At 40.7% G+C, this 279,060-nt stretch overlaps 29 protein-coding genes, 2 long non-coding RNA genes and 3 pseudogenes across 47 annotated transcripts; 17 read left to right on the top strand and 17 right to left on the bottom strand.

The window, feature by feature from the left end:
- The first annotated feature begins 1,898 nt into the window (after positions 1-1,898).
- On the top strand, positions 1,899-2,357 carry LOC125315559 (protein LYK5-like). Its single transcript, XM_048280773.1, has one exon. The coding sequence runs from the start codon at positions 1,899-1,901 to the stop codon at positions 2,355-2,357; it is 459 nt and encodes a 152-aa protein (XP_048136730.1).
- A 536-nt stretch (positions 2,358-2,893) lies between these two features.
- On the bottom strand, positions 2,894-4,994 carry LOC125315558 (alpha carbonic anhydrase 7-like). The gene is made up of 8 exons (XM_048280772.1): positions 4,984-4,994; positions 4,543-4,640; positions 4,205-4,422; positions 3,913-4,019; positions 3,690-3,792; positions 3,430-3,597; positions 3,277-3,330; positions 2,894-3,185 (listed from the first exon to the last, which is right to left on the bottom strand). Exons 1-8 carry the CDS (start codon positions 4,992-4,994, stop codon positions 3,087-3,089), a joined length of 858 nt encoding a protein of 285 aa, XP_048136729.1. The 3' UTR covers positions 2,894-3,086.
- Positions 4,995-18,540: 13,546 nt separating this feature from the next.
- Positions 18,541-19,140, bottom strand: LOC115733066 (kiwellin-like). Its single transcript, XM_048281272.1, has one exon. It carries the CDS (start codon positions 19,138-19,140, stop codon positions 18,541-18,543), a length of 600 nt encoding a protein of 199 aa, XP_048137229.1.
- Positions 19,141-25,094: 5,954 nt separating this feature from the next.
- On the bottom strand, positions 25,095-32,089 carry LOC115733582 (annotated as a pseudogene).
- Positions 32,090-34,156: 2,067 nt separating this feature from the next.
- LOC125315557 lies at positions 34,157-36,384 on the top strand (annotated as a pseudogene).
- A 707-nt stretch (positions 36,385-37,091) lies between these two features.
- Positions 37,092-45,579, bottom strand: LOC115756443 (alpha carbonic anhydrase 7-like). Its single transcript, XM_048280770.1, has 10 exons — positions 45,463-45,579; positions 43,079-43,109; positions 41,646-41,712; positions 39,777-39,874; positions 38,203-38,420; positions 37,914-38,020; positions 37,691-37,793; positions 37,435-37,599; positions 37,282-37,335; positions 37,092-37,190 (listed from the first exon to the last, which is right to left on the bottom strand). The coding sequence occupies exons 1-10, from the start codon at positions 45,577-45,579 to the stop codon at positions 37,092-37,094; spliced, it is 1,059 nt and encodes a 352-aa protein (XP_048136727.1).
- A 15,891-nt stretch (positions 45,580-61,470) lies between these two features.
- On the bottom strand, positions 61,471-61,964 carry LOC125315556 (annotated as a pseudogene).
- A 7,621-nt stretch (positions 61,965-69,585) lies between these two features.
- Positions 69,586-72,005, bottom strand: LOC115756442 (kiwellin-like). Its single transcript, XM_048280769.1, has 3 exons — positions 71,993-72,005; positions 71,656-71,835; positions 69,586-70,047 (listed from the first exon to the last, which is right to left on the bottom strand). The coding sequence occupies exons 1-3, from the start codon at positions 72,003-72,005 to the stop codon at positions 69,671-69,673; spliced, it is 570 nt and encodes a 189-aa protein (XP_048136726.1). The 3' UTR covers positions 69,586-69,670.
- Positions 72,006-76,644: 4,639 nt separating this feature from the next.
- On the bottom strand, positions 76,645-77,411 carry LOC115756413 (kiwellin-like). The gene has a single exon (XM_048280987.1). It carries the CDS (start codon positions 77,206-77,208, stop codon positions 76,741-76,743), a length of 468 nt encoding a protein of 155 aa, XP_048136944.1. The 5' UTR covers positions 77,209-77,411; the 3' UTR covers positions 76,645-76,740.
- A 9,579-nt stretch (positions 77,412-86,990) lies between these two features.
- Positions 86,991-92,049, top strand: LOC115756410. Of its 7 annotated transcripts, none has more exons than XM_048280580.1 (8): positions 86,991-87,145; positions 88,050-88,182; positions 88,334-89,729; positions 89,854-90,540; positions 90,621-90,704; positions 90,897-90,972; positions 91,097-91,413; positions 91,499-92,049. In XM_048280580.1, the coding sequence occupies exons 3-8, from the start codon at positions 88,392-88,394 to the stop codon at positions 91,700-91,702; spliced, it is 2,706 nt and encodes a 901-aa protein (XP_048136537.1). In that variant the 5' UTR covers positions 86,991-87,145; positions 88,050-88,182; positions 88,334-88,391; the 3' UTR covers positions 91,703-92,049. The 7 variants fall into 7 exon arrangements, with proteins under 7 accessions (XP_048136537.1, XP_048136541.1, XP_048136542.1 ...); XM_048280584.1 differs by having other exon boundaries at positions 86,993-87,145; positions 88,013-88,182; positions 91,502-92,049; XM_030696176.2 differs by having other exon boundaries at positions 86,994-87,145; positions 88,013-88,182.
- Positions 92,050-97,016: 4,967 nt separating this feature from the next.
- On the top strand, positions 97,017-100,072 carry LOC115756412 (protein LYK5). The gene is made up of 3 exons (XM_048281140.1): positions 97,017-98,266; positions 98,362-98,707; positions 99,937-100,072. The coding sequence occupies exons 1-2, from the start codon at positions 97,216-97,218 to the stop codon at positions 98,703-98,705; spliced, it is 1,395 nt and encodes a 464-aa protein (XP_048137097.1). The 5' UTR covers positions 97,017-97,215; the 3' UTR covers positions 98,706-98,707; positions 99,937-100,072.
- On the bottom strand, positions 99,970-104,118 carry LOC115756411. 2 transcript variants are annotated; one of them, XM_048281139.1, is made up of 10 exons: positions 103,839-104,118; positions 103,225-103,275; positions 102,697-102,813; positions 101,698-102,153; positions 101,126-101,535; positions 100,908-101,007; positions 100,733-100,792; positions 100,551-100,640; positions 100,362-100,481; positions 99,970-100,281 (listed from the first exon to the last, which is right to left on the bottom strand). In XM_048281139.1, the coding sequence occupies exons 3-10, from the start codon at positions 102,805-102,807 to the stop codon at positions 99,970-99,972; spliced, it is 1,659 nt and encodes a 552-aa protein (XP_048137096.1). In that variant the 5' UTR covers positions 102,808-102,813; positions 103,225-103,275; positions 103,839-104,118. The 2 variants fall into 2 exon arrangements, with proteins under 2 accessions (XP_048137096.1, XP_030552037.1); XM_030696177.2 differs by having other exon boundaries at positions 101,126-101,538; positions 103,839-104,117.
- On the top strand, positions 100,631-101,540 carry LOC125315626. The gene is made up of 2 exons (XR_007198886.1): positions 100,631-100,880; positions 101,496-101,540. It is a non-coding gene; the product is annotated as an uncharacterized LOC125315626 (long non-coding RNA).
- Positions 104,119-104,886: 768 nt separating the features above from the next.
- On the bottom strand, positions 104,887-112,511 carry LOC115756441 (ABC transporter G family member 28-like). The gene is made up of 14 exons (XM_030696219.2): positions 112,068-112,511; positions 111,636-111,712; positions 111,057-111,326; positions 110,415-110,478; positions 110,178-110,324; positions 109,999-110,033; positions 109,310-109,383; positions 108,289-109,211; positions 107,460-107,756; positions 106,791-107,282; positions 106,129-106,277; positions 105,712-106,001; positions 105,491-105,627; positions 104,887-105,390 (listed from the first exon to the last, which is right to left on the bottom strand). The coding sequence occupies exons 1-14, from the start codon at positions 112,307-112,309 to the stop codon at positions 105,234-105,236; spliced, it is 3,354 nt and encodes a 1,117-aa protein (XP_030552079.1). The 5' UTR covers positions 112,310-112,511; the 3' UTR covers positions 104,887-105,233.
- A 2,963-nt stretch (positions 112,512-115,474) lies between these two features.
- On the top strand, positions 115,475-118,892 carry LOC115756425 (ruBisCO large subunit-binding protein subunit alpha). Its single transcript, XM_030696196.2, has 8 exons — positions 115,475-115,654; positions 115,886-116,057; positions 116,368-116,489; positions 116,618-116,825; positions 116,917-117,062; positions 117,220-117,526; positions 117,650-118,101; positions 118,336-118,892. Exons 1-8 carry the CDS (start codon positions 115,601-115,603, stop codon positions 118,621-118,623), a joined length of 1,749 nt encoding a protein of 582 aa, XP_030552056.1. The 5' UTR covers positions 115,475-115,600; the 3' UTR covers positions 118,624-118,892.
- Positions 118,893-119,957: 1,065 nt separating this feature from the next.
- On the bottom strand, positions 119,958-121,532 carry LOC115756450 (60S ribosomal protein L37a-like). The gene is made up of 5 exons (XM_030696234.2): positions 121,433-121,532; positions 120,722-120,761; positions 120,504-120,592; positions 120,309-120,391; positions 119,958-120,214 (listed from the first exon to the last, which is right to left on the bottom strand). The coding sequence occupies exons 1-5, from the start codon at positions 121,433-121,435 to the stop codon at positions 120,151-120,153; spliced, it is 279 nt and encodes a 92-aa protein (XP_030552094.1). The 5' UTR covers positions 121,436-121,532; the 3' UTR covers positions 119,958-120,150.
- Positions 121,533-133,924: 12,392 nt separating this feature from the next.
- LOC115756431 (P-loop NTPase domain-containing protein LPA1 homolog 1-like) lies at positions 133,925-138,661 on the top strand. Of its 3 annotated transcripts, XM_048280955.1 has the most exons (9): positions 133,927-134,121; positions 134,421-134,628; positions 135,550-135,661; positions 135,707-135,827; positions 136,117-136,198; positions 136,453-136,878; positions 136,991-137,740; positions 137,869-137,976; positions 138,078-138,661. In XM_048280955.1, exons 2-9 carry the CDS (start codon positions 134,482-134,484, stop codon positions 138,450-138,452), a joined length of 2,121 nt encoding a protein of 706 aa, XP_048136912.1. In that variant the 5' UTR covers positions 133,927-134,121; positions 134,421-134,481; the 3' UTR covers positions 138,453-138,661. The 3 variants fall into 3 exon arrangements, with proteins under 3 accessions (XP_030552068.1, XP_048136912.1, XP_030552069.1); XM_030696208.2 differs by having other exon boundaries at positions 133,925-134,121; positions 135,550-135,827; XM_030696209.2 differs by lacking the exons at positions 133,927-134,121; positions 134,421-134,628; positions 135,550-135,661; positions 136,117-136,198 and having other exon boundaries at positions 135,690-135,827.
- Positions 138,662-138,779: 118 nt separating this feature from the next.
- LOC115756432 (pentatricopeptide repeat-containing protein At2g28050) lies at positions 138,780-140,828 on the bottom strand. The gene has a single exon (XM_048280956.1). It carries the CDS (start codon positions 140,757-140,759, stop codon positions 139,485-139,487), a length of 1,275 nt encoding a protein of 424 aa, XP_048136913.1. The 5' UTR covers positions 140,760-140,828; the 3' UTR covers positions 138,780-139,484.
- A 2,433-nt stretch (positions 140,829-143,261) lies between these two features.
- LOC115756449 lies at positions 143,262-146,766 on the bottom strand. The gene is made up of 2 exons (XR_004017230.2): positions 144,678-146,766; positions 143,262-144,242 (listed from the first exon to the last, which is right to left on the bottom strand). It is a non-coding gene; the product is annotated as an uncharacterized LOC115756449 (long non-coding RNA).
- A 14,328-nt stretch (positions 146,767-161,094) lies between these two features.
- Positions 161,095-168,884, top strand: LOC115756416 (ABC transporter G family member 3). Of its 3 annotated transcripts, none has more exons than XM_030696184.2 (12): positions 161,095-161,284; positions 162,074-162,554; positions 162,658-162,737; positions 163,617-163,903; positions 164,387-164,558; positions 164,789-164,902; positions 165,165-165,293; positions 166,007-166,198; positions 166,454-166,540; positions 167,633-167,905; positions 168,174-168,281; positions 168,591-168,884. In XM_030696184.2, exons 2-12 carry the CDS (start codon positions 162,083-162,085, stop codon positions 168,846-168,848), a joined length of 2,172 nt encoding a protein of 723 aa, XP_030552044.1. In that variant the 5' UTR covers positions 161,095-161,284; positions 162,074-162,082; the 3' UTR covers positions 168,849-168,884. The 3 variants fall into 3 exon arrangements, with proteins under 3 accessions (XP_030552044.1, XP_048137031.1, XP_030552043.1); XM_048281074.1 differs by having other exon boundaries at positions 161,096-161,274; positions 161,950-162,554; XM_030696183.2 differs by having other exon boundaries at positions 161,096-161,284; positions 161,950-162,554.
- LOC115756418 (UDP-glycosyltransferase 86A2-like) lies at positions 168,851-170,805 on the bottom strand. The gene is made up of 3 exons (XM_030696186.2): positions 170,165-170,805; positions 169,123-170,059; positions 168,851-168,976 (listed from the first exon to the last, which is right to left on the bottom strand). The coding sequence occupies exons 1-2, from the start codon at positions 170,715-170,717 to the stop codon at positions 169,134-169,136; spliced, it is 1,479 nt and encodes a 492-aa protein (XP_030552046.1). The 5' UTR covers positions 170,718-170,805; the 3' UTR covers positions 168,851-168,976; positions 169,123-169,133.
- A 2,690-nt stretch (positions 170,806-173,495) lies between these two features.
- LOC115756417 (dolichol kinase EVAN) lies at positions 173,496-179,099 on the top strand. The gene is made up of 14 exons (XM_030696185.2): positions 173,496-173,872; positions 174,396-174,508; positions 174,678-174,884; positions 175,131-175,235; positions 175,507-175,577; positions 175,706-175,786; positions 175,863-176,074; positions 176,344-176,533; positions 176,647-176,712; positions 177,065-177,153; positions 177,243-177,357; positions 177,841-177,892; positions 177,967-178,067; positions 178,900-179,099. Exons 1-14 carry the CDS (start codon positions 173,511-173,513, stop codon positions 179,011-179,013), a joined length of 1,878 nt encoding a protein of 625 aa, XP_030552045.2. The 5' UTR covers positions 173,496-173,510; the 3' UTR covers positions 179,014-179,099.
- A 13,940-nt stretch (positions 179,100-193,039) lies between these two features.
- LOC115756409 (auxin-induced protein 10A5) lies at positions 193,040-193,974 on the top strand. The gene has a single exon (XM_030696169.2). It carries the CDS (start codon positions 193,091-193,093, stop codon positions 193,466-193,468), a length of 378 nt encoding a protein of 125 aa, XP_030552029.1. The 5' UTR covers positions 193,040-193,090; the 3' UTR covers positions 193,469-193,974.
- Positions 193,975-197,391: 3,417 nt separating this feature from the next.
- Positions 197,392-199,631, top strand: LOC115756408. Of its 3 annotated transcripts, none has more exons than XM_030696167.2 (2): positions 197,392-197,455; positions 198,859-199,631. In XM_030696167.2, the coding sequence occupies exon 2, from the start codon at positions 198,885-198,887 to the stop codon at positions 199,263-199,265; it is 381 nt and encodes a 126-aa protein (XP_030552027.1). In that variant the 5' UTR covers positions 197,392-197,455; positions 198,859-198,884; the 3' UTR covers positions 199,266-199,631. The 3 variants fall into 3 exon arrangements, with proteins under 3 accessions (XP_030552027.1, XP_030552026.1, XP_030552028.1); XM_030696166.2 differs by having other exon boundaries at positions 197,409-197,455; positions 198,869-199,631; XM_030696168.2 differs by having other exon boundaries at positions 197,414-197,431; positions 198,869-199,631.
- Positions 199,632-203,346: 3,715 nt separating this feature from the next.
- Positions 203,347-205,064, bottom strand: LOC115756440 (heavy metal-associated isoprenylated plant protein 3-like). The gene is made up of 6 exons (XM_030696218.1): positions 204,951-205,064; positions 204,659-204,812; positions 204,052-204,233; positions 203,864-203,954; positions 203,572-203,750; positions 203,347-203,511 (listed from the first exon to the last, which is right to left on the bottom strand). The coding sequence occupies exons 1-6, from the start codon at positions 204,957-204,959 to the stop codon at positions 203,347-203,349; spliced, it is 780 nt and encodes a 259-aa protein (XP_030552078.1). The 5' UTR covers positions 204,960-205,064.
- Positions 205,065-207,954: 2,890 nt separating this feature from the next.
- On the top strand, positions 207,955-210,795 carry LOC115756406 (WAT1-related protein At5g40240-like). The gene is made up of 7 exons (XM_030696163.2): positions 207,955-208,315; positions 208,439-208,501; positions 208,647-208,760; positions 209,094-209,346; positions 209,435-209,593; positions 209,912-210,063; positions 210,211-210,795. The coding sequence occupies exons 1-7, from the start codon at positions 208,137-208,139 to the stop codon at positions 210,359-210,361; spliced, it is 1,071 nt and encodes a 356-aa protein (XP_030552023.1). The 5' UTR covers positions 207,955-208,136; the 3' UTR covers positions 210,362-210,795.
- Positions 210,796-214,084: 3,289 nt separating this feature from the next.
- Positions 214,085-215,329, top strand: LOC115756439 (WAT1-related protein At1g70260-like). Its single transcript, XM_048280768.1, has 4 exons — positions 214,085-214,309; positions 214,409-214,471; positions 214,882-214,998; positions 215,155-215,329. The coding sequence occupies exons 1-4, from the start codon at positions 214,107-214,109 to the stop codon at positions 215,327-215,329; spliced, it is 558 nt and encodes a 185-aa protein (XP_048136725.1). The 5' UTR covers positions 214,085-214,106.
- Positions 215,330-216,984: 1,655 nt separating this feature from the next.
- Positions 216,985-218,295, bottom strand: LOC115756407 (MLP-like protein 423). Its single transcript, XM_030696165.2, has 2 exons — positions 217,967-218,295; positions 216,985-217,400 (listed from the first exon to the last, which is right to left on the bottom strand). The coding sequence occupies exons 1-2, from the start codon at positions 218,286-218,288 to the stop codon at positions 217,129-217,131; spliced, it is 594 nt and encodes a 197-aa protein (XP_030552025.2). The 5' UTR covers positions 218,289-218,295; the 3' UTR covers positions 216,985-217,128.
- A 7,575-nt stretch (positions 218,296-225,870) lies between these two features.
- Positions 225,871-229,803, top strand: LOC115756405 (probable serine/threonine-protein kinase PBL28). 2 transcript variants are annotated; one of them, XM_030696162.2, is made up of 7 exons: positions 225,875-226,513; positions 226,629-226,816; positions 227,099-227,297; positions 227,380-227,543; positions 227,630-227,734; positions 229,056-229,178; positions 229,265-229,803. In XM_030696162.2, the coding sequence occupies exons 1-7, from the start codon at positions 226,444-226,446 to the stop codon at positions 229,493-229,495; spliced, it is 1,080 nt and encodes a 359-aa protein (XP_030552022.1). In that variant the 5' UTR covers positions 225,875-226,443; the 3' UTR covers positions 229,496-229,803. The 2 variants fall into 2 exon arrangements, with proteins under 2 accessions (XP_048137095.1, XP_030552022.1); XM_048281138.1 differs by lacking the exon at positions 229,265-229,803 and having other exon boundaries at positions 225,871-226,513; positions 229,029-229,145.
- On the bottom strand, positions 227,056-232,149 carry LOC115756438. Its single transcript, XM_030696216.2, has 3 exons — positions 231,418-232,149; positions 230,467-230,748; positions 227,056-227,278 (listed from the first exon to the last, which is right to left on the bottom strand). Exons 1-2 carry the CDS (start codon positions 232,077-232,079, stop codon positions 230,478-230,480), a joined length of 933 nt encoding a protein of 310 aa, XP_030552076.2. The 5' UTR covers positions 232,080-232,149; the 3' UTR covers positions 227,056-227,278; positions 230,467-230,477.
- Positions 232,150-233,591: 1,442 nt separating this feature from the next.
- LOC115756448 (protein LSM12 homolog) lies at positions 233,592-237,241 on the top strand. Of its 2 annotated transcripts, none has more exons than XM_048281168.1 (5): positions 233,592-234,003; positions 234,224-234,380; positions 234,489-234,569; positions 236,444-236,567; positions 236,656-237,241. In XM_048281168.1, exons 1-5 carry the CDS (start codon positions 233,748-233,750, stop codon positions 236,698-236,700), a joined length of 663 nt encoding a protein of 220 aa, XP_048137125.1. In that variant the 5' UTR covers positions 233,592-233,747; the 3' UTR covers positions 236,701-237,241. The 2 variants fall into 2 exon arrangements, with proteins under 2 accessions (XP_048137125.1, XP_030552093.1); XM_030696233.2 differs by having other exon boundaries at positions 233,601-234,063; positions 234,221-234,380.
- A 4,686-nt stretch (positions 237,242-241,927) lies between these two features.
- On the top strand, positions 241,928-246,317 carry LOC115756447 (nucleobase-ascorbate transporter 7). 2 transcript variants are annotated; one of them, XM_048281195.1, is made up of 15 exons: positions 241,928-242,239; positions 242,349-242,578; positions 242,798-242,895; positions 243,002-243,178; positions 243,269-243,369; positions 243,743-243,818; positions 243,910-243,969; positions 244,082-244,266; positions 244,460-244,556; positions 244,782-244,868; positions 245,108-245,166; positions 245,279-245,370; positions 245,455-245,532; positions 245,617-245,777; positions 245,873-246,317. In XM_048281195.1, exons 2-15 carry the CDS (start codon positions 242,467-242,469, stop codon positions 246,089-246,091), a joined length of 1,602 nt encoding a protein of 533 aa, XP_048137152.1. In that variant the 5' UTR covers positions 241,928-242,239; positions 242,349-242,466; the 3' UTR covers positions 246,092-246,317. The 2 variants fall into 2 exon arrangements, with proteins under 2 accessions (XP_048137152.1, XP_048137151.1); XM_048281194.1 differs by having other exon boundaries at positions 241,928-242,578.
- A 6,602-nt stretch (positions 246,318-252,919) lies between these two features.
- LOC115756429 lies at positions 252,920-254,400 on the top strand. The gene is made up of 4 exons (XM_030696205.2): positions 252,920-252,969; positions 253,000-253,327; positions 253,453-253,583; positions 253,966-254,400. The coding sequence occupies exons 2-4, from the start codon at positions 253,042-253,044 to the stop codon at positions 254,080-254,082; spliced, it is 534 nt and encodes a 177-aa protein (XP_030552065.1). The 5' UTR covers positions 252,920-252,969; positions 253,000-253,041; the 3' UTR covers positions 254,083-254,400.
- A 10,304-nt stretch (positions 254,401-264,704) lies between these two features.
- Positions 264,705-267,529, bottom strand: LOC115756445 (cyclin-D1-1). Its single transcript, XM_030696225.2, has 7 exons — positions 267,031-267,529; positions 266,657-266,743; positions 265,972-266,070; positions 265,601-265,802; positions 265,356-265,486; positions 264,996-265,240; positions 264,705-264,958 (listed from the first exon to the last, which is right to left on the bottom strand). Exons 1-6 carry the CDS (start codon positions 267,310-267,312, stop codon positions 265,004-265,006), a joined length of 1,038 nt encoding a protein of 345 aa, XP_030552085.1. The 5' UTR covers positions 267,313-267,529; the 3' UTR covers positions 264,705-264,958; positions 264,996-265,003.
- Positions 267,530-279,060: the final 11,531 nt, after the last annotated feature.

Genomic DNA, 279,060 nt, shown 5'->3' with positions numbered 1-279,060 from the left:
AAGATTTAATCGGTTTCAACACTTGAATTCTTAATGCAATTCTGCGAATAAAACCCATGATGAAAACCGTTGCCAAGCACTCAATCATAAACCAGCACTTCAAGACTTTGTGCGTTCAACATCCCCCGACTCTTGATTATCTATATATAGACTGTTAACTTCTTGGACCCCTCAATCAGAAGAGAATCCACATCCAATATCTTAAAAATTCGGTCAACGAAAGTGCAAAGTCCAAGATTCCTTTTTTTATTTTATTTATTTTCCTTTTTCTTGGCTGGCACATGTTGGCTTTCCTTATCCGACTTCTGCTACAAGTCAATTTGCTTTCTGACTAAAGTCAGACTCCAAGATACGAAGTCCAATATGGACTTTGCTAATTCACTCCACATCCGAATTAGCCCAAAAAATTTCAAACAAACTTTATCCAATCCCGATCGCATCTTCAACTGCAGAAATAATATCTGTAATCTTTAAGATAACTTTCATGATCAAGATATATTTATTTTCGAAATCCGGATTTTCGCTTCGCGCTCAAACTCGAGACATATTTTAACAGTAACTTCTCGAGGTAAAGGTAAATTTCTGCTCAAGAAGTACTTCTAAAGTAAAAATCATTTGATAATATAACTTTGGAAGCAGAAATTCATTTTGTAAAATTTATACTTCTGATGTGAATTTTTATTTTTGAAGTTGTTTTTTCTTAATTTGAGAATTTAAAAAAAAAATTACATCTCAATTCAAGAAGCACTTTATGGACCAAAAATAATAATCAAGAAATACTTCTCATCACACCTTCTTTTCGTTATGCTTTCATCCTCTTTTCGACCACGCCCGTCTCCACCGACTTCTACCGCCAGCTACCACCGCCGCCTACCGCTTCCCATCCCCTACCATCGACCACTGCCGTTGTCGACCTCCATCGGTCGCCACCCACGAAAGCCGGGTCCGAGCTTGTCGTGCCCCTGAAATGCGCTTGTCCTGGTAATCTTTCCCTAAGCAAAGGAACAGTACAGTCCCTGGTGACATACGCCATTATGGAAGGAGACAACATTAATAAAGTTGCGCAGAAATTCGGCGTTCTCGCTAGTGACATTTGGGCAGCTAACCATCTAGACTACAGGTCAACAGTTTATACGAACACCACGATTGTTGTCCCTTTAACAAAAGAACCGTCTCTCCCTTTCACATCACCATATTCGCCGCCTCCCTCTCCAGGTTTTCTTCCTACGGTTCCGGTGGAGAATGCGACAGATAGTGGGCAACTCAGGAACTTGTATATTGCAGGGTGCGCGGTTGGCCTGTCATTAGCACTTGTAGCGTTGATTGCTTGTGGTCTGTACTTGAAAGCCTTGAAGAGATGGAAAGGCCAGAAATTGCAGTCTTTCAACACAAGAAGCTCACAGTTCTCGTATTTGTCCACGCTAAGCTCTCTGAGGTCGCCCCAAACGGGTAGAAGCTCCGGGACGTCCTGTTTGTCCCCAGATCTTCTCGTCGGGATCAAATACTCATTGAACCAACACAGCATCGAGGAGCTCAGGAAGGCGACCAGGAATTTTAGTGAAGACACCAGGATAGACAGATGAGTCTACAAGGGGTTGATTGATACTGTCGAAGTGATGATCAAAGGAAGCAACCTCAAAGAGACCCATCGGGTCATCGACTTGCACTCCAAGATCAACCACATCAATATCTTGACTTTGCTTGGCATCTGTTACGACGAAACAAGTGATGATTCTCAGTCATACCTACTCTTTGAGTACTTGAGCAATGGAAGCTTAAGGGACTGCTTGTCTTGGCAGGGAAACACTCTCCGTTGGCACCGCCGGACCCAAATCGCTTTTGCCGTTGCAACAGGGCTTCATTATCTACATCACTGCATATTTCCTTCTTATCTTCACATGAATGTGAATAGTAGGAACATTTTCATCGTGTCCAACTGGAGAGCGAAGCTAGGGAACATAGCCCTGACTACTCCTATTGCCTCCTCGAAAGGAAACGACGGCGACACTTCGATAAGTTTCAATGGATGGATCACACCGGAGCACATGCTAAACAGATCGGTCTCTGAGAAAGTGGATGTTTTCGCTTTCGGAGTGATCTTGCTAGAGCTGATTTCGGGTCTAGAGGACATCGACGGCAAACAGTTGAAGGAGTCCATCAGGTTTTTGGCAGGGGGAGGGAACGAAGGCGGGTGTTTCGAGCAACTGAGGGGCTTCATGGATCCGTGTCTGAAGGACGATTATTCGCTCACCGAGGCCTTGTGCTTAGCAGTTTTGGCCAAGGCTTGTGTGGAAGATGACCCCCTGCATAGGCCGTCCATGGACGATGTGATGAAAGTGCTTGTGAGGATGGTCTGATCGTAGACAGCGTGCACATTCTGATCTTAAAGTCCAGGTGCGCAATATGTCTCATTTCCACGATATATTCATTAGTAAGTTTAACTGTAAGTGCTGTATAAATTGTCAATTGGGAGATAAAAGTACAATATTAGAGACTTGACTAAGGTTAAGTAGCTAAGCACCATATCCGCGTTCAAATTTTGTTCTTCGCGAAATGCAGTTAGTTTTCTGATGTTTCGCTATTCCGTTGATGTTTCATTCAAGTAGTTGCACTGTTCTGTCTATCAATGGTTATGTACATGTACAGGTTATTTGTCTAAACCTGCCCTGTAGAAGTTAAATTGTTTATGCTGTATTAGGATCAGAACTATTGAGATTACCATGTAATCGGGAGAACACATGACCGGCGATTTAGTGTGGATCTTCATTAGTATGCTACCAAATTTTAATCCTCAATTAACTCTTTCTCGCTCCATCATTGCAGTAGAAGCCTGCAGGTTCTTTTCTTATCTCTAGAGCATATAACTGTCATGAAATCAGAGTGGTAATCCGGATCATGGTAACTGGGGGTAATGATAAACCGAGAAACCTATGAGCATACACTAGGGGAACAAGATCTCCGGTCACTCTCATATATGATTAAGAATCCATTAACCAATTTCTGCAACTATTTTATCCTCCGTCAATTACATCATGCTGTCACTGAAAGCTCTGTGTCGTCCACTAGTGAGGGCGTAAACAGCGAAATCACGGATTCTCGCTTTCTAGTTTGCTGTCGGTTGGACTAAATAGCTGCACTGGCCGCCTGTTCATGGGTTGCAATGGCCTGGCGTTGAATTCAGAGTCCTGCAAAAGCAACAAATAAATCGTTGCTTCCACAAGAATTCAGCCTTGTTGCTTATATTTGGAAAGTTAGATGAAGACAGAAGAAACTCACGTCGTGGACAGCTTCACGCAGTAACTTCACTTGCTTTCTTGAAACAGTTCTCACCTGATGACACAACAAAACAGAAGAAAATGTCATGAACATGTATAAATATTTCCACCCCAAGAACCAAAATCTCGAGTAAAAGAAAATGAAACTGCAAACCTTTTGAACAATGGTCCAGATAACATTTTGAGTGCAGGGAGGCACCGTAAGAGAGCCCACGTATCTGTAGTACTTCCTGCATCCAATCTTTATGCGGTTCGGGTTCACTATACCGATGGCTCTCTGGACTTCATGGGTACCAGAGATCCATTCTACATGGTTCGCCATCTACATATTAAGAGATTATGGTAAGAGTTTGTTTTTTGTTTTGAACGCGAAACCAAGTACTGAATTCGACAACAAGAAGATCCTGAGCCTACCGATGACAGGAAAGTATCGGGTTGGCCCAACTTGTACATGGCTCCTATCACAGCAACTTCGCCTTTGGGGCTTTCGTGAACCATGTGTAGCTCAAGATCGAACCTGTGAATTGAGTTAGTGAGAAAAAAGTTTGAACTTTCCGCAGTTATGCAATCATGGGTGTCTTTGACCTTTGTAAAGGAATAGTGGCCAATTAGTGGAAGAAAGAAGAGAAGAGACCACCTTCTGCCATTAACGGCATGCTCGGAGGGCGAGTGCCAATGGCATTGCTTCAGCAAATACTGGGTTCCGTTCACATAAATGGATCCTGCACCTCCTTCCCACCTCAACTGCATAAACTCACAGAACAAGCCATGCTCATCATGGTCCCATCCATGAAACTTGTCTTTTGAAGAATGTCACCATAACATTAACATTTTATGGTTGCAGATCAAAAAAGGCTTCGAAGCCTTTCTTGCTCTTTGATCAAACTCAAAACAGAAATGGAACATGGTGACAGTGAGCCTAGTCCTACCATGATGTCATGTCCCCTGTTCTTAAGCGTGGCATTGGAGGCTTCATAGCTCCTGTTCAGTCTTCCCAAATGGGCCACCACTTGAACCTTCTCGCTTGAGAGATCGACTGGCGACTGCATCGATCCATTCCTGCACATCCCCCATTCCTTCCTGATGTCTCCCCACCTAGCCGGACCTCTCTTGCTCCCCGCATCGTAGTTGAATTCGCTCTCGTCCTCTGCAAACATAAAAGACACCGAATGTAACTAAAACCCGCATTACGCTACACAAGTCATAAAACTGAGCAAGAGTTGAAGCCTAAGTAAGTTTCCGCCCGCTTTTGCAGGCCGACACCCACCAACTTCTTCTGATGCTGCGAGACCAGCATGAAGAGCAAGAACGAGGGAGATAGCGCAAAGCACCAAGAGTTTCATCTTTTCTCTTCTTTTTGTAATGCTGCGTGTCCTCCGATGCGGGAGTAATGCTTCTTTATATAGGACTCAAAAGGGTGAAATGGAAAACTCGTCACAGCGTAAGGGGACGAATTCCGTAAAAAACAAAAAAACTGACTCTAGATCCAATCCCAATTTTATCTCAATCTTTTCTGGTCTCAAAAAGCCTTCGACTTAGGTTCAGTCCCAATCTACGCCCAATTTTTTTTTTATCTCAGAAAAAAAAAATGAACGTTAGATCCAATCCCAAAACTGCCATTGGTTTTTTTTTTTGCCCAACTTGACGTGGAATTTTCACTTGGATAAAATATCCACATTAGCAAACTAATGAAGCGATAGGTACAGACCGATACGGCATTTTCACATGGATAACAAATCCATCCCGATAAAAATTATTGAAATTCTCCAAAATAAAACCGTGCTAGGATATGAAAATCAGGGACGACTAACGATGATTTATGGACAAAAGGCCAATGAGGAGAAATTTGATATTAGAGCAAAAATTCGTGATTTTTCTCTTGGACAGAAAAAAAAGTTAGGGGTAGATTCGAGATTAGACCTAAAGTTTGGAGTTTTTTCTGAGACAAAAAAGGTTCTGGACATATTTGGGACTAGACCTAAAGTTGAGATTTTTTTTTTTTTGAGCCAAAGAAAATTTGGGGTAAATTTGAGATTGAACCTAAAGTTAGGGGGCTGTTTAGGTGGAAGGAGTGCTTGAACATATGACGTTGAGAGGACTTGGCGGTCTGAATGCACAGACGTGCGCGGGAGACGGTTGAAATTGTCGGTCAACATTTCGTCACCGTGAAGATTTTTAGAAGGAGGAGAAAAAGAGAACGCATTTGAGGTTGCTTCTTGTTCTTCTTCTTTTTCCTTCTTGAACGTACTGGGGATGTGTCCATCTGATCAATAACGTCTCTGGTGACGACTTCAGGGGCAACTGAATACGAATGTTCTTATTCTAATTTAATTGGAACCTGTTTTTTTCTTGTCATTTTTTGGATCGATTATTTTACAGGGATTGATGCAGAATGCGAACAATGATGAAACAATCCATGTGCAGGTAAGCGATAATCCAGGTCAATTCTACGTGAATCTCGTCAGATTTGATGGTGCAGATTCGAATTTTTACATTTATCGAATTCTCTGTCGAGTTATAAAAGTGTGAAACAATCCGGTCTAATAGAGTTACGACTTGGAGAATCAAATGAATCAATAGAAACTGGAGAGTCCACAGTTAAAGTCCGTCGGCAAACAAGATCGACTCGACTTCAATGAAAGATTTCATTCTTCTCTCTTGGGACATCTTGCTTTTTTTTTCTTACAAGCATCCAATACACACAAGTTGTGCAGAATTTGTGGCGAAAATCGGGTCGTGTTTAACAGCACACGATTTCACCAGACCCATCTCAGAATTCTTAAACTGAATTTCAGTTTCTATATGGACATGAATCTAACATGTGATGTGGCTCGGGGCGGCGCGGGTCATTTTGGAATCAGCAGTAAAGACAAGAAAAAATTTCCCAGATTTCTTGCCCAAAAGCAGCCGGTCTGAACATGTAAATAGGCCAAAGATGAGACTCGTTGAACTTCGGGTCAAATGCTGTGTTCAACAGGCAACTAAAGTCAAAGAAAGGACTTTGAGTAAGGTGACGTTGTGTCAGACAAAGAAAAGGAGATCACTTTCCACGGCCCGCTACATAAAAATGCCAAGAACTCCACACATTTTTTTTCAATCATACGGAAAATGCAAATGTAGGGCCGCTCAGTTTGGAGGAAATTATCCACCAAATACTTAATTTATTATAATTATGTCAATTCAGTTTTAATGTGGCATGACCGATGCCGACATAAATAGTTATGCCAATTCAGTTTTATTTTTTATCAATTGAATTTTAAATCTTTTGCATTTATGCCAATTCAGTCCATTTGATCAATTTTGATCAGAAATCACTAATGTGGCATGACCGATGCCGACATAAATAATTTTTAATGATATTTTGATAATTTTTTTGTTTTCTCTTGTATTTTTTTATGTATTTTTTCTTTTCTTTTCTTATTTTTCTCTTTCCTTTCTTCTTCATCCACCAGAAAAAAGAAAAAAGAAAGAAAGAGAAAGCAAAAAAAAAAAAAAAAAGAATAATATAAAATACAAGAGTAAACATTTCAAAAAATATCAAAAAATATCAAAAAATTATTAAAAATTATTCATATCAATGCTGATCATGCCACTTCAATGATTTTCGGCCAAAATTGATTGGATGCACCGAATTGGCACAAATACAAAATGATTTAGGACTCATTGACAAAAAAAATATTTTAGACTAAATTGACAAAATTGTAATTGTTTTAGGATTTTTTTGGTAATAAAAATGCCTTTTAGGATTATATTTGAGGACTTTCTCCTATTTGGTTCGTCGAAAATGACTTAGTCAATGAAAAATTAATGTATAAAATTAGATAAATGAATTGCTGAATCTAAAGAAATGAAAACACTTTCCGCAATTGCTAATCTCAAATTTTTTAATGTTATATTTTTCTTTTTTCTTTTTTCTTTCTTGCTCAGCTGGTTACCGGGCCTTGGCAACAGCCACATGAGGTTGAGCCTAGCCTCGCCATATCTAGCGAGCTAGAGCTCGCTTGAGGCCGGCGATAGGGCTGAGTATAATGGATCGACCAAATTGGGAACCGATTGGACCTGTCAAGTCAAGTCGATTCCCGATTTCATAAAATTGAAACCGGTTACGATTAGTCTGGTTCCTAATTCCGGGGGGAACATGAACGACCGCACGGGACTAATTACTAATGATTGGACTGCTCGTGAATTCGGTTGGACTGGGCATTGATCACCACTAATTGGTGAGGCTCGAGCTTACCAAATCACAACGGAGCTCGAGCTCGCAAGCCTCGCTAGGAGTGAGGCACGACCTCATGTGGACGATCGCCAAGGCCCGATGACCCATGGAGCAAGAAGGAAAAAGAAAAAAAATAATAATAAAAATTTAAAATTTTGAATTTTCTTTTAGCTAAACTGAAGTCATGAGATTGAAATTATTTTTCAAATGATATCCAAACACCGTAAAATGTTTTCAATCGAGTATCACCAAACAAAAGAAAATAGCCATTTTTCTGAAAAATGATTCCCCGAAAGTATTTTCCTTTATTATGAAAATTTCCCCCCAATAAACGCAGTGTCGCGGCCATAAATCATGTTTGTTTTTCCTCCTCTTGTACAAAATTGAGTTAGAAGCACTTCAGGATCATACACAATAAGGGACGTTGAAGGCACTTGCCTAAACCTGAACTCTGCGAAGGGAATTTACAGCTGAAAATTTCTTGTTTCGTTATATCTATTCGTGATTTGCGGGGGCCAAGACTAGCATCGTCTCTTCGCACATCGATGCCCATATAGTTGAGTGGCGAATCTGAAAGAAACGCCTCTAATTTAAATTAATGAACGACATGCAAATTTGACTCGCCAATCTACGATGAATTATTCGTACTCTGCCACTATTATCTCACAGTCACATAGGGAGGTTTGGCTTCTCTCTGCAAACGATGAAGAAGATAGTCAATGTGTTTGACGAGTTTTTTGAGAACTCTTTCACACTTGGAAAATGAATTATTTGAAAAAAAAATTCCTGAAAATAATCGCTTTATCGCTCGAAATAATTAGCTAATGAAAAATGTTTTCATTATCTGAAAATAATTTTATGTCTAAATATTTTCGTGAACGATGAAAATATTTTTTCGTTCATTCATTTTTACAAGTGATATAATCGATCAATTTCTAAATTTTTTTTTTCTAAATCATTCATTTTCCATGAAACAAATGAATCCTTAAATTATAAGTGATTGGATAGACCCTATACAAATTTGTTATATTTTTTTGGGGAATGAGATGCCAAAAGAGAGCGTTTGTTTTGCTTCATTAAACTTCTGTATTACTCGATCATTGCGCAATGGCAAATGTCAATAGCCTAGAAAAAGCTACTTTGTAGAAGACTCGCGAGTCCGAGCGGAATTTCAAGCTTTAGGAAAACCTTAATTTAAGAACGAAAGATATGGACCCACTTCCTCGTGCCCCAGTCACCATGTGAGTCACCATCTTCACATTTACCAGTAAAATCTTAATGAGGGTTTAGTGCAAAAAGTAATTCAATTTGACTTCATCGGTCAAGACCATATTTCAATTTGACCCAATCAATCGATCAAGAATTTAGTGCATCCCGGGGAGTTGCACATTTGTTTTACCATTTAATTGGTTTGAATTTACCACATTAGATGTCAAATGTATTTTCCTACATCACGATATTTCATTTTGTAGAAAAGGGTAATATCATTTTGAGGAATGGAAGCTCTGATGAGGTCATTATCATCATAATTAGGCTTTTGATTATAACTTAAACGTGCTTAGATATTTACCCAACTACAGCGTATTCATATTCTACCCACCCAAAATGGACTTCACTGACAAGAATAATTTACTTTTCGACCAAAAAAATAAAACAAGAATAATTTACTTGACATTCACTTGTTCATTAGTCAAACTCATAAATCGCGCCGCTCGCATCGCCTCACGCCACAATAACACATGGAGAAGAAGCGAGAGATTTTAGTATTCAACACAAAAGCCGATTGGAATCCAAATGATACGAGCAATTCGACCGACTGATTGAAAACCAACTTTAAACTTAAAAGGAATCGTTACATGGAGCTTTAGAAGATCCGCAGGCCGTAATCGGCCGGAAATTCACCCCTAAGCTTTACTAATTTCTTGCGAACGGTTCACCGAAATTGAATGTAAAAGAAGTCTTCATGCTGGAAAATTTAGCCTAACACTTCATAAATGCTTCTGAGGATCAAACTCAACTTGATCCACACCTAAGTTTGTGGGAAGAGAAGACCATGTGGGGATAGATATGCGTTTCTGACTAAATTACATCTTAGTTTACGCATAGGCTTCGTGTTGAATTTCATGACTAAATTCGATGAACATATTAATTTGATCGCTACTATGTATAATAGGTGTTTACTCATAGGCATTTACTAAATATGGGGGAAAGTTATCCAATCAATCATATATATATTGGAAGGATACCAAGTCAGTCCTAAATTTTTTAATTTGGCTAGTTTGGTCCTTGTTGCGTGGAACCAAGCGATCGATCAATAAATAGATAGAACAAGAAAATAAATCGGCCACCACATATACGTGATTCGGTCGTAGAGACCTACGCCCACGGGGAGAACAACAACGAATTTCACTATAGATCAAGTGATACACGGAGATTACAAACTAGACTTGAGTCACTCAAACACTCTTAGTGTTTTTCAAGCCCCAATTACATCTAATAACGTACATAATGTTTAGCTCTCAATTCCTTGCGAAAATAATCTTAAAGGAATATTTATTTTAGCCCCGCCACTGTAATGATGTAGTCTCATGGAGATGATCCTTGTTGATAATATCTATTATACAAATTTTAGTGTTGGTCATCCTACACTATACTGTCAGTATCCATATCAAAGATTTTCGATCAAAATTAGTCGAAATGACTAAATTGACAAATCGTCTAAAGCTTTACGATTAAATTAGGCAAAATAAAAGTTTTAGAATTGAATTGGCACAAATAAAAGTTGTAGTATTGTTATGTTTGTTTATGGCGGTATTGTGGCGTGGTAACAGTTTTGCACTTTTACCTATTAATCTCTAAACTTTTTAATTTTACCAATTGGATTCTAAACCTTTTAACGTTTTGCCAACAACTATCGCAGGCCACAATTGTAAAAAGACAAAGAAAAGACAAAAACTAAAATATTCAAAAAATATTAAAGTATTATTAAAAGTTATCCAAGACAACGGCGACCATGGCACATATGACGGCCGGCGTCTACGTAAGTAATTTCTAACCAAAATTATTCGAATGGACTCAATTGAAAAAACTTGAAAAAGTTTTGAATTCAACTAGTAAAATTAAAAAGTTTAGAAGTGAATTGGCAAAAGTATGATAGGTTGATAAATTTTTGGACAATTTTTTCGAATTTTTCTTCGCACAAATGCTTCTAGGGTCACAACATTTATACTTAGGCGTTTATGTAAATAGGGTGATGGATCGAGCTTCCGTGAAGAAAAAGATTAGACCGATGCCCGGCAATGTTTCTTATCCCCTCCATTAGTAGCGGTGAGATGCAGGTCACAATATGTGCTTCATAGAAAAGACAACCGGTGTTACTCTAGCGTGATGATCAAAATTTGTCTCCCTTCCATTACAACTAGTGGCCCACATACCATCGTTACTTTCAATAGTATCGGTGATTGTTATGCTAGCACCTCTTTATTAAAAGAAACCACGGGAGCTATTGATGAGGAAATGTATCTTGTCACTTTTTAAATGGAAAAATTATCAAAAAAGTCATAAATTTATTATACTTTTACCAATTTAGTCGAAACATTTTGATTGTGCCAATTGAATTTTAAACATTTTTCGTTTTGCCAATTAACTCCATTAGGCCAATTTTTGCCAGAAAATCGCTAACATTAACGTCGGCCGTTCCGTGTGGCACGATTGACGCCGACGCAAACATTTTAAAATAATATTTTAATCTTTTTTGATTTTTTTTTTTGTATGATTTTTCCCTTTTCCTTACCTTTTTCTTTTGTTTCTAGGTGAAGGCGTCGACGCCCCCATCGGCCAAAGCGAGGGCATGCAAGCCCTCGCTAGATCCGGGCTAGACGAGGGCTTGGCCGGCCTCGAGCAAGGGCGTCATGGCCCAAACCGTGTCTAGTAGGGGGCTCGTGCGCCCTCACTTTGGCCGACAAGGGCCACTAAGCCTTGGCCAGGTCACAGAGAGGGCCACGACACGAGCCTTTGCCTAATGGCCGGCGAGGGTGTCGTAGCCCTTGCCCAAATCCAGCAAATGTTGTCGACCTTCACTATAAAACAAACAAAAAAACGTAAGGAAAAGGGGGAAAAAAAGAAACGAAAATTCTAAAAATATTATTAAAAATGTCCAAGTCAGCGTTGGTCGAGCCATGTATGATGTTCAGCGTCCACTTTAGTTATTTCTGGCCAAAATTGACCGGATTGACTTACTTGTAAAACATGAAAATGTTTAAGACTTGATTAGCTCAATTGAAATGTTTAAGATTGAATTGACAAAAAGTGCAACAGTTTTATGATTTTTTTGGTATTTTTTCCCTTTTTAAATAACTAGATGAAGTGTCTCCGATTTTGTTAAAGTACTTTCTTTAAATCAACTGTGGCTAATATTTTGATCAAAACGTTCCTTATGAAATATGGTTTTAGGCCTAGAACAATGTTTGACTCCATTTGCCGCCGAGGCAAACAATTCTATATTCGGTCATTCCCTCGAAATTAGTTCGAGTCCCGTGAGTTTAGTGGGGCATTTTAAGGGTCCAGAGCATACTTATCTCTGAGAAGGGCTTCATCGTCATAAAAAATTATTTTAACTTATATGAGAAGATCTTCATAGTCATGAAAAATATTTTAATGAAAATATGCCCATCATCATTGATGTTTTTTCACGGGGCCCATCACTCCTTCCAAAAGACATTTGTGAAATCGTATAGAGATACAATATTTCAAAATATAGGAAAAAGTACCAAAAAAGTTTTAAATTTATTGCATTGATACTAATTTAGTCATAAATCTATTAATTGGATCAATTTATTTATAAACATTTTTGCATTGGTACCAATTGAGTCCATTCGAAATTATTGACGTGAACGTCGGCCCTCTAATGTGGGATGGGACATGGACAAAATTTATTTTTATTTTAATTTTTAAAATAATTTTTTGATTTATTTTTCTTATCTGGGTTGGGTTTTGTTATTGGTCACCAGCTGACCCTCCCCAACCACATGCAACCACATGCAAGGGCCGCGGGCGAGGGCGCCGTAGCCCTCACTAGCCCCGAGAGAGGCTATTGCGGCCCTCGCTTCGTCAAGGTGAGACCATGACGTGCAAATCGGCAACCTCGCCTAGCTCGGGGGTGAGGGCCAGGACCCCCTTGTAGGACAAAAAAAAAAAAAGTCCAAAAAAGGAAGAAAGAAAAGAAAAAATATTTTAAAATTTAAAATAATATTAAAAATATCCACGTCGGCGACGACCGTACCACGAAAGACGGCCAACGTTCTTGTCAACATTTTCCTACCAAAATTGACCGGATGAACTCAATTGGTACCAATGGAAAAAAAATTAAGACTGAATTAATCTAATTAAAAGGTTTAAGATTGAATTGGTACCGATGCAATACGTTTAGGACTATTTTGGCATTTTTCCCTTAAATGGTCCATCAAAGCTTCCTGTCTCAAACGAGAAAACCCTTTGAAATATACATTGATGGTCTGAAATATACATTGATAGTATAAACAATGAAACAATTTTGACATGGATTCAAGACGTGAAATCACAGATTCCTTTTGGAATATTCACGTACGTACGTATGGATGTATGGACGCGTGTATTGGTAAGAACATGGGCATAAAGGACCAAGAAAATTTAAAGAGTTATAGCACCTCATGACATAGCACCGCACTTGGTCGCCCAATAAAATATAGTCTCCATTTTAAGGAGGTCGGATGAAATAGATAGAATCAAACTTGAGACCACCATTGCCGAACAACTCTGATGGCAAGGGTCAGCATCACCCGAAATCCGGGTGAGGGTCGTCTTTGATGGGAGTGCGCAGCAGAAGTCCGATATCTTCATTGGGGGAGATATTAAGAGGGAGCCCAAGTCTGAGCCCATTAACATATCCAGTCAAACTCACATTTACTCAAAAGCTTAAACTAATGAGTTATGAGCCAACATTGATATATTAACTACTCCACACCACTTCGATTCTCCGATGTGAGATTTCTTTAACACAACTCACTCACACGTGCATTCTAACAATCTTCCCCTCACGTGTGAACTCGGTATTAGGTCCGATCTGCTTTCCCTTAATTTAGGTATCTTCCACATCAACTTATCTCAAGTTGAATAGCCCAATTCCATAACCACGAAGTCTAAGCTTTTGAGTGAAGGTATGTTTGACTGGATATATTAACGGACTCGGACTTGGGCTCTCTCTTGGTGATCTCCCTAGACGAAAATATCGGCCTTCTGCTGCGCGCTCCCATCAAATGGTATCAGAGCCGATGGTTAGTGTCCCATGCGATTACTGAGCAGGCCCAAAGATAGACTTCATGGTTATGAAGTTGGGCTATTCAACTTGAGATAAGTTGATGCAGAAGGATACCTAAATTAAGGAGAAGTAGATTGGATCTAACACCGAGTTCACACGTGAGGGGGAGATTGTTAGGATGCACATGTGAGTGAGTTGTGTTAAAGAAATCTCACCTCGGAGAATCGAAGTGGTGTGGAGTAATTAATATATCAATGTTGGCTTATAACTCATTAGCTTAAGTTTTTAAGTGCAGGTGAGTTTGACTAGATATGTTAACGGGGCTCGTACTTGGGCTCTCTCTTGGTGATCCCTCTAGGCAAATGTATTGGGCTTCTGCTGCGCGCTTCCATCAATCCCCTCGCTATAGATTTGAACGAGGGCGAGGGCCAACGTTGGCGAAATGAAGCGAGGTCAAGGAGGATACTTGCCGAGGCTAGTGAGAGTTGCTTATTACTTGTGTACCAATTTATATGCTCTTTGTATAGGTGAGATTTTATTAGATCACTATCAATTGATCTGAAAATTTAAGCTGTTAGATGAATTCGTGATTTATTATTATAATATACGGAATGAAATGGCACAAGAGAGCATTTGTGTTGCTTCATTCCATGACTCCGTCGTTGCGTGATGGCAAATGTCAATGGCCTACCGAAAAAGTTACATTTTACGAGACTCACAAGTCCCAGCGAGTTTCAAACTATGGAAAAACCCCAATTTAAGAATGAAAGATGTGGACCAACATGCTCGTGCCTCGGTCATCGTGTGAGTCACCATCTTCACTTTAAGGCCTATTTCACAATTACCTGAAATTTTCAATGAGAATTTAGTGCAAAGAGTTATTCAAATTTGACTTGATTTAGTCAAAACCGTATTTCTCAATTACATGTGACGTGTCCTAAACTCATGCCCTCACGGAAGCAAGAAAAAAGCTTTGCGTGTGTTGCACATGTTATCTACCGTTTACTTGGTTTGAATTCACCACTTTAAACATGGTATGAATTTTTCCTACATGATGATATTTGATTTTGTGAAAAAGGGATTTCTCGTTGGAGACCAGAAGCTTTGATGAGGTCATTGTCATCATAATCATGGGAACATTATGAAAAAAGTCTAAATTTTTTGTACTTGTGTCCATTCAATCTTAAATCTTTTAATTTGATCAATTTCTTTTTTGTCAAATTAACATTCAATTCATTTCTTCAAAAGTACAAGAGAGCAACAACGCACTCCAATTACAAATCAAGATAAAACTCAAACAACTCTAAATCAAAACAAGCTCTATATATCAAGATGAAACAAGATTAGGGGTCACACGGTGAAAGAGTGAATTTATGACTTCTTTCAATCAAAATCGGCGTCAGATCAATAATCTGTCTTCGATACTGAGCACACACATCGAGGTCTCCAACTATTGCCACAGCTTCACCTTTCGGCAGGGCACGCCTAGGTTCGGCACCCGGTCCATAGTAACAAGGTTAAACAAGCATAAATCTGAGACAAATGAGGGTGACGTGCTCCCGATCTCCTTCGAACCTAGACTTGTACACCAATGAAACTCGAGGAAAGCGAGATCCCGACATCACATAGGCAAAAATCCCCAAATCTGAACAAGGTCGAGGTAAAAACTTCTCCGAAATGTGAGAGAGAATCTTCTAGAGTTAAACTAGATCAAAGAGAGAAAACTCCTCAAAATGGGAGAAAAGCGAGAAAAAGAAAACATAAAACCAAATCAACCAAAGAAAAATAAAAAGGCAGGGAAGATAAAGATTTAGCTCAAACCCTCTCCTCCCTAGAGATTGAAGAAGACGGATGTGTGAAGATGAGAGGGAGATGAGAGAACCCTAGGGAGGAGAGAAAAAAAAGCAGATTGTACCTAAACCTTTAGACTATTTGTCAAATTAATTCTACTAATCAATTTTGGCCGGAAATCCCTGATATAAACAATATTTTTATTGTTTAAACAATTTCTAATATTTTGTAAGTTTTTTTTCTTCTCTTTTTTATTATTGTCTTTTTTCTTCCTTTCCATTTTTCCCTTCTAAGCCTGGTTAAACCTCACCAATCACATCGGCCTTCACCCTCATCCAGTGACCGGCAATTGTCAGCTAGACTTCATAGAAAAAAAAAGGAAAATAAAGAAAAAGAAAAAATAATTAAATTTTTTTAAAAATATAAAAATTATCTACATCAGCATTGACCATCCTACGTGGCACTACGGTCATTCACGGTGATTTCAGGCCAAAATTTGTCGGAAAGACTAATTTTGCAAATCGTCAAAAGATTTAAGATTGAGTTGTTACATATGCAGTAAGTTTAGAACTTTTCGGCAATTTTCCCTCGTAATCATGCTTTTGATTGTAACTTAAACATGCTTAGAGATCTACTCAACTGCGGCGCATTCATTCTCCACCCACCCAAAATGGATTTCACTTATGTATTCCGTTCAAATTAGTCTAACGACATTAATTTCTTTCATAATCGAAGTAAAATATTTCGGTGTTTAATTCGGTATATTAGTGAAACTCGCATATTGCGCCACACACAAGAAGAAATTTCATCCACATGTCATGTCGCACGGCAATGACACATGAAGAAGAAGCGAGGTGTTTTAAATTTAAATGTAAAAGTCGATTGAAATGCAAAGGATACGAGCAATTCGACAAATTAATCGAGAACCGACTTTAAACTTGGAAAAGAAAATTGTTACATTTAACCTTGAACAAATCAACGGGCCGCAATTGGTCGTGAATTCGTCTCTAACCATTAATAATTCTCGCAAATGGAGAACGCTGGGGCTTTACCGAAATTGAATGTGATAGAAATCTTCATGCTGGAAATTTTAGCCTACCACTTCATAAATGCGTATTCTCCTGGGGATCAACTCACAGCAGAACCGAAAGGATGAATTGTCTTGTGGGAAGGGAAGACGACGAGGATAGGGTTAAATTTCATGACTAGATCCGATGCGCGAAAGAAGAGAATTCGTTGTAGCACTGCTATGTTTCGTCCATGGCAGTATTGTGGCGGGGTGACAAGGGCGTCTGCCTTCACTTCAATCTGGAAATGTTTCAACGTAAATATGATCACATGTAAGACTTTTGCAGCATACATTTATCAACGTGAAATTATCTTTGCACGAATGCTTTAGGGATCATGACATGCACACTTAGGCGTCAATATAAAAAAGTAAAAATTTATTTAAAAAAATGTTAAAAATGTTCACGTCAATGCCGGTTGTGCCGCGGCCACGTAAGATGACCGTGTGTCGCATCAACGATTTTCGGTCAAAATTGGCCTGATGGACTGAATTGGTACTAATACAAAAAGGTTTATGACTAAATTAATCTGATTGAAATATTTAGGACTGATTGGTACCAATGTAATAGGTTTAATATATATATATATATATATATATATATATATATATTTTTTGGGTACTTTTCCCCCTTTCAGGCACAGGACAATGTTCGGCTCCACAGTGCAAGCGATAGCATTTATTGGGTCCGGATTATATTTATCTGAGATGGGCTTCATCGTCATAAAAGGATATTTCAAGTGGACCGAATCCCATAAGGTGCTGTTTTGGTCCCTCCTTCGGCTCATCATCATTTATGTTCTTCACATGGCCCATTACTCGTTCCAAACAGAGGGAAGAACAATAATTCACCATTTTATATGAATATCGACCCCTACAATAAATATTGTGAAAATACATTTGTGAAATCGCATGAGAATACTATTTCCTGAATTATGCATTGATGGAATAGATAATGAAGCAATCATCCGATGAAAAAAGAGCTATAATATCTTGTGACATAGCAGCGCACTTTATCGCCCAATAAAAGTTGGTCTCAAATCCTAAAGAAGTTGGCTTAAATAGATGGAATCAAACGTGAGACAGCCATCTTCGTACCACTCAGATAACGAGGGTCGATATTCACGTGGTCCATGAAGAGGATGTCACGTAGTAGTCCCCTCGCTACATATTTGAATGAGGGCCACGACCCCCGTCGGCGGAGTGAGAGTTGACTATCTCACTTCCCCTAGCCCCCGTGCGTGCTCTCACGTTGCTTTTTCAGCTTGCGGAGTGGGCAATGAGGGCTAACGTGGCTTTGCCTAAGTCTGGCCAAGGACGCCGGCCCTGACTGATGCGTGGGTGGCGGCGACACCACCTTCGCGTCAACTGCAGCTACATGTCCCCTACTTCTCCTCTATTTTGATTTCTCTTATTCATTTTTCTAATTTTTGTTGTTTTTGAATTTTAATGTTTCTGAACTTTTGAAAACAAGTTTTTATACTTTAATTGTTATGTAAGGAGACGTATCATTTTTTAATGGCCACGTTAGCATCTCCTTTTCTATTATTAACGGAAGGATCACCAACTCGAAACAAAGAATACACATTAGAAGGCTGGTTGAATACTTGACAAGGAATCTCCCATTCATCTATCCCAAATATGTAATTTGTCTTTTACAGGACAAGCGTGGTAATACTACTACGCCTTACTATTACTATTATTATTATTTCAGCCTCTGCATATTCTCTTCTCTTACAAGCATTTTCCGAGTTTTCTTTTACAGTTTTATTGCACTTACATCTTATTTTGCACATTTGAACTACATAAACGCAAGGCCTCAAACAGGTACCCTCCACCCTAGGAACGTGTCCATTCTCATTTGGATCGTCCCCGGGGAAGGAAAACACAAAGATTTTTATGCCATGGACCACGTGACATCCTCTTCACCCACTCCTATGTCCAGCCCCAGAGCGTGCCACACCGCGTTTGAACCGTCGACAATGTGATTCCGGCACGGCGGTTCACCATCATGCCCACCAGCGCACCCATTCACAGAGTCGCACTCGTCGACCACCTTGGCCGTCACGCTCCTCCCCGTCTTCCTTGATCTGATCTTGATCCTGTGCCCGCATCGAGACCCGCCGGCATACCACCCGGTCGACATGGCAACAATCAGCTCCGAGTTCCCGTGGAATCTGCCGCCGCACTCCGACGCCCCACTGCCGCCGCCTTCGCTGAAGTCGTTGTTCGTCAAGGTCGCTCGAGTGGAAGACGTTACCGGGGGCGAGCAACGGTATTTAGGGTAGGACCTGCCGTGGCAGTGCAGAGTGCCTGAGGGTCGACATCCTCCATCAGAGGATGACAGAGTACTGGCATAAGTGTGTGCGCCCACGTCGGGATCGTCATGGATTTGACAAGGGCCGTTGCACGAGGAGACGGCATGGGAAGGAGATGAAAAGAGAGTGATGCTGATAACGATAGGAGAAGCTAGAAAGAGTGCCACAAAGTGCTTCATTGTTCGGCCTTCGAAATTGAATGTTCAGGTTGATTTGGTGAGGAGAGAAGAAAACTTGGAGGTGCATATATAGAGTCTCCCACGCTCAGTATCGGCTTAAAGAAAAGTCATCCAAATTTGTCTTTTGTTTGTAAATAAAATAAGCAAATAAACTGTACCATTCATTTGTTTCAAGTGTGGGTTCACCCGTTGTCGAAACGAAAACCGTATTAACCCAACGTTTTCCGAGCCTATGTGTGGTTGTGTACGTACACACTACACATTGTGATAGGACCTATGTCCAGCCATTGCTGAGGATATTCATATTTTGTCGAAGACATTCTGGGAAAAATGCATCATTATGCTTAAATATTATCGAAGAAACTTAAGAAAGTCTTATATACTTTCGTCAAAATCGATGAACTCCAGTTTATGGAAATTTTTTTATGGGATTCATCAAAGCAAAACGGCAAGGGCCCCATCAAAACTCACGAAGAACCTCTGGTCCTCACTTAGCTGTCAGTTGCAATTCCTGGGAATCTCATCTTGGACATTTCTCGGGTAGTTTTCATAAGCAACCGACAAAATGCCCGTTAAAATAGTACTTCGATTGAATTATGTATGTATTCTTGTAAGTGTAGTAGTTTTTAACGCCTTATGGTTTGGGGTATCTCTTTCGAACTAATTGTTACAGCTTCGTTTATTTCACAAAGTAATAAGTGAACCTAAAAATGATCGCTTGGGTCTTTTGCATAAATAAATGAAGAAAAAATATTTTCATCGTCCATGAAAATGTTTAGACGTAAATTATTGTCAACAATAAAAATATCTTTCATTGACTAATTATTTTAGGCGATACAAACAATTAATTTTAGGAAAATATTCTCCAAATAATGCATTTTTCTTTGAACAAACGCAGCCTAAGCGTTAATGTTATGATCATAATCTAGCATGGAAGGCACTTTAGGTTTAAATTTACGACCTTTGATTCTTAACTACGTCAATCGATTCATGTATTGTATTAAATCGCAATAAAACCCCATGCTGCTTACACGGTATAGGCAAATACGACTTTTGGGGTCTACTCATTGTTCATAAGATGCTGCCGGAATTTGTTTCTATTTAGAGCTCCAAAATAATGAATCTGACCAAACAAGGGTTTGAAACAGATAGAAAAAGAAATTCATGAACAAGTACGATAATGTGCCACATGATTTTAAAATTTTTTAGAATTGTTGTCTCATAAAATTCACGAAGTCAGTGAAAACTTCGGTGGTAAAATCGGTTAACTTCATAATTAGCATATGTACCTAGAATTATCAATTAAAATAAGATTGCAGGAAAGAAAAGAAAACATATATGGGGCAAGATCAATCGAAGGGAATTTGTTTTCTTATTTTAGTATTCTTTTTACCCAAAGTAGCAATTAATATCCTCTCAAACTTTATGCAAGATGCTATTCTATGAAGTACCGACACTCTCCGAGGGTCTACGTTTCGTGTCCAACATTCTCTCGAAACTCTCCGACATGGGATCGACCCGTGGTCTGCGTTTCAGACATGCTAACGACACGCGAATCCAGCATTTTGATACGCCCTTTTGACACGCACGGGTCAATTTTAAGCATTTTCAATAAATTAAGGATCAAAATATAATTTTATAAAAAATATAGATATTTAAGTCATATACTCAACTATCCCAAATTTTTTATACTCAGCTACCAAAAAAAAAACTAATCGTGATATAACAGAAGAAGAAGAAGAAGAAGAAGAAGAAGAAGAAGAAGCTCACTACTTATATAATTTATCGGGCCCAATACCCATAAAAACCTTCAACTTTAGCAGTTGTGACAATTAAATTTAAAACTTTTTTTTCATTTCATAAAAAATCTTCAACTTTTACTTTTATCCCAATTTTACCCAAAACTTTTACTTTTGCCGCAATTCTCTTGGGCTTAATACCAAAAAACCCCTCAACTTTAGCATATGTCCCATATTATATTCAAAACTTTTTTTGTCTCATAAAAAAATCTTCAACTTTTACTTTTGTCCCAATTTTACCACCATTAGCCTTTCTCCTACAATCACCATTAGTTAATCTTATGTGTCATTTTCATGTCATTAATGAATTACACCTCAGCAACGCTGGTTTAAAAAAATGTCGAACTTCTCTTCTTTTGTTTGTTTCCCTTACATATTGCTAGGAGATATATAGTCACTCAAGACAGCACGTTTCGTATTCTCTTTGACACTTAACAGCCCAAAGAGTGACTAGACATGGAGATATTTGGACGAACTACCTAAAATCTTGTTGTTCGTGAAACCTACTATTTCTAAATTTCGAAAATTCATTGGTAAGTTCGGTGAGAAAATTCAAGCCACGTAGGATTGACTAATGATGACTATGATCGGAAGGCTGACGGTGGTAGAATTTGGATAAAAATAAAAGTTGTCGATTTTTTATGAGATAAAAAATTTCGACATAATTGGGATATATGCTAAAGTTGAGGGTTTTTTTTTTTTTGGGTATTAAACCTGTAGAATTGAGACAAAGATAAAAGTTGGGGGTTTTTATGAGACAAAAAACAATTTTTGATATAATTGTCTCAAATGCTAAAGTTGGAGGTTTTTTTTGGGTATTAGGCTTAATTTATCATGTATGTATAAAAATTAACATTTAATTCACATGTCCCAACGTATCGGAATTCTCCATTTCTTGAGAATAATGTGTCGGCGTATTGTGTCGCGTCGTGTCGCGCGTCGTGCGTCGGTATCGGTGCTACTTAGATGCTATTGGCTTTTACATCTGCGATACAATCCTTTTTGTTCGACCACGTTGGAGCTGTTCTCGCACATTAGCTTCTTCTTTGAACTGCATTACAGAGAAGAGCATTAGTTTTGCTTGAAATTAGTCGAAATTGCTGCGAAAAACGAGCCATCGAACACAATAATAAATTGAACAAGCAGACAAATCGGGCACCTAATTTACATAAATTAGTTTGTGAGACGTTCTCCACGGAAAGAGCATAACATGATTCTATTACAATAAATCAAACAATGCAAATGGGTGAAGATTACAACCACACTCAAATCACTTAAATAATTTCAATGCTTCCTAGGCCCCAAGTACACTAACTAACTCGGACAGTATTTAGAATTTACAATTTCTTGTGAAACAATCTCTTAGGGTCCATTTGTTTTGCGAAAAACCCACATTTTGAAAAAAATATCGTCTACCAAAATAAATGAATAAAAAATATTTTCATTATTTGCTAAAATATTTAGGCAAATATTGTTGTCGTTAACAAAAATAGTTATTGTTGGCTAATTATTTCAAGCAATATAACCAATAATGTTTAAGAAAATATTTTCCAAATCGTTCAATTTTCGCAAGATAAATGGACCTTTAACATTAAATTATTTTTTAAAAAATATTTTTCAAATCACACATTTTTCATTTTTCATGCAATAAACGGAGCTTTAACCTCATTAAGAAGATCACAAATCTTACCCGTGAGTAGACCTGTCAAATTGGTGAGTCAGATTCGATCAAAAAAATAAATTGGTGGGTCGATTAGAAAATGGTCTGACCCATGTAGATTCATTTAACTCGTTTTGACTCATTTCTATGCAATACAAATCTACCAGCCCATACTTGACCCGAACTAACAAATATTGGTAAAATACTTTAATATTAAATCCGTTGATCGTCGGAGCCGCCCACTACTGGTGCTGCTAGGGGCGGGCGGGCGAGCTATCGACGATCGAACTTTTAATTTGTTATGTAAAAAAAAGGAAATTAAAAAAAATTAAAATTTAAAAACACGAGGCACATGAATGATTTGACTCAACTAATAACCTTTATAAACTAAATGAATTGTAAATAGATTAAAATATGGATTTATCTTTAAACTCATTTACAATCCACAAATAATTAGCAATTCAAACCCATTAACAACTCATTTATTAAAACTTGACCAACCCATATTTGATCCATATCATTGAATACGGGTTAATATATATGAGTTTTCAATCCATTTTAACACCTCTATGTGTGATATTTAGTCGGCTCAAACATGTCGGAAGAAGTAAGTCACGGGAAGACTTTGCAGCATCGGATATAAACCACAAAGTATCATCCAAAACCAATGGATATGCCACCACTAATCGAGCTACTGCTTTTCTAATACGTAGAAACAAAATATTTATTTATATGCAAAAATAGTCGACCCTTCTTAGATAACTTTCACTTTGATCATGGAAATATTCCAGTGTCCACAACTTACCGAACTTGGTTCCGAAACTGGCTGGACGTGCATCTCGAAAATCAACTCCATGCTTCTTTTTATTATTATTATTATTATTATTATTATTATTATTATTATTATTATTATTATTATTATTATTATTATTATTATTATTCCGATGTCCATTATGTAAGATTTTTTCTATGTGGCTTACTTTGATTGAAGTTGATATTTACTGTTTTACTGTTGGTCTAATAAGAAAAGATATAAGGATACTTAATCGGTTTAATATAGATCGGCTAGTTGAGCCAAGTTTGGCCCGGCTTGTAATAAGAGGACCCACGATCAGAAACTCTACAAATAAGCTCAAGTCCCTCCTCTAGTCCTCTAACACAAAAATCAGAATGCACTTTTCGTTCTATGGTGGTTGTCTCATTTGGCCAGCGTCTCAAGAGGGAATAGGGGGAAGTGCTTGGTTTCGGGAATAGTTGTCTTTCCGCATTGAGTTTTGACAGATTCTAAATGAGGGGCACGCCATTGCTCTCCTCTATCATGTAGTGTTTTCGATTTTGATTATGGCAATCATTGGGTGTGCTGCATTCGTGGCTTATATTTGGTATCAAAACCGCCTAACGTGACTTACCTTGTCGGTGGAAGCACAAAGTTCACCGAGATTGCGTGTGGTGTCTTCGGAGGCCTAGTGAAATCCGTCACACTGGTCGAAGATAACTATCCCTTCCATGGAAATTTCACGAAAGCCAGGTCCGAGTTTGTCGTGCCCCTGAAATGCGCTTGACCTGGTAATCATTCCCTAAGCAATGGGACAGTACAGACTCTCATGACATACGCCATTATGGAAGCAGACGACATTAATAAAGTCGCCCAGAAATTCGGCGTTCCCGCTAGTGACATTTGGGCAACTAACCATCTAGACTACAGGTCAACGGTTTATACGAACACCACGATTGTTGTCCCTTTAACAAAAGAACCGTCTCTCACAATTCGCCGCCTCCGTCTCTAGGTTTTCTTCCTACGGTTCCCGTGGAGAAGGCGACAGATAGTGAGCAACTTAGGAACTTGTGTATTGCAGGATCCGTGGTTGGCCTGTCATTAGTACTTGTAGCGTTGATTGGTTGTGGTCTGTACTTGAAAGCCCTGAAGAGATGAACAGGCCAGAAAATGCAATCTTTCAACACAAGAAGCTCGCAGTTCTCGTATTTGTCCACGCTAAGCTTTCCGAGGTTGCCCCAAACGGGTAGAAGCTCCAGGGCATCCCGTTTGTCCCCAGATCTTCTCGTCGGGATCAAATCCTCATTGAATCAATACGGCATTGAGGAGCTCAGGAAGGCGACCAGGAATTTTAGTGAAGACACCAGGATAGACAGATGAGTCTGCAAGGGGTTGATTGATACTGTCGAAGTGATGATCAAAGGAAGCAACATCAAAGAGACCCGTCGGGTCATTGACGTGCACTCCAAGATCAATCACATCAATATCTCGACTTTGCTTGACGCTGAAACAGGTGACGAATATCAGTCATACCTAATTTTCGAGTACTTGAGCAGTGGAAGCTTAAGGGACTGTTTGTCTCGGCTGGGAAATACTCTCCGGTGGCACTGCCGGACCCAAATCACGTTTGACGTCGCAACAGGGCTTCATTATCCCTATTGACTTATTTACAAAACCTTCCTGCAATAAAAAAATGCCGAGGATTCATGGGATGCCTACTTGTTGGACCAACGGCCAACGGATATGATATAAATACCTTCGAGTGTGCGGTCAGCCGTCACCAGAAAAGCATACAACGTCACTGGTAGCACTAAAGGAGGTTAAATTATCCCTTTGTGAAGTAGCAGCAATTAGGGGATGAAAGACATCCCTAAGCAGATCACTCCCCCATTCATTAGTTGGAAACCCTCCTACAGATCCTCCGCCATGATGCCAACTACCTGGACCCGCTGGGCCCGCAGGTGGTGCTGCTGCCAATGGAAGCTGCTGAAGAGGGGCAGAAGTTGGAGGTGGGTTGCTAGGTGGCTGCTGATTAGGCAAGCCCTCGAAGGGGTGCCTGAAGATGCAATCGAAGGTCTGAAAGTTTGGAGATGTGGGGCAGGAGAACGAAGATCACTGGGAGCCTGAATGCTTGCTGATGGTGGCAGCATGCTGAGGCTGATCTGGGCCGGTCTGGATGTTATAAAAGACGAAACAGCCGAACTATCGAGGATGGTAACTCCAGACGGGCCCACATTCTGCAAGCTTGCCACATTGGGAGGAAAATTCTCTGAGATTGTGAATGGAGTGGCAACAGTGCGAACCCCGTCCGATTGAAGGCCAGCAGAAGGGCCACGAACTGGCAAAGGCTGATGTGCATTACGCTGGGATGATAACTGTAGCAACTGCTGCATGGAACCAGAAGCTGCATCTGCATGAAAATGGTTCCCATGAGCAATTTGGCATCAAAAGTGAACGCAAACCCAGGCCTATCAACATGTTCAAAATCCAAAGTGCTAATATGATGATAGTATGCATGATTATGACTATTTTACTTTGCAGTTTTACGGAGAAATTGCACAAAAACCGGTGTCCTAGTGCACAAGGCTGCCCACACATTGGGAACGGTCGATGCACACAGCCTTATCCCTGATTTTTCCAAAAGGCTATTTTTGCAAAACGAACCAGTGACACAGGCCACAATAGAGAAAACTGCATCTGGTTCACAACAATATAGAGGGAAATAACACTGCTGGAATATATATTCAGCTCTCACTTGGCATTGAGTCTTGATATAGACAACAATTTGTGAAAGCATTATTGCAAAGTGCGTTCCACGTTGTATTTTGCTGTTCCATGTGTCATAAGGCCACAATTTCCTAGAGACGGAACAATGAAACGGCATAGTGAATGACAAAAATCAGTTCAAATGATTTCGGAAAAGATCATCAAAGATCATTCATGGGATGATGTGATGCAACTCACACCACCATCGAATCAGTAAGGGCAAAACTTTATAGGTGCTTCCGGAAAAGTAAAATATCTGGCAATTTGCAAGCATCAAAAGACATTAATCCTTTGACTATTAAGAAGAAGTATATTTAGGGTCAAGGCAGATGTCAACTTTTATGCTGTGAACGAAGTTGGAATCTCTGGCGAGTCAAACTTAACTGGTTGAAGCAAAAGTACCCTGAACCAAACCAACTTCTTTATTTTCCTAGAAGATGTGGCCAATAATTCGTGAAATTCTTATTTCACAAATTAGAAAGTAATTCCCAATGGATGAAATATGAAAATACTTGTTTCTCAACGCACTGTAGAAAGAGACAGCAAAATCAAACCACAATGTAATGGATCTCTGAGCTGAAAGTACTTGGCAGAAAACCAACCCATTGCCATAGGTCACATTTTTATTCTCTTTTCCAAAAGACTTATGTCTAAACCTCGATTTCCCCAGACCAAGTAGGATCTTGCCCCTTTTATACAACAGGATGGGAGCAACATATAAAGTCATTGCGAATTTCTGCCAGAGATCAGATGATTCTATAGCACGTGTGGCGCGCGTATATGCACGTGCTAAGAAGCGGAGAAGCAGGAATGGGATGCTTCTAATATGCTTGTGAATATGAACGGTACATTTACGTACTAAAAATCTATCAAGTGCAAGGCATGTATTTACCTAATAGCTCTCTTAAATAGTATGACGACTAGCAAATGGAAAGACAAAGTGTGCACACGTATCCAGGACTACGCACCTTGTTGGATTCCATTTGCGCCAGACGCCCTGATATCGGAACACTTGGATTTGAATGCCTCAGCTAGCATCCTATTCATCAGAACTTTGCCCTGATTCATGTCGAGTTCTCTTTTTTTTAGCAAGATATTCTGCCTCAATCTCCTTAAGTTTCAAATCGTACTTCCTGCGAATTTGTGCAACAATTTCCTCTATCTCCTTGCCGCAATCAGATACCAGTAGCATTTTCTGCTCAAAGAAATGCGAATTTACGATTATTAGAATATTAAATGTTAAATTTCATAAAGAACTAGTGGAATCTCTCATGAGCTCAACATAATGTCAAGAAGTAACTCACCGCATCTTCATGTGATTTGTCCATCTGGTCCATTTCCCTTTGTATTCTGTCCAGCTCATTCTGAAGGGGGTCCAAGTGCAATTTCAAAGGCATTCTGGGTTGTGCCATTGGAAAGGGACTCTGGAATAGCTGAGTGTTGCTTTTCGCAGAAATGGATGCAGCTGAATTGCCTGAGACCTGTGCCACCATCCTACCACGAGGAATGCTGACTGCAGATTCCGACATTGCTTGATTAGGAGGCACAGCGGGGTTTTCAGCAAGTTGTGTTGACTGAGAGTGAACAGTTAGATTAGAAGTCTCTCCCACCCCCTGGAGTGGAGTTGCCGTTCCACTGACGAGAGCTAAATCATGTGAACTGTGGTTACGAGGCTGATCTTGTGGCTACGGAAGCACTGGAGGCTCCATATCTGCTGCTCCAGAGAAAGACGATATAGCATTACCAGTACTAGATGAAAGAAATTCAGTTTCTTGAGAAGCATTATGCTGCTCTTCCTCGGTTTCATTTCTCTCTCGCATGCTGCTGGACGGGGCATTAAAGTCATCTCCCAGCTCCTGGTCAGATAAGGTCTGTAATGAACAAAATGTAAAATCGTGACATTTATAAAACTACGGTATCCCTGTACTCTTTAAAAATGTTGATGGAGCAGAGAGGGCATAGATCCAAACGTGTTTCCCATGCATTCATATGGAGACTTGAGTATTTAGAGGTAAAGGAGGGTGGCTATCAACATTATGGAGATCATAGAAAGACATACATTACAAGATGATATGGAAGCACCCTCAGCATTCTGCTGCTCTTCTTCGGGCGCATTTCTCTCTTGCATGCCGGTGGATGCTGCCTTACAATTAACTCTCAACTCCTCTTCAGGTAAGGTCTGTGATAGAGAGATACAGAAAAATCTTGTCATTTCTACCCTGAAGCCTTAAAGAGAGAACGTTTGTACAATGAACCCGCTCTGCTCTTTATGAATGCGATGATGCAGAGAAGGCATGTGTTCACCTCCTGGTGTTCAGGCATTCATATCGAGAATCGAGTATTCAAAGGGAAAAAGGATGGACGTCAACATCGCCAAGAGCATTAATAAAAATACATGACGAGACTACATAAGAAGCAACCTCAGCATTAAGCTGCTCTTCATTGGGTGCATTTGTCTCTTCCATGCCAGTGGATGCGGCATTACAATCATCTCTCAACTCCCGGCCAGGTAAGTTCCGTAATAGATATATAGAAAATCATAGAATATGCTAAATTTTAACATACCCTCAAGCCTCTATGGGAAAATGTTTGTTCTCAGAAAAATTACTCTGCCCTTTATAATGCCAACAAAACAGAGACGGCATACACCCAATAATTGTTTCCACTTTCCAGGCATTCATGACAAGAATTAAGCATTCAAAGTAGGGTATAATAAACATGGTTGGGAGCGTAGAAAATCATACAAGATAAGATGGCATGGAAGCACCCTCAGCATTTTGCTGCTCTTCATCAGGTGTATTTCCCTCTTGCATGATGGCTGGTGTGGGGTTACAATCATCTCTCAAATCCTGGTGAGGCGCGCTGTATGATAGACATAGAAGAGTCCTTTAGACACTGCAGCAGTTAAGAGAAAAAAATATTTTCTAGTCCAAAAAAGAGGGAAAACTCCACTCTTTATGCATGCTAATAATGCAGCAAAGGCATATGTCCACATCATGGTTCTCAGGCATTCCTATCAAGAACTATTATGCCAAAGAACAAAGGGTGAATATCACCTTTGAAAAGAGCATAGATTAACATACATGATGAGATGTCATAGAAACAACCTCAGCATCATGCTGCTGTTTCCCAGGTGCATTATTTTCTTGCATGCTGATGGATGTGACATTACAATCATCTCTCGACTCATCAGGTAGGGTCTGCAATAATAAAATAGAAAAATGCCAATGATGGTTCTGAATTTATTCATATCAAGAACAGACATACAAAGGAAACAAGGATGGGTATCTACTTTGTCAAGAGCATAGACAACAAACATGATGAGATGACGTAGAAGCAACCTCATCATTATGTTGCTCTTGATTGGGTGCATTTCTCTCTTGCCTGCTGATAGGCATTACAATCGTCTCTCAAGTCCTGGTCAGGTAGGGTCTGTAACAATCAAACGAAAAAGTCATTACCAAATTTACAGGTACCCTCCAGCATTTGCGAGACACTATTTGTTCAACGAGAAATCATGTCATTTACCAATTTTCAACGTACACTCCAGTATTTAGGAGACAATATTTGTCCTATGCCAACTCTACTCTTTTCAGGGCATATGGACTAATGTTTTCAAGAATTGAGTTAACTCTAACAAGGATGATATAAACATTGTAGAGAGCATAGACAAACATACACCCCCGTCTTCTGCACTGGACACTATTACAGGATGGCCGGATCCAGTCCCCTCTTTTGTGGATGACAAGGAAGACATACTCATTTGGAAAGCTCACCCTTCAGGTTCTTTCTCGGTTGCTTCGGCTTGGGAGCTCATCAGGAGCAAGAGATGTATTGTACCATGGCACACTTTTGTCTGGGATCGGGCTATTACACCCCGCCATGCGTTCTTCATGTGGCTGGTCACTCTAAAACGCATTCCTACCCAGATATTGCTGCTCCACTACCGCAGGATTACTGAAGGCACATGTGCATTCTGTCGGTTGAGACCGGACTCCGTAGACCACCTATTCTTTGGGTGCTCCGTCACACGTAGCTTGGCCCAGTTCTGGGCTGCCAAGTGCCACCTACCTTGGACGAATCGACCGTGGCATGACCACATCATGTGGGCCATAAAGCACATAGGCAGGCAGTCTTTTGCTCATCGGATCTCCAGATTCTCTCTTGCAGCCCTTGTCCACATTATATGGATGGAGAGGAACAACATATTATTCCGTGACAAGCCTCTTTTTGTACCGGGTATGATCAAACACCTTACCAAGGTCGTTAAGGACAAAGCTATTTCTTTAGGAAGCATAGCCGACCTTCCCCTGAACCGGCGGTTGCAGCACAGCTGGGGCTTCTCCACAACCATCTTTGAGGTTCAGTCCTAGCCGCTTAGTAGTGGGTTGCCTACTGGTTTGGCCGGGTAGTCCTTAGGCTTTTTGGTCGTTGCCTTGGCCGTTCAGCTTGTCATTTGGCCGCTTGTTTGGCCTTAGTGATATTTAGCTCTTGCTCATGCACATATTTTGCGCCGCATCACCTTTGACCCCCCTAGGACATCTTATGTCCTAATTGGGTCAAGGTTTTTGTGTTCGGCCTCCTTTGTTACCTGGTAGTTTGAAAAGCTTATATATACTTACTTTACCAAAAAAAAAAAAAAAAACATACACAGTGAGATGACACAGAAGCTCCCTCAGCAAAGGCCCTTGATGGCGGCACTGTAGTTGATTTTGATTGATTAACCATGGCAACTTCTCGGGGTCCATCACGGGGATGGACATTCTCAACTACTTCAGATTCAGATCCATCGCATATTTCCGTTTCTGGTATATGTGGATCTGGAGAGACCATCTCCTCTGGTTCACCTGATATACAAATATTCTCTTACACCTCCACCGCAGCTAGTTCATCAAGTGCTTCCATTCTTGAACCGTCAAGAATCTGATCATCCGAGGAGCAAGCATCCAGAGAGCTAATATTCTCCAGAGTATGACCAGTGGCTCCGACTTTGTCTCTGCCATTAGGCATCCTTGATATTGATTGATTAACCAAGGCACCGGTATGAGGTCCCTCACTATCAGCCACTCCAGATTCAGATCCATTAGGTCGTTCCATTTCTGATACTTGTGGACCTGGAGAACTCGATCTCTCCAGTATATTCGTTAAATGAACACTCTCTTGCACCTCCACTGGACCCGGCTTATCAATTGCTTCCTTTCTTGAACCATCAGGAATCTGATCCATCCATGTGCGAGCATCCATAGTGCTATCATTCTCTGGAGCATGGTTACTGATGAAATCACCTTGTGAATTAAAAGGAAGATTCTCCTTAGGACAGGGATTGAGAGAAACAGCATTCCCTTGGTTATCTATTGGTGTTCCATTAGCACATGGCCCCACCTCTGAAGAAACACTTCCTGAAGCCACGGTACTCATCTCATCCTTGTCACTGCCGATCTTAACTGGAAGGCAGTCCTTTTCAGCATCGACAATTGCATCCGCACTTTGGTCAGCCGAGGGCCTCGAGAAAGGGTCTGCATTATCAAGTTGATCATGACAACTGGAACTTTCCTGGCCCGGCCTGTCCTCAGGCAGCTTATTCAGCAATTGCGTGTGCGTTGAGCGCCTGTCTCCCTCGACTAGAGAAGGCTCCTGCTGAACTCCATTTGCTGAGGCTAGATGTTCAGCATCAATTTCTTTAAGGTGCATGGCCATCTCACGTGAGCATTCTTCAATTTGTGTAGAGTATTCCCTGTCCAATCTCTTCATCCTGTCTATTTTTGTTGAAGCCCCATAATGTAAACGGACAATTGCAGCGTCCAATTTATGATTACTCTCCAGCAACACCTTCTGTGCCTCAGATTCTCTAGATATTTTGTTCTTCCTCGCTTCTAGCTCCTGCAGTTTCTGTTTCTGGTTCTTAATTTCTCTGCCTCTTTCAGAAAGAATAAGGTCATGAACAGATAACCTAAAACAAGCTCATGACATTAAAGCAGGGGAACGAGAAGCACTAAAGAAGAAACAGCGAAAAGTGATTCTGTTACCAAATGCACAGTAGGCAAATATTACTAGCAAGAAAGGGCAAAAAATATAGCAAAGTGCAAAAGATTTCTCACGAGAGTTTTCCGCCAAGCTTGCAGATAAAGCATGTACTCTGTCCACTTTCTTCATCAATATTTACCAACACCTGCAAGTTCTGCTTTTCACCAAGTTCCAAGTTAACAGTGGCTTCAGGCTCCCCACTATCCTAACATAACACTAACAAAGACAAGCCTACATCATGCCAAGGTCACTGACATCTAGAGAGATATATAAATAAAACAGCCAAAAGACCAACACATCCACTTGGTGAAAGAAACAGAAATGATAAAGGTTAAAGGCGATTTGTCGCGATAACCCAGACATGCTGCAGGCTTATCATATTGTCACTCCAAGGAAAGGAACCAGATGTCAAATATAGTGGACTCCAATACCTTTTTCCCTTCGAATTTATACCATCTATTTGGACGAAATTGCGCTCTGCAGAGGTAACATTTTGACATCCTGCCATGGCTGAGACATTGGAGATCAAGTAAACTGAGTCGCTCCGTTTATCACGGACGTCTTCTTGACCATTTTCTAAACAAACATAACCATCTAAAGAGACATAATTTGCATCTGCCTATACTTCTAAAAGAATTTTCGATTTCTGAAGTGAATTTGCACTTCTGAAGTTATTTTTCCTCCCGATTTGAGAAGTAAAAAAAAAATAACTTCTTCAACTCAAAAAATACTTCTCGCCTCACCCTCTTTTCGATCATACCCATATCCGTCAACCTTTGCCACCGCGATCCGTCGCCGGCCGCTGCCCATGACCACCGCCAACTGCCGACCATCGCCTACCCCAACCCACTACGGACCTCCGTCGGCCGCCGCCCACCAATCGTCCCTAGTGGCCAACCACTGCCGACCTACGCCCATTGTCGCCCACGACCGCCGCCCATCGCCCGCCGCGATTGCCACCAACCGCTAATCTTTGCCTCCCGCGACTGTCGCCAACCATCAACCATCGCACCTACCGCCACCATCGAGTCACCATCTCCGGCCATGGGAGTAAAATTAATAAAAATAATTTTTAAAGAAATTTAAAAAGTTCAAAAGTGAATTAGAAATTTTTCGGCTGCCGATAATAATTTTTCATAGAATATTTTGTATTAATAATGTTTTAGAAGTAGAAATTTTCAACTGCTACCAAACAAATTTCTCTCATCAGAATTAATAAAAAAATCAACTTCTGATTCTAAGGAGAAGCGGAAAAATCAACTTCTGATTAGAAGTTAATTTACGATGCAGAAGTGTTATCATGCGCACCCTAGGTCGGTTTCAACTTCGGCCGGAGTTAAGGTGGTGTTGTGTGGAATATCTACCTTCTTGCTTTCCTAGCAATAGGATGAATGAGTGACACTCCGACCAAAAAGTAATTGTTGCGCGGAATCAAGCGATCGAACAATAAATAGACAAAACAAGAAAATAAATCGAACATTATACATGGTTCGATCGTAGAAACCAACGTCTACGGGGAGAGCAAGAATGAATTTCACTATAGATCAAGTGATACACGGAGATTACAAACCCAACTCGAGTTACTCAAACACTCTCGGTATTTCTCAAGCCCCAATTATATCCAAGAACGCACACAGTATTTAGCCCCAAATTCCTAACGAAATAATCTCTCAATCTCGCAAAGGAATTACACAAATCTAACCTCAAGGTTTAATCGGTTTTGACACTTGTATTCTTGATACAATTCTGCGAATAAAACCCATGATGAAAACCCTTGCCAAGCACTCAATCATAAACCGGCGCTTCAAGACTTTGTGCGTTCAACATCCCCCGACTCTTGGGATTAAACGTGAAGCTTAAAAAGCCAAAAAAAATATATATATATATTATTATTATTATTACATTTCCTTTTTTTTTTTTCGAATGTACGTTCATAGTTATACAACGCTACATCGATAATCAAAAAATAAAATATAAGCAACATCGCGCTACATGTCCAATAACGTACTATATATAGACTGTTAACTTCTTGGACCCCTCAATCAGAAGAGAATCCACATCCAATATCTCAAAAATTCGGTCAACGAAAGTGCAAAGTCCAAGATTCTTTTTTTTATTTTTTTTATTTTCCTTTTTCTTGGCTGGCGCATGTTGGCTTTCCTTATCCGACTTCTGCTACAAGTTAATTTGCTTTCTGACTAAAGTCAGACTCCAAGATACGAAGTCCAATATGGACTTTGCTAATTCACTCCACATCCGAATTAGCCCAAAAAATTTCAAACAAACTTTATCCAATCTTGATCGCATCTTCAACTGCAGAAATAATATCCGTAATCTTTAAGATAACTTTCACGATCAAGATATATTTATTTTCGAAATCCGGATTTTCGCTTTCGCGCTCAAACTCAAGACATATTTTAACAGTAACTTCTCGAGGTAAAGGTAAATTTCTGCTCAAGAAGTACTTCTAAAGTAAAAATCATTTGATAATATAACTTTCGAAGCAGAAATTCATTTAGTAAAATTTATACTTCTGATGTGAATTTTTATTTTTGAAGTTGTTTTTTCTTAATTTGAGAATTTAAAAAAAAAATACTTCCCAATTCAAGAAGCACTTTATGAACCAAAAATAATAATCAAGAAATACTTCTCATCACACCTTCTTTTCGTTATGCTTTCATCCTCTTTTCGACCACGCCCGTCTCTGCCGACTTCTACCTCCAGCTACCACCGCCGCCTACCGCTTCCCATCCCCTACCATCGACCACTGCCGTTGTCCACCTCCATCGGTCGCCACCCACGAAAGCCAGGTCCGAGCTTGTCGTGCCCCTGAAATGCGCTTGTCCTGGTAATCTTTCCCTAAGCAATGGGACAGTACAGTCCCTGGTGACATACGCCATTATGGAAGGAGACAACATTAAGTTGCGCAGAAATTTGGCGTTCTCGCTAGTGACATTTGGGCAGCTAAGCATCTAGACTACAGGTCAACAGTTTATACAAACACCACGATTGTTGTCCCTTTAACAAAAGAACCGTCTCTCCCTTTCACATCACCATATTCGCCGCCTCCCTCTCCAGGTTTTCTTCCTACGGTTCCGGTGGAGAATGCGACAGATAGTGGGCAACTCAGGAACTTGTATATTGCAGGGTCCGTGGTTGGCCTGTCATTAGCACTTGTAGCGTTGATTGCTTGTGGTCTGTACTTGAAAGCCTTGAAGAGATGGAAAGGCCAGAAATTGCAGTCTTTCAACACAAGAAGCTCACAGTTCTCGTATTTGTCCACGCTAAGCTCTCTAAGGTCGCCCCAAACGGGTAGAAGCTCCGGGACGTCCTGTTTGTCCCCAGATCTTCTCATCGGGATCAAATACTCATTGAACCAATACAGCATCGTGGAGCTCAGGAAGGCGACCAGGAATTTTAGTGAAGACACCAGGATAGACAGATGAGTCTACAAGGGGTTGATTGATACTGTCGAAGTGATGATCAAAGGAAGCAACCTCAAAGAGACCCATCAGGTCATCGACGTGCACTCCAAGATCAACCACATCAATATCTTGACTTTGCTCGGCATCTGTTACGACGAAACAAGTGATGATTCTCAGTCATACCTACTCTTTGAGTACTTGAGCAATGGAAGCTTAAGGGACTGCTTGTCTTGGCAGGGAAACACTCTCCGTTGGCACCGCCGGACCCAAATCGCTTTTGACGTTGCAACAGGACTTCATTATCTACATCACTGCATATTTGCTTCTTATCTTCACATGAATGTGAATAGTAGGAACATTTTCATCGTGTCCAACTGGAGAGCGAAGTTAGGGAACATAGCCCCGACTACTCCTATTGCCTCCTCGAAAGGAAACGATGGCGACACTTCGATAAGTTTCAATGGATGGATCGCACCGGAGCACATGCTACACAGATCGGTCTCTGAGAAAGTGGATGTTTTCGCTTTCGGAGTGATCTTGCTAGAGCTGATTTTGGGTCCAGAGGACATCGACGGCAAACAGTTGAAAGAGTCCATCAGGTTTTTAGCAGGGGGAGGGAACGAAGGCAGGTGTTTCGAGCAACTGAGGGGCTTCATGGATCTGTGTCTGAAGGACGATTATTCGCTCGCTGAGGCCTTGTGTTTAGCAGATTTGGCCAAGGCTTGTGTGGAAGATGACCCCCTGCATAGGCCGTCCATGGACGATGTGATGAAAGTGCTTGTGAGGATGGTCTGATCGTAGACAGCGTGCATACTCCGATCTTAAAGTCCAGGTGCTGTAAGTGCTTGCGAGGACGATATATTCATTAGTAAGTTTAACTGTAAGTGCTGTATAAATTGTCAATTGAGAGATAAAGTACAATATTAGAGACTTGACTAAGGTTAAGTAGTTAAGCACCATATCCACGTTCAATTTCTGTTCTTCGCGAAACGCAGTTAGTTTTCTGATGTTTCGCGATTCCATTGATGTTTCATTCAAGTACTTGCACTGTTCTGTCTATCAAAGGTTATGTACATGTACAGGTTATTTGTCTAAACCTGCCTTGTAGAAGTTAAATTGTTTATGCCGTATTACGATCAGAACTATTGAGAACACATAACCGGTGATTTAGTGTGGATCTTCTTTAGTATGCTACCAAATTTTAATCCTTGATTAACTCTTTCTCGCTCCATCATTGCAGTAGAAGCCTACAGGTTCTTTTTTTGTCTCTAGAGCATATAACTGTCATGAAATCAGAGTGATAATCCGGATCATGGTAACTGGGGGTAATGATAAACCGAGAAACCTATGAGCATCCGCTAGGGGAACAAGATCTCCGGTCACTCTCATATATGATTAAGAATCCATTAACCAACTTCTGCAACTATTTTATTCTTGGTCAATTACATCATGCTGTCACTGAAGCTCTGCATCGTCCACTAGTGAGGGCGGAAACAGCGAAATCACGGATTCTCGCATTCTAATTTGCTGTCGGTTGGACTAAATAGCTGCACTGGCCGCCTGTTCGTGGGTTGCAATGGCCTGGCGTTGAATTCAGAGTCCTGCAAAAGCAATAAATAAATCGTTGCTTCCACAAGAATTCAGCCTTGTTGATTATATTTGGAAAGTTAGATAAAGACAGAAGAAACTCACGTCGCGAACAGCTTCACGCAGTAACTTCACTTGCTCTCTTGAAACAGTTCTCACCTGATGACACAACAAAACAGAAGAAAATGTTATGAATATGTTTAAATATTTCCACCCCAAGAACCGAAATCTCAAGTAAAAGAAAATGAAACTGCAAACCTCTTGAACAACGGTCCAGGTAACATTTTCAGTGCAGGGAGGCACCGTAAGAGAGCCCTCGTATCTGTAGTACTTGCATCCAATCTTTATGCGGTTCGGGTTCACAATACCGACTGCTCTCTGGACTTCATGCGTACCAGCGATCCATTCTATATATTTCGTCAGCTACATATTAAGAGATTACGGTAAGAGTTTGTTTTATGTTTGAACGTGAAACCAAGTACTGAATTCGACAACAAGAAGATCCCGAGCCTACTGATGACAGGAAAGTATCGGGTTGGCCCAACTTGTACATGACTCCTACCACAGCAGCTTCGCCTTTGGGGCTTTCGTGAACCATGTGTAGCTCAAGATCGAACCTGTGAATTGAGTTAGTGAGAAAAAAGTTTGTACTTTTCTCAGTTATGCGATCATGGGTGTCTTTGATCTTGGTAAAGGAATAGTGGCCAATTAGTGGAAGAAAGAAGAGAAGAGACCACCTTCTGCCATTAACGGCATGCTCGGAGGGCGAGTGCCAATGGCATTGCTTCAGCAAATACTGGGTTCCGTTCACATAAATGGATCCTGCAACTCCTTCCCACCTCAACTGCATAAACTCACAGAACAAGCCATGCTCATGGTCCCATCCATGAAACTTGTCTTTTGAAGAATGTCACCATAACATTAACATTTTATGGTTGCAGATCAAAAAAGGCTTCGAAGCCTTTCTTGCTCTTTGATCAAACTCAAAACAGAAATGGAACATGGTGACAGTGAGCCTAGTCCTACCATGATGTCATGTCCCCTGTTCTTAAGCGTGGCATTGGAGGCTTCATAGCTCCTGTTCAGTCTTCCCAAATGGGCCACCACTTGAACGTTCTCGCTCGTGAGATCGATTGGCGACTGCATCGATCCGTTGCTGCACGTCCTCCATTCCTCCCTGATGTCTCCCCACCTAGCCGGACCGCTCTTGCTCCGCGGATCGTAGTTGAATTCGCTCGCGTCCTCTGCAAACATCAAAGAGACCAAATGTAACTAAAACCCGCATTACGCTACACAAGTCATAAAACTGAGGAAAAATCCAAAAAAGAGCATGAAGTCCTCTTGTTTTCTCAAATAAGGGCCCCAAATGATCTCTGTTTCAAATAAGAGCACGAAGTGCCCTCATTTTCTCAAATAAGGGCCTGAAGTGAATATTGTTTCAAATAAGGGCTTGAAGTGACCATAAATGGCATTTTCGTCTTTTTATTTATTTGATTTTTTAAAATTTTTTTTTTATCTGTTTTACACTTTTTTTTCCCTTCACTCTCTCTCTCTTTCCTGATGCGACCAGGCCCTCCCCTACTCTTTCTTTTCTTTCTTCTCTCTCTGTCTTCGTCTTCTCCTTCTCCTTCCTTCTGTTGCTCACGACCGCCCCTCCATCTACAGATGCCAGCCAGCCGTCCACCTCAACCCACCTATAGCCGCGCCGCTCGACCGTCGGTCTAAGCCTCTCGCCGCCGCTGCCACCGTTCCAAGCCCCTGCACCCGAGGCCGAGAGACCCACGAACCCACGATCTCGGTGAGGTCCGACCCCTATCTCCTTCTCTGCTCACCGCCACCAACCACCCACTCAACCACCGACTCCACCTCGCGCCACCAGCCATCTGTTCAATCGCCGGCCCGCCTTTTTCTCGCCACCAGATCCGAGCCCGAGAAGCTCGGATCTGCACCCGACCCAGTACCTTGAGCCGTCGCGCCACCGGAGGACCCCGCGGCCGCCCTCTTCGAGACTCGACACCACCCTCAGCCTTCGTAGTCGCGACCCACTGCTGCCCCGAGGCCATGCCGTTGCTTAGGTGACCCCTGCCCGGTCCCGGGCGACGACCCGTGGCCCCTGATCCGGGCGGGGGCCGCCAATCCCACACAGATCCGGGAGAGGGCCCGACCCTCTCTCGGTGACCCTCGCTTTTGGCTAGTGACGCCGGCCTTCGCCGCCCTCGCCGACCCCCCATAAGCAATGCGCCGGCGGCCACACAGGCGTGAGGGGCAGCCCTCCCGCCTGTGCGGTTTTTTTTTTCTTTTTTTTTAATTATAAATAAAAAAAGGAAAAAAAAAGAGAGGAAAATTAACAAAAAAAATTAAAATGTGAAATGACGAAAGTGCCCTTTAGGCCAAACTTTTTTTGAAATACTGCGGCCACTTCGGACCCTTAATTGAAACAGACCATGTCACTTTGGATCTTTATTTGTAACAGAGTTCACTTAGGGCCTTAATTTAAAAAAACAAGAGGACATCAGACCCTTTTCTGGATTTTTCCCTAAAACTGAGCAAGAGTTGAAGCCTAAGTAAGTTTCCGTCCGCTTTTGCAGGCCGACACCCACCAACTTCTTCTGATGCTGCGAGACCAGCATGAAGAGCAAGAACGAGGGAGATAGCGCAAAGCACCAAAAGTTTCATCTTTTCTCTTCTTTTTGTAATGCTGCGTGTCCTCCGATGCGGGAGAGATGCTTCTTTATATAGGACTCAAAAGGGTGAAATGGAGAACTTGTCACAGTGTCAGGGGACGAATTCCATTAAAAAAAAAAACCGACTTTAGATCTAATCCCATTTTCATCTCAATCTTTGTTGGTCTCAAAAAGCCTTCGACTTAGGTCTAGTCCCACTCTGTCCCAAACTTTTTTTTTTGTCTAAAAAAAAATTGGACATTAGATCCAATCCCAAAACTCCCCTTGATTTTTTTTTTTGCCCAACTTGACGTGGAATTTTCACTTGGATAAAATATCCACATTAGCAAACTAATGAAGAGATAGGTACGGACGGACGCGGCATTTTTGCATGGATAACAAATACATTCCGATAAAAATTATTGAAATTCTCCAAAATGAAACCGTTCTACGATATGAAATCCAGGGACAACTAACAATGATCTTTGGACAAAAGGCTAATGGGGAGAAATTTGATACTAGCGCAAAAATTGGTGATTTTCCTCTTGGACAGAAAAAAAAAAGTTAGGGGTAGATTCGAGATTAGACTTAAAGTTTGGAGTTTTTTCTGAGATAAAAAAGGTTCCGGATAGATTTGGAACTGGACCTAAAGTTGAATAATTTTTTTTTTAGCCAAAAAATTTTGGGATAAAGTTGAGACTGAACCAAAAGTTGGGGGGCTGTTAGGAAATTTCGCCTGGTGGATGGAGTGCTTGAACATATGACGTTGAGAGGACTTGTCGGTCAACATTTCGTCACCGTGAAGATAATTAAAAGGAGGAGAAAAAGAGAATGCATTTGAGGTTGCTTCTTGTTCTTCTTGTGCTTTTTTTTTTTTTCCTATTGCCTCTTCTTGAACGTACTGGGGATGAGTCCATCTGATCAATAACGCCTCTTCTTGAACGTACTGAATACGAAAGTTCTTATTCTAACCCACCACGGGCATGGCGGGTTTGGTGAGCTTTGAGCTCTTTGGCCTTAAGGCGTAAGCTGGTCGAAGGTTCAAAACCCTCCCAACGCGTTTCTCGGACTTAAGTGGGGGGCCCTTGCTGGTGGGCTGCGGGGCTAGCCTCCCTCCGGGTATAGTCGCCGTCGGAAAGGGTCTTCGCCGCCCTTTGGGTGGTGGTGAGTTGCCCCGATTACGACCGGCGGATCCCGGATTACCAAAAAAAAAAAAAAAAAAGTTCTTATTCTAATTTAATTGGAACTTGTTTCTTTCTTGTCATTTTTGGCTCGATTATTTTATAGGGATTGATGCAGAATGCGAACAATGATGAAACAATCCATGCACTGTTAAGCGATAATCCAGGTCGATTCTATGTGAATCTCGTCAAATTCAATGGTGCATACTCGATTTCTACATTTATTGAATTCTCTGTCGAGTTATAGAAGTGTGAAGCAATCCGGCCTAATAGAGTTACGACTTGGAGAAACAAACGACTCAATAGAAACTAGAGAGTTCATAGTTAAAGCCCGTCAGCAAACAAGATCGACTCGACTTCAATAAAAGATTTCATTCTTCTCGCTTGGGACATCTTGCTTTTTTCTTCTTACAAGCATCTAATACGCACAAGTTGTGCAGAATTTGTGGCAAAAATCGGGTCGTGTTTAACAGCACACAATTTCATCAGACCCATCTCAGAATTCTTAATCTGAATTTCAGTTTCAACATGGACATGAAATCTAACATGTGATGTGGCTCGGGGCAGCGTGGGTCATTTTGGAATCAGCAGTAAAGACTTAAAAAAAATTTCCCAGATTTCTTACCCAAAAGCAACAGGTCTGAACATGTAAATAGGCCAAAGATGAGACTCGTTGAACTGCGGGTCAAATGCTGCGTTCAACAGGCAACCAAAGTCAAAGAAAGGACTTCGAGTAAGTCGACTTTGTGCCAGACAAAGAAAAGGATATCACTTTCCACGGCCTACATTTTTTTTTCAATCATACGGAAAATGCAAATGTAGGGCCGCTCAGTTTGGAGGAAATTATCCACAAAATACTTAATTTATTGTAATTATGCCGATTCAGTTTTAAATGTGCCTGGATATTTACCCAACTACAGCGTATTCATTCTCTCAAAATGGACTTCACTAACAAGAATAATTTACTTTTCGACCAAAAAAATAAAAAAACCGACCGATAGTCCCGGTCCCCAAATTTTCAGGACCACGGACCGGTGGTCGAGTCTGGTCCCAGCCCAGTGGGACTGCTAGTATTAGCTACTTATTAAGATCTAACTTTTTAAATACAATATGCTTCAATTGCATGTTAATTTACAATCTATATCCCCGGTTGAATAAAAAAAACAAGTTGGAATATCATCATCTTGCTATGGAAAATGACATCACGTTAATGCTCTAGAAGTAAGACTTCTAAATGGAAAAATATGAAGGATCTTGAAAACAATGTAACTGCGTTACTACATGTCGTTTTGGCACAATAAAAGAAGATGAAAATATTGAAGTAAGTATAGGTAGTACAACATAGTTAGCCTAATACAGGAAATGCAAAAAGAAAGCCATTTTTCACAAGTCATTATGAACATGGAAAACAAAAACCTCAATCAATCACAAACAAATAAAAAGTATAGAAGAGAGAAACACTAGGTGGCACGAAGTTCACCAGATTTACATAATGGAAACCGGAAAAGAATATCAAGATTATGGCATGATTCCTCCAACTAACTGATGGAGGCTGAACTACAGTAGTTAAGACATGTTTAAGGTCGATGAAGCTTTACTTTCGGCCACGATGATCAGCTTGATTATTGCACTTCATTGACCTTCCTACTTTGCCTCACTAGTTGCTAAGTTTCTTTCCTTCCTTGCCTGCATGTGACTACCTGTCCGCAAAGAATAGGAGCACGACAAGAAAAATATCCGTTTACAAAAAATAATCTAGCCAAGCCCAACTATAAAAAGATCCTATAGCAAAAAAAAAAAATGTGAATACATAGAGAAGTGACAGATGTATGGGCCATTCCAATGTAGGACCATACTACAAAAACAAAAAAAAGTACATTATAAGTCTTAAAATCTCACCATATATATATTCCTTTCACTTCAGCTTGTAGATGATATCCCGATAAGCTTCAAGTGAGCATCCTCCACATCTAGCAAAAATAAGATATTAAATAAAGCATTCGCACATTACGTATATGAAAAAAATAACAAGATACAAAATATATATCAATGACTTACCACACTCAAACTTTTCTGCATTCATGATGCACTGTTCAACATTAATTGGATTGTTAACCACTTGCAACCAATCTTGAGTGCAAATTAAAGCTTCTGCCACTCTAGGTGTCAAAGAACTTCGAAAGCTATCAAGCACGTGACCAGATGTGCTGAAAGTCGACTCCGAAGCAACGGTTGTTATAGGAATAGCCAAAATATCCCGAGCCATCAAAGAAAGGATTAATTCGATGAACATATTAATTTGAGCGCTACTATGTATACTAGGTGTTTACTCATAGGCATTTACTAAATATGGGGGAAAGTTATCCAATCAGTTATATATATTGTAAGGATACCAATTCAGTCGTAAATTTTGCTAGTTTGGTCCTTGTTACATGGAACCAAGCGATCGATCAATAAATAGACAGAACAAGAAAATAAATCGGACACCAGATATATGTGGTTCGATCGTAGAGACCTACGTCCACGAAGAGAGCAGCAATGAATTTTACTGTAGATCAAACAATACACGGAGATTACAAACTAGACTCGAGTCACTCAAACACTCTTAGTGTTTTCCAAGCCCCAATTACATCTAATAACGTACATAATATTTAGCCCTCAATTCCTCACGAAATAATCTTAAAGAAATATTTATTTTAGTCTCGCCACTGCAATGAGGTAGTCTTGTAGAGATGATCCTTGTTAATAATATCTATTATACAAATTTTAGGGCTGGTCATCCTGCACTGTACTATCGGTATCCACATAAGAGATTTTCGATCAAAATTAGTCGAAAGGACTAAATTGACAAATCGTTTAAAGATTTACGATTAAATTAGGCAAAATAAAAGTTTTAGAATTGAATTGGTACAAATAAATAGGTTTAGGAGTTTTTTTTGGGTAATTTTCCCCCGTAATCATGCTTTTGATTGTAACTACAGCATATTCATTCTTCACCCACCCAAAATGGATTTCACTTATTTCTTCTGTTCAAATTGGTCGAACGAGATTAATTTCTTTGATAGTCGTGTGAAATATTTGGATCTCTCATTCGGCCTATTAGTAAAACTCGTCTATCGTGCCACCCACCAGAAGATTTTCATCCACACGTCACGTTGCACGGCAATAACACGTGGAGAAGAAGCGAAAGGTTTTAGCATTTAAACGTAAAAGTCGATTGAAATGCAAATGATACGAGCCCTTCGCTGCAAATGATACGAGCACTTCATAAATTCGCACGCTCATGTAGATGAACTCATGGCAAAAGGATGAATTGCCCCGTGGGAAGAGAGGACCTCGAGGAGGAGGTTGAATTTAACGACTAGATTCGATGCGCGAAAGAACAGAATTCGTTGTAGCATTGTTATGTTTGTTTATGGCAGTGCTGTAGCGTGGTAACAGTTTTGCACTTTTGCCTATTTAATTCTAAATTTTTTAATTTTGTCAATTGAATGCTAAATATTTTCACTTTTTGCCAATTGAATCCATCCGGCCAACAACCATCGCAGGCCACAATTGTAAAATGACAAAGAAAAGGCAAAAACTAAAATATTCAAAAAATATTAAAGTATTATTAAAAGTTGTCCAAGACAACAGCAACCATGTCATGTATGATGGCCGGCATCTACGTAAGTAATTTATAACCAAATTTATTCGGATGGACTCAATTGAAAAAACTTGAAAAAGTTTTGAATTCGACTGGTAAAATTAAAAGGTTTAGGAGTGAATTAGCAAAAGTGTAATAGATTGATAAATTTTTGGACAATTTTTTTGAATTTTTCTTCACACGAATGCTTCTAGGATCACAACATGTATACTTTGGCGTTGATGTAAACAGGGTGATAGATCGAGCTTACGTGAAGAAAAAGATTAGGCCGATGCCCCGCAATGTTTATTATCCCCCCTACTGTTTATTAAAGGCAAGTACTTAATTAACAATCACCGTTATTATTGTTAGGTCTCAATATGCACTTCATAGAAAAGACAACCGGCGTTACGTTAGCGTGAAGATAAAAATTTGTCTTCCTTCCATTACAACTGGTGGCCCACATACCATCGTTACTTTCAATAGTATCGGTGATTGTTATGCTAGCACCTCTTTATTAAAAGAAACCACAGGAGCTATTGATGAGGAAGTGTATCTTGTCACTTTTTAAATAAAAAAAATTATCAAAAAAGTCATAAATTTATTGCACATTCGCTAATTTAGTCGAAACAATTTAATTGTGCCATTGAGTCTTAAACATTTTTCTATTTTGCCAATTGACTCCATTAGGCTAGAAAATCGCTAACATTAATGTCGGCCGTTCTACATGGCACGATTGACGCTGACACAAACATTTTTTTAAATAATATTTTAGTCTTTTTTGAATTTTTTTTTATAATTTTTCCCTTTTTCTTACCTTTTTCTTTTGTTTCTGGGTGAGGGCATCGACGCCCCCATTAGTCAAAGCGAGGGCATGCAAGCCCTCGCCAGATCTGGGCCGGACGAGGGCTTGGCCGGCCTCTGGCAAGGGCATCGCGGCCCAAACTATGTCTAGTAGAGGGCTCGTGCTCCCTCACTTTGGCCGACAAGGGCCACCAAGCCTTGGCAAGGTCATAGAGAGGGCCACGACACGAGCCTTTGCCCTTGTCCAAAGCCAGCAAATGTCGTCGACCTTCACTATAAAACAAACAAAAAAACGTAAGGAGAAGGGGAAAAAAAGAAAAGAAAATTCTAAAAATATTAAAATATTATTAAAAATGTCCACGTCGGCGTTGGTCGAGCCACGTAAGATGTTCAGCGTCCACTTTAGCTATTTCTGGCCAAAATTGACCGGATTGACTTACTTGGCAAAACGTGAAAATGTTTAAGACTTGATTAGCTCAATTGAAATGTTTAAGATTGAATTGACAAAAAGTGCAATAGTTTTATGACTTTTTTTGTATTTTTTCCCTTTTTAAATGACTAGATGAAGTGTCTATGATTTTGTTAACGTACTTTCTTTATATCAACTGTGGCTAATATTTTGATCAAAACATTCCTTATGAAATATGGTTTTAGGCGTACAACAATGTTTGACTCCATTTGCCGCCGAGGCAAACAATTATATATTCGGTCATTCCCTCGAATTTAGTTCGAGTCCCGTGAGTTTAGTGGGGCATTTTATAGGTCCAGAGTATTATTATCTCTGAGAAGGGCTTCATCTGTCATAAAAATTATTTTAACTTATCTGAGAAGATCTTCATAGTCATGAAAAATATTTTAATGAAAATATGCCCATCATCATTGATGTTTTTTCACGGGGCCCATCACTCCTACCAAAAGACATTTGTGAAATCGTATGGAGATACAATATTTCAAAATATAGGAAAATACTAAAAAAGTCTTAAATCTATTGCATTGATACTAATTCAGTCCTAAATCTATTAATTGGATTAATTTATTTCTAAATCTTTTTTGCATTGGTGCAATTGAGTCCATTCGAAATTGTTGACGTGAACGTCAGCCCTCTAATGTGAGATGGCTGGTGCTAACGTGGACAAAATTTAATAATATTGTAATTTTTAAAATAATTTTTTGATTTATTTTTCTTATCTGGGCTTTACTTATTTTTCTTGTTATTGGCCAGCGACGGTTTTGTTATTGGTCATCGACTGACCCCCCCCCCAAAAACCACATGCAAGAGCCGCAGGCAAGGGCACCGCGGCCCGCAGGCAAGGGCACCGCGGCCCTCACCAGCCCCAGGAGAGGCTGTTGCGGCCCTCACCTCGTCAAGGTGAGACCATGACGTGCAGATCGGCAACCTCACCTAGCTCAGGGGCGAGGGCCGAGACCCTCTTGTAGGCAAAAAAAAAAAGTCTAGAAAAGGAAAAAAGAAAAGAAAAAATATTTTAAAATTTAAAATAATATTAAAAATATGCACATCATCGACGACCGAGCCACGAAAGACGGCCAACACTCTTGTTAGTATTTTCTTACTAAAATTGACCGGATGGACTCAATTGATGCCAATGCAAAAAAAATTTAAGACTGAATTGGTCCAATTAAAAGGTTTAAGATTGAATTGGTACCAATACAATATGTTTATAACTATTTTGGCACTTTTCCCTTAAATGGTTCATCAAAGCTTCCTGTCTCAAACGAGAAAACCCTTTGAAATATACATTGATGGTCTGAAATATACATTGACAGTATAAACAATGAAACAATTTGATATAGATTTAAGACGTGAAATCACAGATTCCTTGTGGAATATTCACGTACGTACGTATGGATGTATGGATGCGTGTATTGGTAAGAACATGGGCATAAAGGACCAAGAAAATTTAAAGAGTTACAACACCTCATGACCTAGCACCGCACTTTGGTTGCCCAATAAAATGTGGTCTCCATTTTAAGGGGGTCGGCTGAAATAGATAGAATCAAACTTGAGGCCACCATCGCCGAACCACTCTGATGGCAAGGGTCAGCATCGCCTAAAATCTGGGTGAGGGTCGTCCCCTCGCTATAGATTTGAACGAGGGCGAGGGCCAACGTTGGCGAAATAAAGCGAGGTCAAGGAGGATTTAGCCGGCAAGTGGTGAGGCTAGTGAGAGTTGCTTATTACTTGTGCACCAATTTGTATGCTCTTTGTACAGGTAAGATCTTGTGAGATCACTATCAATTGTACTGAAAATTTAAGCTGTTAGATGGATTCGTAATTTATTATTATAATATATGGAATGAAATGCCACAAGAGAGCCTTTGCGTTGCTTCATTAAAGTTCTCCATGACTCCGTCGTTGCGTGATGGCAAAATGTCAACGGCCTACCAAAAAAGTCACATTATACGAGACTCGCAAGTCCAAGCGAGTTTCAAACTATGGAAAAATCCCAATTTAAGAATGAAAGATATGGACCAACATGCTCGTGCCTCGGTCATCGTGCGAGTCACCATCTTCACTTTAAGGCCTATTTCACAAGTACCTGTAAATTTCAATGCGAATTTAGTGCAAAGAGTTATTCAAATTTGACTTGATTTGATCAAAACCGTTTTTCTCAATTAAATGTGATGTGTCGTGAACTCATGCCCTCACGGAAGCAAGAAAAAAGCATTGCGTGTGTTGCACATGTTATCTACCATTTACTTGGTTTGAATTCACCACTTTAAATATGGTATGAATTTGTCCTACATGATGATATTTGATTTTGTGAAAAAGGGTTTTCTCATTGGAGACCAGAAGCTTTGATGAGGTCATTGTCGTCATAATCATGGGAACATTATGAAAAAAGTTTAAATTTTTTATATTTGTACCAATTCAATCTTAAATCTTTCAATTTGATCTTCTTTTTGTTAAGTTAACGTTCAATTCATTTCTTCAAAAGTACAAGAGAGCAACAACGCACTCCACCGAATTGCTCGTGGCAGGAGACAATTCGCTGGGCTATGCAGAACATTGGAGGCACTTCTTTTGTTCACCGAATGGCCAGGTTTTCTCTTGGGGCCCTTTGCCATATTATCTGGACAGAGAGAAATCATATTTGTTTCAGGAATAAGCCATTGTTCGTGCCGGCCATCCTTAAGCACTTGACAAAGGTCGTTAGAGACAAAGGACTTACCTTTGCTCGGGTTGAAGACATTCCCCGGAATAGACGAATACAGAGGAATTGGGATATCTCGCCCACGATTTTTGAAGACTCTACCTTGCCCTAACTGATGTTCCTTCGGTTTATTGCCATTTGATGCAAGCTTAGCCGACTAGGTTCCTTTATTGGGTTGGCGTCTTTTACATTCTGCCCGCTCAGATTTAGCGACACTTTGGCCGTTGTTTTGGCCTTTTAGCCTATGTATGCTTGCTGTTTTTGTATTTTGTTCAGCCGGTACACCTTTGCACCCGCTATGACACTTCCTTGTGTCATTTGGGGTACGAGGTTTTTGTGTGCGGCATTCTCTTTGTAATTAGCTCTGTGGAAAGTTATATACATATTTACCTTTACCAAAAAAAAAACAACGCACTCCAACTACAAATCAAGATAAAACTCAGACAACTCTAAATCAAAACAATCTCTATATATCAAGATGAAACAAGATTAGGGGTCACACGGTGAAAGAGCGAACTTATGACTTCTTCAAATTAAAATCCACAGCAGATCAACAATCTGTCTTTAGTAACGAGCACACACATCAAGGTCTCCAACTATTGCTACGGCTTCGCCTTTCGGCACGGCGCGCTTAGGTTTGGTACCCGATCCATAATAACAAGGTTAAACGAGCATAAATCTGAGACATGTGAGAGTGAAACACCCTCGATCTCCTTCGAACCTTGATTTGTACACCAACGAAACTCGAGGAAAGCGAAATCCCAACATCGCATGGGAAAAAATCCCCAAATCCGAACAAGATCGAGGTAAAAATCTCTCCGAAATGTGAGAGAGAAGCTTCCAGAGTTAAACTAGATCAAAAGAGAAAAACTCCTCAAAATGGGAGAAAAGCGAGAAAAAGAAAACATAAAACCAAATCAACCAAAGAAAAAGGAAAGGGTAAGGAAGGGAAAGATTTAGCTCAAACCCTCTCCTCCCTGGAAATTGAAGAAGACGGTTGTGTGAAGATGAGAGGGAGATGAGAGAACCATAGGGAGGAGAGAAAAAAAAAAAGTAGGTTGTACCTAAACCTTTAGACGATTTGTCAAGTTAGTTCTACTAATCAATTTTGGTCAGAAATCTTGATATAGACAATTTTTTTTAAAAAAAAAATTCTAATATTTTTTATTTTTTTCTTCTCTTTTTAATTATTGTCTTTTTTCTTTCTTTCCATTTTTTCCTTCTAAGTCCGGCAGAACCTCGCCAATCACATCGGCATTCACCCTCGTCCGGTGACCGGTGATGGTCAGCCGGACTTCGTAGAAAAAAAAAAGGAAGATAAAGAAAAAGTAAAAACAATGAAAAAATTATCAAAAATTTAAAAATTATCTACATCAGCATCGATCATCATACGCGGCACTACGGTCATTCACGGTGATTTCAGGCCGAAATTTGTCGGAAAGACTAATTTGACAAATCATCAAAAGGTTTAAGACTGAGTTGTCACATATGCAATAAGTTTGGAACTTTTCGGCAAGTTTCTCTCATAATCATGCTTTTGATTGTAACTTAAACATGCATAGAGATCTACCCAACTGCGGCGCATTCATTCTCCACCCACCCAAAATGGATTTCACTTATTTGTTCCGTGCAAATCAGTCTAACGACATTAATTTCTTTCATAATGGAAGTAAAATATTTCGGTGTTTAATTCGGTATATTAATGAAACTCGCATATTGCGCCACACACAAGAAGAAATTTCATCCACACGTCATGTCGCACGGCAATGACACATGAAGAAGAAGCGAGGTGTTTTACATTTAAATGTAAAAGTCGATTGAAATGCAAACGATACGAGCAATTCGACAAATTAATTGAGAACCGACTTTAAACTTGGAAAAGAAAATTGTTACATTTAACCTTGAACAAATCAAGGGGCCGCAATTGGTCGTGAATTCGTCTCCAACCATTAGTAATTCTCGCAAATGGAGAACGCTGGGGCTTTACCGAAATTGAATGTGATAGAAATCTTCATGTTTCGTCCATGGCAGTATTGTGAGGGGTGACAGGGGCGTCTGCCTTCACTTCAATCTGGAAATCTTTAATCGTAAACATGACCACATGTAAGACTTTTGCAGCATACATTTATCAACGTGAAATTATCTTTACACGAATGCTTTAGGGATCATGACATGTATACTTAGGCGTTAATATATATAGGTGATGGACCGGTATCTCGACCTCGATCGAGCTTGTGTAAAGAAAAAAAAAGTAGACCGATGGCCGGTGACGTTTGTTATCCATTCCTATTATTTATTAAAAGAAATTGCAAGAACTATTGACAATGAAGTGTATCTTGTCACCTTCTAAACAGCTAGATAAATTGTATAAGGTTTTAATAATAGCACTTTTCTTTGTATTAAGTGCAGTCAATATTTTGATCAAAACATTCCTTATCAAATATCATTTTTAGGGGCAAAAGTATAAAAAAAAGCCCTAAATTTATTGCATTTGTACAAATTAAGTCATAAACCTTTTGATTGAACAAATTTAGTGCTAAATCTTTTTGTATTGGTATCAATTCAATCCACTCAGCTAATTTTGGCCGGAAATTATTGACTTGGACGGCGATCGTCTCACGTGGTGCGGCCGGCGTTGACGTATATATTTTTTAATTTCTTTTTATAATAATTTTTGTAAACATATTTTTTATTTATTAATTTTCTTTTTTCATTCTTTTTTTTCTTTTACTTTGGCCGGTGAGGGTCACCGGCTGCTAGGCAAGGTTGGTTGGCCTCGCCCGCAACCCTCACCGGCCAAAGTGAAAGGAAAAAAATAAAAAAATGTTTTTTAAAAAGTAAAAATTTATTTTAAAAAAATGTTTAAAATGTTCACATCAATACCGGTTGTGTTGCCGCCATGTAAGATGGCCAATGTCCGCATCAACGATTTTCGGTCAAAATTGGTCGGATGGACTGAATTGGTACTAATATAAAAAGGTTTATGACTAAATTAATCTGATTGAAATATTTAGGACTGAATTGACATCAATGTAATAGGTTTAATACTTTTTTTTTTGGGTACTTTTCCCATTTTTAGGCACAGGATAATGTTTGGCCCTCATTCAAATATGTAGCAAGGGGACTACTACATGACATTCTCTTCATGGACCACGTGAATATCGACCCTCGCTATCCGAGTGGTACGAAGATGGCAGTCTCAAGTTCAATTCCATCTATTTAAGCCAACCTCTTTAGGATTTGAGACCAATTTTTATTGGGCGACAAAGTGCGATGCTATGTCACGAGATATTATAGCTCTTTTTTCATCGAATGATTGCTTCATTATCTATTCCATCAATGTATAATTCAGGATATAGTTGTTGCGCGTCGAAATCCTTCGACAGGGCTTTCTTGGTTATGGGCCCAAAATGACTATAGCCCAAAAGAGATTGCTAACGCGAGAATCTTTTATCGAACTTAATTCATTCGTTTTCCGAAAAGAGGTTCTGGGTCGGTTTTGGATAGAGAGTATCAAATGCAGTAAATGTCTTTATTAACACAAAAGGCGTGTTACGGACTCTTAGTAACTTCGACAACCCAAGACGTGTAATAGTCGAGGCGTGCAGCAAGCTTCGACGCGACTTTGGAATTAAATCAACAGGGTCAAACGGAAATGTAGGACACAATGCTGGAATTCAATCAACAGCACTGGACGGGGGATTGTAGGACACAATACCGGAATTGAATCGACGGTATTGGACAAGATGGATGAAGGGTGCAACACCGGAATTGAATCGACGGCACTGAACCTAGTGAGAAAACGTCGGAATCTAATCGACGACACCCGACTCTAAATATGAAACTCGCCGGAATTGAATCGACGATGGGAATTTGGAAAGCTACAACTAGACTAGGCTAAAGACTTAAGAACTTAGTTGAAAAGATAAGTGTTTGTGTGTGTGTGTGTGTGTGTGTTTGTGTGTGTGTGTTGCTACTGCAAGGTATTTATAGGCAGACTCTTTGGTAACCGTCGAGCGGTTTCTTCCTTTGGCCCCACGCTTCATCCTTTTCCATAAGCCACGTGGATAGTTTTTCCGACGGTTTCCTGGTCTTCGCGCCTTTTCTTTTTATCTCGTGGGGATTACCGCCAATCTTTTAGGTAACCGCTCCGATCGTGGCTCTTCCCCGCGCGCTTTTCTTGTTCTAGAAGGAAATGGCGCCAGCATTTATCCCGACACGTGGCACCTTTTTTATCGGTACGTATCTTGCTTCAGTGTTCCTTCCCGTAGCTGATTGTCGCCCCCTCACGTGCTTGTCACGAGCCCTCTTTGATTGTTTTAGGTGTCAACAATAGTATTCTTATGTGATTTCACAAATGTATTTTCACAATATTTATTGTAGGGGTCGATATTCATATAAAATCGTGAATTATTGTTCTTCCCTCTTTTTGGAACGAGTAATGGGCCATGTGAAAAACATAAATGATGATGAGCCGAAGGTGGGACAAAAACAGCACCTTATGGGATTCGATCTACTTCAAATATCCTTTTATGACGATGAAGCCCTTCTCGGATAAATATAATCCTGACCCAACAATGCCCGATAGGGGTGTGCATGGTCCGGGCCGGTTCGATTCCAGTATGGAACCGAGGACCGGACCAGTAGTCCCGGTCCCCTAATTTTCAGGACCACGGACCGGGCCAGGACCGGATAGGGCCGGGACCGGTGGTCCGGTCCGGTCCGGTCCCGGCCCAATGGGACTACTACTATTAGCCACTTATAAAAATCTAACTTTTTAAATACATTATGCTTCAATTGCATGTTAATTTACAATCTATACCCCCGGTTGAATAAAAAAAACGAGTTGGAATATCATCATCTTGCTATGGAAAATGATATCACGTTAATGCTCTAGAAGTAAGGCTTCTAAATGGAAAAATATGAAGGATCTTGAAAACAATGTAACTGCATTACTACATGTAGTTTTGGCATAATAAAAGAAGATGAAAAGATTGAAGTAAATATAGGTAGTACAACATAGTTAGCCCGATACGAGAAATGCAAAAAGAAAGCCAATTTTCACAAGTCATTATGAACTTGGAAAACAAAAACCTCAATCAATCACAAACAGATAAAAAGTACAAAAGAGAGAAATACTAGGTGGCATGAAGTTCACTAGATTTACATAATGGAAACCGGAAAAGAATATCAAGATTATGGCTTGATTCCTCCAACTAACTGATGGAAGCTGAACTACAGTAGTTGACACATGTTTAAGGTCGATGAAGCTTTACTTTCGGCCACGGTGATCAGCTTGACTGTTGCACTTCATTGACCTTCCTACTTTGCCTCGCTAGTTGCTAAGCTTCTTTCCTTCCTTGCCTGCATGTGACTACCTGCCCGCAAAGAATAGGAACATGACAAGAAAAATACCCGTTTACCAAAAATAATCCAGCCAAGCCCAACTGTAAAAAGATCCTATAGCAAAAAAAAAAATGTGAATACATAGAGAAGTGACAGATGTATGGGCCATTCCAATGTAGGACCATACTACAAAAACAAAAAAAAGTACATTATAAGTCTTAAAATCTCACCATATATATATATATTCCTTTCACTTCAGCTTATAGATGATTTCCCGATAAGCTCCAAGTGAGCATCATCCATATCTAGCAAAAATAAGATATTAAATAAAGCATTCGCTCATTACGTATATGAAAAAAAAAATAACAAGATACAAAAGATATATCAATGACTTACCACACTCAAACTTTTCTGCATTCATCATGCACTCTTCAACATTAATTGGATTGTTAACCACTCGCAACCAATCTTGAGGGCAAATCAAAGCTTCTGCCACTCTAGGAGTCAAAGAACTTTGAAAGCTATCAAGCACGCGACCAGATGTGCTGAAAGTCGACTCCAAAGCAACAAGCATTACAGGAATAGCCAAAATATCCTGAGCCATCAAAGAAAGGATTTTAAACTTTTGGTCAGCAGTATTCCACCACATCAAAAGGTTGAGATCACAACCTTCTTCACGTTCGGCTTTAAGATACTTATCGAGCTCGGATACTTTTGCTTCGGATGATATTTGGTCCTCCTCTTCATCAAGGCACTCGAACTCTAGCTCCTTGTCCCAATCGTCGAAACCAAGCTTCTTTTGGTTATCCTCCTCGGGGTTATGAGGAGGATCCTTACTACTACTACCGGTAGGAGTCAAACGTTGACTGCCCAAATATTTGTCACAAGAACTAAGATAAGTTTTCTCGTAATAATGAAACAAGCGTTCCAAGGCGATCCTCACATTATCGCAACTCTCATCAACTTTCGCACTATCATCATAGATGAGTCTATAAGAACACCGCACATAATGCATCTTTTTTCTTGGATCCAATATTACTACAACACCATCATATTGACTTTTTCGAAACTCCCATAATATTTGTCAAACTTTTCCTTCATCTTCGCAGCCATAGCTTTCACCTTAGAAATCAAAGCCGTCTCCGCTTGTTTTAGAGATTTATATAAAGCAGCTATCCCATAAAAATAATCATTTGAAGTGATATACAAAGTCCCAGACATCTCCTTCGTGGCATCATAAAACTTCTTCAAAAATATGGAAAGAGTTTTGGCATTTTCCCAATCTTCATTTTCAGGATGTTCATTGTCAAGCTCAGTTAAGAAAAAAGGATCATCTTCTTCCATCTTTTCAAAAACTTTTCTTAGCTTTAAAGCAATGTCCAACATGAGGTAAGTGCAGTTCCACCTAGTAGGGATATCGAGACAAACTGAACCCTTATAAGTGATCCTTGCACTCTCAATACAAGCTTTGAATGTTTCGGCTCTCTTGGGAGAACCTTTCACGTAGCTAATTGCGTCTCGAATACGTGAAATAGATTCACGTACCTCCTTCAAGCCATCCCTCACAATCAAGTTTAGTATATAAGCCATACACCTCATGTGTAAATAATCACCATCTAAGATCAACAACTTATCCTTTGATAATTTTTCTTTCAAAAAACCAATGGCTACATCATTAGAACTATCATTATCCACAGTAATTATGGACAATTTTTTCTATATTCCCCATTTGTAGATGCATTTCTCAACCATTCTCCCAATGTCCTTGCCCTTGTGACTAGTCATCACCATAAAATTGATTATCCTTTTGATCAATTTCCAGTCATCATCAATAAAATGTGCAGTAAGATATAAATAGCTCAAGTTTTGAGAGGAAGTCCATGTATCGGTCGTGAGTGCAACCCTAGACTTCAGCTTGCGAAAGTAAGTCTTCAAACTTATTTTTTCATCAAGATACAACTTCATGCAATCTTTAGACACTATGAATCGTGAGATGTGAGTGAAGAGGGGTTGTAACTCATTGATAAAATCATGGAATCCGACACGCTCAACCAACGAAAAAGGTTGTTCATCCATTATAATCATATGGACAAGCATTTTCCTACAACATTCCTGATCAAATTTCCATGTCGATAAGACACTAGCACTACTATCACCGGAACTAGCAGTAGTATTCCCCATTGTCAATTGAGTCCTACGTGCGGCAAACAATTTTTGCCTCTTATCTACATTTTGAGGACTCTTTGTTGCGACCTAAAAAAAAAAAAAATCAATTTTTTAGGTTAATGGATTATCGGGCTAATTTAATGACTAACCTGATACAGGCTCTCCCAAGCCCTACCAACTCGCAACTTTGGTTAATTCAGATGGTTTTAAATTCGGAGTCGCCACTAACCATTTTGGGTAGGTTGATTAGAAACCTAAATAAAAATAGCGGGAGGACTATTCTTATTTCTACGAACCAGAGACCGAGGATTCGGGGACTTGGTTACATTACCTAATTAAAGCTAATGCCCTTTCGGTACCTTAAATCCATGAAAATCCTAGATTTGACAACTTGATTGAGTTCACTTCAAAGTTTAGAAGATGGAGTTCTTTTTGGGGTTCGCTTATTTAGATGCATGGACAATATGAATGAGTGCAATAACATGGGACGCAGGGATTTTACCGAAATGATGTAATGATATGCTCATGCGAATATGCAATGCAAAAGTGTGACGTGCAAATACGTGACATGGCAAGACATGATATACAAACAACTATATGTAGGCGCAAATCATGACATGACAAGTAGCATAGCATACGATGGACAATGATATAATAAAATGCATGCAAAGAACCATATAACGTAGTTAAAATATGCAATGAATTGCCTAAACGTGCGATGATCACGTAACGTGTAGAAATTATGCCGAACATGCAAATTCAAATGTAATTAACCTAAACATGTAATCTAAATTGACTATCCTATTATGTGTGATCCTAAAACATGATTTCTACATGACGTGCAATGAGAGCATAATTGCATAAAAGGATATGACGTAGCGACACGTGAAACCGAATCATGCTATATAGCAAACAAATATGCCATGTGCGAAAACATGATATATGAAGATGACATGCAAACGTGGATATGCTATAATATGATGACATGCGACACGGTATAATATGACGAGCGAATATAAGATAGTACAAAATATGCAAAAGATATGCATGGAAGAATACGAGATATGCAACGAAATCAAAAATATGCGAGGCATTTTGAAAATTTGGAATGCAAATGTGATACTTGAAAATATGTAATGAATACGCAAGATATGCAGACATGATAATTCGAACCACACGTAAGGATTTGCCGAATTTTTTTGAGATTTTTTTATCCTCTTTTAGATGCAATTTTCGACCAGATTAGAAATATCATTGATTCAATTCTCTTGATTTAAATCATCAAGATAAACTTAATGAGATAAAGTTTTAAAGAAACCTCATCTTCCTAAAGATTTAATCAAACATGGTTTCTAAGAAACCATATCTCACTAAATTTTTTAGGATTTTCTTTTAAAAGTTTATCAAGAAATTTAAATCAAACCATATATCAATCAAGTATGGAATATCAATCCAATCAAATAATCCAAGATAGCGATCCACATCAAATCAAAACCCTATCCTTTTGCAATTTTTTCGAAAAAAAGGATATTTATAAATCTAAATTCGGCTTTTTGAAGATAGCGAATCGGATCTAAATGGCGATAGATTAGATTAACTAAATTCCCATCTTTACTAGGTTGGAGGGTCGTATCCGAAAGGCGACGGATAAGTTTATCCAACTTAACATAGATGTTGCCTATTAGGGAATAAAATTCCCTAATTTAGATCTAAACTTTTTTATTCTGAAAACATGTCTGGTAAGTCCAATTAAAACCCAATTTTCGAAATTTGTGATAAAATTAAGGTTTTGATATTTAGATCATACAAAAATAATTGCTTCTTGAGTTTCCAAAAAAAAACTGCATTCTTGCCTCAACGATAGCACTAAATCAGCATCAAACACATGCAAAATAGGAACTAGAAAAGTCAAAGACTCACCTGTTTAGCCCCCGCAAAAATCTGCATGGTCAACCATCATAGAACATGCAAAAACGAGGTATTTTTCGGAGCAAACAGCATGTCGATAGTGCAGGAACAGCATTGAAACAGTGCACTAAACAGCTCAAAAAGAACAAATAAAAACATCCTAAAACATGCTTGAATTAACTTTAAAAGTATGCGAGATTCGTTGGGCAAGATTTGAGCTGAGTCGCGATGAGGAGTAATTGGACAGATTCAGCAGAAGAACTCGAGCGCTAGTTGCATCGCAAAACGAAACAAAGGCATTGATTGTGGCTGTTTAGTGGAGCTTGAAAAATCTGGAAACTTGCCTTCTTATCATGGACGTGGCCGTTTGGTGTCGAAGAGGAAGCAGCCGCACGCAATTCTCCTAGAAAAATCCAAAAAGAGTTGACCGCCACAGTGGAGGCTTGCCACAAATTCCTCCTTTTCCTTTTGACTTGCTTTTGGCTTTTTGATTATGTTGGAACCGTGGATCTGCAGCTCTTGATGTGGTTTCCCCTTCTTGTTTTGGCAGTGATCGAAATTGTGGAACTGCGAAGCCGAGATTGTGAGGGAGGAAGGTACTCGATGGAGGTGTCCCCGCCCAATTCTCTTTAGCCTCTCTTTTCTACTCTCAAAATTCTGGACGTGAGTGCTCTCCCTTAACCCTAGAGAAAGAACTCTATTTATAGAGAAAAGCCTTGCAAGCTTGGGGCTTAAGTTTTGTTAATCTTGCCAAACAGACCCGGGATCAAAATATGTGATCAATTAAGTCCCAAAGGGTCCAATTGCATTAATTTGACTGAAATTTTTGGCACATAATAATTGACATTTTTAATTAAGGCCTTTTTCTCAATTAAGCTCAAGATAACCCCAAATTCTTCCCTGAATTGCCGATTTTTTTTCAATTCAAGTCCATATTCACCCGATAAATTAAGCTCAAATCTTCTGCCGTTGGTGGTCCAATGCAAAATGCAATGTATGAATTAAATGAAAATGATGAGCTATTATTTTTTGTAGGAATTAAAATTTAACTCCAGATTTTTTATGTAAAATAAATGATTAAATAAAAATCAAAATTTAGGTGTCAACACTCTTACTGCACCTTTTCAAGTGCTTCAACATAGTTGAAGTACCGTTAGCAACAATGTATATATACTTGGTCCCACAATACTTGCAAAACACTTGAACTCCATTTTTCTCCTTGTTTCCTTTAGAAAAGTGAGTCCATGCTTGTGAGATTTGTTTACTAGGATTAGGAGGACATTCATGAGATACCTTGTCTAAATCGAATGCCTCTACAAGGTCATCTTCTTCACCTTCATCTTCTAATGTGTCCATATCCAGAACACTCGTCATATCATTGGATTGTTGCCCTTCCATTGACATGTGAATTGATCACCTGGATAAAGAAAAACATAGATTAGATTGAAGGCATCTAATGCGAACATCAAAGTATAAAGGGCTAATACCATGGAGCGAAGAAATCAAGCATAGCCATGAATTATTCAGTACATCTCCAAGAAATCATGAGATTCTAAAAGTTGACTATTTGGAACCTAATATTGTGATTCGAAGAGCAACTTCTCTACTGTTTATATTGATTATACTATTAAGTGATTATAGGTAAAAAGAGGCAATGAAACAGAATTCCACAATCCAAAAAAAAAAAAAATCGCAATCCAAATTTGAAAGCAGAAGATTATGCCCAATTTCAAAGGCCAAAAGAACTAGAAAATTAATGATCTTCCATGGCTATTTCACCTGACGCCAAAAGGGCAAAATCTCACCTTTTTTAGTGCTTGAAAAAGGGAATTCACTAGGTTAGAGTAAATTTACTGATGTACTAATACATAGTTACACGGTTCGTGAAGATTATGGGAATGAGAGAGGAAACGCAGAAGGCTGGTGTCGGATACCGTTCCTAAGGGAGCATCATACGTGAAGTTGAACAGATCACATGAGGTCTTATTAGGAATATCATCCTGCAAATTATCGTACACTGCCTAAGTAGTGGGGAACTTGTACTCAGGACTAACTTTTTTGTAGGATGGATGCTTATTCTGGTGATTTCTTGCAAGAAATCCAAAGCTCATTGCAGTTGATTTAACTACATGGCAAGGATGAGTAACGGGGATTGTAACCCTTGCAAATCGAGAACTTCTTTTCGAGGAAAAAAAGAAAAACGAAAAAGTTCTGCCAATCCAATGATTATGGGGTGTTTACCTAAGATCGAAGCAAAAAAGTGAGGATGTGACGAGAGGAGCGACGAGTGGACGGTAGGTGGGACTGCAAGAAGAGCAAGCGGAAAGGCGAAGGTGGGACGTGAGTAGAGAAGCGAAGGCGAGACGTGATCGGAGAGGCCACGAGGAGACGTGAGTGGAGAGGACTTAGGAAAATTAGGTTAACTAGTTCATGTTAACTGGTTCTTTTTTTCTTTTTTATTATTGTATTATTTTGTTTGAAGTCAAACATTTCTAATTATTTTTATAATTTTATGTATCTCTAAATATATTTTGAGCGGTCCGATCCGGTCCCATCTACCATGGAACCGAGGACCGGACTACCCGGTCACCGGTTCCATTTATTGAGACAGCCATCTTCGTTCCACTCAGATAGCGAGGGTTGATATTAACATGGTCCATGAAGAGGATGTCACGTAGTAGTCCCCTCGCTACATATTTGAATGAGGGCCACGACCCCCATCGACGGAGTGAGAGTTGACTATCTCACTTCCCCTAGCCCGCGTGCGTGCGTGCTCTCACGTTGCTTTTTCAGCTTGCAAAGTGGGCAGTGAGGGCTAATGTGGCTTTGCCTAAGTCTGGCCAAGGACGCCGGCCCCTGGCCGATGCGTGGGTGGCGGCGACACCACCTTCGCGTCAACTGCAGCTACATGTCTCCTACTTCTCCTCTATTTTGATTTCTCTTATTCATTTTTCTAATTTTTGTTGTTTTTGAATTTTAATGTTTCTGAACTTTTGAAAACAAGTTTTTGTACTTTAATTGTTATGTAAGGAGACGTATCGTTTTTTTAATGGCCACGTTAGCATCTGCTTTTCTATTATTAACGAAAGGATCACCAACTCGAAGCAAAGGATACGGATTAGAAGGCTGGTTGAATACTTGACGAGGAATCTCCCATTCATCTATCCCAAATATGTAATTTGTCTTGTACAGGACAAGCGTGGTAATACTACTACGCCTTACTATTACTATTATTATTATTTCAGCCTCTGCATATTCTCTTCTCTTACAAGCATTTTCCGAGGTTTCTTTTACAGTTTTATTGCACTTACATCTTATTTTGCACATTTGAACTACATAAACGCAAGGCCTCAAACATGTACCCTCCACCCTAGGAACTTGTCCATTCTCATTTGGATCGTCCCCGGGGAAGGAAAACACACAGATTTTTATGCCATGGACCACGTGACATCCTCTTCACCCACTCCTATGTCCAGCCCCAGAGCGCGCCACACCGCTTGAACCGTCGACAATGTCATTCCGGCACGGCGGTTCACCATCATGCCCACCAGCGCACCCATTCACAGAGTTGCACTCGTTGACCACCTTGGCCGTCACGCTCCTCCCGGTCTTCCTAGATCTGATCTTGATCCTGTGCCCGCATCGAGACCCGCCGGCATATATACCACCCGGTCGACATGGCAACAATCGGCTCCGAGTTCCCGTGGAATCTGCCACCGCACTCCAACGCCCCACTGCCGCCACCTTCGCTGAAGTCGTTGTTCGTCAAGGTCGCTCGAGTGGAAGACGTTACCGGGGGCGAGCAACGGTATTTAGGGTAGGACCTGCCGTGGCAGTGCAGAGTGCCTGGGGGTCGACATCCTCCATCGGAGGATGACAGAGTACTGGCATAAGTGTGTGCGCCCACGTCGGGATCGTCATGGATTTGACAAGGGCCGTTGCATCATTATGCTTAAATATTATGTCCAGCCATTGCTGAGGATATTCATATTTTGTCGAAGACATTCTGGGAAAAATGCATCATTGTGCTTAAATATTATCGAAGAAACTTAAGAAAGTCTTAGATACTTTCGTCAAAATCGATGAACTCCAGTTTATGGAAATTTTTTTATGGGATTCATCAGAGCAAAACGGCAAGGACCCCATCAAAGCTCACGAAGAACCTTTGGTCCTCACTTAGCTGTCAGTTGCAATTCCTAGGAATCTCATCTTGGACATTTCTCGGGTAGTTTTCATAAGCAACCGACAAAAACCCCGTTAAAATAGTACTTCGATTGAATTATGTATGTATTCTTTTGGACTACTCGCTACGGTTTCGTTTGTTTCGCAAAAAAATGAATGAATCTAAAAATGATCGCTTGCATAAATAAATAAAGGAAAACAAATTTCATCGTCAATGAAAATGTTTAGATGTAAATTATTATCAACAATAAAAATATCTTTCATTGATTAATTATTTTAGGCGATAGAAACGATTAATTTTAAGAAAATATTCTCCAAATAATTCATTTTTTGTTAAACAAACACAGCCTATGCCTTAATGTTATGATCATGGTCTACCATGGAAGCCGCTTTAGGGTTAAATTTACGACCTTTGATTCTTAACTACGTCAATCGATTCATGTATTGTATTAAATTGCAATAAAACCCCATGCTGCTTACACGGTATAGGCAAATACAACTTTTGGGGTCTACTCATTGTTCATAAGATGCTGCCAGTTTTTGTTTCTATTTAGAGCTCCAAAATAATGAATCTGACCAAACAAGGGTTTGAAAAAGATAGAAAAAGAAATTCATGAACAAGTACGATAATGTGCCACGTGATTCTAAATTTTTTTAGAATTGTTGGCAGTGTCTCATAAAATTTCACAAAGTTAGTGAAAACTTCGATGGTATAATCGATTAGCTTCAACAATTGTTGTTGCATGGATATGAGAAGCACGCATTTCGAAAGATAATGTGATTATTTTTTTCTCTAAAACTTATGAAATTAGTCCTTTTCACAATTAGCATATGTATCTAGAATTATCAATTAAAATAAGATCGCAGGAAAGAAAAGAAAACGTACATGGGGCAAGATCAATCGAAGGGAATTTGTTTTCTTATTTTAGTATTCTTTTTACCCAAAGTAGCAATAAATATCCTCTCAAACTTTATGCAAGATGTTATTCTATGAAGCACTGACACTCTATGGGGGTCTTCGTGTCGTGTCCGACATTCTCCCAACATTCTCTGACATGCGATTGACCCGAGGTTAGCGCTCCATACATGCTAGTGACACGCAAATCCAGCATCCCGACACGCATGTGTCAATTTTAAGTATTTTCAATAAATTAGGGATCAAAATATAATTTTATCAAAAATATATATTTAAGTCATATACTCAACCACCCCAAATTTTTATACTCAGCTAGCAACAAAAAAAAAAGCGTGATATAACAGAAGAAGAAGAAAAAGAAACTCATTACCAATATAATTTATCAGGCCTAATACCCATAAAAACCTTCAACTTTAGCAATTTTTTTTTTTTGTAACCGAGGTTTCCCATGTGCAATAGACTATTCCTCGGGGGTGATGGAGGTATGCGCGCCAATGTCACCGATTAAGTCCCCCAAAACGCGGTTGGGAAGATTCAAACCTAGAACCTCATCGGTTTAACTGTCTAAGACCCAAGGATCTCACTAACTCAGCCAACACCTCATTGGCTCTTCAACTTTAGCATTTGTGACAATTATATCCAAAAAAAAATTTCGTTTCATAAAAAACCTCCAATTTTTACTTTTGTCCCAATTCTACCCCAAACTTTTATTTTTGCCATAATTCTACCGAGTCTAATACCAAAAAACCCCTCAACTTTAGCATATGTCCCATATTATATCCAAAACATTTTTTGTCTCATAAAAAAACTTTAAACTTTTATTTTTGTCCCAATTTTACCACCATTAGCCTTCCATTTATAATCACCATTAGTTAATCTTATGTGGAATTTTCATGTCATTAATGAAATACACCTCAGCAAAGCTGATATGAAAAAATCTCGAATTTCTTTTATGTTGTTTGCTTCCCCCACATATTGCCACGAAATATATAGTCACTCAAGACGGCGCTTTTCGTATTCTCTTTGGCACTCAAGAACCCAAAGAACGAGTAGATATGGAGATATTTGGACAAACTATATAAACTCACGTTGTCCCCGAAACCTACTATTTCTAAATTTTGAAGATTCATTGATAAGTTTAGTGAGAAAATTCGAGCCACGTAGGATTAACTAACGGTGATGATGAATGGAAGGCTGACGGTGGTATCCGTGTGACTCATTTACCTCAAAATTTGGGATAAATGTGTCATATGCCTACAAGTTTGGGGTTTTTGTGTCACAATAAAAAAATTTGGGGTAAATGTGTCGCAAGGGCATAAGTTTGAGGTGAATGTGTCACATGGGTACATGTTTAGGGTTTTCCGTGTCATAAAGAAAAGTTTGGGGTAAATATGTCAAAACGGGCATAGTTTAGGATTTTGGGTGGCTTTTTCCCTATAATTAAATTCACAACTCAAACCCATTAACAACTCATTTATTAACACGTGACTAACACATATTTGACTTATATAAGTGAATATGGGTTAAAGTATGAGTTTTCACCCATTTTGACATCTCTACCCACGAGATGCTCAAACATGTCCGAAGCTGTGATTCACGGGAAGACTTTGCCGCATCAGGATATAAACCACAAAGGATCATCCAAAACCAATGGATGCGCCGCCACTAATCTAGCTACTGCTTTTCTAATTACGTAAGAGACAAAATATGTATTTATATGCAAAAATAATCGACCCTTCCCAGCCGACTTTCACTTCAATCATGGAAATATTCCAGTGTCCAAAAGTTACCGAGACTGGTTCCGAAACTAGCTGGACGTGCATCTCGAAAATCAACTCCATGCTTCTTTTATTATTATTATTATTATTATTATTATTATTCAGATGTCCATTGGATAGAGATTGTAGCTTGTGACATGAAATTTTCCACTCATCTTACAGTGTCTAAATTGAGAATCTTGCTTGGACCAAAAAAAAAAAAAAATTGAGAATCTTGCATAAGATATGACTCGTCATTATCCTGACACGTCTCATTTAGCGTACTCAAGTATTTTACATCATCCATTAAATGGTCTGAAAAAATATCAAAAAAGTCTTAAACCTATTATATCAGTACCAATTTAATCCTAAACTTTTTAATCGAACCAGTTCAATCCTAAATATTTTCACGTTGGTACCAACTGAATCAATCCGACTAATTTTTTGGCTAGAAATCGTTGATTTGAATGTCGACCGTCCTACATGGTATGGCCGGCTTTGACGTGAATATATTTTAATATTATTTTATATTTTTTAATAATTTTTTGGCTTTTTTCCCTTTTCTGGGCTTTATTACTTTTTTTTGCTATTGGCAGGCGAAAGGCCGCTGGTCCACGCGGCCCTCACCGCCAACCAGAGCAATATAGTGGGGAGTGCAATTTTTTTTCGTGTTTTTCAAAATAGAAATTTTTTTCTTAATCGAACACATGCAATGTAGTAAGCCCATATAATCAACATATTCACCGCAATCAAAATTACAAATGAAATTATTAAAAAATTTCGATTTAACATGCTGCAGCTCGAATTCTTGATTATTAAGATTTTCAGGCTCTATTTGTTTTGTGAAAAATGTGACATTTCTGAAAATTATTTTCAGATAATTATTTTACAGAAAAATGATGATATTTTTTGGTATTTGACTAAAACCTGAAAATGAACTGGAAATTATTTTTTGCCGTTTGGTATGAAAAATCATTTTCCACCGTACACGCCTTTACTTAAATCATATACAACACGCATGAAGAACAAAGGTCTGCTTATCATTCACTATCTTGTTACGATATTTTATTAGCATCAGTAAAATAACCGATCAGCAGATACAAGAAAACTAACAGATGCATGTCTAAACAGAACATCCTGGGATAGACGAGCACAATGATTTTTACTTGTAAAAGAGACTTGGACTCTTGAACTCTTGAACTCACCTGATCTGGCCAACTCGAGACTCGCCTTGCCGCCTCGACGGCCTTGTTGGATCTAGCTTGCCGCTTCGAGCTCGCAATCGGCAAGGACGGAGGCTCGCCTTGCCGGACCCAGCGACACTTAGCCTTGCTTGCTTGTGGTTGGCCATGGGTGGCGACCGGCCGAAGAAGAAGGAAAAAAAAAAAGAGAGAAAAATTAAAATTTAAAAAGTATATAATATAATTTTTAAAAAAATAAAAAAAATGAATAGAAAGTAAAAAGAAATAAAATGTGAAAGAGAGGAGGAAGGAAAGATGAAAAAAATGTTTTCCTTTTAAAAAAAAAAAAAAATATTTTCTCCACTTTTGAAGGATTTTTTTTTTTTTTTTTTGCATAATATGAGAATTTTCCTAAGGGGGGAATGCCTAAAAACATCAAACCAATCACATTAGAATCAACTAATATCAAATTAGATAATCAACAATGGCAAAATAGGCGGCAAAATAGTCAAATCAAGTTCGGTTTAGGAAATTACCTAATTTGGAAAATTTGCTTCTAAAAACAGGACTGGCCACAAGGGCAAGTGACACCAAAGGAGATTTGAAATCACTGCTTATATACCAGACATTGGTAATAAATCATATGGGAATCCAATTTTTTCCATTATTTTCGTTTCCGTAATAGTGCGAAACGAAGGCCCGGCTCCAAGTTGTTCAAGAATAGTGGAATAGTGGAGTTGAGTTTCTCGACCCTTTGTCTTAGGATTAGTCGGTTCTATTTCTTGATGGGAGTAGGGAAGGGATATAACTCAGCGGTAGAGTGTCACATTGACATGGTGAAAGTCATCGGTTCGAGCCTGATTATTCCTAAAACCAATGCGAGTTTTTCTATTTTGACTTACTCCCCCGCCGTGATCGAATGAGAATGGATAAGAGGCTCGTGGGATTGACGTGAGGGGGTAGGGATGGCTATATTTCCGGGAGCGAACTCTAGGTGAATATGAAGCGCATGGATACAGGTTATGCCTTGGAATGAAAGACAATTCCGAATCCGCTTTATAAGGACCCGAAGTGAGGTTGTTTTCGCAAAAGAGGACCCAAACTGGACATTATCTGAAGCAAGGACCCGAAGTGACTAATTGAGTCTCAAGTAAGGACCCGAACTCCAAATCTTATTCATAGCTAGGGGTATTTTCGTCCAAGGCTATTTTTTTCTTTTTCTTTTTTCATTTTCACTTTCTTTTCGTTCTATTTCCTTTTTTTTTAAATTTTTTTTTCGGAACTGGTTGTCTCTTCTTATCTTTAGGGACATCTGTTCTCTCACCTTGAGAGCGCAGCAAAAACTTCACTTATTCCACGCCTTCAGCCAACCTAGCAACTGCAATTTTTTGCACCGTTTTTGGTCCTACTTGCCAACAACAGAAGCAGTATTATCCAAGCATCACCAGATCATCTTGTTTGACTGACTTAAGCCTCCTGTCAATTAACTCTTGCTTGGTGATCAACAATTTCACGCGAAAGAGCAATTTCTTTGCAGCAGGCGACTATTTCAATCTTAGCAACAGTTTTGCCTCATAAATTTCAAATTCAAGTTCTCCCCTTTTGCGTGAATTCGATCTATTGAAGCTCCTTCTTCTCCTTTACAATGCCAGTGGCTTCTTGTGGTAATCCCTCGTTTGGAGACAGCCACTCGCAGTCCACCCCTTCCTCTCCAATTGCCACATTGCCACCATTGACAAGACTTATTTGAGCCCTCGACGGAATTCCCAACATCTTCTTCGTCGAATGGAGGTTGATTTGAGCCCTAGATCGATTACGAGCGAGCCATGATCAAAGCCGTCCTGAGGAGCTGAGGATTTGATCGTCGGAGAAGGCGACCTACGTGGCGACGAGAGCCTGTCTTCTCTTCACCGAGACCGACGAGAGCCTACGTGGCGACGGGAAGCTCTGTTGGTGGAGAGACTGATTATGGTGTTGAAGATGGAGGTGATGTAGAGCAAACATAGATGCATGAGGAAGATGAAGAAAGAAAAAGAAGAAATGGCCTGGACGAAAATGCCCCTATCTATGAATAAGATTGGGAATGCGGGTCCTTATTTGAGACTCGGATAGCCACTTCGGGTCCCTATTTGAAATGACATTTACTTTGGATCCTTTTTGAGAAAACAATCCCACTTCAAGTCCTTATTCGAAATTTTCCCTAATTCATAAGAACATTTTGTAGTCTTAGCAAGAAAGTGAACGATTAAAGATTTACCTGGTGTGAGATATCATATTGTTTGAGAAACCCTAGATGCTGTCAGACCAAAGGATCGTCAACAAGGATAAAATCGTTGAAAAGGGAACGGTTACAGTAGGTGGTGCCGCCAAGAACTAGGTTTGCATCAAGGGGCTGGTAGAAGCACCGGCGAGGGTTACTGTCGTGAATTGGGCTGTGGTTGGTCATTGAAAAGACCGACGGGGGCTTGGCAAGGCAGCGAGAATGTTGGAAACCACCCCGAGGCGACGTTAGTTGCGGTAAGAAGCTGCAGGCGTGAACCAAATATGGTTGGTGTGAACGACTTGGCTGCAGCAAGCGAGATCTAGCAACCCGGCCAGTTTTGTCATCGCGCACGGCCCCTAACCAAAACTATTAATTTTTCATTAAATAATAATGAGCCCACATAAACTGCATTTTAGCACAAGCAAGGGACGTTCTGAGATTATTTTAAATTATCGACCCAGTCCACAAGAATTTTAAGATTGTCTGAGCTCGCCAACTTATCATAATGGCCGGAAGTGTCACGGGTGAGCAAAATTATGGAAGTGGATTTTTAGTTGGTCAATGTTGAAGACTGCCAGGCCTTATTCGGTCAAAAGAGATTGAGAGGGAACGAAAGACTTGTCCTTTCCTTGAGGAGACCGCTTCCTTTCACACATAAAAGGGAAAAATTAAATAACATGAAGTGAAATCATGGCACGACCTATCACAGCAACCCCTTGGCGGCAAAAAATTTAGGTGTCATCAAAGGTAATTTAGTTTCCGCCATGCTAATGGGTTTCTGTCACCTGCATTAAACGCAACATCATATGTTAGTATCTGAATGAATCATGCGGAGTTGAAACAGATAGGACTTGTTATGTTCTCAATCCTCACGTGCATTCCGAAGTTGCCACAGGTTTTCCTTCGCTTTTTCAAAGCCAGGTGTCACGATATCAAGTGATGCATGTCGAAAATTTTCATTTTCACATGCAGAAGCCCAGCCTTTAGAGAGGTTTCATCACAAGGGCAAGTTCGGTGCTCTTCAACGTGCTCTCACAATATGAAAATTCTCATGAACTACAATTTTACTGAATGGAAAAGAACGAACTACATTGTGGAAAAAGAGAAATCCTAGAAAGCAATCAAATATCGAGAAACAAACCCTAGAAAACGATAAGAAGAATCCTAGAAAGCAGGAAAGACTCTATGCGAATAATTGAAAATGCCCCTATTGTGGGCAATTCGAAATAATCCTATCATCTTGTTCCTCGTCAATTAACACACCGTTAACCTCGAGATCTTATTCCTCCTCATTTGGATCGTCTCTGGATGAGGAAAACACATGAATTTCTATGCCATGGACCATGTAACATCCTCTTCACCTACTTCTATGTCTAGCCCCATCGCATGCCACACCGCGTTTGAACCATCAACGATGTTGTTCCTACACGGTGGCTGATCGGCGTGTTCACCATCGCACCCATTCCTAGAGTCACACTCGTCGACCACCTTGGCTATCACGCTCCTCCTGGTCTTCATAGATGTTATCTTGATCCTATTCCCGCACCGAGACCCGTCGGCATACCACCCAGTCGACAGTGCAACAATCAGCTCCGAGTTTTTGTGGTGCCTTTCGTCACACTTCGACGGGCCCCCACCATCACCGCCATCGCTGAAATCGTTGTTCGTCAAGGTTGCTCGAGTGGAAGATATTACGGGGGGCGAGCAGAGGAATTTAGGAAAGGACCTGCCATGGCAATGCATAGTGCCTGAGGGCTGACATTCTCCACGGGACAGCGATGGAGTATTGGGACACATGTGCATGCCTGCGCTGAGATCGTCATGGCACCTTCCGTTGATGCATATCAATTGTCCGGCGCAATCGTCTAGGGTGCGACAAGGGTCATTGCATGAGGAGATGGCATGTGAAGGAGATGGAAATAGAGTGATGCTTATAACAAGTGGAAGAGCTAGGAGGAGTGCCACAAAGGACCTCATTGTTCAACTATCGAAATTGAACGCTCAAGTTGATTTGGTGAGGAGAGAAGAAAGCATGGAGATGCTTATATAGAGTCTCTCATGCTCCAAGTTGGCTGAACAAAAGAGAGGTAATCGTTCAATTTGCCTTTTGTTTTCAAATAAACATACTGCACAATCTTATTTGTTACAAGTGCGGGTCGACTCATAGTGTTCGTTCGTGGAATTTAAACAAAAATTGACTCAGTCTTCATTTCCGTGACTGACGAGTTGTGCAACGACCGGACATCGAGACAAACATAAGCATTAGTGCTCGCGATCGATTTTAGTGGCCAGTGGTCAAAATATTTCTTCTAAAAGCAAATAGAATAATTTTCTACTGTTATAGAAAGGGTCTTACCTCTTTTAAAATAATTACTAAGCCTCAATGTTATGGTCGGAACTTAGTTTGAAAGCCAAGTTAGCGTCAATATGTACATATAAACAGAATAAAACAAGACCTAGCTTCCACCGATCAAGGCAGATTCAATTTGGCTGTATACTCGTTGTTGTTCACAAGATGCTGCCGGCATTTGTCTTAATTAGAGATCCAAAACCCAAAAAAAAATTGAAGAAATTATCAAAAAAGTCGTAAACCTATTACAATTGTATCAATTCAATTTTAAAGATTTTGTATTCATGCTAATTCAATCCTAAACCTTTTGTATTTATGTCAATTTAATCATTGTGGCCAATTTTAATCGAAAATTGCTAACGTGGCTAATTTTAAAAATATTTTTATTTTCTTTTTTTTTTTTGTCCTCTTCTTCTTCCTACTCTAGCCGACGAAGGTCACCCCTGCTGGCCACTAGCGGACGAGGCGCTATGTGGAATTCAATTTGCCAATACTCAAACAACAGCCACTACATGCCTTATGCATTACAAGCAAGTATTTCGATCCTCAAAAGAGTTAATATTCTTAGGTATTCCAAAATCCATCAAAATTTAGGGGTGAGCAAGGTTTTAGAGTAGAACCACAACAATGAGAATCAGTCCGGTTTCAGATTTCAAGTTCCAAGATATGTGGGGTAGAATCCAGGTTCCAAATTTCAGGTTTCAAATATTAGAGAGCTTGTTCTTATGAACAGGTTCAAGGTTCCAAGTAAGTAAAACCTGGTATAAGTTTTTATGATTTTATTGGTATATTTCTTCGTACAACCTTACAATGTTTTATGATGCCTCATGATGAGTATGTATTCTGGAATCACTAGTCTAAACTTTCATTTTTTATGATATTTATGACTGAGATTTTTATTTTAATAGTATAACGCCCGGAGGCTGACATCCTCTATCGGACGGTGACGGAGTACTGGGACATGTGTGCGTGCCTACGTCAGGATCGTCATGGCACTTTCCGTTGATGCATATCAATTGTCCGGTGCAATCATCTAGTGTACGACAAGGGCCACTGCATGAGGAGATGGCATCTGAAAGAGATGGAAAGAGAGTGATGCTTATAACAAGTGCAAGAGCTAGGAGGAGTGCCACAAAGTACTTCACTGTTCAACTATCGAAATTGAAAGCTCAAGTTGATTTGGTGAGGAGAGAAGAACGCATGGAGCTGCTTATATGGAGTCTCTCATGCTCCAAGCCGGCTGAACAAAAGAGAGAGTTAATTGTTCAAATTGCCTTTTGTTTTCAAATGAATGAACATACTGCATAATCTCATTTCTTTCAAGTGCGTGTCGACTCATAGTCTTCACTCGCGGAATTTAAACAAAAATTGATTCGGTCTTCACTTCCGTGACGTATGCGTTATGAACAACTCTGAAATCGATTGAAATTATGAGTTGTGGAACGAACGGGGCACCAAGACTAACATAAGCATTAGTGTTCGTGATTGATCATAATAACTAGCGGTCAAAATATTTCTTCTAAAAGCAAATAGAATATTTTTTACCCCTTATAGAAATAGAAAGGGCAGTGTCTCTTTTAAAAAATTACTAAGCCGTAACGTCATGATCGGAATCTAGCGCGGCTTCCACGTGAGCGTAAAACATGACATGCTTCCCCCGATATAGGTAGATTACTTACTTTTGGTCAACAGAATATGCAGATTCAAATTTGGGTGTATACTCGTTGTTCACAAGATGCTGCCGGCATTTGTCTTATTTAGAGTTCCAAAACAACAACAAAATCTGACAGAAAAGGGTTCGAAGCAAGACAGAAAACAGAATACTTGAACCCCCCAAGAGAACGTCCCATTTGGTGGCAGAACAAACCAATAAGGACGTTTTCTATTTCTCTATTTCTGTTCAAAACCTATTTCATTTTTTTTTATAGAATTGGACCAGAAATGAGAAGCTAAAATCTTCAGCTTTTCTGTTTCTGGAACAGAAATAAGAAATGAAAATTCTTCTTATTGCTCACTCCCTCTCTCTCATGTCCCGGTCCATGATCGCCGATCCGCCATCCACGGTCTGCAGACCACCGATGCCGGTTGTCGGCCGTGGCTACCCTAGAAATTTTATGCTGCTATTAAACGAATTACTATTCTAGGAACAAAAATTTTGTACCCTTGTCAAATGCATTTATCTGCTTACAAACTCATTTAGAAACTTCTTGTCAGAAATTGATTCCAAAAACAAAATGGTTATCATTCGCACCCTAAGAATCTCCAATTCATATCAACAATAAATTTGAAAAAATTATCCAAAAAGTCCTAAATCTATTGCAATTGTGCTAATTCAGTTTCTAATATTTTTTTTGCCAATTTAGTCCTAAACCTTCTGCATTTGTGCCAATTCAATATATATTGCCAATTTTAACCTAAAATCAGCGAATTGGATGCGAGTTATTCTACGTGGCACGACCGATGCTGATGTGATCATAATTGTATAATTTTTTTTATTTTTTCTTTTCTTATCTTTATATTATCTTTTTTTTTCCTTGGCTTAGGACCGACGAGGGCTGGGACGCCTTTGCCCGGTTTGGGCGAGGATCGAACGGCCTCACTCGCCCGGATCGTGCGAGAGCATTGGCTACATTTGGTGAGAGCATCGCAACCCCCACTAGGTTTGGGCGAGGGGCCACGTGCCCTCGCCTATGGTAAGTGAGGCTCGCCAGCCCCAAGTACATGGAAAAAAAGAAAAAGAAAACGGTATAAGGAAATTCAAAATATTGTTAAAATTTATTCACGTCAACTCTGACTATGCCATGTTGGATGGCTGGCGTTTACATCAGCAATTTCTAGCCTAAAATTGGCAAGATGTATTGAATTATCATAAATACAAAAGATTTAGGACTGAATTGGTAAAAAAAAAAAAGCTCGGGACTAGATTGATGCACTTTTTATAGGTTTAGGACTTTTTTGATAATTTTTCCCAATTAATTTCAAATATCAATATTGTATGGTTTTGAAAAGCGTGCATTTAGAAAGATAAAGGTGGCTTTTTGTACATAAGTAATCCTTTAGTAACAATTTATGAAGATAATCGTGTTCACAATTAGCGTATGTGCTTGTTATGAAACTCTCTGAATTATCTTAATCATGAAGTATTTTGGCAAAACTTATCTCCGGAAAAAAAAAATAACTACATGTACACAATTGTTAATAAATATACCTTGCTAAATGATATGGGGACTATTGGCATACAAAAAAAATGTCGGAAAAATTATCCAAAAGTCCTAAACATATTGCAATTTTATCAATTCAGTATTCAATATTTTCACATTTTACCAATCGACTCTATCCGACCAATTTTGTTAGAAAATCGCAGATGTGTATACCAACTGTCATACATAGCTCAATTGACGCTAACATGAATAATTTTCAATAATATTTTCACATTTTTTTGAAATTTTTATTTCCCCAACTGGGCCTTGGCCATGGCTGGGGAAGGTGACCCTCGCCGGGATTTGGCAATATCATTAGTTGTGTTAAATTATCTCTTAAGTTTGAGTCCATGTATGAAATTCGATTGAACGATGTAGATCGATTTCTAATTGCAGGGTCAAATGGAATGAGGCCTCTTGTCTCCGATCTGTTTTTGGATGTGAAAAGGCGATATTTCTTCATAAATATCCAAGATTTGACCGAGACCCAGAATTGGAGCCCTCTAAGGCTGCACGAACACGAAGGACGCTACTGTTGATTGTGACTAAAAGGGGAAAAGAACATCGGAAGTACCATGCGTTTCCTAAGACGGTCGTTCGAATCTCATAACTTTTTTTTTTTTTTTGAATATTTGAGTCCCATAACTTATTGATGATGCTGACTTGATTGACATATTTTTTTTTTTTTTTGCGATCACCTAAGTGAGATATAATTTTTCAATCGATCATCTGAGTGCTATAATTTTTTTTAAAATGTTCACCATAAGTGTTGTAGCACCTTAGTTTTTTAACACTTGGGTGAACGTTCTTAAAAAATTTTGCACTTTAAGTGATGATTGAAAATTATGGCACTCAAGTGAACGATTTTTAAGAAGTTAACTCTATTTTGTTGATGCCTAAATTTTGATAAGGATCGATCTCATTATTTATTTACATATTATGAGCATTTATCATTTAGTAGTAATAATCCCGCATAAATTGCAATTACAAAAGGGCTGACTGAAGCATGGAAGCTCTGAGTTTAATTGAATTATTTGGATTAAGTCCACGAGACCAAAAACAATTGGCCAGGAATATGGCTGAAAATCACATATGCCATGAAAATCACATGGCAATATGGAAAAATAATAATTAAAAATACCTTAATTTCTTATCTTGGACATATATATCACATTTTTGCTTAATTCAAATTAGGGAATCAAGATGTTTCTTATTCTTACAAGTGGCCTAATCTCACACTGTATGAACATACTTTTTCTTCACATTAATTAGATCAGAGGAACATACGTTAATCTACACTTTGAGAAAAAAAAGATCAAAAACCCTCTTCCGTGGCCAGAATTGGTCAGGCTCCTTCCTCGCGTGGCTCACACTTGTGCGCCCAGCTACCGCGCTTCCTATGGCCGCTCCACTGCTCCGTGCGGACGTTGAGCTCTCTCCTTGCGCAACCGCTCTTGGCGAGCATCAGTCATGCGACTCATACCAGTCAAGCCCCCCAGTAACGCCAGTCAAGCCCAGCGAGCCCACGACAGCCCAGGCGACACGTCCTGCCAGCCACCACGTTCCTGCTGTGAACAGTGTTCAAATTGTAGAAAAGAAAGGTAAACATCGGATCCGAGTAAAGTCTTTAAACTGCTTCATCTAAATTCTAGAACTTAAAATTTGAGGTATTCCCTATGATGAAGAGAAGAAAAATATTTCTCTCGACTTAAGTGGTGATGGTGGGGAAGATAGACTCCACATCATTTTCGGATGGCTACCACCGGATAGGGTTATATAGTAATATATCACGCCTGGGGTGAATCATCGGAATTTCGACTCCTTCGTCGTTGATCCGTGCTTCGTACGGTGTCTTTGAACCAACTTGTCGATGGCGTGTCCCTGGTTCAAAGACACAGCCAACGCCTCCTGCCAGCCACCACGTTGCTGCTGTGAACAGTGTTCAAATTGTAGAAAAGAAAGGAAAATATAAATGGGGGCAAGATCAATTCTTTTCCTATTTTACTATCTTTTTTCAACACAAAAGTAGCCATAGATGTCCTATCAAACTTTACACAAGATGCCATTGACGTTTACACCATATTTGGCTAGAGGTCCTTGGGGCAAAAGTTGGCGTGATATCGTCCTCCGTTTCTCTTCAAGTAACATGCTTCGTGCAATGCAATTCTCCTCGTTTGACCATCGCAAGCTGTTCTCATTTTAGTTTTTGCCCGAAACTGAGCGAACGAATTCTTTGCTCGCCTCTGCACTCTTAGCTCACGGGTTCTTCTTCAACAAGCTGCCTACGGACACGCGCCTCTCCGGGTCCCCGAACTTCACGATGTCCATCGCCTCGCGGTCAAGCACCACTGCCCTCTTCGATCTTCTTCAATGTGCAGGCAGCGGCGAGGGCCGTTGACCCTCGGGAATTGGCTGAGGGTCACTCCCTCACTACAGATTAGAACAAGGGTCGCGGCCCTCATCGCCAGAGTGATGATATAGTGAGGTCGTGGCGGATGCCGCCGGCAAGTGGCGAGACTAGCGAGAGTCATGACCTCACCAAACTCACTTGCCCCCTCACACTCTCATCTCGGATGCCTTTATCCAAATATATAAATCAAGAGACAATATATAGTTAAAAGGACAACTAAAGTAATACTGCTACGACTTATTTTTTTTAACATGTTGCATATTATCTTCACAAGCGTTTCCCTAGTTTCGTTTACAGTTCTATTGCCCTGACAAGCAATTATTTTCTATCACGCGCACAGCCTCAAACATATTACCGAACACCAGTCAGCAACCAACAACCACAAATCTTATTTATCCTTATATTCGATCGTCTCTGGGGAAGGAAAACGCAAGAATTTCTATGCCGTGGAACATGTAACGTCCTCTTCACCCACTTCTATGTCCAACCCCAAAGCCTGCCACACCGCATTTGAAGCGTCGACAATGTCGTTCCTACACGGCGGCTGATTGTCGTGTTCATCGTCGCACCCATTCAAAGAGTCGCACTCGTCGACCACCTTGGCCATCACGGTCCTCCCGGTCTTCGTAGATGTTATCCTGATCGTATCCCCGCATCGAGACCCGCTAGCATACCACCCGGTCGACAGTGCAACAATCAGCTCTGAGTTTTTGTGGTAACTGTCGTCGCACTCCGACGGGCCCCCACCATCACCGCCTTCGCTGAAATCATTGTTCGTCAAGGTTGCTCGAGTGGAAGACGTTACCGGGGGCGAGCAACGATATTTAGGGAAGGACTTGCCGTGGCAGTGCATAGTACCCGAGGACTGACATCCTCCACCGGAAGGTGATGTAGTATTGTGACACATCTGCGTGCCTACGTCCGGATTGTCATTTCACCTTCCGCTGATGCATATCAATTGGCCGGTGCAATCATCTAGGGTTTGACAAGGGCCATTGCATAACGAGATGGCACGTGATGGAGATGAAAAGGGAGCGATGTATATGACAATTGGAAGAATTAGGAAGAGTGCCACAAGGCACTTCATTGTTCAACTATCCAAATTGAACGTTCAAGATGATTGGGTGAGGAGAGAAGAAAGCTTCGAGGTGCTTATATAGAGTCTCTGACGCTCCAAGTTGACTGAAAAAAAAAAAAAGAGCTCAATTATTGAATTTGCCTTTTGTGGACACTTAGTCTTCATTTGTTGAATTCGAACAAAACTACGTGCCTTACGCATCACAAGCAAGTATTTCGATCCTCAAAAGAGTTAATATTCTTAGGTACTCCAAAATCGATCATCTAGGGGTGAGTATAATTTTAGGGTAGAATTGGATCGGCTCCAAGTTTCAAGGTTTGCCAAGTAAGTTCTAAGTTCCAAAAATTGGAGAACCTAATCCAACTGGTAGGTTCAAAATTCTAAATAAATGGAACCTGGAACAAATTTTTGTGTTTTTCTTGGCATATGTCTTCACGCAATTCTGCAATATTCCATGATGTCCGATGATGAGTGAATAATCTAGAATGACTAGTCCGAACTTCAATTTCTAGTGATATTTATGATTGAGATTTTTACTTTGTTAATATTTCATATATTTTCGTATGTCTAAAAATAGTCATGGCTAATGGATTATACCAGCAAGTGGTGGTAAAGGCGGTGATTCACCGCAATGTTCAATTAAGAATACGGGTAGAATCTAGGTAGACCTTGAAACCAGTGATAGGATGAGTTACAAGTTTTAAGGTATGCATGGTAGGTTCCAGATTGTAAAAAATGAGAAACTTATTTCGAGATATCCTCAATTATGCAATGACAGAATATCGAGATTAACATAAGGAGATTTGGTCTTTAAAGAGAAATAGAATATCTTCTTAATGCCTTATGGTTAGGGTTGTGCTTCTCTTAAAATAATTACTAAGCCCTAATGTTATGATCGTAATCTAGCGTGAAAGCCACGTTAGGGTAGAAATTACCACCATCAATACGTAACGACGTGGACCGGAAATAAAACTCCACGTAGGTTTTTTTGTGTTTTGGTCGAAACTGCACGTAGCTTACACGATACAAGTTTTGGCGTTTTCTTATTTGTTCATTGGATGCTGCCGACATTTGTTTTTATTTAGAATCCAAAAAAACAATGCGACAATAGCTTCTAAACAAGACAGAAAACGGATGTCATGAACAGGTACGTGGATGGGGTATATGGTACTTGAGGCCGCTAGTCTAATAGTCCGACAAGATTGTCATTATTTTTTACTCTACGATTTTTCAATTAATAAGTATTTTATACAAAACACTCGGTGATGCTATATGAATATACGATCAAAAACAACTGGAAATACTGTCAGGCTGTCATGAAAGCATTTTCCTTTGATACTAATGATCAATTTCAACAATCGGTGTTGCATGGATATGAAAAGGGTGCATTTAGAAAGACAAGGTAATTATCTTGTACATAATAGTAACCCATTAGCTATAATTATGAAGTATTTCCACGTAACTTATCCCCCAAAAATAATAAACAACGCTGCATGTACTGAATTCTTACCAAGAATTCCTTACCGAAACGGGCGACGTACGTGGCATACGCCGTCAAATATGTGTACGTAGAGTCGATCAATTGAAATAAAGATCGTAGAAAACCAATGAAAACAAACCCGGTATAGGTCAATTTGTGGAAAGATCCTCTGTTTTTTGGGCAAAAGTTGGCTTACAATGGTGGGCTGTTTCTCTACATGCATCAATGCTTCATGCAACACAATCGCTTTCGTTTGATCATCGCATTCTGTTCTCGTTCGCACGCTTCTTCTTTGTCTGATTGTCTCCTTCACATTGACCTGTCAAGATTGACGCAGTAGATTGAAACCTTGGAAGATTTCCAGCTTATGAACTAGAGACCATCGCTTCAAATCCCACCAGCTCTTTAGCCTGCTTAGGCCGAAAACCTAAATTTAGTTCACACGAGAGCACCGTGAATAAAAGGCTTCGTGCAATGTCTATAGAAAGGAACGTCTCGCTCTCTTCCAACCACAACCAGATACGAAAACGAAACAAAGTAATTACAAAAGCGTACCGTGATGGCTGCACCGCCATCTCGCCATCTGAAATGACCATCCGCTCCAACTTGACCCTCTCAGCCGCAGAAAATTCTAATCATCGAGCCCCTTGATTAGCTTTGAGTCCCGATATACATATGTAATAAATGCTCGAGCCTACAAGTAATTAGTCACGTAATTAGTTATGCACACTAATTATATGCAGAACGAAATCTATTTACTGTGATTCAGCTCTTTCCATTCCATCATATTTACAGAACAGATCTATTAATGTGGGGATTAGTGTGCGTAGGGAGTTCATTAGACTGCATAAGTATCTCTTCGGAAAATCACCAACCTTACTCGCCTTCGCTAAAATGCTTACATACGGCACTCCCCCTTTGGTATCCCGTTGCATCCGAGGCTAAAAGTTAGTGATTATTGATGAAAACCCTAGATTCATTCGCTCAAAGCTTGAGAACTAACATTGTAATATGGCTTGATTTGTTAGGATTCGACGCACAACCACAACGAAATAGAGCCTAAAAGTAACAAAGAGAAATCAAGACACAAGGTTTATTTTGGTTCACCCTTAAACTAAGGCTAACATCGAGCAGATGATTTCACTATAATTAGTATCTCATACCTCTTTGTCACATCACTTAATTACAAGTAAAAGAGAGTATATATAACAGTAGCTATTCATGAACAAAAACTCAAAATACCAATAAATTATGGGCTTAAATTATAAAAGCCATTCGGTATGATTTCCTGTTGATGAAAAGTATGAATCACACCCCAACATGATTTACTAAGGAAGAGAGATCTCGGAGGCGCTTCTATGGGGAGTCTCATCGTGCAAGCAAATTCAAAGATATTCTCACCGCCAATAGGTGTGCGACCTTGCTGGTAAAGAAATTGGGGGTAGGAGCGCTATTATCACAAGTGTGGTATTCCATTCCAGCACTCTACAAAGACGAAGATAAAAAAATTAGATAGAGGAGTGTTAGAAATAGGACAGAAAAAAAAAGTTCCCACCGAAAGGTACATAAGCCTACCTTTTGCTGGCTTGCGTGGCTGCCACGAATGTTAGTTTCACTTACGAATGTGACCTTCAATTTCGTATGGATGTGCGCATGTTTCTTCTTACTTCTTTCTTTGGCCAGATCGCACCAATAATTCATGATCGAATGGTTCCAGAATCGCTTCACTTTAAATTTCGGAATACAACTCGATCTCATATGATACTAAGGCTCCGTTTATTTCACAAAAAATAAAGGATTTGAAAAACATTTTTCTAAAAATGATAGCATAAATCACTTGAAATAATTAGTCTGTGAAAAATATTTTTATTACCGACGACAATTTGTGTTTAAACATTTGAGTAAATGATGATAAAATATTTCATTTCGATTATTAATTTTTAACATTTTTCACCTTACTTATGAGATAGAAGAAGCAACTATTGGTGAAAAAGCATCTTCTATGGCTCGGGATATTTTTCCTTCATTTATTTTTGTCAGCAATACTAGCGATCATATTATGAAAATGTCTTCCAAAATACTCATTTTCTATGAAGTAAACAGAACTTAAGTTTAAAACTTGGACACAGTGTGTCGCACGCTCAAACTATACAAATAAGAAGGGTAACACTAGGGGTGTCAATGGTTCAGGTTGATTTGACTTTTTTGAAAATCGAAGTGAACCGAACCATTGGGGTGTAAGCTTAGACTAAACTCAATCCTGTGCTGAACTGAACCAAAAATCTAGTTTAGTTAGGTGCTTGATTTTTATTTTTATTTTTATTTTTACTTTCTTTGCTTTTCTTTTTTCATTTTTGGTTCAAAGCCGGCAGAGCCGGTGGCCACTAGCTGAGTCTCACCATGCAAGCAAATTCAAAGATATTCTGTTAGCGGTTAGGTTCGATTTTCCAGTTGATTTTGTCACCCCTAGGCAACACTCGTCAAAGTTATTCTCGAGCTTTGATGAATTAATTAGTAAAACTCAGATCTGATGTTGGGCCTGGCTGAGAGAATCAACTTCCGGGCCATGAAAATGAGAATGCACGCGTGATCCTTCCAAGTTGTTTCACCTTTTCCTTCTTCGTGAAATCAAAGGTAATAATGTATGAAGGGCCTCCAGAATCTTTGATTGCCTGGATTATATGATGTGTTTAAAAGACTCAACTTCATCCCTCAATTGTTCATCACTCGCAAATTGAATGTTTTGCTCTAGTGTTCCTTTTGATGAGCAGGATAAGTGCACTGAAAGTCTTAAAATTTATCATGAAAGTGCAATTGAATATTAAAACTTATCAAATTGGTGCAATCAAATCCTTCGGTTAATTATATCTAGCTTGGCTAACAGAAAATGCTAGCATAGTTTTTTTTAATTGATTTTTCTATCCTATGTGGTGATGGCATGACCAAAACGCCAAAATTTGATTTTTTTAATACATATTTTATTTAAAATAAATTAAAAATAAGCAAACTTTAAAAAAAATTAAAAGGAAAACTCATGCGAGGGCTTGCAACCCTCGCCTCCCCACCGTCGTTGCGGGGGGCTAGCGTTGGTGGGGAAAGGGCATGCAACGGCAGTGGCAGCAACCCTCGCCTATGTTTTTTGCCTTATTGTTTTTGTATTTTTTAAATATTGTTTATTTTTTATTGTAACTTAAATGAAATTTGCATAAAAACAATTAGATTTTGATCAAAACGATGTCTTTTTTGCCACATAAGGTCCATGTAGAATAGAGAAAATAATATAAAAAATCACGTTAACATTTTCGTTAGTCAAATTGGAAGGAGTTAACAGAATGACTTGATTGCACCAATTTGGTAAGTTTTATGACTTAATTGTACGTTTTGAAGGTTTTAGGAATTAATTGCATTTTCGTAATAAGTATTATGACTTCTAATGCCCTTATTCCTTGGCGGGCCTTGGACCACTACAAGTGCTTCGTCTCTATCCCTCGAGCTGTGAGCTAAGTCTCACTTCTTTTTCGCATTGTCGTCACTATCATAAAACAAAAGAAAAAACTTTGATACCTGAAGTGAGATCTATAAGGGAAGAATTACCAAAAAAAAGTCTTAAAACTATTGCAATTATGTCAATTCAATCATAAACTTCTTTTTTTTTTGTTGATTCAATCCTAAATCTTTTGCAATTGTGTCAATTCAATCCGTCCGGTTAATTTTGGTCAGCCGACACTAGCTGTCCGGGGACATAATATTTTAATATTTTCATGAATTTTTTATTTCCTTTTTCCTTTCTTTTCTTTTCTTTTTCTTTCTTCTATTTTTTTCTTCCATCTTCCTCCTCTAGCCGGCCACCGGCAGCGATCAGCCAGAGGCAACGGCCAACCAACCTCGCCAGTCTTGCAAGGTTGTGCCTCACCCAGTCATGGCGAGGCTCAACGTCACCAGGCTAAAGAACCCTAGTTCGAAAATCTCATAAGAAGAAATCAGAGTATGGCCACCTTCGACCCACTACCCTCGCGAGATCGAAAATTTGCACGGAAATACGAAAACAGAGACGACCACACGAAAGACAAGGAGAAAAGGAAGAAACTTGCTATGTTTTTGCCGGTGAAGGGCATTCCATCATTGACAAATGCCCCCAGCATTGCTCCGGAAGAGAGGGAGAATCAAGAACACAAGTGAAAACTTTTCAGAGTGAGAGAGGCAGTTTCAATGGCGACCCATGATGGGTGTTGCAATTTCTGACATAAAGGGTCCTCTCATCGCCGAGCTAGGTCGGCCGGGCGATTAGATCTGGGCCGAAGAGGCTGGAGAAGAGAGTTAAAAATAATAATAAATAAATATAAATATAAATATAAATATTATTTAAAAAAAATATCACAATATTATGTTGCCGGCTAATGTCCACGTTAGCACCGACCAGCCAAAATTTATCGAATGGACTGAATTCACACAATTGCAAAAAGTTTAGGTTTGAATCGGCAAAAAAAAAAAAAGAGTATAGGACTGAATTAGCACAATTGCAATAAGTTTAGGACTTTTTTGATAATTTTCATGATCTATAAGTGATTTCGTTAGTAAGGTATCATTCTCGAGATGATGATGGGAGACGCTATCCATGCATGACCATTATTAAGGGTCATGACACTCGTAAGTTTTGAGTTAAACCTCGATGGAACATGCTACAGATTGATGAACAAGGAAATTTTACTTGGTTTAGGGATATCACTGGGATCAATGTTCATTCCAATTCTTTAGATGTTTAATTGCAATAGAACTAAGGCTTGTTAAGGCACATCAAGAATTATTCGGATTAGTGTTTAAGTTTTAATTCGAGTTATAAAGGTGAAGACAATAAGACACTCTCAATTATTGACTTTTCACGACAGTTGTTCATAATTAGTATTTTGATCTGCACAATTTTAATAAATGAGTCCAAAAAGCTTTTACGGTGCTATCGAATACTCTATCTTACTTTGATTTTTCCATTCTAAGTCATTTCATCACAAGCACATTTAATTTTATAAGGAAAATTACTAAAAAAATTATAAACCTATTGCAATTGTGTCAATTCATTCTTAAACTACTTTTCTTTGCCAATTGACTCGTAATTCTTTCTTTGTTTTTTAGTGTTTTTTTTTTTAATCTCAACATGGAGACTCCCAGAGCGTGTCGGTGCCTTTGTTATAGCAATCCTAAAGTAGCAAAATTCCTTCAATCCTTAGTATTGTACACCCACATGCATAAGACATTTATAGCACAGCCTATGCCCTTTACCGTTAATACGGAGCGATAGATAGAGGACGCTTTCAATGCTTTTCATAAAGAGGTACGCGGTTGACTTTATGTTGAAATTGGCGAGAGGCAAATGACACTGTACCACTAGGTTATATTGCTTCCCTGCTACTCGCCCATTTTTATAGTGTTCTACCTAGTTTAATGTCAGTTACTCAATATTCGGGAGACTTTGTGAGGTTTAGAATTTCCAAATAATCTAATTCGCAAGTTTATTTCATAATGAAATATTACATTATACATGTCAACATGATATATCTCAATACACTTAATCGCCCATATAAGTATTTAGATCCATTACACTTTGGTAAGTTATCTTGAATGTCTTGTTTTTGGATTCAAAATAGTGATGAGTTAAAAACATGGCATTTTTTAGGTAATTTAATTTTGAAACGACTATGATATGAGAAAAAATAACTTTAGGAAAAAATAATAAAATAATGTGAAATTAATTTCTTCAAGAGATTTGGACGGTGACATGATGAATGCGGTCGGTTTCAAGGTGGATATGTTTCAAAGAACCTAAAGCCTACCCTGTCATGGCTGGTATTGGAACCGAAAACGGACCCTAGTGACTTTGGAACCTGTTGGGGCTTTTTTTTTTCCTTTTCTTTTTCTTTTTGGTTTCATTTTATTATATATCGGTATACTTGTGACAAATTTACTCCAAATTATTTTTTTACCAACAAAAACCCTAAACTGCTACACCTTTGATAAATTTACCCCAAATTAGTATACCCGTGACAAATCTACCTCCCTTTTTATCATCAAATTTCTAATTTGGATGACATGTGACAAGTGTCCGATGTATACTTTAGGGTTTTTATCCTCTATTACTTACATTTGTATCAATTTGAGGTTTTTGTGGTATTAATCCAATTTAATGAAAACTAATTGAGGGTAAATTTGTTACATGTATATCAATTCGAGATTTTTGGTAGTCAAAATAATTAGTTTAGGGTAAATTTATTATAGATGTACCAGTTTTGGATTTTTGGTGGTCGGAAAGATTGTTTAGGGTAAATTTGTTATAGGTGTATCGGTTTGAAATTTTTTATGGTCCAAAAAATAAGTTGGATTAAATTTGTCACAGTGTACCAGGTTTGAGATTTTTTGTAATATTAATCCATATATATATATAATGCACATGCATAAAAAATGAATGCAATTCTTTTTTGTACTTGAGGATAATATATTAAACATATTCAATTTCTATAATATTTTCTATTTCAAAAAAAGAGTAAGAAAACTTAGGGTGGGGTGAACCGATTCAAGACTGGTTTGATTCCAAGTTCTACAATGGAACAAGCCTTGCAAGTTCTAGGTAGAATTGACGGGTTCAAGGTATAGATCGGGAATCGACTAGTCAAGGTCGATTCCCTAATTTTGGAATTAAGAACCTGATTGATCACTTCTTGTAAACTAGTCTTTCCAATTTTTGGAATGGGGAATCAGACTAATCTCCTTGTAAAATGGCCTTAAATCGATTGATTCCTGAAATATCATATGTCACGTATGCTCAAATAGATATGAGGCATCCTACATGCAGAGCAAATCAATTTGTTTCGCAAAAAATGAACCATTTGAAAAATATTTTCCAAAAAATAATCTCTTTTATTGCTTACAAAAATAAATAAAAACATATTCTCATCGTTCACAAAAATATTTATACATAAATCGTTGTTGATAATGAAAACATTTTCTATTGACTAATTGCTTCAGATAATACAAGCAATCATTTTTAAGAAAATATTTTTCAAATCGTTTATTTTTCGTGAAACAAACAGAGCATTAAGTGTGGATTTTTTCTTCGCAGCGTATGAATTATGAAATGTATGACAAAAAAACAGAGGGGTAGCGATATTTGCAATCCTTAAATGACTAAACCCACCCCCTTTTATACTTAAAAGATGAAACTGCCCTCAATTTTTCAATTACAATCTAAACTTGTGGCCAGTTGGCCACACTCCTCCTTTTTTTCTATTTAGGATATTTAAGCGTTTCACATATTTTGCTTTTTTAGCGTATTAAAGAATAGTTGCATTTTTCAGATATTCCTATAACGTTTTACATGCTCCATGTAAAATTATCTCGATGATAGTAAGAAAAAAAAAGAGACATTCTTTGATATATTATAAAATCGAAAAGTATCTTCTTCATCATACTTCTCTATTATTTTTGTCTCTCTTGTCTCAAGAGCTCACTTTGTTGGTGAACTTTTTATTAATTTCATTAGTCCAAAATATATGTCAAGTCTATTTATTTACCATACCAAAGAATTTATTTTTTCTTACTATATTGACGAGATACTTTTATTCAAAGGATTTGAGATGTTAAAGGAATATCTAGGAATATTTTGAGGTATTTGAATTTTTTTTAATAAACAGTTCATAGAGGATATTCATTTTTGTTAATCTAAAATGAAATTTTTAAAAAATTATTATTTTATGCAATGTCTTGATTTAATCAGTAATATATACATAAATTTGATCGACTATGTAGAAAAGAACTAAATTTCTTGAAAATTTCTCTTTTAGAAAAAAAAAATTATGATGAAATATAAAATTCTTAAATAAAAAAAATCAACATATAAAATTCTTAATTATGGTAAATAGACCCTCCAAAGATATATGAAAACTAATAAAAAGGAAAGTAAATAAATTTGGACCCGACAAATTTTTTTTTGGTCAAATGAACCGCCAATTAAAATTGTAATTTTATGATAGAGGGCAATTCTGTCTTTTTGAATAAAATTGAGTAGATTTAGTGATATAGGCGTGAAAATAGCGCCGTCCAAAAAAGAATAATGAAATAAAATCCAACTCTAGCTGTATTTGTATATTCAGACAAATTACATAGAAGCAACCAATAATCCGGTGCATTTCGCCTACACAGCTATCGTGCGCTCGTCAATCCCCTTCTTCGTCGAAAGGGCTTCCCGGAATCGTCTTCTTCCTCGTATCATTCCTCCACGCAGACCACACAACTTCCCTGGTATGGCTCTCTCTCTCTCTCTCTCTCTCTGCCCGCAAATTTCAGCTTCTGTATCTTCGAGCCCTTTATCTTCGCCTGAGCCTTTCTCGGTTGAAAAATGATCGGACTTTGAGACAAGGTGAAGAAACGATCCCGAATTGAGGTTATTCTCAATCTTTCTCCGAGCATTTTAGACGCGTTGATCAAGTAATTGCAGTCTCTAATGATCCATTTATACGGCAATGTGATAAAATTTACAACACCGAGTTGGCCGCTCGCTGTTGCCGATGACGAGTGTGTGTGGGGGATGGAATGACAGTGTGCCCCCGGCCTCTTAGTGGCGATGGCAACCTCATTGGCGTTTGGGCATTGGTAAAAGAAATGTTGCTTGAGTGATATGCAGAAAAGAAAAGGAAAGAGAAGCTGCGTATTGATTTGACTTCGTAAATGAACATTCTTTTGTATTTGGTGCCACTTTGCTCTCGTGAGTCGTTCTCGCCCAGAGACGTCAGGTTGGTCCTCGTTTAGCTTGTGACTTGGTGATCACAAGCACACATTGTTGGTTGGCATGTTCCAATGGGGCGATGCTTTGTTATGACTACGGCTAGTCGCTACCTTAGATTCAATTTACTGGGTGGAGTGTAAGTGTTTTCATGTCAACTTCCTTCACTAGTTATGATTCCGATGACTTGGAACAGAGACAGCCGTTTGCCTGTTCCATTTAACTGTTGAGTTTCATAAGTAATTGTCCGTGTCCGATCAGCTAGTGAGCAAAAAATTTCTAGCAGCTTTTAGCAAGTGGAGAATTTTCTCTTTTTACATGACACCACATGCCCATGTGTTGTCATTTGACATGATCACCAGAGTTTCACTTGGTCATTGCTGCAGGAGGGTCTATAAGGTTGTCCATTTTCATCTTGTGCAGATCTTTTCAATTCTATTTGTCAACTGAGAAAATCCGAGGATTTGAGTTAGTTGGAAGTCTAATCGAGGTGGAGGACTCAGGAAAATGTGTTGCTACTTCAATGTCAGGACATTCTCAGCGATAATACTGTGGGGTAAGACGCTCCTGAAAGTGGTGAAGTCTCTTAGTTGTGACCTACTCAACATTTACCGATAGATATTATTCTTGAAGCCCTTCTAATTTACTACGTTTAGTTGTTGAAGTGGCTATTTATTTGTATTTTGTGAATATTTTGTCTATGGCAGATGCGTATGTAATAAAATAGAGTTTTGGCTCTGCTTTCTTGCTGATACGAGCAAAGAAATGGCCTCAATGAGATCCACAGGATGTGTTGACCCTGGATGGGAGCATGGTATTGCACAAGATGAAAGAAAAAAGAAGGTTAAATGTAACTACTGTGGAAAAGTAGTTAGTGGAGGAATATTCAGATTGAAGCAGCACCTGGCTAGAATATCTGGAGAAGTAACTCACTGCGAAAAGGTTCCAGAAGAAGTATGTTCAAGTATGAGGAAGAACCTCGAAGGATGCCGTTCTAATCGGAAAAGAAGACAATCTGAGTATGAACAAGCAACTTTGGCTTTCAATTCCAACGGATATGATGATGGAGAAGAAGCAGCGTCAGTGTATAAGCATAAGGGAAAGAAAGTAGCAGATGATAGAGACTTGGTCATAAGATTTGCCCCTCTTCGGTCTCTTGGGTATGTAGACCCTGGGTGGGAACATTGTGTGGCTCAAGATGAAAAGAAGAAAAGGGTGAAATGCAATTACTGCGAGAAAATAATAAGCGGAGGAATCAACCGGTTTAAACAACATCTAGCCCGGATCCCTGGGGAAGTTTCGTACTGTGAAAAGGCTCCTGAAGATGTCTATCATAGAATGAAGGAGAATATGAAATGGCATAGAACAGGTAGAAGACTCCGAAAACCAGATACTAGGGAGATATCTGCATTTTACATGCACTCTGATAATGAGGAAGAGGATGAAGAGCAGACAGAAGGAATTTTGCAATGCATAAGCAAGGAAGTATTGGCTTTTGATGATAGAGCTTTGGAGAGTGACTTCAAAAATGCTACCAAGGGCAGGTTTGCTGGAGGAAGTGCAAATGACCCCGAGCACCTGTTAAAAAGGTCTAGATTGGATTCTGTTTTTCTAAATTCTCTTAAAAATCAGACATCATCTCACTACAAGCAATGCAAAAGAAAGGTGGGCGCTGATAGAAAAGGCCGCAAGGAAGTGATATCTGCAATCTGTAGATTCTTCTATCATGCAGGAATCCCTGCCGATGCTGCGGATTCTCCGTACTTCCATAGAATGTTAGATTTAGTTGGTCAATATGGGCAGAGTCTAAAGGGTCCATCCAGTCGATTGATAACTGGCCGATTTCTTCAGGATGAGATCGCATCTATAAGGGAGCATTTAGATGACTTAAGGGCGTCATGGGCCACTACTGGGTGTTCTATAATGGCTGATACATGGAAGGATTTGCAGGGGAACATTGTGATAAACCTCTTGGTCTCCTGCCCTCGTGGTGTTTATTTTGTTTCCTCGGTTGATGCCACAGATATAATCAACGATTATGAAAAACTTTTTATGTTATTGGATAGTGTAGTGGACGAGATAGGAGAGGAGAACGTAGTCCAGGTACTTAATCCATCAATTTTTGTCCGTCACTTTTCCTTCCTTTCCTTTTTCTTTCACTGTATGTCTTCAGTTAATTGTCTGCTTGCTTAGGAGGCTTTTGTCTTATCCTCTTGACCTGAAGCAGGTACTTACCAGAGACACAGAGAATTTTATAGCCGCAGGGAAGATGCTTGAAGAACGAAGGAAGAATTTATTCTGGACTCCTTGTGCTGTGTATTGCATTGATCAAATGCTGGAGGATTTTCTAAAGATAAAATGGATTGCAGAATGCTTTGACAAAGCAAAAAAGATCACAAAGTTCGTGTATAACACTGGATGGCTCTTGAATTTTATGAAGAAAGAACATACTGGAGGGAAGGAACTTCTGGTGCCAGGTCTCACAAAATTTTCCACTAGCTTTTTCACCTTAGAAAGTCTGTTTGATCAAAGAATTGACCTCAAGAGAATGTTTCAGTCAAATAAATGGCATTCTTCTAGGGTTTCCAAAAGCGAGGATGGTAAAGAAGTGGAGAGAATTGTCTTAAATGTGGCATTCTGGAAGAAGATGCAGTATTTAAAGAAATCTTTAGAGCCGGTGATGCAAGTTTTGCAAAAGATAGACAGCTTGGAAAGTCGGTCGATTTCCTATGTATATAATGACATGTATAGAGCTGGACTGGCCATTAAAGCCATTGTTGGTGATGATGTACGAAAGTATGGGCCTCTGTGGAGTGTCGTAGACAGCCATTCAAGCTCATCGTTCCATCATCCTCTTTATGTGGCTGCCTATTTTCTTAATCCCTCTTATCGTTATCGTCATGATTTTGTATTGGTATGAGACTAATGTGGCTGTCATTTCTTATCATACTTCACTTTTGAAGCTTTGTTCTTACCCCATCCTATTCATTACAGCATCCTGAAGTTATCCGTGGTCTGAATGAGTGTATTGTTCGACTAGAACCAGATAGTGCAAAAAGAATCTCTGCATCAATGCAGGTAAAAGACCTTGTTTCCCAATTCCATGCATGTGATTCGTGTTTTGAGACTCTTTGCTGATCATGGTCATTTGAGGTTAGAGTATTCGACAAGCTGTAACAATGGCTTCTGCTGCTATTCATCGATGCTGCACATAAGCTTCTCTCTTCAAACTGTTAAGTTCCTTGACTGATGGTTTCATTTTCTTACTAGATTCCGGACTTTGTTTCTGCAAAAGCTGACTTTGGGACTGATTTGGCTGTAAGTACTAGGGCCGAACTCGATCCAGGTTATACAGCGGTGACCTCACATGTTAATGGTCAAGCATTTCAGTTAAATAAGTTTTACTACATAGAGACTGCAAAAGATTATTGCTGATAGAGTTTTGCGCCGTTGATTTATTTTTGCAATAGCTGCATGGTGGCAGCAACATGGGATAAGCTGCCTTGATCTACAGCGGATCGCCATACGTATACTGAGCCAAACTTGTTCGTCCATCGGATGCAAACATACATGGAGCATATTTGATCAAGTCCACAGCAAAAGGCATAACAGTCTTTCCCGGAAGAGATGGAATGATCTTGCCTATGTTCACTATAACTTGCGTCTGAGAGAACATCAACTTGGGAGAAATGCGGATGATTTGGTCACATTTGACAGTGGGATTCTGGAAATGTTATTGGATGACTGGATTGTGGCAACAGAGAGACAATCGGAGCCAGAAAATGAGGTAAGCTCAAACAAAGTTTCTGTTCATTAAATTCCTTGTTATTCTAAAAGTAGTGAAATTTTGAATCTGTTTTGGCTTGATTTAGGAGATTGTTTACAATGACTTGGAGCAATTTTATGTGGATGACAATGAAGAGACATTTAATGAGAATGACAATGAAGAAAAGCCGCCTGTAGAAATGGTTGCTTTGGCTAATGTCATTGAACCTTTTGAAGTTAATTCTGTTGGTGGAGCTGTTACAACTGATGATGATGATCTCGATTTTTTTGACGATGATTTGACGGATTAACACATCTGCATGCGGGTCACAATTAGTTAGAGGTATTTGTAACATATGCATATATTATAAGATATAGGTGAATCCCCGACTTCTGAAGTCTTGTGACAGATGGTCTGGTGCATTTGGAAACCTTTGTCTTCTCGTTACAGCTTGTGATATAGTCATATTTCATTTCCCTTTCCGTGGTAATATGGTTTTCCCAATCCTCCCTTTACGAACTTGTAAGAGCGTGGGGACTCTTGGGGCTAAGTATTAAGGATTGCCGGTCATGGGGGCTTTGAGGATATTGAACCTTTAATATTTCTTGAGAGTTTGGAAGAATAGACTGATGCCACAACAAGATTTTCTCATGTGGAGACCATATGACCATGAAAGTCTAGCCTCGTTCGGATATCTCATTACCAGTACTGAATGGGAGGTATCTTCCCGTTACCTTTTGAGTTTTCACTTGCCAGATCTCCAGTTTTCTGCGAGTAGCCTTCTCCCTCCACGGTGGTATGTTTCACATAGGCGGCTTACGTGTTGGTCCCTTAGACAGGTAATGGTTTCAAGTACGAGGAGGTGCTGTCTTTCCAAGCTAAAACATGGTTGGGGTCTTTGTATTATCGTTGTCGAGCTGCTCGCGATGCATTTTGCAAGACGAGTCTACTCTACGTTAACCATCTATCATCTGGTGTCAAACTCAATCTCGGGTTTGTCACAAACAATAATAATAATAATAATCTCGGGCACACTAAAAATTGGTTCTTAGAATTGGTTGGTACTACTATGCGGCAGACTCTACTTCGAACCTTACCACTTGTTTAAAAGTGTTTTTGCTGTTTGTCAGGTCACTTTTGTCTTTGTGAATCTGTCATGCAGATGCAACTAGGGAAGTTGCATGTGATCTATGATTGAGCATCCTCCGCTTTGAACATTCTGTCATTTAAAATCAACCGAATGGGGGGGCCTCTGATCAAGAAATTTGTACCGACATACCGATATCCACAAAGACCAAACGGTGCACGAACCTTTTGACTCCTCTTTTTTTATTTTGTTTTTGGGCCAGTGAAAAAGCTTCCGACTTGAGCTGTTTAAGAACGTGGGATAAAAAGCACGCTGAGCCGCCGCACCAAAAATTCGCCAAATTCTAACGCAAGTTGACTTCCTATCGGCCCACTGGAAGTTCCAACCCCTTGGAGCTACCCAAAAAAAATTAGGTCCGAAAGCTCGGCCACGACACCTCGAAGTCGGCGAACATCCTTTTTCCGCGGTGAAAAGGAAAACCCTTTCGCTTGCACCATCACCTCGGCCGACATATGCGGCGCCATCGTTTGACTCTTTAATATCGTCTGAACATCTCCGACTTAATAGCCTACCTTGACTTTTACATTGACGCGAAGGGCGCGTTTGTTGCAGGGTAAATTTCATGACAAAAGAAGATGCTCTGGGGAAATCGTTTTTCAATAAAAAAAATTTTTGTTTTTCGGATCAGGAAATTCATTTTCCTAACTCTCACATTTAATATTTTTTTCAAAATTTTCTATTATTTTTTCTCTTTTTTTCCTTTGTTTTTTGTTGCCTTCTCTCAGCGGCCAGCGAGGGCTGAGGTCCTCGCCGGCTGCTGATAAAAGAGAAACTGGAAAAGAAGAGAGAGAGAGAGAGAGAGAGAGAACAAACAAAATTAAAAAGATACTCAAATATTATTAAAAATTATTCATGCCAGCGATTTTCGGCCAAGCATAACTCAATTAGAAAAAAGTGAAAAGATTTAGAACTGCATTGATAAACTTCAAATGTTTAGAACTGAATTGATAAAAATATAATAAGCTTATGATTTTTTGGATAATTTTCTCGCATCTTAGAATACCCAAAAGGGGTACATATCCATGCTGATATATATATACACACACATTAAATATCTACAATAAGTAGTTGTTGCTTGTGGTGTTGAAGTCTATTAGTGTTAGTTGAGTTGTGTTGAAGAAAATCACTTGGGAAGTAGTTAAAGTTTCTAATTGTAGATGAGTCCGCGTTGAACCTCGTAGATATTTCTTTTGTACCTTGTCGGTGGGAATCTCTATATATGGGCTGCCCACCTTCTTATTTTGTCTAGAGTTGTAGAGAATAGATAGAAAAGAAAGCACGAAGGAGGGTGAGTCTCCATTGGTGAGAAAAATGAGGTGAGTGTGGGAGTGTTGTGAGGAACTTGTGAGTGACTGTGTCAAAAATATGGGGAGAATTATAAAAAAAAAGTCTTAAATTTATTATGATCATATCAATTCATTTCTAAACTTTTTTTTGACAAATTCAGTCATAAACATTTTACAATTATGTCAATTCAGTCCAGCAGCCAATGAGGGCTCGCGGGACCTCGCCTAGGGGCTGGTGGCCAGCAAGAGGCCGCCGGCCTAAACCCTAAAAAAATGAAAAGAAAAAAAAGACATAAAAAAATAAATATATATAAAATAATTCAAAGGATTTAAAAAATATTAAGACATTATTAAAATTTTGCCATGTCGGCGTCGCCAGCCAAATGGACTGAATTGGTATAATTACAAAAGGTTTAGAATCGAACCGACACAATTATCATTGATTTGGGACCTCCTTGATAATTTTCTCGTGAAATATGAGTGTATTTATGATATATATTTTATAAAGAATGAAGGTATTTTTGCTATTTTGAGGAATAGCAATACAAGTCTCACGTAATAAGTGGTATTGAAACATGCTACGTAGTTCTACGTGCTATTCATTTTAGTTTGATTTCGGATTTGACTTGCTAAGCTAGACAGAATTCAGAACTAGCCATTTATTTTATTTTTAATTCTAAATGGTCACTAAGCGCATGCATGGTAACACTTTTGAAAATAAATTTCTGCTCAATAAGTACTTCTACAGTAGAAATTCGTTTAATAATGTAACTTTTGAAGCAAAAATCCTTTTGGTTGCACAGTATTTTATTTCTACTTCTTGAGCAAATTTCTACTTCTGAAACTATTTTTGAGCCAATTTTAGACGTTCAAAAAAGTTACTTCTCTTTCAAAAGTAGAAATCTCTCAACATTAATATTTCTCTCACTTCACTTCAAGCTCTTTTAATTTTCAGCGCCTCTCTCTCTCAAACATGCCTCCACCCTCGCCGACCTCCGCCGGTGGTCGCCGCCCGCCACACCGACTACCACCTGCCGCCACCCACCACCGTTGTCCATCGCCGACCACGCCCATTGCTGCCCACCGTCGCACCACCGCCGGGTTGCCGTCTCTAGCTACCGGAGTAAAAAACAAATAATGATTTTTTTATTTTAAAAAAGATTAAATTTTTTAAGAATAAGATTTATTTTTTAAAAAATTAAAAATGAAGTACAAATTTTTTGGCCGCCAACAATAATTTATATAGAAGATTTTGTGTTAATAATTTTCCAGAAGTAAAAATTTTCAATCGTTAGCAAATGATTTTCTATGATCAAAAGTTAACTTCTAGAGTATAAATAGAAAAATCAACTTCTACTCAAAATCAAAAGTAGAAAAATCAACTTCTGATCAGAAATTGATTTCTAAAGCAGAAATGTTGTCATGCGCGCCCTCAACTTTTATAGGAAGGGACACCGTATGTGGACCCGACGCTGTTAAAAATTGCTTATTTGAAACATTCACCATTAAATATCATTGCTACATTTTATATTGTTTTTCAAATGCTAATGTAGAGTGGATAGGCAGAATTTTTTTTTTACATTGTAAAAATGATCTCTTCCCATGCACAAGTTTGCAATCTTCTTTACCGTGAAATTAATGAGTTATATAACATGTGACAATTAACGGGTGTATCAATTTGAGATTTTTACCATCTATTTGTCATAAGTGTACCGATTTGAAATTTTTCATGATATTAACCCAATCTAACGAAAATTAAAGGGAGAATAAATTTGTGACAAGTGACGGGTGTACTAGTTTAAGATTTTTTATAGTAAAAAAATAAATTTTGGGTAATTTTGTCGCAGGTGTACCGGTTTGAGATTCTTTGTGATTGAATGATTAATTTGAGGTAAATTTATCATAAATATGTCAATTTGAGATTTTCCGTGATGTTAACTATGGGTCCTTTTGGAAATACAGAGTAGAGACACTAACTTTTGATTTCGAGCAAATGTGGAGATGTCATTGTAGAAGTAAAAGTCCCGGTTAAGAGCTCGAAACAGACCCGATTCAGGAAACCCAATTGGCGTCTTGACTAGCCAACAGGCACATGAATTGTCCAGTCAAACCTGGTATGGAAAATGAAGACCAAGGAAGAATCCCCGCGTCATGTCTCCAATCTCCATGACATGTATAAAGTTTAGTCTTTTTAAAATGTAATCACCAGTCTAAGACTTTTTCTAAATTTTCCACGGCTAAATTAGCTCTCTACTTTTGAGTATCCTCTTTCGTTGCCTGGTACTTTTCTCAGCCTTGGGAAGATAATCGAGTTTAGCGGATCTATATGATAAAGACACGATGATCGGTTTGATCGAGCTTAGATGCGAGCAAACTTTTAAAAAAGTGCACTAAAAGTCTTAAAATTCATCTTTAAAATATAATTGAATTCCGAAACTTTCGAAAAGTACAATCGAGTTCTAAAACTTGTCGAATTTACGCAATCAATTCGTTTCGCTAACACCGTCAATTTGACGAAGCAAAAAATGTTGATGTGACATTTTTAAATTATTTTCTATCCTGCAAGGCATTTATAATTATTCTTTATTCAAATCTTATTTAAATTCGGTTTAAAAAACTAAAAAAGAAATGCTAAAATTTTGTTTGAAAAAAATGAAAAGAAGAAGAAGAGAATAGGAGGCTCGATAGTGGGGCACCGCCACCCCCCATCGCCAGCCGGAGGGGTGATGGAGATTGCCGGCCCCAGGCGGCGCTAACGACCATTGCCGGCCCGGGGCAAGGGCACCCGGATCTAGGTGACATCGACGCTCGCTCGGGCCTAGCGAAGGGTAGCAAGCGAGGCCTCGCTTGGGGCTGGCAAGGCTTGCCGGCCCCTTCAATGATGGGCGATGGCGCTATTCTCTTTCTCTTTTTTTTTTTCAATTTTTTTAATTTAATTTAATTAAGACTTGAATAAAAAAAATACCGCGTAGGAAAGAAAAATTAATTTCCAAACATCATATCGGCATTTTTCGTTAATTAAATTAACAGTGTTAATAAAAATACTTGATTACATCAAATTTTTTTTATCCGTCAATTTGATAAGTTTTAATTTTGAATTGTGTTTTTGCGACAAGTTTGACACTTATCCCCCTTGTACAGTTTGGGAACGACCTTTCTCCACCATGTCCACCCTCTTTGGTTTATTCGTTCTCCCCCTTTTCTTCCTAGAAAGGGAGAGGAACTCATCCTCGAGGAAATACCAGTTCCCTCCAGCTGTCCTCCGCCGCCGCCTCCGCCTCCGCCCGGCAACCGGGTTTAGTCCATAACTCGTCCACCCTCCGAACCCCGCCGCCAATAATTACCCCTCTTGATCTCCTCCTCCTCCTCTTCTTCTTCTTTTGCAATTTGATGAGCGCTCCTATGTGCAAGACCAAAATGGCGGTGGAAGCCACTGAGCCCAGAAGAAGACCACCCCTCTCCTCCTCCACCCCAGGACTCTCCCCCTCCCAGACCCCCAGATTGGCCCCCGGCCCCTCCGACCCCTCCGCCTCCGCCTCTTCCAGCGGTGGCTACTACACCTCCACCTCCTTCCCCAAGCTCTCCTCCGGCGCCGGCACCGGCACCGGAACCGGCACCTCCTCCCTCTCCAGCAGCACCTCCCTCTCCAGTTTCCGCCACTCCCTCCCGGACAATCCCGTCATTTACGACTTCTCCGAGCTCCGCTCTGCCACCAACAACTTCCTCGCCAAGCCCCGCCACTCCTCATCCTCCTCCTCCTCCTCCTCCTCCTCCTGGCGCTGCTCCGTCCGCGGCAAGGACGTCGTCATCTTCCAGCGCAAGTTCAGGCGCAAGATCGACATGCGCCGCCTCAGGGACCTCCTCGGGATGATCTGCCGGAGCCACCTGGTCAGCATCGCGAAGCTGCTCGGCGCCTCCGTCTCCGGCAACAACATCTTCTTGGTCTACGAGTTCGTCGACGGCGCGAGCCTCTCCGATTGCCTGCGGAACCCTAAAATGCCCAATTTCACGGTCCTCGGCACCTGGATGTCGAGGATGCAGATCGCCGCCGACGTCGCGCACGGCCTCGATTACATCCACAACCACACCGGCCTCAACATGATCCTCGTCCACAACCACATCAAGAGCAGCAGCATCGTGGTGACGGAGCCGTCGTTCAAAGCCAAGATCTGCCACTTCGGGACCGCCCAGCTGTGCGGCGAGGCGGACGAGAACGACGTGCTCCGGGAGCGGGCGGTTCCGGCGGAGGGCGGCGAGATCCGGGAGGAGGGGGCCGGCGAGGGGCCGTCGGGTTCGCCGCTGATGGAGCGTTCGGACAGCCGGAGAATGCAGTTCGAGGGAGTCCGAGGTTACATGTCGCCGGAGTTCCGGGTCACGGGCGTCGCGACCCAGAAGTCCGACGTCTACTCCTTCGGGGTCGTGCTCTTGGAGTTGCTATCAGGTGGCGAATGCAGGAATCGTCGCCATTTTGATTTTTACTAAGAGTTTTGAAATTTCTTTATTACCGTATCGAACGTGCAAAAATTACATTTTCAGGTGAAGAGCCATTCAAGTATAAATACGATAAGGAGAGCGGAGACTTCGTGAGGACTTCCATCGTCGAGACCGCGAGGGCGGCAGTCGACGGCTGGGACGGAGGAGGAGGGGTGGAGGGGAGGCTGAGGAAGTGGATGGACAGGCGGCTGAGGGACTCGTTCCCGGTGGAGGTGGCGGAGAAGCTGGTGCGGCTGGGGCTGGAGTGCGTGGAGGCGGATCCGGACAGGAGACCGGACATGAGCCGGGTCGAAGGGAAGATGTCCAAATTGTACATGCAATCCAAGAGCTGGTCGGACCGCATCAAAGTGCCCACCAACATATCGGTTTCGTTAGGACCCAGATGAGGTTGGCGATGAAATTCTCTGATTATCTTTTAGAATTAATTGAGATTATTTTTATGGGGGTCCTTGATTCTTCATGGCTAAGCTGCTAAATTAGTCTTCACGTGGAAGTTTTTTTTATTAATTTTTCTTGTGGAGGTTGTTGTGGGATTTTGGGAATGGAGGGGGTCAAGATCATATATGATGGGACAGGACTGGATTTTTTTATTTTATTTTGGGGTCAGAGATAGGACTGGATTTGGGTTATACAATTGTCTGATTTTGAACGGGAGTTTGAGTTCGGATGGGATTTTGGAGTCTTCCCAATTAGTTTAATTTAGTTTGGCGGGTCAATTCCTATTAGTTTAAGTTTGAACGATTGTTTTCTTTTGGGCAAAGAAGAAATGTTTTGTTTGTAGATTAGGTGTGTGTCATGTAGCTAAGGCAGGCATCTAATCCTATATTCTTTTAGATTAGTATCATATGAAATTTCTCATGATTTGTTGAAATTATAAATTTGATGGGGTTTTGAATGAACAAATCGAAAGATTTTTTTATTTATTTCTATTTTAAGGCTTGTCTATTGATTTAAGTATTTATTGTTTTGTGCAATTTGATCCTTTTGTGTGATGGAATCCTCTTTTGACTTTTTCGATTGTGCAATCAAATCCTTGGATCGGCTACTCTAATTAAACTGTCGAATTTGTGATGCGAGCGCCATTGCCTATATGACACAAAACGGCAATGGTGCTAATGCGGAATGTGCAGAAAACAAATGAGAAAAAAAATAAGGAAAAAAAAATTCTCGTAGCAACTTGACGATTTATGATGGTGAAACAATGCGCTTGATTGCACAAGCCCAAAAATTTAGAGAACTAACTTTATTACATGAACTTAAAATCGAATTGCGTGCATAATGAAACTTAGATGACTAAATCTTTGTTTAACCCCGTATTTTTAGCTAGACAAAGCTCATGAAAGTCACGAAACAAAAACATAGGAGATAGATCTTCCGATTGATGTGATGGTCATTCGCTCTCTAGGAAAATAAAGCACGTAACTCATCAATTAAATCATCAATAAGAGAAGGAAATAAAAAAATAAAAAAAAAGGTCAAAAGATGAACGCGTGCCATCTGGTCTGTGGAGTCGACATCTCCGACCGGGGAAGTAGACATGACGATTGCAATGACGAACAAAAGTGAAAGTCTTGATCTTCGGCATCTCGCTTTATTAGATTTTTTTTTTTTTTTTACAGGGCCATGACCGGAGGAGGAGAAGAACGTGAATTACATGGCCAGGAGATACTGGAACTCGTGGTCGTACGGTATCTTCTGGACCGAGATCGGCGCCGCCTTGCCCCCGTTGCGGCGCTGGAAGCAGTCCACGATGGATTTCCTGAGTGTCCCGGACGTGGGCAGCTGGTGGCAGACCCACTCGACCAGGGAGTCCGGGCTTGCCGCGAAGTCGCGCATGTTCCGGAGCAGAAGCTCCGGGAACGCGATCCTTTTCGCAGCCATGACCACCACGGAGGCCTGCAAGTACTCCAGCTTCGACTTCTCTAGCTCGGCCGCGACCCCGTCTGCAGTGTATATCCTCACCTGCAAGTTTCAGGGTTCTTTAGAATTCGAGAACTCGGTGTCACCCCGATCACGTATGCATGTTCAGTCGGCCGACTCACAGCAGGGGATGAACGGGTTCCACAGCAAAGAGCGAAGGTGACGTTAGGATCCGTGTTCTCGAGCCCATAGACTTCTCGGACGAAGTCTTCTTTGGAATCCTTTTCGACTTTTCTGTGATACTGCAGAAGAAGGCGGCTTTTGTTATATCAGATTTACACAGATGAATTTACCAACTCGCAGGTCATCACCTCTATAACTTTAGAAGCTGTGGGCTTCCTCAAGATGAAATGCTCTATCGCTTGGGCGTTTATCGTGTTTCCTCCGATATTGAGAGTGGCCTGAACTCAAAAGACATTTAAGTAAGATGCATTTCTCCATTGATCTGTATTAGAAAGTTTGAGACTTTTTACTAGACATTCCGTGAGCGCACCTTGTTCATCAGCATCAGCAGCTTTTCTGGAGTAGAAGGTGCCCCGTGCTGCAGAAAACCCTGTAAGAAAAACGCAAAGCCGGGATATATACAGACGTAGGAGAAGAGAACTGTACAACAACACTCGACAAAATCTATCCACTGGAAGGTAAATTGTCTGTTTATCAAGTTATACATGCATGACACAAGCGTTGTACATGTTGATCCAGAATGCCAGCTTCTGTTGATTTGTCAAGAATCTTAGATCCAATGTCTTGAGATGACTCATTAAGTCCCTGGAGACATTCAGATTGAGAATTGCAGTTATATAAGCAATGAGTCGCGAGAAATTTTTAAAACCGAGCATCTCTTTCCATGTGCATTAGAGTTTTTTGTAGCAGAGATGTTTTGTACCTCAACTTCTTTAGCAAGGGAATGGAACTTGAGGAAGAAATGCACTTAGGATCCATAGAACTCGCGGTAAATCTGACTAGGTTCTTGTAAGGCCCGATGTCTCTCGGGATAGAGTCCTCCATCTCAAACACACCGTACGGATCTTGTTGCCTTGAACTCAGCCCAGTCTCGACTCTGAAGCTCCTTGAGTTGAGAGACGAGTTCAGTGACCGGGAAATCGGACCCAACTTCTCTAACTCCATTGCTCTCGACGTTCTGAGTAGCCTTACGAAAATGAAGTTCAGGCACTTCATAATGTTCTCAGATAGCTTGTTGGGTTCCCACTTTTGCTTATTGTCTTCTACTTTCATTGGACTCGGCATGAACATAGGTGGCGGCGACTTCAGAGGAGTCTCCTGCCTTCGTTCCCTCGGCTGAAAAGAAAGTCATCTTGATTTAATGCGAGAACAATAATGCTTCAAGATGGTCGTGGATATCGATCGAACATTGTCTTCTGATAAGCTCAAGGAGAGCGGTGTGCATTCATCCAAAAAACACAAATGGACTAATTATGAAAGACGCGCCAGTTTTACCTTAGGCGTAGGGTGTCTTAGGTCTTGCAATGGCAAGGTCGGCTTCAGCATCCGGCTTTTTCTCACACGATTGTCGTGAAACTTAGCATCCTCGAGGAAATTATTCTCCTTCTGATCGGAGAACTGTCTTGAATTGCCCGTCTTCTCGATCAGAGTGAAGTCGTTGAGATTGTAATCCCCTTTGATGGCTTTGCTTATGAAATGCAATGCTTTGGTCTCAAAGGCCATCCTCTCAGGGACAACTCCGTTCAAGGGGCTCGGACTTGGTGTGTATGATGGATAGCCAGAAGCAGGATGAGGATCGCTCGGGATTTCGGGTACCTTCGTCTGTCTGGACCTTGCTTCCTTGGTAGCTTCTTCTTCATGCTTTAAATTAGCTTGAAGCCGGCTTTTTTCGTCTTCGAGTCGGACTATCTCGTCCTCGACCATTGCCAACTCTGCTAATATCTCCTTCATCTGTATAACAAACAATGAGTTCAAAGATAGTTTTCGTGCCAAACAATGTCTTAATGCCCCTTAAGACAAATTATTGTTTCCTTTTTCGCCAATGGAGACTTAACCAAGTTACTACACCGGCAAAGGTGCTGATAATCATGAATTGGAACATGTTATCTCCAAAATACAGTTCTGAATATTTGAGATGATCAAAAGGTTTCTTGTTTAAAACAAGGTAACACGCTGCGCTTCCTAGTGAATCAAACACGGAATTCAAGTAGGCTCCGCGCGCATAGATGGTCGGAACTCCGAAGATGGATGGATCGCGATGTACCGACTCTACTTTGAACCATACACTGTACTGCTAAGGCTGATTCTCAACTCTTTTGTCAGACAAAGGCTCAAGTTTATATACAAGCTAGACCCTATGATACCAAAGACCATGCTGCGATACATTCCTTTCCATGAAGTCTTGAACCCCAAAACATATTCTCTACACCACAATCCATTCCTTCTGTCAAAAAGAGTCTAATAAATAACGGGGATTCGGAAGATGGACGTAACCTTAGGTGGAAGACAATTCGGAATCGAGATGATCGAACCATGGTTTCGGGACTGGACGCGCTCCAGGATCTCACGCACCTTCTCTTCTTGACTCAGCAAGAGTTGGAGCATCGAAACCTACCGAAGCGAAACACATGAACAGAACAATCACATACTTAACTGCAACAAAGGGAGAAACGTCACCAAATTTGCATTGCATCCTTAATTCTCTTTCTTGAACTGTGTCGCTTTAATTGTCTGACAAACTGGGGGGTGACAGCAAGTGCATAGTGCGAAAGGACAGGCATGGTCCAATATTTAGTTCTCCTTTTAATGCTCTACCGTCTATGGAATGAACTCCAGCCGGTAAATCTTGGAGGAGCATCTGATGCCTATGGGTCAGACATTGGCTGTAGGTTATGCAATTTATGGGGGATCGAAGCCCTTTTGATCTCTTCTTTAATGGGCACGAGCCTACATTTTGCTGTTATGAATTTTGCAGATCCTTTAAACTGATCAAGAACAGGTGCCCAAATCCAACTACATTACCTCTCTCTCCAGCTGCTACTTCTTTTTCTGTTCATTGAGCTGCTTCTTTCTCTGCGTGATCAACAACTATTGCATCACTAAGCGAAAACTCGCAGAGACTCGTTAAGACTTTTTTACTGTCATGCCACGGCATTCGTAGTAAACGAAATACATGTTATGATTCAAGAAGCTAACCACAAATTATTCAGTTGATTTATCTTCTAATTATTACGAAAGAGGAGAGCGAAATCCACTACTTAAGCACATGACCTGATGCAAAAGAAAAACATTTTTTTTTTTTTTTTGTAAGGAACAAAAGAAAAACATTCTCTCCCCGAAAATTCTCAAAAGAGCTTCTCTGTTTCTCTCTGAAACTGATGATGATGAATCGTGCCAGACACTCAAGTCGTCATTAGCTCTAAACTCGGAGAAGAAAACCAACACGTTCATCGTCATGTCAATGGTTAGGACACAAGAGCACACAGTAAACAGATAAATAATACGTTGGACCAAACAAATTGATCGTTTAACAGAGCGCTGTTGGAACCCCAGAAACAGAGCACCGAGACACGCTACGAATAACCAGCCCGATCGTCGTTCTCGAGCTGAAACAGAGCAACTGCGCACACACTTACGATCTCGGACAACGACGAAGAGCGATCCCCGTGGCCAGCCATGAGAGAGACCTCGCTGCACCCCGGCTTGAGCTTCTTTCACCTCCAGCGCGACGAAGAGTGACGGGAGTCGAAACAGGAGAGGATGATGGCTGAGGCTGAGCTTTTCTGGTGATGGTGGTGGTGGGAGAGAAACTTGGGATCGAAGGAAGAGTGGCCGGTTGCGGTTGGTGGCGTGCGGTGATGATTGCTGGAGCTACGTGAAAAGTTGACGGGTGTGCGAGTGGGGGTGTGAAGGAGAGGCAGAGGGAAGAGGGAAGAGGGAGAGGGTGCGAGGGAGTTTTCGGCGACGGGTTGGGGTTGAAGTAACCGTCGCTGTTGGTGTTGGTGTAGGTGGTGGGACTTGGTCTCTGTTCCACCCGGTCGTGCAATCGACACGAGTTAGGAGGAACGAATCGAGTCGAGTCGCTCTGACGTAGCTTGCAATTCTGGTCTCTCCGAAGTTTTGCTTTTTAGCGGTTACATACCTTCTCGAGCTTTTTCTCTCTTCCTTTTTTACTTTTGTTTTTTCCTACTTTTGTCGATCTGATTTGAATAGATTATATTAGAGAATAGTGGGCTCCTTGGCTTTTCGAAAAAATTACTGTCGAGCTCCTAAAATCCGGCCACAAGTTTCAATGGCGAGTCGATTATATTAGAGAAATCGCAGCTCACGGGATGTCAATAGTTCAAACCCATTGTCTCCCGTTTATCGTGGAAGCTCGATTCGGTTATCCTCTGGCCCTATTGGGAACAAGTGCAACAGTGGGGGACAACAGAAATATGGCATTGCGAAACTCGGCTTTGAGAAGGTGCAGTGCAGTTACTGCCTGTTTAGGTGCATCAGATGATTCAGAGGCCAACTTGAATACATATCTGAGTTCAAATGGGGCGACCGAGCCCTTGGAAGAACGAAAGAATGAAATTCTTGCCGGGTTTTCTCTCTATGTACGACGAGTTGCAAAAGTGCGAGGATTCAGGACGATCCGTGCCTGACATAAGTAGGATGCTGTGGACAGGAATTGGAACCATAAAGAAAATTCATCCCATATCTCAAGAGCATAACTTAGAAAAGTGTACTTCCATGACTCATCTCCTAATTTTGTACACATACACACACTTGGGGTTCCCGTTACTTCAGTTCAGCATGGTGGAAACAAGTTCCTTCCTGAACCTTGCAGGATGCCCATATACACCAATCGGATATAAATCCTCTGCCTGTATTAGGCAAAGCCTTGGGGAGTTTTGAGAGTTTTTGCATCTTCTGAAAGGTCATTGGCTGTCGTTGAGAACTCTGCCACTGGCTGTGGGTCCTGGAAAAAGCCGATCATGCTGGGGTTGGTTTTCTCCACCGTCTCAAAGAAGTATTGGCTAAATCTATTTCTTTTGGAGAATGACCATGCAAGTGAGAGCAATGATACGGCAAGCTATGCCCATAAGAACTAGGAAGACTAAACAGAGACTCCAGTGATTAAGATCATAGCCGCTTTTCATGAGCGAACCACATCGTGTTATTAGCCACACTCCACCATATCTGAAAGTTCACGGTGTCAAAAAAATAAAAATAAAGAAGGATTCAGTTATCTGTCGAGAAAGCATCACGGAGTTTTGCACATTTAGATGAGAGTGAATACCTTTTCGCATTTGCTATCACAAATGCTTCCAAAGCCCACTTTGGGTAGCACAACTCTGCTATGATCTCCACGAATGTGTTATCAGTACTATCACGTGTAGCAATGAGGGTCAACACAACAGGAAGAAGAACCGACCACTGCACAACGAAAAATGGGATCAGCAGTGTCGAGGGGCAATGTAACAGAAAATGAGCAGTCCATGTGGCTCATCAAACACTCACCAGTTGGGCTGGACCAGGCTCAAAAAAGATGGCGAATACGTATGCCATTCCTGTCACGCAGTACACTAAACAGACCAGAACTATATAGTTGTCTATGAAAGAGGATCTTGGATTGTTGAAGAAATAGAACATAGAAAGGTAGACCAAAGGCTTAATGACTGTGTTGAAATGGTCGATCGTGTCCTTCGACAAAAAGTAAGCTAGGGCGCTGATGCCAGAAGAGCTCTCTCTCCAGTAATGTAACTTGTCCAGTGAAAATGATCTCAAAGCTGCAATCTTACAGAGCAGAGCTGAAAGTTCACAAAATTTGAATTAGTACTCCAAGAGATGCATCTGCAAGTTCCCTTGTTAGATGTCCCATTTTCAATGACATTATAAAAAAGAGGAGTTTCAATGCTAAAAGGTATGTATACTTACACACAGCTATAACGGTATATGTGTACCCAAGGGCCCCAAATGTCTCGTCGCTAACTTTCGCAAGTGTTCCTAAACAGACTCCAGCCAGCAATAATATCAAGTAATCTACAGCTTGGATCCTAGCGTCTCGCAGCCGCTGCTTGCCAACTCTGAAGAAATCAAATTGCACAATGAGTCCAACTCAGTACCACCGTACATAGAAGTGTTTGAAACCACAATCCTAGGATCTCAAGATAATAAAGCATGAGTGGCAAAAAGAATCACAGAAAGAATGTTTTGGGATTTAACAATAAATGACCCTTTCAAATTGAAGAATATATAAGCAAGGCCAAAGAGAAGGCAGAGCATTGAAGAGGGGGGAAGCATTCTCTGCATCGTATACACAGCTGACGTGCTGTGAGCAACCAATCCCACTGCCTGTACGGCATTTTCTCATCCAGATGGCACTTAAATCGAGGATCACTCATTTGTGATTGACTTGGTACACTGCGTGTTACTACTGTGTGGTGTAACCGTCATATGAAATACCTTCTCGTTCAAGGGAGAATATCTATTAATGATTTTCAATCTCTGTAACAAAGTTAATTACTTTTCCTTTCAAGTAGAACTGGATGATTGGCCTAAGGAGGTAAGAGTAAGTAGTCAAAGAGGGAAGAATTTACCTCCCTAGGAAGTACTTATACTGTAGCAGAACACCAGGCGTAACCCTATCAGATAAGTCCTTCGTCTTTAAGAAATTTTGCTGTATATCATCCCTTTTCCGTTCAACATTAAGCTTGACATCCTGCCATAGATCTCCGGCGAAAGATTGTTCTTCTATTCCAGCCTCACCAGCATTCCCTCCATGAGCTGAATCCTCACCGGCAGTGGATGACATTCCATCGACTAGCTTTAACATGTCATGGGGTACAGCATACCCATTGTGCAGCATCCACCTGACAGGAAGTTGTTTATAATTGACCCCAGAGCTCGTGCTCGGTTTTACTATGCCTTCCAAAATATCAATGTAGTGATCTGGAGGGTTAACCCGCTCAGGTACAGTGATCCCTAGGCTTGAAAAGTACTCCTCAACTTTCTTCACTGAACCATGGTATACTGTTAGGCCGCCTTTGGCTAAAAGTATCAAATCGTCGAACATCCTAAACAATGCATAGCTGCAAAAAAAAAAAAAGGTCTACCTCATTAACCACGCTCTAGGTTCAAGGACATAGCAAAAAGCAGATAATCCAGGTTAGATAAATAAACAGAGTATAAAACAGATACTGTAGATATCGGACAAATCGTTCTGTATAAGGCAAAGGAATTGAAAGGATATATCATCAGCAACTTGCCTTGGTTGGTGGACAACCATGGAAACATTCACCCCTTCAAGAGCTTCACGTCGTAGAGCTCTGAGAAGTAACAGAGAAGATGAACTATCCAAACCAGACGTCGGCTCATCTAATATCAGAAGTGAAGGCTCCATGACCATTTCCAGACCAACATTTACTCGTTTCCTTTGACCTCCAGAGATCCCACGCTTCTCCACTGTACCAACGAGAGAGTCCCGCACAGCCTGTAGCCCCAGGGATTCAATAACTCGTTCAACAACTAGAACCTTTTCTGCCTTTGGCAGATCCGCAGAGAGTCTACACTAATCAGAAACCAATGAAATTATTGCTGTGCTGCTGGAAAAATTTCAATAAAAACGTGTGAATGAAGAAAGAATTTAAACTTTAAGATATCATCGTGGCCACTGGTTACTAAAAGTGAATTGGAAGTACATGAAAATTCTGCAGCTCAGTTAGCTAAGATACTCGCCAATAAGAGTGAAATAACTGGAGGCTGCACGGATATGACAAAAGTACATCAAAGAATCTAGGTCAAGCACAGCCAGGAGAAACTGCATAAAGAAGGGGATCTCATCCTAGATGCAACCAATTTATATTGGGTGAATGCCACTGGCATCTAATCTTGCAATGACATACATCAAAATAATACATGTGAATGGGATCCGTGATCCGTACAAGCTTAATCCTTGCAAAGATGATGCCACTGAGCATGAGAGAAACTAATAGCCAGCAAAAATAAAGCACGTTTTTTTCCTCTATCCATTGCTGTGCACAATCCAGAATTCCATAAAAGATATTCAAGCTACAGACAGCCAAGATAACCAAGTACCTGCATCTTGCGCTGAACCAAAGGTTTTCCTCCACAGTCAAGTTTCCATGCACTATATCATCTTGGGGCACGAAACCAATAATTTTCTTGTATGAATGGATTGATTCTACTTTCCCATTTATAAGAATCATGCCACTCATGGTGCACCCAGTTACCTTTCCAGCCAAAGCAGAAAGAAACGTAGTTTTTCCAGCGCCGGATGGGCCCATAACAGCAGAAACGCGGCCAGGTGATATTTTCCCAGTTACACATCTCAGAAGGTGCTTCTTTTTCCCTTTCAATGTAAGGGTTAAATCCTTAAAAGCAACCTCAATGGTTGGTCTTTTTCTGATGTCGATATCAGTTGCCATGGAAATTACTCCAGAGAAGGTTAAGTTTTTGTTCTTCTCTTGCAAAGCTTTTTCCTTCTCAATTTGATTGTATGCATACTTGAAGATTTGGCTATGGGTATGCAATTGCTTGCCCCTTGGCATGTTCTTTTTCAGATTCTTATCCCCAATCTCAAGATTGAAGCCTTCGTTACTCTCGGGGTCTGCCTCAATTGCATGCATCATCTGCGTGAGGTTGTTTTTATCCTTCTTATTCCCTTTAGCTCCTGAAGATGATTGCTCAGGCTTACCTGACCCACCAGGTGCAAATGGTGGCAGGGCTGCATCACTTCCAGGTTTAGCTTGAAACAGACCTCTTGAATCTGGTTGCTTTGTAGATTTCCTGCGAGAAAATGTCCGCGATAGCTGCGTTTGGAGCCCAAGCGCATGTTTCTTGGCTACGTCTCTTGCAGATTTCCATTTTTCACGGGCTTGAGCGGTTTCTCTTACGCTTCTCACAGCTTTTTCCCGTGATTTGGCTTGTCTTTTCTCTCGAGTAGCAAGAACTTGGTCTGAGCAGTTATATATAACAACAAGCATAACACTTAGTCCAGCCTGCATTTAAACATGAAATGTCTGTAATCGTCTGCGGAAAAATAGTGAACTTAGGAGGAAAGAGGTATTCGCAATAGAAGGATAAACCGCTCACTCACAAAAAGCATGAGACCATATGCAGTGATATTCTGATTTTCTGATTTTGGTTCACATTTTGCAAACTCAAAACAACCTGCAAATTCAAATAAGTTCATGAGGGTCCTCTAACCAACAGGGCTAGTGGAGAATAGATGGGACACCCACCTCAGCATGTGTAAAGCATCTCTCATTCTAATTACTCGTCATTACCCAAGTGTAAAATAGCACCTTCTTCTTCTTCCTCTTCTTCTTCTTCTTCCATGTTTTCAGGGTATTCAATCAACTAATGAGTATTTTTACTGGATATTCCTAGTCAATGCTGCTTAGATATTGTGAAAACCAGGAACTATCTGTGAAAACTTTTTGTATATAAACCTCAAACAGACATACTTTGGAAAGTACGTGACCATTAGCATGGAAGATGTCGACCAGCAAGGGAATGGATGCACTTGCAGAGTGCATGTAACATACTCAACCACAGGATTGCCCTTAATTTACTTCCCGGAAGGAGAAACTGGGAGTCCTAGTAAAGTTGAACCGCCAGTGGGTCAAAAGTCTTCTTTCCATATAATTGGATTGGCTATCTCTCTAGATTTACTGAAGCTATGTAGGTTCTAAGCATCTATTTAAACATTGTGACTATTCTCCTCACGCTGCAATGCATTTAAAATCAAAGGGGATGCTTAAGTCTTTCACGGCATGTACTCACCTTGTTCAGATGTAGACCCTGTTCTGCAGAAATGTCTGAAAGAAAACATTCAAATGAAAGTGTTAGTAGCAAAGAAAGAGAGATCAAGATAGGCATTGACTTCTAGTATATGTGATGATTTTTTAGCGCATGTAGCAACAAACTTGAGCGTTAGTAAGATGAGGGACAATTCTCAATACCCCTTACTGCAAGAATTTTTTTGGATAGTAGACGGACAGTATGATCCTGCTGAACAGAATACCTCACTGCTACTACCAATATCAGCCCACACATCTGCTCCTCCACAAGTATGGTTCGGTTGCCCAGGTGGAAGCTGGTAATGGTACCTGCAGAAAGGTTCTGCTAATAAACATCAATGCATGCTAAGCATAGCATTAAAAGTTAAGAAGAGGTTCTAGAAAAGGATTAGGGCTTACGGATCGCAAACACCGGTGGTTTTATTGAGTTTGGCAAGAGGACAATAAGCACCCAATGGGCAGGCTGCAACCATTAGCACAAGGGCTTGTAACATGTTGTTGAGAAATCACGATTTCATAAGTAACATGGATCACAAAGTCTAACTATTTGTACGAGTTCAAGTAAAAAGTTGTTTAGCAAATAAGTCTTCTCTGGATGTGCAATACAGACGAAAGGGAACAGTCAATTGCTTCGCGGCATAGTTGTGCAAAATCATTTCTTGCAGCGCTTCTTGAAATAAAAGACCAAAAAGTAGGACGTGCATGTTCAACAACAAAATTATCCACCATTCAGCAATCGAAATTCAAAGCTTCAGGTGAAAGTTTAGCCGTCATAGGAAATTGCAAAGAGAGAAGACAGAATTGAGAAAACAACTTGGAAACAGATGTTTAAGCAATGTCTCCATCTTTCAACAGTTTCTCCTCCTTTCCGTTGCAACTGAGAAATTGACATGATGGTTGTTGATATCTCCCCCATGCGATTTAAAAAAATGGGAAGGAGAAAATAGACTTGAAATTATCTCTTTTTTTATTCTTCTTTGGGTCAAGGAAAACTAATCTATTTCGAAAATCTTTAACCTTGAGTGTGTGACAGATACTTACGTATCATGCAAGTCATTCCATGAGGACAGAAGAAACCTTCACAACAAGGAGCACAATTGCTAGTTCGAGCAGGCATGTCCTTGGAATTCTTTAGGTCGATTTTCTTATCGGAATCAGCACTACAAGCCCATCCCGGTTCACATCCCGGAATCCAAGACGTAAGATTGCAGTTCTTGTTAGGTTTCAAGTAGCTGGATCTCTTAGCGGTGAAGAAACTATTGAAGTAAAACTTTATATCCGCTGCCGTGCACAAGCGCTGTGAAAGATCTCCTGTCCAACAATAGGATATCAGGAGAGCATGGAGAGCACTCATTGTCGAACAATCAATACAGCACCACTGTTAAAGCCTCATCAGAACATCTGCATTGACATTCCTGGGACAATTGTAAAAACTTTGGACGAGCACTTGTTCACCTCCTCATTACTCCTGACTACTTCATGTATCTTTCTTTGACATTGTAAATAACAGAGATTTTTCAAGACTTCCGACCGATTTCTGTGCAAGTACGACGAAAGAAGATAGAAGAATTGAAATAAACAGCTCTTTTGGACACATTTGCGAGATGATCATCATCATACCTTTCGTTTCTTTAGCGCAAGAAGTTAAAAAAGTCAAGTCTGAGGTAAAATTGAATGCGTCATTCCAGTCAGCATCCCTGGCAGACAAAATCAACCGAAAATGTCACATAAAATCAAGATCAACACAAGAATTTCGATAGACAACTACGTGGATTTCGACGATGGAAAACTAATGCCTGGACTCAATCCAACAGAGCAGACATATCATGTTATTTCAGCATCCATGTGAGAAGACATGGATCGCGCATGTTTTGAATTGATTTTTTTACTATATCCAGAATACATCCAGAGTCTATGGAACGATTTATCTCTACATGATGCCCAATCCCCGCGTTGTGCGTACTATGGTAGCAATGATATTCTCTTCTAACAGATGGTGACATTGTTAAAAGCGGATAAGAAGGACGGACAGAAAAGCGAGCGCGAACTTACACGTCCTGAATGCAGAAACCGAAATTCTTGACAATGTCGTCGCGGAAAATCGACGTGAAATTGGAGACCTGGCTGTACAAGAGCTGGGCGAAGAGCTGAGTCGCCGCCTGATCGCCACCTGCGGATTCCCCGTCCTCAGCGGCACGCGCGACAAGCGGCAACGAGCACAGCGCGATCAGGACCAAGAACACCAAAACATAGAGGAAGCAACGGCCATTGCTCTTCTCTCCGCTCATGGCCATCGCGAGAAGCACTAGCGCAGGAAAAAAGAAAAAATCCTTCAGCAGTCGGAACCGATGGTGCTGCGGTAGCGTTCGTGCATGCGTGGTGGGGACAAACGGAGTATCAGCGGCGGAGGTGGTGGCCGGCGATCGGAAGGAGAACTCGCGGGGGGCGGTGATGGGAGAGGAGAGAGAAAGACGATTGGTTAGGATTCGTTAGAGAGAGAGATGGCGTTGTGCAGAAGCAGTTTTCTGTCGCGAGGGGAGAAATATGGCGGGGAGGAAGATGTGGCGATGTTGGAGGAGAGAGAGAGAGAGAGAGAGAGAGAGTGAGCGCGAGCGACAGCTTTGAAATGGAGCTTGCGTCGCAAGGGAAAAAAAAAGAAACAATCACAAAATGGGATTTTATAAAATCATAAATTTCCGTAGTTCGTGTGCCGAATAAAATTGGAAAATAAGAACGCGGAGGGAAAAAAGTATCACACGTCATAAACCCACTCTGTCCCGAAAAATAATTGTTCAAAAAGTCCTGAACTTATTGCATGACGACTAATCCATTCATAAACCTTTTAATTTGAACGGTTTAGTCCTAAATATTTTCGTAATTTGTCAATTTAGTCCTTGCGACTAATTTTGATAGGAAAAAGCTCCGGTCAACACCGCCCACCCCGCATGCCTTAGTGGGCACCAACGTGGATAATTTGTATATTTTTCATAAAAAGATCGATGTTGTTATTTTTTTTCCTTTCCTTTTTGTTATTTTTTTTTATTTCCCTCCGCCGGTCGAGTTGCTCGAATCTAGCAAAAATTCCCCCTCACTGGTCATTGCTAATGGCCGGTGACCGGCAAAGGCAAATAGGGGGAGAAAAAAAAAAGAGGGAATAGTCAAGAAAAAAAAAACGAAAAATAATTGTAATGACCGTCCACATCATCACTGTCTGTGCCACGAAAGATGGTCAACATCCAAATCTGCGATTTCCTGCCAAAATCGGTCCGAAGAGCCACATTATCAAATCGTCAAAAGATTTAAAACTATATCGGCATAATAGAAATGTTGAAAACTAAATTTGCGTTAGATTTAAGATCCTTTTGGACAATTTTCCCAAATACTCGGCTTAAACCATAACTATCGTACGAGGATTTTGTGTGCACCCGCTATGACACTTTCTTGTGTCATTTGGGGTACGAGGATTTTGTGTGCGGCATTCTCTTTGTAATTAGCGCTGTGGAAAGTTATATACACATTTACCTTTACCAAAAAAAAAAAAAAAACCATAACTATCGTTATAGAAACAAGTGTGATTATAAAATCGCCGAGATATAATTTTGCAGTCTGTATTTTTTTCCTCCTCCTTTTGGAAGGACCTGAGTTCGCATGGAAATGTCATAACCCCGACCGAATTTGGCGGGCTTGCATGGGTATTACACGTGTCGGCACGCGGCTGCATGCCAACTTTGTCCGTAGAGGCTCGTAACTTCTTCACTAATGAGATCGGATTTTTCCTTATTCGGCGGTCCATGGGTCGCCCTTGCCATAACCGAAGGTCAAATGGCGGCAATCTCGGGTCAATTGGGCTCAACTTTTCACGAAGTCGAAAGAGACCCGCATGAGAATTCGAACATGAACGAAACCAAATCAAATCGCAACAAAATTCGTCAGAAGAATATGCAAAGGAGAGAGGAAAAATAAACCGAATTTAAAATTAATAATTACTAGATTAGCATGTGATTTGAAACGGATTCGTTCCTGCGGTGTTGATTGGTCTTAAAGTTCCAACAATTTAATCGCAACCTTAACTCTGTATTTTCGTCTACTTTTTCAGTTTTGTACGACACCGCGTCATATTTACTATTAACTTATGCTCGATAACATCGTAGGATTTTCTAATGAGATTTTTTTGCCTTTTTGAGAAAAATTGGAAAAGCCAAAATCGATTCGTATTCTCCATACCCAAAAATCGAAAATTGAAGAAGGGCAGAAGTAAACGGAGAGATTACTAACTAGGCAACTTCGAATTTGACCGATACACAGATATGCCGACCACGAAAATTTCACTTAGGAAAACCTGTTCTTGCTTATGACCCAGAAATAAAAGAACTGTTGTTGCTCGCCACATAACAGCAAACTACACTTATTTACGCCCGACCGACCTTGACGTCGTTGATCGCCTCTTATTCCTCATCGCCTTCAACTCCTCTCGCTCGGTTCTCAGATGAACACTATCGGTTTCAGGCGAGCGACGTCTTCGTCCGAGAAAACCGGCCAGCAGAATTGCGTCCCGAAAATGGCATCGTAGTAAGATTGCGCCGACACCGTTCGGGCCCTCGAAACCGTGTTGTGACGATCTTCGCCGTGCCGGCCGTCCCGGACTTCGTGATCGGTAACATTGCCGCCTGCCTCGCCAAGGGTCATGGAGTCAGCTGCGCTGTTGAAGTTTGTTACAGTTGGAGGGTTGCTGATCACGTCCACGCTACCACCGCCTCCGCCCTTGCTCTCGCTCTCTAAATTGGTGGAGGGTTTGGCTTCGGCCTGGTTCAGAAGCCACTGTATGGCCTCACCACGGGTTCGGTGGCTGAGATCTCAGGTCAACCGGAAAACACGGGCTGCACAAGCCGCTGGGACGCGGATCCAGCAGCCCCGGGGTCTTAGCTTCGCACAGCGATCTCTGACGACGGTGGCTCTCGGGGCATAACATTGTGGGGTTGGCAAACCATTGGAATTCATGGCTCAAAAATTTTCTCTCGCTAAGGATATACGCACAAGTGAGAGCGTCGATTTCTATGTGCTTTTGAGTGGTTTCTGAGCTAGGGGCAAGGGGCTTATATAGTGTGCATGACCTGTTTGTTTGTGCAATAATCGACGCCCGTGTTATTATCCTGACTTGCTCTTCCGCTGATACTTTCCTTGTGGGGCCCAGATGATCTATAGTCGGGTCCTTGGCCCGGTCCACATAAGGCCTTCTAGTGTATTTGGGCCTCGCTTGGGGCCCGTTTGGGCCCAATTCTTGGCCCGCAAGAGTAGAGACGTAGACCCGCGAAATGGGACATTGGAGGACTCCCTCAACGGTTCTCGAACTCGATTCCTGGAAAATTTTAAAAACGGAAAAAATTAAAGAAAAAGGAAAATACTTTGAGGAATCTTCTGGAAATATCACGGCTTGCCCCATAAGCCCTAAATACAGCACGGGCGCACCCACTCTCTCAGTGTGAGCCTCCTCCTTATCCAAACCTCACGCACCTGCGAAGCCTTACCAAAACCTACTCCTTCCCCCGCAGCAGCAGCAGCTCCGAAAACCCTAGCTAGCTTTGGAAATGGCGTCAGCTAACGCTATCTCTACTGCTTCCATCCTCTGCTCCGCCAAGCAGGTAACCGTCTCCCGTGAAAATTTTTCGAGTCGCTGTTGCCTTCGACCATTTTCGATCGTCGCTGCTTCCTTCGCTTTGGGCGGATGAATGTGGATCGGAGCTTAGGCTCATCCGTCTTCGGCTCTCCACAATGATGAAGAAGCTCTGAGATTAGAATCGAGTCTTGTGGTTGGTGGAACCAGGTGGTTTTGCTTACTGTCGATCGTTTTTTTTTATGTTGCCTTGATGTAGGGGAGCTTGAGGAGGAAAGGGAACCAGAAGGTGAATTTCGGCCAGTCCAGTAGAAAGTTCGCGGTGAGAGCTGCCGCCAAGGAAATAGCATTCGACCAGAGCTCCAGGGCCGCTCTTCAGTCCGGCATCGACAAGCTCGCGGATGCTGTTGGCCTCACGCTCGGTCCGAGGGGTAAGCTAGCGATGGTTCTCCCTTTGATGTTTACTAGATGAATAATGACAATTGGAGTCGACGGTGAGGTCTACAAAGCTATAGCAAATTGGACTGGCTGTGTGAAAGTGTTTGTTTCCGTGCACATGTTTAAGACGTGTTGTAGAGAATCCATCTTGCGATCACGTTAGTCAAGAACCTTTGGAGAGTAGTTACATTATTGGACTCGTAGGTTTTGTTTATCTGGATAGGGCTGATATTTTGTAGCAGTAGAATGGCAGTTGTTATGCGAACTGTACTTATCGGGACAGTATTCATCTGCTCTCTGCAGGGAGAAATGTCGTTTTGGATGAATTTGGCAGTCCGAAAGTTGTAAATGATGGGGTCACAATTGCCCGAGCAATTGAGTTACCTGATGCTATGGAAAATGCTGGTGCTGCTCTCATTAGGGAGGTCAGACTTTCATACTGCAGCCTTGCACTTACTCTTGATTGATGACTTTCCATCACATGCTGAACCCTTTCAGTTAGGACTGCTTTCGACGATGTTTATTTTGCTGATAAATTTTGGTTCAAACGTAGGTTGCAAGCAAAACTAATGACTCCGCTGGTGATGGTACAACTACTGCATCAGTCCTTGCTCGTGAAATTATTCAATTGGGATTGCTGAACGTTACATCCGGTGCAAATCCAGTTTCGGTGAAGAGAGGCATTGATAAAACTGTGCAAGGATTGATACAGGAGCTGGAGAAGAGGGCTAGGCCAGTTGAAGGACGTGATGACATTAAAGGTGATGTGCTTGCATAGTCCTTGAAAGAGCAAGCTTTGAACGGAAAACTTCTAAGTCCTTTATACTGATACTCTTTTGGATTTCATTGTAGCCGTCGCAACAATTTCCGCTGGAAATGATGAGCTCATTGGGGCAATGATTGCGGATGCAATTGACAAGGTTGGCCCGGATGGTGTTTTGTCCATTGAATCGTCGTCGTCATTTGAGACAACCGTTGATGTTGAGGAGGGAATGGAGGTCGGCATTTCGTCATTTTTCCTTTGTGCATCTTATTTCTCATTAGTTGGGGAAGATAAGCATTCCCCATCCACAACCGCCCGCCCACCCCCACAGGGGGGGCAGTTTCTATTCATTCTTTTATCTGTTCTTACAAATGTTTTTTATTGGCTTGCAGATAGACAGAGGATACACATCCCCTCAATTCGTCACCAACCCCGAGAAGTTGATTGTGGAATTTGAGAATGCAAGAGTATTGGTGACAGATCAAAAGATTTCAGCAATAAAGGATATTGTCCCGTTGCTGGAGAAGACAACTCAGCTGAGAGCGCCTTTGGTCATAATTGCTGAAGAAGTGAGTGGTGAGGCTTTGGCTACTCTTGTTGTGAACAAGTTGCGGGGCATCCTTAATGTTGCTGCTATCAAAGCCCCTGGATTTGGTGAAAGGAGAAAGGCAATCCTACAAGATATTGCAATCTTGACAGGTAGTTTTTGCTTGTAGTCCAGATCATTCGCCTGTTCTGTAAACATGCTTAGCAGACTTGGAACCTTGCTAGTTTACAGGGCATAGGTGACATCACTTGCTTATGGTTCGTTATATCATGCAGGAGCTGAATATCAAGCCAGTGATCTTGGTCTGCTTGTTGAGAACACAACGGTTGAGCAGCTTGGGCTAGCTAGAAAAGTAACCATCTCTAAGGATTCCACAACCATTATTGCTGATGCGGCATCAAAGGATGAATTACAAGCCAGGGTTGCACAACTGAAAAAAGAGTTGTCTGAAACTGATTCTGTATACGACTTGGAGAAACTCGCCGAGAGGATTGCCAAGCTATCCGGGGGAGTTGCTGTGATCAAGGTTGGTGCAGCTACTGAGAGTGAGCTTGAGGATAGGAAGCTCCGAATTGAGGATGCCAAGAATGCAACTTTTGCTGCCATAGAGGAAGGCATAGTGCCTGGCGGTGGTGCGGCATTCGTCCACCTCTCCACTTGTGTGCCTGCTATCAAGGACAAGCTTGAGGATGCGGATGAAAGATTGGGTGCTGACATCATTCAAAAGGTAAAATTTAGTTGCTTCGAGTCGCAATATCGAATCAAGACTGGATGAGGCAGGAATAAACATAGTTGCTTTTAGACAAAAGAACGATTTTTGACTGAAATTCATTGAGGCAAAATAGCACCCGCCATTGGAGATACTTAAAAGAACCTTCCTTAGGACACAATTCTTTTGACAAAAGGCACAGATAGACCATTAATCCTGTGAAGTGTTATTGATTTGCTGTTGCATATATAGGCACTTCTGGCACCTGCGTCATTGATAGCTCAGAATGCTGGAATCGAGGGAGAGGTGGTGGTGGAGAAGGTGAAGGCCCGCGAGTGGGAGATCGGGTACAATGCGATGACAGATAAGTATGAGAACCTGGTAGAGGCTGGGGTGATTGATCCGGCAAAGGTGGCGAGATGTGCTTTGCAGAATGCAGCTTCGGTCGCCGGGATGGTATTGACAACCCAAGCAATTGTTGTTGAAAAGGCCAAGCCCAAGGCTCCTGCTGTTGCTGCACCCCAAGGCCTTACTGTATGATACTGAAAGTGTCAGTTCGGCTCGCCCCTGATTAGATCTAGGGATAAAAAGAGGTTTTTTGTCATGGTCGATTTTATAGGAAGGGGCTGGTCGAAGCTCAGTTTTCTGTTTAGATAAAAACCCTTTCTTCGAGGACTCATATTTTCATCCGGCTTTTGCTGCTGTGAAAGAAGGTTTGTATTGTTTGTGCGTGGGTTATTTTCTGTGCAAGGGGTAAGAAGCATCTCTTCTCTGGACATTTATGCTTCGATATAAGCTTTTGGAAACAATCTAGCTTCTCCAAATAGGAACTCGAGTTTGGTTTTGATATATTGTGTTCTCCACAATGAACATGGATAAATTGTCCCCCCTTCGAATGGTGCACCCCCCAATCACGAGTTTATCATCAGCCAATAGGGCCTGTTCTCTTTCTCATAGACTCCCCTCGAAAAGTTTACCATTGGCTCCTCACTTTCATTGGGGATTTGTGCCGTCCACTTCTTATATAGATTTGTGCTCAATTCCTCGTAGCTTCAACTTCGATTGACATGTCTTTCAAACAAGATGACATGTAGCCCATATCCGATGCTCATAGACCTCCGTATTAACCATCGCAAAACGAAATTAGGCATATCGATGGAGTTAAAAAGAGTCGACAGGTTTTAGCAAAGAGAAAAAATAAAGGTGAACGAAGGCAGGGCGAAATAAAAGCTTTCTATTTTCGGACAAATCTGATTTCCCCTCAGCTTTCGACTTTAAGGTTGTCTACGATAGAGTTGTCCACAAAGAATGTATAGTTACCGTGCCTTCGAAGGATATAGATGCCAACTCGGTTTGATGGTCCAGATTTTGCGTTCCCTTTTCTAACACACCATTATTTGTTCCATCCCATTATATACCCTATGAGAGATCGGAATTAGAATTTTGGGTAAAACATTTCCATCACCATTTACACAGCGAATAAGATAATAAATATTCATCCGAATAATAACTCTAGTCACTTCAATCTCAATGGAAAACTGTGGGCATAACCATTCATCAAAAACAAAGGGCATACGGGAAGGCACGGCTTTTGGGGAGACTATTAGTTCAACCGTACAAGGATTGGAGAGACAGATATGGTCGCAGACGGAGTGAGCAGATCTAACCATTATTACCTTAGTTGCTCAGCCTGTACTTTTAGGTTGCAACACCAATCTTCTGAACCCTGCCCCAGACGACTCTCATTTTTAATTCATTCGGAGCAATTACGGGGGGCATAACTTGTTGGCGCCACATCACATGATCACGGATGAAATGCGTATTCTCTCATCATCCAAATTAGCAAAAGGATCAGGGAATGGAAACTTGAAGCGAACCCAGAAAACAAAACTAATTTAGCAAAACTCAAAACACGAACAAAATCCTGCCTTCATGCGAACAAAGACACTTCCATCGAATTTAGTTCCCGGAAATAGACTAGAAGAGTAACAACCACATCAGGTTTTCCTATAGTGCACACAGGTTAAGACGAGACATGAGCAGAGTAAAACAATCCCATCCGCCGCTCTAACTCTCTGTTTGCTCCCTCAGCCTTCGGATGGTGCTCCTAACCGTCACAGCACTTGCAGTGCTGTTACGACAATACGATGGAAACAATTAGCTACTTCAATAGAATATTTGATCCGAAGAATTCAGAAGCAAATTATTGAGAAAGTAATCCTTACTTCAAGGTGTAGGCACCACCAGCTTTGACCTTCCCGCAGTCCTTGCATCCCCAAATACCAACGGACTTCCTCTTCACTGCATACTGCACCATCACGTATACAATAGGAAAACATGATGCGATGGCAAAGGAATGCCGAAGCTCACATGCTCAAACTCCAATTAGTTCTGGAAAATGAAGTCAAAGAACCTCTTACCTTGCCACAGAACTCGCAGAAATACTTGCTATGCTGCGTAACCTCCATTTTCTTAATCTGCTTACGCAGACTGGCACCATATCGCGTTCCTGTGTTCAAAAGTGAATTAGCAAAAGTGTGGTCATGCACAAGCAATCAACCAAAGATCTATCCCACACCGAAGTTTAAAGACTGCAACAAGCCATCGTACAATCAACAAAGACTGTTTGGGAACCTACCATACTTGCCGACAATGCCAACCTTCTTCGTGCGCTTGGCCTGCAGAAGATTCCAAAATATTTGTCAACAAAGTCGATTCTGATTTAGCACAACAAATCAAATGCTGGGACCGACACTCGAGTTCTTAGAACCGAGATAAGTGTGCTTCAGCTGCCTTTAGATATAGAAAACCAATGAAAAATAGAAAATTTCCCAGCTCCATCAACAGAGTTGATTGAGATCGACATCAACAGGGGGTGTATGCACGACCTAAGATGCGCTAGAAGAAAGGGACTACATAAAATTGCTCATCGTTCAGCAGGCATCTCTTGCATTCAATCTGTCCTAAATAGTACGATCAGTCAGAATAGATTTGCTGAGGGCAAAAGCCTTTCTACCGAACAGATAAAATCCGAAGTCAAATTTCAGCATCTCCACTTTCCTTGAAACCACAAAACATCGTCGGTGTCCATAAGTATCAGATTACGAGTCACAGGCTATCGCAACGAGCGAAAACTACATCAACCTGAAGCTAAGATTACATGTAACTCCATACATTCCGAGAACTATCACCTAGTTAGAAAAGGAACAGAACCGGGAGTTTCGATTGCTACAAAGAGAAGCAAACAAACAAACATCGATCCAGTGATTCCATAGAATTGGAGCTGGACGAGGACTGAGAAACCAATAGAGACGAACAAAGCTTAGCGAGAGAGAGAGAGGAAGAGTACCATTAGAGACGAGACGACGTAGAAGCGGCAGTCGCAGAATCGAGCGCAAATGAAACCCTAGAACGCTTCCACGTCGTTGCTCTTTTATAGGGGAAAGAAAACCCTGAAAAGAACCAAAACAAATGAAAGGAAAGGATTTCGACCCAAAATGAAAGGAAAGGGCCCCTTCAGGCCCATGGTGGGGGCCCGATCTGGGTTATGGGCCAAGCCCGGCCCAATAACTGTGTCAGAAATCTTTTTGTCAGTCTTCCACATCTCGTGTCGTGTGTGGTTAAAGCACCGGTCCTATTGCTTTTCTCTTCTAATTGATTTTCACAATGCTTGTATAAAGGGCTTACAAATGGGAAAAAGATTGCTTGGTGATCCGGGTGCACGATGAGAGCCCGATGCATCTGAGATCTCGATTGTTAGAGGGTCCCACTTGGGTCCTATAAAATCTAAGGGCGGAAATGCACTGCGCTCACATGTTCTTGCCGACTGCAGTGCACTCGATCAAGAGTATCCACCTTTCTGCATGCTTGCTTTCTTCACTCGAGAGGGGTCGTGACTTGGGCTCCTCCATACACCACTGGGGTCTCGTGTGTTGTGCACAAAAAATTGCCTAATTTCTCGGCCAAAGACACGGTTTTCAAACGCAATCGAATAAGTTCAATGAAACCTGGGAAAACAATTTGCATCATGAGTTTTGCATTTGTTTAGTTGTTGGGAAAACAACACGAGAGCCGTGCAAGAGGAGGGTGTAATAAGTATGGGAAGACGAACGAGGACAAGAGGGGGTTTGAGCGGGAAGAACTTTACATATGACGACGTGTCATCAAGTCAAGTTGTTCAAGGTCAAATTGTTCTAGAATACGCAAAATAAAACATGAGGGCTTCAACCATCGCGATAGTTGGTCAAACGGTCCAAGGTTTAAGCTCCGTTTGGTTGGACTCTTGGGAAATTACCTAATTTCTCGGCCAAAGACATGGTTTTCAAATGCAATCGAATAAGTTCAATGAAACCCGGGAAAACAATTTGCATCATGAGTTTTGCATTTGTTTAGCTGTTGGGAAAACAACACGAGAATCGTGCAATAGGAGGGTCTAATAAATATGGGAAGACGAACGAGGACAAGAGGGGGTTTGAGCGGGAAGAACTTTACATATAATGATGTGTCATCCGGTCAAGTTGTTCAGGGTCAAATTGTCTTGGAATACCCAAAATAAAACATGAGGGCTTCAACCATCGCGATAGTTGGTCAAACGGTCCAAGGTTTAACCTCCGTTTGGTTAGACTCTTGGGAAATTACGTAATTTCTCGGCCAAAGACACTGTTTCCAAACGCAATTGAATAAGTTCAATGAAACCCGGGAAAACAATTTGCATCATGAGTTTTGCATTTGTTTAGTTGTTGAGAATACAACACGAGAATCGTGCAACGGGAGGGTATAATAAATATGGAAAGACGAATGAGGACAAGAGGGGGTTTGAGCGGGAAGAACTTTATATATGATGACGTGTCATCCAATCAAGTTGTTCAGGGTCAAATTGTGTTGGAATACGCAAAATAAAACATGAGGGCTTCAACCATCGCGATAGTTGGTCAAACGGTCCAAGGTTTAAGCTCCGTTTGGTTAGACTCTTGGGAAATTACGTAATTTCTCGGCCAAAGACACTGTTTCCAAACGCAATTGAATAAGTTCAATGAAACCCGGGAAAACAATTTGCATCATGAGTTTTGCATTTGTTTAGTTGTTGGGAAAACAACACGAGAATCGTGCAACGGGAGGGTATAATAAATATGGAAAGATGAATGAGGACAAGAGGGGGTTTGAGCGGGAAGAACTTTATATACGATGACGTGTCATCCAGTCAAGTTGTTCAGGGTCAAATTGTGTTGGAATACGCAAAATAAAACATGAGGGCTTCAACCATCGCGATAGTTGGTCAAACGGTCCAAGGTTTAAGCTCCGTTTGGTTAGACTCTTGGGAAATTACGTAATTTCTCGGCCAAAGACACTATTTCCAAACGCAATTGAATAAGTTCAATGAAACCCGGGAAAACAATTTGCATCATGAGTTTTGCATTTGTTTAGTTGTTGGGAAAACAACACGAGAATCGTGCAACGGGAGGGTATAATAAATATGGAAAGACGAATGAGGACAAGAGGGGGTTTGAGCAGGAAGAACTTTATATATGATGATGTGTCATCCAGTCAAGTTGTTCGGGGTCAAATTGTGCTGGAATACGCAAAATAAAACATGAGGGCTTCAACCATCACGATAGTTGGTCAAACGGTCCAAGGTTTAAGCTCCGTTTGGTTGGACTCTTGGGAAATTACTTAATTTCTCGGTCAAAGACTCTGTTTTCAAACACAATTGATTAAGTTCAATGAAACCTGGGAAAACAATTTGCATCACGAGTTTTGCATTTGTTTAGTTGTTGGGAAAACAACACGAGAATCGTGCAACAGGAGGGTCAAATAAGTATGGGAAGACAAACGAGGACAAAAGGGGGTTTGAGCGGGAAGAACTTTACATATGATGACGTGTCATCCAGTCAAGTTGTTCGGGGTCAAATTGTGCTGGAATACGCAAAATAAAACATGAGGGCTTCAACTATCGCAATAGTTGGTCAAACGGTCCAAGGTTTAAACTCCGTTTGGTTAGACTCTTGGGAAAATCTTTGGAATAATGTAAAGGACTTTTGATTTAAAGGGTTTTTTGATATGCGAATTGTGTTTGTTAAATTATAATTTAAAAGTTCATTGTAAAGTAATTTTGGATAAAATGGTGTTTGAAAAAATTAATTACGTGAAGGAATTTTTCTTTTTCTTTTTATTTAAAAAAAAAAAAACACAAACCCTTTGCCAAACCAATAAAGGGCTTAGGGTGCAAACAACCCGATTTGGTGTCGGCGACCCGGATTTGGTGTCGGCGATCGCCGTCTAAGGTCGCCCGAGCACTAGCAAGGGCCGCCTAGGGTCGGGCGACCCTTGGTAACGGTCATGCGACCTAGACAATCGTTGTCGAGATCACGCGATCACCGCAAGGTGTCGCGAGGGTCACGGGCCCGTCACCATCCCATCGTTGACCACACTCACATAAAGAAGATGAATAGTTAAAATGAAGGCAAAATCGAAAAATTGATGAGGGTAGTTTTAGAAGAAACTTTTTTTTACTAACCCTAGACAAGCATATTAAGAAAGTTGAAAGCCCAAGGCACCGAAAGACCTGCTTTGAGCTTCCAGCCTTCCCAAAGCTCACTTTTCCTTTTGCTTTTTCAACAACAAAAAAACATCCCAAACATCCAATATTTTGCCCAAGGGGCTTTGAAGGCCCAAAGCTTCTTGGGAAAGCTCTTCCCAAATGGAGCCTTAGTTTACAAAGGTCTTAAATCCTATTCCTCAGTTCTAGGAAACCTCGATCGGCCCATGAAAGGTGGGCCTCGGGTCAGGTGTATCGCCAGTCTCGGACTTTCCACTATCATCACGATAGGATCGAGAGACAACGAGCATGCCCAGCGAGTAGTTGTTGCAACTTCGACGTGTTAAGCTGAACATTCCATGAGCACATCTGCCAATCTGGTCCCGACCCTTGATGGCTAGCTAGGAAGCGAAGGCTCAAAAAATTCGAAACGAAAACTAAAAACGGACGATGGAAAAAAGTGCATGTCGTGGTAGGAAGGCGGCCATTGGCAATTTGAAAAGACCCAGTCCAGGGCTCGTATTTCCAAATATCTTTCCCGCGTTCCGTGACAGTAATAATTTGCCTCGTCGCTTTATTCACGTCGTAAATGACCCAAATGCCTCCGACGTTGTCTCGCCCTTCTCATCTTCTCCATCAAGCCGCAACAAAAAAGGAATGTCAAATGGTTCGAATCCCCGACCCGAAAAGGCAAGAGAAGTCGAAAAGATCGGTACACGTTCTTCCCCCCCCGAGCTCACCACGACGGTTCGTTCCACGGAATCGTCGGTGGGGGATCAGATGCACGGCATAGATTCGATTCTCTCTCGTCACCGAGCCTCGATAATCCCCGCACATTTGTGCCGTCGACCGCCCCGACTTCCGAGTCTCGCTACGAAATTAATCGGGGTACTCCGCGGGCCGGCCGTCGAAAACAAGACTCCGTGGTGGTCCATGTGAACGCCAAAAAGGCCCCCACGAGAATAATGAGAAAAATTCTGGCGATTCTTAGAGGCCGTGATTGATGATTTGACGCCTCCACTCATCCCACCACGATCAACGACGCAGGTGAGACAAGGACGGGGTATGGTCGAATATTTGATCGGGCAAATACAATAAGAACATGCGACTTTAGATTCAACATAGAATCTGCTTTTTTCTGCAAGTGTTGTGTTGAATGTACGATCGATTTCGTGGTTTTGCGATCCTCCTTCTTCCTATTTTTGTTTTTTTTTAAAGCACCCCTCTTTTGGATTTGGGTGCGGTCCTTTTCCTTCCACCTTACATTGACAATGTCCCCCCAACCTTCGTCTTTGATGTATCGAAAATTTCGCATCCGTCGATCTCGATGTGGACAAGTTATAATCCTTGGAAACTTACCTACTTATCCAAATTGTTTGTTAAAATATCACACTTCGCTCGTGTTATGGGAATCTGTATGTGAGTATATCTCCATTTGTCGGTCTAAACTTTTGGATAAGATATTTTAACATAATAATAGAGTCACCCTCTGCCACGGTTTATTTCGCGCGTGCAGCTTGATGCTAGCTTGTACACGAGGGATTTCAAAATTATCCCGCGGAATTTATATGCTCTTTTATGTATATACGATTCCCTCTATAGTCCAATTTCCACACATTATTTCTACGTCGTCTTGCACTTGAGGGGCAAAAATTGTCCCATGGATTTATATGCTTCTTCTATACATACAATATCTCTTTATCCGCTTAAATTTTTGGATTGAACATTCTGCCACGCATCGCGTGCAATGAAGTGGCTCGCTATGATAAAATTTACCGATTAGACTCAACTAGCAAAAAGTCTCTCAATTTCCAACGTTTCGTGTCTTTTAAGCGCCAGTCCTACGGATTGGTCCCACTCCACTTCGGGCTTTCTTTTTCTGCATGTTCTTTTCTTGCTCTGGAGAGACGTGCATGCTTGGTGGGAATGTGATAAACGCTGAGCGCATTTAGTTTTCGATAGCTCAACCAAGAACATACACACACAAAAAAAGGAAAATCCCCGAAAGCGACTTGTTCGTCTAGAAGAACGAGACTCGTCGTCGATCCACGTCGCGAAATGGCGTTACGACGCCGCAGTGCGGGGTTTACCTTCTGTTTCTGCTACCTTGTTTTGGTCAACATCTCGTTTTCATCGGTCAAAGATTCATAATGGTTTTTCTTTTTCTCTTTTTTGGGGGGGTCGAAGATTCATAATGGGGTTTAAGAATGTGTTTATCTTTAAGATAATTTCATGATGCAGCACGCAGAAAAAAGAAATAATAAACTTCCTTTCCTTGGATATTTGATTGGGCACTGATATAGATTGATGGGGAAAATCCTCCAAAAAGTCTTTCACGTTTCTTCAATTGAGTTCATCCGTTCAATTTTTATCGGAAATAACTCGACAGTCTTACGTAGCACGATCGACTTTGATATGAAAAAATTTTAACGATATTTTAAGGGCCGCGCTTTTTCCACTCCTTTTTTTGCTACCACACTCCCTTGAATTAGTGTTTTGACAATAATATCCCTTACGGGTTCTACCTTTTAGTATATTATTCCCGTTAACATGTTATTAAATTCAAACTCGGGTCTCATTTTATGTTTATTTTTTATTTGTTTTCTTCTCTATATCTCTTTTCTCTCTCTTTGCGATGGTCTTTTTCCTTACATCCTCCCCTGCGCTTCTAACCCCGAAGGCTCCACTAGCAGCGCCGTTCGCTCGCTTATCCATCTCGCCGCTCTTCGAGGCCTCAACCCGCCGTCATCGAGACCTTTTCGACCATCTTCTACTCCGTCGCGAAGGGGCACAAGATCGTCGAGGCATAGCTCGACCCCATCGTGTACCCGAATGATTTTGAAGACGAAGGTCCAACCATGGATGATGATGAACTTAAGGAAATTGAGAGAGATGAGAAAGAAGCGGCCAACCCGACAATGCTCTCAAGGTGAGTTGCCCCTTCACGGTGGAGTCGACAATAATCGATAAGGTCTCGATGATGGCGGGTTGAGGCGATGAGGAACGGCGAGATGGAGAAGTGAGCGAACGGCCCAGGCAATGGAGCCTTTGGGGTCTAAGGCACGGTGGAGGACGCACGAGAAAAAGGCATCGAGGAATACGCAAAGAGAGAGAAGAGGAAGGGGGAAGAAAAAGAAAAACATAAAATGGGACTCACGTTTGAATTTAATAATCTATCAATGAATATGATATGCTAAAGGATGGGGCCCATAAGGTATATTATTGTAAAAAAGTCATTTCAACAAGTGCGATAGCCGAAGAGGGAGTGGAAAAAGCGCGATCCTATTTTAATCTTTTTAATATTTTTTTATCTTTCTTTCTTTTATTTTTATCTTCCCTTCTTCCTTTAGTCGATCGTCGGGCCTCAATGATGGTCGATGACCGGCCAAGGAAGATCCCTAAGAGGGAGCCTAAATCTAAGCCCATCAATATATTCAGTTGGACTCTCTTTTATTCTCACCTGCCCGGAAGGCTCGAGAAGATCGCTAAAAGGGAATCTAAGACTAAGCTCGTCAACATATCTAGTTGAATCTACTTTTAGTCCCATCCGCCCATAAATCGGGTTAATCATCGCCTACGATACCATTTGTTGGGAGCACACAACAAAAGTCCGATGCCTTTACTCGGAGAGATCGCCAAGAAAAATCTAAGCCGATCTCATCAATATATCCAATAGACTTATCTTTACTCAAAAACTTAAGCTAGTTATGGCCAATTATGATATATTAATCGCTCCACAACACATCAATACTTTGACGTGAGACTTCTCTAACACAACTCTCATGTGCATTCTATCACACACAAAAAGAGAAAGAATATAAAAATTAACGAAAAAGTAAAAAAATTTGAAAATACCATTACAAATTGTCAACGTCAGTGGTAATCGTGCTACATAGGACGGTCGTCATTCACTTTAGCGAGTTCCGACCAAACAATTGATCGTATAGACTCGATTGACAAAACGTGAAAAAATTTTGGGACTGAATTGGCAAAATTACAGGTTTAGGATTAATAACGATCTTCGTTCGGCGTATCTGCATTTCAAAGTTTGTGAGCACGGTGCATGCACTTTAGCTAAACCATGGGGTGGGGGATCCATCAAAGTCAAACCTAAGAACAATCAAAGGCCATGGACCGGCGGACGAAAAAGGAAAACGTTCCTTTGTCTTTGCGTCAGAAAGATCTAATTCCAAACCCACTCACGACGCCACATTTCAAGGGAAATAATTCCTTATTTCTAGAAACTTTAGATTGATCCGCGGAATGTCTGGAAGCAAGCAATCTAACCCTACTCATATGCCTTCTTTCTAATTTGGCATCTCGGAACCACGAGCGTATATGTTTTCTAATACTTTGTATTTTCCTACTTTAAAACCGAACATATTCCGAAACTTCGAGAAGCCTGTACTTTACACCTCCGCATCCGAGGACCATTGTTGTCGATTGAATTCCCCGTACGCACAAAATGCGCATTTATTGTATTGTTAACATGTCCGTGGTGGGGTTGACTTGGTTTTCGGAATACGCGATAATTGAATTTCCAAAAGCAAAAAAATAAAAAATTGGGATGGTGGTTGTGGTGGAAATTCTTCGTTGGTGAACGGCGGGACGCTCCAACCTTTGAATGCCAACTTTCACAAATTCGGGACCAGACAAAAAAATCGGAATGTGAAACCGACAGCGTACGAACCCAAACTTTGCAACAACCTATGTTAATCATATTGTGAACCGCCCGTCAATCTTTCTCGTACAACATGAGTGTAGGCTCTTTAAATTAATTAATTAATTAATTAATTTCCTTTTGCTAATCCTAGATTCGATCTCTGAGGGTCCCACTCCTCCGCGTTGATTTTCAAAGGTTGCAAAGTTTTACATTTCGATAAGAGTCGGTGCCTCGTGTCATTATCATACGCATTTAAAATCGTTTGCCAAAGTTATTGAAAGGAAGAAAGGGAACGGCATTGGAGTTGGACGGACGTGGTTTGAGGTGTGTGATTTCAAATCGTACCACCGTCTTCTCTCTATCGCTTTCGATGGCTGACCACTTTTTCCCTTCTCTTCTTTGCTTTTTTTTTTTTTTTGTTTGGTGGCTCGAAAATGTCATGCCAATTTGGAACATTCGTGGAGCCTTCTTTCTCAACTTTTATAATTCGATTAATTAATTATTTCTCGTGTCGAGACCCGGTGCTTCTCGACCGTGTACTTTTTTTTTGGCTTTTTGGTGACTCGACCTGGGAAAAGTCATGATATTGCTGTCGGCGTATCGCGATCGAGTGATTACCCGTCTAATCACGATGGTGGTCACTTTCTATTCTTTTAATTAATAGAGTTGCTTTGTTCAGCACGTAAATCAACCATCGAGGCTAGGAATTGGTCTGGGAAAAATTGCCAAAAATGTCATAAACCTATTGTGCTTTCTAAACCTTTCAATCGCGCTAATTTAGTCCGAAACTTTATCTGTGTTGCCAATTGAGTCCATCCGACGAATTTAGGGTGGATGTCAACTGTTTTACGTGATACGACCAGCAGAACTACCAAATTTGACGTGCATTTTTTTTATTTTATTTTTCTTAACTCTTTTTTTTTTTGGACTGAGGGCTCACAGGCAAGAGCCGGCAAACCTCGTCGGTACCTGTGGCCGGTGACGGTTTGAGCAAGGCCCGCGACATCCTCGCCTAGTGCCGGCTACCCTCGTTGGCCCACAATCCAAAAAAAAAAAAGAAGAAGAAAGGAAATGAAAAAACAAACATAATTATTAAAAAATATCCATGTTAGTACCGGTTGTAAAACATGAACGGCCAATGTCCACATCGGCAATTTCCAACCTAAATTGGTTGGATGAACTCAATTGGCAAAAAGCGAAAATGTCTAAGTCTAAATTGACAGGATTGAAAAAGTTTATTATAGATTTGACAAAATTGCAATATGTTTAGATTTTTTTTTTTAATTTCCCCAATTAGTTTGCAAGAAACCACAGACGGGTTGTTTACAAAACACGCGTTAAGTGTTTGCGCGCAACCTAATCGTGCTCGTGTCGTACTTGGATCGATCTTTTCATACAAAAAGATGAAACAAAAATAAACAAATGTATCGTACAATGGTCGACCTTTTCAATCCATCAGTCTCATACGTCCAATAACACATTCGATATTTATGGACATCGGTACGATGCCTTTACACAAATTTTTGCCCCGTTTTATATATCTCCGAAACAAAAATTTCACTTTATCAAATGTTAAGAAATACGCGACAATTCATTCAGATCAGAAGCGCTCAATGCAACAAAATTAGATCTCGACAGCGAAAATACGGATGGCCAATCCTATACATGGGCTCGCGGGCGACATCGATCGCGTTAGTTGTCCCCTTTAGACGGAAAAAAAAGGCAATCTAGATTAGAGACGTGGAAGAGAGCCCCACGATATCAAACTTAATCCCGCTTAGGACGGGCGGGTCGGCGGGGAGATTAGGTCAACGGATCAAATGCACCGGATCCCGTGGATCGACGACACCTAACTTCGAGTCAAATTAGTTAAAGTCGTTAACCCGGCAGCCGTGGCAATTCATCGTCCAGCTTTACACGATTTACTAAATTAACGTGAGTGATGTGACCACCAATTCAAAGTCGTCGTCCCCGCCCCCACCACAACCAGCGAAGAACGAGGAAACCACGGGAGGAGAGCTGGTCTCGAGGCGAAACCCAATGGAATGGCACGGTCCCAGTCAACGGTCCTAAATATGATAGAATATCTTCCCAACTAGATTTCGATGTAATGTGGGGGAACATGGGGCAATTAGTGGGTCCTTTGAATGGTAATTATAAACAATTGACGAATTCGATTGGGAGGGAATTCGTTTTTTTTTTTTATATATATGGAATTCAATTGCTCACTGAATTTTTATTCACAAAAAATCCCAAACTTACTCTAGTGTCGGAAAAATAAATAAATTGATATATCAATGTTGTAATGGGTAAAGCTTAAGAACACCAAAACAAATTTCGAAGTATTGATGTCGCGATGACATAGTTTATGCTTTTAATAGTATTTTTCGTAAGAGATTCACTTATTTTTTTTAGGGGATTAATATCATAAAAATCTCAAATTGGTATATCTTTAACAAATTTATCCCAAATTAATTGTTTTGACCTCAAAAAATCCTGAATTGATACATCCATGATAAATTTACCTTCCGTTAGTTTTCTTTAAATTTCACCGTCAAATTGTTGTAGATGATATACATGGCGGTTAACGGGTGTATCAATTTCGGGTTTTTACCTTTTACTGATCACGGGTGTACCGATTTGGGATTTTTAGTGATATTAACACAATTTAACGGAAACTAACGGGATAAGTTTGTCATGGATGTACCGATTTAATATTTTTTATGATAAAAAATTAATTTGAGAAAAATTTGTCATATGTGTATTAATTTGAAATTTTTTGTAATATCGAACCGACCCGACATCACTCAAAGGCTCAAGCTGTGCTTGACAACGTTGGAGTCGCAATCGAAGTTGGCAATTCCCATGAAAGAGTTTTATGTCACCATGAGGATCCCCACTCATCACTAGTACAATTTTTATTTCGACATCACTTCACGGTTCCTTTTGAAAGAGGCGCACCTTGATGTGATTAGTTCATAAGCTACATCAACTAAAGAATATGGAGTGAGATGCCTAATTTTTTCGACTTGGTCTAGTCTCTTTTTACACATTAAAAGCGCGATGACTTGCTACAGTAGCGTGCGTGCAACGGTAGTGTGCATGCGCTAGCGACGGATCATCCTAAACCGATTATATTTGTGTGATTGGAGTGATAGAGAGATTTTATTTTTTTTCCATTCTAAATAATAACTCTATATCAATGTTACGAATCAACGTTGCTTGAAGTATCCATCGAAACCAATAATTTTACCCGACTTTGAGGTGGTATGGGTATGCGATCGAAAGCTCCGATCCTTTGCATGGGACGGTAAATTTATTCGCATTCGACGTCACAAACAAATCGCTTCGGAAATTTGCATATTTGGCGACAAAAGGACTTGCTAAAAGATTCAATTCATGGGACATATCCGTTTCTTGTTTTCATGACAAAGAGGTTGCGTCGAGGCACGTTCGAGCATTTACCTTTCGTTGTATTGTCTCTCTCTTTTTTTTCTTTTTTCCTTTTATGATTGTTATTTTCATTTTTTTTTGGTCGAAATTGTTGTTATTTTCTACGATTAATAGTGTTTTTTCCATGGCAAGTCCCGGATTTTTCAGCGATTCACTTTTCTTGACGAGTTTGCACATTCAGCAGTTTTTTTTTATAGCCAAGGAACTTTTCTCAATTAAAAACGAGTCGTATTTCACGAAAATAGTCCGTGATTCATTGAAAAAGAAACCAGACAGACCGGGGTTATAAACAAAAATCATTGCGCGTCTCCAATTTCTCATCAAAGAAATCTCCGAATGTTTAGAATCATGAAAACTTACTTATGATCTCACCCATTAACATCGTGTGTATTGGGTGGATTAGGAAGAAGCAGGGGGCAATGAACTGTAATTGTGAGAAGGTTGGAAAAAATATTGGAAGAGTTTCAAATGGACCGATTCAGTCAATTTCACGTACGTTTTAATTTCATCGAAATCTCACCGATTTGGAAGGATTCACCTGGATTTATATTAGTTACTTAACATATTTATTGTTCTTTTCCCACTTATACCCTTATTATACATATACAGTCATATAAAGATAGCATATTTCTCTCGCTAATTTCCAAACGACACCCTAACTCGAATCCGAATCACTCCACCCGAACCCGAGGGTCGATATGAAATGTTGTATTTTGAAATTTAAACCTTTAAAAACAGTAAAAAAATGTAAAAGTTAATCAGTACAAATTTAGAAATAATAATCCGGCTAAACAAATTCCTCGTCATTTTTTATTGCTTTTTTCTAACCCCCCCCCAAAAAAAGCATAAAGGTCATTACTTTATGACCTTTTTCTGCCAAAATTGGGTCACGGCGTAAAATAGGATTTTTTTTTTTTTTTTTAGTCCATCTCCCAAATTTTTTTCCTTCGAGATTAAGTACGAGGCGGTTAACTGCAAAACGCCCGCGAGTTACCCCCCTCAATTTCCACGAAATTACGATCCAGCCCACGGGCCCACGGGACCTCCCACCTCATTAAATATCAAAGCGAGGGGCATGCCGCGTCGTAATTAAGGAGCCAAACCGATGTCAAATTCGTCATTGCGCTCTAGAGAGAGATCGGCCAGTTTAGAGTTGAAAGCGCTCTAGAGATAGAGAGAGAGTTTTGCAGGTCAGTTGTTTTGTTTTATAAAGAGGGAGAGACTCGTGGAGGGCGCGGTGGTGCGATGCGTGTTAGCGAGGTGACACGAGACATGAAGATACGCCAGCAACAACGAGGAGTTCTTCCACCGATCCGAACGCAGAGCGAGCTTCGCGATCGCGATTCCCAAGCCCTAGACCGACCGCTTCTCTGAATTCTTCCTTCAGGTTCGATCCTCGATCCGCCTCACCTCGCGTCCCGAGTCACCCGCATTGCCCCCGTAATCGCCCTCTCCTCCGGATTCTCTCCGGCCCGCGATTCAAACCTCCGCCTCCGGCCATCGGCTGCGATATTTTCTCCTTCTTTTCTTTTTTTCTTTTTTTGGGAGGGGGGATGGGGGTGGTTGTATCGGACGTTTGCTGGTTGCTTGTTCTTCCGTTGAAGTTTCGTCTGGGTTGCTTGAATTGGTCAGCCGATTTTGAATTTTTCCTCCGTTGATTCTTTTCTCACGTTTTTTCCTGTGTAGTTGTTTTGTGGTGTGCGCCGACGCGGAGAGGGAGAGAGAGGTGGAGGTAGGAGGAGGAGCAATGGCGGAGGTGGCGAGAGTTCTGTACATAGCGGTGGTGGACGAGGGAGAGAAGAGAGAGAAAGGCAAGGAGTCGTTTCGTTACACGCGACCTGTTCTCCAGAGCACTCTTCAGCTCATGGGATGCAAGGCTCGACACGCCTTCAAGGTAAAATTTATGCTTTGGTCTCTCTTCCCTCTGGTTCGTGAGCTTGTTGTTCTGTGTCTTGTTTTTTGACGTTCTTTCGCTCTCTGCTGAAGCTTGGAGCTGCATTTTGCCTTTTCATATTCGCAATTCTGCATTACCCTGCGATCAGTTGGTTTCTGTGGGCGAAGGTCTTTGCGAGGCGGATATATTTCTTGCATGCAATCTGTTCTGCGAAATTTCAATTTTTTTTTATATAGTTTCCCCTGTAGGGCCTCAAGCTGTAGCACAAATTATAAGATCTCATTGATTGTTGTAGTAATACTCGGACGGTATTTCTTCTTTCAAAGAGCGAAATTGCCGGCATTCTTATATATTGGCGACTCAATTTCTTTGTGAATGGGTAATGAATCTATCTTGACGCCTGAGATTTCTGTCATTCAGCGAATTTTGTGGCAGTTCAGTCGTTTTGTTTTTCATATTGGGTGATTGGTATTGTTGTTTCTTGCGGAACCTCTCTTCCTATGTCAGCTCCACCTTTACTTTTCAAAAGGCATGACAATTCGTGCATTTGAAAGTCGTCTTCTATTTTGCTGGCCTCATTTGACCTCTTCGTGTAACAGTATTATAGAAGTGCACCTCTTTGGCTTTTGAATTAAGAAAACCTCAGATCTTGTCCCTCATAAAATACTTTTTTTTTACATTGTACGATCCATTAAAATTTATGCAAATTTGATTGTTTGAATTCTTTTGGCCGTGCTGACTGGGACTTCAATGCTTCTTTATAAGCTGATTCATCTGATTCCTGGGTTTGGTGTGAGAGCGATGTTTATTTCCGTAAAGAAACATGTTGCATGACATCCTTTTGAGGTTGTCTATATCTGTATTTGCGAGTTACATGTGAAGGTTAAGGTTTAAGATGTGTTTTATTTCTTTCTGCACCAGATAAGCCAACGGGTCTTTGAATTGATGAGAAATGAAGCCTCTGTGGATGCCTTCTTTCCAGAGGGAATGGAGGTAGCGTCTAATTTTGATGCTTCAAAGGGGCATACCTGTAAAGCAGCATCACACAAACATTCCAGTTCAGGAGCATTTGAATTGTACAAAAGGCGAAGAACTGTTGTTGTCAGGAGAGAAACTTTCTTAGATATTGTATGCAGCAGTCTTTCTGAGTATAAGTATGTGGGCGCAAATCAGAAGGCTGACTTGGTTTTAGCTTGCAGGTACATTTTTCAATATCTCGCAGCTAGTAATATAGATCTTCCTCATCAACAACTTTCTTCTTGGGAGAAAACATAAGCTCCACTCTCGGGAATGCACTGCTTTGGTTGCATCATAGGCATATTATGGTTTTATGGGTTTTTTCAGCAATTATGATAAAACTTACCTTCAACTCTGCAAATTGTGATTACTGCTACTTACCATATGGACTGTGGGATTTGTCATTTACCATTTACATCATGGAGGAGGTCTATGTTTTCTCAAGCATTATCTCCTGCCTTTCTGCTGCAGAATACGAGAACGGAAAGAATCCGTAACCGTGCTGTTATGTGGCACTAGTGGATGTGGGAAATCTACTTTGTCTGCATTGCTGGTATATCTTTAGCTGAGAACTTTAATGTTCTTTAGTTTTTCTTGGATGGTTTTTGTTCTAGGGAGTTCATAGTAGCTATCTATCGCTGCATTCTTCACTACATATTTTTGTTATTTTTTTTGGGGCTGGAACTGGAAATCCTTTATCGCTTTTCATGTTACGTGGAGTTGTTAGTTGTACAAAGTGAATGCGTTGCTTTATCTGCACTTATCTTTGTTCCCAATTATATTGATTTTTGAAGCTCATTCCTGCAGGGTAGCAGGCTTGGAATCACTACGGTGGTATCAACTGACTCCATTCGGCACATGATGAGGAGTTTTGTGGATGAGAAGCAAAACCCTTTACTCTGGGCTTCCACATACCATGCAGGAGAACACTTGGATCCCGTTGCGGTTGCAGAAGCAAAGGCTAAGAGGAAAGCCACTAAATTAGCTGGCATTTCGCGCTCAACTGTTAAGGCTGAGACATCTGATGGATCAAAGCCTGGGAAACCAGATGCCGCAGCATCTGAAATAAGTGGAGCAATTCCTGAATTAATCAGTCCAAAACAGATGGCTGTTGAAGGATTTAAAGCACAAAGTGAGATGGTAATTGACAGTCTCGATCGTTTGATCACCGCATGGGAAGAGCGGAAAGAATCAGTAGTTGTTGAAGGTGTTCACTTGAGTCTCAATTTTGTGGTAAGCTCATCCTGGTCCACTTCCTTTTATCTCTCCTGTACCGTGTACACTTCTGGGTTTGCAAGGATCTCCCCTTAGGCTTAATTTGGTTATTACTTTCCTTTTAATGCAGATGGGGCTAATGAAGAAGCATCCCTCGATCATACCGTTTATGATATATATTACAAATGAAGACAAGCACATGGAACGATTTGCCGTTCGTGCAAAGTACATGACACTGGACCCAGCGAAAAATAAATATGTGAAGTACATAAAGAATATTAGAACAATACAGGACTATCTTTGTAAAAGGGCTGACAAGCATCTGGTCCCTAAAGTAAACAATACCAATGTTGATAGGAGTGTGGCGGCAATCCATGCCACAGTTTTTAGTTGCCTTCGAAGGCGCGAAGTAGGGGAGCAGCTTTATGATCCCACGACGAACACAGTTTCTGTGATTGATGAGGAGTACAGGAACCAACGTGCTGCAAATTCCTTAAGCTCTAAGGGGATGTTTCAGCTGATCCAGAGAAAAGGTTCTTCTAGGCATCTGATGGCACTTCTAAATACAGATGGATCTGTTGCCAGGGCTTGGCCTGTGAATTCAGTCGACAGTAACGGGAAGCCTGTGTCGGGCAACGGGAGTGAGAATGGAATAGGCAACCCTATGTACGGTCCATTGCAGATCGGAAAGGCTGAGCCAGTTAATCTTCAGTTTGGTCATTTTGGAATCAGTGCTTGGCCCAGTGATGGAGGCACGAGCTATGCTGGAAGCTATGCTGGAAGTGTTGATGAATCAAGGGCTGATTGGACTGATAATGGCAGTAAATACTATTCGTCTTGTTGCAGCTCACCAAGGGCGTCTGATGGGCCTGCCAAGGAGGTATGTTGTACTTTAATCTGTAAATACACAACTTCACAAGCATTTCGTTCCCAGGGAATGATTGCATTGTTGTTGTACAAAATGCGAAATTCTGCTGAGTTTTTTTTTATACTCGTTATACTTTTCAGCTGAAGGAAGACCACTCCGTGCATGGAAGTGATGAGGAGGCCGATGATCCAGCAGTGGACAGCGATGAAGATCTGACCGACGATGATAATAAACACGACCACGAAGAGGTATGAGTTTCCTCTTTGATCTGAGTCTCTCTCTTAAGTGGTCCTGCACCCTTGTGGTGCTCTTCTCTATTTGTTGACTGGAGAAGTATTGCCCTCAACAGGTAGGATCAGTCGATGAGCAGTCTACTAAATCAGACGAAGAGTACGACGATCTTGCTATGCAAGATGTACTGGAGAATGGGTACTGTTCAGACGATGACGAGGAATTGCGAGAGAAGTCACTTTCTGCTCCTGGGGCGCTGGGGGCGAACGTGGGAGAGGACAAATACAGTAAAAATCTGGACCTTTTCCTCAAGCATAGCAAGGAGCAGAAGATTGAGCCGTTGTGCTCTTATGCCTCTGTGCTCGTGGAGAAAAACGAGAGGCGTGTGACAACACCCAAAGCGAGGATGAGGAAACGGTCTCTAAGTATACCCGCCTTTGGGAGCAATGACGGGTCAATTATTAAAGATCCCATTCTGTCCGGGGCCCCTTAAGAGCCAAGGAGGGAAAGAGTTTTGTTTGGACTGACCTTTTGGTTCTCTAACAAGTTTGGTTTCCTTTGTACATCTTTTGCTGCTTTGCTTTGTCTGGTTAGGGAAGTAGGTGGTTTCTTTCTCCTCCTTTTTTTTTTTTTCCTGTCTAATCTAACAACGGAGGAGTTCAACGATGAGATTCTAATTTTTTTTTATAAATCTCATTCCTTATTCTCTCTGTTTTTGCCTCAGTTAAGTTTTGTCGATAGGAGACTTGGGCGGCGTGTTGTTATGCCTTCGTGAGAATCACTCTCAGATGTTTCGATACTGTTTGGAAATGATATGATATGCCATCCAAGGAAAGAGTCCCGCCATTTCATTTTCTTGAACTAAACGAGAAATCCCGGGATACAGGACCACAATTGTAGGCACGGTATTCGCGAAGGGAGGGGAGGAAGGAGAAGTGAAGGTCACAGAGCACCAAGTGCGACCGAACTACTCCGTTTTTCAATTCAAGGGGTTCAAAGTATCGTCATCGGCAACCAATCTGCATGCCCCCTCTCAGCTTAAGACTTGAATTCACTGCACTAACCATTCTCTTGCAAATCTGCAATGTCGGCCGAAGCATCCATTCCAAGCAAAACCAGTTCCTGGAGGAGGAAAATAGGCTCTTGCTGTTTTGCCGCGGAATGAGATATCCAGTGTGCATGGATTTATTAGACCATTGCTCTGTTTTCCTAGTTTGGGTGCAATACATTGAGCTTCGGCCAGTCTGACCTCTCTATTGCTCACAGATGACATATCTTCTTCAATGCACTCAAAATCTCCATTCTTGAATGACGAACAGAATATACTCGAGTCTATGCTTTTTAACTTGAAGATACATCATCGTCAAGCCATACCGACGCATCTGCATCTTAATCAACATGAAGTCTAAGCGCCTTCTATGGAGCGGCAAATGAACATTGCATTTCAATTTGCAAGCATCTTTGGCTTCTTCATTCCTGCTCATTTTGCATGATGCGCTTGCTATGCTCTCGTAGGCAAATATGATCAGCTCTTAGTCTCTCTCTTCTCCGTGTCAGCAAGGAAATTGTAAGCTTCATCTACCATCCCTCTCTTGCGAAAAGTATCTACTACTCTCTCCATCATGACCTCACCCATTTGAATTCCCTTCCTCCGCACCTCGCCGTTGTATTTTATAACCTCATCGATCTCTCCGACTTCGCAGAGCCCGCTAATCAAAGCCCAGTACGTGTCGGCATTCTTCTCAACACCTCTCTTTGTCATTTCGTCGAACAGCTTGACAGCGCTACTTGCGGACCGTACTTTACCGAATGCACTGATGGTCAGATTATACACATGGGTGTCAACTTTCAAACCAAGATCATGCATTTGCAATATCAGCTTCTCGGCCTCTTTCGCCCATCCAAAGCTCGTGTACCCATCAATTAGGAATTTATACGTTTCGGGATTGAATTCGACTCCTTCCTTTTGCATCAAGAGCAGCACCAAGTCTAATTCGTGAAGATTCCACCACTTCGCACAAGCATCAACGAGTGTGTTGAACGTGACGATGTTTGGTTCTACACGTTTTCTGGACATTTGTTCCACCAACTCCCTCGCCATCTTGACCGCTCCATTCCTACACAATCCATCAACCACAACAGTCAAAGAGTACACAGAAATCCCAATACCCGAGTCGACCATCTTGCTGAAAAATTCCACACACAACCCGACCTCATCAGATCTCTTCAGGGCAAGCAAGTGCACAGTACACGCCCTCTCATTTATCTGCACTCCCCTCTTTCTCATATAATCAAATGCCAGTGAAGCCTGATCAAACAACCCATGTTCTGAGTAAACTTTGAACATCATTTCCAGTAACTTCGCTCTAATTCGTGCCTTAACGAAACATTTCTCGATCACACACGCGATGACCGGAAACGGACACGGGCCTTTTCGACTGATCAGCACGGATTTCAACAGCCGCTCCGCCTCGCTAAAGTTCATCGCTTTCAGAAGCCTGCAAGCTAGAATTAGGTGCGACCGTAGATTAGGACGGAACGAGAGGGAGGGCTGGTTCTCCAAAAGGTAATCGAAGAAGGCCAAGCATTTCGAGGAATGCAAATGAGGGTCGGAGAGGATTCGGCTGAGCAAGGCGTGGCTGAGATTGGAGAGAAGTGGCCTGGGAGGAGGGTCGAACAGGGTCTTCGGGGCAATGATCCTATCGATACGTAGATAGAGCTCGCCGTAGAGACACGGAGATCGCGTTGGCCTGCCATCCGTCAAAGCCTTGAGGGCGGCTGGTGGGATCTTCTGAGTCATCTCATGGAGGAAGAAGAAGAAGAAGAAAAGATCGCAGATCGTGGGAGGTCTTGACGGTTTATTCGGTTGCCTGGCTCGAGCGAAAAAACTCAATTGGCTTTCAACGTGCTTTAGCGACCGTTGGACCCGGCCCAGGATCACACAGAATGAATAATTCAGAGATCTTGAAAATGGAGCCTTTCTTCCTACTACAATACCCTAAAATTGAAAAATTACCAATCATGTATGAATTCGAGGGGATTGTGGGCCGAGACGGCCATAAAGGTCGAGCCTATCATGTTATCCGGTCGGTAGAGGTAAGCTCCTAGTTCCGGAAGACATCGCAAGCTCCTCGCCTTCCGCCCGAGAGCAACTGCGATAAGAGAAAATATGAAGCTTGCCATAAATTAGGTATCAAATGTCAATAAACATGTTGTAGATACAAATCTTTGGGCCGGGCCTTTCTTGGATCGGGCCCGATCTTACTGGGTCAGACTTTTACTTGAAAAGTCTTGGTCCAAGACCTCTCTTAAGTGCTCTTTGGCCCTTCGCACCCATTTGGTCCGAGAGAGCTTGGGCGAGCCATGAGACGCAAAGTTCGTGACTAGGTCTAATAAGGGTATCGTTAATTATGTGCATATCAGTACGAAAAATGCTTCCTTGATAGTCTGACACTACTGTTAGTTATTTTTTACCGTAGATCCGCACACCATCGTCGCGTATTTTGCATGAAGGGCTCATTAATTGAAAAATCATGTGGTTAGAAATAATGACCGTCTTGTCGGATTATTAGGCTAGCGGCTTCCTATCGGTATCCACTTTGTTAGTCGGAAGTTTTACTAATCCCATGATGAATAAATTACTATGAAAATTGAAAAAAGTTACTAGTCGGTGATCGCAACAAAGAAGAAAAATCTCATATTTAGATGTCCAAAATTGAGAGTAGAAGTTGATATACGTAGTCGACTAAGCTAATTCGATGGTTTCACATTTTTTGAACAGAAGAGTGTAACGGCGAGTCTTGTGATAATAGAGAACATTAGTATTCCCTCGTCAAGTTTTTTTTACGGAACTTGTACAATGATCTCATTAAATTATTGAGCCATAGCGTGATTGAGCTCGAGTGTTGACGGTAACTAGCTTTGACCTAAATAACTTAATTAAAAAGTAAGAAAATCACTCTAAAATGATCAACGGTTTTATCAAAAGAGCCCTAATTTCTTAATGAGATCAGCAACTTCACGAGCAAAAATTAAACAGTTTCGATATATGTTGAAAAGAACATGATGCAACTTTTAAACTTTTACTTATGAGCTGTGTTTTTTCTGAAAAGAAGAGAAGAAGAACGAGCTGTGCCCGAAGAAAATGATTTCGGAGACATTAAAGTTCCTGCACAACAAGTGTCTTGCGGAACTCATTATGCATTTCTTCTTGGACAACCTAACAAAAGTAACTTCTCTTCCGACCCGTTTGCCAAAAGCCATGAATTCACGGCATGTTCATTGAGAGCCGTTACTGCGCAAACCCGACACATTCTAGCCGTTAGATCACGTGGATCATGGCGCCACCGTCCGAAAGAACCGTGCACACATTCCTCTGGATATAACTAAAGCAAAGAAGATGGTCGACCGGTTCATTTCGGCTGTACTGCGATGGTGTGGGAGCCATTCAATTTAGGGAGCAGTCGAGGAGTCTAGTGCAGGAATGCCATTATAATGGTCGTTGCAAAGGTTCTTGATCGTACTACCCCTCAATTATAACCAGGCAATGCTTGCATGGGGACCATTATTTCCATTAACTAGTAAGTGTCTTGGCAACGGGACAACTTTTGCGTAGATTTAGTACGGTGGATTATGCCAACCATATACTCGGACAAAAGTGAAATTCCACTAAAAAAGCATAATTTTTTCTAAATAATCTAGGGGCACCGGCACAAAGGTTTAGCTCTCTGAAGGCTCATGAAGTACTATGCAAGCCTCCTGAACCGATAAGGTTCAGACTTTCAACATGTGCAGGTCGCCATGACTTAGAACCGTTTGCATGTAGTTGATGAGATTTGAATGAATACTCTTCAATCCCCGAACTGGAAACCCTTGTGTCCCATGGCTTTTGGATTGTGAATTGCTCTATATATCCACCAAATCATCTATATAGAACGAGAAACTGATAATTAAGATAAGGGCATTTCGTTTCTTTTTGTACAAGCGCCAGGAATCCATCCGAAAAGCATAAAAAGGGATATGCACAGTAAATCAAACGGTGAAAGAACTGCGACGGATAATCCTTCAGGGCGGATCGGAGAAAACATTTTCATGGGTCTTTTGATCACCGATGGTTAAACTGATTCCCAACGTTGAACCTCACATGAACTCAAGGCACTTGGATGAGGGTAATTTCATATTGACGAACCCATCAGTCACGCCTATGTTTTACTTGGATACAAACCCAAAGAGAACAAATCTGAGAACTCCCAAAAATGGCAAGATAATAAAACGTAGGGCTACTGCAACAAGAGGTCATGAAAGAGTCATAAAAAGAATTCTCATTTCATGTAGGGTTTACATTTATACACGGACATCCGACTATGTCTCTCAAGTCACAACCTGTCTTATGGACATCTCTACTAGCTGAGTTCTTCAGACAAGTCATGAGTTTTCTGTCTGCTGCAAAAGCTGTCTAACGCACACAGAGATTTGACTGGAGATCCTTATGAATTTTGCAGCAGTTGGAAATTAAGTTCATCAATGAAGTCTTCCGAACAATAGGAAAAGCATCCAAAAGCAATGGCCATGAAATCGGATAAACTAAGAACAGAAAATCTTTTGAAGTATTACTATCATTACTTGTCAATCAAAGTTAAAAGAGAAGCACGAACACTTCACGTTCAGTAACACACGGAAAACGGGTGAGTATGAAGGGGAAAGCAACTAAAGGATCATGACTCTTCAGCTCGATCTCGGCAAAGCCCGCCCGGCTTATCTTTGAAAGGACAGAACACAAACAAAGAATAATGTGTCTTTACACCGCCCTAGGAATGTTGGGAAACTATGCTTGATATTTTGGAAGAAGAACTTCCAGAGAGATAATCTTCGCTAGTGTTTGCAAAACTACGGACGTCCATTCTTGAAATGTATATCCAACCTACAAAGATTGATAGCATTCAACACAAAGTTCCATTCTAATCGATATTTCATGGGACTTACAGGGTGTTTTATGGGTATTCAGGTAGTTGGGCCTCTAGGCTCGTACCCATGGTTTAAAATTAAATTAGAAAAAAATTCAAACAGATGATGACTTACTTGGAATGCTATAAGGCACACCGGAAAGATGGACTTTGTGAAGTTTAAAAAAAAAAAAATTTACAACCAAAATGTCTTTATTATGCAATGCATTCCAACACTTGCAAACGCAGTGTCCCTCTATCTTCTCGTTTCTTGATTAGGCAAAGCCGCATTTGACCGATATATCTTGCCTACGCAATATTCCATCCCTTCTCCATAGCCCCTGAAAAATCACATTCCATAAGGTAAATTCCCTTTGCACCATATATAGCATCTCTTGACTTTAGGGCAAACCTTGACATGCATGAGGTGTCCTTAGGCATCTACATATAGTCAACGAAGGTAATTATCTAAACGAGGTTTCTTGATCAGGAAACATAAACCTAACTTATTATAGGACTAGTCACAATGTTCAGGCACCCGGACTTCCACAAAATTCAATTGAGGTGTCTGGTTTTGTCGCTGTCATGATGGATGAAGCAGAAGATGGGAGATATTTTGAGATACTTTCTAGTACCATTTCGATTGCAGAGGTGAAAAGAAGTTTATGTGAACGGTTTCGATCGGTCCCACGCCAATGAGATTGATAGGTCAAATTTTTGTGCGGATAATTAGCAAAAGCAAAAATGTGGCAGTGACAAATTGGACATCCTCCCACCTTGATTGGCGCATCAGGGTCACAAGGAAAAAACCAGTTCCTGATTTCAAAGATGCAACTAATTTCTGAGACACGAAAACCATTTCCGGAGTTCTCACTCACATCTTTGCTGGCCATGATTTTGCTGAGAAGACATAGTTTGACGGATAATCAAATAAATGATCACACAGTTTCATCCATATCTAAGTCAAGACAGAAGTGGTAGGAAAGTTAGAGTACTTTCAGGTGATGAACACATCATGGTCAACTTGTTAGATTTAAAGAGATGTGATTCAATTGAGTTCGACAGGAAACTCGCTGAAAATTTATGAAAAGCATTATGATTTTTGTTAACTTGTGTATGAACATTGTAAACACATTTGATCCTAATTAGATATTCTGTCATTGTTTCATGAAATTTGAACCAAAATCGATGTTTTATACAAGCTAAGACTATCTAAAATCTGATGATGAAGATCACAAAAGACACAAATGACGGCGACCATTCTTTTGTTGGCCTTCGTGCTCAACAAACGCATCGCGCTCATCTTCAGATGCTATTGAGCCAAACAAACTGAGGAGAAGCAAACAACCTCTGTGTATTTTTTACCAACAGACAAATTACCAAAAGAAGCAATTCTTATGTACTGGCCAAACGTGCCAGAGAAAGTAATTGGTAACAAAGTAGAAATCTGCAAGATTGAAGGGAATTTACCCTTTCCTGAGCATGATGAACATATTTCATGCAGGCGAATCTCACCAGTTCCCAGCTTCTGCAACATCCAAATGTTATGCCTTCTTGCAACTTGTGATACATAAGCAATTTCTGACATAAAATAGGTTTCGCATATTTCATCGGAGGAAACACAACTGTAGATCTGCGCAATTAGAAAACGCACAAAGCTTTGGAGGCAGTCAGTATTCTCGGTATCTTTAATCAGCTTCGATCTGAATCTCATACTTCTTTCGAAAAGCGCAAAGGGAAGTCTGTAGGCATCTTTTAATACGTAGACCTCAGGGAAAACAAATTTAATCTAAACCCACCTGAAGGCAACAGAAAAACACAAAGAAGAGGGACATCGAGATTGTAGTGTAGAGTCGTTTATTGCTGATGCAGCATCATCAAGATTCTCAAACTCCGATGGACTTTCGGCAAAAGGCGATCCAATCATCGCCGTCCATTTTCGCATGTGAATCTTGATGATGCTACACCTGCAAACGACGACTGTAAAGGCGTGCTAACCCACATATCATCATTCCATGCTTGTTGCAATATCTGGATTTGTAAGAAACATAAGAGAGACCGAGAAGAATTCGATATGTCTATATATCCCGGATAATCTCGAAAACAGAAGGGGGTCAAAAGAAAGAAAAAGGAACACACGTTAGCCTATTGGCTTTGACCAACACTGAAGAAACTGTGGAAAAGGGTCTTACGTAAAAGAGCACCCCAAAGTTAGAATCTGCCATCTTGAACCCTATATCATCTATATATATTTATATAAAACAGTAGATCATCGTACTATATATTTAAAAAATCAAGAGAAAGCAACATAAAATCAATAAACAGCATCCAGGAGTAAGAACTACCCCGGATTGACCCAAAAGAAAAGCTATAAAATCAGTGGGGGAAGAAAGGGACTCTTTTGGAACTTTTCTGGGCTCATCTTCTGGCCAAACCAAGCGAAAATCAGGGAAAAGAAGTAGAAACTCAAAATTTTCTGGACAAAAAAGCCACACCTCCCTGTAGATCTAAATCGGCCCGAACCCTGACAAAAAAACATAGCTCCAGGAAATCAGAGAAACGAGAAGCAAAAGCATATGACCAAGTGAGAGCCATCAGAAACAAGAACACCCAGAAGAAAATACAATCGCAGAGAGTGAGACAGAAATGATCTCATGCCAAAACCTGGGAGAGATCTTGAGGGAGGGAGGGAGGGAGGCAGAGAGAGAGAGAGAGAGTTAGGGAAGTCATACGATGGCAACAGTGTGGTGTGGGAGAGAGATTTTTGTAAGCGGTCGAGGAGGAGATGGGCATCTTTTTCCTTTTTTTTTTTTTTTTTCTTTTGTCTATCTTTTTCTTCATTGGGCCATTAATGAAAACCTAAATGGTGGCTTCTTGATCGGTGGATGCTTCGTATGAAACGTACGTCATGCATACGTACACCCACGACACGTAGCTGTCTTTCCAAGAACCCTAGTTAAATACTCTCTCTCTCTCTCTCTCTCTCTCTCTCTCTTATTGTCCGTTACTTAGTGTTATTTTGCCCAATCCGAATATCTGGTCGGCGCATCACCGGCGAATAAAAAGTTTATTATTCTTTTGAGAATCTAAGAACATTAACATGTTAAACAAAACAGGGGTTTATCTTGATTGACTTAAAGCCCCCCAAACTGGCCCCTGAACAAACAACATACCCAGCTACGAAATTAAACCATTTTACTTTAGGAGTGAATAGTAGGTACTACTTATGGTCAGTTTGGTTGATGAAAAATCACTCCCAGAAAACTATTTTTCGGATTTTGCAGCATTTGGTTGATAGAAAACTACCCTGATTAATGAAAAACGTTTTTCATGAATTGAAAATAACTAGGGGTGTGCTAAAGAAACGGAAACCACCCAAAACCGGATCGGACTAGTGTGGAACCGCCCCCCTGTCCACCCGGACCGGGAGAAGTGTCAAAAAAGTCCTAAACCTATTACATTAGTACCAATTCAGTTTTAAACTTTTTTTTATGCCAATTTAGTCATAAACCTTTTGCATTAATGTCAATTAAGTCCTAAACCTTTTATTGGTGTTAATTTAGTCCTACACCTTATGTATTGTTGCCAATTCAGTCATAAATCTTTTATATTTGTACCAATTGAGTTAATCCGGCCAATTTTGATCAAAAATCACTAACGTAAATATCGATTGTCTTATATGGCATGGCTAGCTAACTTGGACATTTTTTAATATTTTTTTTTTTGGTTTTTTTCAAAATTATTTGTTAAAAATTATTAAAAAAATTAAAAAAAATATCCACGTTAGCACCAACCGTGCCACGTGGGATAATTGACATCTATGCCAGTGATTTCCAATCAAAATTGACCGAATTGACTCAATTGACATAAATACAAATTTTTTAGGACTATATTGACACTATTGTAAAATGTTTAGGACTGAATTGACATTAATAAAAGATTTGGGACTTAATTGGCACAAATACAAAAAGTTTAGGATTGAATCGACACAAAAAAAAAGGTTTAGGATTGAATTAGCACTAATGCAATAAGTTTAGGACTTTTTTGACGCTTTTCCCCACCCGGACCGGACCGGCAATATATTTGATACATATATATATAATCGATAATTTAAAACAAAGAAAGAATCCTAACGAATGGTTCTCAGTTCAAATTTTTCGAAAGTGGTCCTTGGTGGGTGCATCTCAGTTCTAGGGTGGAAAGCGCCCACCTGAACCATGCTCACGCCTAGAAACAACTCTATCTATCAAGGAGCGTCCAAGAGAGAAGAGTAAGTCCCTCTATATCTTTATCTTGTCTCTCATTTTTTCCCGTTTCTTCCGATAAACTACCTTTAAAAAAACAAAGTCTCCTAGATATACTTCATTAATGCTCATTTTCTTTCCCATTTCCAAATAGATCACTATATAAAACTTTTGTTTCGCCGAAATTTCTTCCGTGAGAAAATATCTTTTACTGAAAGTCGTTTTTCTGTTTTTAATTAAAGGAAAACATGCTATGTGGCGACTTCGGACAGCAAATATCCAAGAAAACTAGAGAATCAACAACTTGAATTTCAATAGGATTTTCCAAACACAAATTAAGTCGAAATTTAATCGTCGATAAGTCCAGGAAAATACAAACTTCGCAGCATGACTAACATAAATAACTTACACCAAAACTTAATCAACGACAAAGCCCGAAAACGCTAAGATATTACGCCAGAATTTAATCGACGATGCAACATTCGGGATAGAGATACACGCCAGAATTTAATTGATGACACAAAGTTAAAAACTACAACTAAGAAACACAGTCAATTTAATCGATGATGCGAGTCTGGACAATACAAGTACAATACAGGAAAAAAATACTAAAAGATAGCAAATTTGTTTGATTTGCGCGAGGGTCTCTCTAATGGATAAGCAATGATGTTTATGGTGATTGTGTGGTAATTGCTCCCAAGCGGTTTTCAACGGTTGTATCCATGTTCTTCTCTTACCGAAAATCTAGTGCCCATGTTGTCACGATGCATGATCTTGTTCCTAAATGCTTACTCCTTCAAAATTGCCCGTCGGCTGCCCTGGGATTGCAATCACTTGGTCCTCTAGTGGCTCTGAATTTGTAACCATATTTGGTCGTGTCTACTTTCTTCCCAATCTTCTGCTGACTTGCCGATTCCCACCAACTGATACCGTCACCGATAATCTTCGATCATCCATTCTCGTATCTCGACAACAGATCGGTAACCGACTATCGATTAGCATAAGTATCGATATCACATTTATTCTCTGGCATTGGGCGTGTGCCCAGCGATGCTTGTTGCCATGCTCGTGTATCAATGACTTGGTTAGTTTTTGGTCCAAACAACTTTTTAAAGTAATTTCAGATATCTTTCATAGGTTTCTTTTTGTAACATATATTATTTTGATCAATTTCCTAATAAACAAAGACATTGTCGGCTCTACTTTGTAGCAACCCGCCTTTCATGGATTTTACTCGTTATCAAATACCATAGCACCTTCAACTTGCTATCAGCACAAACAAACCATAGAAAACGGTTCAATTTCTCTGAAATTGAATTTCCTGAAAGCATTCTCTAGCAACAGAAAGTTTTCAGTGAGATAAACGGACCCATTATGGAAAACAAAAATTTCGAAAGAGTTCAATGCATTGACAGCGCAATGTAAATAGTTTCCTACGAGTACAAAAAAAAAAAAGATCTGTCCTTTTCAAAAGCTCCTCTAGAAGTTACATCTTCTAAATCCAATCGATGGGTATATTCCCCATCATCGATCAGCTTGTTATATTCCATTGTTGGTTGAGCGATAAACAACAACTTTCCTCCTTGTATTCGAGCCCTGAATGGACCCAGAATGAGGGAGGTTTAGAAAACAAAAAAATGGTATGTTTTATCATTGAACAAAGAAGAACCGTTCGGCTGCTTCTGTCGATGGCAAGGTTTTACCTATCGGCCAGATGATCTCAGGCGACGGTTTGGCTATCTCGCTACTGGATTTCTCAATAAGTAGTGTTGAGGTTAAGCCATCAGTTTGGTTTTTAAAGGAAAAATTAATTTTGAAAGCGGGCATAGTGGTTGAGCTCTAAATTATGGACTTTTAAGAAAAGGGTCTTATTCGTTATTCAATAAGAAGCGATTTATTTGGAACTTCGGTACGTTCCGCGCCGATATTTTGTCCTAAGAAACTTATCCCATCCTCCTGTGAAGAATCAATACCGCAAATCAGGCTTTGTCGGTTTCTCGAAAAATGACTGATTTGAAAAGTAATTTCTGAAAAAAAAAAAAAAATCGATTGTACCTTTAGGGTCCGCATGACAACAGTTTTATTTTCCTATTTTTCTGTTCCAAGGAATAAGTTTGGAACGTAAATCCGTTTGGTAATGTAATTTCACTTTTGCATTTTCGGGATAAATTTTTGGCTAGAATAGGTTTGGAATAGAAATGAGAAATATAAAATTTTCACTTTTTATTTCTAGAAAACAAAAACAGAAATAATAATTCTTCTCATTGCTTACTCCTTATCTCTCGCATCCCTATCGCCGGTTGCCTGTCGCTTTCTGTCAGCTGCCGGTCGCATGTTGCCAATCATCGATCACCTCTCTCGCGTCCCCGCCGCCATTCTCCATCCATCGGTTGCCATCTGCCTGCCGCTATCCGTCGGTTGTTTCTGTCGTGTCCCTACCATCGGCCGCCATCCGCCGATGGCCAAGCTCCAATTCCCAGCTGCCGTTCACCCATCTCTGGCAACCTCCGCCGGTCTCCGTCCACTCTTCTTCCGTCACCGGTCTCCAGTCCCCGGCTACCATTCGCCAACCACCGACAGCTGATCTCCGTCCGTCAATTGCCGCACTTTGCCGATCTTCAGCCTACGGTCCCCCGACAACCAATCACCCTATCGTAAAAATTTTATGCTGTTATTAAATAAATTTCTATTTTGGAAATAAAAACCCTAGATCATTATCGAACGCGTCTCTCTACTTAAAAACTTGTATAGGGAACACTAGAAATATATTGTCCACGATAATTTATGTCTAAATATTTTCATGGATAATGAAAGTATTTTTTTCGTCTTTCATTTTTGTAAGAGATCCAAGCGATCACTTATAAGAAAATGCATTTTAAATTATTTATTTTTCTCGAAATAAAAGGGCCTCGATCTTCATTTTGCTACCTCTCCCGCGTTATTCAATGAAGCAACCATTTTAAAAGTAGCCTTTGTATAGTTTTGATGTACGTGCCAAGAATTATATGACCTCCGATTAATTTTTATATAAATGGTTCATGTCACCAAAAATCTCAAATTGGTACACTTATGACAAATTTAACTCAAACTATTTTTTTGACCACTAAAAACTTTAAATTGATACATTCGTGATAAATTTACTTTAAATTAATTTTTTGACCTCGAAAAACTTTAAATTGACACACCCGTGACGAATTTATCGTTCGTTAAATTGGATTAATATCACGAAAAATCCGAATTTGATATATCTGTTACGAGGAGGGTAAAAATCTCAAACCGGTATACCCTTCAAATGCTATGTGTCATCTAACTCATACACAATGATTTTTTTAAGAAATATATTTTTGTTTTCGCGTCCAATCAAAAAAGTTGTTCAGTCTAGAAAACCTGGGATGATGCCAAAAGATACAGAAGAGCTGGAAAATGCAGAACCCGTTATTATTACTTTAATTGCACCTGCTCTTGATGCTGCTGCATTTTTTTTTTCCCTTGATACATGTGTACCATATTGAAAGTGCGTTGCTCACGTCGCGCGGCGCACAAGGACAAGTCAGCACGGACTTTTATTTTCAAAACTTTACAACTGGAGCTCTTTTTTTCTCTTTTGCTTCCGAATCTGTCGCCCCGAAATGATCCAACCGCAGCATAGTCAATAATGCACATGTATTGATTCTCATCGCTTCAAAATGATACATTATCGTCGGGATAATGACACAAATGACCATTAAACTTTAGTTTATTGTGCAATATGGTCCTTGAACTTTATGCAAATCTGCAATATTGGTTCTGAATTTTAATTTGTCCAATGTGGAGACTTTCGATATATATTCAATTTACTCCTTGTATTGTATGAAAACATTCAACGTTATCCTTCCATTAATTCAACATGGAACATTTTCATTTAGTGCATGGGCTAAATTGAACATGTACCAAAAGTTCGGGGATTGTATTAAACAAATTAAAATTTTAAGGATGACATTGCATATTTGGCTAAAGTTCAGAGATCCCATTGCATATTAGGCCAAAGTTCATGGATTACTTGTGTCGTTTATCATTATCAATATACTGCATGAAATCTAAAAAAATTGAGACTTCACATCTGCATTTTCTAAGTCTAAAAATAAAATGAAAAACATGGCTCGTACGAAAATTAACAGATTCTTCAGTCATTTTTCTCTAATTTTTTTTAAAGTATTTTGTTTCGTGCTTTGTGCCTGCTCATGTTTGAAGACCCCATGGCAATGATCGAAGCTCAAGCCCTCCACGACATGAAAATATGAGATGTGGATTCTCTCAATCAACCGACCCACCCCAACTTGGTACGATCTGACGTGGTTGTATCAATGCTCGCTCTTTTCTATGTTGTCGTGCTTGTAAAATCCTTTTCAGCTCTCCTAGAAATAACCTGTGAAATTGTCGCTCGCCCAACTTGATTGGTCGAGTCATTTGAGCTTTTTGCCTCTTTCAGAGGCGGGTGAGGTTGGAATAAACACTCTGACCAAAAAAAAAAAAGGTTGGCATAAACACAGGTCGCGATATGGTGGAGCGAGACATGTCAATAAGTTATGTGCCAACTATGATAGACTAATCAAAATACTTCCCCCGACACCAAATTCCTTTCTTCTTTGATATATTTACCAAAAGTTTAAGTCAATAAATTATGGACAAACTATAATATATTAATTGTTCCACACCGCATAACATCACTAATTCGATGTGAAATTTCTCTAACACAAATCATACGGGTATCTCAACATCAATAGTTGTCACTCATGTCCAAATTAGGCCCAAACTCGACAAGATCATGCAGCTCGGGGTCGTAAGCATCGTGCCCTAAATTGAATTACTTCTCGAACCAGAAGGAAACAAAGGGCATTGCATCATTGGGTGGGGGGCGTGTGCATCATCTGGTGGGCGGCTGCATGTTGGCGTTCGTACGTGTGGTAGGGCACGTCAGTGGGTGGCAAAAACAACCTCTCTTGCTATATGGGGGAGAGGAGGAGGAGGAGGTATGTAGGCCCGTTACGATCGCACTCCAAGCAACAAAAGAAGACGCAGGAAGTGGATCTTGGTCCAGTTCAGACGCCACGTTTAAGTGCTCGAGGCAAGAGAAGCCGCAGGTACGGTCACGTGGGACGCATCATCCCCGCTCAAAAAATCTGCGTACGAAGCAGGGGCCAAAGCCCACGTGATGTGGCGCCGGTCGGAAGGACAGCAACGTCACTGTGTTTTTGGCGTGTGTCCTCCAGGTCCTCCTCGCCATCATACAACTTCGACCCCGGCATCGAATGATCAGAGTTAAAGCCGAGAGAGACGATTACATTGCGATCTTCGCCTTGGATTCAAGACCTCGGTCATCGGGTCTATCGGAATCGTTGTCGGACTTGGCTAATCTCGTGCCCACGTCCAGCTGAGAAATTTGGGAAACTGTTGAATGAGAGGACGGAACGTCTTCCGTTTACTTTTGTCTGGATACAAGAACATATGCAGGTTGTGGGGTTATAAGTATCCTGGATCGAATCCGATAATGGCGAAAAGCTCAGGCAGACATCAGTCACGAGCTGGAATCCTCCCCCACAGCTTTGTGCTTTTCTTCTTTTTCTGCTGTAAAAAGGGACTTCGTCCTCCATTGTCTGATGGCTTCTTTGACTTTTAGCCTTCTCAGCCCACCACTTCACAGCTGACTGCAGCATCATCAAAGCTCATCGATCCTTCCATGGATGCTGTCGTGCTTTCTTCACCCCCAACGTGGCTTGATGTGATATTGGGATTCGGTCTGTGGTTAGCTTGAAAGCGGAGATGAAGAGATGGAGAGGCATTCTTGATGACTTCTACATTTAGCACAGGAGATTAGGCACTAGATAAATGATTATGTAACTGTTTTTAACCCAGGAAAAATTACCAAAAAAGACGACATAAATGTATTGCAATTGTGCTATTTCAGTCATATTTTTTTTTTTACCGATTCAATTTTAAACTTTTTGCAATTGTGTCAATTCAATCCGTTCGACGAATTTTTGGTGACCGGCGCTAACGTGGATGTCGGCCGACCGACGACATAAAATTTTAATATTTTTTTTCCCTTCCCTTTCCCTTTTCCCTCGACGATCGGTCGGAGGCAGAACATGGAAGGGAAAGGGAAAAAGGAAAGGGAAGAAAATAAAATAAAATAAAAAATAAAAAAAATCATGATATTATTAAAATATTAGGTAGCGCCGGTCGAGCAAAATTCCCTAAGTGAACTGAATTAGCACAATTACAAAAGATTTAGAACTAAATATAAAAAAAGGATTTAGGACTTAATTGACACAATTGCAATAAGTATATGACTTTTTTAGTAATTTTCCCTTTAAATCCACTATGAGATTTTTTTTTGGTCAATAATCTACCGTGAGATTAACATATTGCTTTTAACTTAAAAAAAACATATAATTATAAATTACTGTTGAGTCCACTTCTTCATGAATTTGTGACTCGCAACATGTTGTTGCTCTCTCAATCACTCAAAAAAATATTATACTAATAAAACCTTACAAATTGTATGCATGCAAAGAAAATGATGAGCTAACGGTGCCTTGTGTCATCATATCGAAACGACGGATCCTCCGCCTTTAATTTTTCCCGAAAAACGGCTTAACTTGTTTATCGGTTTCTAGGGAAAATTTCAATTGGATGTTATCTTTGGATGGGATGATGAGTCATATTTCCTTTTTTTTTTTTAAGGAAGCAAATCTAAGTGAATAGCATTCACAAAAATAAGTGATTTATTAATGATTCAACCGAAACTTATAAAATAGTGGATATTGTTCTCCAGCAAAAAAAATGGTGAATATCGTTCCAATTTTTTTTTTAAAACAAAACTAGGAACTAAAAGAAGTAGGAAAGTCTATATCTAATATTGATTAAGAACTGGAAATTATCATTTGAATGCATAATGTTATTAGTCTCAAAGTCAATATTTCAAGAGTTCTTAATTTAGATGCTTTTAGTGACATTAACGATTTCTTTGGAGCTACTGATAATGTTTTTCTACTTTTGGTAATCAGTATTTCGCTGTTGTATGATTGTATGTGCGATAACGTCTACTATACCAGGAATATCAATGAACCCGATTATTGCAATTGCTCAGGATACCCTTTATTAGCCCTTATGATATATATATTTATAACCGAGGTGTTCGGGTTAGCTTGCGCGCACCTCGACTATTCCTCGGAGGAGATTAGCACAACAACCCACCGCCATGACCCCCCACTTAAATCACTAGTGCTCACCGGGAAATCGAACTTGGGACCAGGTGCGTCTAACCACATAATTCCAAGTGCGTCATAACCAACTGAGTTACCCATGGATGGGTCCCTTATGATATTTTTGTTTCTTCATATTTGAAAAAAAAAAAGAAAAAAAAAACTCACTTAGTTGAGATTTGGGGAAATCCCCACCGAGTGAGAGTTTCCAATTCTAATTTTCCAAGCCAACTGGTTAAACAAGCTAAGCAGCTTCTAGGGAAAAATCAAAGGTGGAGAAGCCACCGTTTCAAATCCCCAACCTTATGCTAGCTTTACTTTCTTCATCTCCACGCAAAAATATCGATAGATAAGTGGTTTAATGTTGTTAATTAGAACTTTGTCTCACAACGCGCAAATCCAAAATGTGCAAAAGAGTGATCCTAGATGAAGGTCTGATCGAGGTACTAGAGAGTAATTGCGAAATCTCACATATAGATATCAGATATGACCAACATAGGCGCTAGGACATTTATCGACCTACGTGGGAAAATTATTTTCGGTAAATGAGCTACAGCTGCTTAAGCCCAACGTGATATCGGAGCACATTGTTCTTCAAAAGTCGATTACACACCGGAACCAACACCCCCGGTGCCTTCGCCTCGAGATGTGACCGAAGGTTGTGTACTGTTCGATTGACTCCAAGCCCAAAGACAAGTTCTTGTGCCTTTTAATCTCACTTCTAACAACAATGCATACCGTGATCGGAGGGTTTTTGGCATCCATCCCCATCATTTTCTCGGCAAGCCCCTCAGCGTGCATTTGTTCGGGTTCGGGCTCGAGCTCAACCAAGGCCAGGCCAACATAGAATCGAATTGACCGGACATTTGGTCGCGATCTTCTTCGTCGGTTCATAGTTCTGTTTGCACTCTTATAAGTGGTCCTAGGCTAGTATGTCCCCTAGTCCACAACATGTTCAGAAAATCGCATTCCAAGTGAAAACAGTTCGGCTCCGGAACTCTGCCCGGTTCAATCTCATGCATATTGCCTGCCCTTTTTTGGCAGATGGGCTCTTCACGGGTTTACAAATAATGGGCTATTCTGAAAGGAAGGGAACTATTGGGCCTAAAGTTTCATCTGATGGTCCATTTTGGAGGCCATTAACACTTTGGGGAGAGGATTTGAGACTAGCGTGTTCATTCCAATAATGCTTACTGAATATGACATCGATGCTCATCCCCTTTTTTGTGTTTAGGGTGCCCGACGATCGTTTAGTACCCGACCAATTCCCCACCGCAGGCTGCAGGCAGCGCAACCCAGCATACAAGGGAGTTACCGAAGCACGTCGTCTCATCATCCATGTCCTTGAAGTTGGCCTCGAGAGAACGAACAACTGACGAGTATGGTCATAGTTTGGATTGGAAAAGAGTAATAAGTTGTTCGATTCCGCTTTTCATATATCTATTTCTGGGACAAATACACATCAGAAAGTCGTCTTGCATATGAGATTCAACCCGATGTTTATATCAACGCGTCCCATGACTTCAGAAAAATGCCATCGCGCTCATGAATTGGGTTGTATCTAATTTCCTCGAATCTAGAGTCTATTTGTCATTTAAAATTTCTCTCCATTTTGCTAACTAAATACTAGCTTGATTAATTGGATTGGAGCTCGGTGGACCGAAAGCTGAGCACTGCCTTGGACTATTAAAGATCAAAATCTAGCTTTATCAACTCGTTTTCAGCTCAGTTAATCTATCGCCCCCACTTTATCAGCCAACCAATTCCCATTTGAAATTCTGTGGCCCCACGAAGCAAGCGAGGAGCCATAAATAGACACGTCTGGCATCACTTTTCGCCGTTGAAATTATTAATCTTTGCCTTATGGACGAAGACTATGTTGTCCTAAAGTTTCGATGCCTTGAGTCGGAAAAATCATTGAGCTCTCATCGAGTCGTGGTTCTGTATAAATCGACCATTCTCAGCCGAAGTTCACGATCAGTGCCTGTTCACCATTATTGCAAGCATTAATGGGCAATCATCCTTTCTTGTACGCAAAGCAACTTCTCGTGTCGTGTGCTTGCATTAAGTATTTCGATTGGGGCATTTCTTTGTTTTTGACATATTTTCTAGGGCACGAGGAGTGGCTCCAAAGTGGGTAGTGACCATGATCAATGTTTTTTTTTTTTTTTTGGTAATCCAGGGATCCGCCGCCGTAATCGGGTCAACTCACCACCACCCGAAGGGCGGCGAAGACCCTTTCCGACGGCGACTATACCCGGAGGGAGGCTAGCCCCGCATCCCACCAGCAAGAGCCCCCCCACTTAAGTCCGAGAAACGCGTTGGGAAGGTTTTGAACCTTTGACCAGCTTGCGCCTTAAGGCCAAAGAGCTCAAAGCTCATCAAACGCGCCATGCCCGTGGTGGGTGACCATGACCAATGTTGAAATATGCAAATAAGGGAAAATGGCACTTGTGTTCTTTAAATTTAACTATAATACACTATCTTTTTTAACTTTTTTAAATTCGTTCAATATGGTTCTTGAATTATTCCTAAATACTCGATATAGTCATTTTGTTTAATCAAACGAGGGAGAATAATTTGAAAGTTTAGGTACTAGGTTGCATAACTTGCAAGACTTTAGGTACTTGTGGTGAATTTTCTTTTTTCCCCTTGTTTAATCATAAACAAATTACAAGTTTGGAAACTAGATTGTACATTTCTCAACAGTTCCGGGGACTCGCGGTGATTTCCTCCTTTTGTTTGATCGGACGAGATGACTGCATTGAATATCTAGGCGGAGGTTGCACGTTTTGCAATAATTTAGGGACTAGAGTGCACTTTTTGCAACAATTTAAGGGACTTACAATGGTTTTCTCCCATACATTGAACGCTCGTAGATTGTTCAAGCGTCACGATGCAACTAATTAAAAGTCCAAAGATAATAATGCAGCCGAAGTTTCGAGACTATGCGTATCATTTTCCTATGCTCTCCGGTCACAATTTTCCGACTTCACAATATTGGGAAACATTTACAACCTACGTACATTATACACACACACACACACACATATATATATATATATATATATACAGTAAACTTTACTGGATGTTTGACAAAAAAGAAAAAAATTGTACCGGATGGCTAAATCATTGAACAGGGGGACCCAGAAAAAACAGCACAAGGAAACGATTTCAGAATCCGAGAGCAGAGCTCGAAAGGGGAAAAAGTAGGAGAGCCATTTCAATACATTTGTCCTCGACTGGAAGTTCACGTTACCCGAAGCTGCCGCGTTAATTTTGAAATCAGTGCTAATGACATGAAAACTGATAATATTAAATCGATCTTGTAGAAAATTTACACGACAAACTATTACTGATTATTTAAATGAGATCATAAATGGATCTATCACAACAATTTCTAAATCGGTTGTAGATCATTATTTGGTGATGGTCGGATCAATCTTTTTTTTCTTTTTTTTTTTTCCTTTTTTTGCGAGAGATATATTCATTTTAAGTCTTAAAACTTATCGTGAAAGTGTAATTGAGTCTTTAACTTTTAGAAAGTGCGGTTAAGTCTTAAAATTTGTCAAATTAATGCAATCGAGTTTTTCTGTTAACTCCGTCCAACGTTACAAGTAGCAATATGAGGAGGAAGTCACTTAGAATGCAAGGCTTTAGTGATTGAATTAAAGCATAGAGGTTTAGCTAATAGAAAATACTGATGTGGCGTTTTTTTTTTATTAATTTCTCTCATCTACATGGTGCTTAGATGGCTAAAACAAGAAAAATAAGTACAAAACGACGTCGTTTTGGTCCAAACTTGATTGTTAATATATGCATATTAATTAAATTAAATTAACAAACAATCTAATTAAAAACAAAAACGAAACCAGCGAGGGCAGGCCTCGCTGCCGTCACCCCTAGCCGATTGCAAGTCTTCACCCAAATCGAGTAGAGGACTGCCATTGGTGGGGTCACCATCTAGCCCTACCCCAACCAGTGGGTAGCCTTAGCTCGATTTGGATGAGGACCGGCGACCCTTGTTCGATATGACTGAGGGCTTGTAGGCACTTGCCTACGGTTTGCCAAGGTAGGGCCCGGCGACCCCTACCTTTCCTACAATGGTGCGGGCAACGGTGGCAGGGCCTGAAGGGCCCTTGTTGGTTTTTCCTTTTCTAAAATAAAAATATATATTATTTTTATTTAATTAATATACACATATTAAAATTAAGTTTGGACTAAAATGACGTCACTTTGGGCTTATCTTTCTTATTTTACTTAAGTTAACACCACGTAAGAGAGAGAAATTAATAAGAAAAAGCTACATCGGTATTTTTCGCTTGACAAAGTGGACGGAGTTAACGAACGAAGTTAATTGTATCAACTTGACAAAATTTAGAATTTGATTGCACTTTTCGGAAGTTTGAGAATTCAATTGTACTTTTATGACAAATTTTAGGATTTTTGATACACATATCTCTTTTAAAAAAAAAAAAAATTAGACCCATGGGCTATAGCTGGATTTTCTGATCCGGTTCTGTAATTTTCTGGTCACCCTTTTCGGACAAAAGGGCGGTGAGGCCCCAGGAAGACTAGACCACTATCACTGAGCCGGGCCGATGTGAGCCCCACCACACCCTAATCACCTGCTCTTTCTCCATTCCTCTTAGGCCCCCCACTAATCGCGGTTATACAAATGTGCTTTGTCCTTAATAATCGGGTCCGTGCAAAGCACACTTCTAATCGGAATATCCATGACATCAGTAAATCCGTATTTTCACAAGGGCTTCACAGTAGTCCCATCGACTTAAATCAAATCACTTCACGATACATATTATGAATTTTTTTGCAATTTTTTCTTTCATATAGGCAGGTCGTGATCTACTTCGAATTGGTATGGTTGATGTTTTCGAAAGAAAAAAAAATGTTTAATAACTTTTAGAACATTAGCGATTCTTTTTTTGGGCCAAGAACATTAGCAATTGTATTGATGTGTTTATGTGTTATATAGTTAAGGGAGGATTTGGAGATCGGCTCCGCTACACTGCTTGAGATGTTCGATAGGAGCGGACTGTGCGTGATGAAAAAGATTGGAAATAGACATGTCAAAATAGATCATAAATCCATTTCTTATCTTGTATATGGTGGATTGGGTTGTCATACGATTTAGTTATATTTGATAAATGCGCCGTTAATGTGTTTAAACATAATCCGAATCGTACATGGGTTGTAAAATGGGTAACAAATGTGTGTATAACTTATTTAGACCTAACCTATCTCTCTAATCCTTTTTTCATTCTTTCCGGTTCTCACTCGATCTCGCGCTTATTCTTTACGCATTCTCATTTTAATTTTGGCATGAGTTTTCATAAATTGAGTTAAATATTGAGATGTTTTGAAAATATGAATAGGGTCGGATGTGTTACTAGATTTGTATTGAATGAAAATGAGTCAATATTAAATGAGTTTGTTTGGATCGGATTATTTTCTATCCGACTTAAATTTAGTTGGATCCACTTATTTGATTGGCCTAGCATCAAGATCATGCGAGAAGGAAAAGAAGGGGGAGCGTCTGGAGATCACGCGCGGGTTCAGACAGGGGACACTTTTGACAAATGCTGAGCTGGCAACGTTCCATCATTAGATGCGACTCCGTGTCCGAATTCAATGGAAAAGGGCGAAAAGAAGAGAAGGAAGAAACCCCACTCAGCCAAAGCCCAAAACCCAAAGCTGGGGAATCGGAGATGCCCCTATAAAAAGCAAAGCCAGAGAACCCGGTTCGATCGGGTCAAGTTACCCACGACCGCGTGCGTCACTACACTCGGGACTCACTTCACTCCACAGAGTGAAGTTCACTCCTTTTCACATTCCCTCTCTCTCCATCGCGGAGCTCGCGCTCATAGGTAGATCCAGGTTCGTGCTCCGTCTCTGCTCTTGATTACTGGTTCTGAAGCGAGTTTGGTCTAGCTGTATATAGCTATGTAGACGTCGTGCCGTCTGTTCGAGCGGGGATAGTTGTGCAAGTAACGCTTCAGCAGGTGTTATTGGGTTCTGGGCGAGCTGGAAATGCTCATTCCAGACCTTCGTTTTCCCTTTCCACGTTTGTTCAGCTCGGGTGAACAGACGTGTTTTACACATCCTCGTGGAGGGTGGTTGGTGTATTTGCTCTTTGAAATGGTGCGTTCTCGACTCTAGTTCGACTAGTTTAGAATGCTTTGAGGATATGTCGGGCGACGCGGAGCGGGAAGAACTACACCTGTAGGGGTTAGTGTTCTCGGTGCCTCGTTAGCTTTTGCGAATTCCGTTCTTCAGATTTGTTAACTTCTTACTAGTTTAAGTTGATGTGGGGAGCTTGATTAGCGAGTTTCGACTCGCTTAAAGACACCGTACCGGTGCAATAAATCTTATACATACGAGGAATCTAGGAGTCTATCTATCAGCTGAATGAACAGGATTCCGAAAAATCGAAAAGGATGCAGGCGTCATTGTGCTAATCCTGTTTCTTGAAATGCTTCTGTTTCTCCATGGTAATGGGTTGAATGAAAGTCTATTCACGGTTCTGTTCTGACTTGATGCAGGATCCACCCCTGTTCAGGGATTCGGGTATGGTACTTAGTTTCAGAACAGTCTAACACCTTAATACCTTAAATTATGTATTAAAGAGGAGAATCTTAGGTGTTTGTCCTACATTTTGAGCATCAGGAGATCAGAATGGAAGAAATTCAATCCCAGTCGGATAATTATAGGTCTTCATCGTCTTCCGCAAGCAGCCCTGCAAGTAGGGTGCCTTCAAGCAACTTCTTTTATCTGCGAAAACCCGGTTCTCTTCGACAGCCCATTTCGTTTGAGGATTCCCCAGAGTGGGAGGACACAGACGTCGATGTTAGAGTGGAGGATGGCGGAGACTCCATCCATGTTGCGACCACTCCTGCTTCTCCATCTCTTTCAAAGCTTAATAGTGGGTCCTTGCCATCCCCTCCTTTACCAGAGGGTGCAGTGGTTACTAGAAAGCTTGCAGGGGCATCTGTTGTTTGGAGGGACTTAACTGTCACAATCAAAGGTAAAAGGAAGTATTCTGACAAGGTTGTGAAAAGTTCTAATGGCTATGCATTGCCTGGAACAATGACAGTGATCATGGGCCCTGGCAAATCGGGGAAATCCACTTTGTTAAGGGCAATTGCAGGTAGTTACTTTTGATCGATTAGATTAGTCAGGTAGCATCTTGAAAATGGTTTTTGTCTTGAGAGCTCGAAACTAATGCAGTATCCTCTATGCTTGTTCTTCAGGAAGATTGCCTGATTCAGCCAGAACGTACGGCGAAGTGTTTGTGAACGGGGCCAAATCTCATATGCCTTATGGGTCATATGTGAGTGCATTGTGCTTAAATATTGTCATAGGGCTTAATTTTCCTTTATAAGATTTCACTTCCTCCTTCTGTGGATCTTTTGTTGATGCAGAGTCTTCTTGTGTTTAGGAACTCTCCTACTAATAACATTAGAATGTTGTCGTCTAAATTGTTCAAGTTTGCTAATTGACTGTGGGTACTCAGACAAGAACACTAGATTTCTCTGGGAAACATTTTATCAAAAGCTTATGTTTTGGGAAACCAACAACACCCACTTATGCATAGAGTGTTGACCTTTACAAATACAGCTTTCAGACACACTGTGAGGGGTCTTCTGAATGTAGCCTATGATAGATACTATGTTAACTACCTACTGCGAAAGCCTGAGCTACCTATCAAGCATATCGCGTGTCATTTCCACTCTGGTTGAAAAGTGAGGTCCACTTTGTTATATATGTTGATGCATGCCCGGATAGAAGATTAGTTACCAGTCAAAGATACTTTTGCTGTGTGTCATGCGATTTTTTCCATTCTACTGCCTTTACATAGTGTTAGATAATTTTGCCCATCCAGAAATGGCATTCTTTCAGCGTTTCTATTTGATGCCTAGCATCCTGAAGGTCCCGTAGCTTTGTCTTCATATAGCTGCAACTTTTGCTTATTTGTTCGGAGCCTTTTTCATATTGGGAGGCCAGATTCAAGAATTAGTAACTTATCTCGCAAAGGAATTCGCAAGTGTATTCACTATCTTCTGGTTTACCACGTTGGTTGTTTTTCTTTTTGTGAGGGAATGTGACTGTCTTTTATATTTCTGAATGGTGTTTCATCTTGGAGGGTTTAATGTTTCTATCATGAGGATAGATTTTGATTTCTTTCGTTTTGCTTTTTGATGGGTTGCAGGGCTTTGTTGAGAGGGAAACCACTCTAATTGGATCCCTGACTGTTCGAGAGTTCTTGTACTACTCAGCATTACTTCAACTACCAGGTTTCTTCTGTCAGAAAAGGAGTGTTGTGGAGGATGCAATACATGCTATGTCTTTGGGTGACTATGCCAACAAGCTGATTGGTGGTCATTGTTATATGAAGGGCTTACCTAGTGGTGAAAGAAGACGTGTTAGCATTGCCAGGGAACTTGTGATGAGGCCTCATATTTTGTTCTTAGACGAGCCTCTTTATCATCTAGACAGGTAGTTTGTTTTAGTTTTTGGATGGTGGGGGGTGGGGGGGGGAGGGAGGGGGGAGATCAGAAACAATTTGTGGAACAAATATTAAGCTTCACAAAAAGTAATCTGTGCGAAAAGATTATGTTACGCAGCATCGTGCAACAGAGAGCACAAGGTTCTTAATTCTGCCGGGTTATTAGGAGGTGCAAATACAAGATGTACTAAATACCATCTTGATTCTTGATTCTGTTTTTGATATCTTGCAAACATGTGCAGTTTATTTAGATTATTGCTCTAGATGATTCTAGTTAGTGGTAAAATCATATTGTGAGGAATGTTTTCTTGTCAACATCAACATAATTTCTCATTGTTAGGCCATGCCTCATACATGCGATGTGTAGGTAATCATATATTGGTTGATATGTGCTTATTGGGAGTTTTCTTGTTGCATTACTTGACTTGAGGGTGCAATAGCTCAAGTTCATGATTCTGTTTTCATCCCTACAGCGTGTCTGCACTTCTCATGATGGTTACGTTGAAGAAACTTGCAAGCACCGGGTGTACCCTTATATTTACTATCTATCAGAGCAGCACTGAAGTATTCGGCCTCTTTGACCGGATATGCCTGCTTTCAAATGGAAATACTCTATTTTTTGGAGAAACATTGGCCTGCTTACAGGTAAGCTACATAGCAGATTTTAATTCCTTTTTGATGTGGTTTCTCAGGAAGATAAAGTGAATTTTTTGCCTTAAAGGTGTACAAAGGGAAAGTTCCTTGAATAAATTTTGGTGATTCTATGTTAGGATAGAAGTTGAGTTCTTGTGATGTTGGACTGTATAAAATTTCAAAATCTGTTTATTGTCTTGTATGCTTTGCTAAATTAGTCTCTCTCTCTTTTCTTATTGAAGCACTTCTCCAATGCTGGATTTCCATGCCCGATAATGCAAAGTCCTTCCGATCACTTCCTACGTGCAATAAACACAGACTTTGACAGGATAATTGCAATGTGCAAAAACTGGCAGGTACTTGTTTTGTACTTGCCGTTGAACGATTGGTCTTCATCTGCTTGTAGTGATTGATGGGAGTGGAATGATTCTGCGTTCAGTGGAGATTAGGCCTTCATGATTAAGATTGATATCTGTTTGAGACGATGAGCAATGCCTTGCTGTGTTGTCTGTCCATAGTCCATTAATCCAGCAGTTGTATTCTATTTTTATGTGAGAGAAACTGAATTTTGGCGCTCAATCATTTCCAGTGTTTGACCATTATGGGCATGGTTGGCAGGATGATCATGGCGATCTCTCTTCAGTGAATATGGATACTGCTGTGGCAATACGCACCCTTGAAGCAACTTATAAATCATCAGCCGATGCAGCTGCAGTTGAGACAATGATATTAAAACTCACTGAGAAGGTACACATACACGTCTTCTGTTTGTTGCATCATTTCTTACGTTTTTAATTGGTAGTTGGTACAGTTTTTAGAAAGCTTGGTTTGTAGTCACTCCGTAGTGGCACAAATTAATTTTTCGCACGATTAATGTCAGCGCATGATATCTGGAGAAAGCTACACATCAAATGGCAGTGCTTAGCTTCTTTTTTGGGCCAAAAGCTGTGTAATTGACTTCACTCATAAACTTAAGTGGACAACCATCAATCCATGATCAACAAAGCAATCTATTTGATTTTCTCTCAGCATACGGTGAATGATTGAAAAGTTTTTTCCTTTATAAGTTGTCAATGCTTGAATAAACATATATCGGGCTGATTGTGGAAAGCCTTATTTTCAGCGGCCAATGCATTGTCAGGAACAGTAATTTTCTTTATTAACAATAGCTCACGGTGCTGGCAGCCTTTGGGTGCTTTCTCTTTTCTTTTCTTTTGTTTTTTTTGGCAGAGGGGTGGGTGGACAATGAAAGCAATAGCAAAAGGAGATAACTGTTTACTCTACTTTGTCCTATTATGCTGTGCTACTTATGTTAGTGGCATTGCAATCTTCCTAGCGTGATAGAGTTGAGAACTTACGGTATGCTCATCGTTTAAGAGCTAGTGTGCATGCTTTCTGGTGATTTTTCACCATTTTTTTCATGTCACAATCTTCTTGTCTGCTTAACTAAGTTTTTGCAGGAAGGTCCAACTCTAAAAAGCAGGGGAAAAGCTAGCTGTGGTACCCGAATTGCAGTCCTCACATGGAGATCATTACTTATTATGTCAAGGGAGTGGAAATATTATTGGCTCCGCTTGATTCTTTGCATGCTTCTCACACTCTGTGTTGGCACAGTTTTTTCTGGCTTAGGACATTCGTTGTCTTCTGTGGGGGTGAGTTTCGATGAAATTGTGGATTTGTGTTATCTGGTTGCATTTAGATGTCCTTTGGAAAGTTATCAGATTTCTCATCTCACAAGGAACCTCTTTGCTTTGTGGGCTATGTTTGTGTTATTCTCTGGGCCCGTTGCTATTTATCGCTCTCTGAATCTTTAAGAATTGGAGTCTACTTTCATGCTTCCCTACAACAAAATGCTTGTTTCTACTAATTTATTTATTTTTTCTTTTTGCTAATCTCTCATTCTGCAGACTAGGGTTGCAGCAATATTTTCGTTCATATCATTTGCTTCCCTCCTTAGCATTGCTGGAGTACTGGCACATATTAAAGAAATCAAGGTAATACTAACTTCAATATCCATAAGCTTCATCTGGTTTATCTGGAAAATCCACCGTGATATATTGACGAGCCAGAATATATCAATTTGCCTGAGCATATTATTTAGGCCGTTTGCTATTGCTGCTATAAGTGCTGCTCGCACTCTGCTAATATTTGAGAACAGGATGCAATAGTTCATCTCTATGATAAGGCATATTTACCTGCCTAGCTGACTTTTGTACCTGTAAGTGTTGTATGCAGGTTGCCCTTGCCTTTTCTCTGTCTTTCGGGAATTTGATTTTTTCTCTCCTTTATTATAGCTGTTGTGTGACAATTTACAGCAGATTTGGGGGATTGTGTATGGGATGAGCATGTCGTCAGTGAAGGCTGCATGATGTTAGGACTTGATTTGCTGACTTCTTGTATCACCTATTGGAACAATTATACTTTTATGATGCCATTCACCTTTATCTTGATAGCTTTAATCTCAATAATGACCCCTTGATCGCATGGTATAATCAGATTTTCATGGCATAATATAGAGGATCTGTTCTTGCCTTGAGAGTTTTCAGTGGGATGAATGCTGAATGCTGTGTGATGAAATCCAATCAGCAGTACCTTATTGGACGTTAGTTATTTTTTTTTTCAAAAAATCAGTTTGTCCATGTTTATTAATTATTCAGAAAACTGCCTTTCTTATCTAAGTAACTATTAATTACTTTTTTTTGGTCAAAAACTATTAATTACTTCAACTGTATAAATTCCTTGAAGTGCCGTCACAATAGGACACCTCATCATGTGGATGTTGTGGATGTGGATATTGTGGTTTCAACCGCAATTCATTTTCAGAAATAATTAAATCAGCAGGTTACATATTTAATTGAGAGATGTAAATGGTCTCCTGCTAAAAAAAAGCCACCCTTGATAGGGGCATTATTAATTTTTATGGGTGGATGAGATGCTCCAGTGGCGATAATTGGCAAAGACCAGATACTCGATGGTCCAGGTCCAACTATTTGAATCAGTTTTTTTTGGCAAGAAATTTACAGATTGACTTGTCCATCTGCTTTAATTTGGCTTCCTCAAACTCTGTGTTGCTTTCTTCTGTGCAGATATATGCCAGTGAAAAATCGAATCAACATTCTGGAGCACTGGTGTTCTTGCTTGGGCAACTTCTTTCCAGCATTCCTTTCCTGTTTCTGATCTCCATCTCGTCAAGCCTCGTCTTCTATTTCCTTGTTGGTCTGCGAGATGATTTCAGCTTATTGATGTACTTTGTGTTGAATTTCTTCATGTGCCTCCTTGTAAATGAGGGGCTAATGCTGGTAGTAGCTTCTGTTTGGCAAGATATTTTCTGGAGCATCTTGACATTAGTGTCCATACACGTGAGTTGGTTCTGTTAAACTTTCATCTTGATCTTTCCTGTGGTTAATTCGACATGAATTGATGAGAAAATGCATGGCTTTTACTTTTCTGCTTTTGGCATACTGCTCAATGTCCTGAAGCTAGGCCTTATCGTGGTGGCTGAGACAAAGAAGTTGAATCAGTTGCCAAATCCATAAATTGCTGTTATGCTTGTGGAACATTCTATCTATTTTGTACTGTGCTCATGTGTCTAGGCTGGAATAATGACTCACATCTCTTACTTGTCAGGTTGTAATGATGCTTTCTGCTGGCTACTTCAGAATCCGAGATGCTTTGCCTAGACCACTATGGACATATCCAATATCCTACATTGCCTTCCATACCTACTCTATACAGGTAGAAGCAAAAATGAAACTACTTAAAAATAGTTTATGCTGTTCCATTTTGCCTAAGTGATCAATCTTAGCACTGCTCAGTGCTTCCTATCCATGTGATACCATGAAAACACTTCCATCTGCACAAAACTTTCCTGCAAAAGGAGAAGAAAACAATTTCTGCTTGATGCTTCCTTGGATATTTGGTTGACGTTGTTCTGGCTAGGAAAACACTTCATATATGTGGTTGGCTCTGGATCGAATCAAATTAAGTTTGTGGGCACATTTGACGCTGTTCTTGCTAAGTAATTCATGTTATTTTGTTGGATAGGGTCTCCTGGAAAACGAGTACCTAGGGACTTCTTTTGCCGTGGGGCAGGTGAGGACAATTTCAGGTTACGAGGCTCTCCAGAACACGTATGACATTTCTCGCGACAGTAATTCCAAGTGGGAGAATCTTCTAATCCTGTTTGTCATGGCAGCCGTTTATCGACTTTTATCGTTTTTTCTGTTACAATTTCGCATAGGAACAGGCGCATCTGTGCGCAAAATTTTCCAATGTAAACAGGACACGAGCAACACGAGATGAACTGTGCAATAAAATTTTTGTTTGGCTTTGGCTCCACACTGTGTTTATCCTGCTACCTAATGCTGCTACTGCCTTGTGTGCCGTCTGCTATTGTTTCTGCTCTGGTTTCTTCGCGATGTCTCGCTTCTTGAAGCTTGCTGACTCATTGATTTGGCAAGACCCTGTGAGGCTCATGTTGTTCAAAAGGTATTTGATTCTCCATCTATCACTTTTGCACTAATGGTCCATTCTGAGCTTCGCAAATGTATGTCTGGACCGAGAAGGGCCAGTGGCTGCATGATCGATTTAAGCACCACTGGAAAGATGCTCCTTTTGGTGAATCCTATGCTTCATGTCCACAAGAAACTGATCGAAATCTTTGGCCGATGAACCATCGGGCATCAATGCTTCCTCCAGCTTCTTCTTTAGTGCTTCAACCGCGCCCTTGAATTCGCTACCTGATTCTTTGCTCATAAGCCGGGCAATTTTGTCAGCGACCTCCTCTCGAGTAATCTTGTTCCGATCACTCAAATTCAATCCGATTCTCCAATCGTCAACCACTAGCTTCCTATTAGTGAACTGATCAGTCAACAGAGGGAAGCACAGCAATGGCACACCAGACCAAATGCTTTCCAATATTGAGTTCCACCCGCAATGGGTCAAGAACCCACCTATTGCTGGGTGGCTCAACACTGCATTTTGACGGCACCAAGGTATTATAATTGCCCGGTCGCCAAGCTGTTGCTTGAATCCATCGGGCAGCGGATCTACATCGTTGGAGCTCACGATGTCGGCCCGGAGCACCCACACGAAGTCGACCTTGCTGAGCGAGAGCCCATGGGCTATCTCCACTAGGTCCGGCCTCGACACATGAGCATAGCTCCCGAACGACACGTAGAGGACCGAGTCCCTGGCCTTGGTGTCGAGCCAACGGGTGCAGTCCGACTCGGGCCACAGGCTCGTGGCCACGTCGCTCCTGGTGAAGCCCTCCGGGAACACGGGCCCGATCGAGTAGAAGGGCTTCAGGTCCTGCAGGGCCGACACGGTGCTGGTCTCGAGCTCGCGGATGGTGTTGCAGAGGATGAAATCCGCCGCTTTGACGTCCCGGAAGGCGTTGAAGATGATCTGGTGACAGACGGATGACGTCTCGCTCTCCTGGAGATACGACGTCATGTCATTTGGCCGTAGGGCCTTCACTCCTGGTATGTAATCTATGGGATCCTCACGACAATCTGATCAGGAAAAGGCTGTTAAAATCCAATCTCGCTCGTAGAACGTTTAAAAAACTTTCGACGTTGAAACATGCACATGCACGGGAGAGATTTTAGCGGAATTACCCTGGCAAGCAAAGTGGCCATTGATCCGAAGGAGATCCAAGTGATAATACAACGTGAACACCAACGCCGGCTCCGTCCAGAACGACACGTACGACAGCCCGAACTTCTCCGCCACTCTCGACGGCCACACGAAGAACGTGTCTGCGATCAGGCAGTCGGCCCTCCCGCCGGGCTCCGCGACGATGCTCCCCAGGGCCTCCTCCACGTGCGCTGAGAACACGTGCAGGAGCGACGCCATGAACTGGTCGTGGTTCAGCGACCGGTCGAACCCCACCGGCAAGCCGTCCGACACTGTCGTGTACCGTATGTCGAGCCCCGATCTCCGCACGTTGGCGAAGATGTCGTAGGAGCGGTCGGTCTCGCCCTCACCGCCGCCTCCCCGTTCCTGCTCGAGGGCTTTGAGGGTGTGGTGGTGGACGGACTGAGTGTTGATGAAGGTGACGGCGAAGCCCCTCGAGGCGAGCTTGATGGCCAGGTGCACGGACGGGTTGACGTGGCCTTGGAGAGGGTAAGGGATGATGATGGCGTGAGGTTTTCTATGGTTGTCTGCCATGCTTGTTCCCCGAAGCAAAAGAGAATTAGAGCCGAAGTGCGCGTGTTGGTACGTTTTCGTAGGATGTTTGAGGATGTTTGACGATGATCGAGGTTTTCATAGCCGAAGGTTTCGGCTGATTTTGGGCTCGCTCACTTGTTTCCTTTTGTGAACAGAGAGAACCAGCGGGCATTCACTCGCGACTCCCGGCACGCCATACGATTTCCCAAAAGTGGGTTTGCCCCAGAAATTTCATGCTCGATTCGACCTCCCAAGCTTCATATCGGATTGAGAGGTCCCGACTGCTTTCTAAATGAACATCTAATTATCATCACCTTGTCTGGCTATTCAAGTACTCCTTTTGAGAGCTTGATCCACGCAGACGGATCGGGGATAGTATCCGGCAAGAGGGCGGGAGGATTTGGACAAGATCCGGCTCCTGGTGGACGTATGAGATGGCGGGAGGGGGCTGCGAATGGACAGTTCCAACTATGGATAGGGGGAATGTCGCTGGTCGATATGGACCAACACCGAGCATGGCGTCAGCTCTTTCAGTGAGGGAGTTTGTGACATCTCCAGACCCACATTGGACAGGAAAGGCCCTGTTGAGCGATTGATCGATAAAGCATCCACCCTTGACTGGTCTTCGCCTTATGTAGTTGCTCTGAGTGTTTCTTTTAGGGCTCGGTCCAGGAGGAATGAAGCGAGACGCTATGTAATTGTTCGTGGCCTACTTCATGTTTATGGAAGTTGATGTACATAAGTGTACCTGTGAATGTATCAAGGTATCTAGTCACAAATTTATATATATATCACGTTATTTGAGCAATTTATTGCGTAGAGTTACGTGGCTTGAGTTCCAAATGACTTGATAGCAAGAACCGTCGATCTTTCGGCGATCGAACTCTACAGTTTTTTTACCCCCCAAAAAAAAAAAAAATTCTACAGTTTAGTCGCGATCGTCATGTCTTGGTGACTAAACTCTATAGTTTGCTCACCAATGACTCTCTTCTAGTGATGAAATTTCGTTTGGTAGCTAGATTTGCCTCTACTTACTAAGCATCATTTGGTTGCTATAGTACAATATCGTGTATGGGTCTCATGTGAGATCCACTTGATCAAAGAGATTTCGATAGATTGCATTCACAAAAGCGGGAATTACATGATCAAATGGAAGAAAATATCATTATTTTATCGTCAATGATATATGTAAATCGCTAGTAAAAGCTTGAAAATTCGATATGAACAAAGTATACAACCATCAGAATGCAAAGAAACACATACATTGTCCTACGGCTTCTCAAGTCTTGTCATTGCAATTCAAACTATGGATTTGTGTACGTATCATATGACAAAGCTGATACGAATCACCAGTCGGAAATTTAAGTGGTTGTATTTCAAGGGCATGGCGCATGTCATTGATTAATAACAATTGTATACGCAACACGTATTTTACACCGTCCAAGAATTAGGAAAAAAAAAATTCGGGGAATTAGGAGAAAATCTTGTTTCTATTGTTTCCGAGGATTCAGAAGTAGAAGCAGAGCGGATCATGAGAATTAGGAAGTAAGAAATATTTTCCCTCTTTTGCTTTTAGTTTCCTCGTTATTGTATAGTTGTCCTATACTCTATTTATATGGTATGCTTATCTGTAAGCATTGTAAGCGAAACGAAATAGAAGAAATTACTTTTCTACTTTGGAATCCGCATATATAAACGGACATGGAGTCTTAACTACTAATTAAGAAAGTTGTCTACTTAACACATATTAACAAAGCCGTTCTTTTAGATGGTTCTTGTTAGGAGAGAGAGATAGCGAGAGAGTTTCTATGTGTTGTTCACTTGTCGCCTATCTGTACTTCATTCTCATTGACAAAGTTTATCACGAGTGAAAAAGGTTAACAGATGTCAATTCGGTCTTAAACTTTGTCGATTTTTCCAATTTAACCATTTCGGCCAACTTTTACCGGAAATCGTCGGCGTGATGTAGGGACGGCCGACAATGAATAGACCATCACGCTGGCAATTTCTGGCCAAAATTGGCCGATATGACTAAATCGGAACTTCGTGTAAATGTTTAAGAGCAAATCGGCGAAATTAAAAAGTTCACGATTGAATTGGCATCCGAACAATAAGTTTAGAACCGGTTAGGTAATTATTTCTGTATATTTTGCGGATGTAGTGCATCGGAAGATGTCATACGGGGCCAATAATCCAAAAGACCCGTCAAAATAACCCAATTTTCGGTCAAACATGGTCCATATGCCCACTCCGCACTCAATGAAGAATATGAGATGTAGGGAATATCCATGGCACCTACGGTTTGAAAAAGAGGGCAGTTCGTTTGGTACAACCGACCTGCCATAAATAATTTGTTGGACCTAAGTTCGGAAGGAATATCACTTCCACTTTTTCCAACCTTTTTTAACTTTTTTATCTCATCGAATATACACGTGTCAATCGATCTCGTATTTATCGTAGTTAATGTCGTTTTTACGTTGTAATTTCATCGTTATGACACATAATTTCTTCTTATCCCCCATATTTTCTCGTGTCGACTATATTTTCATTTCGCCTATCTCGATCTGCGTCGGACTTTTCGTCGATCTCAATTTCAATAAGGAGCTAAATTAGCTAAGTAAATAACATGACCTCGGATTACTCAGTCAATTCAAAGGTTTCTCTTCCCGCGGCAAGGGCTCGTTGACGGGGCAAAAACGCGTGGCAGTGTCCACGTATCGAGATCCGCCACGTGGAATATCCACGTAAGACCTCTGCCCACGACGACCTCCGGGTCCGGGTGCAGCTAGAGGAATGTTCTCCCGCGAGACCATCTTTCCCACCTTCAATAACACAGCTGTGGATTTGCTGATCCTGCCCAAATTCTTTACCTTCTGGTTCTTCTCCCATGGATTCTCCGAGCCTCTTCAGGTCCCTCGACCGTTAGACGCCACGCGAGTTGAGAACTCGAAGACATCGATGGCGTCGATCGCCGCGGTCTCGTCGCTGATGAACGGCGAGCGAGCGGTGGTTTTGCTCTTCGTCCTGCGCGTCGCCTTCTCTCTCCCCCTCTGTCTCCTCTCTCACGGACTCGCTCTCTTTCCCCTTGCCGTCGCCGCCTTCTACGTCGAGATTCGCCTCGAGAATTCGCCTTCCCTCCTCCAATTTAAGACCAGGTAAAATTTTGCGGCTCTCTTTGATGTTTCGACTTTTCCCTTCTCTTCCAATTCAAAATGAAATTTTGTTGGCTCGGACATGATAATTTAGTTGTTCTTGCGCTTCAATTTTGTGCTGTGCGGTTTCTGAGGTTTAATAAGTTGATCAAATTTCAGTTGAAACTTTCCATCAAGTCAGGAGCATCTGAACTTACATGTACTACAGTCATTATCGTTGTGTCAGTCTGTTGATCCTTAGGCTACTGAAATCTGTAAGCGGACGGAATCCTGGGTGATGATGGGCTTACACTATCCTTGTGTTCTCATTTGCTGATATTCTACAATTTAAGTGTGATTAAATCCTGTAATAAGATGCTTCAGTTGTGTTAAGCGCCATTTGCAAAATCAATTGATTCCAAATTGAGTTGAAATCTTCAAGCACCAGTCATAAGCTTACAGTTGCAGTGACTTTTGTTTTGACAACTTTGTTAGTGAAGTAGTCAGATGCAATTGATTAATGGCTTGGCTTTGTGTTTCATTTCAGGCTCGGTGCCTCATCCGGAATACTCTTGGGTGCAGTTACTCTTCCTACTGTTTTGATCTCAAAGCTGATACAGCTATCTAGAGCAGTATCATTCCACCAAGTCAGCTATGAAGGTACAAGCATTATGTCGCCGTAGCTTCTTTTTGCATTATGAGACACGTTACACACATTGCTCGTTCCTCTTGTTATTAGCTGTGCTCTGGCACAATACCTGATTTATCCTTGTACTCAGTGACTGCTGAGAAGTGACAAGTAATCGTTAACTCTTCCATTGTGTTGCAGATTTTGAATATTGGAAAATGCTTTACTGGGCTGCATCAGTCAGCTCCTTTGGTGTGCTTGTTTTCCTTTATTCAGCTCTGCAGCATTCACCTGACAGGGCCTATCCCCCTTCCTCAAATATTCAGTCTAATTCAAAGCTCATGTCATATTGCATCAGCCTTTATGCTGCATTATGTTGTGTCTCCCTTGCCATTATGTCTAACTTCGGTAAGTATGTCATCAAAGGTCTCCCTCAACCTCTTGCTCTTAGCTGTTGTTCTTTTTCAGGCGAACATTTACGGGTACTACTTCTTTTATGCATACTTGTATGGCCATTAGCATAAGTGCTGAGCAATCATATTCATAGTACTGACTGAGTTGGTGTGTTTGTATAACTTACGTTTAAATATGGCATCTTTTTGCTGATCAGCTACAGATGCTCAACGTTTTGATGCTTTCACGGTTCTTTTGCAGGTTTGCAACTTGTGTTCAATTTATTTTGGGTGGTTTGTCATGGATTTGCAGCGGTGAAACTAATTAAGCATCTTCTGAATACTTTTCCATCCTGTGCTTCTGTTGGTATGCATTTTGTCTAGGCCTCTGGCAATCGCCCTTGACAAGCGAAGTTTACATTTTTGTCTCTTAGTCGGCCCTAGCTTTGGAGATGATTGAGGCTAGAATGTTAGAGCAGTATGGTTTAGAGGCTTAGTCACTGGCAGAGATCAACCCTGTGGATGCATCATCATGGGGAATGGCTGGGGGTAGAGTAGAGATATCCTAAGATTCTATTGTTTTCAGTGAAATATTCGTTTCTCTTCGTGAAGTTGTAAGTTCTGTTCCATCTTTTCAGGTGAAGCCCTTTTGTTGACGGCCGGGATAGTTCTCTACTCTGGTGACATGCTAGCGTGTACCTTCACAAAGGTTTGGATCTATTTTCTTTTTATAAAGGTTTTTTCAGCCTATGGAGAATTAGGATCTTTCTTTTGCCATTCTTGGCGACTTGCATGACTACTAGTATCAGATCATAGTAACCACTTTACTTTCAACAGGTTAGTGAAAGATTTGTTTCATTCAATTTGGTTTCTCCATGGTATTCAACAAACAGAAGTGAGAGGAGCATAATCATCCAGGTATGATGGTTGTGTGTTTGTGTGCCATATAGTTTCTGGTCTGGAGTGATATTAATTAGATATGTTCTTATTGCAGAGCGTGCTTCTTGCTCTTCTTGTTTTTCCACTTGTTTTTAAATTGCTGCTGCGACTTTGGGAACACCCTTCGACTATGACCTCCGATGCAAGGGCACCGACTGAAGCTAGAAGATCTCTCTTATTCTTTGGATCCCTTGCATGTGTGCTGATTGTTATTGCTCCTTCTTGGATGCAGTTCGCCCGAGATTTTCAGTCACATCCTTTTTTATGGTAATAACTCCTTTGTGTTGCAAGTCTCTTATGAGTTGCTGGAAGTACTCTAAATTTTAAACAGCACAGTCTGGGTTTTGTCTTTTCCTTTTTTTCGCCCCATTTGTAGAAAACCCTTTCTTTCCTTTTTTTTGGGGGTGGGGGTGGGGAAGGAGGTTTGGGTGGGTTCTTGATTCTAGACATTGGCTGATCACTATTCATGGTTTGCACATCATTCAGCTTCATCTCCTGGCAATATGTTCTTATTCTTGAATGTTTTGTGATTGCAGGGTCTTTTCATTTGTTTTTGGGGAACCGATGAAAAGACTATCACTGTGTGTCTATTGGGTGTGTTTGATATATGCATCAGTTATCAGGTTCTACAACATCTCTAAGAATAGCAAGGTTGAAAGGATACTTCTCCGGAAATACTACCATCTGATGGCTGTTTCAATGTTTTCCCCTGCTCTTATCTTCCAGGTGATTTGGCTTTGAAGCAGAATTTGTGTCACTTTCACAGTAACCCCGTCATCTCCATTCTACTTGCAGTTTTTTTTTCTCATACTTACTGATAACTTGACTGTTGCTTTCAGCCTGAGTTTCTTGATCTTGCATTTGGGGCAGCTTTGGCAGTTTTCCTGGTCTTAGAAATAATTCGAGTAAGTGCATGTGGTGTGGGACTCCTTATGTTTAACTGATTCTTGTCCTTTTGTCTATATATTCCTCAACATATACCAGTTATGTATTAAAGCTTATTTCTGTAATCCGTATGAAATGACGCTGGAGATGGAAGTGAGGATTCTCCTTTCAGTCAATTTGGTCATGTTTTAAAACCAACCATGTAGAGAAGAATGTGCACCTATTCTGTCTAGCCACATCCTTTTTATGGTTCATCTGTTTCTGTTTTTCAAATTAATTAGTTGCCCATAGTTTTGCAAATGTATAAATTATTTTTTGTAGCCTCTTTCTACGGAGTTGCAATAAATTTTCAGACCTTGCTTTCTTATTCAGGTTTGGAGAATATGGCCTTTGGGAAAACTTGTTCATCAGTTCATGAATGCTTTCACTGACCACCGCGACTCTGATCTTCTTATTGTCAGGTGCAATTTCCTTAAAAGCTTAAATTCTTGGTCCTGTAATATAACAGAGGTAGCTTTACCTGATTTTGTTTTATTTATCTGATAATCAGCCATTTTTCACTTTTATTGGGATGCGCTCTACCGATGTGGCTGTCCTTCGGATACAATGATCGCCCACTTGTTCCTTTTGCTGGAATTTTGAGCCTTGGAATTGGAGATACTATGGTGAGGGCATACGACTTTGTATTTGTTAATCATGTATTATTTCCTTATCCTTTCATTATAACAAACTTGATTTGAATTTCCGGTATAATTAGTTACTTCCTCTTCATGGGAGACATATTAGCTTAATCACCAGGTGCAGCCTGCTGAAATTAGTCGTAGGGTCAAGACTGTACTAAAAGCATGAGATCTTGCAAATTGAATCTAGAACTGAATGAACTGAGTAAGTTCACTGGATAAATGATACTAGCAGATGGATTCCTACCTAATTTTCCTTTTTTCATTTGGGTGAACCAACCTAAATTATCTATTAGACTATCTTTATAAGTTGCTTATTTACAATGAAATCTATTTGTGCATCTTTTGCATAAAAGGGCAGATGTGGAAGCATGTATGCTTAGAATTTATCCAATGCTTGGAGGTTACCGTCTTTTTGCTACTTGGCATTCTGCATTTTGGCTCAATTCAGTTTGCAATTATATTCAGGCGTCGTTGGTTGGTCACAAATATGGGGTTCTCAGGTGGAGCAAAACTGGCAGTGAGTATTCTTACTAATTTGGTTGCTGGCTCCTTGTTGAGGTAACTGACTCATGGAATCTACTGTTTATTCAGAGAAAACAATTGAGGGTACTGCAGCTGGTATAACTTCTGTCCTGGTTGCTTGTTCTGCTCTCCTTCCACTTTTGGCATCTAAGGGTTATGTTCTGGCACAGGTCTCTCTCTCTCTCTCTCTCTCTCTCTCTCTCTCTCTCTCTCTCTCTCGTGAGCTTGTATGCATATGTGTACATACTCTTGTGAGGAAGTGCACAGTGCACATGCAGAGATGGCTCTGCAAATACAGGGACAGGGTGCCTTCTGTTTTCTGCGCCTTAGAATTTCTGGCTAGAGAAGGGGTAGAAGACTTTTCAGCTCTGAATGATCTTTTAGAAGTATAACGTTCAGTAGAGTGGTAATTCTTTTACATACCCACAAGAATCAGCATGCAAAGTCCGTGTGACTGGAATCAGGTGTTCTGCATAGGGGTATGATGGTCACATTTTGTTGTTTGCTGGGAGATTTTGAGTATAGAGTTAATACCACAGAAAACCCCAAACTGGTTCACTTGTGACAATTTTACTCTAAACTAATATTTTGACCACAAAAATATCATATTGGTACACTTCTGGGAAATTTAATCGCCGTTAGTTTCCGTTAAATTGAGTTTATGCCACTAAGAACCTCAACCGGCACACTTGTGGCAAACGGAGGGTAAAAACCTCAAACTGGTATTACTATTAACTGTTACGTGTCTTCTAACTCGGCAATTTAATGATGATGAAATTTAACGGAAACTAATGGACAGTAAATTTTTTACAGGTGTACCAATTTGAGGTTTTTGGTGGTAAAAAAATTAGTTTTTGGAGTAAATTTGTCACTGGTGTACTAGTTTGAGGTTTTTCACGGTATTAACCATTGAGTATATGATGTCATTAAGGTTTTCACCTTGGTACTTAGTAGCAACAAAGTTGTGCTACACCTCTGATGTTTATTTCCAAAATTGTGCAGCACTGGTTCTCTCTTCTCCTGGCTGTAACTGCGAGCGGTTTGTTGGAGGCCTACACGGCACAATTGGACAACGCATTCATCCCATTAGTCTTCTATAGTCTCCTCTGTTTGTAGACGCAGCTTTTTCTCTCTTTCCCGAGAGATGCACGACGGAAAGCAAGTTTGGATCATTGTGCTTGGGGTCGGGCACATATTTTGTAGATACTCAGACACTTTCTTAGGTAGATACTAGGACTACTAACAATTCATCCCGGGTCGTAAATCACAACCAGGTCACCTAGATAGGTTCCAAACTAACAAACCTTTTTAACAATGAGCATCCATACAAGATCAAATACCCACATTTTCGGAAGTGCAGCATTGGAGGCATTGGAGACGTCATTTATTCTTTCGAGTTTTAGAGACTTGCGATGATTTTTTTCAGTTCTTTATGTATTGGGTATAGGGAATCTGATGTAATTCCTGTGGCATATGATGTCCAAATAAGCAATGAATCGATGGCATATTTGCCTTCTTACTGAACCTCATATCTGATATCATGATCTTACTTTTTGACCATCTCCTGACTCTGGATTACAACATCAATGAATATACGGGCATCATTGTAAGATTAAATTACTTAAAATCTGCCTATAAGAAAAGATTAGACTAGTAAAGTTTGGTTATTTCTGTGGCTGACGAAATTGTGGAACCATGGGGAATGATAGTTGGGTGGACCTAGGGGGGGCCGGTTCCGGTTCCGGTTCGGAACCGGCGATCCTGTTCGGAACCGGCGGTCCGGTTCGGTTCCTTTTTTAATTTTAATTTTTAAAATAATCAATAATAAAATAAACATAATAAATTATAAATTATAAAATATAATCAAATTGTACATTGTAATAAAATATGGGGGAAAAAGAGAGAGAGGTGGAATGGGCTTGAACTTAATGAATTATCATTAAGTGCCTATATATCTTCTTGCGGATAGAAGAATCAAAGCCCATGTAATTCTTTTACCTTTGATAACCCCAACTTACCTCATCGTCAATCGTCGCTACCCGTTATGGTACCCGTGGCGGTGGTATCTCCAATATCATCGTTAAAAAATTCGTATTCACGATCCAGCTCTTGGTGTCGATATTTCGCCCTCGTCCAATCGTCGACACAAGCTTGAGCTTCCACAGACTCCGAGCTTAATCTTGAACGGCGAGAGTCCAAAATTAATCCTTCAGCGCTAAATGCTTGTTCAACTACAACCGTTGAAGAAAGGGTTGCTAATATCCGACGAGCGATGAAGGCGAGAACTGGATAATCGATTTGGTGACTCTTCCACCACTTCAGGATTTCGAAATTTGTACTATGTTACGTATCACGAAACTCAAATTGAGTGGTTAAATATTTTTCTAATTCAGAAATACTACCTATTGCCCCTTTTTATTTTTTTTGCCTACTCTTGAGCATATTATACCCTCTACCAAGTGAACTACCACATTCTCTACGTGAGGCAGTAAATTGTAAAGATCCGTAATCACTTAAACCATATCTACTACAGAATTCTCTATATAATACTACTATAGATTCTTTAACATCTCCTAGTACATTTGAAATATCTATTGAATCTTCCAAATGTAAACAATCATGATAATACACATTCAAATAATCTAGTAAACCGTCTAATTTAATACGTGGATAAAAAACAATACCAACTAAATAGACAAGAGGAATTTGCAAATAATAATGCAATCATTTTTCTCGCATTACTAAAATAGTTCGAGCTAATTCGGTATCATTTTCATATTCACTAAAAACACTACCAATATTAATACACTCTATTAAAAATAAATGCGTAGTAGGATAATAAATACCAGATAAAGTCTTAGTAGCATCATTAAAAATTTTCAAAAAATTTAAATTTTTTTTGCAAACGTTCCAATGTTGAGGAAGTAAAGTAATTTCGGGAATATTTTGTGAAATAAACATACATAATAAAATCTTTATAATCAAAAGTTTGTCGAAGCAACTCATATGTAGAATTCCAACTAGTCGAAATATCTTTTGGAAATCTTCTTGCCTTTCTCCCATTTTGTTTACAAAATTTTCCCCATGATTTCATAAAAATGGGACGACTCCATAAAAATTTAATTGCACCCTTTATTGGGGCTAGAGAAGTGTCAAGAGTTCGTAAACCATCTTGTACACATAAATTTAAAACATGACAAACACATCTAATGTGAAAAAATTGTTCGCCAAAAGTGGGTTTGCAAATATTTTCTAATTCGGGAATAAAAGCGGTATTTGCGGTGGCATTATCAAAACCAATTGAAAATACTTTATTTATCAAATTATATTTTTCTAAAACTTGCCTAATTATTCTATAAATATTATGAGCCGAATGTTTTTCATCAAAAACTTGGAATGCAATAAGTCTTTTTTGAATAATCCAATCGTTACCTATCCAATGACACGTGACACCTATATAAGAATGAAATTGCCAAGGATCACTCCAAATATCACTATCTATATACACACGTTCATTGAATTCCACAAAAAAATTTTGCTAAAGATTTTTTCCCTTTTTTATAAAGATGAAAAATTTCGCGTTTAAGAGTATTTTTTGAAATAGTTAGTGCTTGCGGAACCAACGCAGTATTTATCAAATATTTCATATTAAAATTTTCACCAGTATTAAACGGAGCATGATTAAGGGCAACATATTCAACTAATATTTGTTTATAAAGTGCATCGTTGTAACGGAATATAGGATGAGGATTAGAAGTGGCGTACTCGGAAATTTGTTGTTGCGTATTGTCGATCCCCACTTGCGTTGGATGTTTTTTCGTCAAATGCCGACGGAATGTTTCGTATCCATCTCCTTTCGTAAATTTATATGTTTGCAAACAATATTTACATTTTATATTATATTTACCTTCGCCTTCATCACGTACCTTGTCGAAGTGTATCAACAAGTCGGATGTATTATCTCGGCCCTTCCGTTCCGGCTCATTTGCCGTTGACGTTTCTTCGACACCGGTGGGAGGATGAAGACTTTCTTGTGTTGGGATGTGCTCGACGTTCGGAATCGGGACATGGTTGATATTATCGTCGTCGTCTTCCCAACATGCATATTCACGAGTATCATATTCGGGAATGGGATGCTCGAAATCTCTCATAGTCATCTTACCCTTGTCGGCATTTCTGCTTTCACTTGTCATTTTTGAGAGAATTGATTGGAAATCCGATTGAGAGAATTGAGTCGGGATTGAGAGAATTGAGCGAATTGAGAGGATTTGAGAGAATTTGAGAGAATTGTTCGGAGAATTTGTGAGAAAAATAAAATGGGGGAGCATATGTATTTATAAATAATAATTAAAATTTTTTTTTTTTCAATGGCCAAAGAGCCATTGTGGGGTGGGGGGGGGGGAGGGGCGGGGCCCGGGCCAGAGAGCCGTTGGGCTCTCCGCCCCACGGCACTTTAAATTTTTTTTTTTTTTTTTTGTTCGGAACCCGCCCGGAACCGCCGGTTTCCACGGTTATGGAATTGTGGGCCCGGTCAACAGGCCGGTTTTGAGCCGGTCAACAGGCCGGTTTCGGGCCAGTCAATGGGCCGGTTCCAGGCCCACGGGCCCAAATGGCATTCTCTAGGTGGACTTGCTGCTCACTTGCCTTCGGACTTTGACATGTCCGGGTCATATGTACTTTTTTTTACTTTAGTCATAGAAGGAACTCTCTAAAAAGTAAGGGCGATCGGATTCATGATGGGTTGATTCTTACCTTGAACCTGCAATTGGACTACTCGACTAGTAAGGTCGGTTCTTAGTTTGTGAAACAAGGAAGCGGCTGAGTTTTGTTTTTTCCTGCAAACTGCATGTGTGTCTCTTTTCTATGCAGATGTGAAATCGTTTGTTTTTATCTTCTCCAGCCTTTCGGCAACCGAGCACGGGATTGGAAAGAAAGACATGAAATTGATAGGAAAATTGGAGAGTGCTTTTGACGAGGGTCAATCTTCCTCCTTCAAAAGATCTTCTAACCCAGCAACCGCTTCTCAAATTTCTCAATAATTGGAGCATCAATTGTCGAAAATGAGAAGTTCCTCATAATCCAAATCCTGATTTAACACTTCAAAAGATATTAAATGGATAATTCAGCCACAAGAATTAGTAACAGAGTTCGAAAAGGTCAAACCTTGGATGATATTACGATGAAGGAATTGCTTATAGGAGAGAGCGAGTGAGCGCGGGGAATGAGAGAGGGAGGCGATTGGCTAGAGATTCCGTGAGCTGAGATAGGCAAACTAAGAAGCAAGAGCAAGAGAAGAGGTGGGAGTCAAGACTTGAGATGGCATTGAGGGAGGGGTCATCTCGTGAGACTAGGAAGTGAGAGGCTTGAGACTGAGCGAGAGCCGAGAGTCGAGAGGGATTGAGCGGCGAGAATGATAAATTGGGGTTCCGACTTAAAGCAAATGCAAAATTACATGCCACCCTCTAATCATCTTTTAAAAAATGTTTTGTAGTAATAAACTTATAAATGAAAAAAATTGACGATCTTATCTAGGCGGTTCCGATGATTTGGTCCACAACCGGAATCGGAACTGGGCTGATTATCATCGGTTCCAAAGAAGTGACCGGTTCAGGCCGATTCCCAATTCAATCCGGTTATGGTGCTCACCCCTACTTTAATGTGGGGCGATCATTAACCTTAACCTGGGCGGTGAGCCCCAATAGCCAAATTTCATGTAATCACTAATCATTCAGCACCTCAGGAATGAGGTCACTTGAGCAGAGCACAAGATGGGCTCAATGTGTTGCAATTTGCACTTGATTTGCAGCATTCCTTTGCTTTCTAAAAGCACACTAAGTATGGGATGATAGCGAATGACGGGTCGCACCTCGCGGCCGGAGGGATCTCTTTCCTAGCTCTTCATCCAAAAGAAGAAGAGGCGACTGAAGCGACCGATGTACGGTGTCGGTCCAAAAGCACTCAGACAGTTCGTTCATTCTCTTACTCGATAAAGGAAAGTCATTTAACATCAGGAGGTAAAAGCTTTTTGATTCTCTTCCCCGTTGGATATTTTCTCTTTTCGCCAAACGTGTCGGACCTTTGAGTTAAGATCTAAGCCGAGCTTGGGGACCTGGCTACACTGACTGTGACTCCACACGAGTGATTGTGGGGGATCATATTCATGGGACCAATGTCCCCCCCAAGACCTTCACAAGCAATGAAGGGTTAGCATCATCAGTGTCGTACGTTGTACTGTCCTTGCTTGTCGAGCTCCCCATTGATTAATCCAATTTAAGTAAGTAAGAATAATAACATAAAAGGGCTCTTAAATCTTGGTGCGACGGTCAATGTCATCCATATATAATGTGATCCTTGAATTTTGATCCAACGTGCAACGTCGTTCCTATAATTTTTAATTTGTTCGATGTGATCTTTAAACTATTGATAAATATTCGACGTAATTCTTAAACTATACGAAAATGCTTGAAAGTTCGAGAGCCGTATTGGACGACATTGCATTTTAGTATTAGACCAAAGTTTAGAGATCATGATGAATAAATTAAAAGTTCAGGGACGATATTATACACTGGACAAAAAATCAGAGATTATATTAAATAAATGGAAAGTTCAATGATGATAGCAATGTTTTTTTTTTTTTTTTTGGGAAAAAGGAATAATTCGGATGCTATTGAAACCCTTTTCATTTATTGAAAATTATTTTGCTTTACCCTTTGTTTATTTATTTTGGGGCAGGTTGGCGTTGGTGTACTCATGGAAGGAGCCCGCAAAACCGACATGATCGATGCCCGTCAGAACGAAGGACAGGCTCGACACTGTCCTCCTGATTGATTATGTGTCATGAAAAAACTTATCTCTTTTATTCTTTATTTATTTATTTATTTTCAAAATCAGATTTGAAATAAAAATCTATTTGACAAAGCAATTTCGTTTTTCTATCTAGCCGCCGTCCGCCGATCACCCGTTACCATAACCGTAGCTCTCCCTCACATCGCAACCCTGACCTCCATCACAAACATAATAATTTTATATTGTTATCAAACGAATTTATGCTATGACAATAAAATCTTGTGTTTTTATCAAACGAGTTTCTCTACTCAAAAACCCGTGCTTTGACTGTCTCCCCTTTTCAACTTCAATTGCACTTTGTATCTATATCCTAATTTTTTATTTTTCGAGAATTAAACATTAATTAATCTGTCACATGTGATGACCGATCGTTCGTGTTTCCATAACAAAAAGAAAAAAAAAAACCTTCCTTTTCTGGATAATAATTTTAAAGAATCTGGCTCATTTTGCACATTGAAGAGTACGTGTTCTTATCTCTGGAAAGATACGAAGATCTGACTTCGAATTCTCTCGCATGTGGCGACCGTGTCATAAGTCCAGTTGCTTGAAGTTGAAGGACACGATGTCCCAAACAAAATAGGGTCCAATCTTCCCAATAATGTCTTGGGAAAATATCTCTGATGACAGCTAGGCGAGAGGCCCCACAATGAGCATCAACGTCAGACGATTGAGATTTTCTCCCTCGCTTTTCATTGTCCAGCTCATGCGCGTGTGCTTACGTGGACTAGAAAAGTGCTTCCGCTTATGTCCCAATTACATAAGGTCGAAAAGAAATGATCCCATGTGTCCAAGGCGTGGCATTGTAGGAGGGGGTCCCCTTGACAACTCTGGAACATAACGTTAGAGAGCTTTCCCTTTTTTTCCCTCCCAAAATATCTTGGACAATTAATGACGTAGACCAAGCGAAACCGACGGCCAATAAGGGCGTATTTGATAACATTTTTGTTTTAAAAAAATGATTCTAATTAGAATCAACTTTTTTGATTCTATTTTCGGATGAGTTTTAGAGAATCGGAATTCATTTTGTAATTGCATAAAATTTCCGTTCTCGAAACAAAAACGCGTTTGGTAATCGCACAAAATTTATGTTTTGGGAAATAATTTCTCTTTCCAATTTGTTATTTAAATCAAATAATTACATAATCACATTTGATGACTTTCTTCATACCCCAAAGTTGCGATCCTCTTGCACCATGACATCTTTTTGACCAAAATAGAGATGCTTTAGGTTTATTCCTTGGAAGGATAATATGCTAAAATTGTTATTTTTTCATGCTTTTCTTGAGGCTATGTATATGCTAAGGATGAAAGAGGTGACTTTGATTATCTTTTATTGCTCACAATGAATAAATTTCATCTCTGCCATATAGGTAGCTCACTTTTATCCTTGAATACCATATGGATGGTCATTGATGCAGCATGGTACTCGGGTAACAAATTAGACGGGGCTTAGGAAAAATCGAAAGGCAAAATCACCAAAAATAAGATTGGCTAGTTGAATGTACCAATTTCTTACTTTTTGAGATTTTTGGGAAATTTTCAAGATTTTTCGAAACTAATTGCTGATGAGGGGCAAAATCGTCATTTGGGATAAATCAAAAGGAAAAATCGCCAAAAATAAGATTGGCCATAATGACCCATCTCCTAATTTTTGATAATTTTTTGAAAATTTTGGAATTTTTTCTGATTTTTTCCTTTTTTTTTTTAAAGAATTTTAAAGAATTTTGCATTTTTTATTTTTTAATCATTTTCTATTTTTTAATTAATTTCCTAAATTTTTATTAAAAAAAATATCCAGATCAGGTTGGGTTGACTCGGCCTGGGTGCACGACAAAAGTGAGAGAAGACTATCATTGCCTTTTTTATTCTCAAAAGTGTTCTTTTTTTTTTTTTAAAGAAACTTTTTTTTACTTCTTATTTTTGGTCCAAAAGTGTTTCCGGGAGCGAGAATCGAATCATTTGCATTACCAAATATATTTCTGATTCTTTTTTGTTTCGGGAAACGAAATCAGAGGAACAGAAATATTATCAAACATGCTCTAAATCTTGAAGATTTATGTTCTTTCTTCTTTTTCATTTTGTGAAATCATAGACGTAGAAGCCCTTGTTGAATATGCTTCATCAAATCCCTTTCAGGGATTATTAAGTCTTGAAACGCAAGCATGCATCTTCTAGTTGGAGAAGCAAACTAGTGAGAGAAGAGCCCCTCATCAGTTCCACCACTTTTCCTTGGATGCATCTGCTGAAGTCGTGTTTCAATATTTAGATAATAAATACGCAAAACAAAAACGGAAACTATGGAGTTTCTGTATACTTCTATGTTATACAATGGAAAGTAGATAAAACTGTTTATAGGTTTTATTAGATGATTATCTCAGTTACATATATGCATAATCAAAGGAGATATATATGCAATCCCGAGAGATGAGGTGCATCACGAGAATTATTCTAATTATCTCTAATAAGGTAAATGGCATACGATAATTTAGGAGTGAGCATAGTTTCAAAGTAGAACGTGGAACCTAGAATCGGACTGGTGGGGCACTTGTCTAGTTTCGGGTTACGAGGTTTGCAAAGTAAGTTTCAAGTTAAAAAAAATTAGGGAACCCGTAACATGTAATAAGTTATGTGGTTTTTTTTTTTATATATGTCATCGCATGTGATCTTACGGTATTTCATGATGTCCGATAATGCGTTTCTAATTCGGAACCACTAGTCTAAGTTTTCATTTTCAGTGACATTTATGACTGCGATTTTTACTTCATTAATGTTTCATATTTATTCGTGCGTCTAAGTACGAGTCGTGGTCGATGAAGTGTAGCCGCAAGTGGTGGTCATCAAATGAATTATATGTGGAACCTAGGTAGAGCTTGGAATCTGTGATATGGTATGTTTCAAGTTCTAGAGTACACAAGATATGTTTCGGGTTCCAAAAAATGATAAACTTGTTATGACGAGTAGGTTATAGGTTTCTAGTGGAATCAGTACGGAACTTGAAATCCCTCACCTCTAAAAAAATGTCAACTTGAGTTTAAATAAAAGATCCCAAAAATGCCCACGTGGATGGCCGAAGCGATTCAATGTGTTGAAGATGTCATCAAGCAAGAGAATGTCGTTGCAGTATGTAGACATGGCCAAATTGAACCGTGGGCCTGGAACCGGCCCGTTGACCGGGCCCACGATTCCAACCCTTTTTTTTTAAAAAAGGAGGAGACTTAGGGGAAAATAGCCTTTGGGCCTAAGAACCGGAACCGGCGGTTCCAAACCCGGAACGGGAACCGCCGGTTCCAAGGAACCGGCCACCTCTAGCGGTAGGTGGCTATTCATCTGGTTAGTCCAAGGGCAGCGAGTCCTGTCGTAGTGTTTGTCTGTGGACGAAAAGGCGGCGGTGGATGATCTTTCAAGTTGACATATCAATCAAGCATATGTATAATTAAATGAAAATACATGTGCAATTTTAAAAGATACGGGAGAATATAAAGAAATACTCTAATGATAATTAATAGAGAAAAATACCCTAAAAAAAATAAAATGTCGGATGACCGAAAGTGTCGTGATTGGCACTGTTCTTTTCAGTCCTGTCATAAGAAAGCTACATTTGCGGAGTGCGTCAATGTCCAATTTCCGTGACAAACCGGACGGTGGGACCCAGCTTAATGACATCGTGCAGACATCTTGTTATGTTCGATGAGGTAAGAAAACATAATTGTCTATACTAGACTAAACCCTAGGCATACTAATATATTGTCATCTAACTATTTGGGAGATAAATATCGACTAAGTTCAAGTGGGCATCGGAAGATATAAAACAAGACGGTCCATATTTTCAATGGTTATCTCTTTCTTCCCTGAGACCGGAGTATCCGGAACCTTTGAATACTCTACTAATCGAACTGAATTTGATAATCTTCTAATCTTACTATACCTATAGTTACTAAGATATATCGACCCGTGCCCCCGGTAGTTGGTGCTGCCCCAAAGCCAAGAGAAATTATATTGGTCAGGTGAGAAGCGAGTTAAAATCGGAGGTAGTAACCTAAATACGATAATGTTATATGCTTGGTATTGGGCACCATGGTTCTTCACATAAACTGCTTCAAAATTCAAACAGAAAGTGGAAACTCGCACCATTTTTTCACAATAAAGAACACGTAAGTTCATGCACTTTTTAGAATATTTTGTTTCCTATCGATCCGCCCATTAAATACTTTCCAAAAATTTGGTTGACGTATAGCACATTAGCACTAAGTTTGCCCAGATTCAGGTAGACACATGAATCTCAACTATCTCAATCTGAAGTCCAGAGGGAGGCGACGTAGCAAGACTAGTCAACGATGGATAGGCTGGTTATTGATGAAGCAGCGGCAACAGTGGACTCCGGGAGGAGTTGTGGTGATGGTGTGGCTATAGGTATGTAGAGTAAGTTTCGGGTTTCAAAAAATAAGGAATCCGTTTCGACGAATAGGTTTCAAATTTCACCATCTAGAACTTGGAACCTAGAATAAGTTTTTATATTTTTCTTGATATATGTTTTCGCATGATCCTACGTGTTCTAGGGCATCAAATGATAAATGTATAACCCGGAACCACTAGTTTGAGATGCAATTTCCGGCTATATTTATGACTGAGACTTTTACTTTATTAATATTTAATATTCTTCTTGTATATAAATGTGAGTTGTGGTTAGTGGATTGCAGCAGCAAGTGATGGACATTAAATGTGATGATTCACTACAATCGTTCAAATAAGAATACATGTAGAATATGGGTAAACCCCGAAACCGACTCCGGAACCCGTGATAAAGTATGTTTCATGTTCCAAGATATGCATGGTGGATTTTAGGTTCCAAAAGAATGAGAAATCTATTCCGACGAGTAGTTCCAGGTTCTAAGTGGAACCTCTAACGTAGAACCCGGAACCGATCACCCCTAAGTTTTATTATCTAACCTCCATAAATAAGAGCTTGGTAGTAGAACTTTACTTACAGTACAAACTAAGACTAATTAACCTCCCTCTAAAAAAATGTGATGTTCTTATGATGTTTGAATTATCGATCGACTAAATTTAGTATAGACACACGGACAATCTTTCACTATGAGTCGCTAATTATACTTACAAAAAAAAAAACCTAGTTGCCCATTCGGTTTGCATTATCCCCGCAACAAGTAATCAACAATTTGATTTGGTAAACTCATTACACGAACAAGGTTCAGCTGCTGATAAGGGTACTTCTTTTAAGTTTTGATCATTGAGTTGATTTCAAGATGAGAAGTTTCATCGTGTTAGCAATATTAGGATATCTACTTGATTCCGCACATCCGTCGGGATTATTCATGTATTTCCTTTGATATTCCTTATCCTTAATTGATTATATTCGGTATCATGTTTATCTTATTCTCGTAGATAATCATGTAATAAAGCTTATAAATAGGCTTGAATTCTCATTTCTTAACTACGTGTTTATAGGGTATTTTAAGTACCTTATTGAAGTCAAAAGGGGGTGGGTTCTGAAAGGTCGAGTGTGGGCCATGGAGGTATCCAGGACTCTGCCACGTAAGAAGCAGCCCTAGCTTTTCATCAATAATTATTCAAAAGACACTGAATTTATTATACTTTTGCCAATTCAATGAAAAACTTTTTAATTATGTCAATTAAATATTAAACATTTGCACACTTTTCCAATCAAGTTAATATGACTAATTTTGATTGAAAATTGCTGACGTGAATACTGACCCTTTTTTATGTGACACGATTGGCATTGACGTAGGTAATTTTTTAGTAATTATTTATTTACATTTTATTTCTATTCTTCTCTTTTCCTTATCTTTTTTTTTTTCTCTTTAAGGTGGCCAGTGGGGGTCGCTAGGCCTTGGCTGGCCATTGGGTGAGGGCAGCTAAGCGATCACCGGTCACGGGCGAGGGCCCGATAACTCTCGCTGGCCACGGTAAAAAAAAGAAGGAAAAGAGAAGAAACAGAAAAAAAAATTAAAAAAAGAAAAACACATAATAAAAAATTCGAGAAAATCTCGAAATATTATTAAAAGTTCTCTACAAAAGTATTGACCGTGCACGTAGGATGACCGATATCTGCGTTAGCGGTCTTCGACCAAAATTGGTCGGATTGAATCAATTGACATAACATGAAAATGTTTAATACTCAAAAAAAGAAAAATTGACGCGATTAAAGGATGTATGACTGAGTTGACAATTGTGCAATAAGTTCAATATTTTTTTGGGGACAGTTTTCCCAACTTTTCAACGCCAGTATATATCTGTCAATTGCTCGTCCACACGAAGGAAAAGTTATTTTCAAGTTGGTTGGTGAGGAGAAATTATAGAGAGTTTAAGGTAGGAAATTGCATGCACGAACGCCCGCTCACATTCAGACGTTGCCCTCTCTCTCTTTCTGAAACTTTAAGCTAAAGCCATTCGTTCTGAGCAGGACCAACATGCATGCGAACCACACAAGTGACAAGTTCATCAGAGATTGTTCTTCTCTGGATTTACGTCTCTGGAAACTTCTTCGTCCTCTCTCCATATCCACGAAATCAAATCCACCGGCCACTATATATGCAATCGAAAAGACTATACTCATTGAATTCTTCTGAGACGCACCACATGCATCGACCTCGGCTTCTTGTGTATGACGAGCAATTTTTCATTGTTGATCTTACTTCCAAACAGTAATTTTTGCAGAGGTCACACGCGAAATGATATGTTCTATAGCCGGCATGCGCGTTTTCTGGCCCGAATCTTGATCACCCACGTTTCTCTCGTTTCGCTTAAACAGAACATGCTCGGACGGTTCACGGACTATTACTGCCGGCGTCGCACTATGAAGGTTCTGACTTTGGCGTGTTCTGTCCCAAACCTATTTTGGAACACGTTCTTGTTCTAAGAGTTTGAAACCCTTTGTGAGTCGTAAAGCGAATTGTGAATGCGGATATATACACACATAACACACGTTCTTCGACCAAAAAAAAAAAAAAAATGAAAAAAATCACACTCCTTTGGTCCGGCGTCTCTCCTTGGTCGTCTACTCAATTGCCAAGTAGGAGATGGAGAAAAACTTTGGATAGTTATAATTAGGGGTGAGTGCTTTCGGGGTCTATTTGGGTACCACCTACAACCTATCCATCGGAACCGGTTCTTCAATTTTTGAAATATAAAGTTTACCTTGCATACACTGGAATCTAGAACCTATCTTGTCATAGGTTTCGTTTACTCGGGTTCCATATGTATTCTTAATTGAACGATTATAGTAAATCATCACCTCTAATGGCCACCATTTGCTACTAAGATCTTCCGATCACAACGCATATTTAGACACATGAAGAATATGAAATATCAACAAATTTAAAGCCTCATTCATGGATACTGTCGAAAATAGAAGCTCAAATTTATGCCCTAGGATCACGGCAAGAAATAAAACAAGAGAAATATAGACTTGTCTCGGGTTCCACCTGCCCGTAGGAACTAGTTCTTGAGTTTTGGAAACCGGAACCTCCCCTACATATCCTAGAAGTTGGAACCAGATTGGTTCCCAACGGTCTACCATGCTCACCCCCAGCTATTATGACTAACCTCATTTGTAGAAGGACTAAATTTTCTCCGGCTGCCAATGACGAAACTGCCTTAGATGTGACCATGTGAGGCCTTCCAAATTCGATAGGACGAGGAAAAATACCGTATCCGAAATTATATAGGCCGGGGAGATGTGCGCATCTGTACTTGGATCTCGTTGCACTCCAGCATCTAAAGTTAATACAGATGCCAATCTGTGAGAACCGAATGCAAAGGTTGATTGAGATGGACGTTTAAGCTCGAAAGGAGAAGGCCATAGTCATGTATGGATCAGATACCGACGTGTGAACGTAACTGGTACGTGAAAGAAAAGAAGATACGCGTCCGAACATACATTCCTGGCGTCAAATCTTTGCTCCGAGTGGCATGTGGCGGACATTCAAAGAGAGCACCAACACTGGCAGGTCGTAGTAAAATCCAGAGAGGTGGGGCTGCATCCGCATGGCATGGGAAGAAAGAGAGAGGAGTTAATAATTCAGAAGGCAGACGCGACAAGCGAAAAGCGACGTTTCATGGTAAGTCGAAAGTTTACTCACATGCGTTGGTCTCTCCCGTATTGATTTCTCCACTGTTTCTCTCACCTTATGTCGTTTCCTCTCAAGTCTTAACCCTGCTTGTCATGATGCTCGCATCATAACTGTCCATCTCTCTCTCTGCCTCTCTCTCATGTGCCTCTGATCACTCTATATATATAAAGAGCCCTCTAGCAGACGACGTCCCACGACAAGAGAGAAAGAGAAAGATAAAGAGAGAGGAATCCCAAATGGCTAAGCTTAGTAGAGCAAGCGGTAGCAAAAGGAGTGGCATTGTGAAGCTCAAGATTGTGGTGGAGAAGCTACAAAAGAGCCTGTCGATCGGTAGGAGATCGCCATCTCCATGGTCATCCTATTATCACCGGGAGGACGACTATGAGAGCGAGAATGGTGGCGACGTCGTGCCCGACGACGTGAAGGAAGGTCACTTTGCTGTGGTGGCTCTGGAAGGTGACCGGCCCAAGAGGTTCGTGATCCCCTTGAGCTACCTAGCGCACCCCACGTTCCTCAGGCTCCTGGAGCAGGCGGCCGAAGAATACGGGTTCGACCGTGAAGGCGCACTTGCCATCCCTTGCGAGCCTAGCGAGCTCGAGAGGATTTTGGCTTAGCTAGAGTCTAGGGAGACAGACGACCCTTCTCAAATCAATAACTCAGCGTGGCGAGAGGAGGAATCGACTAAGGCGAGATTCTAACGAGTAACGACGACCGAGATGAATTCTTGTGCGGGTACGCGTGGATCAAATGGGTCGGTATCCAAAAGTACGAGATGGGTTAGGCTTTTGCCCAGTCTTCTTATAGACTAGTGGTGCCCACCCATTTGACGATGGCGACCCTTCCTCTAGTCCCATGTGTTTCCTTGTGATCGAGCTCTTTGGAGGCCATATAGTGCTACTTAGTCATTGGGTGTCCACGTGATGACTAATGTACTTAATTAGTCAAATTAAATTGGAGGTTCGCGCCATGAATAATATGCTTGGTGTAATGTCCAAAAGCTTTGAGACATGTGTACCTTAGGTAGGTAGATGGAATAACATGGTCACTCTCGCAAAAACCTCCTTTGTTTATGTTCAATGATGTTTCTGATCTTCATGGAACTGCCTCTCTTTGCCCATAAAAGCAAGCAAAACAAACCTATCAATGTTAGACACCTTTCTGTTCAAAATTGATTGAGTTGCTCGATCACTTGTCCCATTAAGGTCGTCTCTAAGACGACACGGAAGAACCTTAAAGGGGTAAGTTAGAAAATGTCCTTTTATTGTCTAAAAATAGAGGACTTTGCTTCGTGATAATACACACGATTAACACTGTTTGGGTAGAAAAAAAATCAAAGAGAAATCTATTCTGCTAACTAATGCTTGGAAAATAAAATCGTCGAGCCTTGATCTTTTGAGCACGCGCGACAGGTAGGTCCAACCGACCTATAGTTACGGGAAAACCACCTCGTAAGGTCTTTTCAGCCCGGATGCAGCCGACAGTGGACCTACCGAACTTGTTTGTGGACCGGTAGTAGAGCTAATCCTCGATCTACTTACCAACACTATGGCCTTAGTATAATAAAATTGTTGTGTTCAAGAGTTACTCGATGAAATGCTTCCACATACAAATTTGCTTTTGCTTGGATCTGTAACCTAAGTTCAATATTAATTCTCGAATCCAAGATGAAGTAGATCTTGACTCTTGGCTGAATGCAAGACGACCTTGGTTCGATTCGATTTGCTTTGTCGATTTCAAGGAACTTTTATTTTGTTTGGATGATCTCTTTTCTGCATTCATCAGATATTAGGTCTTGAAAGAACCCTTCCGAAGTTCAATCTGCCTGAGGTCTTCGTAGAAGATGAATTTTCCACGGTTACGTAGCCCGTGCGCTCTTCCTTTACTCAATTCATATCTATCAACATTAATTCGCCAGTTAAACTATAATTTTGGGGTGTACATACGGGTCATGTACAAGAAAGAGTAGAAGGGCTATGTATTTAAACATACTTTCGATGGCCAACTCTAGTAAGCAACTTTTGTTACATGATGAGAAGGTTGCGAACTAACTTGCAATTGCAAGTGAGGAAAACTTGATGGAATTTTGAGGAAATTATCCATTACTATAATTTTCTTTATACTTGGGAGAAGAGAATTCGAAAAAAGACATTGAGGTGTGGTTTGACAAAACCATTTGCTAGCCAGTAAAAAATAATGAATAACTAGTGTCGAGTTTCGCTTCAATATATGGAAGAGAGAGAAAGGTTATTTTTTATGAAAAATGATGGTGACCGCATAGAACCCTTGAGTGATCTTGGGCCTTCTCTGACCCTAAAAGCTAGCTCAAAGGATGAACATTTCTCTCGTACACCAGCTCTTTCCACAACTAATATGAGATAACTCAACAATCTCTCTCTCGTATATCGAGTTTGGGTTGGAGCATCGATAACTCGACTCCAACAATTTGTATTTCTCGTGTGACTGTTGGATCCAAACATATTAGTAACCAAACTCTGATACCAATGTTGGGTGTTCTTGGTCCTCTTATAAAAAATTCATATCTCCCATGTGACTATTAGGTCCAACCTTATTGGTAACTTAGCTCTGATCTAGTGTTGGGTGGTCTCGAGTTTCTCTTATCCCAAAACTAGCTCAAAGTATGAGACTTTCCATCATATTTATAAGTCGACCATTAGCTCCTTCCACAATGGATATGAAATAACTCCAATATACTGCTCTAGATTTGGGTCATATTACGGATCGAACGTACGAGTTTCACCAGTTCATGAAGTCTGCGGGGCCTTAAATGTGTTTTCGGGCAAACATGTATTCGCGCTTGTATTTTTGGTTATAAAAATAAATAATAATTACTACATACAAGAAGGTAGACCTTGAATCATTTTCTCACGTTGTAAATACATCGATGAATAGTAAGAAAATATGTTGGACTGAGCACGTTTTTTGTCCTCATCTTCTTCGTGCAGATACTCGGCGATCCCAATTCCATCACCCAATCACCTGTTACAATACCGATAAATGTCCTTTCCTTTTCCGGTTTCCTCGCGATACTCTCGAAGAAATTAAGAAAGATCATCAACAATGGATTATTTCACGTGAACAAATTTTTTTATCTATCTACGTTAAACTTTCTCGTCACAAAAAAAAAAAAAATCATATTTTTGCAAGTGTTTTTGCTATGGATGATGATACGTCTCTTGCATGCTTTAGTCCTTTTGGCAAGTTGGCGATTGAATTTGCTACCTAAGTACGCTGGAATTCGATGTGGCGTTTTTTATATTTATCTTTGGGTGCATTTTGTTCGGCTTTAAAAATGGATTTCGGGGAAATGCAAGTACCTTTCGCTTCAAGTTTTGGGAAAATGCAAACGACATTTGATAAAAAATTCTTGGAAAACCAACTTTGGGTTAACTAGTATTTAGTAAAAAAAAATTGCAAATGGGCTTTCCTACAATATTTCTTTTTCAAATAAAAAAATTAAAAAAAAAAGAGGAAAATGAAATATAGGGCTAAGGGCATCGGTGAGCTAGATTTGGCACCGGCGTCCGTCGGCCTTGACAACGAGGCCTAAGGTCACTTGACCCCTAGCGGCCTCGGCCGACAGCAGCCTTATCCCTAAGGGTTTGATTTTCCTTTTTTTAATTAAAAAATAATGTAACAAAAAAGATGAGGGGCGAAATCTAAATTTGAAAGAATAAGCGAGGGTAGTTTCGGAAGAAAAAACTCTAGCCCGGCATTTAGCTAAATACCGAAAGCTTAATGCTTGTCCTTACCATCATTGAGTTTACAGCCTTCTCAAGACTAAATTTCATCCCAAGCCCCTTAGAAATGGTTGCCAATTGCCTCCTATTTTTCCCAATGGGCTTTGGGACTCGAAGAAACTTTGGGAAAATTGAACCAAACGCACCCTTTGTATTTATGGTGCTGATGTTACATCACGTCCAAAATAATCAAAATGAAAAAAGAAGAAGCAAAGACAAGATTAAAAAAACTAAAAATTGAAATAGAAGGAAAAAAAAAAAAAACCAAGACTATAAGGAGTGAACGTTTGGGGGTGACGCCGGTGGCAAGATCGTGCGAGCCCTCGCTTACTTTTAATGGATAATTACACTTATTGTTCTTAAACTTTTAATTTTTTTAATATGGTCCTTAGGCTTTTGGTGCGTGTTTAATTTCGTCCCCGAACGATATGAAAATGTTCAATATTTTTCTTCTATTAATTCAAATTCAGAAACAACATTGAACATATCCATATAATTCGAAGACTGAATTGAACATGTACCAAAAGTATCTAGGGACCATATTGAAAAAATTAAAATTTTATAAATCGCATTACACATTGATTTAAAGTTTAGAGATCATTTGATATATTTTTCTTACTTTTGAAGTTCTAGAATAACGGGCCGTAAAGTTAAATCTCCGTGTAAGCACTCGCGTAGGCAAGATCTACACGGGCTGCCTCTTAACTTTATCAGACTCGACCATCTTTTGTCAAGGCCCAATCTCTCTCTCTCTCTCTCTCTCTCCATATGAAGCTTCGTGTGCTCCATTCGAGCTCGGTCTTTGCTTTCCTCCTGCGGGTAACCGCTCTCCTTTCGTTCTCTGTAAGTCTTCTTTCCCAAATTCACTTTCTCTGTTTGTCTTTTGCTTTCTGTATTGTTAAGATTTGGACTTCACGCGGAGTTTCTGGTTAATCTTTAGCTTTGGTTTACATTGGATTGGCCTATTCCACGACTCGATTTTTCTTCTTAATGGAGTGCTATGATGGAGTGAACATATCTATCGCAACCCGTGAGGACAAATTCAGGACTAAGCAGATTCATTGGTTACAATATTGTTGTTTCTTAGCTAAAAGTACCCCTACAACAAGACAAGCTTCCTGGGCTTGCTTAATTTCGTCGGCTTCCTGCATTGTGCTACTCTAAAGGATTGTAGAAGTTAGTTTCTCAGCATAATTAAAAGGGATGAGCTTCCCGTTACTGAGAAAACATTAGGTGCGTCGCGCAGGGTGCACCATCGCACCCACGGAATTGAAGGGCTGAGGATGCATTGGGTGCGCTCCAGCCGGTATGACTGTTGGGTTGTGGAGGGTCATGTATTGAGGAACGAGGAAATGAAGATAGAAAGTGAGGGTCGTGGAAACTGGAGAGACCAGAGATGACACCGCCATGGTGTTCTTGTTCATGGCTGTAGATAATAGCACACAATTATCCAGTTTGTGCTCTGCTTAGTTCAATTTATCCTTAGTCCATCTCTATTCGCCATGCTTTGTCCAAGTTTCTCAATAATGTACGTCCTCTTTCTGTTTAAGGGTATTATATCAGCTTGGTGATCTGGGTTATTTCTCTATAATAAATCCATCTATTTGGGTGCTCGTTGGGACTGTAAATATGCTGACATTATGTGACCAATATAGTGTCCTTTCTACTTGTTAGAAAATCATAACAGGGAGTCTATTATAATCGCATTCATCACTTAAAAATAGAGAGGTTGACATGTAACGTATGTGAGAACTCTCAAAATCCTTAGTTAATTGATGGACACATAGTTACACCTCTTAACATCCAACTAAAGAAGTCTGTCTTATAGAAGCAAGACTTCATAAGTTCAAGGAAGATGTGAGGTTCAATAGTATAAGTCTTAACACTTCTTGTTATATAATGATGCAATCATCTGATGACGCACGTTATTCTTGAGTGGCATGAATGACAAGTTTAACTTCCCTTCAAAGGAAAAAACAGCAAGGGCTTGGACAGAAGTGAATTTCATTCTCATTACTTTAGAACTTACGAGGTACAGATGCTAGAATGAGATGATATTGTGAAAAATGTCTCCTGTTGCTGAGCTGGTTATACAACTATAGCAGCTTACAAATGGCGAGGCAGTGGAAATTTCAGCTTGAAGGGTTGACTTTTTGTCCTTCTGCAAGTTCCCTCACCGGATGATATTCCATTGCAGGATGTTGACTTTCCATTTTTTTTCTTTTTCCGAACATCTTTCTCATTAGATATTTGCAGGATCAACTGAAGAAAAATGACAGTTCTAAAGAGATACGTGTTGAGGTTGTTCATATCATTAAAGTACGTCACGGCCAATGTCGTGGACAGGAATAATGGGAGGATTGTGGCGACAGCATCAACAGTTGAACACTTCATTAAGAACTCTCTGGAGTGTGGCAGATCTTGCAATGCCAAGGCTGCAGGTGTCATTGGAGAGGTGTTGGCAATGCGACTTAAGGTGGAGGGTCTTGAGCACGGACTGGGTAGGGGTATTCATGTGGACATAAACAAGGAGATAGAGAAGAAAGGCTTTAAGAACAGAACAAAGATCTGGGCCGTCATCAATGCATTAAAGAACAATGGAGTCAAACTCATACTTGACGAAAATGAGGATCATGCTCGACCAAGTTGTTGAACAACTTCGTAGTTGTCTCTGATCTGCGTGGAAATTAACCATCTTGCCAAACGCGGTCACATAGAAGCATGATCATGCATGAGATCTGCAGAAAAGGTGCACTCCATTCTGAGTATCCAAGTTCAAGGCATCTTTTTCCACAATTCCCGCAGTGGGCTGCTTATTCAAGCAGGGTCTGGGAAATTTATAAGATGCAAAGAATGCCTAGACATGTTGCTCTCACCGAGGACTGAGTACATTCGTGCCCCATTTGAGTACAAAGTAACGGTAACTACCGTTTGTTAATCAATATAATTGGGAAATGCAAAGTCTCTGTATACATGTCCTGTTTTGAACGGGAAAACAAATTGTAGTTGTTCTCTGTTGCTGCTTTCATCTTTATTTATGAGAGAATGATGCATCCGCATCTCACTCGCAAATGCTGTGGACCGCCATCACGTGTTCTTAGAGAAACCAGCAATGTGAACTCATGTACCTATACCTCAATCTTACGAGAAAGTCCTGTTTATGACAATTGATTCTTCTCTAACATCGGCTGTGAGAGTTTACTACTTATTTTGAGGATGAGTTAGAGGTCATGAATTGTGTTCGTAAGGCTTAGGCTGTAAAGGAAGATGATATTCATGTGGCTAATGTTCACAAGTAGGAATCTAAATTTTTGTTAGGTTAAAGGCTAGGTCGATACCTTGCCTCTAGGGTAGTGAAAGGCTTCCAAAGTCAAATACAGCCAAGTAATAAGGTACTGATTTGTTAACATCTCGTCTTTTTCTCCATTTCTGCAAGTACTAGCTTCATTTATTTCGCAACACGAAAGAAGAGTGCTTGAAATTCAGGTACGATACAAATGCCTGTTTCAGCACCCTTTCCTTTTTTCTTCCCCTCCCGTTGTTCTTACTGGGATTCTTGAATAGCAGCAATTCGCAGGAGTAAATGCGGAAGCTGTAAATGGTTCCTCTTCTAATGGATGCTACAAGTATCTGTGAATACCTTATCTCTCTCCAGTGACCCAAGAAGCAGAAATTGTGGATTTTGCTAAAATTTGGCTTGAAGTCCTGTCATCTCAGTGTTGCTGTTCTTGTTGTTTTGTATTGTTTTGTATTGTATTGTGTTGTTGATGGTAACTTTCTTCTGTTCGGAGTGGTAAAAAAAGAAAAGAGCTGGCATGGCTGTTGCAAACAGGGGCTTCTCTAGTTCTTTGACCCTCTCCTCCTTGACTGCTCTTCCATTCTTTGCTCTGTTCTCTTAATTAATGAAGCCAAAGAACAGGAAAACATTGAGATGAATGACAACACAGGCAAAAAGGGAAAGTTCATAAAGGGCTCTGGCTCAGCAAATAGCTCCACCTGAACACGTGCGTGTAACGGTTGGGCCGGGCTCGGCTCGTATTCCGGCATGTGCGCTAAGCACGAGCCTATACTGAAATCGGAAGATCAAAAGTAGATAAACGAGAAAAGTACGCTTTTAATGTCAAAAGTTGTGTACGGAGATTGTTTTGGTGTCAAAAGTTTTGATCAGATTACTTTAATACCAAATTTTTAGAAAAACAATCGTTTCAATACCAAATCCAATTTGCTCCGTCGGAAATCTGACGTGGGCATTATTTTATTATTATTTGAAGGCGACGTGGCTTTGATGAGGTCCAATCAGCAATTAAAAAGGATAAAAATCGAATTTTTTTTACTAAAAATAAAAATACAAACTTAATTAGTTTATAAAAATTAAAAAAATAAAAAAAATTGGAAAAAAAATCAAAGAATACAATTTTTTTTTCAAAATTAATTGAAAAAATAGGTTAAAAATTTAAAAAAAGTCAAAACTAAAAAAAAAAAAAAAAAGGTGACGTTTGCAGAACAAGCGGCGAGGGCTATGCAAGCCCTTGCCACCGTCGCCGCCGCCTCGTTCTCTACCCAGAAACATCCTTTTTTTTTTAAGGTTTTCTGTTAAATTTTTAGCTAATTTTTAAAGTTATTTTAAATGAATTTAATATTAGCTAATTTTTAAATTTGAATTTGATTTATTTTAATTTATTTTAAAGTGCAGAAGTCCACTTGGAATTTTTTTTTAAATGTCATTTTACATTAAAAATTAATTACTAATGCCATGCGGCGCTTTTGGCCGGAAAATTTCGCCGGAGGCATCAAAGTGATATTTTTATCTCCGACTTGGCACTAAAGTGATCCAATTAAAACTTTTGACATCAAAGTGATCTTCGTACACAACTTTTGGCACTAAAAGCGTACTTTTTCCCCGTAGATAATCGTGAACATAGGGTTTTGAGTCGGGTTAACGGAGAGATGCTCAACTATCGTTTCTCTAACAAAGAGCGATAATCACTTAAATGTGGATGAACATTTTCATGGGGTGATGGTGGTTTTCTTCTTCTTCTTATTCTGGTAGTCCAATGGGGACTCATTTGGCTACTGTTAGATCTCTAACAAACGAAACTGACCATCTTCTCTGCTGGAAAAAAGAAAAGAAGGCAATCTTTTTTCCCTTTCCAGTATGGAAATTCGACCTTTGCCACACATGGAATTTGAACCCATGTGATCGTCGCCTCTTTGAGGGAAGGGATTCAAGAGGAACAACCACTTTTTGGGTCACCTGAAACTGGAGTGCGGATCAGGAATTCATCGTCTCTATGCATCATCCCAAAAACCAAAAGGCATGACCTTACCTTGCCCCCCACCAACCAGAACAGCTCCTGTTAAAAGACATCATTAAGGATTAGGAGCAATTCATAACTTGATTGGGTTTGACATCTGGTGACGTCTTTGATTTGGGTAACAGGATGTGGACATATTTTCATTCCTTTCGGGGATGCCATGCGACAATGGTTGTAGGGACGGCGCAATTCGTGAACCCTGTGCTGAGAATGGTCACGATTCTGGTGTTAATTTGTATGGTTTGACGACGTAACTACTCTTGCACCTAACTTAGCTTCGATCCTTAAGGAATGGAATTGAATTGAATGCCGTCACAAATAGAAATTGGAACTAACTGATTCAAATCAAAGTTCGTAGTGGTTGCCATTGGATATCAATTGATGCAGCTGGTACTACTAGCCCAACTAATGCATGAAATCGATGGAACAGAAAACGAGTCGCCGGGGGCTAGCGAAAGGAAATCGATTGCATCTGTCAGGAGCAAATCTGCGATGCGGTTCTTTGTTGACTCTTCTAATGGAGTTGATCAAAAGTGATCTGCGAGTCTTTAATAAGAGATTAAAAAAAAAGGAGAAAAAATTAATTTTCAACGTGGCGGGTTATCCTTAATTTGAGGTTTTTGTTTTTGTTTTTTTTTTATTACTAGGATGAAAAAAGAAATAAAATAAGAGATATGAAACATTTTTAAAAAGAACTTTTTAAGTGCTCTTATTTTCTCAAATAAAAATCTATAGTAAACCTCATTTTAAATAAGGAACTGCAGTGCACGCTTTGTTTCAAGAAAGGGTCAGAGGAAGGGTATTTTTACCATTTTATTTTATTTTATTTTCCTTTTGTTCTATTTTTCCATTTCTTTTTTTTTTCTTCTTCTTTTTGTTTCTGCCGGCGGCCCTTGCCCAAATCTGGCGAAGGCCGGCCGCAGCGGGGCAGCCATCACGGCCGTCGAGTCGCCCTGACAGTGCTTGGGGTAGTGCGACAAGCCTTATGGGTAGTAAGGACACGGAAGGACTGGTACTTCTGTCCGTCCAAAATTGAGCAGAGGAGGTCTCTAACTTGTCGTGTGGCACGCAAAGGTGAAAGAGACCATCCTTAAAATGCGTAGCCTTTTGTGGTGGCCTCAGTATGCGTATTGTAATCGGAAAATCGATTCTGCGCTTTTAAGGTTGCCACATACCGACGTGGAGATTTTCTTAACTATTGCGAAACAAAAAGAGGCAAAATATTATTAATAATAATAATAATAATAATAATACAAATGTGTCAGACGAGGGAGCACAAATTTCTGCAGCTCTACAGGTCCTGCTCCCCCCCCCCTGTCTGCAAATCCCGCTATGGAATGGAATGGAATGATTCCTTTATCCTAGGGTGGGTACTAAACTAAACTTGATGTATGGAAAACGACGTTGAGCTTATTAATCTCACATGACGGAGCATGCGTTTGGGTTCTCGTCGCTGAACAGTTGCGGCGCATGCAATTGCACTGCCTCCCAATACACGCCCCCGTATCCGTACCCGTACCCGCACCCGCGCGCCCCCTGATACTCCATCCGCTGGCCTTCCACTCTCCCGCCACAGCCCCCGCCGCAGCTGCCACCGCCGTCGCCGCCCTTCTTGTCCTTGGCCTCGCCTCCTCCGCTGCCACTGCCCTTCTTGTCCTTGGCCTCGCCTCCGCTGCCGCCGCTCTCCTTCTCTTTCTTCGGCGGGACTATTTCCACCGCCCTCTTCATATGCTCCCTCAAGCTCTCGGCCAGTGCCTTGGCTTCCATGGCCCCCCTCACCGTGGCGGTATCCTTGTCCCTGTTGAAGGCCACGTCCATAACTCCTGCCCGGTACCCAAGTACCATCATGAACATCCGTCGCCAGAAGACCAACAAAAAAGGAAAAATGGAAATTGGGAATAATCGCGAAAATGAATTGTAGAACAGAACAGATCACCTTTTGTTCTCGTGATTATCTTGTGAATCTTCCGGATGCATCCCTCGCAGTGGAGGCTACTGAACTTCAGAACCACCGTCGTCACCGGAGGCTGCACCGAAGAAGAATCGTAACTCTGGGACATGTTCATGGACAACGTACATTTAATTGGAAAAAAAAAAAAAAAAAAAAAAAAAAAGCCGATTTACCTCTTTGGGTTTTTCCTTCTTCTCCTTGTCGGCCTGGTCTTTTTCTTTCTTGGGCAGTGGAGACACCAGCTCCACTTTCTTCTTCGTCTTCTCCTGCAATTTCTCCCGAAGCTTCGCGGGATCCACTTTCCCTTCCACCGTCACCTTCATCGCCCTTCCGTCCACCTTCGTCTTCTCCACGCCTTCGCTCCCCCAAAAAAAAAAAAAAAAAAAAAAGAGAACCAATCAACGATTCAACATTACAGACGAAACCGAAACTCGAGCAGATAATGACAACCGGAGAGAAACTGGAGCGGATTGAGAAAACAGAGAGTGCATTAGCTCGCTGTTGCATATCGACATTCCGCCCGGAAGACAATCGGACACGAAGCGGTGGCAGAGAGTAATCGGACGTCGAGAACATCCGAAGGTTTTTGAACGGCTGATGAGAGAAAATACAGACATAATCGGGTTGCCCAGAGGAAGGCACAAAGAAACACTCACCAAAAAAAAAAAAAAAACCGATCATCCGGGAATACATTCAAAACCTCAAGCTCCACCGGGAAAAGAAATTTGACAAAAAAAAAAAACACGGAAAAAGCAGTATGTACTGTGTAGAAAACCAAACCTGGGAATTTTTTAAGGAATCTGTCGATTTTGGCTTCGCAACCTCCACAATGCAGGTCGATCTTCAAGACGACCACCGCATGCGCGTTCTTCTGTTCTTTGGCCTTACCTCCTCCTCCTCCTCCTTTAGTCGTCCCGTCGCCTCCTTCATTCTTCTGCGCAAGCAAAAAAGCAACCGAGAATGGCACGAGCCCCATCACACACATTTCCGAACGACACGACCGTCGGAACAGAGAAAGGTACGACAGCGGAAGAGGAAGAGTAAGAAGCGAGACTCGAGGGCGTCGACTCACCTGGCCCATGGCGAAACTCGTAGCGTCGCTCTGAAGAGAGGGAAAATGCGAGAGAAAGAGAGCGAAACTGCAGAAGAGAGGGAATGGGAATGCGAAGGAGTGTGTGCGTGTGTATGCGATGTGATGAAGATGATGGCAACTACGCCATTGGGCCTCACATGGGCTTTTCAGTGCTTGGGCTTCCATTCTCAGCTCCCCCGACCCGCGTTGGCCCGTGGGCCGGGTAAAACCGCTCGATATGTGTGGGTCGCCCCGACCGTGCATCGCCACGCCAGGTCAGTGGCGGTCGCGCCCTTTCCAGGTAAGTACTCTGCACATTTTATCCTTACACGACAATAAGCATCATGCTCATCGTTACAATCTTACAATACATGAGGAATTGCGAATTCAATACGTAAGTCGATGCATGGACAGTCGAAACTAGTATTTGTGCCAACAATTCTACATGCTTTTTTTTACTTGCTCTGTGATGAGAGGTGATTCGTAATTTGCAGATGGGATTGCTTTCGTTGATTTGTACAAGTATTTTGGTTTCGCTTATTTGTCCTCTATGTGCAAATAAAAGTCGGGCAAATTTTTTGTACTTAGAGTAGAACATAAACCTTAAGTAATTGAAAAAAGGCTCATTCAAGAACAAGAAAATAGGATTAGTTTCGCGGGTCACCCTAGTAATATTCAAGGGTTGCAATTTCAGAATCTCTAGGCCATTAGAATGCGTTTGCGAAGGAGAGAGAAGGAAAAAAAAAAAAAGGAGCAGGCTAGAAAAAATGAATTTTTTTATTTTACTCTTCGACAAATTGAGAAGACATATATTATCAGAGTCTCCAAAATCACTAAAGTTCCAAAAGGACACGAGTTTTTGTTGCTCCAAAGAAAACCTCCCCAAGTGCACTAAAAAATAAAATAAATAAGAGCTGGAAATGCTTTTATTTGCTCAAATAAGAGCTTGAAGTAGTCATATTAGTCTCAAAGAATGATCTAACCTCACCAGCCAATTAAGGGCATTTTCGTCATTTAATTTTTTCCTTTTTATATTTTTTATTAATTAAATTAAATTAAAAAAATAAGCTTAAAAAAAAAAAAAAAACTAGCGAGGCCCTCACCATCGACCTTCCTAGTTGCTGGAAGGGTCGACAATAGTGGAGCGAGGGTTGGCTAGTAGCTGGTGACCGCAGATGAGGGCTATCGCTTGTTGGGGTAGGGCTAGGAAGCAACCTCGCCGGTGGCGACCCTCGTAGACCCTCACCCCACCATCGCCGACCCTTCTAACAATTGTGGGAGGGGGGTGACGGTGAGGCCTCGCTTTTTTGGTTTACTTTAGTTTATTTTCTAATTTAATTTAGTTTAATTTATAAAGAAGAAAAAAGTAAAATAATGAATGATGAAAATGCTAGTGCCCTTATTTGGAACAATGTCCACTTCATACTCTTATACGAGAAAAAGAGAAGAGAAAAGAAAAGGCAATGATCAAACACAGTACATCCGATTAGAAAATAATTGAAATTTGCGGGTTAATTTTTGGCAAAAAGAAGAAGAAGAAATTTGCGGGTTTTCCATGGCCGGGAAAATTGCGGGCTTTATAGGCCCTCCCAAACAATTTAGGTTCGATGGATGAAATGCGCCCATAACGAGAATTAACTGTTTAATGAATGTCTTGCGCCGTTGCGGATGGTAACTAATCAATGTAAAGCGACCACCTTTAAACACGTACATGTTATGTTTGGACAAAGAGCACCTCTTTAAACACGAACTCGGCCTATTTTTCTCCTTTTTTGTCATTTCCAACAATCAATTTTGTTATTACTCTAACAGCCTCCCTTAAAATTAATTTTGGAATTCAACCACACCAATCATCTTTTTTAACCTTTCGAACGGATCCGCCTTAAGTGCTTCAGTCAAAATGACTTGATATGCAGAAATTAAATTTAATTTCACCCTCTTCAACTTGCTCACGAATATAGCGATACTTGATGTCGATGTGCCTACTCCTATCATGAAACACAGGATTCTTGGCTAATGCAATAGCAGACTTATTATCACATATTATTTTGGTAGGACCCGCCCGTTCATGTATCAATTCACGCAGCATCCATCGAAGCCAAGTGGCTTGACACGCCGCTGAGGCCAATGCCATGTATTCCGCCTCGGTTGTCGAGAGTGCAACAACTTGTTGCTTTTTCGAAGACCAAAAAATTACTTTCGCTCCAAGAGAGAAAGCATATCTAAAAGTACTCTTTCGAGTCTCGGTATCACCTGCCCAATCACCGTCAGTGTACTCCACTAGACCAAAATTGTCAGTACAAAAATATAGAATTCCATAGTCACGAGTTCCATTGACATACCGTAAAATTCTTTTTGCTGCCTACAAATGTGATTGGTACGATTTTTTTCATGAACCCGCTAATAATACCCACTCTATAGGTAATGTCCAGCCTCGTAGAAGCCAAATATCTCAAACTACCAACAGTGCTTTTGAAATAAGTGGGATTTACCAGTTCACCGGTTTCTTTTTTCTTCAGCTCCAACCGTCCTACTACGGGAGTCCGAATTAGTTTGAGCGATTCCATTTTCAATTGCTTCAAAATATCATTAGCATATTTCTGCTCCGAAATAAATATGCCATACTGTGTCTAGTTCACTTCAAGGCCAAGAAAATAGGACATTAATCTCAAATCAGTCATCTCGAATTGATTAGTCACAGCCTTCCCGAATTCAGTAAATATTTTTTCACTGCTTCATGTAAATATCAGTCATAACACGAACGAAGTTTCTCTTTCCCTTGCTCTCGTACCTAAAATAGTCCGCCCGTTTCCTGGAAATTTTTTTATGTGATCCAGTATCATATGAGCTCGGTGAATTCAGCTGTTTCAATCATGGAGGGTCCTACGTGAATCAACGGGTGAGATTCACTGAGAAGTGCTCCCCGTTCATGCCAAAGTATCGGCCCGTACGCTCGGACCAATCATTTGCTCGGCCAATATCTTGGCAAAACGGTGCTGGAATCGCACCAATCAATTGCAATCTGCATCTTCGCAACGCAGAAGACAAAACCAAAAGCTCCACCGAAAGAGACGTGAATAGGAAGAGTTAAGTCAAATGCAATAGTGAGGCCGCTTCTTGCTCTGCTCGACGCACGCTTTTCCAAGTCCCATCTCCTCCGTTGAAGCTGCAGCGGAGCGACGACCAATGGGGGTGAGGTTCGCCGCGCCGGTCGTCGGGATGGTGATGGCCGAGTGCGCGCAGGTCGGCCTCATGATCGTGGGCAAAGCCGCCATGTCCAATGGCATGAGCAACCTCATCTTCGTCTTCTACTCCAACGCCTTCGCTTCTCTCCTCTTGCTTCCTGCCTCCCTCCTCTTCCACAGGTCCTCTCTCTCTCTCTCTCTCTCTCTCTCTCTGTCTCGTTGCATGCCTCTCTATCTGGTAATCAGGAAGTGCCGGTGCTTTTATGGGTTGAACGTTATGAGGTTTTTCACTGCTGTTTGCAGATCGGAACGTCCTCCGTTGACTCTATCCCTCATTTTTCAGTTCTTCGTGCTCGGCCTCCTTGGGTAAGTTCGACTTGAACAACTTCAATTGGCTTCGAATAGAGAAATCTTTTTGTGCCTTTGTTTGTCTTTCAGTCAATTCCTCCTCTTTAAATGAATTTCTGTTGATGCTGGTTCTGCCCTTTCTGCTCTGTTTTCTTATTCACAGTTGCTCTGCACAGATACTCGGGTACGCTGGGATCAATTACAGCTCGCCTACGCTTGGCTCGGCCTTGCTCAACCTCATCCCGGCTTTCACCTTCATACTTGCCATCATTTTCAGGTCACTACAGTAGTTGCGATTGGCTTAGTACTTCTTTATTGTTCTGTTCTTCGCCTGTTTTTGGTAATGTTATCTTAAATATGTAGTTCCTAAGTAGATTGTCTCCTTTTCCGGTTCCATAGGTAAGCTCTTGTCTACATAGCTTGCACTGAAAACATCGAGTCACGAACTAAAGGGTCACCATTCTGTGAAGTTGTTTGGCTTGTTACTCTTGGTTTGTTCGTGCTGATTAATAGCTTCCATACTTGGTATCCGGGCTAAGGATTCAACCACCTCTCCTGGCTTGATAAATTAAACGTTCCATACTGAGTAAGAATTATGTTGGTGCTTCAGGTTGGAGAGATTAGACTGGAGCAGTTCAAGTAGCTTTGCCAAGTGTGCTGGAACCATAGTATGCATTGCCGGTGCATTTATCGTGACTTTATACAAGGGGCCAGCTATTGTGACGACAGCCTCTCTTTCAAACTTGCAAACTGAAGTTTTCAATTTGTATCATAAACTTCTGACACCAGAGTCAAACTGGGTTCTAGGAGGTTTGCTTCTTGTAGCTGATTGTGTGATGGCTTCATCGTGGCTCATTGTACAGGTAAGGTCCAGAGGAAACCGCTTGACGTCACACTTAATCAAATAATATCGAGTCTTAATAGGTAGTCTTTTGCTCTTAATGTTTCCAGGCATCAGTGTTGAAAAAGTATCCAGCAGAGTTGATTATGGTCTTCTTCTACTGCTTCTTTGTGGCCATCCAGTCTGCCGCCATATCTTTCTTTGTGGAAAGAAAGTCAAGTGCTTGGAGCTTAAATGACAACAAGCGGTTGATGGCGGTTCTTTACTCAGTAGGGTTGTCTGTCGAAATATTTTTTTCTGTGCTAAATTTCGAGCTTGATTGACCTATACTATAGAAGCCTATTGCTATCTTACTGAATGCTAATTAGTAGCTTGTTCTGTCCATGTTTCATGTAGTGGAGCAATTTTGCTCCTGGTAACCTTTTGTTGTTTTTATTTCATGTAGTGGAGCAAACTTTGCGAGGACATTGGTGCTGGGGCTCTGTTTGTGGCAGAATCACTTGCAATTGTTTATTGCCATGACGTCACTTTCTACCTATGTTTATTTTTTTTCAAACTACGTGTGTAATTTTCGGGTTATGATGTAGGCTGTATTTGGCTCTGCTTTCCAAGTTGGCATAAGTACATGGTGCCTGCACAGAACGGGACCTGTCTTTGTATCGATGTTCAAGCCCCTGGGGATTGTTATTGCAGCTGTTGCAGGTGTTCTATTTTTGGGAGATAACTTTTATCTTGGAAGGTATTTCCAATCTATGTACTTGCTTTAATCAATCTTCGTGATGCCTTTTTGTTCTAGGCCGCTGTTCTTGCAACTAATAGCTCTCCCTTTCTTCTAGATTTAATTTGTGTTTGACAGCTTCATGAGTTACATGTTTCATCTTTGCAGTTTGGTAGGATCAGTGGCAATTGTTGTTGGATTTTATTCCGTGATGTGGGGTAAAGCCAAAGAAGAGAAAACGGGTCTTGCTACCTCAGTGGGTAATGTGGAATCAAACAACAAAAAGGTCCCTCTTTTGCCAACCATTGTTGAAGAGTAAATATCCAGCAAAAATTTTGTTTCTGGCCATGTAAATTTTGATGAAAGAAGAAATTCTTTTGGATGGAAAATGATACTTCATCCATACATAATGATACAAGTTGTCTGCATCAGAAGGGCATTCAGAGCTTCTCTATCCTGTACTGGTTTCAAGGACATTTGTGTGAAACTCAGAAATTGAAATTAGCGAAAAAAAATGTTTTGTTTGTTAAGCTTGAGGCATGATTCTGGCTTGGCCATTGGCTGGAGTAATTCGACTCCAGGAGGTCAAATTTATTGAGAGACTGTTATGACTCTTCAGTCCCATGGACCATGTAGCTTGCCTCTCAGATTCCAAATATTGAACCCTACACAATAGTTGGTTGTTGGTAGAAAGCAAGTCAGCCTTTATCCGCAATTTAATCATTTCTCTATTTCAATTTACTTTCGCTCAAACAGCATGCAATTGGTTTAGTGGTTAAGTAGTGGATATATGTGTGGATTAGGCATCCCTTACATGTTCAATTTCCTATACCAATGATCCTGTGTTTGACAAATGGGCATTAGCATGTATTTTACTTCCCAATTTAGCTACCTGAGCTAGACTTCCTTGTCATAACTAACAGCAAAAAAAAGAAAGCAAATTCTACATCCCACGAAGCAAGGATAATAAACATCTTCAGCAAGTTAAGTTTGTTTAATGCGCTTGACTAGTGTTTGTTTTATTAGAATGGAGACAGCTGCAACTTTGATGACATGACAAAAAGGAGGCTCTCCTCAACTCAACGCTTTTATTTTTCTTTTTCAATTATCTGCAATCTAGGTTGCCTGCTGTGGTAAGATATGGTGTTCAAGATAATCTATGCACTTCATGCTTGGTTACCATAACTTTTGCTGGAATGCCTACGGTGGTTATAAACTGAAATGATTGAGTCTTCAAAATTTTTATAAACCCTTGCTGCAAATATGAAAAGATAGCGTCGTGGTTGATCTTCTTGGCTTACAATTTTTGTCATGGTCAGTGTATGTGTTAGGTAAATAGGGGAAATTTGTTCGGCTGGGATCATAGGCTAATGTTGGTTCAGTCAGCATAGAAGTCTTAAGTAGATTGTATTGGCATCGGAAAAGTTGTGTGACTTAGATTGTTCTATCCTAGATTTACTTCTGATTTTGATTTCTTCTGTTCGAGTCGAATGTTTTGCAGAATCTTTGTCCTGGTTGACATTTCTTTCAAAAGAAGTAGCTTTGGTACTTAATTCTTTAAAGATAAGGTATTAGGGTTGCTTTCCCCTATGTCAATATAATTTCTAGCCTTTTCTTTTGCCCTTTCATTTTCAGTACACTGATATACCAATTCTGCCACTTCCGAGCCAGAGGAGGCAATTTTGGTATTCTTTCTGTCCTTGATTCAAAAAACTCAGTATTAAGCATGTACATATAATCTAGCAAATTTTATGTATGCACAACATTGGTCAAGTTTTAGCAGGATTTTTTAAGCAAGAGATTTCTATCCAAACACTCATCCGAATAACAAGACCAATGCAGCGGTGGTCAATGTCAACTTTTAATCTGTCTTCTATGAACATGCCAGTCAGTTAGGCTGTGTAATGGCGCATGCTTGAGAAATCATACTATATCTGTGAAAATGCATGCATTCCCTGTTTCCTTTTTCTGTCATGATTTTTTTTTTTAATCTGTTAACGTTTCAAAAGCATTTGGTCTTATTGAAGGATATATGTTTTTATTTATTTATGTCTAATGCTTATCGTTTAGTGACAGTTTATCATGAATGTTATCGCATTTACCGACCATATAGGTAAAAACTATAGTTTTGTCTCATTATCGCATCCCCTTTTTTTTCCCCGGATGAATGATGTCCATAGACTGCCTTGCTGAGTCATGCTAATATAAGTTGTCTGGAGCTGTCCGCAAAACATGGGAGGCACGATCATGCTGAGTCTTATACAGCCTTATTTGTATTTCCCCCAGTGTGGATTCTAATCTCATCTTACCCACTATTCCTGTTGAGTCCCGGACAATTTCTTTGTATGTTGAACGAACTGGCTCTTAATGCCTTTGAGGGGTTGATTACTTTGCATTTGTCTCTTGTTCCTGAAGTGAAGATACTTGCTGCTTGCGGTGTGGTCTTTAGCTGTATTCAGCCTCGCTGCCCCACTCCGCCGCATGAGAGGAAGACTTTGTTTTCTCTGCAATTCTTGGCCAAATCAAACAGGCACTTCAGGGTTTTCAAAAACGTGAAATCTGGTCACCTGTGGTGCCCATCTTGCTGGAGAACCTCGTACGTAACTGAGTTTTCTTATTCATATAATTGAGGTGACTACTGATGTCTCTAGTCTCTCCCCTATTAAGGCGAGGCCACGACTCGTCCATGAAAAGGAGAGGGAAGTAGCAAGACAAAGAAACCCAGAAAATTAGATAAAGAAACGAGAAATTCATCTTTCAAACAACATCTGATCATTACTTTGGCCATGGACCAAACCCGTAATCACATCTGCTCTCTCGGGAACGTTTTCTATCTATGCGAGATTTTGTCACGTCAATCATTTGTGACCGAAATTTCGACTTCAGATTCTTTGGATCTCGTCTTGCGGGACAGAGAGAAGTCACGTGGTTAATGCAGCAGTCGACCCTGCTTGAGTCCCACAAACAATCATGATTAATAAGCCGATGATTCGGGCTTATATGGTCAGCAGGAAATGTCATGGTGAGGAAGAGGAGCTCAAGTTAGATGTTCGAATCCTATATATGTGACTTGTCAAAATACTGGGTCTAAGAAAGACAAAAGGGACAATGGCATAGATGTTCCATGAACTTTGGTCTAATGTACAATACGGTCTTTATATTTTTAATTTGTTAAATGTGGTCCCGAAATTTCGATACATGTTCAACTGACTTCTTATATTATATGAAAATGTTCAATCTTGTCATTCCATGAATTCAAGATCAAGTGCGAAATGGAGCATGTTTATATAATTCCGGGATCGAATTGAACATGTAACAAAAGTTGAAGGACCATGTTGAACAAATTAAAAGTTTAGGAATCACATTGTACATTGAGTCAAAGTTTAAATATTATTTGAGTCGTTTTCCCAAAAATAAGATTGATTTTGTGATTCTTTAACCCCCAAGTTAAATTTAAAAAAAAAAAAAAAGCAAGTTGGCCGGGCCCGAAGATATGGGATGGGACCTTTTTGCATGTGAACCACTACTAACACACACCTCTAGCGAAATATAAAATTAAACTGTTGTTATCCATTAATCACATAGTTTAGTAAAATTGTCAAGAATTGCTGTGTGGTCCTTCAGGATTAGTGAAGGGACCCCGTGACAAATAGAGAGCAGGCAGGCGTGCGCTCACGTCTTTACCTAAAACCAAATCAAGGGCAAAAGAAAAGTTAAAAAATAGAATAATGTCAAAACCATGTGGCCACGCCATTTATTTCATGCAAGAATACGAGGTTGATGCAAACGAGTAGCATTTTCTCCCTCCCTCTCTCTAATTTATACATGTGGTCGTTCTCAGATATAGGCCAAGGACATGGACATGTAGTTCAACTCTCTCCGTGGGAACCACACCTTGTTCTAGCTCGAGCAACACATGTATATATGGATGTGAGCCCGAATTCTGTATTGATCTTGAGATCGTTTCGTTCATCTGTTCTTGGTTAGAGCCTTCCAATCGATGAGCGGATGAAGGTTTTGGCTTATTAGCTAGAGAGAGAGAGAGAGAAGGGACGAGGGATGAGATGGAGGTGACGACGGGTGTCAAAGCGATGGAAGTGGCGCAGTTCGTGGTGATGGCGATCGTCGAGGGATGCACCATTGGATTGACCATCTTGGCCAAGACGGCCATGTCAAACGGCATGAGCCCTTTCGTGTTCGTCATCTACACGAACGCTCTCGCTTCCCTCATCCTCCTCCCTTATTCCTCCTTCTTCCACAGAGACAGGTTGAGTGTGCTTGCTTTGTGTTCGAATCCTTTTCCCATGAAAGCACATAGTAATTTCCCATAGTTGCCGCTGCTGGTTGTCTATTTTTGGGCTTGCAGAACAGAGAAGGCGGTCATCGCCCCGACTCTACTCCTGCGTCTCTTCTTCTTGGGTTTAACTGGGTTCGCTCTCTCTCTCGATCCTCGTCTCTTGCCTCCTCTCTTTGCTGGATGTGCGAAGAAATCTTACCGAAACCTTTTCAGTAAGTGATGCGAAAAGTTTTAGTTGAGTATTGAAACAAGTGAGATTCCTGTGTTATATGACTTCCCTTTTAAGCAACTAATCAGCAATTGCGGATCATTAGCTCTTGAAAGTCTATCAGATAGACTCAATGTATGAACCTTGAAGTTTGACAAGTGGGAACCAGTTCAAAATGGAGCTGTTCAAGGGGACACCACACGAATGAGAAGAAACGGATTATTTGTATTTGGCTGGTTTCTGTCGGATCAATACATAATTTTCTCTTATCTTTGGGTCAGCGATGGCATTGTGAATGAATGAAGTGTAACCTGTTGATGATGTGTTCTTGCAGGTTAACCCTAACTCTGTACCTCACCTTCATCGGCCTAGATTTCAGGTCTCCGATTCTTGTGTGCGCAATGGGACACTTAGTTCCGACATTTTCCTTCCTCTTGGCAATACTACTCAGGTCTTCACCCTTTCTAAACCATTAATTTCTTTCTCTGTCCGATATTTAACATCATGGTCTTATGTCACAAGTCCTGAGGAAGCAAGGATTGCTGGTAGTTCCTAATGATGCACCTCTGGAAATGAAATAATGAATGAACTAGTTTACCAATATTGGGACAATAAAGCTAGACTGGAGAAGCTCGAGCACGAGTGAAAGTAATTGGTACCTTAATTTCAGTTGCGGGGGCAATATTTGTCGATCTGTACAAGGGACCTGTCGTCAGCACATCTTCGGTTTCGTCCTCCAATCGACTTCATTATCAACATCTATTCATCTACTCCTCGACTAGATGTTGAGGAGTAGATGAATAATATCAATGCATTGAATGGATATTCACCCTGCGCCTCTGTCAATGATCGAATCCTAAGTATGTTGCTGGCTAATCGCAGCATCATAGGAGCGTTCATAGTAGGAATAGGATATTATGCATTGATTTGGGGACAAATCAGAGAGGGCGAAGCATGCGACAGATCGTGACAACAGAAATGGGGATTCTCATGACAACAAAACGCCTCTTTTGCAAGACGAGACTCAAGTATAGAACATTCTTCCCAGTATAAGCGAAGGAAACGAAAAAATGCTCCTGGAAAGCCAAAAAAAAAAAGTGAGTTCTTCAGTTTTTGCTTAGTGGACGTGCCTTAACCGGTTGCTGAATCTGTGCAGAATACATACTGCGACGGCGAGAGAAGGGACCGTCCTCCAGCATTAGTTCTACTAGTTATCTTCTGCTTGATTTTGCTTGAGGGACTTGACCAAGGAAACTCATGCCAATCCGGTTCCTCTTGCCAGAAGTTGGAGACAGATACATTTGGGCAGCGGTCTGGGTTACTGTTGGAGACATCTATACTATGTAGATAACACCTCAATCAGAAATTGTGTGCTTGTATGTTATCATGAGAAACTTTATAATGTACAACTTGATTTTTCTTTTCACTCTTCTGCTTTTCTGTTTGGCCGAAAGGGCGGGGGAAATAGTGTCATCAGACCGGCCTTTTTTTTTTCCCCGAAAGGTCCCGGTTTTCCTTCTGTTGACATTACATGCATTTCATGGCTTGTAAAAAATGGAACTAGCATAGTATATGCTGTACCTGCTGGGGATGTTTATGGACAAGACAGGCCAGAGCATTGCACTTGCACTGATTCAGTTCTCTTGGTTGTCCAGTTCTTTGATTATCTCTCTTCCCCTCAACGAATCTGATTTACGAATAGCTTTCAGCTGTCGGAGCCATCTCTAGCTCAAAATGTCCAATCCCACATCCTGTATCGATGGTGCCAAAAGGTCGGCATGAGGAGGCATGAAGTGGAAGAGTTCTTGAAGGCAACACAACATTCATGATGCTAAAAATTTCCTGGACGGTGACAGCCGTTATGGTGCCTGAGAGCCGACGGGGCAATCAAGGCTGTTCAGCAGAATATTGAGGCGCTTGATCTTATTTGACATCCCTCTCATGCTTTTCTAAGGTTAATAATGCTGAACACTTTCAAGACTTGTGATGTTTAATCTCTCCTTTTTCCATGCTAATTCACGTGGGAAAAATTAAGACTATCCTTTAACCACCTAATTTAAGTGTGCATTAGAGAATGATGCATGTAAGCTTCTTAGACTGAAAAACTGCTTTGAACCATTAAGAATGTCATTGCATGCCATCATTGGAAACCATGTCCTTTCTCAAACTCTAAAGATTAGTTTACTGGTGGCTCCACTGTAGTAAATGGAGATGTCACAAGCATGAGCTATTTGATCGGATTCGCTTCACTGTTTCTGGACGTTGTGGCTTATATTCTTCGTTGTTATGGTCTGAATCGATCTGTAGGTCTGCCATTGAATGATTCATCGGGCAGATGCTCGGGTTTCGGTTACTGCTGCGAACTTCATCTGCTACTACTAAATCTAGATTGCAGGGGAGGGGGGAAGGTATTTTTGGAGGCAGTAAAGAGAGCTTAAATAGAAAACCCACCAACACTAAGTAAATACGAACAGAGACCGCCCGGAGAATCTCATAGTAGATGCATATGAAAGTTGCAGAGTCCAACTCCACATTATTTACTTGATATTTAGCGCAAATCCAAATAGACGATTGGCGGTGTCTACGCCTTGAGGATGAACTCATCGAGCTCTTTGAAATTCTGGATTGCGAAGTCCTTGATTATGTGGGGATCAGGAATTTCTTCGCTGGCCTTCTCAAACCCGCACGACCATTTCACCAAGCTTCCGTCTCCTTTAGGAATTACCTTGATGGAGCCGTTGAAATTCTTGTAGAACTTCAGGAGATCTCCGCCTATAACGCTGTAGGTCACGAGCTTGTCTGCTTCATCCACGTTATCAATCTTCTCCTTTGATACTTTAACGAGTGGAGAACCTAGAGCATGGAAAATTAGTCCACACTTTAAAATCAAGTAAAGATAATGTTTGTGACAGGGATCCGGTTCAAGTGCAAATTATGCGAAAATGATCTTTCGGGCTGGATCTTGATTGCTCACAGGAAAAGAAGGTGTTTGGCCAAAAAACACTGGTAAAGAAAGAAATGGAGTCTCAAGCTGTTTTTTTCTCACTCAGCCTCTTTCAGTGTCGTTACACTAGCTTAGTCACATCAATTATGTTGTATACTTTTCAGTCATTCTTACAAAATTGCAGTCCAAAGTCACAGGAAGTAGGACAAACCAATCGCTGCTAGACATCAGTTCTATATCCATTAGAGAACTCACCTGATCACGCTCAAGCCTCATGGCATCTTTAGTTTCAAGTTCTTAGAATAAAGGTGCACTAAAGAGCCGAGTCCTCCATTTAAAAGGTGATCTGTTTGTTGGATCAAGTTCAACCGCTAAAGATTTTCATAGTAAGTGCGCTTTTGCTATCTATAAAATCTAGAAAAAAAAAAAAAAAAACAGCGACGAGGATACTTCACTATGATCATCGTCATTCTACCTTCACCATACGTGATGAGGCGAATGGAGCCAGCAGCCTTCCCATCTCCTTCAAGAACTTCGATATTCTTGTACTGTTCGGGGAAGATCTTAGGGAACAGGTTGCTGGAGTCTCTCATGCTCACCCAGAATTTGTTTGCAGGAGACTTGACTTCAACCTCTGCATCAAGAGTTAAAGGGCCACCCATTCTTTCACGTTCTAATGAGAGATGAATATGTGGGAATACGCAAACTTGCTGTTTGAGAGACTTACCAAGATGTTTATATATACTACTGGTGTGATCTATGTATGAGGGCTTTAACTTAGCCCAACTGCCATTCATCTGTCTCCCACATCAATATCATAAATTTGCAACGCCCCCAGCCTGCAATGCCCGCATCCATCATACGAACGTTTGTCTGCGAGAAAATGCAAGGTAAGCGTGTTCTCACAGCAACTTTCAAAGCTAGTGGGCCAAGCAAGTTCGCCTTTTGTTTTGCCTGAGCAGGACCAAGATCATTGACTGGGATAAATTGTCCATGCCTCGTAAGCTTAGCAAAACATTGCCATTCCTTCCACCAATAAGCATGGTGTCGGTGCCACGGACGGTGGGTACATTAAAGTCGTGGAAATTTTCGTGATCCTTTCCTAGTGAACCTGTTGAGTCGACGGTGCCAATGCGGTGGTGGAATAAATGTCCACCTGCAGAAACAGGTAGAGAAGTCACTGCTGAACCCCCAGTATTGAAGACAAAGTGAGGCAGGTAGATATACTGTAAATTAATCCCATTTCATTCTAAGGTAGTCCTCACTGGGACCTTACTAATAGTAAGATTGAACAAAGAGAAAAAACAAAAAATACACCTTTAATGTAGAAGAATCAATCTAATGACATTTATCAACCTTTCCCAAATTGTTGTTTCTTCTCCTTTTGCGTTTAATTCAGAAAAGTTCATGTGTTCGTCGCTGTTGTAGGAGAATTACCTCGGATTCAAGTATATTAACAAATTTAATGACTGAGTTCTATTTAAAAGAGCACCAATAAAGTATATTTATACTGAATGTCTCTAAAGGTTTATGTCTGATAATGTAATGTTCAATAATTTAGTTCAAGCTTCTTTTTTTCAGTGACATTCTTTGGTTAAAGTTGCAGACTTTTTTATGATAATAAATTTATACTTAATATATGTAAATTAACAAAGATTACCAATAAGATTTGTACTCATTACAAAAATTCCTTTCAAGAAATTAGTCTGAACATCGTTGATTTGATTAATACGGACAGTCTTATATTTTCATAATGATTTGCAGATTTTGACTATTTCTCTTGAAATTATTTTCGTCAACTCCATAAATTTACTAGTGTTACAATTACTTCGAGTATAAAAACAGCGTGAGTCTGTGAAAGACATGCTAAAAATAAATGGTTCAGGAATTTCATCAAACAGATAGCAGGTCCTTTACAAATTCGAATCCCAATGGAACGGTGACAAAGCGTTCCTTACTGAATGGTGGGTTGGAACTCATCAAACTAATTCTTCTTCAAAAAAATTCCGTGGCAGTAGGACCACCGTTCTGCATTCGGTCAGGAGCATTTACATCCACGATCAATCAATACCAGTTGCTGTCGTTGCCGCCTGTCGTAATTACACCTTTCAGAAGATGGACCCTCAAAAGGTGACCACTTTCCATCGCCCAGTGGCCTAGACGAATGGCTCGTAGCGACGATTCAATGACGAACACAAGCCAAGACGGACTACTCCACAGGATCCGCCTAAATAGTCGATCATCGTCAAGAAATGTGTTCATCAGCAAACTTCGAAATGGTCAACATAGGTTGTGTGGATGGTCGCATTCGGTATCAAAGGCAGCAAATGACGACGTCGATGAAGTAGCTAACCAGGTTCTAATCGTCGCATCAGATGGGGACAACCCGATTGAATCGAGAATCGCCATGTCACCGAAATTCAGCTGGGTTGTCCCGTCTACTATTAAATGTTCATGAGGCAGAACCCATTACGTGGCGTGCGATTCCGTCGGCTGAGTGCATGCGAGACAAATCTTAACCGTCAAATCTTATAGGGACATGGACCCACTTAGTATCCCGACCGTTGTCCAACCTGTTTTGCAACGGAGGATCTTGAATGGTATACCCGTTTAGCTGTATCGACTAAATGACGCGCCGTCCTAATTAAATACATGTACATAAATCTTCTCGAGCATATACTGCATTTCTAGTAAAACCAGGCTGACATGGACGCGTATTATACACTCGAACAATACGAAAATGGCTTCATCATCGGCGAATGTTGTTGTGGACATAACCATTATCGTGCAAGAAATCTACGGCCATCCTGGAACTTACCCCTCCACATTTTCAAAACCTGGAACCGCCGTAGAACCTGGAAATTATCAGTTCAACAGGTTCCACATACAAATGAAACCGAGTCAAGCTTACTTGCAAGTAGATAGGGTTCGGCTCGATAATTTCGAGCCTGCCAATATTTAGCTCGACAAGCTTGCTAGCCTAATCATCAAGCTTCTACTATTTTCTCAGAGATATTTTGACAGTTAGACACAGAAATCCTCAAAATCACATGATATACCATTTGACCTTTTCAAGTCCTCGAGGTCGTGTTCTTTTATAAATTGATTGTAGTCGAGTTGAGCTGGATTGAGTTCGAGTATCTCGACTTCCTATTCTAGTCAATCTCGAGAACTCTTTCCTTTGACAAAAATCCGGAGTCAACTGGGTCCAGCTTGGTGATCAAAATTCAAGTTTCCCTCATGAATCTCTCGAGTTCACAAATTCAAAGCATACTTTAATTTAGAGTTTCAAATTCTGAAGATGTTACAAGATTGAGGGCCATAACAACACTGCTTCTGACATTATCAGACTCTTCTCGGAACTTCTGGTGGTGCTGGTTGTATTGATATTGCTGTTTTGTCTTCGGAAGGCATCTTGCGGTATAAGTTACCAGCTGAGCTTCAACCTCCTCTTAATTAGCCTGTTCCGTATGAGGAAATTAAGGAAGTTTTATTGTCGCTGAATGGTGATAATGCTTTAGGTCCTAATCGATTTTCTACCTCTTTCCTTTACCTCAGCTAGGAGAGTGGCTGGTGATGAAATTTGTGCTGCTATTCCTGATTTCTTCTTATCTTCGAAGCTCCTTGAGAAGATCAATGCTACAGCTATTTCTCTTGAGCCTAGGAGTGTCACTGCCTCTAAGATGGCTGAGTTTAGGCCCATCTCATGCTGTACTATCACCTATAATGCCTCGCTAAGGTTTTGATAATGGACTTAGCAAAATACTACCTTCAATCGTCATCGTTTCTCAATCCGCATATGTGTGGGGTAGATGCATTGGCAATAGTATTTTATTAGCTGATGAACTAGTGAAAGCTATTGGCATGCCCGGTACGATTGTGAGCTGGATTACAAACTGTATAAGATCGCCTTCTTTCTTCCTAAGCATCAAAGGCTCCTTGGAGGGGATTCTTTGCAGGGAAAGAGGGTGTGTGTTGGCTGTGGAAGCCCTTATCTAGGCTTCTCAACTCTGCAGCTCAAAGTGGAAAGATGAAATATCAACCATCCTGCTCTTGAGTTTAATTAACACACCTTGTTTCGCGGATGACTCAATAATATTTTTTAAAGGCGAATGTTAGTTCTTTGAATGAGATACTCCATATCCTTCAAATTCCTCGGGAGTGTATCTGGATTGCACGTTAATCCTCACAAGACACAGTTTGCACTTCTGGCTCTAATGAAGATCCAGTCAATGAAATCTTGGAGATTTGTGGCTTTAAAAGGGGCCAGTAGCCTGTAAGATTTTCTGGTGTTCCTCTTATTTCTGGAAGATTGTCTGATAAGAACAGTAAACTTCTCATCAATTATATCGCAGCTAGATTTTCTTGTTGGCCTGCTGAAGACTCAAATACGCTGGCTGGCTTCAATTGATTAAGGCTGTGACCCATAGCTTAGCCCCTTTTTTGGTCCCAGATTGTTATTCTTCCTATGAAATTTGTGAAGACCATTGAGCGAAAATGCCGATCTTTCTTTTGGAAGGGAAGGCGCGATGCAAGCTCTGGTGCTAAGGTCAGTTGGGACCAAATTTCTCCTCCTAAACATGAGGGACGACTTGGGTTTTGAAAGCTTTGATTTGTGAAATACTACCTATATTGTGAAGTGTGTTGGGAGGTTTCTGCTAACATCTGGTTCTCTTTGAATCGGTTGGATTATAGTTATGACAAGGGGGAGTATTTGGTCTGCCTCTCCCAATAGCAATTGTACTCACGCCTGGAAGAAGATTTCGAAAGGCAGTTCTCTGATTAATCCTTTTACGAGATACCCGATTGACAATGGCCTGTCCACCTATCTGCGGACTGATCATTGGCATCCCCGCTGGATCATTCTCGTTGTCTACCCTCTCAGAGCATTACATGATGCTGCATTGCCTATTTCTGCTAGGATTGCTGACATAATATATGATTCTCATTGGTCTTTCCCTAGTGCTAGATCTTATGCTATTGTTGCTATCCTAGCCGGCAATATGTGGTTCACTTACACCACATTCTGCTTTAGAAGATAAGAGTTGTTTGCACAGAGTCTTCCAGTGGTGCTTTGATCATTTCCTCCAACTTTGGATCTGGTTAGGAACAGGGGTCCTCAACTGTGTTCCCAAGTTTGCTTTGATCCCTCGGATGGCAATTTTCAATTGGCTCTTGACAGGATTGGGAGTTGGTTTCTCCTTCCACTTATCTAGTTTGCTTTCCCTGTAGGCAATGCAATGATTCCAGAAACAATCTGTTCTTTGGCCGTCGTTTCTCTTCCCAGCTTTGGCAGACGGTTTCGCATCATTGTCCTATTATTAGAATAGAACTCCTGGAGATTGGGAACCTGAGATTCTATGGCTTCAGCAGCGAGTCAAGGGTCCCGGTTCTTCCTCAATCCTCCTCAAGCTGGCTTGGAATGGTTGCATTTACTCTGTATGGCAGGCTGGAAACAATGTGCTTCACGATCACAACAACCCTGGTGCGGATCAAAGTACTGAAGTAGGTTTTTCGCTGTTAAACACAGCATGAAGGTCATCACGTCCTCAAGCAGAAAATTATCTCTGCTAGACTCGACTGGTATGGTTGTATAGAAAACTTGCCCCACAAGAAAATAAACCTGCTTTCACAGGAATCGTTCCTATCTTGTCAATTGGTATCAGAGCCAATTCTACTGTTTAGATGATTGTCAACATCTCCAACTGTTACGGTTCTACGCATATTTCATTTCACCCTTTTAAACTTAGCCATAGTGCACATTTAATTTGAAATTTCCAAAATTCATATGCTATCCCCCCCCCCAGCTTATATTTTATGATAAATTAAGCTAAAGCGATATGAAAATTAAGCCAAAAAAAAATAAACTTTCATCTAAAGTGATTGTACAGTAGAAAAGGCTATAAAGTTTGTAAGCTATTTGCAAGGTTTGTTGACTGTATCAAGTCTTTTGCCAATGCCAAATATTCGATGTATCTATCACATTACTCACTTGATTAAAAGTTTAAGATTACTCTCTTAATGTATGAGAAGACGATTTTATAATCTGTAATATAAGTAGTAGTAATCATAAATATGTGACCAATTGGGTTTTTTTCTGAATGAAGTCTAAATACTTCATTTTATTAGCCCAACCATTAATTATTCTATAGACTTCTCCAATTGATAATATAAAGTTGACTACCCTGCAAAATAAAAAGGGTATAATTTCACTTGATTTCACTTCACGTTCCAATTTTTTGATAATTCAAATTTTTTTTTAGGCGAAACGGAGGATATCCCGATCGGGGGAGAGAACAGGGAAATCTCATATGACCCTATATACAGTCGCACTATACGTTAACCCAAAAGACATCTTCCTCTTCAGGACTTCGAAAGGGTACCAAGCTTTCAGATATTTAGAAACAAGCAAACAAGTCTCGAGAGTCCTTTTACTTTGGTATGCGCAATTCACACGATGACGAGTCTGCTGCCGTCAAGCCCGTATGGCTAGAGCAATGGGAGTGGGCCCTAGTAGAGAAAACCGTAAGGATGGACCTAGAGCACCTTGGTGAAGCAGACCCAGAGCAACCCGATGTACATACAATACGCATGGGATTAGCTCTTATGGCTCAAGTCATATAATTCGGTGAGCTAAACTTTATAAATGTAAACATTAAGAAACTTTAGGAAGCGGAAAATATTTAGGATATGATGATGAAGCTCCAAAAGCACGCGAGGTTTCTGAGAAGGCCAACCAGTATACACCCAGTTTGACCAATTTGTCCCTCGGAAGTATGCTCCAAATTGTATTTTCAGGTGAGCAGGAGCTGATATGTCCTTGACCTCTTCCATGGCGAAGCTTCCCTCAACATAATCCCCGAGACTGCGATGGTTTTCATGTTCATGCCAATTTCGAACTCGGAAAACACAGATTCGTTCCCAATCATCGTCCATAATTCAAAATACATCAGATAGACTCTACCTACAATAAACAAGTGCCAAGGTCAATTGGTTACCCGATTCGACCGAGCTTTTCGCTGGATTGAACATCGGTTGAGCCGGATCAATGCCGGGTTCGATTGGTTCTTGGCCATTTCGGTTGCTAACCAAAAATCGGATCGGAGGATGGTCCGGTTCTCCCTGCCTAAAGGCTTGATTTATAAGCTTAATAACTTCTTTGTTTTTCATCTCCTTCTCACTATTCCTCTGATCCCTAACCATACCTCGTACCACCATCCATCAACAATCCTCAGCACAAATGTCAGCGTGACGGACCAAACAACACTTTCTTATTTTCGTTCTTGTGTTTAATGTTTCTTGGTGTTCGTGCGGATAATGTCGTTGTCTAAATTAGTTGCTCCTGACTTGTCGAGATCCACAACAATTGTTGAGCCAACATCACTGAGATTGGCTCATTGACCCTTTGTTGGTGAACCCTTTGCCCTGCAGCTAACCCCCTGTACTATTCAATGGAAAAATTATAAATAAAAAAATCCTAAATTTATTACAATTATATCAATCAATCCTAAATTTTCTTTTTTTTTTACAAATTCAGCGCTAAACCTTTTTGCAATTATTCCATTTCGATCCATATGACCGGTCTTGATATGGAAAATTTTCAATAATATTTTAATATTTTCAAACTTTTTAATTATTTTTAACTAATTTTTCTATCTTCTTTTTCTTTTTTTTTTTTTTGGGGTTTGGGCCGGCGGAAGTCTCGAGGCCTCACACAGGGGCCAGAGACCTCCGCCAGCCCTCGACCGGTAGGAGGTTGTCGGCCCAAACCCCCAAAAAAAAAAAGACAGAAAAAAATTATTGAAAAATAAAAATTCGAAAAATTAAAATATTATTAAAAAATTGCCACATCAACGCAGCCGGTCAAATAGACTGAATTAGCACAATTGCAATAGGTGACTTTTTTTGTTGTTAATTCTCCCCTTTTTCGATGTCACTAGGAATGCTAAATTTCTCCTCCCACTTCATGTGTTTGTAGAAGAAATATCTGGATTTCTAGATGTGGTTTACATGACTCGTGTGGGTTCAAAGTGGAGTTGGTCCTCGATTCACTTATCGACGCGCTGATGACTCGTGCTAAGCTATTAGTATACAAAACACGAAATGTGATGGGTCATTTTATGAATTCGATTTTATGCTTTCTAGTTATAAGCCGCTTCAATAATTTTCTATAGGAACACAAGTTTTTTAATCATCTAATGATAACGTCAACAATTAGACTTCTTCTCATAATTTTAATTAACCTTTGGATGATAAACTGCACAAAACGCGAGTATATCTACGTTAATTCTAGCTAAAATTCAATGATTAGCTCTACCATTTTTTTTTTTTTGGGGTCAAAATTGGCTCTACAATTCAAACGGATGAAAAGGGCCTCTCAACGGCCACATCTTGATCCCTTCTCGAAGGAAAGAGATGAGGGAAAATCAAATCGAGGAGGAGGGAGAGATCTCATCTCTTTTGCTTACTTTTGAAACAAGGACCAAACTTAAAATACTCATGCAAGGCGATCACGTAATACCAACTCCCTTCGACTTTATCTTTTACTTCAAGTACGTCCTCTGAATTCCTCTGCATTTTTTAAGGCTGTCGTTGGAGGCTACTGTCGACTGGTATGGTGAATGCATTCTCCGCCCAAACGACGTCGACCTTCACTTGCTTCGTACGTATCCCTCTCGGGCGATGATTCTCACTCAACCCATTATTCGTATTCCACTTGCCCATCAAAAAGCGGGACATTGGAGCTTTTTACAGAGACAATCCCCCCTGCACTGATGCTTCAGTTCTCTCTTCATCGGATGCTCTGTGACGTCGACCCAATCGCTCTTCCTCGGTTCCCCGGTTCCTCTCTTATAACGGAGCTTCCTCTCTTTCTCTCTCCCGAACGGCATTCTGTTTCGTGTAACATGAACTTTGAAACCCGGAACTAGATCATCTTGAGAGGGAGCCGTCATGCCGTTCGGTTTGGTCTCAACCTGGAACAAGCGCCGGAGAAGCAAATCCCTGGAACAGGCAGACCCCTGTAATACTTCTGCACGAGTCTCTTCTTTCGCAATATTTAGCAGAATCAATTTGATACCACTATGTATTGGCTTCTTGGTGACTTTCGATCTTGCTGCTCACTGTTACGGATGCAGGGACTTATAAGCCGGTGAAGCTCTGGCAACTCGAAGATCAATCTCTACAAACCTCAAAGAGGCGCAATGGCTCGTCCGTATTCACTCTTAAAGAAATGGAAGAAGCGACATCGTCTTTTGACGATGCCAAGTTGGTAGGGAAAGGAGGGTTTGGTAGAGTTTACAAGGGGAATCTCAGGTCAGGACAGGTACAAGGCAAAGAGCGTAATTTTAGGTTTCTTGTTGAGGCAAAGTACAAAAGATAACAATTCTCATCTCGTGTTATGTGAATTAAGCTATTCAGGTTAAAGAAAGTAATGGATTACGATTATTTGTAAGCAAATAACAAATGAATGCTTCCCTTCCCTGCACAGACTCTCGCTCGCAAGCCCTTTTCTAGTTAAAGAGATCTCCTTCAGGACATACTTAATCCCCTGAATTCTTGTTGAAACACATTATATGATTATCTTCTATTTAATGTGGACTTGAAGGCAGTTGCCATCAAGAAAATGGAGCTGCCACCATTTAAAGAAGCTGATGGAGAACAGGAGTTCCGGGTTGAAGTTGATATCTTGAGCCGCCTCGATCACCCCAACCTGGTGTCGTTAATCGGCTATTGTGCCGATGGGAAGCAGAGGTTCTTGGTGTATGAATATCTGCCAAATGGGAACCTGCAAGATCATTTGAATGGTTAGTTTTCGGCACTCAGGATATATATATTCCCGGTGAACTGACTTTTGATAAGTAAGAATTCACTGTGCGCTTGTGCTAGGAATTGGGGATTCAAAGATGGATTGGCCTTCAAGGCTCAGAGTAGCAATAGGAGCAGCAAAGGGGCTAGCCTATCTCCATTCAGGTACAGCTGTGGGAATCCCAATTATCCACAGAGATTTCAAATCCACCAACGTACTTCTAACGGCTGATTTCGAGGCAAAGGTAAACCAGATAAGAATGCTTTGACCCTCAGTATGGCCAGCTTTAAGGGCACAAAAGAACTTATTCAGAGGCTATTTGATATATAGATATCCGATTTTGGACTCGCCAAGCTAATGCCCAAGGGCCAGGAAATGTGTGAGACTGCCAGAATGCTTGGTACTTTCGGCTATTTCGATCCTGAGTATACATCGGTAAGCTACTGTCGACATTCATAGTTTCTAGATATATCTAGTCTCTGTGCCAAATCAGTTCAAAAAGTACAAAGTTCTTCTAGAGCATTTGAAGATGTATCTAGTCTCTGAGCCAAATGACTTCCGGATATGTCATCTGGATCATCAATATATGGCAATACAAGTAGCTCAGGGAGTCTGTTCAAGAATTAGAATAGGTTAGAAGTGCTGTTGTCCTTCCCAAACTTTCCACAAAGTGAATTCAACAACAACCCCATTGCAAACCACCCCCCCGAAACCCCCCAAAAAACAGAAAAAAAAAAAAAAAGCATTACAGTCAGGCTAATGCCAGGTGCAGCCAGCACAATGATTGAAACTACTGAGTTGGCCACAACCGGACTTAGGCATGGTAGCATACTAGGCAAAGAAACCGTAGAATTGGCCATAACCAGTCTTAGACATGCTATTCACACTAGGCAAATAAGATACTCAAACTTCCAGAACAGTCATAGACATCCTTACCTTTGCAAGGGAAACAACGAAAAATCTCTATTGTTGTTTTGTTTTGAGAGATTTTCCAAAAGAGGAAGATAAGAAATCAATGGTTTTCTAGAACTTAAAAGAGTTTTTTAAAGCTACACAATGGAAAGAAAAGAAACTGCCTGCAAACTTCATCACTTAGCGGTTTCAAAATTTGCACGGTGCACAACTCAGTTTAGACCATCAGACTCCCTTAAAGTGCCTCTTGAAATGAACACAAACTACTCAACTTAGACATTTTTCACTTCCATTTTTCTCCAATTCTGGTGCACTTCAATTGAAGTGAAATCAATCATCTAGGAGGAGATTGACTGTTCAGGTCTGTGCTTTGAAATTATAAAACTTGATTGTTCAGCTTGTTTTTTGTCCCATCCAAGGGGTACTCTTTTCCCATCACTTAGAACATATGCTTATGTGTTACTCTAAGCTGCAATTTTCAGTCTTTCCAGGGTTTCCCTGATGGGTTTGTGATAGTTTTTAGAGAATTTTTGGGGACTAATACGCTCGATATTTGAGAAACTGAAAAGTTAAAAAAAAAAAAACAAATCCACTGTCACATAGAAATCAAACTAAGTTACCCAGTCGTTGTTGTGCTGTATTGTTTTTTTATGGATCTAAGGTTGCAAAAACCAGGCATGTGATTTACCAAAATGGAAAGTTAGCATGAGTGCCTACCAAATCCACAACAGGCAATTTCTTAATCATAATTTTGCAAATTGAATTTGGGCAAAATCCCAAATAGATTTAGCATAATTCGCCTTCTTTTTGTTCCCAGTTGGCTTAAAGTGGCTTTTGGCAATAGACAGGAAAACTCACTCTGCAAAGCGATGTGTACGCATTTGGTGTGGTGCTCCTTGAGCTCTTGACAGGACGAAGAGCAGTGGACTTAAATCAGGGTCCAAATGACCAGAATCTAGTACTTCAGGTACATAAATTTCAACTCCGAACTCAATATTTCCTTCGCAACCTAGAACAGCTATAAGACACAAGAAAATCTACTTTGAGTTGCAGGTAAGGAATTTACTGAACAGCCGGAAAAAATTGCGCAAAATTATGGATCCAGACCTCACTCAAAATTCATACACGCTGGAATCCATAGCCATGTATGCTAACCTAGCATCACGCTGTGTTCGACCTGAGAGTAGCGAGAGACCCTCCATGGGGGAATGTGTAAAGGAACTTCACCTAATATCCTTCATTAACTCGAAAGGTTTGGGACTTGCTGTGAACAAACGCATTTGATCTAAGATATGAGATGTCTCACAAGAAGAAAAATGATATCAAAATGTCTCCATGAAGGAATATGGCCTCTTTTGATAGAAGAATACTTTCTGGGCCTTCATGTACCTAATCTTCTTAAAAGTGTGTTTTGTAACCTCTGTGAAGAGACAGAGACAAACCATGTGCAATGCACAAGGTAATCAAGAGAAATTTAAGGAGATTTTGGGGAACATCACAATGCACTTAAGAAGCATTTTGAATTATGGCCTCTAGGCCAGGTAATAACATTCATGTGTTTATTTCTTTCCTACTGCCAGCTTCAAGTTGAATTATTTATGCAATGCCAAGTTTGTTTGGTGTGTATACAATTATCCCTTGTTCCACAAATTTTTATTTCAAATGTGCAGAGATTTGTCCCCATTAGAGACAGCCAGATAATTTGAATTGCTTTACACAACCCCATCTCTATCATGATTGTCCAAAACTCATACCGCATCTTAAAGAATGGTCAATCCGATATCAAGAAGATATATCATGATAATCCAAAATGCAGGCAGAAATCACATTAAAGAAGCAAGATCAAAAGTAAGCAAGTAATGAAGATTCCTTCTTCGTAAAATTACGGTAAATCATGCTTAGTCAAAGTTGATACAGGCAGAGATGAAACTGGAGATATCTACAAACTTGAAGTTATTATGAAATTGCACTAAAGAATAAGAGATCAATTAGATTCTTGTTACAGCCAAAGGGTCAACCTAAGTGAATACTTAAACAACAGACACCAAAGTGAACCTTCTATACCTAAAAGGGAGTGGGAAAATGAAACAGGACGTCTATAGAAACTTGGAACACAGCATTTCGAAGAAGGCAAACCAAGATCATCATTCAAGTGGAAATTGTACAAAGATGATTGATTCACATGTTACAGATGGGAAAAATAAGTAACTGTGATTTTCCCTGGCAACTAGGAAATTTATACGTTATGACATTACCTCAGCATGCATCAAGAGGTCTGTTCTTGGTCAGGGCCTGACTTATGCAGTTCCGGAGGACTGTCTAGTACTAGAAGTTTCTTGCTCATCAAGTGCTTGCGTCTCTGAAGTATCAACAGGACCAGAACGTTGTCTGTCTTAACAATTCTGTAACCTGCCTTTGTATACATGTTAAATGGGGCAAGGTCAATCATTCTGCAGTGCAAGTACACCTCTTGTGAGGAACACATTCGGGAAATGAGTTCCTCACTAGCCTTCAGTAGATGCCAGCCAATACCTCTCCTGAAAGTTAAAAGGAACTCGGCTTAGAACCCATAGTTACTTCATCCTTGGAGAGTTTCATCACAATTTGTCAACTTCCACTTAACCTATCCACCATAAAGTATGGTTGACACGCAAGCAAAGTTTGAACGCTTTAGGAAGTTGATACTTTGCTATCGCAATTTACATGACTTTGAGCTATTTAGGAAGTTGAAATCATTTTATCAATAAAGAAAGCTACTGACAGACTTTTGCAATCGATTATCCACTTACAACTCCTTAGACGGGGTAAATACCAGGTTACAAGAATGAAATCTAAACCTTGGTCCAAAGAATGCTTCAAATAAAGCGGGAGAGCCCTTGATCAACATGAATTAGAATACTTGCATTCTACAACAAAAAGGCCAGTGTCAAATAATCATCTTATTCTCAGTTGAAGCAACAAATGAACAAGATGACATTCAACAAAGCTGCGACAGAGCTGGTAGAAACATGTAAGTAGGCTTCTTCATTTCCAAAAACACAATGTTCCGTGCTCACCACCACATGACCCTACACCCAATTTATACTAAAAACAACCAACACACAAGTGTCCATGTCTAGCACCAACTGCCAAGAAACGCAACATACATAATCCCCGTTTCTCGGTTCAACAGCATTGCAAGGCAACTAGTGGGGCTCCAGTATTACCTCCTGAGCTGCTCTTTGACGGTCATGTTGCAGATATAAGGAGAGTTACGCGGAGGCGTCGGCGTGGGCGGAGAAGCGTTCGAGCCTCTCTTGTCGAAGTACACCTCCACGGTTCCGGCCAACTCCTCCTCGCCCTCTTCCCCACCCTTGTAAAACCCGACAAGCGTCGCGGCGTGCGGCATCACGCTCCGCCGCTCGATCAAGTATTGCTTCACCAAGAACCTCAGCAGCGACACGTACCCGCCGGGCAGCAGCATCGACTCCGCGAACGAATCGGCAAGCAGCCTCACGGTCTCGTCTATCTCCTCGGCCCTCATGACCCGGACCCGCAACGACCCGGACCTCAGCTCCCGGTCGTACGCGAAGCTCTCGAGGGACCGGAGCTTGTCGAACTCTTCATCGGTCAAGAACCTCCCGGTCCTGTACGGGTCGTCGAGGAACGGAGTGGAGGGTGCTGTCCCGGTCGATGCGGTGGTCGGAGGGGAGGGCTGGGAGGATGAGAATGAGGTGCTGAAGGCGAAGCGGTCGAATTTATGGAAACCGAGAGGTGGGTGTCTGAGACTGGGGGGTGTCGATGATGGGAAATGGAGAGAGTGGTGAGTTTTGTGGTGGAGATGGTGCTGGGGCTCTAAGTAGAGAGAGAAGGAAAGTGTTGCAGCCATAGGAAGAGAGAGACAGAGCTCGGATTCGACTTCGAGGATGAGCTTCCAACGGAGAAGCCGAAGTCATTCGTTAGAGGCGCTGAAAAATACTAAAATTTGGTGGATTTTTTTTTTTTTTGGTCGTTGTTTTATGAGTTAATACCAAAAAAATTAATATCAAATTAATATATTTATAATATATTTCTTTCAAATTAATTTTTCGATTATGAAAATTTTCAAATTAATATACTTATAATAGATTTACCTTAAATTAATTTTTTGACTATAAAAATTTCCAAACCGATATATTTTACTTTCATTTTGTTTACGTTAGGTTTTTCCGATAAGTTGCTAAGTTAGATGATACGTGATAGTTGACGGGTATACCAAATTGAAATTTTTATCTACTATTTTGGGTGTACCAATTTGAGAGTTTTACGGTTTATTTGTTAGAGAGTAAATTTATGAAAAATATATTAATTTAAGGTTTTTCGTTCCCTGTTTTATCTCATCTTCTGATAGATTTCCTTCCTTTGCGCATGGCTTCTTTGGTGAAAGGAAATCAGCTTTGAAACAGCACTCGCCACTTCTGATGTTTGACAACGCTCTGAGAGGGTTTTTGGTGTCTAGTTTTTTTCTTTTGTCTTTGTTTTTTCGCATTTCTTCACCGGGCCTGGACCATCATATCTGCGAACAATCTCACTGCATCACTCCATATGGCTCAAGACGATTCCACATATCGAGGAGGGCGGGATGGGAACTCTTCAAAGGTTTTCTCTTTGTTTCAAAGGGCAATGTTTTAGACAAAATTAAGTCATAGCTTAATAGGTAATGTGTGAAATTGGCTCCTATACTCATAGTCAACCCCATAATGTTGCTAATGACAGCAACATCAAAAAAAGAAGATTCAAATTCCAACCCCTAATTCCGAGATCCTATCATTTTTCCATGTCTTTTCTCAACGCAATCTCTTAAGTTCGGGTTAAGAAAATAGCTTTTCTGAAATTCTCTTCTTTTGACATGTTTCGGTATCATTCAACTTACGATGAAGGCTTGCTATCATTTGATTAGAGCAGCAAAAGATGGAAAAAGCATGCTCCCGACGTATGATAATACATCTACTTTCAATACATAAAACTACAATAGCTTTGGCATTCAGTTTACCATGTCGATTACTCATGCTCGGTTGCCTTCCCTAAGAACAATTAATTTGGTAAACTTTGAGTTATTGCTCACTAATGCAGTGGAAGTTTATATTCCTTTTGTTAATCTAATGGGTGCTACTCCATCAAAATGCTATTTTTTTTTTTTCAAATTTAGACACACACGACACCGCATTGCTACAATATGAGACTATCAACGAGGTGTAAGGTCAACGACCTCAAATATGCGGTAAATGTTGCAAGATCAAACTTAGAGACTAGGGAAAACGCTATTACAATTAAGATCGATGATCGATTTGAAACCTCCTCGATGCCCGGAAGGATGTTGTAAGTAGATAACAGTAGATGGGGAAGGGAAAGGAAAGGACTTGCGAAGAGAATGAGGAGAAACGAGGAATCGCAGGTCAGTCATTCATGGCCATGGCCCCACGTTGATCGGGCTGAAATGGCATTGTGAAGACATGACATGGGTTGGATTTGGTAGACGCGAGAAGACAATATACGATGATGCCCGCCCGCTCTTTGTATGGTCCAAGGGCAAATATCTAGGAGACAAAAACAGTCAACGAACTCAGATAGGCCCAACATTCCTCGGATTCGGACCCAAATCCACATTTCGCTTCTTTCGCAGCGACCGCGGGCACGCCGGGAAGGAGAAAGGACAGCAGGGCGAACGCGGATCGTCGACATGGCCACGGACTCAGCCGCCGCCGCCGCCGCCGCCGCCACCAACTCGGATGACTTCGCCATCGGATGCTTCCTCTCCATCCAGACCACCTTCGGCGACGAGTTCGAAGCCCAGATCGTCGCCTTCGATGCCCCCTCCAACATCCTTGTCCTCCATATCCTTCTTATTTCGAGCATTTACTCGTTCGGCGTTCCCAATTGACTTCGTTGCTTCGAGTTTTGTGCTTGCCCCGATGGGTTTTCTTGTTTGTGCTTCGATTGTCATTTTTCTGGTCTGAATTCCTTGACTGTGTTCGCGTTTTCGATTGCCACAAGAGGGTTCCAAGGCTGGGTCTCGGCGAAACTTGAGGCTGCTCAGGGCGGATTATATCAAGCATTTCACCTTCCTACGCCACGGTGAAGACCCACTCGATCTCAGCAAGTGTTACATTGATCTCGGCGCCTTGCGAGCTCGAGAACAAGTGGCATTGAGGTTTGGTGTCGATCATTTCTGTTGCTGTGTCCGATTTCTTTTCGTGATTTTGTTTTCCAAACGAGGTTTGGAGTTTCCATGGTTTTGGTTGGGGTTTTGTTTCTGCAGGCAAGCGGAGGCGGAGGCTGAGAGGATAGGAGTGGGTGTGACCAGCGAGGCTCAAAGCATCTACGATGCATTGTCGAAAACGTAAAGGCTCACGTTTTATACCCTCTACTACTTGCATATTGCTGACGATTTTTGCTACATGGTTACTTGGGTTATTTCATAGCATCCAATAGAATATACTCTCCAGTTTTTAGATAGTGGCTTTTGCCATGCGTGTACATGCTGCAGTATTCTATCCAAGATGCGTTAACTCTTTGGGTATGGTTGAGAATGGGATTTGTTTGAGGTAGTGGAGACTATTCGGGGTTTGCTTCTTAAAACAATAGCTCACTTTCCGTTCATTTGCCTATGTTTTGTGATTTTTTAGGTGGGAAATTCTTATGGTAAGACATGAAATTTTTATTCGCAGAAGTTAAAAAAAAATATTGGGAATGTGTATGAGGGGACACGGAAAGTTACTCTGATGAAGAAGTTTGCTCTACTCATTAGGAGACAATGCTTAGGGTTAATCATATCAAATGGTGCTTCTAAGATTGGTTGGTTTCCACTGTATCATGGAAATGTTGGTGATAAATTCTCCAGACTAGCTACTGTTACCTGTCAGATCGAGGATTTTGGGTGCATAGAATTGGATCACGTCAAAGTGAGTGTTTTGGACTAATTCAGTTCTAGCTCTTCTTTGAATCTTGAGGCAAGGGACAAAGTCAATGATGCTTGGGTGAGGGTACCTGGGACTTCAGTATGTTATGACTGATGGTCTAAAAGTAAGAAGTTCGATTAACTATCAAATCACAGACAAGGGAGAGAAAACATAGAGAATGGAGATTCAGGGGTGAAAGTTGTTGCGCCTGGAACATTGCTGTTGTTTGTTAGATAATTAAGTTTGGTTTATGTGGGTTTAGCTAACTCACACCTTTATCTGATAGTTGTGGATGTTGAGCCCATAAGAGGGTTCTTCATAAGCATTTCTACTGAAGCTCTTGGATATAATCAAAGTTAAACGCGCTTTCGCTTGGTTAGTCTGATAAAATTGACCAGTACGTGTTGCTAACTTAATTTCTATAGCTCATTACATGAAGAATTGTAAAGGTCGGTGCAGTCAAAAGTGCACAAAGCACACACCTAGGCACAAAAGCAAGGTGCGGCAATGGCTTTTCACCTCTTTGATGTCTAGGCAAGGTGTGTTCTACAAAGCGCACACCTTTCTTACATAATCATCAGGCATACGGGGCACAAGACACTCGCCTGATGCAAACTGTGGGTTGTGGAAACCCTAAAGAGTCTTTCTTTTGAATGATTTTCTTGTCCTTCTATTTCAGAAAGATGGAAGATATTGGTGTTTCATTTTGTCTTCTGCTAAGTTGTATGACATTTTGTTTGGGTTACTTTTCACTCCTTCCTTATGGCTAAGTGCACACTTATCTTGCACATTATTTATTTACTCTTTTGACTTAGTTTAAATTTAAATATGTAAATTTCATTCTGGTTAAGATGATTAATGCTAAAATTTTTTTCTAAATTGTGACTTGCTTTGCTCTGGTGTGCTCCTTTTTTTTTTTTTTTTCGCCTCTCGCCTTAGGCATTTCAGTCCTGGCATCTTAATGCGCTGTAGCCTATCCTTGAGTTAGAGATAGCAAAAGGAAAAAAATAAGCAAAAGCAAGTTTTAATACATTTCACCTATTTCTTTTATTATGCAAAGAGAAATGAATGCACTGGATAGAAAAATGCCATCATATTTTGTGAATTCCATAGATTTAGTTGTCAGTTGATGGTCTTTTCTTGGTCTTGTTTTTCCTATCCAAACAAATACTCTGCCTATTTTCCCCATAAGAATGTTGATTAGGAAGCCTCGAGTTGGTTGAGACTTCTCAAAGTGTACGCTTTGTGGAAATGGAACTTGCCAAGATGCTTTACAGCAGAATCAATTTATTAACTTTAACTTCCTCACGTACAGGCTTCCAGTGCGCTGGGATAAGAGTATCATAGTTGTGCTGAATGAAGTGCGCGTCTGCAGCCCATATGTGCCTGAATCTGTTAGTGGAGGAACTGCTGCTGCCAATGAACGGGTTAAGAAAGTGGTGAGGAAAAGAATGCAACTACTTTACTTATTTGCTTTTCTTACTTGACTAATAAAGCAATTAATGGATTATCCACGACCATGCTTAGTTGGAATGGGAGAGGAAGAGATTGCAAGCGCGTCCAACACAGTGAGCATCTCTGCACACACGAATTCGTGGGTTTCTACGGACTCTAGGTGGATTTGCCATCCATAGGCAGGGAAAATCTGAGGGCTGCAACAAGGAGCAGTGTCTTCTTTCACCTATTAATGTCGGGTTTAGTTGATCTGCAGCAAATAATCTCTGGTTCATTGTGAGATGGGTGTGCAGATGGAGAAGACTCGAGACAGTTGCATTGAGCTTTGCTGATGATTAAAGACATCTGTCTGCTGTATGCCTCTTGTATTTTGACTTCAGTATCTGCTACCATGTTGTGTGACTCGTGATGGTAGAGATATGCTGAAGAAATTGATGACATGATAGAAACTTACAGAGGTGAGCCTCAGTTGTTCCGTTGCCTTCTTTTTTTGTGGAGAATGAGATCAACCGCGGTGCAGATACAACATTCATAGCTTTATAGTTTACCCGCTTATCTGGTAAAAAGAAAAAAAGAGTCGTGTGTTGTTTGTAGAAGATTTACTATGTTATGCTGCAGTATTCGATGCCCATATCTCCGTGCGTAATGTGTTCTTGTAGACCATGAGACCAAGTGGAAGCTCCAATTCTGTGATGCTGTCATGTTTGGGGAATTTGCAGAGAACTAGGTCCATCTTTTTTGGCTTTGGATGAATGATTCTGGTATTATTGTTTAATGCGAGGTGAGGGATCTTTTACTTGGTCAGGAGGCAAAGTATTCGGATTCTTATCTATTAAAAAGGCAGAAGAAATATGGTGGAAAAACAAGAATGTAAGATGTATGATGGGCAAATACTGTGGAATATGCTGTGAATAGTTTCCGTTCGTGCTTTTAGGAGCACAGGAAAGTCATCCTCGCATTTCTAGCTGGAGGTAAATCATTATGCACCTCTTTTTTTTTTGGACCATGGAGAACCGGCAGTCCGGCGGTACCTCGATTGTTGAGCAATTTTGATATAGCTCTCGCTGTCGGGAGTCACTGGTCCATCTTTTGCTCACAGGTTCTTTGCCTTCTGAGAGGCCCATTGAATGGCCAACTCTCTGGATTGATGGTGTAATCTGTGATGGTTCTCATCTCTCCATGTGGGGAAGTTTCCTGCCAGGACTCAAGTCCAGTGAGATGGACCGATCATGGCTATCGATCCTGAGGATTCCACGAGGACCCCGTATCTGGGTCTTACAAGATCAATGGCCGTGGTCGCACTCGGTCCATAAACTCGGGTGTCGACGCTATTTTCCCGCCAATATGAGCGATGGTTTCTTGGAATCTCTCTTTCTCGTGGCATGAAACTGGCATTTATATGTAGTTATTGCGATATTCGATCATTACAAACTCGTTTGAGCACTCTAGTGGCGATGGTTCCTCGTACTCAGTTCTCGTATTTACCTAAATTAAATAAGCAAGAAGACATTTTGCTTCGATAATTAATTTATATTTATGAAGTTGAATCTGAAAATCTACTCGGGACCAACAGATAAGTTACCTAATCATTTCCTCGTTGAGTAAAAAGCTATTCTTACTGTTTACGCCCTTTCTTTTTATAGGATTCCTACGGCCATGTCCTTGTTTGCATAGTGTTCTCAGACTTTTAAAAAGGCCTGATGCTGTGGCGTTCTTTAGCCAGGAAAAAATTACCCAATTTCATGAAATCATGCGAAGACCGGTTCACGAACAAAGTATACCGTACAGCCGAATGGATATGATCACGAGGAAAAAATTATCCATAAAATCCTCAACCTGTTATATTGTACGGCGATTAATTTAATCCTACACTTCAATCTCATTGTGACAAAAAATAGCAAATTCAATCATAAATTTTTTGATCGTATCGATTTAGTTCTGAACTTTTTGATGATTTATCAATTTAGTCCTAAGACTTTTAATTGTGCTAATTTAATTCTAAACTTGTTAATGATATGCCGGTTTAGTCGTAAACCTTTTGACGATTTGTCAATGTTATCCTTTCGGTTAACTATCCAAATAAAAAGTTTAGGATAAAATTGACAAATTAGCAAAAGGTTTATGATCAAATTGGCATAACTGAAAAATTTATGACGGAATTGGCCTCCGTAAAATGGATTTAGAACTTTTTAGACAATCATTCCGATCACGAGACATATGGTGAATATGGTCCATATGAGAAATTCTCACTTCGGAAATGTGGAAAACCCGAACCGGAACTGTGGTCCTCGTGACAGATCTGTGATGTCGATATCTTTCGGATAGAATGAGGCAATCCTTTTTTGTACCAGGTCGCAATGACTTCGTCCTTGGAAACCAAACTCGCGAGCCAATCAAATTTTAGTTACCCAAAAAATTGAAAAAAAAGAAAAACGAAACGAAAAAGAAAAAGAAAAGCAACCTCAGTGTCCTTTCCATTGTTCCTCTGCATGGTCGAATAACTTTCATGCATGCACGATTATACTTTTTCCGTGGAATTCCAAATCGAAGGTGGACCGTTTGAGATTTTTGCATGCACCGACATTTGGTGAAACAAAAACTTGATTTTCGCTGTACATTTTGTTGCAGATGTTCCTAAACTTGGCCAAGGGTTAAACCACAAGTTCTTCTCTTTGAAATAGGAGGCCATATACATACTTAATCCTTAAACTATAACACAATGTGCAATGTGATCCTTGAACTTTTAATTGTTCAATGTGGTCATCGAGCTTTAGCCCAATGTGCTATGTCGTCCGTGAACTTTTGATACACATTCAAACCAGCCCATGAACTATATGGAAAATATTCGATGTTGTCCCCGAACTTAAATTAATGGAAGGATAACATAGGCCATTTTCATGTAGTCTATGGAATAGTTTGAACATTTTACCAAGAGTTCACGGACTATATTGAATAATTCAAAGTTCAAGGATCACATTACATAACGAGTTGAAGTTCGGGGATCATCATTCTACCTATAGGTTTAATTAAGAACAAACGCGAACGATGCCCATATCTATGAACCACCAATCGATACTAAACAAAAGCTACATATCATGCTCTATATGTAAAGCTAGAAGACAGGCTTATAGAGCTTGTACACTAAATAACGTAGTGAATTACAAGCGAACATTTAATCATATGTTATCCTCGACCATAACAAGCCACATCGCTTAATATGCCAATTTCGTTAAATATACAAAGCAATTAGGAGGGAACCACATGCTTGATCCCAGAAAAGAATAAATCCACCCTTTTCGAGGCAACGTTATTCTCTTGCACACAACTGTGCCCACTGGCCTATCTCATATCCCAGTCATAATATTCCGTGAGGGAAAAAAAAATAAAATGAAAAAAGTATGTAATTAAAAACAAGGCATGACAAATGTTGTTTAATAAAATGATGTCAAGTAAACATCTGCATAGTCAATAAAAAAAAATTAAATGATTTTATTGGTCTCTAAATAAAAGTAAAAAATAAACATATCCAAAAGGCACCTAAGGGCACGCATGACAACATTTTTGGAGTAGAATTTTTGCTTCAGAAGTGCTTTTGAAACAAAAATTTGTTTGATTACGCAAATTCATTTATCTACTTTTGAAGCATTTTTTTTGCTCCAAAAATAGTTTTGAAGCCACTTGAAGAAGTAAAAAAAAATTTACTTCTCTCTAGAAATAGAAAAGTCGGGATACGTATGGCAACACTTCTACTCTAGAAATCAATTTCTTGCCATAAGTTGATTTTTCTACTTCTGCTTCTAAATAGAAGTTGATTTTTCTACTTTTGAAAAAATAATTTTCTTTTACTTTTTCAAGTAACCCCAAAACTACTTCTGGAGTAAAAAAAATATTCTAGAATTAGACAAATGAAATTATGTAACAAAATGGATTTCTACTCCGTAAATTGCTTTATCAAATGAATTTCTACTCCGGATGCATTTCTAGAGCAGAAATTCAACTCCAGAAGTGTTATCATGCACGCCGTCAACTTTTGCTCAGAAGTAGAGGTAGAAAAATTTAACTTATGATCAGAAGTTGATTTCTAAAGCAGAAATGTTACCATGCTTGTCCAAACTTGCTAAATAGTTAGTCTTATTTTAAGTCTAGGATTGCATGCATACGACTCCAAGTGGAGTCCCCGGGGCCAATGAGGAAGCCAGGACAAACGTTTTCAGGGACGTTGGTCATACACTTCGTTTACATTGATCAGGTACTTCGTCTATCTCTGTGCTATCTCTTTGACGAGAGTCTAGATATGGTCTCTCTGAAAAATCCAGGGTGCCCCTCTATTTTAAGACATGTTCCTACAAAATCCTAAGAGCATCAAGACCCGAGCAATGACAACGTAATCCAGAACGTAACAATAGTATGATCATGAAATCTTTTGGAAAGAATCCCTCCTTCGTCCTTGGTGGATGGGAAAGATGGGCATCCAAATAGTTCTCTGCCCTGTACGAATTAAGAGTGAAGTGTCTTTTGGCAGGGGAATTATAGCATGCTCAAAGTGGCATTTTTGATCAGGTGAGAGCAGAGCAGTCGGTTTGGCTCCAGCGGAGTTCTCTGGTGATTCCTGACGGACCCGATCTTGATCAGTCTCAGCTCAGCGTGCTTCCCTCTACCCTCCGTCTCTTCTCTTCCTTCCTTGGAACAAGCGGAAAAACAGTCACCTCTCTCTCTCTCTCTCTCTCTCTTACCTAGGAACGTGTCTGCTCATAGGCGTAGTTCATCACCAAGTGTCACTCAATCCCTGGATTTGACGCTCTGAGTCGAGCTGGATTTCTTCGTAAAAAACGGTTTTTTGACAGTAAAGATTGGCTCTGGCAATAAGAAAAAGAGAGAGAAAGTGGGAATCAGTTTTCTCTCTCTCTCTTTTTTTTTTTAAATCAAAAGAAGAAACATCTTTTTCCAACTCCAAGGAAAAAAAAAGGGTTTAACCACCGACTTGCTTAAAGTCAGTTGCAGTGAGTGACGAGGATGTAAGATAGAGAGAGATAGAGGGGCAAGAGAGAGAGAGAGAGAGCATGCAAAAGGCATTTCCTGTGCGGCTAAGTATTTGAAATGGAAGCCATACATGGTTTCGGTAAAATTAAAGTGTTTCTGACTCTGTTTCCATGAAGCTGGCTCAAGAAGCTGGTAATGCATCAAAGCTAAGAGAAACCAGACACAGTGGAGATGCTTTTATGCCCAACTTTATCTCTCTCTCTCTCTCTCTCTCTGATTGAAGAAAGAGAAAAAGCGAGCCCCTCCCTCGTATTTAATACGCCATTAGAAAGATTGGAAGATGTGAATTAAGAGATTCCCTCGTCTTTCTTCCCTTTAGCTTTTGGCCCTGTGAGGGACAGAGGGAAGTTCCTTTTCGCTCCTTTTGCTGTTGCCCTCCTCGCCATCTTCACACTCTCTGTAGTGTTTTCCTTGGTCCTCAATCTTTCTTTCCTTTTGTTTTGTCTTAAATTTCCATTGTTTTATGTGAGTGTTACTGTATACAGCCAAGAAGAGAAGTGCAGAGTATGATGTTCCCTCTCTTTCTAGAGCGGTCCTCATCTTGTAGTTCTTTTTTGGCTGGTGGTTTCACTTCGTCTGAGTAAAGCGACATTCTTGCTTGAGGTTTACTCACCAGGCTGTGTGTGTGTGTGTGTGTGTGTGAAGGTTGGTGAATTTCATTTTCTTGGGGATTGAGTCATCTGGGTTTTACCACATTTCTTTTTGTTTTCTTTGGGTCTTGGTAGATTTCGGGATTGGAGCATTTAGTTTGGAGATTCGGGCACCTAAGAGTTCGAGGATCCGTCAACCCATTTTTCTGGGTTAGAGAACAAGGAGGGAAAAAGAAAAACCGAGACTTTGACAATGCCAGGAGGTGTAGCGGCGCCACCACCGAAACAGGAGGAGCTGCAGCCCCATCCAGTGAGGGATCAGCTTCCCAACATCTCTTATTGCATCACTAGCCCTCCTCCTTGGCGTGAGTTTAGCATTCATCTCAATTTGCCTTCTGTTTTGTTGTTTCCCATATGAAAGCAAGTCTGCTGTTGCATTGATTTTTATTTCCTTTTAATGTGAAGTTCAGAGCTTGAATGGTTGTAATTGATCGGAGCTGAACGAGGTTCAAACTTTGTAAAAATATTTTAAGTGGGTTTCAGCATTCTTGTGATTTATTGTATGAATTGCTTTTTTACTGCAGCTGAAGCTATACTTCTTGGATTCCAGCATTACTTGGTGATGCTTGGCACAACAGTCCTCATTCCAACTTCTTTAGTTCCTCAAATGGGAGGAGGCAATGTAGGCTTTTACTTGCAACTAGTCATGAAAATCCTCTGTTTCATCCTGCTCTTTATGAAGGAATGCGAGCATGCTGACCCGAAAGACAATGTTATTCTTTCCCCAGGAAGAAAAGGCCAAGATGATTCAGACAATCCTGTTTGTAGCTGGTTTGAACACCTTATTCCAGACTCTGTTCGGGACCCGTTTGCCTGCTGTTATAGGGGCGTCATATACGTTCGTGCCTACGACCATCTCAATTATATTGGCTGGCCGATACAGTGACATATTGGATCCTCGAGAGGTTGTTCATAAGGCCCTGTCAACTTCTTTTTTATTCCCTATTATCAGTAACTTGAGTGTTGACTGAAGCACTGGCTTTTGAAAAATGCAGAGATTCGAGCAAATAATGCGAGGTATCCAGGGTGCCCTCATTGTTGCCTCAACTCTCCAAATTGTCATTGGCTTTAGTGGACTCTGGAGAAATGTTGCAAGGTCAGCAGTAACTTTCTTTTTTGGATTGTACATAGAAAAAGTCTCCGGTCGCACATATCACATTGCTGTTTAGACCATATATTCCGGAGAAAGGTTCGGAAGACTGGTTGCATTTGCATGTGACTTACAAGCACAGAACTTCGTCAAGTGTTCAAAAATATAACAAGCTTCCGAAATTAAATGTTGTCCTTATCAGTTACAGGTTTGTGCTTCTCAGGCTTAAACGAACTGGCTGCTTGCAACAATTACTTCTGATTCTTGCCAGCATTACTTAATTAACAGCAACCACATGATACTATTCATTCCATTCCTCTTGTGTGAGCAATTCTCACTGTAAAATGATTGCTCTTTTGTTCTTGTGTGTTGCTTTCAGATTCTTGAGTCCACTATCTGCTGTCCCTTTAGTCGCTCTTTCTGGATTTGGGCTGTACGAGTTGGGTTTCCCTGTGGTAGGTGATTCATTTTGGTGATTCACTCAGTCAAATGTCGGAATCGCTCTTCAATTTCCTCATGCCATTAACTGTGTCTTTACCTGTTTAGCTTGCAAAATGCGTGGAGATTGGGCTGCCTCAGATTATCCTTCTAGTGATCTTTTCCCAGGTTAATTGTTGTCAACACTGATGTGCTATTTCCTAGAGTGCTTTTCTGTTACTGCTTAATGCTCCTCTGGTGATTGTTTGGATGATTGTAATTGTATGTGTGATGTTTGCAGTATATACCTCATCTAACACGTGGAGAGAGGCACGTATTTGATCGCTTTGCTGTTATTTTTTCGGTGATAATTGTGTGGATATATGCTCATCTTCTCACCGTGGGTGGAGCATATAAGCACACGCCAATCAAAACTCAACAAAGTTGCCGTACTGACCGTGCAGGAATAATCGGTGCTGCACCATGGTAAGTCCACCACTCCATTCCAGTTCAATAGATAATTTTTTATCGGGGTTATGGCAATTTGCAACTCACATGGGATCATAAGATTCATAACGCAGTGAGACATCGTCCACTTGGAGCTGATTCTGCAGAAGCAATGCATCTAGAAAGTCTATTGGCTTTTTGATTAGTTTGTTGCTTGGCGCTGGTCATGCAGGATACGAGTTCCATATCCTTTCCAATGGGGAGCTCCCACATTCGATGCAGGAGAATCCTTTGCAATGATGGCTGCTTCTTTTGTTGCTCTTGTGGAGGTTCGTACTGCATCTCAACTTTAATCAGCCGCCAAATATAACATAGAAATGCATCAAGTATTCAATTGTTGTCAATTGCTTATCCCTTCTTTGCTCACACAGAATAAGCAATATAACGTGAGGTTCGCTACGGTCTAGCCATCTTCTTGTGATCCTTCTACTAGTTCGCATCATTAGGCATTTATTTATCAGTCTTCGACTGATTTTTCTATTGTTGTCCAACAGTCAACTGGTACATTTATTGCTGCGTCAAGGTATGCAAGTGCTACTCCATTGCCACCTTCAGTTCTTAGCCGAGGTGTTGGTTGGCAGGTACAATTCCTACATTCTTCCATTTGCATCTCATAGAAAACTTCATATTTTCTCCAGTAAGATTTTTCAGTAGGACAGCAATTCGAAACCTCCTTCCTCATTGCCGGTGTCCCTGAATATACATTTTCAGACAAACCATATTCATTGACTCGGGTGGATAAAGTATTTTCACGCCTCAATTCTATGATCGATGGTTGCGATTGTAAAATTCGCTTACAGTTCTGTTCTCCTGATTGAAGGGGGTAGGCATTTTGTTCTCTGGGATTTTTGGGACTGGAATTGGACCATCTGTAACTGTGTAAGATTCCTTTTCGTCGCGACACTTGCATCATTAGCAGTTGCAGAGTACATTATCACCTGTTGGCTGCCTCATTTTCTCTGACTTCTACCACCCCAATTGATGTCTGTAGTGAGAATGCCGGCTTGTTAGCCCTGACGCGCGTCGGCACCCGAAGGGTCGTGCAAATATCAGCGGGTTTCATGATATTTTTTTCTATTCTCGGTAAACACTAATGTAACAATTCCCAATTCATACAATATGGAGTGTCCCCTCCTGCTTATTGGTGACAAGCTTACATTCGTCCAGGAAAATTTGGAGCCGTCTTTGCTTCGATTCCAGCGCCAATTATTGCGGCTTTGTACTGTCTTTTCTTTGCCTATGTCGGTATGTTCTGTGAGCTATAGGAAGTTGGTTTTGTCGTGCTTTTGGAGCGTGGTTAACTTTTCTGTCTCTATGATGCAAGAGCAGGTTCCGCCGGTCTTAGCTTGCTTCAGTTCTGTAATCTGAACAGCTTCAGGACAAAGTTCGTGCTCGGGTTCTCCGTCTTTATGGGCTTGTCCATACCTCAGTACTTCAACGCGTACACGGCGGCGAATGGCTATGGTCCGGTCCATACAGGAGCTAGATGGGTATACTGGCTAACCCTTGTTTAATTGTTCATTTACTAATGGGTGCTAAGTTGCTGCCCGGGTTCTGGTGCTAATGAGGGTCTTGAACTTGGCAGTTCAATGATATGATCAACGTGCCTTTCTCGTCCAAGGCGTTCGTTGCCGGATTGTCGGCTTACTTCCTAGACAACACGCTTCACCGCAGGGACAGTACCATGCGGAGAGACAGGGGCATGCACTGGTGGGATCGGTTCCGCTCATTCAAGACCGACACGAGAAGCGAAGAGTTCTACTCGCTGCCCTTCAATCTCAACAAGTTCTTCCCGTCGGTTTGAGACTTCCACCTACGGAGATTCTGAATGTATGTCTTGATCTGGTCGTGCACCCGCTTTGTGTCAAAGCAGGTTGCCCTCTGTGATCTCTCTCTCTCTCTCTCTCTCAGAGCACGTATGAATCCAGATTGAGCAGCATGTTTTGTAGACTGAAGTGCTTGTCTTTCGGATTGTCGTGTGTTACATGCGATAGCATAAGTAAATTTGATCCCTCTTTCGTTGTCTATTATTCTTGTTTCGAGTCGTATTCTGTTTCGATCTTTACCGTGTGAGTAGCCTACCCTACCTGCCACGATCTTTTTAACTGTAAATCGTCTTCATGAGATTTGAACTTCTTTTCGTTTCTCCTCCGGCATCGATTGGATCGTATTCTGGGCTCGTTCCAGTTCATGGATACTTGTATCCTACTTTTCGAAAGGACTCGCGGGCCGGTGGCTCACCGGAGGAAAGACGGACGATCCGCATCGTGCTGGGCTGTCATATAAAACTGAAATTAGATGTCACCGTCGTCCTCCAATTTTTGTCCGAAATCAAAGGGGAAAAGTACATTAGAAGTATCATAACTTGTGTACGGCGTTCACTTGAGTGCCATAACTTTAAAAAATCGTTCACTTGAGTGCTACGTCGGAGCAAAATCGTTCACTTAAGTGCTACAATAACTTTTTCGGCGTGCCACGTCGCCTTTCCGATGTTTACGATAACTTTCTCGGCGTTACGGTAACTTTCCCGGCTGCCACGTCAGTTTTTCCGGCTACCATGTCAACATAGCACTTAAGTGAACGATTTCTAAAAGTTATGGCACTTAAGTGAATATTTTGAAAGTTATGGCACTCAAGTGAATGCCGTGTAAAACTTATGGTACTTTTAGTGTACTTTTCCCAAATCAAAGTCATCTATATATCCATTTCTTCTTCTTCTTCATTTTTTATGTGGGGTTGAAAAAACTTGCCTCTCGGCTTTTTAGGAAATGTCAAAGCTAGTCATTACGAAATACTTTTTCTCTTACTGGTTGATTTTTTTTTTTTTTCACGGAGAGTGCAGAATGAATAACACGGACTCTGGAATACGCCGTGTCGGGTTGTGATTCACTCAAATATTGTTTTGTGACGCTAGATAGGCGCCGCATCGGATAACATTTATGTTACGGTCGATCCCGAAGTCTCTGCCCATATTAGAAAGCTTTTGTTCCCCGACCAAAATTGAGAAGGATAATGAATCTTGAAGTGCCATGACTTTTATAGGACGCTCATTTAAGGGTCATAACTTTTCTTACGCTCACTTGAATGTCACAAGTTTGAAATATCGATCATTTAAGTGCCATCGGCGATTTGCCTCGTCGAATATTCGACGTGAACGCTAGAAAATTTGATGTGGCATCGTTGGACTATATTTTTTTTTTTTTGAATTTTATTAATGTTTTCTAGAATTTTATTGATATTTTTTTATTGTTTTATTTTTTAAAAAAAAATCTTTATCTTTTCCATTTTTTTCCCTTGGGTGATAAGATCACCGGCGACCTTTGCTGGCCACGAAACCCTCCCTCGCCCAAGTCACCTTCCCAACAATCGGAAGGGGCAGCAGGCGAGGGTGCGAAGGCCCTCACCAAGTGCGGGCGAGTAGGCCCTTGCCAAGTTTGGGCAAGGGCCTTCACGGCCCAATTGGCCATGGGCGAGGAGGCGGCCGTCACATCCTCACTAGCGGTCGACGAGGGTGAGGTCATAATTACCCTTGCCGCCGGTAGGCGAGGCCGTGATTGCCCTAGCCCAAGGCCGTCACGATCCCACCGGCCAAGGGTCGCCGATGAACCTCGCCGACCAAGAGAAAAAAAAAACAAAGAAAAAAGGAAAATAAAAATAAAAAAATTCAAAATGAATAAGAAAAATATTCACGTGTAAATGAAAATTCACATAGGACGATTTGCCAGAAATTGCACTCAAGTGATTGATTTTATTCCGATGTGGCACTCAAGTGAGCGGAAAAAAAAAAGTGATGACACTCAAATAAGTGCCGTACGAAAATTATGGCACTTCAGGCGTTCTCTCAAATTGAGATGAAGAGAAAGGGTCCACTGCGGCCGCCATAGTTGCGAGCTCAAGCTCTAAGCTGGTAGCAACCATGGTCGCGGCGGCCATGATTGCTCTCGATTTAAGCTCGCAGTCATGACCGCTCAATTGATGCGGGGCAAGCAGGGATGAATCGTAAGTTTTGTATTGTTGGGCATGTTCTGTGGGTTTTCTTCAACTTTATGATTCCCCGCACCTCCTTTTTTTTTTTTATAATAATATTCACATCTAGAGAATCTTACTTAGTGGGATAAGAGAAAAACTCAATAAGTGGGATTTTTTTCATTCCAAATTGAACTTATGTCTCGCGACCGCACGGTAGAGAGAGCATATATGATCAAAGTAGCATGCAGTGGATCTTGGGAAAATTTTCAAAAAATTCTAAATCCATTGAAGGGATGTCAATTCGGTCTTAGATTTTTCAATTTGGCCAGTTTAGTCATAAATCTTTTGACGATTTTTCAATATGATCTTTCTAACCAATTTTGGCCGTCAATTATTAATATTGATGCCGGCCATTCTATATGGCATGCGGCCAACGTTAATATGGATATTTTTTTTCCTCAATTTTTATAACTTTTTTGAAATTTGCTTTCTTTTCCTGTTCCTCCGCCAGTTGCCGAACTTCGGAAATGGCTAACAACCTTACCTAAGCCGAAGTTGGCAAGGATGGCCTGCTGCTGTGGTCAGTTGTCGGCCATGGCTACCGACTGTAAGACAAAGGGAAAGATAAAAAAAAAATGAAAAATTACAAACAAAAATATAAAAAAACCCAAAAAAACCATTTAAAAATGCAAAAATTGTTCACATCAGCGTCGACCGTATCACGTAGGACAATTGATACCCACACCATTTACCGATCAAAATTAGCCGAAAAGATTATATTGACAAATTAGTCAAATTAAAATGTTTAAGACTAAATTAGCAACCGTATATGACTTTTTTGGTAATTATCCGGGTGGATCTGCATCCCTGAATGTCTATTCGCAGGAGGGGTAACTCTTAGAGGCATATATTTTGTCCAACGCAAAACCAGCAGGGAGGAAAAAAAAAAAATTAGAAGAAGAATGCGAAAGTAATCTCCTCCCTTGTCACTTACGTAGAAAAACAATGCAAGCGATTCTTAAGTCAGTAAAAGATAGAAATAAATAAATAAAAACGATATGTAAGGCTTTTACATATGTTGTGAATTTAACTTGTGATTTTTGAAGGTGAGAGATTCAAGAAATACTCAACAATTTTCTTGAACTCAAAATTTGTAGCTGGGTAGATAACTTTGGGGGTGAAGATGCAATTGTGAGTCTATCCCATCCTAAAAGCAGAGATTGCATAAAGGGCTATTTCGATATGGAAGCTTCTAGGTTAACAGATCTGTTAGTTATTTATGACCACACGATCTCCCAATCAATTAGTGCTTTATGCAAGACACGCGGTGATGATGCGTGGATCTACGGTTGAGATCGTATCGTCTCCGACAATACTGTCATGGAAGCATTTCCTTTTCAATATTAAGAGGGTCATGTCATTAGTACTATGAAACTAAGAATCAATTTTTATCTACTAGATAAGAAGTTCCAAGTATCTAAGAAAGAAATCATGGATGCTTCTAATTTTTTAAGCGATCTTTCTCCTTAGATTTCAACACAAATCATCAGACTTGCCATGCCATAGTGCAGTGTTTCCGAAGACCGACATCTCGTGTCTGAACGTGATGACTGCGTTCATGAACATGTCTTGCCAAGCCCTTAGCGACCAACACATGTTTTCTCCTACTCCACCATTGTCCGTACCATCCTCTCCTCTTCATCTTATTAATAAAATCCTCTTCTTCCTCCTCTCAGACATTCTGCCAATTACGGTTCGAAGGGGGGGAAGAATGTTGAAGAAACATCCCTCACGTACTCATTTGTTTAGTGAGAAGCGCGTTGAGAAAGGAATTAGAATGTCCACAAAGCAAAGCTACAGAGATGCAAAGACCTGATCCTGTTGCCTCCCCGAGCCGCCATGGATGGAACGAAGCTCGAGTTCTGAGGTTTCCTCCGCTTGTGCGTATAAAACTCCCCACAACGCATTGAAACAGACGAAAAGGATGCGAGGCGAGTTCGCTTTCAACTGCAATGGTCGCCACTTGCCTTTCGCTCAGTAGCCATAACAGGTCAAGATCTTGCCACTCAATAGCAGCGTCTGCAGTCCCCTTCTCGAACAAGTAGTAGTCCGTTTCGCCATTTAATACTGTGGATCGCAACACCCACCCGACACCTCACATGGCTTACATAGACTGACAATTAATCAGAGATTATGTTAGTAAATTGTTTAACACAGGTGAAGTCCCTCGCGCCCCCAGAAGTTGTTGGGATGTTCTATCTAGCTGGCTTCAGAAAGGAACGAGGTTTAGTATACAAGAGTCAAAGATCCCGGAAGAAGATTAGTGTCTCTTTCTTGGGGCTGATTATGGATCGGCACGTAAATCGACCACGATAATTGTTGTAAGAAGTTAGGCAAGGAGTGATTTATGCATTTGATCATTTTGTCTAAGGTAATATGGCAGAAAATGAAGTATTCTCGCCCGATTTAAGCTGATATGGACAATTGGGGCGCTCATGTGGACAATTGGAACATTGAGTACCTTTTAACTGTTGACTCGCTTTGTCACCATCGCTTCGAGCCGAGCAGCTATGGCCATTTGAGCTTGGAGCTTGCAACCGCCATGGCTTCTAGAGTTTCGTTTCAAGCCCGCTGCCATCATGGCCACTCGAGCTCTTAAGCTGCAGTCATGGAAGTAGAGGGCGGTGGTGATTGGGTATTTAGGCATCGGCAAAATCCATAACCGGACCGATTGAGAGGCGATCAGGAGACACTTTTTTAGGAACTACATGCACGATTTTTGCATCAAAACAAAGTACATGAACATAAAAGGACTACGAGTGTCATTTCACTTTTTGTCTAATCAGCTTTGCGTGACACCCAGAATAGGAGTTGGTGAATCTGGCAGTCAAATTTGCCAGGGAGGTCATAGGCAAATTGCACTTGCAAATTTTGTTATTTTCTTTCCTCGAACGACACAACTTGAGTGCCTTTCCATTAATTAATCATCTAATTTCAAATGGGTGTCAAAAGAATGATCTTAGGTCTCTTCCCGCAATGGCTCATAATAATTTTTTTTTTTTTTTTTGCTTGGGTCAATGTGATCTTCATAATTTATGTAAATAATGCTACTGTAGCTTAATATAGTGGAAATCAATCCCTTTATAGGGCTTGCCACTAAGTTTAGTGACCCACATTATACTATACTTTGATATTTGATATCATCGAAAAAGCTAGAGTTATACCCTTGTGGTACAACCTTCCAAATCGAATAATTTTTGAAGTGGGGCTATAATGCTAGTGAATGAAAGCAAAAGGATCGCCCTACCATAATAATTGAATCGAAATGTAGCCAATGGTGGAACAATCATTATACGTGGATGGGGTCGATTTTGGCCTCATGACTTGACCACTTTCAAACATGTGAATGCTATAGCTTCCTCTCCCTCTCTTGGTCCATCGATTGCCAATGTTGTAGCTTTCAACATTATCGATTCATCGTGGTGATTAGATGAACGTATTAGATGGTTAATTATTGATTAGTTAGGTATAAGGACGGTATGGTGAGTCGTATGTATGTCTGATGTATACCATTGAAGCTCGAAACAATTCCATGGTTTTCAAAAATGGAGTAGAATGCAGAAAAGGTCTAACATTATTGGATCGGCCAGTTTCCTGTGGGGAACACATCTCGTGTTTTTTAGCTAAGTTCCAAAACAAGTTCGTAAGAGAGGCCAAAACGGCCAAATGGCGTGGCCAGCGAGGATAAATATTGTACAAAGTGTTCCAGATGTCCTTTTGTCCAATCCCTAAATGTTGTCCAGCCATATATTTTTCTTTCTTGTTTTCCAATGATCTTTTTGTTAGAAAATAATAGGAGGAAATGGAGTAATAATGTAGTCGGATCTTGAGACATGTAATCACTTTCTTTTAGGATCAATTTGCCCCATGAAATTGCTATAGGTTTACGGCAAATTCCCTTTAGGATACAATAAGGTCACCACGAGAATACTGGATAGCAATTCTATGAAAAAATGATTATTTTTCTTTTAAAGGAAAACAAAAGAATGAAAATGAACAACAGAAAATGAACAGAATTATCTATTTTATAATATGAATAAAACACATCTCTTAGTGTCCGTACTACCCATACGAACACACCCATTCATTTTTGAAAAATCGCAATTTGAATATGATTGTTCGTGTGTAAAAATCGTCATTCAGACATAACCGTTCATGTCAGAAAAATCACAATTCGAACATGACTATTTGTGTGAGAGGACCACCATAAATAGTGTGATCGGCTTTCATGAGCAAGACCAAGACCTCCTCGACCTAATCTTGACCCCGTCCACCCGCCGACGTTGCCGACCGGCCATTTCGCATCTCCACCCCGACATCCCTCCACGTGGCTCGTACTCCGGCTTCAGCACGGCCCCCCCGCGCCGGTGCCTGAAGATATCCGCAGCGCTGCGGTTCGAATCCGACCACGTCTTGTACCCCTAATAATAGTACTTTGCTCCCCCAAACACACGTACGACAAAACAAAAACCTTAATTACATCGCACTGATCTCGACGCCTTTCGTTTTCCGAACACCCCCCCTATTTTTTATTGCGTTAAACCGGTAGCCTCACTCGCATTGATTTATTTATGACCCACGCACGCACGGTCCCCTTCTCCCCCCCTTTCTTCTCACGTCGCTCGGTTTCACCACGTTCCAAAAGGCGAAAGGTCCGGCCTTCCTTCCTTTTGCTTCTTTCCTTCCTTCCTTCCTCTCTTCTTCCTTCGAAAGCTTGGAGGAGGGATGGGGAATTGCCAGGCCATTGATGCGGCGGCGCTGGTGATACAGCACCCGGATGGGAGGCTGGAGAGGATGTATTGGCCCGTCGCGGCCAGCGAGGTCATGAGGACCAACCCGGGCCATTACGTCTCTCTTATCATCCCGCTGCCCGGCCCCGGCGACGAGAGGAAGGAGAGCGACCGGCAGGACCCGCCGCCCAAGGCGGCGGTGCGCTTCACCCGCGTGAAGCTACTCCGCCCCACGGAGACCCTCGCCCTCGGCCACGCCTATCGCCTCATCACCTCTCAAGGTATGTTTTTAACTGGGTTCTGCTCATTGATTTGTTGTTCCAAGAGAGAGAGAGATTCATTTATGCCAGTTTCGTTTCCATTTTTGTTTTTTTTTTTTTTTGTAACTCCTGCTATTTGTTAACAGAGGTGATGAAGGTGCTGAAAGCGAAGAAATATGGCAAGACGAAACAGAGGCAACAGCAATCAGGTGCAGCTGAGAAAGCAAACGCTGGAGTGGCAAAAGACGAGAGCTCTGACATGGACGCCATCAGCAAGGTAGGAGAAAAGTTGTTTCAGTACACCCACAACCACTAGATGATTAAGATTCTCTCTTTCTAAATTTTTACTTTTTTCATCATGGGTGCACGAGGGTTTCAGTCCTCGGAGATCTGTGTCAGATCCTCGCTTTAGGTAACAGCCTGGACGGATCCCCCACCAGATTTTCCTTTTGAGTCCCCCCACCTCCCATGCAAGCAGAACTTTTTAGTAGTTAGTAGAATAAAGCAAAGTCTCCCTGCTAGTCTTACTGTACAAGAACCGTCTGTGTCCTTGAGCGTGATATAAACTATTGGCAGTTTGGTTTCACGGGCCAGCTTAAGCTATTCCGAGAGACCGATTCCCTAAACGTTGACGAATGATGCCAAACTGTCTCCCGCAGGTTTCAAAACGGGGAATCCAAAGGTCGAGATTGGCGGCGGCGGGCGGCGTTGCGGTGGGGAGATCGAAATCCTGGCGGCCCAGCTTGCAGAGCATAGACGAATGTGGAAGCCGGTGAGTTCCCAATGGCGCTTCATCGATGCTAGTTCAGTTTCCATCCAGAGGAAGCACTAAGAAAGAGCCTATGATTTGCCAAAATGGAGACGAGGCCCTTCTCAAATGAGTTGAACATCTTTCGAAGCCAGGTCAAAGGAGAAACAGGGGATGATGGAGGATCTCAATGTTGGGTGAAGGAAAGAGGAGAAACGATCTGTCGGGACCCGGCGACCATTTTCTCCCGGCTCCAGAGCTTCCCGTTTCTCTCAAGACAAACACGATTTTCTTGTGGCCATGAGAACTTTAGTTTGTAAATTTAGGACATAAGCGAATGAACCAATAGAGAAATCGCATGCCAAATTGTACCGTAGCTAAGGAAAAGTTGGAATCTTTCCTAGCTTTTTATTGAAATATGAAATGATTGAACATAATGTCCAGAGAAAAAGGCCCGAAAACCAAAAAGTCATCGCCGGGGGCTGCACCCCGAGAAAGACAGCGCAGGAAGCGAGGACGAATGTGATGCAAGAGTTCAGGGGAAACAGTGGACGGAATGGATTGTCTGCTCAGACATTTGTGTGGATGATGAGTACTCTATCGAACTGTTCTTGAGCCAGCCATGTCAGAAGCTTTGAATTTCCACCAGCATCTGACGGTCTTTTCGATGGATGAGGACATCAGGATGGCCTGGCATTAGAATTTAATGTAGCTCTCCTCCGTGTGCCGACCATAACATTTTAATTTCCCCGAACCCGGTTCATTTCGCCGGTCCACATGATGTGGTTAGCTAGAATGAATTAGGCAGGACGGCAGCCCCTCGACGGTGGTCTCTAAGGCCGAAAAGAAATCGCCAGACCATCACCCGGCCCCGTGTGAACCACTTTAAGTTGAAAATTGAGACAATACGCTGTGGATCAACTCTGATAGAGTAGCTATGCGGGATTTTGCTAACACTCCTAACGGGGTGCACTTCCACACATTCTGTGTGCCCGTGTTTGGATCTGATCTATTACTCCCTTTTCACCGAATGATCCATATTTCTCTTTACCTGGAGGCGACTAACGACAACTGCTACATTGTAGTTATGTCTTTAAACCATTGTCCCCTGGTGGTGCTCTCTCTTCTCTCACGATTTGCTTTGCTTCGTCACTATAAATAGGGGGGAAGTACTAAAAAAAGTCTCAAACCTATTGTATTAATACCAATTCAGTCCTAAACATTTCAATTGGATCAATTTAGTCCTAAAGTTTTTTTTCAATTGGTACCAATTCGGTCCATCCGGCTAATTTAAATCGAAAATTGTTGACTTATAAGATGGCCAACGTCCACTTCAATGATTTTCAGCTTAAATTGACCAAATGAACTAAATTGGTACCGATGTTTGGTACCGATATAAAAATATTTAGGACTAAATTGATCCAATTGAAAAATTTATGACCGAGTTGATATTAATGCAATAGGTTTAGGACTCTGATGGTACTTTTTCCTAAATCGGGTTAACATGAAGTTGGGCTTGTCAAAGAGTATAATGACCCAGAAATTAAAATATAAGTTGTGCATAATCTACACAAAAGAGCCACATTCTTCAAATTACAATCGGTGCACTTTGCAATAATGTCGTCTTCAGATAAAAAAATTAAACAATGACGATAAATATTTCTGCGATAGGAACTAATTCACTTGGCAATTTATAATGTGTTACATTATGGCTCGACCATATTATATTGCAGATGATATTGAGCGACCATCAACCATCAATATATGCAGATATCCAGAGAAGTTTGAACGGATGAAGAGTTTTATGCCTAATATTAACCAGAACTTCTAGAAACTCAAAGGTGTTGTTTGCTCAAGTTTATCCTTTCACCTATTGAAAGGGCCTGTCGGCTCCTCTTGTGATTTTTCTCTTCTAAGTGTTATTTCAGAAGCTTGCAACTCCTCCCCCTCCCCATCCTTCCTGCCCGAACCAGATTGACGGATTATCAAACGGGTACGACTAATCTTCTTATGTTTCACACGGATTCTTGCAAGTCTTACCAATCGTAATACATTTTCTTGCATTCCCGATTATCTTCCTCGGTTTGAGTATGAGTTTTCCTATATTTGATTAAATATGAAAATATTTTAGTAATATAAGTCGGATCGGGTATGAGTTGGGTATCGACTAGATTAGGTATGGGTCGCTAGATTTACATTATAATAAATAGGTCATATTTGGGTCGAACCATTTTACAATCCTACCCGGCACACCCATTTGACAGGCCTACACAAAGTTAGCATAAACTCGTGAAATGCGACAAACGCCTGTTAGTTGGTCGTAAGAAAGAACCATTAACCTTTATGTTAGTAAAACATTCGTTCTCTTATGGTCTATACTTGGCAGCAAATTTACTCAATCCCACTACGTTATCAACTTCCAGAAGGGCTACACCATGTAAAGTATTGTTTCTAGCTCTTCCAATGTAGCAGATGCAACCATTTCAAGCCAACTTGAAGAAGTTCCCGTAACCCCTTTCGTCTCTTTTCTTTGGCCTACAAAGTTGCAAAAGCGTGTACAGTAAAAAGAACGAATTCCACAGTGATTCATCTTCAGTTTTGCAAAGAAGACAATAGTATGGATCGGCTGAAGCCCATGTCGACATCCTATCTAAGATAAATAGCCCATTGACCTCAAAACCCACCAGACAACAAAAACTGAACTAGGCATGGTCCGACTCAACCAAGCCAATCGATGTCCATCCGCCTTTAGAAGCACATGCTAAAGTTAGCATAAGAGAAGTATTCAGTAATGAGACCTTCTGAAGAGATCGTCCCATGTAATTATAATTACGTGCATGTAAAGTTTCTCTTATGATTTCTATGTGTTGCACATGATTTAATTTTACTAGATTATCCGTTTTGGCCCGTCCCATACCAAGCCATGCGGTTTTATCCTTTGCCCTATAAGTGGGCGTTTTCCCAGAAGGTCACCCGTTCTGATAGTACTTCCACCTGAGCAAAACTTAGCTTTGAACTTTAGCATTGCCATTACATCAATTCCATGTAGTATTAATCCCGATGCGCTTACTACCATCACATTCAGAGATTCGTAGAATTTTCTCACTACATCCGAGCCTCGTTCGGGCAGTTTGAGCTCGAGTGTGGAACTGTAAAACGATATGGATTGCTCTCCAGAAGTTAAGATCGCCTCGGCACAAACCGATTTTCATCAACATCTCTTCGGCACGTCCACAAAATTGATTTTCTCCAGCAAGTTGCTGGGACATATTATCGAGACGTGGGACGCCAGGCCATGTGACTTTCATTTCTGACAAATTATGGTCTGCACAGTAGGAAGTACTTCTATACATACATGTATATGATGACGAGAGATATCCTGAATTGAGTAACATCATGAATACAAATTCTCAGGTGAAAAGGATGGACCATAATACTTTGTAATCGTATATGATGATGAAAGTTATCCTGAAGGAATACCAACTGGTTTTATTTTCTTTCCTTTTTCAAAATCAAGTAACATCATGGGTACGAAAATTCTTGAGAGATAAAAAGATGAACTACATATACTTGTCTTTCTTGGGGCATTAGTACCTGTATAATATACTGACGGCCAAAGCAATCATTTTGAAAAGAGAAAAAAAATTAGGTTTATCGAGATTAGTTTTGCCAAACTAGTTTATAAAGTGACGTGTCCAACTGTTATTGATCGTTGCATATGACTCACTTAGTTAAACGCTTACTCGCAATTCACGCGTCACTTAATAAACTAGTCTTGTAAACCAGGTTTAGGAAAGGGTCCTACTAGCGTGACATTGTGACAGTATAATAGTGGAATGCTAGACATAAGATTAGAAGTGAGTTCCCTCATGATTGCAAAATATTTTTTTGACATTTATAATACTTGCGGTTGAGATTGCATCATTTTACACTGTCGACTTCTCATATCCCTTTAACAAATCCGACATTGATAGTTTTGATAGTAACAAGGGTGATTGACTCATTGGTTACGGCTCGGAGATCTGCACGGGTTACAACCGTTGCTTGACCCAAACATGCCATAGAGAGCGTGAAACTCCTATAGTAACGTCGATTGCAACGTCGGTTGCCCCTACCGTCTCTCTTTTAATAGATAAAAAAACAAAACAGAACGGAACACAGGTACAGTTTTCAACGCTAGCAAGGTTCAACCGGCATAACTTAAAACCCCGACATGTCGAAACACAAACCTTTTAAAAAAACTTGGCACCTCACTCCAAATCAAACAAGTTTAAAAAATGAACATTGAATCCTCAAGTAAGAGAAGACAACGAGCAAACCCTACAGAAAATAACCCGACTATTCAGCACGCCGTCTTCGGTGGTTCGCAGTTTGATAACATCCTCCTGCAATTTCTCCTCTTCTTCTTCTTCTTCTTCTTCTTTGGTAAGCACCTTCATGTGTATGTATGGAGACCGTTCAACGGCATATATACGAGGAATGGGTCTCGACCCAGTTTGTGCTCTTCTTTGTTGTCGGACACTGTTAGGGAATCACGATGAAATTGGTCATTGGATCAGTGGGGGTGGTTCTTGATTTATTCAATGGACCTTTCCTCCTTCCAAAAAGCACGTGCCACTCCATTAAATTAAAGAGAAAAAAAACAAAGAAATATACATCTGTTTACAATGAATCACGTGTCATGCTAGTTGTGCTTTCGCATGCTATACAGAAAAGAAGGGAGACATAGCTTAACGCTAAGATTTCTTTAATTATGCGATTGGACTTTGTCGTAAAGATTGTCCATGTTCATGTCTTTTCATATTATCCACATTGTCATGCAATCGGGTACGAATCTTTAAAAGACTTGGTGAAGATCGTGCTGCGCCTTTTTGAAGGTCATTGCTTTTACCAAACTTCACTGCATACACATGGAGGCAGATGCTTTTTAGACTATTCTCGAGGACTTTTTTTGGTAGTCTCTCTTGCCAAAGATAGTGGAGTTTGACAAAAGTGGTTAATATCACCTAAATGAGTAAATATCCCTTGGATCAAACACCTACTCGGATCATATTTGGAATGCCGGATTGGAGTGCTTTCCTTTTGTAGCTCTCTTGTTTTAGAATTCAGGAGGCCACGAATGCAGAAGCCCGGCTATTTGGAGGCCCGTGGAACATCCAACAAGTGTCATGAATCGGACCGACCCGAAAGAATCTACATGTAGTCTATGGTATTTGAACATGTGACCTCCAATTCCTAAGCTAGGAATCCCCCTACGCATAATGTCACCTTAAGAGATACCTGTGTATGACTTATACGATAGGCGCAACACTTTATAATCGGAGAATGACTCGAGGATCCTATCAACTTCGGCTTGAGTCGCATTCTTTTCTCATATCATCATGACGACTTCTCACCCCCAAAAATACTGTGAAAATTAAACAAGAATTCCATATAGAAATTGTTTTAATATCAACCCTAAATTAAACTGTGCTCCGATATCTACTTAGACATTCGCCAGAGTACCACTAATTTAACCGTATATATAGGGTCTTTTTAATGGGTGGCCCCATGGCACTAGTTAACCATGTTTATTTAAGGATGTTTTGATTCTCAAAGTACTGATTACACATAACATGAAAAAGAAAAGACAATGCACTGGAGTTCCTTAACTGAAAATTTAAGCGGCCTAAGTGCGCTCGTTAACGAATTCCATGTGTGTCGACAAAAGGGGTCATACATCAACCTATATGGGCAAGTTCTTGCATGCTTAATATGAACAAACCCATGTTGCCTGTGTGGAGAGATTGATAGAGATGCGAGTGATCAAAAGAGACATGAATGGTGTGACGAAGAGGAAGGATATGGCTTGATGGATGCGTTGATGATTCAATGGACGACTCTTTTTCTCCACTCCACATGTGAATTAATGGAGGTCCATCCACCTATCGCACAAAGCTAAAAGAACAACAAAATAAAGAGCAACACGACATGGACACAGACGCTCCCTCGATAGTAGCTACTTCCCCCCACACAAACCCGTTTCTTTCCTTTTTTTTCCTCTCTTCTTTTTCCTTGCCTTTCCTCTCTATATGGCATTAAATTGGCATCCAAAGAGATGAGGCCTCCTCTGAGTTGTAAAGCCAATAAATAGGGCTTCCTCCTTCAGCCAAAGAGACTTTTGCTTTGTTTTGATTTGTTTTGTTTGGTTTTTGTTGTTCCATCGCTTTCTTACAAGCATTAGCATAGGTTCAAACATATGCGAAACCACGGAAAAGATCCGAATTCGGTCATGTAGCAATGATTGGAGAAGGAAAATAATACAGAGTCATGTTCATCCATTTCGATCTTTTCTCTTATCATATTAAGACGTATGATATCGAGATTGGTGTTGGCACACTTGGCTGAGTTGTTCTTTTCAAGATGCTAGATCATAGTTTGGGTCTCACAATTAGGTTAAAAGTTAGACGGACATGCGGTTTTCGGATTGATTGAAGCTCACATGCTTCATGAGTAGCATGAGGAGGATGGATTAGATGAAATGTAGAATCTTTCCCTCTCTAGCTGTACCAGAGAACTAGAAGAGGAATCTAAGTTGAATGTGGACGCGTTAGCCCTAGCTAAAATGCTGAAAAGACTGAAAATTAACCATTCAAGGGTTGGATGTAAGATATGATAAAGAAAGATAATTTTATTTTGAAACGACGCAACTAATTTTGCCAAGATCGATTAATGTGAACTGTGGCCTCAGGCAGGTCTACGTCCAACAGCAGAAATCTTGCCAATCAAAGAGACAAAATATTGATCTCCCCTGGTTCATGTGGGCGTCGGCGTGATGCTCATTAGATTTTCTTCTTTTTCTCGCTTGCCTTTTCCTTTTTGAAGCTTTTTCCTTTCTTGCTGCGATGAAATTTGACATGGGACGGGGGAAGTTGGAGGCGGGGCCGGTTGCTGTCTTTTGCATTCGGCATGTATAGTCAAGAGATTCATATCTCTGAGAAAATTCGGAATCATTCCCTCCTTTGAAGTAAAAGAGAGACACTTTAGCACAAGGGCCTATGAATGATATGCTTTTTGCAGCTATCAAAACCCCACGAGCTAATGGCATGGCGTGGCAAATTACAAAATAAAAAAATAAAAAAACTCAGGGTCCAAAAGATGAAATTTTTTCAATGGGTCCTTTCTAATGTGTTTTGGCCACCTAAAGTCGAAAATTTCCCAACAAGTGAGAAAAGGTTGAGGCAACGAGCCTAGACGCTGCTCCCCCCTCACAAACCCTAAAGAAACCCTAGTTTCATTATCTCTGGGATGTGGAAAGAAGCTTTGGCTTTTAGGTGTTCTACTTTGGATTCCTTACTTTTAAAGACCGTTTTATTTAGATATTCAATAAGAAAGTGCTTGAGAAGTGGTGCCGTATAAAACTTACATTGATTTTTACTTAGCTCGATGAATAAAATGAAATGGAGTATGAACAGTTAAAGACCAGATAACCCTCTTTTGATGTTAAGAGCATGGGGTACGTGACACTTCAAAAGCATCCCCCAAATAAATAAAAAAATTATGAAATCTGTCGACATCCACGTCAATTTTGCACGATTAAATAAATAAAGTAGCCGTCACCCTTTTGATCACTTTTGTCACACCTGTTGTCTTTCTCCGCGGAATGAGATATCTCATGATCATTTTTTAGGTAACATTCATGATAGTTCCTCGGCCATGCTCTTCATTAGTGCAATTACATGTTAATCATATCCACCAGTTACCAATGGTGTCCCAAGTCTTTCAACCCTAACTTCCCTCGTCCTGATATTTTCCCCCACAAAGAAACCCGATTGGATTCGATTTTCAAAGCTGATTGCGGACAAAGATTGTATATGTCCCACAGTCCCATCCAGATCACCACTTTTTGCAACCAATGAGAAAGGTCCACGTCGTCACGGATCTTAATTTTGGTGGTCATATAGCCGCCCCCAAAACGTATATACTAGCGCACTGCCTACAAACTAGTCACTAATCACGTGTTTTCTTATACACAAGACAAGACAATTGCACTCGATGCTAATTTTTTGTAGGTGATGGGGGTCATGTCGGATCTTCTATATCAATCCCATAATTTTTCCAATTACCATCATCGCGGGCACTTTGACTTTACGATCATCGATCCCAGTTTACCTAAGTGTTGAAATGGAAGTTAGATGGCATATGTCCAGATTAAAGGATGGATATTTCTCTTCTTTAGGACCAACATGCTGATTTAATATTGTTGTTGATGGACTGTGGGGGAATGTTGTCCTCATCACATATTCCAACATGGCAAATGTTTTTTTTTTTTCCTTCTTAAGTTCCCTAATTTTTTTTTTTTACCTCCCTTCCTTTTCTTTTCCTCTTCCATCCTTAATGCGGAGATGATGTCCCTCTGGAGAGATGAGATCATCATACCCACTTTTATTAATGGGTTATAAAATTCCACGAAGTAGTTGATTCACCAAACCAAAGTCCCAATTTTGCTCAGTGTGACCCTTTTTCAGTGGGGGAGAGGATTGACATTGATTGGTGATATAAGTCCAAATTCCAAAGGCTCCTCTTAAGTCCCACCATGATGGGCTAATGAGCAAAGGCCACCTCGCGTTCCTCCGTCAGCTTCCACGGCCGCTTCACTAGATCAACTGGTTCCAAGATATTAAAAAAATCCTCGTGAGGTCGATTGTGGGAACCATGTTGTCGACTTAAAAATGAAAAGCATGACGGGAAAAAAAGAAAAAAAGAGTGGATTTTCCGGTTATTAATAATCAACCGCTTTTTTGTGTGGCCATAAACGCGGAACGAGAAGGCCTGTGCAAGTATCTCGCATGTGGTCCTCACCCTTTTAGTCTCCTCCATCAATGGCATGTACGATGATGAAGAGAAAGGGTGCCGGAGCGAATTCGTCCCTATGTATTTCTTACTGCGCACGGTGGTCCAGCAGACCAATCTGGTCGTACGTGCCGGAGCGAAATCGTCCCTAGGGCTCGATGAAGATGTACATACTGCGCAGATAGCGGTGATAAGATGGCACGAACATAATTGCCCCAATGAAGTAGAAAGGGCCATTCGGGTGGTACTTTGTTACTGTGTGCGTGAAAGAAGAGAACAGCATAAGCTGTGTCGGGGATACAGGGCAAAGCGACAGCACTATGTTCTTACCGTGCCAAGTACACAAAGAACACGAAACAAAGGAGACATAGAAAGCCTTGGCCTTTTCTTGTAATGAACTTCATCGATCATTGTGTCCGTAACGCTCGGCTCGGCGCGAATCTGCATTCGAAGATGGAGTATAGGGAGGAAATTTCCTACCATGTATGGTTGCTACGTAACGAAAATGGCCATTTTAGTACTCTCTCTCTCTCTCTCTCTCTCTCTTTGTTCCCTCAATTTGAGAGGGGGAGTTGGGGATTGGATGGGAATAATATGGGAGCGCATACGGATGAAAAGGAATCATGGGCGGGGGGGTGTCACGGGAGGCAATTCGGCCACTTAAATGAGGAGGAGTACGTAGGTATCGGTGGATTGGATTGGTTCCCTCCCTGAGCCTCCGACTTTATTGCGAGCGGGGCCAACCAAGAGTCCCTTCCCGCTCTCTACACCGAGCCATCGCCGCACGCAAAATTCCAAACCCCTCTCTCTCTCTCTCTCTTGCAAAAGCTATTTTCGCACGTACTGCTGACGACTGAAAATGCAAACAAATGGCAACGCTACAAAGCCTTTCGCAGTCAATCACATGCCGTGCACAGGGAGAGGGGAGAGAGATGTAACATTTTGTGGGTAAAAAAAACATATGTAAGACATGCAGTCCGTTTTATTACAAGGGTCGATTGAAACCAATACAAAAACACGCATGAAAATGGTCCCAAAACCTTTCATGTTCGCGAGGGCCTAACGTCGGCCGGTGCCCCCCCCCTCCCTGACCCCTCCACCTCCCGTCTCGTCGCGAGGGGGCCTGGGTGTGGGGGCCTCAAACGAAAGGGAAAAAAAATGAAAAGAATGGAAGTATTTTGTCCACACGTGCGTCCTTCGCACGTATGGACCAGCAATCGAAAGAGGGATTTCATTTTCAGTATAAAGGTCAGGGCCAAACCCTAGGCCATTGAAAAGGGGGAAGGTGTGATTCCCGCCCAAAAAAAGAAAGAAAAAGGCACACCATACAAGCACTCTCTCTCAGTCTCAAAACTCTCTAAGTAGACATCAAAGGAGGAGGAGGAGGAGCCGCATCTTTGTTCAGCTTTTCCGGAGTCGATGTGGGAGGCTTGACTTTGAAATTAACACCAACACCACCACCACCACCACCACCACCATATTTAATTTATATTCCCTTAGCCTTGCCAACTCGAAGACCGTAGACGTCTCTTCCCCCCCTTCCCCTTTTCTCCAACCCCTCCAAAAACAAACAAAAAGAAAAAACAAAATTCTATACAGTTGTGAAGGTCCCACGATCCTCCTCCCCCTTTTCATTCCACAATCAATGCAGCCTTTGAATTCAACACCCCCACTTCCATCGCTCCACTATTTCAACACCACCACCATCTCTCTCCTCCTTTGCTTTTCTTAGCCAAACATCATTAAACAACTCCCCCACAACCCTCCTTCCCTTGGGAATCAGCAAAGCCAGCACACACCCCCCCAACCCCATCAAAGTTTGTGGCAATGCCCTCCTTGAGAAACAGAGAAACACAAAAAAAAAAAAAAGAATCAAGAAAATCTTCAAAAGCACCAACCCCATCTCTCGTACGTACGTACGTACGTACATACGTTATTTACTATGGTCTCGACTCTCTACATCACTCGCTTCATCAAACAAGTCAATCTGATCAACCCAAGAAAACCCTCCCAACTAAAAAACACAGAGGCTTCTACTTTCTAGACAGCTCGGGGACCACCCAGTGTCCGGTCTCTCTCTCTCTCTCTCTCTCTCTCTCTCGCTCCGGCCTTTTTGGTTATTCTATTTCCCCAGGCTCGGAGTTTCCTTTGTCAACATCTACCCATAAGATGTTACTTAATTTCCTCCTGTTGTTATCATACGATGGCGATAACGAGGACGAGGATGATGAGTCACTAAACCTCGTTCTTGCCTGAGTCGTCAGTCTGAACTGGGGCAGCACTTTTGGGGCCTTCCTCTTGCTACCGCTGTGCACCATCTTTTGCATTAACCGGTAACAGCTGATGATCTTCTCCTGCAAAATACAAAAATTAAATTGGATATGGACTCGTGTTTACATTCTTTCCTTCCCCCCCACTTTTATTCTTTGTGGAATACTGACCCAACCACAGTCACGTTCAGACGCTTACTTTGCTTAGCCCATCGCACCATGATTCCGCGTTCTCTGGATTACATAGAGACAGACTCGGGATATCGCTCGCAGCATGTAGCACGGCCGCCACGGCGATGCAGGACGGTCGATACTCGAGCAAGCTAGTTTCTGTTCCATTAGCAATAGGCGCTGATTTCACTTAGGAAACCGATAATTCAATCCAATGCGTCGTTCATTGTGGAGGCATGAACATCCGTATTATATATATTGAACTGGAATTACCTTGGACGTTAGATAAGATTACTTGGGTCGCGCGTGAGACGAGAAACCCGACACCGGTGCCGGTTGGATCGACCTTCCACGCGAAGAAACCGATGAAGGCGAAGGGCGTTATGGATCGGAGCCTCCAATCCAGGACGCTTAGAACAAGAAATTCCATCCTGCGGATTGTCCTCGGTTCAAAAATGTACCTGGCACCTCCAACCTGGTCAAAGAAGGAATTATTCCCATGAGGATAAAATAAACAAGCAGATGAGTAGACAAAAATAAATTGAAAATACAAAGGGCCCAACAGTATTGCTGAGGAAAATAATTAGGCCAAACTGGCATTAGGTACAGTTAGGTCCTAGAGACATGACAATTTTGACTATGACCTGAAGATCCAGAAGAGAAGGAACCAGAGGTTCCTCCATCTTAGCAGCTAACGACAAGCAAGCCACCGAGAGGAGCTGCATCGGCCACCCATTTGGTTGCTGAGACAAAGAATACCAGAGGATAAACCAGAAAAGGGTCAAGAATAATTCATTAGAAAAATCCAGGCTTAGTGACAATAATCGCACAAAGGAAGTTCGTAAAAACTGATGATGAGAGGCTCGTAGTCGTAGGTACATCCAAGTCAGCGCAAAGCTAAACGCAATGTCATGATAATCAACTGCTGAATGGACACGTATGCGCGCACCAAATGCGCTCGCTACTTTATACTAACACAAAAAAAAAAATGTCAAATTGTAAGACTAACTTTTACAAGTAAAGTACCATGCAAAGGAGACATTTAAATTGGACACATTAGTTAGCATTGTGATTTTATAAATCAATTATTGCCATGGGTTGAGGGGGGTGAAAGGAGAGAGCAGGGGTACTTATGTCATTTCGGTGCTTTCTGAAAGGTCAAGCATAATTACTCCAGGGGAGTCAAATAATTGTTACACGATTTCCCAAGGAAAGAGAACGAAAAAAAACAAAAACAATAATTATGACGCGCCAATCTCGACGACGCAATATTCACGAGAACCGCGAGTTCCGAGTTTCCGGCGGCAGCAAACGTTGACGGAAGCTCACCGGCAAGATGCGCGAGCAAAGGAAGCGATCGAGGTAGTTGACGGACAGATACGCCGTCAACGGCTGGAATCCGTAGAAGGCATGCACCTGCAAACGCGGATTCCGTTATTAAAACACAAAACACGACGTCGTCCAAGAACCCGATTAACAGACTCTCGAGTGAGCCGACACTTCTACAGTGCGCCGGAGCTAAAACGCGCCGGTCGCCGGTCGGATCGCTCAGATCCATTTGCTCCGATCCGGTTCGCGGTCGTAGGCCCGAAAAGCTGAAGACATCACGGCCGTGGCATTATCGTAATACCGGGCGGGCTTCGCGTCCGATTGTGAAGTGAAACACTGGGTGACGACAATCGGTGTCGTTATCGAAGTCGTACCTTGAGAATCCATGCAACGGACTCCTCCCTCGCGGAGGCGTCGAGCGACTGCGGTCGGAACCGGGCCACGTAGTCGGGCCCGGGCACGAAGTGCTCCTCGTCCTCGATGAACCCAGCCACCGACTCCTCCTCGTCCTCGATGAACCCCGCCACCGACTCCTCGGCGCGCTCCTGGGAGCCCAGGTCCCACGGCGAGCACGCGGGCGAGCTGTCGGACAGGACCCCGGCGGAGTCCTCCTCGCAGAGCAGATCGGAGAAGCAGTCGGAGCACGAGACTGACATGATCGTCGGCCGCGCGAGCGGTTTCTCATTCTCTCGCCATGTCGGGAGGGAGGGACGGCGGAGACTCTGTCGGTAGGGGCGAGAGCGGCTGCGTTCCGCCGCGCGCGACGGGGAGGGAGGAGAGGAGAGGAGAGGAGAGGAGAGGATGGGAGAGCGAGTCCGGGGAGCTCAAGTGGAGCGAGAGGCTTTGGCCCTTGGGTGCTGGGGAGGTCCGTGAAGTTGAATCTATCTGTTTGTCTGGGTATAAATATAAGGCTGTTGATTGCATTTCGGGATATTTATTTGTTTTTATTTTCCGTATTTCACGTATATAATTTTCGGGGGGGTAATTAATAATCATTTGTGACTGTGGCGTATGTAAAAGGTAAAAAAAAAAAAAAAAATTGCGAAAGGGTTTGATCATTTGATGGTTTTCCCGGGAAAATTGATTTGCCATATCGGGACAGTTTTTTTTTTTACTCTCTCTCTCTCTCCGATGATCTGATTTGTTTTCGCTTAAATAGAGATTTTTCAAAGGCTTGTTGTTTCGAGGGATTCGAGGAGGGAGTCTGGTACCGTAACGTGCAGTGCTCGCGCATGGGGGTCGCTGCTTGTGACAGCCGAATCAAGAGGTGAAACGTGGCTGGCAGTCGGGTGTTCTTCTTGAAGTTTTTTTTATTTTTTTGGGGTCGTATTTTCCTTGAAGTTCAAATGCGATAAATTCGTTAGACATGAGACGAAACGGATTCTATAACCAGCGAAAATGGGTTCAAATGAATTTTAATTTGACACGTATAGCACGTGCATATTTTTTTTTAATTAGGCGTGTTTATGCTTGAAAAGTCAACTCATTTATAACATAGACCCGATTAAACTCGACACGAACACGCATAGGTTCGTGCCGCGTATATAGATATTGTCAAGAATTGTCAGTCCTACTCATGATCACCAAACAAAGAAAGAATATAGCGACATATGAGAGTGAGAATGAGAGAGAGAGATGCTTGCAACGACTCAACCCGACAAGGGCGAGAAGCGATCTTCGTGGTGAGAGGGCCTAGATGAAAAAGCAGCCTTTTACAAGCTTTTAGAATTGTGAAAGCTTTCATCGTAGCACCTACCCAGCTCAAAATAGAGTTTCCTCTCATCCAACCCGCCGCCAACCCCCTTCTTCTTGAAGCTTGCTCTCTTGAGGGAGAGCTCCCTCCCCTCTCATTCTCCCTCTCCTTTTTTGCTCTATCTATGTTTTAGACTCCTTGAGATTTCGTAGATATGTGCTCTTTTCAAATCTGCTTGCTAGCTACGGTTTCGGCTTCGACTTCGAGTGCTTGCTTCAGATTATCGAGCGTTCTGCGAGTCTTCGAGGCTCATCCGTTGCAACTTTCGGCAACCGGCTCATCCGAAAGTGATTTTGTGATTAACTAGTATCTGTTTTGCAATTATTCTCTCCTAATTTAAAGTTAAAACTAGATTTTGGTGTTATTCTATCCCGATCTAGATATAGATCCGGGATTTACAAGACGTTTTCTATATTTTCTCAACCTATTAGTGTTATTCTTGTCTTTGTATGATGATGATGCTAGGGACGCTAAACCTAGGCGCGCACCACTTTTTGGCAAAGTTGTAGCTACTGGAGAGGGATTTATCGGTGTGTGCTCATCATTAATGATGACGCGAGATTCTATGATCGGCCGCCGGTTATGCTTGGATGCTATAACGGATCATTGAAGAATGAGCGAAGTTTCGCAGACTGTACCAAATTGATTCACTTATCAAATTTACTTATTTTGTGGGATTTTCATTTTTATTTTGAAGTTATGAATCTCTTTTTCATATGAAATGAATATCTTTCTTTCGAGCAACAAAAAAAGAAAAAAAGAATTGTCAAAGGATGAATAAATTGAGTTGCGCACGGGGAAAACGTTTCTTGATAATATTTGTGAAACTGCATTTAACTCACAATAGTCGTCCTCTCACATAAGCATGCTCAAGTAAGAGTGCTATCGCGTTCGATAACCTTTCGGGGAAGTATTCATCTCTACGCGAAAGAACAAAATCATGAAACTCGATATAAAACGGAGAATAACTCGATTGAATTAATTTGGAGTGTCACGATGCTTCTTCATCACAAGCTTTTTTGTTCATAAGATTCGTCTATTTACTAGCACAAGTGAGATGTGAAAAATGAATTAATTCGGGGAGTCACAGTGCTTCTACATCACATGCTCCTATGTTCATAAGATTCGCTTATTTAATTAATAGCACAAGGGAGCAGTAAAAAAAGAACAGGCAATATGAAAAGATCATGTTACATTCGAAAATATTATCAAAAAAATTATAAACATATTAAAATTATGTCAATTCAGTTCTAAATATTTTTTTTCCAATTCAATCATAAATATTTTTTTCCCAATTCAATCTTTAACCTTTTGCATTTGTGCCAATTCAGTCCATTCAATAAATCAGCAGGAAATCAACGATGTGCACGCCGGTCATCCTACATCGTACGGCCGGTATTGATGTGAATAAATTTTAATAATATTTTAAAAATATAATCTTTTTGTTTTTTGTACTTTTTTTGTTTTTCCCTGGCCTTAGGGCCTGTGAGGGCGAGGCCGTCGCGGCCCCTCATCCAAGTTGGCGAGGGCATTGTGCCCTTGCTCGTCTCGGCGAGAGTCGGGGAAAAGGAAAATGTAAAGAAAATAAAATAAAAAAAGAAATTAAAATTTATCCATTTCAACACTGCTCGTGCCACGTAGGACGCTCGGTGTTCACATTAGCAATTTACAGCCAAAGTTAGCTAAACGAACTCAAGTGGCAAAATGTTAAAATGTTCAGGACTAAATTGAAAAAATTAAAAATTTAGGACTGACCTGCCACAATTGCAATAGGTCTAGGAATTTTATGGGTAATTTTCCTTCTTATGTTCTTACACTACTATTTGATAAAAAACATGAATACAACATTGAAACCTGTGTTATTAGAGCACTTAGGGAAAATTTTAAAAAAAGAGCTCAAAGTACCCTCATTTTCTTAAAAAAAACATGAAGTAGACCTTATTTCAAATAAGGGCTCGAAGTACTCTCATTGTCTCAAAGAAGGGACTGAAGTGCACATTGTTTCAAATAAGAACTTGAAGTGACTATATTAGTATCAAAAAAGGGCATGAATTACTTTAGTTAGGGGCATTTTGGTAATTTACTATTTTATTTTATTTTTCCTTTTTCTTTTTTAAGATATTTTGAAAAAAAAAAAAAAAAAAAAGAACACGGGCGGGAGGTCAGTCCTCCTGCCTGTTTTCTTCTTCTCCTTCTTCTTCTTTTAACTTTCTGCTTTTCTTTTTTGTTTTAATTTAATTTAACAAAAAAATTAGATTAAATTTATAATTTTATAAAAATACCTTTGATGGGTATGGAAATTTGGCCGGCTTGCCGGTTGGTGAGGTCTTGCCCTTATTTAAAACAACCATAGTCATTTCAAGCCTTTTTTTGAGACAATAATGACACTTCATGCCATTTTTTGAAATAAAGTCAACTTCATATCCTTATTTGAAAAAATGATAGCACTTTAAGCCCTTTTTTGGAATTTCCCCTAGTAGTTATGATGTAATGAAAAACAATTCGAAGCACAATAAATATTTTCCTTTATCAAGTTGCCAATGAGGCACAATTTTTTTCTGGATTGCCACGAAGCCCACGGTTTGTTCATGGGCATGGAAGAAGATTCTTGATCTCCGAGAGGAATTCCAGTTACACTTTCGCTGGCAGCTAGGGGATGGGTGCTCCATCTCCTTCTGGTTTGATCACCGGCATGATAGGGGTCCACTATATAAGCTCTTCTCCAATGCAGTTATATATAGATCGGGTATCCCAAGGAAGGCCTCCGTTAAGGATTTTGTGTCGTCGGTGTGGCAACCCTCTTATGCGCTAACTACCGTTACTTCTTGGCCCGAGGGTGCACCGGTTATCATCACGGGACGCACGGATCGATTTTCATGGGTGAAACATCATTCGGGTTCCTTTTCTATAGCTTCGGCATGGGACACAATCAGACGCAGGAGGAATTCTGTTCCATGGGCCTCATTCATATGGGATAAATGCATTACGCCGAGGCATGGTTTCCTCCTTTGGCTAGCCACCCTCAACCGACTCCCGACCCGGGTATTTTTGCTGAACTACTGGAGAATTACGGATGGGGTTTGTAGCTTTTGTCGTTGCAGACCGCACTCCATCAATCATTTATATTTTGCTCGTAAATCCACGGCCACCCTTATTTTGGCCTGGCCGAAGAGATGCAATCCGGTATGGCGGAACCAGAATTGGCGGGACAATCTCCATTGGGCCATTAACAACACTAGTGGTCAGCAATTCTATCAATGCATTGCTCGGTTATCCTTCGCAGCTCTATGCTACATTATATGGACAGAACGCAATCACATTCTATTCAGAGATCGCACTTTCTTTGGGCCCGCACTTCTGAAGCATTTGGAGAGGGTCGTCCGCGACAAAGCCCTCACTTTTCATCATGTGGAGGACACACCACGTAATAGGCGGATACAACTTAAATGGGGGATCTCGGGTTCTATCTTTGATTAGGGAGTCGCTGCACTTGTTTGAGGCGGTACTTTCTTGTTGGGCTATATGTTTTGCCCATTTGTTCTTAGTTGCCGTGTATATGTGATTCGGACTCACTCTTTGCCTTTGTCTAGCCGTAACACCTTCGCACCCGCTATGACACTTCCAAATGTTGTAACGGGTATGAGATTTTTGTGTTCGGCTATCTCACTGTAAGTTGCGTTGTCAAAAGTTAATATACTACTTACCTTACCAAAAAAAAAAAAAATAGCAATTTTTTTTTGGTCGAAAACATGTCCAATATCAATTGAATCTCTCAAAAAGGGAAGATAATGATGAAATTAGTTTCTATCGCGGCTAATCCCACGTCTACGCATGGCCGTGGTCCAGTCGAGCAGCAGCGATCCAGTGGTTTCCTTTTTGGCCTTTTGCAGTGTGCAGTGCACAGCGGCATCGTCTGAGTGCGAAAGCAAATCTTTGGAAGTTACCCGCTTCAGCAGAACGGTGTCGAGCACTGCCCGAGCTCATGGTCCCCGGGGGCCTAACGAGCCGGAGATCGTAATTAAGGACCCTCTCTCACTTAGGTACAAGCGATCCGTGACATAAGAAGGAAAATTACCAAATCGATGTAGACATCCGACGCAAAATCGATGAATTCGGGGCTGAGTTTCTTCATGCTTTGCACCATTGTGCTGGCTAGATCGATGTGTTTATTAAAAGCGTCGTTTATTACCCCAGGCGTGCGATCTGAAATCAAGTCGTTTTCGGCCTGTTTTAATGGCAACGATGTGCATAACGACTTGACCATGACCTACTTAGCTTAAAATAGATAAGTATGTCTGCTTAGTTCTAGAAATGAATTCATTATGAAAAACTGTGTGATACTGAGCATTACGTTAACAATAATTTTTTAGATTTTTAATTCCAACAAACGTTAAAATTTTCGCAGGTAAATTAAAAGGGGGAAGATGGCTTAACAGATTTTATTGATTCTTTTGTACAATTATTTGGTCATTGTGTAACTAATCAATTCGACCACCTCATCATCGATGTAAATTACAAAAGCTAACATTTATCTAAGGAATTATTTCCGGTAGTCCGTGACGTGTCTATACTGAATTGACCTATTCTAACTAGAATTATCGCTATACGAATGCGATTTTTTTTTTTTTGGTAACATTTTCCAGACTCAATCATCAAACGTGTCATGTTCATATTGGCCCTATTTTGACTTGATATCCTAAACTTGACACAATACAAACACGATCCACGGGGCACAAACTAATGCCACTTGCTCTGACCTAGGGTTGGCAGTTCGTGTCACGCCAAAACGAGTTATAATGTGAAGATGGGTAACTCGAACATGACAATTGCCTCGACAGGGGCACTACGCACCTAATAATACAAGTCCCATGAGGAGAAAATATCAACATGGTTATCCTGCACGTTACTGTGTCCGGTGTTAACTAGGGAGAACCGGACATGTTCTAAGAAGAACCAATTCAGTTCTAAATTTGGAATTGGTCTTTTACGAAAAAACGATATCCAGTGTCAACTAGGGGGAACCGGACGTGTTCTAGGAAGAATTGGTTCAATTCTAGATTTCAAGACCGTAAGTGTCGTTCTACTCGAGCACCAATCATGGCCTTGGTTGAACTGGTTTGGAATTGGTCTTTTACAGAAAAAATAAACATCTTTGCACATATGGCGGATCGAACCATGGTCTTAAACATGAATAAACAACAATATAACCATTTAACCACCATCTATTTTTGTAGTGAAATTGTGCAACGTTTTCATAGAATAAAAATTTGATTTTTTTTTTTTTTGGACGGAACAGAAATTGGAATCGGCAAGTTCGATTCCTGATTCCAATTTTTTGAAACAAGGAGCTACAGGGTTGGTTCCTAGATCTAGGCCAAGAATCGATCATCCCTAGTGTCAACACTATATGAGACATTGATTGGTTACACGGTTGACACATTTTCTAAGCAATGAATACATGTTACGTTTAGAAAATATTATCAAGTTAGTTTTTTTTTTCCCCTGTCATAGGACTTTTGTAACCCTAAATTTGTTCTTGTTTTTTTTTTTAAGTACTAAACATGTTAAAATGAGTATAATCGGGTCATGTTAAAAAGAAGAAACTTTTAACTTCAGCGTGTCAATTTGTGTCTAAGCAGTTTAAGCAGGTAAACACACTAAGGCTGACATGTTTAACACACGAATTCATTTGTGGCAAATCGAAACTTGCTTAGCTACGTGTCCTCTCGTGTCCGGAAAAAAAAAAAAAAAAAGAAACACTCACGTTGAGAATTGCCGTCCTGCTCTCACCCATTACACTCATATAAATCAGTTGCCTAAGGCCAGATTCGTACAAGCAGAATCTGATCACATTCAAATGATGTGTTTGAGCACACTCGAAGACTAAAACTTTCAAATAATGATAAACGGTGAAGGTAATTGCAAACTTGAAATTATCGAGAAATAACGATAAATGTCGAATTTTGGTAATTAATACCTATTGGTGGGGGGAACAAGTCCAATACAACAGTGGGAGTGAAAAAATGCTTGATTTTGTGGATGTGATTTTAGGGGTTCTTGAGAAACAGATCTTGATTCCTCAAACTACCGTCGAATATAAAAAAGGGATAAATATTGTCTTTTGATTGTAAAATCTTCAAAATTTGTGCGCATCACGAGTACGTGTACACGAGAGTTGCAAAAGCAAATTATAAGGAAGCAAGGTTCGAGAATCTATTACTCATGGACCATGTAATTGAACTTGTCAAAATGGATCATAAATTCATTTTTTAACCCTTATATGATGATCCGAGTTGTTATATAGATTAGTTATGTTAGATAAATAAATCATAAATGGATTTACAACTTACTTATACCTAACCCATCTCTATGACTCTATGTTCACTTGCTCATGCTCACTTGATCTACACTCTCACCTCAATCTGGTTATGAGTTTTTCTAGATTTGATTAAATATGAAAGTATTTTGGGAATATAAATCAAGTCGGGTATGTAGTAGATATGGATCGAGATTTATATTAGTAGCCATTATATTCACGTTGTAATAAATGAGTCATAAACAGATTAAATGGATTTATTTAAGATGTACCATTTATGACGGGGTGTACGTATAACTGATCTTGAGGTCAAGTCAAAAGAAAAGAAAAAAAAGCGGAGGTTGGTTGGGCAACATCACAATCCGGATCCGGATGATGAAGGGGTTGTATGGAATACAGTAGCTGGTCAGCTTTCTCCCTGCTCGGGAACATGCGCCCCATCCCAGATTGAATCCTCGACATCCAGCAATATAATTCCCAGCGACTCTGCTCCCAACGCTGGTCTCCATCTCCACCAGCCACCACCACACACTGTTCTCACAAACTGACTGACCCTTTAATATAAAGTTGGCTTAAAAGCTCTCGACAAACATACCCGTCCCATAACGTAGAACTTGGATGTTTTCCGTAACAAAGTGAGGATGCTACTCGTAAATTTTCGAATCTGAGGATACAAATTGATGCGTTAACCAAAAAATGAGTACTTTATTTTTACAAAATTTTCTCAAATTAACTGGACAAATTATATATTTTGAGATATGCCATCTTTTACAATAATGAAAAGCTATCTACATTTCTATCCGTGATAAGAAGTAAAGTTTCCTATTAACATATGGATATCAGACTACGAATCCGGACGTAATTTCTTATCGGGACGTACATCCTGTAGGGAGTGTTGAGCTTTGATTATGAGTTATCCTTGATGTTCATCTAATTAAAGTTATTTTGCAAAGTGCATGTGTTCACTATTGATTAATATCCGAACGACATGTGTTCCCCATCGAAAGGAAACTAAAACGAGGCCCCGTAAGCATCACAATGCTAAGCCGAATCTCATTAGGAGTCGGAAGAATCAAACATCGTTCATCATGACAAATCATTCCCTTTTCGAACTCAATAATTCAACAATTATTGTCTTGGCCAATGTGCAGAGGCATCCCAAGTTGAACTATACTATGGTCGGATAAGAAGGGGAACGAAGACATCGACAAGACAACATCCTTGGGAAGGTCATCGCATGTCACTGGGTATACACACGAGCAAGAAAGCAGAAGAAACGGAAGTGAATACTGAATAGGAACGCCCACGGTGGTTCCTGAAAAGATGGATCCAAGCCGGGCCTGTTCCGCGAGTGTGCGTGATCTCATGAGAGCACAAGCTCGTTCTTGATAAAGTGGCAGCCGTCGGTTTCAAACTTCCAATGATAACATCTATAAAGGACGTATAGAGTCTAGAATTACTTTCGGACCATGGAGTATAGAAACCCCACTAGCTTAAATTCAAGCATTGCATCGTCCCCGCATCATGAGAAAATTATTATGAAAGCCGTCATTATATTGCATTTGCGTCAACTCAATAGTTAACATGGACGTCGGGCATCTTACCTTACACAACAAGTGCAATAGATGTATGACATTTTGGATAATTTTTTCTCCAAACACTATTTGGAACAATTGTCAAAAAAAAAAAAAAATCTAAACCTTTTGTTTTTTTGCTAATCTAGTTCTAAACTTTTTAAGTTTACCGATTTAATCCTAAGCTTTTTAACATTTTTACCAATTCAGTCCTATTAGCCGGAAATCACCGACATGGAAGCTGGTCGTCCTACGCGGTACCGCCGACATCGACGTGGACAACTTTTAGAGATAATCCACGTTAGCGTTGGTACGTCACATAGGACGATTGACGCTAACTGGACTGCCACGTCAATACTTTCCAGCCAATTGGACTACATCGGTAGATCATCAAAATATTTATGAATGAATTAATATAATCGAAAGATTTAAGATTGAATTGGCACAAATACAATAAATACCGGACTTTTTGTGTAATTTTCTCCCCCCACACTATTCTATTGAAACATGATGTTTGAGTGTCGCGATCGAGAGCGAGGGCTTGTGCATGCGGGGTGTAGTAGTTCGTTTCATTAGTCGAATCAAGGGCCGGACCCACCCTGCTAATCAAGGGGCCCCCAACTATTTGGAATTCAATTGCCAATTGGACAATGAAACGTTCAATCCTCCATTATAGCTCGAGTGGGGGTTGCACTGTGCGTGAAGGGTGACCTCAAGACGACGTGTAATAGGATCCAAATGACCATTCGACTATTGATATAAAAAAAAATTCAAGCGATGAAACAAACACATCTGCCTATCCCCGGGATCAGAAAAGGCGATGTGTTGAGGGGATTCCTTTGTTTGATTAATTGTCACGTGCAGAACGATTATCGATATAACATTGAATCATGATCTCGTGCACGTAATTCAGTTTTTAACTTTTTCTTAATCATGTCGGTTTAATCTTAAACCTTTGTGCGAAGTTCCAATCAAGTCATTTTGGTCTATTTTTGCCGGAAATAGCTGTCGCAGTGGTGTTCTGCGCAATCATCCACTGCGCCGTCGACTATTCTCAGCGAAAATTGGGCCGGAATAACTAAAATGGGTTTTTCGCATAATGATTTAAGATAAATTTTGCAAAACCTAAGATGCGTCCACTTTTTGTTATTTTTGGGCTATATTTTTTAGTAACCCTATCTCGTTGTCATTACCTCTAATTAATTCTGATGACTCTTATATTGGTTTGGACCATAGGATTCTGGTATCAGTTCCTATCTCAACTTTTGCACAAACTCTGAAAATTTAACCCCAATCGGACCCCATTCACAAGCTTTACATGTATGGTCGGCGAGCCAAATGATTGAGACATTTTCCCTCTTCTATGTAATTGACATTTCAAGTCTCCGCCATTGAACCCTAGTTTTGAATATTAGGTGGCGAGGCTTGGCTTTTGATGCATGTAATGATTAATGGCGCTTCAATTTCAATGCGTTTCTCATCAAAAAATGACTCGTGAGCGTTTCTCTTTCTTGTCAGCCTCAATCGTGTTCTTCTCTAGCTGGTCTTATAGCGTGGCGGGGGCTTTGATTGGTGACTGATTAGTTTAATTTGACTGTTGGTGATATCATCTGTTGATAAACCATAGTGGCTATGAGTCTAAGTTCTGACCGGAGCTGCAATGGCAAAGGTAGCAATTTCCAAGGAGAAGCTAGTTAAGGATGGATGCCCGAGCATTGAGAAGGAAGGACGCTTTCAGAGGCGAAAGGTTATGAGGAGATACCGTCCGTGGTCAATGGATCTCCGACCAGGAAACCGTATCCAAGCTCCATGGGAAGTTTGTGCTTTTTGGACTTTTCAAACTTAGCGAACTGAAACATATGAGTTGCTAAAAAAAGGGAAATCAACCAACCGAGACTCCACTAGTAGCAGCAAGCGAGAACGGATTGGGGCTTTGAAGAAAAATAGACATTTAGCTTTGTTCCTTCCCTTTTAGGTGAGCTACTTTGTTCCTTAGCTTCGTGTTCACTCCTTTCTTTTTCGCCAAGTTTCATTCGTGAATTGGATGATAGATAAACCAGCAAGCCTCTGCTCTTTTCTAATGGTAAAGCAGCAAGCGCAGTGAAAGGTTTTGCAAAATACAAATAGTATTTAAGAAAGTGTAACTTAAAAACACATTAGAAAATAATTTTGACTTAAATGTTGTTTTGAAAAAACTACACTTTGTAAAAAAAAAATTCTAGATTTTTTTATAAAAAAAATTGAAAACTTTTTCGATGAGGCTCAAGCGGCCGATGAGTTAGATTTGGCTCAACCTAGTTGTCGGCGCACCAAATTTGGCTGCCGGCACCCTTGCTCGAGGTCGCGCGACCCTTAGCCGGCTAGAGAGAGGCGAGTTTGGTTCTTTCTTCGAGAGAGATTGCGTGGTTGCTTGAGGTAGATCTAGGATTTCTTAATTTTAAAAAGGGTAAGGTTGGAATTTTAATAAAATTCTAAGGCCAACAAAGGCAATGAAGGAAATTTCATTAACTTGTGAAAGTTGTATGTCGAGAAAGCTAGAGGTGATAAAATGGGTTTAGAACTGATATTTGACCCATATTTCACGGTGGTAAGTCATAAATGAGTTCCTTAAGTTTGAAAAGTGGGTCATAAATGGGTTACTTAGAAACTTAATGGTCCTAAATGGGTTTTAAATAGGTTATCGACGGGTTAGCTTAGAAAACTATAAACAAAATTAGTAATATATATCTTTGAAAAAGTATAAGAAATAATTTTCTCTAAA

This window comes from Rhodamnia argentea, chromosome 6 (assembly GCF_020921035.1).
Source record: "Rhodamnia argentea isolate NSW1041297 chromosome 6, ASM2092103v1, whole genome shotgun sequence".
Classification (NCBI taxonomy): Eukaryota; Viridiplantae; Streptophyta; class Magnoliopsida; order Myrtales; family Myrtaceae; genus Rhodamnia; species Rhodamnia argentea.
This window is presented reverse-complemented; position numbering and strand designations above follow the sequence as displayed.

Excerpts from the sequence above, each read along its gene's own strand:
- LOC125315559 (XM_048280773.1), top strand. The coding sequence starts at position 1,899 with ATGAATGTGAATAGTAGGAACATTTTCATCGTGTCCAACTGGAGAGCG.
- LOC125315558 (XM_048280772.1), bottom strand. Across the intron at positions 4,423-4,542 it reads CGCAGCATCAGAAGAAGTTG|AGGACGAGAGCGAATTCAAC; the intron begins GTGGGTGTCGGC and ends TTATGTTTGCAG. Across the intron at positions 3,793-3,912 it reads CATGCCGTTAATGGCAGAAG|GTTCGATCTTGAGCTACACA; the intron begins GTGGTCTCTTCT and ends CTCAATTCACAG.
- LOC115733066 (XM_048281272.1), bottom strand. The coding sequence starts at position 19,140 with ATGAAGCACTTTGTGGCACTCTTTCTAGCTTCTCCTATCGTTATCAGC.
- LOC115756443 (XM_048280770.1), bottom strand. The coding sequence starts at position 45,579 with ATGCCCTTGCCAGAGGCCGGCCAAGCCCTCGTCCGGCCCAGATCTGGC. Across the intron at positions 39,875-41,645 it reads TTCAGACCTGTTGCTTTTGG|CATTACAAAAAGAAGAGAAA; the intron begins GTAAGAAATCTG and ends GAGGACACGCAG. Across the intron at positions 37,600-37,690 it reads CCGATACTTTCCTGTCATCA|CTGACGAAATATATAGAATG; the intron begins GTAGGCTCGGGA and ends CTTAATATGTAG.
- LOC115756442 (XM_048280769.1), bottom strand. Across the intron at positions 70,048-71,655 it reads TCCTGACGTAGGCACGCACA|GCTCGCCCCCCGTAATATCT; the intron begins CATGTCCCAGTA and ends CTAAATTCCTCT.
- LOC115756413 (XM_048280987.1), bottom strand. The coding sequence starts at position 77,208 with ATGTGTCACAATACTACATCACCTTCCGGTGGAGGATGTCAGTCCTCG.
- LOC115756410 (XM_048280580.1), top strand. The coding sequence starts at position 88,392 with ATGGCCTCAATGAGATCCACAGGATGTGTTGACCCTGGATGGGAGCAT. Across the intron at positions 89,730-89,853 it reads GAGAGGAGAACGTAGTCCAG|GTACTTACCAGAGACACAGA; the intron begins GTACTTAATCCA and ends GACCTGAAGCAG. Across the intron at positions 90,541-90,620 it reads ATCGTCATGATTTTGTATTG|CATCCTGAAGTTATCCGTGG; the intron begins GTATGAGACTAA and ends TATTCATTACAG.
- LOC115756412 (XM_048281140.1), top strand. The coding sequence starts at position 97,216 with ATGAGCGCTCCTATGTGCAAGACCAAAATGGCGGTGGAAGCCACTGAG. Across the intron at positions 98,267-98,361 it reads GCTCTTGGAGTTGCTATCAG|GTGAAGAGCCATTCAAGTAT; the intron begins GTGGCGAATGCA and ends TTACATTTTCAG.
- LOC115756411 (XM_030696177.2), bottom strand. The coding sequence starts at position 102,807 with ATGCTCCAACTCTTGCTGAGTCAAGAAGAGAAGGTGCGTGAGATCCTG. Across the intron at positions 100,793-100,907 it reads ACAACGCTTGTGTCATGCAT|GGTTTTCTGCAGCACGGGGC; the intron begins GTATAACTTGAT and ends TTTTTCTTACAG. Across the intron at positions 100,641-100,732 it reads TGCTGATGCTGATGAACAAG|GCCACTCTCAATATCGGAGG; the intron begins GTGCGCTCACGG and ends TTTTGAGTTCAG.
- LOC115756441 (XM_030696219.2), bottom strand. The coding sequence starts at position 112,309 with ATGGCCATGAGCGGAGAGAAGAGCAATGGCCGTTGCTTCCTCTATGTT. Across the intron at positions 110,034-110,177 it reads AAAAATTCTTGCAGTAAGGG|ACATTTCTGCAGAACAGGGT; the intron begins GTATTGAGAATT and ends GTTTTCTTTCAG. Across the intron at positions 105,628-105,711 it reads AGCCTGGTCCAGCCCAACTG|TGGTCGGTTCTTCTTCCTGT; the intron begins GTGAGTGTTTGA and ends TTCGTTGTGCAG.
- LOC115756425 (XM_030696196.2), top strand. The coding sequence starts at position 115,601 with ATGGCGTCAGCTAACGCTATCTCTACTGCTTCCATCCTCTGCTCCGCC. Across the intron at positions 115,655-115,885 it reads TCCTCTGCTCCGCCAAGCAG|GGGAGCTTGAGGAGGAAAGG; the intron begins GTAACCGTCTCC and ends GCCTTGATGTAG. Across the intron at positions 117,527-117,649 it reads AGATATTGCAATCTTGACAG|GAGCTGAATATCAAGCCAGT; the intron begins GTAGTTTTTGCT and ends TATATCATGCAG.
- LOC115756450 (XM_030696234.2), bottom strand. Across the intron at positions 120,593-120,721 it reads TGGCATTGTCGGCAAGTATG|GAACGCGATATGGTGCCAGT; the intron begins GTAGGTTCCCAA and ends TTTTGAACACAG. Across the intron at positions 120,392-120,503 it reads TCTGCGAGTTCTGTGGCAAG|TATGCAGTGAAGAGGAAGTC; the intron begins GTAAGAGGTTCT and ends GTGATGGTGCAG.
- LOC115756431 (XM_030696208.2), top strand. The coding sequence starts at position 134,482 with ATGGCGGAGGTGGCGAGAGTTCTGTACATAGCGGTGGTGGACGAGGGA. Across the intron at positions 136,199-136,452 it reads CTACTTTGTCTGCATTGCTG|GGTAGCAGGCTTGGAATCAC; the intron begins GTATATCTTTAG and ends TCATTCCTGCAG. Across the intron at positions 137,977-138,077 it reads ATAAACACGACCACGAAGAG|GTAGGATCAGTCGATGAGCA; the intron begins GTATGAGTTTCC and ends TGCCCTCAACAG.
- LOC115756432 (XM_048280956.1), bottom strand. The coding sequence starts at position 140,759 with ATGACTCAGAAGATCCCACCAGCCGCCCTCAAGGCTTTGACGGATGGC.
- LOC115756416 (XM_030696184.2), top strand. The coding sequence starts at position 162,083 with ATGGAAGAAATTCAATCCCAGTCGGATAATTATAGGTCTTCATCGTCT. Across the intron at positions 166,541-167,632 it reads CACATATTAAAGAAATCAAG|ATATATGCCAGTGAAAAATC; the intron begins GTAATACTAACT and ends TCTTCTGTGCAG. Across the intron at positions 168,282-168,590 it reads TCCATACCTACTCTATACAG|GGTCTCCTGGAAAACGAGTA; the intron begins GTAGAAGCAAAA and ends TTTGTTGGATAG.
- LOC115756418 (XM_030696186.2), bottom strand. The coding sequence starts at position 170,717 with ATGGCAGACAACCATAGAAAACCTCACGCCATCATCATCCCTTACCCT. Across the intron at positions 170,060-170,164 it reads TGGCCACTTTGCTTGCCAGG|ATTGTCGTGAGGATCCCATA; the intron begins GTAATTCCGCTA and ends TTTCCTGATCAG.
- LOC115756417 (XM_030696185.2), top strand. The coding sequence starts at position 173,511 with ATGTTCTCCCGCGAGACCATCTTTCCCACCTTCAATAACACAGCTGTG. Across the intron at positions 174,885-175,130 it reads TGCCATTATGTCTAACTTCG|GTTTGCAACTTGTGTTCAAT; the intron begins GTAAGTATGTCA and ends GTTCTTTTGCAG. Across the intron at positions 175,578-175,705 it reads TAGCGTGTACCTTCACAAAG|GTTAGTGAAAGATTTGTTTC; the intron begins GTTTGGATCTAT and ends TACTTTCAACAG.
- LOC115756409 (XM_030696169.2), top strand. The coding sequence starts at position 193,091 with ATGGCTAAGCTTAGTAGAGCAAGCGGTAGCAAAAGGAGTGGCATTGTG.
- LOC115756408 (XM_030696167.2), top strand. The coding sequence starts at position 198,885 with ATGACAGTTCTAAAGAGATACGTGTTGAGGTTGTTCATATCATTAAAG.
- LOC115756440 (XM_030696218.1), bottom strand. Across the intron at positions 204,234-204,658 it reads ATTCCTTAAAAAATTCCCAG|GCGTGGAGAAGACGAAGGTG; the intron begins GTTTGGTTTTCT and ends GGGGGAGCGAAG. Across the intron at positions 203,751-203,863 it reads GATAATCACGAGAACAAAAG|GAGTTATGGACGTGGCCTTC; the intron begins GTGATCTGTTCT and ends GGTACCGGGCAG.
- LOC115756406 (XM_030696163.2), top strand. The coding sequence starts at position 208,137 with ATGGGGGTGAGGTTCGCCGCGCCGGTCGTCGGGATGGTGATGGCCGAG. Across the intron at positions 209,347-209,434 it reads CATCGTGGCTCATTGTACAG|GCATCAGTGTTGAAAAAGTA; the intron begins GTAAGGTCCAGA and ends TAATGTTTCCAG. Across the intron at positions 210,064-210,210 it reads GATAACTTTTATCTTGGAAG|TTTGGTAGGATCAGTGGCAA; the intron begins GTATTTCCAATC and ends TCATCTTTGCAG.
- LOC115756439 (XM_048280768.1), top strand. The coding sequence starts at position 214,107 with ATGGAGGTGACGACGGGTGTCAAAGCGATGGAAGTGGCGCAGTTCGTG. Across the intron at positions 214,310-214,408 it reads TCCTTCTTCCACAGAGACAG|AACAGAGAAGGCGGTCATCG; the intron begins GTTGAGTGTGCT and ends TTGGGCTTGCAG. Across the intron at positions 214,999-215,154 it reads CTCTTGGCAATACTACTCAG|GACAATAAAGCTAGACTGGA; the intron begins GTCTTCACCCTT and ends TACCAATATTGG.
- LOC115756407 (XM_030696165.2), bottom strand. The coding sequence starts at position 218,288 with ATGAATGGCAGTTGGGCTAAGTTAAAGCCCTCATACATAGATCACACC. Across the intron at positions 217,401-217,966 it reads CCTCATCACGTATGGTGAAG|GTTCTCCACTCGTTAAAGTA; the intron begins GTAGAATGACGA and ends TCCATGCTCTAG.
- LOC115756405 (XM_030696162.2), top strand. The coding sequence starts at position 226,444 with ATGCCGTTCGGTTTGGTCTCAACCTGGAACAAGCGCCGGAGAAGCAAA. Across the intron at positions 227,735-229,055 it reads TCGATCCTGAGTATACATCG|ACAGGAAAACTCACTCTGCA; the intron begins GTAAGCTACTGT and ends TTTTGGCAATAG. Across the intron at positions 229,179-229,264 it reads ACCAGAATCTAGTACTTCAG|GTAAGGAATTTACTGAACAG; the intron begins GTACATAAATTT and ends TTTGAGTTGCAG.
- LOC115756438 (XM_030696216.2), bottom strand. The coding sequence starts at position 232,079 with ATGGCTGCAACACTTTCCTTCTCTCTCTACTTAGAGCCCCAGCACCAT. Across the intron at positions 230,749-231,417 it reads GTCAAAGAGCAGCTCAGGAG|GAGAGGTATTGGCTGGCATC; the intron begins GTAATACTGGAG and ends TTTAACTTTCAG.
- LOC115756448 (XM_030696233.2), top strand. The coding sequence starts at position 233,748 with ATGGTCCAAGGGCAAATATCTAGGAGACAAAAACAGTCAACGAACTCA. Across the intron at positions 234,064-234,220 it reads CTCCAACATCCTTGTCCTCC|AAGAGGGTTCCAAGGCTGGG; the intron begins ATATCCTTCTTA and ends TTCGATTGCCAC. Across the intron at positions 234,381-234,488 it reads CGAGAACAAGTGGCATTGAG|GCAAGCGGAGGCGGAGGCTG; the intron begins GTTTGGTGTCGA and ends TTGTTTCTGCAG.
- LOC115756447 (XM_048281195.1), top strand. The coding sequence starts at position 242,467 with ATGCCAGGAGGTGTAGCGGCGCCACCACCGAAACAGGAGGAGCTGCAG. Across the intron at positions 244,869-245,107 it reads GCCGAGGTGTTGGTTGGCAG|GGGGTAGGCATTTTGTTCTC; the intron begins GTACAATTCCTA and ends TCCTGATTGAAG. Across the intron at positions 245,371-245,454 it reads GATATTTTTTTCTATTCTCG|GAAAATTTGGAGCCGTCTTT; the intron begins GTAAACACTAAT and ends ACATTCGTCCAG.
- LOC115756429 (XM_030696205.2), top strand. The coding sequence starts at position 253,042 with ATGGGGAATTGCCAGGCCATTGATGCGGCGGCGCTGGTGATACAGCAC. Across the intron at positions 253,328-253,452 it reads TCGCCTCATCACCTCTCAAG|AGGTGATGAAGGTGCTGAAA; the intron begins GTATGTTTTTAA and ends ATTTGTTAACAG. Across the intron at positions 253,584-253,965 it reads ACATGGACGCCATCAGCAAG|GTTTCAAAACGGGGAATCCA; the intron begins GTAGGAGAAAAG and ends TGTCTCCCGCAG.
- LOC115756445 (XM_030696225.2), bottom strand. The coding sequence starts at position 267,312 with ATGTCAGTCTCGTGCTCCGACTGCTTCTCCGATCTGCTCTGCGAGGAG. Across the intron at positions 265,803-265,971 it reads CTTCTCTTCTGGATCTTCAG|GTTGGAGGTGCCAGGTACAT; the intron begins GTCATAGTCAAA and ends TTCTTTGACCAG. Across the intron at positions 265,487-265,600 it reads AATCTTATCTAACGTCCAAG|AAACTAGCTTGCTCGAGTAT; the intron begins GTAATTCCAGTT and ends CTAATGGAACAG.